Source organism: Gorilla gorilla, chromosome 10 (assembly GCF_029281585.2).
Source record: "Gorilla gorilla gorilla isolate KB3781 chromosome 10, NHGRI_mGorGor1-v2.1_pri, whole genome shotgun sequence".
Classification (NCBI taxonomy): Eukaryota; Metazoa; Chordata; class Mammalia; order Primates; family Hominidae; genus Gorilla; species Gorilla gorilla.
The window spans coordinates 24,536,272-24,767,288 of record NC_073234.2 but is presented as its reverse complement, the minus strand read 5'-3'; the positions used below and the strand labels follow the sequence as shown (position 1 = coordinate 24,767,288).

Here is a 231,017-nt window from a genome sequence, read left to right as displayed (position 1 = left end):
CCTAGGAGGACTGGACAGACATTCTCAAAAGTTTGTTGGAAAGATAGCAGAGAAGAGAAGAATGAGGTGCTTTAATAAAGGGATAGGAAGAAGGTGAGAACAAGGAACTGAGATTAGGAGCTGAGTGTGTCCATGACAGACCGCCTAGAAAGAATGTAGTATCTAGAGCTTTTACTCATAGACTGCTGGACAAGGTATATTTACCATATAGCTCTGTATTTTCCCTCTTGTGTTATAATGTTTTCTATAATTAATTACTCTAACCCTTTTAGCAAAGTCTAATACACTTCAGCATTGTCTAGTGATGATATACAGACTAAATGGACAGGTGAGTAAAAGAAAAAATTAAGGCGTCCTCACTGGTGGGAGCAGAATCCCAGGCAGAGAACTATGCACAGAAGTTTCAGGCAGTGATCAGCTGAAAGTCAGATTGCAGTCCATTGTATTCCACGGTGGAGACAAGAACAGGGAGGGAGCACCCATACTTAAAAGAAACTTCTAGGCTTGGAGCAGTCTGGTATTTTATACACATCACCTCTGTTAGTCAAGCTTTGGATGGGAGCTAGATAGCAGCCCACTGAAAGACCTGGAGTCCCTGTATTCTTAATTGCTATGTCGAATAGTTCCATATTTAGAAATCAGATGGGCAGCAGGTAAGTTAGGCATTCTTCTGAAAAAAATTAAGCCTCTACCAGGACTCTCGCTTGGTTTATAAAATGAACCACAGAAGAAACAGCAAACTCAAGTTTTCCTCTCAAAAAGTCCTGTGTCACTTGAAAAGTTGCTTCATACACATTGTGTCCTAAATATGAAATCTAAAGTTGTTACTGTTTTGAAATAAAGTTTCAAGAGAATATATTTTATATAACATTCAAATGAGTTATAGTAAAAATGCTAGGTCTTAAGAGATTCACCGGATGGGCCGGGCGTGGTGGCTCACGCCTGTAATCCCAGCACTTTGGGAGGCCGAGGTGGGTGGATCACAAGTTCAGGAGTTTGAGACCAGCCTGCCCAATATGGTGAAACCCCGTCTCTACTAAAAATACAAAAATTAGCTGGGCATGGTGGTGAGCACCTGTTGTCCCAGCTACTTGGGAGGCTGAGGCAGGAGAATCACTTGAACCCGGGAGGTGGAGGTTGCAGTGAGCCAAGATTGTGCCACTGCACTCCAGCCTGGGTGTTAGAGCAAGATTCCATCTCAAAAAACAAACAAACAAACAAACAAAAAATATACACACACACACTATTTTAAAACTCAGTTTTTATCTAAAACCTAGATTAAAAGTCTTTGGAAAGAGTCCATGGAGAGGAATACGTTAAAAATGCCATTGAAGCCATTCTGTAATGTATAATATTTCAGAATGACATGTTGCACACAATGTCTACATAATTTTTTGTCAATTGAAAATAATGTGATCAATTAGATTTAAAAATATATCATTAACTCATGAATTTAAATATATTTAATGAGCTTAAGTTCATTGTATTTTCTGTATTTCTTAAACTCAAGGTATTACCTAGTGCTTTGAGGTGTCGATTTTCTGGCCAGAAACTTCTGTGGCTGGCGACAAGTTCTTGTCCTGCATCCAGGAAGAATGACAGGAAGAATGAGGTACACGAGCAAGCGAAGGGTGCACAATAAGAATGAGGTACCCAGACAAGTGAAGGACAAGACGAAGATGAGCTTTACTAAGTTTTAGAACAGCTCAGAGGAGACCCACAGTGGGTAGCTCCTCTCCGTAGGCAGGTCTTCCCAACATCTACTGCTCTCAGCAGAGAGGAGGCCTTGCAGCGGGTGCTCCTTGCTCCTCTCTGCACTGTAGTCCCGACGTCTCTGCAGGTCTCTGAAGCTGTCAGCAGAGAGGGTAGTTCCTCTGTGCAGCTGGTTGTCCCATCGTCTCCTGCTATTAGCAGAGAGGGCAGCTTCTCTCTGCAACTAGTCTTCCTGTCCCTCCATCCTCTCTCTTGCTCTGCCTGAGCCCCAGGCTTTTATGGGGTGGAGGAAATGCCTGCTGATTGATCCATGGGCAGCCATAGGCAGGCCAAAGGAGGCACCGCAAGTCCTAGGGACTGACTGCCGGGCTCCCAACCTTCAGGTCCTCCCTGGCCTGAAGGTGGGGCCTTACAGGGGACCTGCCCCCTTCTGCCCAGGAGTCTGTCTGCCTCCCGCTGCCATTCATGGCCCCTGGGCTCAGCCCCAAGATTGGAGCAGGCTCTGGGAGAGGAGAAAGGCCAGGCAATGGGAGCAGACACCCCTGAGCCTGCAGGGTCGAGAGAAGGGGAGGGTCTTCCCGGCTCTCGAGGGTGCAGGCTGCAGAGATGCCTGGACCTGCACCTGTGAGGGTGTCGCAGCTGCACCAGGGGATCTCCCGCGCAGCCAACTGGGAATGGGCAGGGCTCCCGCTTGTCCCGGGCTCTCTCCGGCTCAGTGGAGCAGTAGGCCCAGGTCTGCAGCCACTGGTCGGGGTGCTGCAGCTGCACGGGGAGTGTAGATCTTGCCTGCTCCCAGCCCCTTCCAAGAGCACAGGGAGGCTCAGATCCACAGCCTCAGTTTGGGCGGGCCTCCTACCTGCTCCATAGAGCAGGAGGCCGGGGTCTGCAGCCTCGGTTTGGGCAGCTGCAGCGGCACCGGGGAGCTCTGGCCCCAACTCAGAAGGGACGGAGCTCCCACCGGCTCCACTGCAGCCAACATTATGGCAGCAGAGGCTACCATCAATGGTATCCCATCTTTGGCAAGTGGAAACATCTTAATGAATTTCCCGTTTGCCCCGAGAATCCTCTTGTCTCTAATCCTAAGGTAACATCACATACATGTCTGTTACACTAGGATTAGAGACAAGTTCTGTTTAGAAATAACTCCAAGAACAGCTTTTATATTTTATTTTCACATTGAAAATCAGTCAGATTTGCTTCAGCCTCAAAGAATGTATTTACTAAAATTAAATGAATGCTGGCAGGGAGCTGCACTTTTTTTTTCTAAATAGGAAATGGGTTAAGGGCGGCAGCTGAGTCCTTTCGACATAACCCTAGTAGTCTTTGGCAGCATCCTTTCTGTTTGGTAGGATAAGATATTCTAGGCTCATCTTGCATTTTCCGCGAAAAAAAAAAAAAAGCCATTGAATTAGGCATAGAGGAAATTACTATAAAGTTTAAGGGATAATGTAAAGGATCTAGGAAAATACTCTAATTGCTTCACAAACAAGGAAGAAACTGAAACTAGAAATGTAGTCAATTAGTATTGCTGATGTGCTTTATGCAAGAAAGATAGTATATTAGTTCTCTCTTATCTGAAGCTTCACTTTCCGTGGTTTCAGTTACCCTTGGTCATCCAGGGTCCAAAAATATTAAATGGAAAATTCCAGAAATAAACGATTCATAAATTTTCAATTGTGTGCCATTCTGAGTGGTGTGATAAAATCTTGACACCCGGGATATGAATCATTCCTTTCTCCAGCGTATCCATGCTGTATATGCTGCTGTTATTCCCCCTAACCCCCACCCCAGTCACTCAGTAGCTATCTCAATACTGCAGTGCTTATGTTCAAATAATCCTTATTTTACTTAATAATGGTCCTAAAGCTCAAGTGTAGTGATGTTGGCATATTGTTATAATTGTTCTTCTATTATCAGTTTTGTTAATCTCTTACTAAGCCTGATTTATAAATCAAACTTCATCCTAAGTATGTATGTATAGGAAAAAACATAGTATATATAGGGTTAGGTACTATCTGTGGTTTCAGGTGTCCACTGGGGATCTTGGAACATATGCCCCTCGGATGAGGGGAACTACTATATACAAGATTAAATAAGGTCACTTAAAATTCATTTATAAAATTATGTCCTAAAATATTTGTACCAATAACAAGATATATTCAAATTATTTTATGTAATAAAAATTAACATGTTTTATTTTCTAATAAAAGTTAAAATATGTTAGCAGTCTATACCACTTCTTTAATTACATGGAAAAAGTTACATTATGATGTCTAATTAATAAAGTTATTTATAATTACTGCCAAAAGTCAAAAACCAGTTTGATACTTACATCTTAAATACCATGCCTTTTTATACCCTTTTCTTTATAAATAACTTGTAATTTTACCTTCAAATTATACTGCATTACTTTAAATTAAATAATGAGAGTACATATGTATAACTTGCTTTGAAAATAAACGAATTATGAAAGCTACACTATTTAAAACTTGAGAACTTTCAATAATACCTTATACAATATATTCCATAATTACTTTTTAATAAATTTTTATAATATTACTGTAAATTGTGGGTTTAGGGACCGACAGTTCAACTAATAGCAAAATAATCTTTTAGCATAACAAAAATTGGAACATCTAAATCTCTTAGAACTTGTCTTAGCCCATTTATATAGTAAGTACTACATAATTGCTAGCTGTCATTACCTGTTACTGTTGTAGCTATTGTTGTTAGCCTCATTATCATCAGCATCATCTGAGTAATTAAGTAAAGTTGGCAAACAACTTTATCTTTCCTACTTTTAAAATTTAACCCCAGTGTTTGCTCCCAAACTAAGTAGAACTCTCTAAAATGAAAGTTCTGACACTGGAAAGTTCCACAGCGAACATGAGCACTACAGTGAACAAAGGGGCTCCTATGGTTAAGAGTCATGAATCAACCTTGTGCACATCCACACACAAACACACATACACTTATTTTCTGTTCATCAAAGGAAAAGTAATCCTGTAACATTTCCCCCACCTTGCTTCCTATTCCAAAATAAACTGCAGATGAAGATTAAAATCTAAACACAAATACTTAATGTAGGAAAAAATGCAGGATAATATTTTTACAATTTCAGGACTTCTTAATCAGAAAATAAAGATACAGTATAAACAAAAAGAAAGTTAAACAAAGATAAATTATAAGCAACAGGGTTCCTACAAGTGACAATGATGCTGAACATCACCAGTAATCATGAACTTGAAAAAGAAAAGACAAAATAGATCATGCTCCCCTCCCCATCAGATTGGCAAAATTTTAAATGAGTGCTGGGAAAATACATACACATAAGCATTGCTAGTGAGAAGGTAAGTTGGCATTTTAGAAAGTTGATGAGATAGTATCTATAAATTTGAAATGTATATACATAGCAAATTCACAATGGGTACAGATCCATTATACAAAAATACTTCGGCATGCCCCAAAGTATAAATATGTTAGGACAGCCATTGAATTCTATCGTTTGTAGTAAATTGTTTTAGTCCAAACACTAATTCCTCTGTAGCAAACATAGGATCTAATAAAATGGATTATGTGTGGAAATCAGTCCTCTTTAGAAACCTAAAGGACCAAGTGTATCCTGATTAAAAAGATAAACGCTTTCTTTCTTTCTTTTTGTTTTTGTTTTTTTGTTTGTTTGTTTCGAGACAGAGGCTCGCTCTGTTGCCAGGCTGGAGTGCAGTGGCGTGATCTCGGCTCACTGCAACCTCTGCCTCCCGGGTTTAAGCGATTCTCATGCATCAGTCTCCCGTGCAGCTGGGACTACAGGTGCACGCCACCATGCCCAGCTAATTTTTGTAGTTTAAGTAGAGACGGGATTTCACCACGTTGGCCAGGATGGTCTCAATCTCTTGACCTCATGATCCACCTGCCTCAGTCTCCCAAAGTGCTTTTTGATAATTTTGAGAAATGATGGAAGCATATTAGAATGAAAACAACCTGAGGATGTGCTTTTATCTTTGTATATTCAAATATTTTTTCTCATTAAAAAGCAGAAAGTCCGGGTATGATGGTTCATGCCTGTAACCCTAACACTTTGGGGGGCCGAGATAGGAAGATCCCTTGAGGCCAGGACTTTGAGGCTAGCCTAAGCAACACAGTAGGACCCTGTCTCTATAAAAAGCTTAAGAAAAAAATTAGCAGGGCATGGTGGAGTGCACCTGTAGTCTTAGCTATTTGGGAGGCTGAGATGGGAGGATCACTTGAGCCTAGGAGTTCAAGGCTGCACTGAGCTATGATCTAACCACTGTACTCCAGCCTGGGCAATAGAGCAAGACCCTGTCATCGAAAAAAAAAAAATATATACACACACACACACACACACACACATTAGTGGGATAGCACAAATGAGAAAAACTCTGCTCTTTGATCACTGAGTACATCTCTGTAGATACATATTTCCTTCACTGCAGATTTTGCCCAAGATACTTGGTCAAAGACAAGCCAGTACACCCTCTAATAGGGTGAATATGGTTATGCCACCTACTGAGCTTTCTGATTTTGATACTAGTTAATATGTAACCAGATGAAATCGTCATTATCGTCACTGTCAGGACTACGGGAAGCTTAAGTGTTCTCTTTTCGAGGACAATGTGCACTAACTGTACAATTGGTACAATCAAATAAGTTATATTCAGTTCCTGGGAAGCACTACAGCAATACAAGGAGAAAATTTGATTCTATTTATTTTTGTTAAGGCCCACCTACCTCCTAATCCTAATTTCTCTCATTTCCCAAATATTCCTTGTTTGTTCTTACTGTTATGTGTTTTCCTGTATTTTGCTCTTCTACTTTCTTTTCCATGGACTATCTTTTTCCCTTCCTTTTTTTCGCTTTACCCCTTTACCTCAGCTTTCTAGCAGTATTTGCTAAATACTTCAAAACTGTATAGAACTTGTTCAAATTGTGTGCTCCCTTTTCTGTCAAGAACTTGCTACTCAGGTAACCCAATTGGTGATTTTTCCTGGAAATGCTGATGGATGCTGTTCCTATAGCGAAACCCAGAACAGAGATGAAATAGATGTCATCCTCAGCCATTAGCATTCAAACTATAAAAATTAATTTACACTGGTATAGTAAGGATCAGAATGTTAAAGCTGTGTTACACCTAGCATCTTGTATGAAACTACCCCATGAAGGTGAGACCACAGATATTATTGCCCCACTATTGGTATGAAAGCTGAGGCTCAGAGCAGTTAACTGAGTTACCCAGGACCACGCAGCTAAGTTAGAAGTAGGGCTCAGGTGTCCTGGCAACTAACTGGTCCAGTTATTTTTTCTCTCAAGCTCGTTTTCCCTCTCCTGAAGAATAGGAGGCTCTGTCGTGGTGAAAGGGGATTTTAATAATACTTTCCTTTTTATCTGTGATTATAATGAATGTGGCATCTCTCCCATTAAGGATCATTCCTCCACCCACATTCTTAATACATCTGCTGCATGCATCCTTCAGAGACCTCCCTCTGGGATCATCCCTTCTCACTCCAAAAAGCTCAACTTCTCCCCTGTCATTTGTACCTCCCACTCAGCATTTTTAGAAGCAATATTTCATTCAAACTTATTCAAGTTTATTTCCACCTAATGAAATATTCCTTTCACCCTGGCATCTCCGTCAGGTACTGCCCTGTTGTTTTTCTCCCCTTCAGACAAACTGCCAAACTGGCTCTAGTTCCTCACATTCCCCATCCCCCTCAGCAAGCTTCTGCCCCACACCGGCACTGAAACAGCTGAATCCCAATGTCCTTGTCCTTAAACCCAGCAGAAAAAAAAATCAATCAATTATTTGATTTCACAGCGGCACTTGACATGGGTAGCCAGGAATTTATCAATGACAACCTTTACAGATCATCTTTGTAATTTATCATGAGGCATCAAATGAATGCTATTAACATTAATCCCTCCTATTTTAAGTCATTAATCCAAGTAAATGCTCACTTATTTCTAGCGTCTTAGAAACCATTTAAATTATGTTACATTATGAATCAATACATTATAAAATGATACCATCATTTGTAATAATTTTTTAAAATGTTGTGTGCTATTAACATTGATGCCTTGGTATAAAGTCATGATCATTCTGGTCTAGTAGCAATCTTCTATTGACTATTCTCTTACTAAAGCGGTCCCTTCCGTGGGACTCAGAGACCTCACACTCTCCTGCCTGTGTTTCTTCCTCTCTAATTGGCCCTTCTTGCTCCACTTGGGTGCTCCTGCCCATTGCCTAGACAAGGGCATTCCCTGTAACTCTGTCTTGGGTTCTATTTCTCTTTTCATCAACATCTTCTACCTGGGTATTATCATCCATTTCCATGGCATCAGCTTGCCCAATAAACTGATAAATCCATAGTCTCTATAAGTACAGCAGATCCCACCAAGCTAGTGGCATTCAGACTGCTTTAACTTTAACCAAAAATAAGAGATTTTGTACATGTTCAATAAGCAGTTCCCACTGTAACACTGTAATCACATTTTCACAATTGTGACCTAGGACACTTAGAGTAAAGGATACAGATGATTGAGATAGAAATAGTGACAAAGAAAAATAAGGTTAGGATATAGATTTTAATGCTGTAACAGACCTCAAAATACAATGGCTTAACTAAGAGAATGCATTTCTCTGTCACATAAAGGTCCCAACTGGCGTAGACTTTTGATGACTCAAGGGCTCAGGCTGTGCCTGGTTTGTGGTTCTGCCTTCCTTAACACATGGCTTCCATCTGATGAGCTATAGCAGTACCTATCACTACAGTCAGCATGTCCACATTTCAGCCTGGGCAAGGAAGAAAGGGGAAGCGCAGAACTGTACCCTTCCTTTTTTAAGTCATGAACTGAAAGTTGCATGTATCACTTCCACTTGCTCTCCAGTCACCAGAACTTTGTCATATGCCATACCCAGCTTCAAGGGAGTGGGTTAAAAAAATAGAAGTCAACTAGGCAGTCTGCACCCAGCAAAGGATCGGGAGTTCTATTATTAAAGCAGAATTGGAGAAGTGGTAACAGGAAACAACCACCAGCCTCTGCTGCATGTATATGAAACAGATGTTTCCCAAATCACTATTCTCACTTATTCTGTCTGATACACTGTATTTTTTATTATATTCTCTTTCATTTTTTAAAATCCTGGTCATGACTCACAGGGCATGATGTTACAACCCACTTAGATGCTAACACCATAATCTGAAAAATATTACCTATATTATGTCTAATATTGGCCACTTGAAGTACGGCTAGCCTAAATTGATCTATGTTGTAAGTGTAAAATTCACACCAGCTTGTGAAAACAAATTATGAAAAAAAGTCTTTAAGATATCATTCACAATTTTATATTGGCTAAATGTTGAAATGATCATATTTTGGATATATTGGATTAAATAAAATACACTATTAAAATTAATTTAATGTTTCTCTTTATGTGGTTACTAGAAAATTTAAAATTTAAAATTACACAGGGCGATCACATTCTATTTCTAGTAGACCACACTGCTGTAAGCTCAAGATTCAAATGTCAAACTCCTGTGAATATTAATACGTGAATATCCCACAAGCACTCACTCCATCTTCCCAACCCTCAGCCCTTCTGTCCTCTTTCTGCTCCCACCAATCTGTGTTTCTTCTGTTTCCCTCACCCAGCTAAAGGCAACACAATTCACTCAGTGACAAGCCAGGAAAACGGAAAGACACATTTTCCTTTATTCCTCACGTTCATTCATATATTCACTGAGCACTATAATTACCTCTTAAATATGATATAAATCTGCAAGCTCTTTTCAATACCACCACAAATTCCATAGTTCAAAATGCCATCAGCTTTCACCTATATTATTACACCAGCTCCCATCTGGTCTTCCTGCATCCTGGATCACCTCTTTCTAGCTGCCCTTTCAAATTTCAATAAGAGCAAGCTTTCCAGGAAACAAACCTGAAGTCAATCCACTGAGTACTCCTCTCAATACCTTAATATTGTTGACAAATTCCTTTCTGATTTGAAGCATCAGAAAGGAGTATTTCCTCCATACCAAATAGTTTTCATTTCATGCATGTGCCGTGATTCTTCTCCCTCCCAGACCTTTGCATCTGTCATTCGTTATGCTTAGAAAGCTCTTTTCATCTCTTTGTTCTTCGAGACAACCACTACTCATACTTCAGAGCTTAATTTATATTTTGCTTTCCCTCAAAATTTTTTTAAAAGGTTCCAGGTCTGGGTTATGTGCCCTCTTATGTGCTCCCAGAGCATCCTGAACTTCTGCAATAATATGTTTGGCTACTGTATTTTATACAGTAGCTTTATATTGTATTTTATACAGTAGTTGTTGTATTTTATACAGTAGTTGTTTTTCTGTCTGTTTTTCTGTCTGTTTCTGCCCCAACAAGAATGTAAAATCTTTAAGTGCCTGTTTTCATACTTATTTGACCACCCTGTCTCTAGAATCTTGCATGATGTCTAGCCGTAGTAGGATCAAAAAATACTTACAAAGCAACTGAATAGCTACATGAATAGATGGATGAAAAAATGCATGGGTGGATGGATGGATTAATGAAATCATTTACATGACTTAAAGTTTGCAGAGGAGTATCATATTTGGAAGGCAGTAAGGAAGTCTGTGTAGTCGATGGTAAAGGCAATTGGGAAGTTTGTTAGGCACAATAGGTCAAAATTTGTTTTTGAAGTCCTGTTACTTCACGTTTCTTTGTTTCACTTTCTTAAAACAGGAAACTCTTTTCTATGATCATTCTTCCAGGGCCTGGCTCTTCATCTGCAATCCAGTAATATCCCTAATGTCAAAAAGCTACTGGTTTAATTCATGCCATTTTCAAAGAGGACTACTGAATTCTGATGTGGCTTCAAACATTTAGGTTAGGCATATCTAATGGAGAACTTGCAGCCACACTGACTTGTAGTGAAATATCTATTTTGAGCCTGCCCAGTGTTGCTTAAATTGTAGTTTTCCTTGCCAGCTATTCATACAAGAGATGTGAGAAGCACCATAAAAGGCGTTGTGAGGAGTTGTGGGGGAGTGAGGGAGAGAAGAGGTTGAAAAGCTTATTAGCTGCTGTACGGTAAAAGTGAGCTCTTACGGGAATGGGAATGTAGTTTTAGCCCTCCAGGGATTCTATTTAGCCCGCCAGGAATTAACCTTGACTATAAATAGGCCATCAATGACCTTTCCAGAGAATGTTCAGAGACCTCAACTTTGTTTAGAGATCTTGTGTGGGTGGAACTTCCTGTTTGCACACAGAGCAGCATAAAGCCCAGTTGCTTTGGGAAGTGTTTGGGACCAGATGGATTGTAGGGAGTAGGGTACAATACAGTCTGGTCTCCTCCAGCTCTTTCTTTCTGCAACATGGGGAAGAACAAACTCCTTCATCCAAGTCTGGTTCTTCTCCTCATGGTCCTCCTGCCCACAGATGCCTCAGTCTCTGGAAAACCGTGAGTTCCACACAGAGAGCGTGAAGCATGAACCTAGAGTCCTTCATTTATTGCAGATTTTTCTTTATATCATTCCTTTTTCTTTCCTATGATACTGTCATCTTCTTATCTCTAAGGTTCCTTCCAGATTTTATAAATCTAGTTTACTCATTACTTGCTTACTTTTAATCATTCTTCCCCAACTCTCTGAAGCTCTAATATGCAAAGCCTTCCTAAGGGGTGTCAGAAATTTTTAGCTTTTTAAAAGAATAAATTTTAGATATTCACATTCATATTGATCTACTTGAGACCATGCTATTTATCTTTTCTTACTTCCTCTTTCTTAAGGGTCCATTTTCTATTTTATAAAAATAAAGACAATTCTCTCCCACCACCAAACATGGAACAATGCCCTGGAGTATAAAAATCTGTAGAGTGCCAAATAAAGGAACAATTTGAAATACTGGTGTTGATATTGAAAAAGCAAGGGATTCTAATGTCAGAAGAGAAATCCTTTTGCAGATGAGGTGGTGATGAATTCTTTGTTTCAACACAACTGAAGGAGGAACTGAAGGAAATACCAGCTGTTGAGTGATGAGAAGGGATTCTTGATAATAGAGTACTAGGTGATTTTTAGCATGTAATGCAGAAGTTGCAAGAAGTGGTAACAATGATGCAATTGTTTTACCTGCCATTTATTTACTTTTATGGGAACCATTCTTCTTAGCACTTATATCTACACAAAACAAAAATAGTAACAGAATTAATGTTGTTTAATTCTTGCAATCCATGGATACATAAATTCACTGGGGGAAAAACAGCTCATCATTCTCATTAAAGATGTGCTTCAAAAGTATTTTAATTTTATATCTAATATGTATGAATCATACTTTGTAATGTATTTATTTTGTTTTGATCAGTTATATACAAGTATTTTTGAACATAGCTCAATCAGAAGGAAATGTTTAATATTTATAAATTTATGGTTACATTCTATTTAAAAGGAGTTAAAGTTAAATTTACCTACCCACATATGTTACATATATATGTATTTATGTATATGTATTCATATATGTATATATGTGAACATAAGTATACATACATATATGTATAGATGCTTGACAATAAAGTAAGAATAATTCACAAAATTTTTTGAAATACAAAAATTTAGGATAAATTTCTGTATGGTAATTGGCATGGAAATTCAAATTCAAAAAGGAAAAAAGAAGAGAAAGATATTAAATATCAGACCACTAAAAGAATTGTTTAGTGTACTTTTAAATAGTGATAGTAGGTATCTTATACTATAGTGTTTATTATTCATGAGAAAATTGTAAAAGTAATCGAAGTATTAATTTAAAATATCATCAAAAATAATATCTTTTGCTATTACTTAAAATCTTGATAAAAATATGTTTACTTGAAAATATGTAAGGAGTGCACAGAGTCCAAAAATTATTTTAGGAGTTCTGTGAGCAAAAATGTATAAAAACTACAGGGTTGATCTTAAATTACATGTCAGGGTACTGAGAAAGTTTCTGTACTGCAGATGAGTTACCAAGGTCTAAAGTCAATCACCAGAGGACCATTTTTGGATGGAGCCATTGTCTAATCATGAGCTGAAAGGCAAATATTTAAAATGCAAACATCCATGGTTAGGTAACACTCTTAAGACCTTATTAGCTGCTTACCACAACCGAGACTGAGAAGTAATGATTCACTTTCTTTGAGGCTCAGATTCCATATCTGTGGAGTGGAAGCGAGTGCTTACCATACAATTTTCATAGGGCTGCTGAATGTGTGTATGTATGTATGTGTGTATATATATTTTAATGAAAATTCTATAATTTGATTAGTTTTTGTAATGTCCGCATGACTGAGAGCTTGCTTACTTTTTACAGCAACTTGAAGGTAAAAATAGATTTTACAACATGAACAAATGTAGCTACATATTTTTATTTGAATTCAGATGTTCACAAATTGTTCCTTAAAGTGAAGCATGCCTACAAGTTTTCATCTGTTTAAGACCTACCTCAAGTAAAATGTTCACTGCCATGGCATGTGAGGGAAAAGGGAAATAATTCTTATGCATGGCCTTCAACAGCCAAATTTCATGCTCATCAGTACGTCTTCTCTTGGTGTAGAACTGATGATGATAATTATAATGATGGAAAATAGTGCTGTTGATAGCAATGCCTCTCTTCCTTCACTTTCCTCTAACTGAACCGTCTCATTCCCAGGCAGTATATGGTTCTGGTCCCCTCCCTGCTCCACACTGAGACCACTGAGAAGGGCTGTGTCCTTCTGAGCTACCTGAATGAGACAGTGACTGTAAGTGCTTCCTTGGAGTCTGTCAGGGGAAACAGGAGCCTCTTCACTGACCTGGAGGCGGAGAATGACGTACTCCACTGTGTCACCTTCGCTGTGAGTGTGGCTGTTTGACTTAATATACTTGGTTCTTTTAGTCAGGGTCATAGGGATCTAGTATTCTGTCAAGATGAGGCTTTGGGAGGTTGGTAAGAACTTCAGGAAGGAATCCAAATGTACCAAACTAAGTATAGAAATTAAGGAGCAATGCATGACTCTCCAGCCATGGGAGACAAATATTTACAGGCACACTAAAAATCAGCTTAATAATCAAATAGAAACCCTATTAGCCAGAAAGGAAAAAAAAAAAAGAAAATGTGACTTCTTAAAATTAAGATGGAAAAAATATTAATAAAGCAAACTAGACCAAGGCTCAACATGAGCCACCCGTGGTGGACTGACAGGAACACATCACTCTACACTACTTCTAAGAGTAAAAATTGTAGAAATTACCCTGAGCAAAGGTGTAATATCTCTTCAGAGTTGTCCACATGTGAGATGCTTACAGCCTAGTGTCAGTAAAATACGGGGTTTTTTTCCATAGCCTTTAAAACATGCTTCGACCATGCCCTTTTAGCATGTAATATCAACCTGCTAAAGCTCAGTGTATAATTGAATCAAGACTGTTTTTGTGAGCTGTATGAAGGTGTGAATCTCACAACCTCTCTTACTGATGTATTTTCCTCCACCCTGTGTCCTGTCTCCCCATTTGTAAAATGGCAGAAGTGATTCCTGTCCATGCCAACTTTCCCTGCTGAGAACAAGGGAGTGAAGTTAAGTAAGAAGGGCAAGATCTCCAGGGAAGAGTGGAACAGCAAATAGGGGAGAAGACCTGCGGGTGCTGAATGGGGTTTCAGGATCTGTCCTGTATTTCAGGTCCCAAAGTCTTCATCCAATGAGGAGGTAATGTTCCTCACTGTCCAAGTGAAAGGACCAACCCAAGAATTTAAGAAGCGGACCACAGTGATGGTTAAGAACGAGGACAGTCTGGTCTTTGTCCAGACAGACAAATCAATCTACAAACCAGGGCAGACAGGTATGAAGAAGCCTACAGACAGGACAACTTCAAAAAGGAAAGATCTTCTTCCCCTGGATGTTCCCCAGGCAAAGCTCCTATAATCTTGGTTCCTTAAAAGCTTGTCTTACCAGCCTACAGGCCTACTTTGGGTTTGGGGGCTCATGAAAAATATTTCTGTTTCAGTGAAATTTCGTGTTGTCTCCATGGATGAAAACTTTCACCCCCTGAATGAGTTGGTGAGTTTTCTATTATCTACATAAAATGATTGTATAAACAGGCTGGGAACCTGTTTTTTGTGTTGAGGGAAGACCAGGGAGAAGAAGAATCTGGTATCATTAATAGTAACTTCTGGCATTACAACAGCACAAGATCCTAATCTAAAACATCATTCCAGGTAAAGAAAGTAGGTAATTCTTTCTGTCTTGGTGCTGGTACTCAGTCAGTTGTCACACAATTAAATTTACTTTTTGGATAGTTCTTAATTAGGACAATTAGAAAGATACATTCAATAGCAGACACAGAAAAATCCTCAAAGAACCTAAGCTCAAAAAACATTTTAAAGATTTAGATTTTTTCTATACACATCTACCAAAATCTTCACTATAAAGGAAAGTCAGGGTAATTAATTTTTCCTCAAGACTAACTCTCGGTATCTGTGATAAGAAACAGTTCTTTCTATTGTAATGCAGACATCAACCCAAAGTCTTCATTTTTCTCTCCCAAATCAACTTCTTCACATTTTCTTATCTCAAAAAGAGGCAACTCTTCTCTTCTAGCTCCAAAGACAAAAGATTATGGCCTAGTTCTTGTTTCTCTTTCTCTCATACCCACATCCACTTCACTGGAAAATCATGTTGGCTTAAAATATATTCAGACTATTTCTTATCATCTGAACTACTGCTGCAAGCTAGTCCTAGTCAATGTCATCTCTAATTAAGATCATTACAATAACCTTCAAAGTGGTCTCCCAGCTTCTACTTTCACTCCTCTGTCTAAAATGAGGCACCACACCCATCACTCTGTCAGCCTAACTTGGCTTTGTTTTTCTATTGGCACTTACCACCATTCTATACGTATTGATTTTTAAAAATCTGCCTATTTCTATTATAACATAAGCTCCATTAAAACATGGTTTATTGTTCTTTTGTGCGTGGTTATATTCTCAATACCTAGAATGATACACAGCACATGAGAAGGTACTTAATAAAGATTAGTTTTTAAAAATGAATAAACATTCATAGTAGCTCCTTTATCAATGTTTATTCATTTTTAAAAGTAATATTTATTAAACTAATATTTATTAATGAAATATGTCCATTCCTCCTCATTCTTAGAACTATGTAAGAATTCTATGACCCATCTTAATGATTACATCTGAACATATTTACTTATAGTTACATAAGTGTTTATTTCTCAACCTGTAAAATTGCATAGCAAAGGATCGATCTTCACTAGGATGCTATAAGCACTTAAGACATGTTAATAAATCCATTTTTAGTAAATGGCGCTTTACATGTATATTTGCTGCTGAAGGCCTAGTAAGTTCTTAACATTATTTATTAATTGCTTAAAATAGATTAATGAAAAGTTCTATAAAATTTAATCTGGAATATTTCTGTATTTCACTATAGAGGGAATTATTCTATATGAAACTAATTTAGATTTTTTAAACTTTTTATTGTTTTTAATTTTTGTGGAAACATAGCAGGTATATATATTTATGGGTTACATGAGATATTTTGATACAGGCATGCAGTGCACGATAATGATTATGGATGATAATCATTATCACTATCCATATCATTATCCAATCATGGATAATGATTATTATCATGCATTGCATGCCTGTATCAATAAATGGACTACCCATCCCCTCAAACATTTATTCTTTGTGTTATGAACAAATCCAATTATACTTTTAGTTATTTTTAAATGTACAATTAAATTATTTTTTACTATACTCACCCTGTTATGCTAGCAAATACTAGCTGCTTTGCTTATAAATGAGATTTAAGAATATTTGAAAATAATTATAAACTTCTTCTTTTTTCTTTTGTCTTTCAGATTCCACTAGTATACATTCAGGTAAGCAACATGAAACATTCCATATTAGAAGGAAAGCAATACATATAGGGAAAATGTTCTTATTTCAGAGGTGTTTACAATATCTCAGAAACTTGTCATTAAAGGAGAAGCCTTCAAACTCCCATAGAGCTAGATGGCTATAACTCATCTCCTCTCCTCACCCTTTACTACTACTCCATTTGTCCTTTTTGTAGATAACTTAGGGTTTCCATAGATATCTTTTATTAGCTCCAATGCTCCAGGTGCTTTTGTAAGTTATAATTAATTTACTCATATAGGATCCCAAAGGAAATCGCATCGCACAATGGCAGAGTTTCCAGTTAGACGGTGGCCTCAAGCAATTTTCTTTTCCCCTCTCATCAGAGCCCTTCCAGGGCTCCTACAAGGTGGTGGTACAGAAGAAATCAGGTGGAAGGACAGAGCACCCTTTCACTGTGGAGGAATTTGGTATGGATCATGAAAAGTCATCAAGCATTATTTTTCTTCATATTTAAACTCTTAGGGCCTGGAATTTAGGTTCATTTGGAGTCTTTCCATTTCCCATGGGTGACATTGGGCTTGGAGTAGAATTAATTACACCTAAGTCCAACGAGGACATCAGTGATTTGTGAATAGGACTTCACATAGCTTCGTTATTTTCTGTAGCAATATTTAATACCAACCCCCGAAATTAAAACATTCTTGTTTTAATGGAGTTTTCCGTAATTAATTAAGCACACAGTGATCTCTCATAGTCCCTCAACTGAAATCTTCATTTGAGAGGAGGATAGATAAGAATAGATTGGAGAGCAGAGCTACCTTTTCAGAGCCCTAAAATATTATTAGAGAACTGTTACAGGGAACCTGAAAATAGGAATTCCCCCAAAGTTGAAAACCAATCACCAACCTTCTTTATCACCAATCAACAGTTCTTCCCAAGTTTGAAGTACAAGTAACAGTGCCAAAGATAATCACCATCTTGGAAGAAGAGATGAATGTATCAGTGTGTGGCCTGTGAGTTCATTTTTTAAAAATCTTTTGTGGGGGATTATTTAAAAGAGACTCACCATTTGGGATATTTTAACTACTCTCTCCGGGAGCAGTGGCAACACAAAAATTTTAAGTGCTTTAACAGCATCCTCATCTGTAGAATGTTATTCTCCTGTTGCTTTTCTATTTTTCCTTTTTATTTTCTTTCACGTTCTTATCAGCATTATTCTATCATGAGGTAAGAAACTGTTTCTAGAGAGGTTATGCTAATAGGATTGATTCTGAAAGTGACAAAACTGCACACACACACACACACACACAAAATGGGAAGGGTGGATAGTGTTGAAGGGTATTGGCTCTGCCTTAACCAAAAATAACCAAACGTATATTAGGGAGATAATTAACACATGGCTATAGGGGAAATTCAATCATCAACAGATCATTTACCTGACCTTGCATGCTTACTGGAAAAATCACTTAGATTCAGAATTTGTAGAGATAGGCATACAACTGAAATCTCATCTAACTCACTAGTCTACCTAAGGCTGGTCTACATACCTGTCTGCACTGACATTTTTACTGAAGAGACTGAACGTGATTTCTCAAGACAGTCTGTTCCAACCTTGAAAACTCTTGTTTCCTGGATCTTATGTTCCCATCCATGGTGGCACACAGTAGCAGTAGCAGGAAGAGCAGGTATAGTCCTGCCCAAAGATCACACATGTAATACACCTACTATTCAGCTAGGCCCCTGCTCCAGTTCTGTCTCACAGTGATGGCCAAGTTCCTGGTTCCTCATAACTGGTGTGATCTTGCAAATAGACATACAGAGGACATTCTCAAATAGGAAAGGGACAAATGCACTTGGAAACCCAGCAATTGTCTATGACATATTTATGACACAATCCCACTTTTGTAAAAAAGTAAACAGGCCAGGTGCGGTGGCTCACGCCTGTAATCCCAGCACTTTGGGAGGCTGAGGCGGGCAGATCACGAGGTCAGGAGATCAAGACCATCCTGGCTAACATGGTGAAACCCCGTCTCTACTAAAAAATACAAAAAATTAGCCAGGCATGGTGGCCAGCGCCTGTAGTCCCAGCTACTTGGGAGGCTGAGGCAGGAGAATGGCATGAACCCAGGAGGTGGAGGTTGCAGTGAGCCAAGATCGCACCACTGCACTCCAGCCTGGGAGACAGAGCGAGACTCCATCTCAAAAATAAAATAAAATAAAATAAAATAAACAAGTGAAACTCGATATAGAGATGGCTGCACATGGGGAGAGGATGATGGAAGAAGAGACACTATCGTACTAATAGTTTGTATTCCTAGGTAGACTTGAGGGTGTTTGGGGTTTTTTTGTTCTGTTTTGTTTTGTTTGTTTCGTCTTGCTGGTATTGTTTCTCTTTTAAGAACGGGTTTAAGTTTTATAATAAGAAAGACTTTTTAAAGATAAAACTAAAAAAAAACGAGGAAAAAAAGAAATGATAAAAGAAGAATGTAAATTTCAGCATGTTGCAATGGAGATTTCTATAAGAGCCATTAGTGACTCTTGTCTTCAATATTGTGTGAGCCCAGCAGAGAGCAGAGGGAAGTACAGACAGGGAATATACTGTAGCTAAAGGGGAGATATAAATAGCTAGAAAATGGGGAGGTTCAGTGTCTGCTCTGATTCCTTTGGGAATGTTCTCATGACAGATACACATATGGGAAGCCTGTCCCTGGACATGTGACTGTGAGCATTTGCAGAAAGTATAGTGACGCTTCCGACTGCCACGGTGAAGATTCACAGGCTTTCTGTGAGAAATTCAGTGGACAGGTAGGTTGAACACTATTTTTTCTAGAGAATAACAATAAAGGCATTGTTGAAAAGCAGTGAGTTGCAGCATTTTTCTGATGCAGGAAGAGAACAATCTAGAAGAGAATTCCATGTTGGCTATTGTAATTTTTCAAAAAAAATCATGAACTTAGCACAATGGGAATTATTTATTTCTTGTAATTGCCCATTGTGAGTGTTTCAGAATGATAGACGCTGAGCCATCTAAAGCCTCCATGGGCATACACTTCTACAAAGGGAGGAAAAAACCATACACCTCTTAACTGCCTTAGCTGGCCAGGCCATCAGTTCTGCTCTCTCTGTGAACAAGAACCTATCACATGGCCCCACCAAGATGCCAGAGAGTTGACAAACACAGTCCCCATATAGAAGGCCGCTTCCCAGCCACAGCTGAATGTTATGGAGGAGGAACCAGACTTTGATGAGGAGTTCTAACGGTCAAGAGCACTTTGTGTATTTTGTGTATTTCAAAATAGCAAGTGGACAGGACTTGAACTATTTCCAACACATAGAAATGATACATACTTGAGTTGGTAGGCACCCTAAATCCCGCGATGTGATCATTACACATTCTCTGCATGTAACAAAATATCTCGTGTACCCCATAAATATGTATAAATATTATGCATCCTTTGTGCAAAAAAAATTACTCCTCAAATTTTAAGACATTTCTATCGCAATATATCTAGGGAATTTCAGATACCAAGGAATACATTTGTCAATTATACATGAGATATTGTTGTGAAATTTAATATTTAGTTGCTAGAGAATATTTATTGTGTCCTCGTCATAGGAAATGCCTACATGATGTTGTCCCCCCACAAAAATCACACCAGGTTATCTGACCACTGATCTATTTAGTATAATATGCATTGTATTTTTGTATTTTATTTTCTCCCTTCTTAGCTAAACAGCCATGGCTGCTTCTATCAGCAAGTAAAAACCAAGGTCTTCCAGCTGAAGAGGAAGGAGTATGAAATGAAACTTCACACTGAGGCCCAGATCCAAGAAGAAGGAACAGGTTTGTGTACTACATGGGTATAAGAGAAAACACAACAGGCATTGATTTTCTTAGCCAAATAATGAATTGTAAGTTGGGGGGAGGTGATAGAATTTTAGAGACATCATTCTTCCCAAAAAGAACAGATTTTTTTCTTTTTTTTCAGTGGTGGAATTGACTGGAAGGCAGTCTAGTGAAATCACAAGAACCATAACCAAACTCTCATTTGTGAAAGTGGACTCACACTTTCGACAGGGGATTCCCTTCTTTGGGCAGGTGGAGTATTTTCCAGTTCACTCATCAACCCATATACTGTTACCTAATTAGCACAATAGTTATGGTTTCTGCTAAAACCATGCCTGGTTAATGTTAGCATTTAATATAACCAAAAGTATAAAATATCACCAAGGCTTGATTAGTATAACCAAAGGTATAAAACTACATAAAAATAGATTTATTCTTCTGTAAATTTGTGTATGAAATGTATGTAATTATCCTAAGGCCTTATTAAAATTAGTAGAGTTTTTCCCCCTTCTTTTGAAACAGCATTGTACAAGTCACTCAATCTCCTTCTCATGGTTTACCAGGCAGTCTCAGGTTTTTATGACATTTTCTCACAAGAATCTCAAAATTCATGCTGACCAGTTTCATTACGATGCTAACACTAACTTTGTGTGAAAACAGGTGGGTACGTGGTTTTAATTTTTATTTTGAAGTATTAAAGATTCTACAATAATGTTTATTTCATGGATAGTATATTTACACTATTTTTCTATAACAAGTATATTTCTAAAACAGTGAACATGGGGTAAAACACTGCTATTTAAGGTTCTCAGATTTTTGAATTATGAATTTTCATATTATCTACCAAAAAAATCTTCCCTTACAATTTTTCTGTTGTCGGCAGATGTGCAAATGGATCTTTATGACTCTAGAAGTCTGAGATCACAGTTACATGTGCCTCAATGTGTATTTACTGTGTATCATTTTCTTAATGTAAATGTTACAGGATTTCAGCTATGAAGGGTGTAAAAGAGGCATAGACTCAACAAAGTGGAGTACATTCTAGAAGGCTTGGTTATGTCATGACACCAAAATGTATTCAACTTCCTAAAATGAAAGTGTAGCTCATTTGTAAATTTCTCAGAAAGTAGTGTACTTTTTAAGCACATTTTATTGCTGTTAAATATCCTATTTGTCATAAGACTCTAGCTAGAAGAAAATCAGAATTATGTGCCTATTCTTGTCTTTGTACATGCAGCCAACATTTCATTGGCAAACTTAGATTTTGTAAATCAATTATGAGTACTGATGGGGGTCAGCCTATTGTTCTTCCTGCTACCAAATGTAGCTTATACTGAAAAAGAATCGCCACCTTTACAATCTGAACTGGACTACTCAACTGCCAATACAATATTAGCAGTAAATTAGATTTGGCAACTTATTTAATACTGTGTGCCTCTTTTCAATTTTACATTTTTCACATGGGAAGTGTGTCATAAAATCTGCCTACCTTCCAAAAGGCTGAAGATCTAGGTTGAGATCTTCATGTCTAAGACAACTGGAGAAACACACAGGGCAATGTATTGGCAATTGTTTACTTGTGCACTTATGAGACTTCAGACACTAATCTATAGGAAGTTAATGGTCCACTCCAAAATAGGTGTTTGGGGCACAAATAAATTTAGTTAATAGATTAATAGATTAAAATATTTCATTATCATATTACTCTAGTGCTCTGTGACTCTCTAAGAGTTATATATAATAATACACAGCACTTCCAAAATATCTAGAAGACATTTTTCAGGTCACTCTTGTTATTATCCCTATCACTCTCTATCCCTTCACACTGCTCTGTTTTTCTTCTTAGGATTGATTACTACTAAATTAGTGTATGTTATGTATATATTTATTTAGCATCTATCTCTTTCACTAGACAGTAAGCTCTGTGATGGAAGAAACTTCGTTTTTTTTCACTGCTGTGTCCTCAGTGCCTGGAACCATGTTCAACATAGAGGAGGCACTAAAAAATGTGATAAATGAATATGTTTGGTGCCTATTAGTTATTACCAATATAACTAATCCACAGCTTTTAATCTTCAGGTGCGCCTAGTAGATGGGAAAGGCGTCCCTATACCAAATAAAGTCATATTCATCAGAGGAAATGAAGCAAACTATTACTCCAATGCTACCACGGATGAGCATGGCCTTGTACAGTTCTCTATCAACACCACCAACGTTATGGGTACCTCTCTTACTGTTAGGGTAAGTTTGGAAAGAAATTACCAATGACATGAAGTAGCCTTGAAAACAAGGTTGCAACCTAAGCGTGAGAAAATTTCCAAACTGTGTCTAGTTCTATGGAGAGAAAAAAACTAGCAATTAGAAACCAATTGAAGGTTAACTTTTTTAAAGTTTATGAAAAGAAGGCAGTATATTGTGATTAAAAGTGCGGGTTAGACTTTAGCAGTGTTGCTGGGAACGTAAAATGGCGCAGCCACTATGAAAAACAGTATAGTAGTTCCTGAAAAAATTAAAAAATAGAATTACCAAATGATCCAGTAATCCTACTTCTGGACATATATTCAAAAGAATCGAAAACGGGGTTTCAAAGAGCTATTTGCACACCCATGTTCATAGCCGCACTATTCACAATAGCTGAGAGATCGAGGCTACCCAAATGTCCATCAGGGGATGAACAGGTAAACAAAATGTGGTATATAAATACAACAGAATATTATGCAGCCTGAGAAGGGAAGAAAATCCTGTCACATGCTACAGCATGAATGATCCTTGAGGACATTATGGTAAGTGAAATAAGCTAGTCACAAAAAGACCAATACTATATGATTCACGTACATGGAGTTTCTAAAGTAGTCAAAGTCATAGAAACAGAAAACAGGATGGTGGTTGCCAAGGGCTAGGGAAAGAGAGAAATGGGGAATTGCTCTTATTGGTATTCAGGTTTAGTTTTACAAGATGAAAAGTTCTGGAGATCTGTTGCACAACAGATATACTTAACACTACCAAACTATACACTAAAGAATAATGAAGATGGTAATTTTATGTTGTGTGTGTGTGTGTTTATAATAATTTTTTTGAAAAGTGTGAATTCCAGAATCTGAATCAGATAAAGTGGTTAAAAATACTGGCTCAACCCTATTTTAAGGAATTCACTAAAACCTCTGTGCTTCATTTCCTTATCTGTAAAATGATTGCAATACTAACACCTAACTCTTGGGGTGGTTGTGAAGATTAAGTGAAATAATACATGTTGAAGCACTTAGTAAGCCCCCTTTGACTGTTAGATACTTTTACTATAAAAGCCAATTCTAACATAATTAGCATTTAGTTTTAAATATATATACTCCAAAAATTATTACCTTACTTGATTTTGTCTTGCTATTCTAATTTTCTCCAGATGACCTGTTCAGAATCAATATAACTTATTCGGTATAGCATGCAGTCCTCTATTCATCAAGAGAGATGTAGACATGTCTATAGATACATGGATATACAATACATATTTAATATATATTACATAATCATGGTAATGGAAAACCCCTGCCTCTTTAGAGCTCTTACCTTGTTATAGAGAAATAAATAATACATTTTATTTATTTAGCTTTAATAGATTTAGCTTTAATATTTTTTAATAGCTTTAAAAGCACCTACCTCTAATAAACTCAAATTTGAATGTTTACTCATTTCAAAAAGTGTCTTGAATGCTTTCCACGTGCCAGCACTGTGCTAGTCTTGACAATGAAATTATTATTTCTACATGCTCCCTGTTTGGGGTGATCATATATGTGTTGTCACCAAAATATACATTAAGATATGAACAAAATGTTTTGCTCAAGGATTCACTAGTGCTATTGGGAGCTGGGGATGAAGGTAGAGGAAGCCTGAAAGGAGCTAAGGAATAACTTCTACAGGAAGAAAAGTTGGAAATATAACCCAAATAGGGCCTCTGAGGCATTAGAATCCAGACTGCAGGGAGCATTAAAAATAGTCAGCCTAGGCCAGGCATGGTAGCTCACGCCTGTAATCCCAGCACTTTGGGAGGCTGAGGTGGGTGGATTGCGTGAGGCCAGGAGTTCGAGACCAGCCTAGGCAACGTGGTGAAACCCTGTCTCTACAAAATATACAAAAAATTAGCTGGGTGGGGTGGCATGCACCTGTAGTCCTAGCAACTCAGGAGGCTGACTGGGAGGATCACTTGAGCCCCAGAGGCAGAGACTGCACTGAGCCAAGATTGTGCCACTGTACTCCAGCATGGGCGCCAGAGCAAAACCCTGTCTCAAAAAAATAACAATAATAGCAATCAGCCTAAGATAGCCCAGAAGAGGTAGACTTCAGCTAATTCATCAGCTCAGCTCTTAAACCAATGCTTTCTACCAATGTCTTCTCAGACCCCTAAGGTTACCATATTTTATTTATTCACAATACCCATTCAAAATCCACCCTAAAAGAGGCAGCTGCTTTCTGAAAGCACAGTTCTTCCATTTCTAGAGATTATTTACTCTCCTCAATGAAGTTTCATAGCTCCAGTGTCTCTAACTGCACAGGTAAAGCAGTCAAAGAAATTTCAAGCAAGCTAATCAGAGCAAAGGATGCCTCCTTTTATGCTCTTAAGAAATATAAATCTCAATCCCAGGAGGCTCTGCAGTGTAGTCACAAAGCATGCCTACATTTGAAGCAGAGAAACAAAATCAGGGGTCCTTCTCCCACTTTTCATTGTAGAACAAAAGATTTCTAGCTACTAGTTAAGGTAGGACAGTAAACTTACGTAGTTTTGTGAGAACATTAATCTTTATGATGTATAATCTAAAAATAATATAATTTTTCTAATTCATTAGGTCAATTACAAGGATCGTAGTCCCTGTTACGGCTACCAGTGGGTGTCAGAAGAACACGAAGAGGCACATCACACTGCTTATCTTGTGTTCTCCCCAAGCAAGAGCTTTGTCCACCTTGAGCCCATGTCTCATGAACTACCCTGTGGCCAAACTCAGACAGTCCAGGCACATTATATTCTGAATGGAGGCGCCCTGCAGGGGCTGAAGAAGCTCTCCTTCTATTATCTGGTGAGAAGGGAGGTTACTGCGTTGACTTCACTGTAGACAAAAGCTCTCTGTGGAGCAAGTAATCATGAAGCTCTTTAGATGTCATTACTTCAACTTCTTATCCATGTTCCTTTTGAAAGTTTGACTTCTCTTGAGGTGAATTATTGCCAGCAGGGACTCAATAAAACAAGTATATTGAAGTGAGACTGAAGCGTGTTCTCTCTTTGGCACATTTAATTTCTTTTTATTTCCTTTTTTGCAGATAATGGCAAAGGGAGGCATTGTCCGAACTGGGACTCATGGACTGCTTGTGAAGCAGGAAGACAGTGAGTATTTCCATCATCTCTGCATTGCTGCCCCATTCTGACCCATTCAGCCTTACACCACGGAAGTATCAGAATACTTTCCCTTTTTTTCCATAGGTTTTTGGGGGAACGGGTGGTGTTTGGTCACATGAATAAATTCTTTAGTGGTGATTTCTGAGATTTTGGTGCACCCATCACCCGAGCAGTATACATTGTACCCAATTTGCAGTCTTTTATCCCTCATCCCCTTCCACCCTTCCCCCTGAATCCACAAAGTCCATTGTATCATTCTTATGCCTTTGCATCCTCACAGCTTAGCTCCCACTTCCTAATAGCTTAGCTGCCACTTCCTAATAGCTTAGCTCCTACTTATGAGTGAGAAGATATGATGTTTGGTTTTCCATTCCTGAGCTGGGAATATCAGGAATACTTTCAAGTAATGAGAGACCATTTCCATCTAATATTAATTAAAAGAAAGTTGAGGGAGGGAAAACAATAATGTTTTTTTTCTCACCCTTTATCAAATATGTGTTGTCTTTTTTTTCAGCCTATTTTCTTTGCGTTATTTAAAATATTGGTGTGGGCCAGCTATGATGGCTCACGCCTGTAATCCCAGTACTTTGGGAGAATGGGATGGGAGGATCTCTTGAGGTCAGGAGTTTGAGACCAGCCTGGTCAACATAGTGAGACCCCATCTCTATAAAAGTAAATAAATAAATAAATAAATAAATAAGAAAAAAGGGGGAAAAATAAAATACATAAAATATTGTTGTGTATAATCTATGCTTATTCCAAATTTTTAAACCATAAATATTCTTGAACCTCTTCTCAAAATGAGAATTGTGTTAGAGAATGGGGTGGAGAAAATGTACGATTTCAAGGTATGTTGTATATACCAGGTCTTGTGCTGAGTCATTTATGTCATTTATATTATTATAAATATCTTTTTTCCCTTTCAAGATAGTTGTGATTTATGAAGCATTAAATTGGGTACTTCTACCGACTGAAGCGGACTCTTGCCATGAGCAAATATGTCATAATATAAACCTTTGAAGGTTGCTCCTAGTCTAGTAGACTCTAAAAGATAACTTGCTAGAAAAGTATCAGTAATCTACTCTCTCATTAGCTCTTCTAGCAACACAGAAGCACCATAGTAGACTGAAGGAAACTTAATGCAACCTCTAAAGAATCTACATAGGCATCAAAAAATAACTTCTGAAGGAGCATGGTGTTCCTCTTATGGAGAAAGAATCAAATATTGGCTCATAGAAGGTTAAAGAGGATGTAGCATGAATACAATGTGATGAACTCTTACTCTTACATCTCATAACTTCAGGTTCTATTTCCCTCTTCTAGTATGAGGCCTAGATCAAATGGTAGTGAATTGGATGTCTTCATACCCTTAACTAGCATCAGAATATTAGGTGGGTAAGCTGAAGCTTAAAGCTGGTGAAAAATCAACATAGTATATGATTTATGAGAGGAGAGAGGGCTTTGATAGGGTTTTTTTCTAAAGCTAGAGTCCTTAGAGGTAATCATCCATTTGTTACATCTACTGTTTATTATGTCTGTTACATCTACTAATGGAAATAGTCATTAACCTATGATGGCTTCCTCTCATTCTCTTTGTGCCCCAGTGAAGGGCCATTTTTCCATCTCAATCCCTGTGAAGTCAGACATTGCTCCTGTCGCTCGGCTGCTCATCTATGCCGTTTTACCTACCGGGGACGTGATTGGGGATTCTGCAAAATATGATGTTGAAAATTGTCTGGCCAACAAGGTGGGTGTTTCAGATCATAAAATCTTCAACATGTAAAACTAGAAGTTACTATTGTTATCATTTGTTTTACACATGTGAACATTAGGGCCAAAAGGGTTAAACAAATTCCCCAGAGACATTCAGCAAGGTAGTGGCAGAGTCACACTAAGAAGCAGAATCACTTGATTCCTTGTACAAAACTCTCAAACTTCTCCTAGCAGTGCCTCTTACCAATTACACAGTTCAGAGTGTGTTATTCCCTTCTTCTATGATGAAACGTTGGGAAATAAGTAAGCAAGTTTTTAAGACTACTAAGGAGCCAAAAGAAAAATGCAAGAGCACCTAGACCCATGCATGTTCCACCACAATTAATAAGCACCTTGCCGTGTATCAAAGATAAAAATGGCATTTCATGACTATTAATTTATAAGAATAATTAGAAATAATTCTACTGGCTCAAATGATTCTTGAGAGTGAAAGAGAAGTGTAGGGAACAAAAAGCTTCAGGACTGACACAATGCCAACCCTCCACGAAGTCAAGCAGAGTGGTTATACATTGTACATGAGGAATACTCTGCAAATGCGAGTGAATGCATGGGTAAACCTGGAAATTTGCTTTTCTGACCTTTTGTTCCAATTTCACAGGTGGATTTGAGCTTCAGCCCATCACAAAGTCTCCCAGCCTCACACGCCCACCTGCGAGTCACAGCGGCTCCTCAGTCCGTCTGCGCCCTCCGTGCTGTGGACCAAAGCGTGCTGCTCATGAAGCCTGATGCTGAGCTCTCGGCATCCTCGGTGAGTTCCCGGCAGCCTCAGGAATCAAGAAGGGCCATGCCAGGGGCTGAGAGCAAGGAAAAATGACTGGATAAGTAGGATAAGATCAACTAAAATTATATTTATCTAGGAATTAATTGCTTTGAGCTCTCTTGTGGGCTTTCATTGGTAAGGAATTTTATATATATATATATATGTATATATATATATATGTATATATATATATATATATATAACTACTCACTTCTGCAGTTAAAAAAATAAACAAAATACAATATATTGAATCAAATAAAAGAATTTTTAAAAAGACAAAATGTGATGAAAATTAACAACCAAAAAAGGACTCGTTATTCAGACACATTAAGCTTCTTGCTCAAGAGCACATAGCAATACAAACTCAAATCTTCTGATTGTGTCAGGACATCCGTATATGCAAGGCTGGAGAGAATACACAGCAAATTGTGAAAAGTGCTATATGAGAAGTGCAGTTATGCAAAATAAAAGAAAGGATTAACTGAGCAACCGGGGAAGCTGTTCGGAAATTATATATTTAAAATGTAAAAAGATCATACAGTACCCCAAGTCCTTAAAATCCCAGAGCTCCATGCAACCAGTAATAGGAGTTGTCAAACTAGTTTCAACATTTCAAAAAGCCTAACAAAAGTGATACATATACCTGCACTGAGGCTATACAGGCTAAATGAAATATCAGATTTCTGTTTTTATAAGAATTATGGCTGGGCCTGGTGGCTCACGCCTGTAATCCCAACACTTTGGGAGGCCAAGGCAGGCAGATCACTTGAGGTCAGGAGTTTGAGACCAGTCTGGCCAATATAATGAAACCCCGTATCTACTAAAAATACAAAAATTAGTCAGGCGTGGTGGCGGGCGCCTGTCATCCCAGCTACTCAGGAGGCTGAGGCAGGAGAATCACTTGAACCCAGGAGGCAGAGGTTGAGTGAGCCGAGATCGTGCCACTGCACTCCAGCCTGGGCAATAGAGCAAGACTTGGTGTCAAAAAAAAAAAAAAAAAAAAAAGAAAGAATTACATCAGTTGAAGTAATTGCTGTCCCAAGCTACACATAATTTCTGAGGGAACATATGTATTATCTCTGAGGAACAAAACTTAGGGAAAATGAACTACTATATAATTGACATTGATAACTGAACTCTTTGAAAATATGGAGCTAATAGAAGAAATACCAAAAGGATATGCTGAATTGGAACAACAAAAACTAGTTAATAGCATGTACTAATAGTAGTTTGCTCACATCTTCAAATTTTTAATATGAGACCAATTGTAATAACCTCTTACTGAAGCTTTTTCTACTACCATAATTTAACAAAGAGAAATTTATATTTTTATTTTCCTGAAATAGAAACTTATAAAAAAATATTTCTTACTTGTTTGTCCTTCTAATGGGATTTTAACTGAAAATATTAGAATACTTCTAAAGGAAGCATCAAGTACATTTCAACAGTAGGATCTCAAGAGGATATGTGGGAAAATAATATACGTGTTTTATACTTTTATAACATAATTTTATAATTCTCAAAGAATTTTTCAAATTATAACAACCCTGATGGGTAGATAAGGCAGACAGTCCTATTTATTAATAATAAAGCAGAAGCTTTCAGGGATTTAGTAGTAGACCTGAGTTAAAACACCAGCTCTTCTCAACCTTTGATTAGTGTCTTACCAATGAAACACTTTGCTGCTACTAGTGTAGGTCATTCATTCAACACATTTATTTAATGCCCACTGTGTTCTAGGTATTATACTAAGTGCTAGTAGAGATCAAGCAGTGAGCTACTGGAAAGATAAAAATTTATGTCTCATGGAACTTACATTGTCTGTCCCATAGATGAGACAGACAATAATTATGCAATATGCCACAATAAAAGCAGGGAGAGGAAATGAGAAATGTTAAGATACTTTGAGAAAGTGTCTAATTTCGTCACACCACTCACTTTGCTCATCTGTTCTTGTCAATCAGTTTTAAACTCCTCCGAATAGAATGCAATGTAACTATCACAATTTTTATGTCTGTCTTTCTTCTCACCTTCAAATGGACTTGAAAGCATCATGCCTAGAATTTTACAGTTAAAGTTGTATGTATTATATGAAGATCTGGAGCATTTTGTTTCCACTAATAATACCTAAGAAAATGCCATCGTGTCCTGTGGAGAGAGGATATTCCTATTCGTGTGCCTGTTTAGAACATGCACCCATTAACTTTGTTATATACTGAGTCAGTTGCTCACCACAAGATAAGCACAAAACTATCATTTCCTTCTATCATCTCAAAGCTTTGTGCAATGTCACAAATACAACAGACCTTGATTTTTCAATTAATAAAGTTTTATTTCATTCCAGTGTTGAGTCTAGTGGTGGCCTCTGAACGGTGTAACGAAGTAGTACTTAGTACTTAGATGAGTACTTAGATGGAGTGTTTGGTTTTTCCTAAAATTGTTAAACATCTTCAAAATGAAAACAGTGTGTCAAGAAAATGATCCATACCCTCTATAAATCATCAAAGCAATGAGAGCGCTCAAAGAAAGACGGATGTTCATTGTTCCTGTTCTTTTCTCCTTGAACTTAAAAAATGTCACAAATAAGTTTGCCTTTTTGTCTTTCGTATTTGTACAGGTTTACAACCTGCTACCAGAAAAGGACCTCACTGGCTTCCCTGGGCCTTTGAATGACCAGGACGATGAAGACTGCATCAATCGTCATAATGTCTATATTAATGGAATCACATATACTCCAGTATCAAGTACAAATGAAAAGGATATGTACAGCTTCCTAGAGGTAAACTCCTTATGTTGCAGATGGTCTGATCTTAAGGTTCTTAAAATATTACACATGGAAAAGAGTCTGTATTTGAATGCCTTCATGTCCTAGTTGAGGGTAATGGGATATAAAGAGGTAAGTGGCTTCTCTACTAATAGCAGCAGATCTGCGAAAAGCTGCTGAACTAAGCTGGAACTTTTTGGAGTATTATTCAAGTTTTCTTTTTTCACAGGAATTAATTGCTCTGTGATGTTTATTAAAATCACATATACAAAATAATTACTGTTGAAAGAGTTTAATGAAAAGAATAAAATTACATCCTTAAGTATATAAATATCCCTTCTACAGATGTGAATGTTAAAAGTTTAATTTAAGTTAACCGGATTGCTTGTCAAATTCAATGAAAAGAAGTAGCTACCTATGTATATTTTATAATATATATTTACTGATTAGATGATAATTTTCTTTGCAGGACATGGGCTTAAAGGCATTCACCAACTCAAAGATTCGTAAACCCAAAATGTGTCCACAGCTTCAAAAGTATGAAATGCATGGACCTGAAGGTCTACGTGTAGGTTTTTATGGTAAACAAAAAATTAATAAATATATATTGCCTGATATATTCACCAAATTTTAAATTTTTTAAAAGATACAATGTGACAAAAATTAACAAAAAAAAGGACATGTGAGTCATACATATTAAGGTTATTGCTCAAGGTCATATAGTAATATAAACTCAAATTCTAGTAAATGGAGATACATGTGTTAGGCTGAAAGGAAAGAGAAAGTTTTCAAGCGTAGGATTAGTGTAAACAGAAATAGAAATGTTCACACAACAACACTACATTCTCCATCAGTCAGGTAAAAAAGCTGTTCAACTTCCCCAAAACATCAGCCAATATTTATGTTGGAACCACACACATTCATCAATGACATGAGCTACTTCTTTGATGAACTGAATAGTAATCAAGCATTTATTTATAGTCCCATATTGTCAAATCATGATTGAGGATAAGTTGAGTACAGAGAAAAGAGGGTCAAAAATCAAGGAAAGCATTTAGGGAGAATCAGTTGGCTCTATGGAATTCACTATGAAGTCTACGGCATATTTTATTATTTATAAATTATATTGTATAATCCTTTATCAGTAAGATTTATAGTAAATGTATGCATGTATAAGTATATATATATATATATATATATATATATATATATATGCACAATTTTTTTTCCAGAGAGCTGGTTGTGAAATATTGACCAGCACACCCTTAATAGAAGGTGAATAGAGTGAAGGAAACTAACTGTAATCTTCTGACACGATAGAGAATAAAAAGTCTTTATTATTATTGAACTTTTCCCTCCTGTAAACTGTTTCTCAAAGCCACTGTCATAACATGTGTGTCAGTTTTTCCTTGCTCCTGCAGAGGAGCACACCAATGGAAACTTGGATTCCTGCCCTCTTCACAGCCTTGTGTCATAACACTCTCCACTTAGCACAGCGGCAGCAGCCACATAGGACTCCACAGAGTCCTTGTGCCCCACAGACAATCCAAGCCTCTGTCTGCCAAAGTCTCTATAGCCTCTGCTTATGACCCTCCGCCCCCAGCTCACTCCTAGCTTATTCTTGTTTTTTTTTGTTGTTTGTTTGTTTGTTTGAGACGAAGTCTCACTCTGTTGCCCAGATCGCCCAGGCTGGAGTGAGAAGTCTTGGCTTACTACAAGCTCTGCCTCCCGGGTTCACGCCATTCTCCTGCGTCAGCCTCCCAAGTAGCTGGGACTGCAGGCGCCCGCCACCACGCCCGGCTAATTTTTTTTGTATTTTTAGTAGAGACGGGGTTTCATCGTGTTAGCCAGGATGGTCTTGATCTCCTGACCTCGTGATCCACCCGCCTCAGCCTCTCAAAGTGCTGGGATTACAGGCATGAGCCACCGCACCCGGCCTCTCCTAGCTTGTTCTAATACTTCATAACTCATCCAACATATTTCCTCCTCAAAGAAGCTTTCCTTGATGACCCAAGCGCCCTCTCCTCCTTCCTCTCTATTTCATCAGACGATTTGTTTTTTGCTTTTTTTTTTTTTGGTGGCAACTATTACATTCTCTCATAAGCTTTATCTGTATGTTTATTGTAATGTCTTCTTCCTCACTCACCATAGAGTCAGATGTAATGGGAAGAGGCCATGCACGCCTGGTGCATGTTGAAGAGCCTCACACGGAGACCGTACGAAAGTACTTCCCTGAGACATGGATCTGGGATTTGGTGGTGGTAAAGTAAGTAAGTTCCTGCATATGCAATATGCAACAATAGAGGTCCCTGACTATTTTCAACTCTTTGCTAGTTTTTCTGTTTTTATTGTTTTATATGTTTATGACGTACAACATGATGTTTTGATATATATATACACATACACACAGTGAAATGATTACTACAGTCAAGCAAATTAACACATCCATTAGCTGACATTGTTACCTATTTTTGTGTGCATGGCAAGCGCACCTAAAATCTATCCTCTTAGCCAAGTTTCAGTATCCAATACAGTATTATCAACTACAGTCCTCATGCTGTACTTTAGATTTCTAAATTTATTCATCCTACGTAACTTCAACTTTGTACCCTTTGACCTGCTTCTCCCCATCCCTGCAACCCCAACCACCGTTCTACTCTCTGTTCCTATGTATTCAACTTCTTTTAGCATCCACATACAAGTAAGATCACACAGTACTTGTCCTGTGTCTGGCTTATTTCACTTAGCATAATCTCCCCCAGGTTCATCCATGTTGTCACAAATGGCAGGATCTTCTTCCACTTAAGGCTGAATAATATTCCATTATGCATAGCCACAATTTATTTATCCATTCACCCAGACACTTAGGTTGTTTTTATATCTTGGCAACTGTGAATAATGCTGTAATGAACACCAAAACACATATATCTCTACAAGGTGCTTTTTTCATTTCCTTTGGGAGTATACCCAGAAGAGGGATTTCTGGGACATATGGTAGTTTCCATTTTAAAATTTTTGAGGTATCTCCATACTGTTTTCCATAATGGCTGTGGCAATGTACATTTGCACCAAGGGGAGTGAACAAACTCCTTCCAGAGAGACACTGGAAACAGAGTTTTATCCCTGAAACAAGCCAGTGGGGCAGGTGGAGAGAAAGAGCCGGAATGGCCATATACTCCCTTTCAGGCTCCTGGAGTCTTGTTTACTTCTCCCTTCCACTCCCAGATGCAGGCTGTTTAGAAGCCCAACCCTTAGGAGACAGCCAGAAACGGGAGATTTTGCCTGTTCTCTCTGTATTGAGCCAAGGGGTGGTGGGGGCGGGTAGCCACTGGCATTGCTCAAAGGCCTATTTAAAACCACCTCTGTGTTCACTGTGGTCTAGGGAGATTCCTGATTGCAGAGCTCCATCTACTCCTGGAGCTAGGTGATTTAGGAGCCAGACCCTTAGGTAGGAGCTGTAAACATTGGGGTGCTTGATGCATAGGCAGATTATTCCCAGGGGTATGTTCAGACCTGGTTTTATCCGTGGGGCGAGCCAGGGGAAGGAGGCATGGGAAGTGCCCTTACTGCTTTTCAGCCTTCCTGTAAGTCTGTCGTTTCCTTGCCCCTTCTGCTTCCCGGTGCAGGCTAGTTAGAAGCCCAACACTCAGTCAGCATCGGATAAAGTGGGTGGACGAAGCCCTTCCAGGGAGAAACTGGGAGCTGTTAGCTAATTTTTCAGTACTGAAGTACTTCTTTCAAACGCATTGCTAATTTCAGGAGATGTTTAACATAAATACATCAGCTAAGAAGTCTTACTAATCTAATTGCATCAGAGCTAAAAAATTTTGTGCAAATTTAATTCTAAGATTTCCAGAAAATGGGCATAAGGACCTAATACAACCAAGGACTGCACAGATTGCCTGTAAGAGATCCCTCACTGGTTAGCAATCCTGAGTTAAATACAGATTCAGTCAGGCCCACTATACACAATAGTAGTAGAATTTAAAATTATAAAGCAGCCCTCAGTGAAATAGCATTTTAGAGAAGAGAACTTAAGAACAATCTCAAACTGCATATTAAATTTATAACTATATTGTCTGTAAAAGATTATGCTACAATTCTGATATACTACAATTAAAAACAGTTGGAAGAAAAGGACTTATATTCCCATCTCAATCCTTGATTATACTCTCCATTATTGGTATTTCTATTGAGTGTTTTTAAGTCATGGCAGTAGAATCATTCCTAGGGATTGTCTCCCTAGAAAGGATGTATTTAACTGTTTACTTTCTGTTCTTCACTTACACTCCTCTCCAGCTCGGCAGGTGTGGCTGAGGTAGGAGTAACAGTCCCTGACACCATCACTGAGTGGAAGGCAGGGGCCTTCTGCCTGTCTGAAGATGCTGGACTTGGTATCTCTTCCACTGCCTCTCTCCGAGCCTTCCAGCCCTTCTTTGTGGAGCTCACAATGCCTTACTCTGTGATTCGTGGAGAGGCCTTCACACTCAAGGCCACAGTCCTAAACTACCTTCCCAAATGCATCTGGGTAAGGATCTCTTTCCTAAATTAAATACAAGGTAGCCATCAAGTAAATTAAAAGTTGCATTCCTAGGAATACTGCAAACTCTTGTATGCAAAATATGCTTACTAGATATTCATGATTGTAAAAGTTACAGGTTTTGAGATCTCCAAATACCAAACTGCACCATAAAGCAAGTTTCTAGCCCTTATAACCCTTCAAAGTTAGTATTTGTGTGGTATGAAGAATTCTGACAGGGATGACAAAAGTCAGTACTCTATTCTCATGACAGATTCTACAAGGTTTCAACCTCTACGATCTCATATATTTAACTTTTCGTAGCTCATTCATTATATTAAACCTAATTTTAAAAGTCGTTTGTGAGCATCTTACCTTTGCTGAAACCATAACTGTTTATAAGTCTTGTATCCTCTGCCGGGAGATCCGGGGGAATGGTCAAAGTTCCAGACCAAAGAGGTAGAGCAGCATGCCTTCATTACCTTTCCCTTCCTCTGGTCCCATCATGTGAAAGAGCAGGTTGCTTCCAAAATAACTCAGATTTACCTGTGTAAATCTGATACATTAAGATCCACTTAAATATATTTCAGGTACTTGATCTTCATTTATATCATCTTTAATGTGAGGCAACCTGAAATCTAACCAATTCCTCAAGATGCTTTACTTCAAACCCATTCTCCCTCTGTTCTCCTTCCCCCTCTAATCCCTTTCTTATGTGTGGTTTCAGGTCAGTGTGCAGCTGGAAGCCTCTCCCGCCTTCCTAGCTGTCCCAGTGGAGAAGGAACAAGCGCCTCACTGCATCTGTGCAAACGGGCGGCAAACTGTGTCCTGGGCAATAACCCCAAAGTCATTAGGTGAGCAAAAAACTCCTAGAGATAATTCTCTACTCAAAGATTGTATATGGCAGTGGGAACCTTATATTGAGTGCTACTTCCTTCAGGAAGAGACCACTAGATGCTGCGATTTTTTTCCTTTGTCTTTTATGCTAAGATGCCTACAAGGATATCCTCAGCATCTCCACCTTGAATTCTCAGTATCATTCACCTCTCATTTGCATGTTTCCATTCCTGCTTCTGTGTTTTAATAAAACAAAAGCTTACAGAGCATTGAACATTTCTAAATCTTGAGTTTGGAGGCATGGAGGAAGGGGAAGATGCTATTCATTTCTACTGGCCTTTTTTTTCAGGAAATGTGAATTTCACTGTGAGCGCAGAGGCACTAGAGTCTCAAGAGCTGTGTGGGACTGAGGTGGCTTCAGTTCCTGAACACGGAAAGAAAGACACAGTCATCAAGCCTCTGTTGGTTGAAGTAAGTAAACCTAATAATATATAGTCCACAATAATATATAATATATGTGGGTAATATAATAATATATGGATATTTTATAATATTATTCTCATGTATCTCTCTGTCCTATCTCTCTCTTGATTTACTTTCCGTTTTGTTGGGGGTTTTTGTTTTTGTTTTTGTTTTTGAGGCAGAGTCTTGCTCTGTCATCCAGGCTGGAGTGCAGTGGCAGGATCTCTGCTCACTGCAACCTCCGCCTCCTGGGTTCAAGCAATTCTCGTGCCTCAGCCTCCTGAGTAGCTGGGATTACAGGTGTGCACCACCATGCCCAGCTAGTTTTTGTATTTTTAGTAGAGACAGGATTTCACCACATTGGCCAGGCTGGTCTCGAACTCCTGGCCTCAAGTGATCTGCCCACCTCAGCTTCCCAAAGTGCTGGGATTATAGGTGTGAGCCACCATGCGCAGCCTCCCTTTGATTTACTTTCTTAATTTTTCCTTCATTTGTTCATGCATCGAACTACCTCCTACGTATATTGCTTATATGTACAGAATTTTCTTAGATAATACAGTTCAAATCCTTCTCTTCACTATCCAAATATCTGTGGTCCCTCCATTAACACACATGTTCTGAAGGTCAGTCCATTCTCACTAGCTTTTCTTTCTTTTACCTAAAGCCTGAAGGACTAGAAAAGGAAACAACATTCAACTCCCTACTTTGTCCATCAGGTAAGAGTCAACCATCATAATTTAAAAAACATTAAAGTCTAACATTTAAAGTTCAAAGAACATTTATATATTATTCCTACACTTTCTCTGTGATCTAAGACCTGAAGCACCATCAATGCATTTGACAAATGTGGAAAATAGTTCTTAGGAAGGCCAAGTAATTTGATCAGAATATCCCTAAGCCTGCATTCTGAGTCTTGATCTTTTGCAGCACCTGTGCAAACACCAAATGACTTTCTGACCAGTGTATGGTATGGGCATAGGTAGAAAGTGGGTAGAATCAAAATTAATATTACCAAAAGGGATGTTTCCTTAAATAATTAATAATGCAAACTATGGACGGCTGAATTTAGGGCATTCTAACACTGAGTTTTACATAGCCAACAGTATTTGATAACGGGATTGCTATTTCCCAAAGGAAAAGTTGTCATGGCCTTTACCATTATTGTCATATTAATATCTGTTTGATGCCTATCCCGTACCTAATGCCCTATCAATCATTTGAGAAGGAACTGAAGAAACTTACAGGAAAAATTTAATACACTAAGAAATTTATCAGCACAATGCATTCTCACCCCAAACCAACATTGAATCAACATCATACATAGGTTCATTGCCTTTCTCTGACTACCTACAAATTTAGTATGTTTTTCATACTAAATACTTTATCTATTCATCTGTTGCCAAGATGTAACACATAAAATGTACCCTAAAAACATAACTTCCTTGTCATTTAGCCTTATTTCTACATTTAAGTGAACTGATTACCTATCATTCAATCCTTTTATCATGCCTTCTCCATTTCTGAGTTACTCATTTTGATGTATCTCTTAGGTGTAAGGGCTAATCATCAAATAGTTTTACTAAATTTCATTTTAATTACCAACATAATCAAACGTGCCTACCTAATTTTACAAAAATATATTCTTCTTTAAAAAAACAAAACAGAACATCACATTAAAGGTTAATGTCACCCCCCTGAACATTTTTCAGTACTTTGTCATCCATTTATCTTTAGAAATAATGTGTATAGATGTATATGTTTGTGGATGTGTGATTTACATATAATAAACTGCATAAGTTTCATTCTATAAATCACTGTTTGTTTTTCACTCAGCATCCTGTCTTGGAGATTTATCTATGTTAAATTGTAGATCTAGGTCTTTCCTTGGAATTGCTTTTACTCCTATAATATAAATACATCACAATTCTGCTTAGTGCTTTAGTCTTCCTATATTGGTTTTTTCAACTATTCACTAGCTTTAAAAAATTAGTTAGTTAATTATAATAAAAGCCTCTTAATGAACATATGCAAGTACAGCTAGGGTAGATCCAAAATGTTAAATTCCTGAGTCAGAGAGCATATGCATAGATATGCATAGTTTTGTTTGGTTGGTTGTTGTTGTTCTTTAATTACATTGTAAACTGACCATTTATAATTGTATATATATACAGCATACAAAGTGATGTTATGATTTATGAATAAAATGTGAATTAATTAAATCAAGCTAACCTGAAATACTTATGTTTTGTGGTGGGAACATTTGAAATTCTCTAAGCAAGTTTGAAACATACAATACCCTACTATTAACTATATTCACCATGCTGTGCAATAGATCCCAAAAAAATGTATTCCTTCTGTCTGAGACTTTGTGTCCCTTGAACACCACCTTCCTTTTACTCCAGCTTCATCCTCCATAACCACCATTCTACTCTCTGCTTCTGTGAATTTGAATGTTTTAGCTTCCACATACAAATGAGAACATGCAGTATTTGTTTTCCTATACCTGGCTTATTTCACTTAACATAATCTCCTCCAGATTTAATCATGCTGCCCTAAATAGCAGAATGTTCTTGTTTTTTAAAATGGAATGAAATTCTATGTGTATATACCAAATTTTCTTTATCTGTTCATCTGTTGATGACACTTATGATTCCATAACTAGACATCAGTAATTTGATAGGGATTACATTGAATATGTAGATTGCTTTGGGTAGTGTGGACATTTTAACAGTATTAATTCTTCCAATCCATGAACGTTGTATTTTTTTCATTTATTTGTGTTCTGTTTGATTTCTTTCATCAGTGTTTTATAATTTTCAGTGTACATTTCACCTCCTTGATTAGATTTATTTCTACATATTGTTTATAGCTATTGTAAATGGGATTGTTTTTATTTCTTTTTCAATCATTCATTGTTAGTGTACAGAAAATACTACTGATTTTTATGTGTTAATTTTGTATCTTGCAACTTTATTGCATTCAGTTATAAGTTCTTGCAGCCCTTTGGTGAAGTCTTTTGAGCTTCCAATATATAAGATAATGTCATTATCAACAGTGAAAATTTTTCTTCTTCCTTGTCAGTTTGGATATTTTTCATTTCTTTTTCATGTTTGATTGCTCTTGCTGCTACTTCCAGTGCTACTTTGAAAATAAATGGTGACAGTGGGTATCCTTGTCTTGTTCCAGATCTTAAAGGAAAGTCTTTCAATTTTCCACTGTTAAATATGTAAGCTATAGGTTTATCATACATGCCCTTTATTGTGTTGAGGAACATTGCTTGTATATCTAATTTGGTGAGAGTTTTATCATAAAAGAGCATTGAATTTTGTCAAATACTTTTTCTCCATCTAATAAGATGATGGTATGGTTTTTACCCTTCATTCTGTAAATGTGATGTATCACATTTATTGACATGCATATGTTGAACAAATTTTGCACCTCAGGGATAAATCCCACTTGACTAGGTAGATGATCCTTTTAATGTATTGTTGGATTTAGTCTGCTAGTTTATTTCATGTGGTTTGTTGGTTGGTTTAGTTTTTTAAGTGATGAGCTTTTGCTGTGTTCCCCAGGCTGGACTTGAACTCCTGAGTTCAAGCAATCCTACCACCTCAGCCACCCACAGGTGTATGCCACCATGCTTAGCTGCTATGCTAGTATTTTATTGAGGATTTTTGCATCTATATTCATCAAGAATATTGGCCTGTAATTCTTTTTTGTAATGTCTTTTTATGACATTGGTATCAGGGTAATGCTTGCCTCATAAAATGAGCTTGAAAGTATTCCTTCCTCTTCCAGCTTTTGGCAGAGTTTGAGAAGGATTGGTATTCATTCTTTTTAAATGATAAGTAGAACCTAGCAGTGAAGCCAAGAGTTATTAGGCTTTTCTTTAATGGAAAACTTTTTATTACTGATTCAATCTCCTTACTCATTATTTGTCAGTTCAGATTTTCTATTTCTTCATGATTCAGTCTTGGTAGTATGTATATGTCTAGGAATGCATTCATTTCTTCTAGATCATCCAATTTATTGGTGTATACTTATGCATAATAGTCTCTTATGATCCTTTGTATTTCTGTGGTATCAGCCATAATTTCTCTTTCATTTCTGATTTTATATATTTAAGGCCTCCCTCTTTTTTCTTAGCTAACCTAGCTAAAAGTTTTTGTCTGTCTTTTTAAAAAAACAATTCAGTTTCACTGATCTTTTGTATTCTTTTTCTAGTCTCTATTTGATTTATTTCTGCTCTAATCTTTATTATTTTCCTTTCTTCTGCCAATTTTGAGCTTAGTTTGTTCTTCTTTTCCTATTTCTCTGAGGAATATCATTAGTATCTTTATTGGAAATTTTTCTTCTTTTTTGGTGTTTATTGTTATAAGCTTTCCTCTTAGAATTGCTTTTACTTTATGCTATGTTTTGTTATGCTCCATTTGCATGTTCATTTGTCTTAAGATATTTTTGAATTTCCTTTTAAATTTCTTTATTGACCCATTGGCTGTTCAGGAGCATGTCATTTAATTTTCATATATTCGTGAATTTTGTCTAATTCCTCCTGTTACTCATTTCTAGTTTTCATAGTATTGCAGTCAGAAAAGATACTTGATACGATGAAACGATTTCAGTCTTCTTAAATTTGCTAAGACTTGTTTTGTGGGCTAAAATATGATCTATCTTGGAGAATGTTTCTTGTGTGCTTGAGATGAAATGTTCTGTATGTATCCATTAGGTCTATTTGATCTAAAGTGTTGGTCAAGTTCAACGTTTTCTTATTAATTTTCTTTCTGGATAATCTATCCATTTTTTAAAGTGAGATGTTGAAATTCCCTGATATTACTGCATTGCAACATATCTCTCCCTTCAACCTTTAATATTTGTTTTATATATTTAGGTGCTCCAATGTTGGATATGTATAGATTTACAATTGTTATATCCTTTTGATGAATTGACCCTTTTATCATTATATAATGTTCTCCTTTGTCTCTTTGTACAGTTTTTGACTTTAAGTCTGTTTTGTTGAATATAAGTAAAGCTACCCCTGCTCTCTTCTAGTCCCCATTTACCTAGAACATCTTTTTGCTTCTCTTCACTTTCAGTCTATGTGTGTCCTTAAAAATTAGGTGAGTCTCTTGTAATTAGCATATGTTTCGGTCCTGTTTTTTTAAATCCATTCAGTCACTTTATGTCTTTTAAATGGGGAATTTAGTCCATTCGCATTCAAGGTAATCATTAATTTAAAAATGACTTGGTACTACCATTTTGTTGTTTTCTGGTTGTTTTGCTTCTTTGTTCCTCTTTTGCTGTCTTCCTTTGTGGTCTGATGTTCTGTAGTGGTATGATTTGAATCTTTTAAAATGTTTGTTCTGTGCTTCTATTAAAGATTTTTGCCTTGCTGTTACTATGAGGTTTACAGTCAATTTCAAGCTGATAACAACTTAACTTTGCATTCTTTCACTCCCCCACACACATTTTATGTCGTTGATGTCAGAATTCACATATTTTGTAATGTGTATTTACTGACAATTTATTTTTAGCTATGCTTGTTATTAATATTTTGTCTTTTAACCCTTGTACTAGAGATAAAATTGCTTTAAATACCATCATTACAGTCATAGAGTATTTTGAATATGGCTCTATATTACTTATACCATTAAATTTTGTGCTTTTGTGTTTTTGTATTATTAATTAGGGGCCTTTTGTTTCAGCTTAAAGAACTCCCTTCAGTAATTCCTGAAGGCAGGCCTAATGTTGACGACTCCCTTAGCTTTTAGTTTGTCTGGGAATGTTTTATTTCTCCCTCATTTCTGAAAGACAGCTTTGCTGGATGAAGAATTCTTGATTCCATGTTGTTTTTATTTTTGTTTTCCTTCAGTACTTTGAATATATTATTCCACTCTCCCTCAGCCTGCCGGGTTCCTGCTAAAAATCCATGGATAGTTGTATTGGAATTCCTTTGTATGTGATATGTTTCTTTATCACCTTCTGCTTTCAGAATTTTTTCTTTGTCTTTGATTTTTGATAGTTTAATTATTGTGTCTTAGTGAGCAGTTCTTTCATTTGAATTTCACTGGAGACCTCTGTGCCTCCTGTACTTGGATGCTAGCATCTATCCCCTAATTAGGGAAGTTTTCAGCCATTACTGCTTTTTTTTTTTTTTTCTGATTCTATACTCTTTTTTTTTCATTATTGCTTTAAATGTGCTTTATAGTCTCTTTCTTCTTCTTCTGGACTTTCTTTAATGCAAAGGTTTGATTTCATGATGATGTCCCATAATTTCCATAGGCTTTCTTCATTCTTTTGTCTTTCTGCTCTTCTGCCTGGATAATTCCAAATACTCTGTCTTTGAGCCCACTGATTCTTCTGCTTGATCAAGTCTGCTGTTGAGCTTACTTTGAATTTTTAATTTTAGTCATTGTATTCTTTATTTCCAGGATTTCTATTTGGTTTCTTTTTGATTGTTTCTATTTATTTTTTATTTTACAATATTAGCTAAGTTGCAGATAATTGTATTTCTTTTTTTTTTATACTTTAAGTTCTAGGGTACATGTGCACAACGTGCAGGTTTATTACATATGTATACATGTGCCATGTTGGTGTGCTGCACCCATTAACTCGTCATTTACATTAGGTATATCTCCTAATGCTATCCCTCCCCCCTCCCCTCACCCCACAACAGGCCCCGGTGTGTGATGTTCCCCTTCCTGTGTCCAAGTGTTCTCATTGTTCAATTCCCACCTATGAGTGAGAACACGCGGTGTTTGGTTTTTTGTCCTTGCAATAGTTTGCTGAGAATGATGGTTTCCAGCTTCATGCATGTCCCAGGAAACAACAGGTGCTGGAGAGGATGTGGAGAAATAGGAACACTTTTACACTGTTGGTGGGACTGTACACTAGTTCAACCACTGTGGAAGTCAATGTGGTGATTCCTCAGGGATCTAGAACTAGAAATACCATTTGACCCAGCCATCCCATTACTGGGTATATACCCAAAGGATTATAAATCATGCTGCTATAAAGACACATGCACACATATGTTTATTGTGGCACTATTCACAATCGTTTCTACTTCTACGTCAAACTTCTCACTTTGTTGGTGTATTGTTTTGCAAATTTCATTTAATTTTGTATTTATATATTCTTGTAATCCACTGAATTTCTTCAAGAGGATTATTCTGAATTCTTTGTCAGTGATTTCATAGATCTTTATTTCTATGAGGTCAATTTTTTGAGTTTGGTCAGTTTCTTTTGGAGGTGTCATCATTCCTTGATTCTTCATAATCCTGTGTCCTTGCATTGTTTGTGCATTTGAGGAGAAAGCCACTTCTTCTGGTTTTTATAGGTATTCTTTGGCAGGGATAAAGGTTTGCTATTTAGTCTAGCCTATAATTCTGGAAAGATCAGTTGGTGACAACCTTGAGCAGGCAGAGCTTTTCATGGGTTCCCTAGTTGGCTGGGCCACTGCCTTTGCTCTTATGTTTGGTAGGGCCACTGGTTGGTCCTTGCTCTCTGGCAAGATCACTGTTTTGTCTCTGCTATCTGGTGGAGCTGCTGGCTGGGTACTGCAATGGCCTCTGGTCAGGCCAGTCACAAGATGTGTTGCCTGGCTGGATGATTCTGCTATTTGGGACCTGAAGTTAGGCAGGGTCACAATCTGGGCTGTGAGGTTAGGTAGAGTTGTTGCTTGGGATGGGCAGAAATAAATACTATACTTCTTAGATGTGCATAATAGAGGATTGCTACCCCACCCTTGTGAATGGAGCCATGGAGTGAGGTTTTGTCTGAGTTGAGCTACCCTTTAGACTCCCAGGTCAAGCATATTTAACCCCTACACTTCTATGAAATACACGGAGGTGGTGTCTGCTACCTGGGTGGGGTCACTGGCATAACCTCTGAAGCTGGGCTTACAGACTGGCCATCTGGAAACTCAAGCTAGGTTGAACTTCCCAACATGCTTCTGAAAGTGACCAGCTCAGTTTTGCAGATGGGCCATGCAGTTGGCTGGTATCTCTGAATGGGTGCCATAGCTGGCAGAAACACAGAAGCACTACCAAAATCCACATGCTGGTCACTGTGAGCTCTGTCCTTCTTTGTTTCTACCTGACCTCATGACTTCCTGTGTTCCCGGTGAAATGAGACCAGAGTGGGCTTCCTGAGAAGTGTCTTTGAATACTTGAGAATCTTGATGTCTACCCCTGGTTCTCTTCCCGCCCTGTAGAAACTGTGACCCCAGGGAACTCCTCTCTATCTGGCATTGTGCTAACCTAAAGGAGTGGGAACAATGACATGGTCAAAGTGAGACCATTCTTCCTACCCTTCTAATTTGTCTTCACTGAGTTCTGTGAACAATGTAGGTGTCCTAGACTTGTTTCCAAGTATTGGGGTTTTCAAAATAGATTTTCTGATCTGTGGATAGTAGCTAGTTGGACTTTCTGTGGAGGGAGGAAGATCCTGAGACTTTCTAGTCCATCATCTTGCTTTATTCTGAATTTTAATAGAACTACAAAAAGAAAATCCTCCTCTTAATTACCTAAAGGCATTTATACTTCCACCAGGATATATTTCCATAGTGCTATATTTGCCATCATCTGTTACCATCAAAGTTTTTAATTTTAATTTTTGCCAAAAATTTAGAAAAAAAAAATTTGCTGTTGTTTTAATTTATATTTTCTTAATTACAAGGATGACCCTATTTTTGCATGTTTATTAATTGCCTTTATAATCTTTGGCCATTTGTCTTTTGAGTAGTTTTTTTCTGACTCAGTTGTATAACACTAATTCTTTATCTGTTGAATATGTTGCAGATATTTTCTTTCACTTGGTCATTTTTTTAACTTTGTTTATGGCATCTGTTTTTTTACAAAAGTTTTAACATTAATTTTATGAGAAAGGGAAGATAACTGCTACATTTTTCATTTGTATATAATTCACCAATACTAAAATTGTAGTAAATGTATGTTCATCAGTAGCAGTTATTTTATTTTCAGTGAGTCAAGCATTTTATTTTGCTTAGCCATTTGTCCTTTAACTATGCTTATGGCTTTTTTTTAAGAAACATTTTAATATTAATTTTATGAGGAAGGGATTCAGTATGAAAATAAACACTATACTTCTCTCATTTTCATTTCATATAATTTACCAAGATTAAAATGGAAGTAAATGTATGTTCATGAGTAGTAATTATTTTATTTTCAATGCATCAAATACTGTTCATCTTCACTTCCTTACCCTCAATTTTCTAGGTTTTCCATAAAAATACTATCTTTATTTCTGAAATTTGAAGAAAGAACATAGCATTAGTATAGAATTCAGGACCTTTTGTGGGTAGTTTTACTTATGTACACTTACAGGGCTTTGTTGTTGGTGTTTTCTCCATACAACTGTTGAGTTAGGAAGTTGGCGGTGGGAACTAAATAGATCATCTTGTGATAACCGTCTTGTGTCAGCCATCAGATGACAGCAACTGAATCACAACATCACCAGGCTCTTACAATTTGTTGTCTTATTTGGCATGCAATTCTACATAAATTACTGAAAAGATCATTGAAGAAGAAATTCTGAAAATCACAGGAAACCAGTAGCCCATTTTTAAGATATTTATATATTACTGTTGTATTAAAGGCGGACAACTTTTCAGGAGGAGTTTAGGTATAAGGCATAGTCCTAGCTTCTGGGTCATAGAGCTGTTTAGAAAGATATAATGCAGAAATAATTTTCATATGTCTGATTTGCTTATTTCTCTAGGTGGTGAGGTTTCTGAAGAATTATCCCTGAAACTGCCACCAAATGTGGTAGAAGAATCTTCCCGAGCTTCTGTCTCAGTTTTGGGTGAGTCTCCAGCCCCTAGTGGATCCGGGCATTAACAGCTTCTATTATACTATTTTTATTTCCCATAAATATTTACTAAAAATAATACTATAATTTTAACTTCTTTCTTCTCTTCTTCTTTGGGCTTGTTTATTGCTTTCAATCATACTTCTATCCCTGGAAGAATCATCCTTCCTAAAAATTCTCAATTTCTAAGCTCAACTAATTATTTCTGCTTAATGACTTTGATCGATGATAATCTCCAAGCTTTATGACTTCCCATCTCTCCCATTCTCTAGGAGACATATTAGGCTCTGCCATGCAAAATACACAAAATCTTCTCCAGATGCCCTATGGCTGTGGAGAGCAGAATATGGTCCTCTTTGCTCCTAACATCTATGTACTGGATTATCTAAATGAAACACAGCAGCTTACTCCAGAGATCAAGTCCAAGGCCATTGGCTATCTCAACACTGGTGAGTGATTACTTGAGTAAGGGAAAACTTGAATGTTATTTCAACTGGATTTCCCAGTAGGTTTCAGTTACTTATGAATATTATGATACATTAGCTTAGCTCACTATGATAGCTGCTATGATAGTTAATTTCAAGGAAACTATCCACTCTCCAACCTCCAATAAAATATTTAAGGCTCAGAAACTCCTAATCTATGACAACAAAATTTAAGAAATGTCACAAGAGAAGCCAAGGTACTTTAGTAATTTCTCCACCCTCAGCATGCACATTAATCCATTGTGCTGTTTCATTAATCTTCCTTCCCAGGTTACCAGAGACAGTTGAACTACAAACACTATGATGGCTCCTACAGCACCTTTGGGGAACGATATGGCAGGAACCAGGGCAACACCTGGTAAGGAAAGAACAATTTTTTGAGCTTCTTTTTGTGTGCCAGCTCTTTTACATGTATTACCTCAATTATATTCACAGCAACACTATCAGATATGTATTATCAGACTGACGGTTTGTTATACTAGATAAATCCACCAAGATTAGCAAGGTAACCAGAAGAAAACCTGATATCCAAATACATGTTATGTTAGGCTTGTTTCCAAAATTGATCCTATTAATAATGTACCAAGGTTTTCTTTCTGAAATGGCTATTCTTTCTAAAGTAGCTGCCATAACCATGAGTTTTAAAATGATATTGCCAGTGAACATATATAACTTCCAGATAAACCATGTTAACTTCAGCTTATATTGTCACATTCTAAGTCATTCAGCTTGACTTGGAATGAATTCATTAATAAGAGGAAACAATTGAGAAGGAAACAGTAATATAAAACATTTTTTTAAATCCCTAAAGTAAAGCAATATTAAAATTTACTGCATGTAAGAGCTGCATGTGAGAAGATTCTGTCATCTGCAGAAGGAAATCTCTAAAGATAAGAGAGATTTAAAACCTTACTCAAGTAACTAACAAAAATAAGTACATTCAAATTACTTGAATGTAAATTTGTTCAACCATTGTGGAAGACAGTATGGCGATTCTTCAAGGATCTAGAACCAGAAATACCATTTGACCTAGTAATCCCATTACTGGGTATATACCCAAAGGAATATAAATCATTCTACTATAATGACACATGCACACGTGTGTTTATCGCGGCACTATTTACAATAACAAAGTCATGGAACTAACCCAAATGCTCATCAATGACAGACTGGATAAAGAAAATGTGGTACATATACACCATGGAATACTATGCAGCAATAAAAAGAAATGAGAACATGTCCTTTGCAGGGACATGGATGAAGCTGGAAGCCATCAGCCTCAGCAAACTAACACAGGAACAGAAAACCAAACACCACATGTTCTCACTCACAAGTGGTAGTTAAGCAATGAGAACACACGGACACAGGGACAGGAACAACACACACCAGGGCCTGTTGGGAGGTGTGGGGTGACGGGAGGGAACTAAGCGGATGGGTCAATAGGTGCAAGAAACCACCATGGCACACGTATACTTATGTAACAAACCTGCACGTTCTGCACATGTATCTCGGAACTAAAATAAAATTAAATATACTTAGACTCCCTGTGGCAAAGAGAGAGTTAGCAAGGAAATACTACATCTAGCAGATTAATCAGGCAGACTAAAGATTAATCAAGGAGATAAGATCTCTAAGTACACAAGAATTTTGTTAGCTAACTCACATCATATGAAGCCTGTTGCTGTGAAGTGGTTATAAAACCATTTTGACAACATAAACATCATGATTGCTTCCTCCCTGGTCAGGCTCACAGCCTTTGTTCTGAAGACTTTTGCCCAAGCTCGAGCCTACATCTTCATCGATGAAGCACACATTACCCAAGCCCTCATATGGCTCTCCCAGAGGCAGAAGGACAATGGCTGTTTCAGGAGCTCTGGGTCACTGCTCAACAATGCCATAAAGGTGAATCATTCTGGAGCTAGTTTTGATTTGTCCATTATGATATCTGCAAGGATGAGGAGAGGAAGTGATAATGTGAAAAATTCTAAGGGAAAGCCTCAGAGGAAAATAAAACCTGGATGGCACCAAAAAAGAGGGGATAGAACAAAAGTTGATTGTGATACTTTGCCCTATAGGGATGGATATGGGTAAGGATGAATTCCATGACACAGTAGAATAGAAAGAACTAATCAATAGCATTCTCAGAAGTTGAATTATTCAAATCTCTCTCTCGTATTCACAGGGAGGAGTAGAAGATGAAGTGACCCTCTCTGCCTATATCACCATCGCCCTTCTGGAGATTCCTCTCACAGTCACTGTAGGTACCACCCCATTCCTCTGCTGAAGGAGAGTTCTGGATGCAACGAAACTGCTGACCTGCTGTCTGAAATACTATCCTATTAAAAGCAAAGCATCAGCTTTCTTTCTGTGCAATGCCAGTGCTTCCCAGATCTACAGAGAATTTGGTCAGCCCATTCAGAAAGGTTTAAATTTTCTCAGTAATTCCCCTAGGCTATTTACCACCACCACTCAAAAAAGAATCTTAAAGATATATCTTTTGAATGTGAGAATAACAGATAAAAATACTATTATATCTATCGATGAGAATGAGGAATCGTTGGAAAAATGCGTTTGAAAAACTTCTGTGCTGTGATCCGTGTATTTGCCTGGGAATGCTAATATGCCTGTTTACATAGCTTAGTTCCCTTCTTGTTCTGCCTTCACAGCACCCTGTTGTCCGCAATGCCCTGTTTTGCCTGGAGTCAGCCTGGAAGACAGCACAAGAAGGGGACCATGGCAGCCATGTATATACCAAAGCACTGCTGGCCTATGCTTTTGCCCTGGCAGGTAACCAGGACAAGAGGAAGGAAGTACTCAAGTCACTTAATGAGGAAGCTGTGAAGAAAGGTGAGAGCACACCTGAGATCCTTCTCCTGGCCCATCCTCTGTATCAAGAACTGCATGGCAAAAATCCCTCACTCCTACCTCCTGTGATCCCTGTCTCCTCTCTTCTTTTCTATATATCATATATATTTTGTCCATATTGCATCTTATAAAAGCTAGGATTTCTTAATCAAATCAGAAATCAAAAGACAAGAGGCCGTGCAGATGCTTCTCAAGTTACGATGGGGTTATATCCTGACAAACTCATTGTAAAGTCTAAAAAATCTTAAGTGGGACCACTGTAAGTCAGGGACCATCTCTATAGTATGCTGGTAAGAAGAGCATTCTCTGGAGACTAGCTCCAAAATGTGCTACCTATGTGAGCTTGGGAAAGTCATTAACTTCCTTGTGTTTCAGTTCCTTCATCCGTAAAATGGGGATAATAATAGTATTTACCTCACAGAGCTGTTGTAATAAATGAATTGGTACACGTAAAACACTTAGTAGAGTACATGTCACATAGCAAATCCTATAAAAGTACTAGTTATTACAACTAACATATCAGTTCTCAATATATGCCCAACCCTTACCTGGTACATTATATAACCTTAAACATAAGAAAATAATCATGGAAGTAACTCCTTGAATGAATTCTGGTATTTTAAGCCCATTTCATAAGACCAATAATGTTGACCAATCTACTCATATTCACACAATACTTCTACATATACCATGGTCTATATGAGCGGTTGAAGAAATAGAAAATAAAATGCAAATCACAAGATGTCCATTAAAATAGTCTACCTTTTTCCTTTGACAGCCATTAATTCTTCTTAAAATGTATTGAGAAAGATAATAGATATACAAAAGGGCATAAGCTATAACTAGAAAACACTGTACAACTCTCTCATAGATTAAGAAATAGAAAATTACCGATGTGGGAAAAATAAATCCTTTGTGTATCACTACCACCTCCAGAGGCAATCATTATCCTGAATTTGTCATTACAATTCCATGGATTTCTTTATATTTTTGCTGCATATGTATCCCTAACTAATATTTAGAATCTTCACGTGTTTCATCTTGAGAGAAACAAGATTTTTATTTCTCTCTTGTTCAAGAAACAAGAGAAACATTTTTGAATATTTCAGCAGCTTAGTTTTTTGTTTGTCTGCTTTTTATTTTCTAAGTTCAACACTATGTTGATGAAGACCCCTATACAAGTATGTGCAGAGTCAGCTCATTAATTTTCACTGCTGCATAATATATTACAGTCTATAAATTAGTCATAATTTACACATCGAGTTTCTCCTCATGGATTTTTTTATGTTTTGCTACTAAAAACAATGCTGCAATGAATACTCATGTGCCTGTTTTCTTGTGCATCTGTGTTTCTCCAAATTATGCTTTGAGAAGCATAATGACTGATTAGTGGGCTAAGCACATTTTCCCCATTGCTAAATATTGCCAAAGAGCAGTTGGCTTCCCACAACAGTGTATATCGGTTCCCATTGTTTCACATCCATGTCACAAATCCTTGGTATTTCAAGGATTACTGTATTTTTTTTTCAACCTAATGAGTACAAACTCTACTATTTCATGTGATCTGTGATCCTCACAAGAAACCGATAAAGACACACTTTATAGGAAATGTAACAAACTCCAGCTATAGTCTAATATAACATCATAAATCGGAAATAGCCAGACCCAATGAGACAACTGTTGTGCCATTTCTTTCTCCCACCAACCCGACTATAGCAACTATTTGAAAACATAGATAGGCATAGGCTTCTGACTCCAGCATCAATATCTGCCTTAGCTGGGCTGAAACACACCAAATTCAGATTTACATGAAGGGAAAAGCATCTACATACAGTACAGGGGATTATAATGGGCATGCAATTCTCATTTCAGCACTGGCTTGGGTACTTTCACCTTGAATTAAATATAAATATGTAGGCACTTATAAATATCTTTTTCTCACCTTTAAGACAACTCAGTCCATTGGGAGCGCCCTCAGAAACCCAAGGCACCAGTGGGGCATTTTTACGAACCCCAGGCTCCCTCTGCTGAGGTGGAGATGACATCCTATGTGCTCCTCGCTTATCTCACGGCCCAGCCAGCCCCAACCTCGGAGGACCTGACCTCTGCAACCAACATCGTGAAGTGGATCACGAAGCAGCAGAATGCCCAGGGCGGTTTCTCCTCCACCCAGGTTGGTGATTTGCCAAAACCTTTTATTTCACCTTCAGGTAGCAAAAGATTTGAATGAAAAAGAAACAAACACATCCAAGAAGAAAAAAATACAGATGACAATAACTTGAAATGAGGAAAAGTTTTCAGTATCCACAGATAATGGAAATAAAAGCAAATCAAAGTCAAAGAGGGCCAAAAGGAAATGCTCAGAATTCCGGCACCCCATCGCTGTGTTATTATCCATCTTCTATTTCCCATAACAACACTGCCTTCCTCAAGCAGCAGTGGAGCACCAGCAGAATGAAGGAGATGTCTCCTGCCATTCTCCTGAAAGCTCTAGGGTCTCTTTCAAACTGTTCAAAGGAACTCTACTCAAAATCCAACAACCTCTCCTCGCAAATCTCTCCATTCTTAGGTCCCCTTTAATAGGCTTTTCTCAAAACTACACATTTTGTGCTTCCCCTATTCACTTTTTTTTTTTTTTTTTTAAGACGGAGTCTTGCTCTGTCACCTAGGCTGGAATGCAGTGGTGCAATCTCGGCTCACTGCAACCTCCATCTCCCAGGTTCAAGCGATTCTAGTGCCTCAGCCTCCCGAGTAGCTAGGATTACAGTCATGTGCAATCATGCCTGGCTAATTTTTGTATTTTTTAGTAGAGACGAGGTTTTGCCATGTTGCCCAGGCTGATCTCGAAGTCCTGAGCTCAGGCAATCCACCCACCTTGGCCTCACAAAGTGCTAGGATTATAGGTGTGAGCCACTGCGTCCAGCCCCCTATTCACCTCTTAATACACAAACATTTATTCATCAGGAGCATAAAGAACTGTCTTTATTCATCCAACCTCCTAAATCTAGCTATATAACCATGTATCTGAACAATTCATCGATATGTACACAGCAGGAAGTTTTATCTTCAGAGAATTCGGATGTTTGCTTATATACCCTAAAACGGAAAAAATGTGACAAAATGGCATTCCATCCTATTTCCATTGTATTAATCTTTTATCATATGAATGAAAAAACTAAGTAATTTTGTTAAAGGTTATCATTCATTTATTAGAAACATATTTGAAGGAGGCCAAGCAGGTTTAATGTTGTTGAGGATACATACCAGCAGACATTCACTGGGAACAGGAAATCATCCAATAAAAAGGGAAAGCCAAATAAAAATGTCATTAAATCCAGAAGATAATTATAATACTCATCTTTTATTTCTTTTGGAGAAACTGCAGCATGACTCTGCCCATGGCTGCAAAGAACCTTGGGTTCTCTCCAGGACACTGACCTCAGCAACTGAGCAAAGTTTAATATGGGAGAGAGCCAGACTGAACTTTGCTTGAGTGGTGGCAGATATGAGCACAGTTGTCAAGAAAGACATGTTAGCAAATAGCTGATGCCAATAACTGATTACCATTCACATATGTTTTCCACATTCCATGTCCCACATATACTTACAGAGAGAAAAGGATCAATTTTCTGATAAATAAAATAAACCTGTAGGGCATACAGTCCAAGGTAGATATGTGAATGTTATGGTTCTTCAACTATCTAAAGATTATAATCAATCTTGAAATTAGAGCTCCAATATTTAAGTAGTGAGGGAAGTAGGAAATCAAAGTCCCTCACATGGGTCTTTGAAAAATATCTCAGCCCTCAAAGCCTTATAATGCCCAATGGGTTCTCTCACTCATCTATCTCTTCCAGGACACAGTGGTGGCTCTCCATGCTCTGTCCAAATATGGAGCAGCTACATTTACCAGGACTGGGAAGTCTGCACAGGTGACTATCCAGTCTTCAGGGACATTTTCCAGCAAATTCCAAGTGGACAACAACAACCGCCTGTTACTGCAGCAGGTCTCATTGCCAGAGCTGCCTGGGGAATACAGCATGAAAGTGACAGGAGAAGGATGTGTCTACCTCCAGGTGAGACTCTTGGGCAGGTGAGGACAGAGGACAGATGAGGACAGCAGCTGTTCTCACTGAGAAGTCCTAACTCAGAAAACAACGGGACAAATCAGAGAAAGGGTTAGGGAAGTGGAGAGGAATTCTGGGAAAGGGCAAAAAACTGATTTTGTCTTTGATGTTCTATAGACATCCTTGAAATACAATATTCTCCCAGAAAAAGAAGAGTTCCCATTTGCTTTAGGGGTGCAGACTCTGCCTCAAACTTGTGTTGAACCCAAAGCCCACACCAGCTTCCAAATCTCCCTAAGTGTCAGGTAAGACCTTCTGACTCTATCACCTAATCCTAAGAATAACCACCAGTCTTCTTACTGGAACTCCTCTTTAAGTAAAGCAGTGCAACAGTAGATATTTGCACTATTCACAAAAAATGCAATGTATTCTCTTAAGTTGATATAATATAATTTCTCAATGATGGGGTTTACATTGTCCATCCAGGATCTATTATTGTGCAACCTCATTGTTTAAAGGGTAATAATTTCCCTCAATAACAACTAAGTAAATATTACCCATTGCCTCTGACCTGAATTCCTTGTTATGTAATGAAATCCTATATTATTCTTGCTTTATGGAAGACAGAGATGAAGAATTATTGAAAAGTTTGAATAGAAGGAAGTAGTGACTCCTTAGAATTCCTACTGGCAATAATAAATCTCAGGTTATATATGATATAATTAATTTGGGGGGAAGATACACTTATATGCGTCAATATTTAAATAGCTGCAGATCTGATAAAAAACTCTCTCTCCACAAACATATTATTACTTGGTTGGAGATACTATTCAGGAAAAAAGTTAGGACAAAATACATGTAACAAATAACTGGCATACATCAAAAAGAATGAGATCATGACCTTTGCAGGAACATGGATGGAGATGGAGGTCATTATCCTTAGCAAACTAGCACAGGAATGGAAAACCAAACACTGCATGTTCTCATTTGTAAGTGGGAGCTAAATGATGAGAACATATGGACACAAAAAGGAGAACAACAGACACCAGAGTCTACTTGAGGGTTAAGGATGGGAGGAGGGAGAAGATCAGAAAAAAACAACAATTGAGTGCAAAATTTAGTACCCAAGTGATAAAGTAATCTGTACACCAAACCCCCATGACACGAGTTTACCTATATAACAAACCTGCATGTGTACGCCTGAACCTAAAAGTTAAGTATATATATATATATATATATATTTTTCACTTAATTTGGTGCATATATATGCCAAAAAATAAATTAAGCAGTCCAAATTTCAGATGCAAACTCTCGGGGACAAGACGCTAGGTGTTTCTAAGTGTTTTGTTGAAAGCCAGTGTTTAAGTAAACATTATAAATTATTGTTGTTTTTGTAAATAATGTAGACTGAAATTTATTATTCATAATATACATCATTTTGTCAGCTGAAAAAAATAAAAGTAAACAAATAAATAAAATAACTGGCATAGATTAGAGGTCACAAACAGCCTGTGCATCACTTGCAGAGCTTTCTTAAAATGCAGATCCTCAGCCAGGCGTGGTGGCTCACGCCTGTAATCTCAGCACTTTGGGAGGCCAAGGCGGGCAGATCACCTTAGGTTGGGAGTTCGAGACCAGCCTGACCAACATGGAGAAACCCCGTCTGTACTAAAAATACAAAATTAGTCGGACGTGGTGGTGCATGCCTGTAATCCCAGCTACTCGGGAGGCTGAGGCAGGAGAATCACTTGAACCCAGGAGGCGGAGGTTGTGGTGAGCCAAAATCATGCCATTGCACTCCAGCCTGGGCAAGAAGAGCGAAAAACTCCATCAAAAAAAAAAATGCAGATCCTCAGCCCCCATACACTAGACATTCTGATTCATCAGGTCTAGAGTAGGGCCTAGTCTCTGTGGCTTTAACAGGCTTCCTAAAAATTCTACACACACCACTTTTACAAACCACTGGGATAAGACATTTGGGAAGACTTACGTGTACCTTTTAGAGCTGTGGAATGCTTAACATGGACATAGAAGAAGAAAATATTTAAAAACACAGAAAACCCTAATCCTTTCGTCCCCTGGATCCTCAGTTACACAGGGAGCCGCTCTGCCTCCAACATGGCGATCGTTGATGTGAAGATGGTCTCTGGCTTCATTCCCCTGAAGCCAACAGTGAAAATGGTAGGTTTATCATAACCCCAGAATGCCCTATTTTATTTAATGTTGTATGTATCCCCAGCATAAGACAATACTAATATCAAAATACTATTAAAATCAATCTCTATCAAAGCCTTATCCTTTTTCCAGCTCAGAAATATAATCACATGTGTTTGTATGAATGCTGACCATGTGCAGAGCACTGCGCTAGGACCCATGACTACAAGAAAAAGATTGTCAGCAGGTTCCTGCTTTTCAATTTCTTCTTAGCTTAGAATTTTGCTAAGAAGATAAAAGATATGAACACAAACCAGTGAAAAATATGAAAATGACTGATTGGCATAAACTATAAGTATTACAGAAGTTAAAAGAAAAATAGAGCAAGCAAAACAGGAAAAAAACTCCTTATGAAGAAATAGAAACTGAATTGAACTTTGAAATATGAGTAACTACCAAGTTTAGGATACTTAGCTGTCTTTTCTTCAGATAAATAACTTTACACATTAGTCGTGTGTCATACTAATATTAAACCCTTTATGCCTTTCATTTTTAATTGTATTACATTATATATTTCCTTACAAAAAGCATTTGAAGAATTCTACCCTCAGGGTTATTTTGGCAATACAAAGATTTTTTCTCTGGATCCCCCAGGGGTTTCATCTATTTATTAACATTTGTGGTATTTCAATTTTCTTCAGCTTGAAAGATCTAACCATGTTAGCCGGACAGAAGTCAGCAGCAACCATGTCTTGATTTACCTGGATAAGGTAAGAGAACTTCCAGTCTATTTGCAAAAAAACATAGATAATAATCCTCTAAGGGAACATCTGGGAAGGTAAATGCATTTTAGAAACATCACTTCCACGCTAGAAATTTGAGAATTCTAATGTTAACTCTAAAAGAATGTTCTCCTCTCCTTTATTTATATTTCACCGGGGATTACAGGTAGAAATGGCTTATTATGATCTTGGGATATGAATATTCCTAAAATCCCATAAGCAAGAAATCTTCACAAAATGTGTTTATTACGTTGACAAGTTTTTTGGATACCCAGTAATATAAGGAAGTAGCCCTTGTGATTAGTCAATTATTAGTTAATTATCAACATATTCAACAACAATATGAAAGGGAAAAAAACTGTCAGTCTCCACAAGGACTTGAACCATAAAATAATAAGACCAGTTCACCAGTAAACCAATCTGATTTTATAGATATGTGTGGTAGGAGAGTTTGTTCATGCATATGTTGATGGGAATTATAGTCTACAAATTTTATGAAACTTAAGCCTGGAAAGATCAACCTTTTAGATGCCTCTTTGAGTCTACGCAAGTATTCCTGCAAGACAGAGAAGTCAAACTATACCAAATCTCTGGATATTAAAAAATGAACACAGTTAGTCATCCAATAAAAAGTATATATCATTTACCCCCATGAACAGAGCTATGTATTCGCATTGACAGAGGTATATGTGTTATGTTAGTTATTTAAGAAATAATCTGGAGAATTTATCATCCCCTCTGAGAGATTTCTGCACAATTTAATTAAGGACCCTATAGTGTGCTGTAGGATAATAAAGCTTTTCCTCCAAAAAACAGATGAATACTTAAACTAATTCAAAGAGAGAAGAAAGCTTCCTGAAAGGTCATTTAATTGACTTTTGCTTTCCAGGTGTCAAATCAGACACTGAGCTTGTTCTTCACGGTTCTGCAAGATGTCCCAGTAAGAGATCTGAAACCAGCCATAGTGAAAGTCTATGATTACTACGAGACGGGTGAGTGACAGTGATTTTCACATAGAAATATTTAATTCCTGATCACAGAAATTCAGGTTTAGGAGATGTGTTGGGGTTATTTATTACATTAAGTAATTACATCATCACTTCATTTTGTCTCCATCAAGTCTGATGCTCCTCTTTTTGTCTCTTATACATACATTATAGAAACAACCTACATTATAAATTTATCAACTACTAATACAAAACACCTGTGGGATATTTAGTTCCCTTCTCATCAGATAAATGGACTGTATGACAATATGAGATTTAAGTAAGTAGAACATCTGAAGAGTCCTTCAGGAGTTTGGGATAAAAGAAAACATAAAACACTATATTTGAAAGGAGAATATAAGGTAGCAAGCAACGCATCAGATGAATGATGCTTATGTTTCTGGTACAATACTGTTCTTCCCACAACAAACTCCTTCCTTGGCCTGTATCCCACAGATGTTTGCTTTCTTTCTCACTTCATGTAATGATTTCTGGTTTTTTGTTGGTTTTTTTTTTCAGATGAGTTTGCAATTGCTGAGTACAATGCTCCTTGCAGCAAAGGTAAGCCACTCACACTCCTCCAAAAGACAGTCAGAGCTCCTTCAGCTTGTCCCCCAAACCTTCTCCTTCATAAAACGCTGGGTAAATATTTGTCAAAAACATCAAATTACTCACACTGCACATTATTATAGAAAAACACATTTATTGGAGAGGGCCGCTGACTCTGTCAAACCTCAGAGAGTCCATAGGATTGCTTATGGGTAATGATTTGGAATAGATTTGGTTTCCCACTGTACTGATTAGGTTTCCTTGGGCACTATGCTACCCAGAACTAAGGGAAAGAATACTCTCTGCTCATGGAGACCCAAATCTGTCTTAATTTTTTTTTCTTTCCAATGTCACAGATCTTGGAAATGCTTGAAGACCACAAGGCTGAAAAGTGCTTTGCTGGAGTCCTGTTCTCAGAGCTCCACAGAAGACACGTGTTTTTGTATCTTTAAAGACTTGATGAATAAACATTTGTTCTGGTCAATGTCTTTCCCTGTTTCCTGTTCATTCAATAAATATCATTGTACATTTCCATATGATTCCCAATAGAATACCAAGATTAAACTTAAAGGAATCAAGTGCTGAAGGACTTCAGAATACAAAAAAATGATACAGTGATGTTGGTCTGAGTAGGCTTCATGTAAGGACTGTGGGGAAAGAAGAAAGTATTGGGTTATGTACTAGGAAAGTGTAAAGTGTGTTTGGTTATGGGAATACCCTATGAAAAACCCAAAGGGTGAATTTTTATGAGAAAATAAAAGACTGACTTCACCAGAAAAGACTTTTTACATTAAAATGAAGTAGAATGAAATACAACATTGAACAGGTCATATTGAGAGGCAAGATAATTGGGACTTGACCTGAATTGGGAGTTATGTGTCCTATGTTACACCAAAATCTGCCACTGATGAGAGTGATCAGTCAGTTAACCTGGGGTCTCAGATTCAATAATAGATGAGCTGAAAATAATGAAGGGAGGATTCATGCAGAAGCACGTTTTCTCAGAAGAAGGAATGTGTATGACTCAAAGTCCAAATAAGAGTATTATATTGGATCATCTTTCTTCTGGAAATTTGAGCCAGGATTAAAGGACAGCTGTAAAGTCAAGGAGATACTCTGATGCAGAAATCAGTTCTCACAACATCTGATTGATGTCTGATGATATCTGATGTCTCACAACATCTCTTTAGTCTATTTTTAAAATATATAATTTTCTTTGCAGTAAGTATTGCAACATATATTTCCATTCTATGGGAGGAGAAGCAAAACTTCAGGAGTTTTTGAAGTAGGAAAGGTTAAAGCAGGAGGATTGAGCCAAGAGAGTCTGAGGACAATCGTAGGAGTCCTACTCTTCATTTGGCACAAAAATGACAATGTTTAGTTAGGCAGAAGGTGAGTATGGATTGTATAAACTAAGAACTGGAAAAGACTTTGAAGTTCAAGCAATCCTTAGCTCTGTCTCCAGGCTAGACAAAATAAGAAATAAAAGCTATCACTTCTGTGTGGTGCTTATAGAATAGAATTAACCTATCAGCATTATGGGATCTTTGGGGTGTCGCTTTCCTGGGCGACTGTGGCACCTTTGCCTGAGTTTTGCTCTGGGCCCACTGGGCTGCTTCTGCCCACTCGCACTTGCTACCAACCTGGATCCTGGATCCAAGGGAGATTGAGACGGGTGGAGCAGAGAGGGGTGTGCTAGGGGTGTGTGAGCAAGCGTGGCCACTGTGCAGTCACACACACAAGCTGCTGCCCAGGTTGGGCAGCTCCAGGTGCCAGCACAGGCTCTCCATGAGGTGGCTGGACCAGGCACACAACAAACAGCTTCCCCCTGGACCAGGCGCATCACAAGCAGCTTCCAACAGTGGCACTGGCGAATGCAGTGACGCCAACCAGGGCCCCAAAGAGGGAGTCACAGCCTGGGCTCAAGGAGCTCCCAGGTCTGGGCTTCTCCGAGGGCCAGAGCTCTTCTCTCCCTGTGGGGAGCAAGGGGCATGTTGCAGCCCTGTTTGTGTTACAGCTCTTTTAACCTTGCTGTGCAGCTCCTCAGCTCCTGCATCAAGCAGACAAGTGGAGAATGAGACAGATGAAGAGGAGCATTACTGAGCAATGGAACAGAAGGATAAGGAAGATGAAGAGGAAGGAGACCTGCAGTTAGTAGCTCATTTCCACAGTAAGGATGTCCTTTCCACAGCAAGGGTGTCCCAATGAGTGTTCAGCTTCTAGCAGAAAGGAGACCCTGGAGTGGCTGGCTCCTCTCTGCAAACGGGTCTTCCCATTGAGTGTTCAGCTTTCAGCAGAGAGGAGGTTCTGGAATGGGTAGTTTCTCTCCACAGGTAGGTCATCCATTGTCTTCCCATCCTCTCTTCCAATCTAGCTGAGTCCGGGGGATTTTATGAGCCTCAGAGGGAGGAAATGCATGCTGATTGGTCCATGGGCAGCCATGAGTGGGCCCAGGGAACAGCACCACAAGTTACCTCTCTGGTCTGCAGGCTTCAAGCCCTCACCCGCTTGAGGGTGGGACTTCACTGGGGACCCATCCCCTTCCACCCAGGAACCTGCCTGCCTCCTGCTCCCAGGCTGTTCATGCCAAGGGGCGCCTGCAAGCCAGTGTTCAGCTGTCTTCAGACCCCTCTCAGCCTCTCTCCCACGCTTGTTGGTGCCCAAGTTCCAAAGGGGGCCGAGACGGCAGGGGGCTGGCGTGTCAGCACTGTCCTGAGCGTGTGCACACTCGGCCAGGCTGTGACAGTACCCAGGCTCGGCCCGACCTTGCTCTGAGATCAGAGTGGGTGCTAACAGTGGAGAGAAGCCAGGCAGCTGGAGTAGGCACCCTGGAGCCCGCAGTGGGCAGGGGGCTTTGCTGGGCCTCTGAGAGCACAGAAAATGTCCACAGCCGCGGCAAGGTGGCTGCAGCTGCACCCTGGGAGCTCCTGCTCCACCAATTCGGAAGGGGCGGGGCTCCTGCTTGTCCCTGGCTCACCTGCTCCTGAGTGTGCAGGTCCGGTGGCGCCTCCTTGCAGCCTGGGCTCATGGGCGGGGGCGGGGGGGGGGGAGGAAGGGAATGTTCCAGGTCCTCCCTGGACCCGGGACTGTGTCCGGGGCAGGGATGACGTCGCTGCAAGTTCTTCCCGTGGCCCCGGGGCTCAGGGGCAGCCCAGGACTCTCCCTCGCCCGGCTCACGGCCCTGCCTGGGGGGCGCCTCCGGGAGCAGATCACGAGCCCTGGGGCTCAGCCCTCAGGCGCGTCCAGCTCGGCGGTCACCCCAGTGCTGGGAGGACCCTGAAGACGCGCCCCGGGCGGCCCTACTCAGAGCCTCCTCCCAAGGCCCAGGAATGCGGCGCTGTCGGAGGTGTGCGCGGTGGCCACACCGCTGGCCGGGTCCCCAAAGCGGGCCCCGCTCCCACTTCCCGCCTTGGCCCCGAACCCTGGGTCCGGCCCCAGCGCTTTGTGTGCCAACACCGCTCCGCCCTGGACCCAGCTCCGCCTTGGGGCCCCTCTCTGCCTGCCCCTCCGTGCCCGACTACACTGCTTCCCCTCCGGCGGGCGACTCAGCCCAGTCCATCGCGGCGGCTTCCAGGGCGGCAGGCTCCGGGGGTACTCCCGGGGCCGGCTCCAAGGACTGTTCCCCTCCTCCCCACTCCCACTCCGCGGCGGCGGCGGGCGAGAGCGGCGACATAGGGCCAGGGTCCGGAGCGGTGGAGGCTCCGGGCCGGGGAACAGGTCCCCCCACCCGGCAACGCGAGGATGGTGGCGGCGCAGTCGGCTGCTTTGGGGTCTCAAGGCACAGGGGACGCGAGGCACAGATGTCCCACAGCAGCCACTGCGGCTCCCGCAGCTGCTCCGCCGCCGCTGCCCGCCCCTCCCCGCTGCAGCTGGCGTGATGGCAGCGGCAGCTCTGGACGCCCCACTGCTGCCACCATCAGCCTTGTGAAATAGGTACTACCTTAACAAATGAAATTGAAGCAGAGACATGTAATTTGCCCAAAGTTACTAAGTTAGTAAGTGACAAAGCTAGAATTCAAGACCAAGAAGTCTAGCTTCCATGCTCTTAACTTCCAACCATGGTGACACCTCAAACAACTTCAGACAAAAAGGCCAGGAGAAAGTATATTTCAGAGCTTAATAAACATTATAATTAGCTGTCAAATTAAGTATCAAGCCAGGGCACAGAACATAAAAGAAATCAGAGTATGGCTATGGGAACAAGACAACAGGATTATAATTTTACCTTTTGGTTCTAGTTTTTTTTCTTTGTTCATATGGAAATCGTTACTGAAAAGGTACTTTAAGGATATGCTTGTTGCAAATCATTAGCTGTATCACTGACCAAGAGTGTTTATTCCTGAAATACTAACTGATTGCCTACTATCTGCCAGGCACAATATCCCATGCTATAATACAAAATTAAACAAAATAGGATTCCTCCCTTAGAAAAACTCACCGCAGAGTAAAAGAAAAAGATACACATCTGGGTCATTATAATGATCAGGTGCTCAAGCTATTCGTTGCCCCAGTGGACTGGAGATACAATGGCCTTCTCAAGTTTTGGGGTATTACACTCAAATTCATATGTGATACTGGAGAAAAGGCCTAATTACAACTAAAACTGGATTTCCCACCAGCCTGGTGGCATGGGAATCTTGGAATTAAAATTACATAGAATTTTTAAAAGTGATGTATCTTCTACATCTGATTTTGTGAACTGAAGTTTATTCTTTCCAGGAAAGCATATAGATACACGACAGGAAATGAAATGGATACTTGTTGGGGTCAGTTTTATGTATAGTTTGTATTTTATTTTGAAATATGATACACTGCTATTCTCTTGCATTTTCTTATATGTGAGTCACCACTAACCCTATATTCCCCCATTTCAGGCCAGTTGGTCATAAGCATCCATTTGCCTCAGAGAATACTGGGTTGTTATGACAAGAATACAAAGTTGGAAAAAAATAGAATATTTGAGTCTACCCCGTAAGAATAAAAACAATAAAAGGGTTTTAAATTTATTTAGACCCTATTGTTTAATCAAGAATTCTGGCCAGGAGCAGTGGTTCATGCCTATAATCCCAATGCTTTAGGAGGCCAAGGCAGGAGGATCATTTGAGGCCAAGAGTTTGAGACCAGCCTGGGCAAATTATTGCTCAGGAAAAAAAGGTCGCATTTAGTATTTTAGTCTTTACAACGTTTTTTTCTATTATGCAGTATTCTCTCAAATACTTTATGTCCATCCACGTTGTCTGAGACATGCCACTTTAACATTCTAGTTATGCTGTAGCTGTCATTTTACCCTAAGCCGTTAGTAGTACTGATCCACATAAAATTGGGCTGTTTAGGTGTTTAACTGTTTAAATGTATAATATATCTGTATATTTATATATTGTATAAAAAATCACCTAACACAATAGATATTTAATATGTCTGCTATAAATATATATCATATAACATATAACATAATATAATAATTAATATTATAAATGATAATATACTATAATATAAAATATAATAAATATATTATAAATGTACAATATATCTGATATAAATATATAAATATATCAGATATATTATACATATAAATGTATATGTATAATATATACATATATGTATAATACAATGTATTTATTATGTATATGTATATAAATGTATATGTATAATATATAAATGTATAATATATCTGATATAAATATATCAGATATATTATCCATCTATTGTGTCAGGTGATTTTTTATACAATATATAAATATATCAGATATATTATCCATCCATTGTGTCAGGTGATTTTTTATACAATATATAAATATATCAGATATATTACACATCTATTGTGTCAGGTGATTTTTTATACGATATATAAATATATCAGATATGTTATCCATCTATTGTGTCAGGTGATTTCTTATACGATATATAAATATATCAGATATATTATCCATCTATTGTGTCAGGTGATTTTTTACACAATATATAAATATATCAGATATATTATCCATCTATTGTGTCAGGTGATTTTTTATACACTATATATCAGATATATTATCCATCTATTGTGTCAGGTGATTTTTTACACAATATATAAATATATCAGACATATTATCCATCTATTGTGTCAGGTGATTTTTTATACACTATATAAATATATCAGATATATCATACAGTTCAGCCCGTCAAAGCACCATATTTTGGGGGGTTGGTTTCCGTGTCCCAACACTAGCTACTAAAATATTAGCTATTAGCTACCGATAACTCTTCAGTAGTAAATTCAAGAAACGTAAAGTAATTCTCTTCATTAAGTTCTTGCCTTGTCTACTAAAAAAATGGTCATCACCGATGTGGACAATGAAGACCTGTGGGGTTAAAAGCTCTAACTAGCATGCCTCCAAGATTCTTTGATTGCCCGCCATCATGATCGAAGAATAAATAACTTCTTTTTCATCTTATTTATTTATTTTTTGTAGAGATAGGGTCTCGCTATGCTGCCCAGGCTGGTCTCAAACTCCTGGGCTCAAGAGATCCTTCTACTTAAGCCTCTCAAAGTGCTGGAATTACAGGGGTGAGTCACCACGACTGACCATTAATAATTTCTTTCAATGACACTTTAACATAGGCTCATTCATCTTTACCTCTAAAGAAAAGTCTTTCTGGTCTTTTTAAAATTATATCTTTTGGCGAGGCACAATGGCCGGGTGCGGTGGCTGACGCTTGTAATCCTAGCACTTTGGGAGGCCAAGGTAGGAAGATTGCTTGAGGCCAGGAGTTCAAGACCAACCTGGCAAACATCTGGAAAACATAGCAAGGCCCCATCTCTATTAAAAAAAAAATCAATTCTATTTTTCTAAGAGAAAAAAGATTCCCAATTCAACAACACTTTTCAAAAACTTTATCTGGCAGCTACTCAGGAGATTGAGATGGGAGGATCACATGAAGCCCAGGAATTCAAAACCAGTGTGGGCAACATAGTGAGATCTTATCTCATAAAAAAATAAAAAATAAAAAAAGCTTTACTTGGAATACAACCCATGACTCTGGTTATAAATACAAAATTCTTCAAATTCATTTAAAGGAATTTAATCCCAGCTTCTCGGATGAAAAGAGGAAAGAATATTCACAATTTGATCCATCATCAGTAGACAAGTTAAATGTGTTTCATAAAAGCAAGATATATTAATTAAGCAAAATCATATTCGAGTAACCACAGGAAATATAAATATACTGTCTCTTACCTAGAGAAATCTTATAGTCTAATTGTGAAGATAGTCTTCATATGACGAAAAAGATCATCATTAATCCAAAACATATAAGTTATAAAGAAGCGACATATATCAGCAATTCTAATATCTGGTTAGCATCCTTTGTAGAATTTATTTTAAAATGCAGATATCCAGGTCTCATCAATAAAGATTTAATTAATTATTTTTGAGGATGTGCTCAGACATCTGTGTTTTTTGTTTTTTGTTTTCGTTTTTTTGTTTTTTGAGATGGAGTCTCACTCTGTTGCCCAGGCTGGAGTGCAATGGCACAATCTCAGCTCACTGCAACCTCTGCTCCCAGGTTCAAGCAATTCTTCTGCCTCAGCCTCCCTAGGAGCTGGAACAATAGGCGCCTGCCACCACGTTCGGCTAACAAGCATCTATGTTTTTAATGAACTCTGTAGGTGGTTCTGTTATGCAGTTAGTTTTCAGAACCATTCACACTGACAGTAAAGGCTATTTATTCCCAGCAGTTGAAAGACCACTAAGGACACAGGAATAGTTAGCAAAGCTACTTAAAGATGCCAGGGCTGGGGCCGGGTGCGGTGGCTCACGCCTGTAATCCCAGCACTTTGGGAGGCCAAGGTGGGCAGATCATGAGGTCAGGAGATCGAGACCATCCTGGATAACACGATGAAGCCCCGTCTCTACGAACAAACAAACAAAAATACAAAAAATTAGCCGGATGTGGTGGCGGGCACCTGTAGTCCCAACTACTCGGGAGGCTGAGGCAGGAGAATGGCGTGAACCCAGGAGGCGGAGCTTGCAGTGAGCCGAGATCACGCCACTGCACTCCAGCCTGGGCGACAGAGCGAAACTCCATCTCAAAAGAAAAAAAAAAAAGATGCCAGGGCTGGCTGGGCACAGTGGCTCACACCTGTAACCCCAACACTTTGGTTTGGGAGGCCAAGGAGGATGGATCGCTTGAATTCAGGGTTCAAGACTAGCCCAGGCAACATGGCAAAACCCCATCTCTACCAAAAACACAAAAATTAGCCGGGCATAGTGGCATGCACCTGTGGTCCCAGCTACTCAGGAGGCTGAGGTGGGAGGATAGCTGGAGCCTGGGAAGCTGCAGTGATCAGTGATCATGCCACCACACTCCAGCCTCGGTGACAGAGCAAGAACCTGTCTCAACATACATACATGCATATATAAAATTAAAAATAAAAATAAAAATAAATAAAGATGTCAGGGCTTATGTTGAACCTTAACTGAGAACAAGATTCAAAAGATACTGAGGCTTATTTTTCTTTCTTATATCTATAGTTACACAGGGAGCTGTCTAGTCTTGGATGTATCCAAGTTGATATCTGGTTTTATCCATTGAAACCCACAGTGAAAATGGTAAATAGGTGCTAGGTGTTTGGATTTTTTTAATCCAATGTAAGAATAAAACAATGGTATCCTAATAATGTCAAAGCAACATTGGTCATAATCTAAGGAAATTGAATTCATATAGTACCAAATATATGTTTAGCATTGTGCTAGGTGCTGATACATTCTAGATAAAAATATTAAACATGGGTAACCAAAACTGTCAAATGACATTTCAGGGCAAGATATAATTAAGTACCAAAATCATTGGCATAGTCTTTAAGTACTGTGAAATGTAGAGAAAGCTGAGATGAATGGCAGTGTAGAGACAGATGGCTTCGCAAATCATCTCAGATGACTAGCTATCCAATGTGAGGACACTTCTCCCTCACTTTCAAACAAACGCTAAAGACGCCTATTACTTAATCATATGAATATTCAATCTCATATCTAATGTGGTGGTATTCATAATACTCTGTATATGTTTTCATCTTACTGGACAAGCGTCTTCAAACTCATTTAAATGAATTTAACCCCAGCTTTGTTTATGTATAGACTTCTTCAGTCTCACAGTCTATTTGTCTCTTTGTACCCCACAGGCTTTCTTTATTCAGTAACACTGGTGATTTCTCTTATTTTCCTTAGCTTGAAAGATCTAGCCACGTGAGCAGGACAGAAGTGCACAACAACCATATCTTGATGTCTGTGGACCAGGTGGGGCCCCTGCCAGCCTTGCTAGACAGACCCAGGTGAACAGTCCTTCTAGGGGATCTCATCACCAGGCAAGCACGTGGTACGAGAAGAGCAGTCATCAGGAAGGCCATTTGGAAAACCACAACCTCTCTGTTCACGTGAGATATTTTACATCCTCATTCCTCATCGCAAGCTTCCTGGGATTTGGAGTGTCACAGACAAGAGGGTTGGGGGAGGCCAGTAGGTATGGATTTGTTTATATTAAAATGAGCATATGAATATTTATATGTTATATTAAAACATATATGTTTGTTTATATTAAAATGAGCATATGAATATTTCTGTATACTTCAGATAAACATTCTTTTCCATAAATAAGCTTCATCATCCAGAAGCCATGTTGAAAGTTGGCAATCAAGGATAGGAAGTGTTTCCAAGGGTTGTCAGTGATTAAATCAACCTTACTTTAGCATACATGTATGAGAGAAGTTAGATAAATTATAGATAGAGAGATAGCTAGATAGATAATAGATAAATAAGGTAGATGACAGATTAGATACAGATGATAGACAGATATGCTATCAGTCTAGATCTATTACTCACAGTCAGTCGTATCATAGTGTAATTCCATCAACTTCATTTGCAGCACAAGAAGAGCCCCTGATGTACGCCTGTTTCCTGAATATTTGGAAATATTAATATTAATATAGATAGAGTCAGCTTGCCAGTATAAAGAATCTATCTCTCACTATAGGCAGAGCCATGTGTTGGACATTATGGAGGAATATGTATTATTTTAATCGTTTAAAAGACTAATAAACTTCTAATCTACTTTCGGGAGCCTCTGCTCAAGTTCCTGAGGTTCCTACTCTAAAATCCACATCACCCTCCAACTGCTCCCTATGTGAGCTGTTAGGGAGCACAATGAATTAGAGAATGAATCCTATTAGCCCACTAAAAAATTATCTTTCAAAGGATGAAGACTGATGCTAAGGAAAAAGAGATGAGGCCTCCCTGGTTCCGCATTATTACTCCTTCTTTTCTTGGGTTACGGATTGAACACTGACCTTTTCTTTCGCTCTTCTGCAAGACAACCCCATAAGAAAGCTGAAACCTGCTTTTGTGAAAGCCTATGATTACTATAAGACAGGTGAGCAAAACAGAATCCTAGATAAACTCAGTTCTTTCCAGTGTGGTGTCTTTGATGGAAAAATAAAATAAAAGCCAATGTGTTTGGGGTTTTTTTCTTTTTTACTTTATATAGATTTAGGGGGTACAAGTATGGTTTTGTTACATGGCTACATTGCATAGTGGTGAAGTCTGGGCTTTGAGTGTAGCCATCACCCAATTAGAGTACATTGTACCCATTAAGTGATTTCCCATCCCTCTTGCCCTGTCATCCTCCCACCCTTCTGAGTCTCCAATATCTGTTATCCCACTCTCTATGTCCATGTGTACAAATTATTTAGCTCCCACTTATAAGTGAGAATGTGAAGTATTTGACCTCCTGTTTCTGAGCTATTTCACTTGAGATAGTAGCAACATGGGTGGAAGTGGAGGCCAAACCTCAATTCTTAAAGGAATAAAAGTGTGCTAAACCCTTGTACATCTTGTTTTCAGTTTAATCTGTCTCCATACCTTATTTTTTCTTCCTTGGCCTACAAAACTACTGCAAAAACTACCTGTAATATACATGTATATTGATATGTAAGCCTATCAGTCATGCAAAATAATCCAAAGTACCAAGAGTTTTACGTAGAAGTGCTTATAAATAAAGGCATACATAAATCTTAAAAAGATAATATAGCAATGCAAAGCAATAAAGAAGAGCCTAAGAACTACACAAATAATTATAGCAGGAACTAAGAGAGGGGTGAGAACTATAGCGTGAGTGGTCTTTAAACAGCAAATGAAGAGGCTGGGCACAGTGGCTAATGCCTATAATCCCAGCAGTTTGGGAGGCCATGGCAGAATGATCTCTTAAAGCTAGAAGTTTGAGACCAGCCTGGGCAACTAAGTGAGAGCCCATCTCTACAAAAAATTGAAAAATAAAATCAGCCAGCATGCTGGTACACACCTGTAGTAGTCCCAGCTACTCAGGAGGCTGAGGCAGGACGATCATTGGAAACCAGGAGTTTGAGGCTGCAGTGAGTGAGAGAGTGAGACCCCATCCCTAAAATACACACACACACACACACACACACACACACACACACACACCCCAAGTAAAATTTCAGTTGGAATATAAATCGTGGGTATTATACTGATTTATGGAGAGAATTATGCTAAGTCTTTCAGATGAGGAAAACATATAAGAAATATCATGCAAGAAAAAAGAAGCAAATATGGAACAAGAACTGAAAGAATACATACCCGCGTGATCCCCCCTAGTACTTTGCTTGAACACTGTAGCATGAGCAGGCTTTGATTTTCCACCAGAGTAACGGATTATACCAATGGTATCAAGAGTGGAAATTCCTTGACCATGTCTATATATTTCCCCAGTGAGCTGACATTTTTGTGATCACGCAGGCCCTGATTCAGTATGGTTTGCAGTCCTTAAATAGGTCAAAGCCTCTCCACATAGCCCTGTCCCGTTGAAGCTCCCATTCTCAAGCTTTTCTCCCATTGTGTCTTTCAGATGAAGCAAATTTGCTGAATAAAGTGTACCCTGCAGCCGATAGGCAGTTTGCTCTACATATCCCAAGCCTTCATTTTGCTCTCAAAAGCAGTCCTAAATACAAAATCATCTACATCTTTTATTAGTTGATATCAGATTTATCATACTGCAAGGTAACACAGAAATATACAGCTTTGGAGAGGAACACTAACTTCCTGGAAGGTTTCCTAATTTTCTTATCAGAAGAGTGTAAATAAAATTACCCTGTAATTTTATTATAGGGTAGATATCTGATGGATTCCATTCTCAGCCATCGCCAGTTTGGTCTCCTTTAGCAAGCCCTGCTGCTGTCCATATCCAATTAGAATTAAATTCACTCCTTGGCAAGCCCTAAGTCATCCTGTTTGCTTTCCTCTTCTCTCCACAGGCACAGAGCAAGAAAATGTTTGAGGCTTGTGTCTATAAACAAGACTCGGCTGGAATCCCCAGATCCACGACTTTTTAAAAGGATATTTTGTCTCTGCAATACAGATACTGAATGAGGTTGGCAAATAAATATGTATTTCTAGAGACTCTATAATTGATTCCTTCTTCATTTAATGCAAATTTACTCCATGCTCACTTACTGCTTTTCATTGTACCCTGTATTTGCAATAAACAAATAATGGCATCCAAATTGAGGTAAGAGCACCTAGCATAAATTTAGGAACAATTCACAACAGCCTCACTACTGCAGAACCTCAGAATATGCAAAGCAATGTAATGGCAATCTGGGAAAGTTTCACTCCAAGAAAAAACTTCTAAACTGAAGATTAGTGACAAGAGTGTAGAGTATATCTGAGTGGAAACATTTTTTGCAAAAGCAGAAGAAATGGTTTATTTTAGCACCAGGTAAAATGACTGGCCTGTCTAGATAGAAGCTCCGTATTGCAGAAAGGTGAAAATTTATCAATCAATCAATTAATTAATAAGTTATGTTTAGGTGGGAGTCATAATATTATGACAATTTCATGGAATTAGAAATGCTTAACTTCTGGTCCAAAATCTGCCACTGACCATTTGTATGACTTTGGGTTGAAAAACATCTGGATATCAGTTTTATGTGTGTGACAGAATCACGTGTTATTGGAGAAGTATAAATAAGTACAGGTTGCGTATCCCTTATCCAAAATACTTGGGACCAGAAGTGTTTTGAATTTTGAATTTTTTAGATTTGAAATATTTGAAGTATGCTTACCAGTTGAGTATCCCTAATCCAAAAACTGGAAATCCAGAATGTTCCAGTGAGTATTTCCTCCTAGCATCGCTTCAGCACTTGAAAAGTTTCAGATTTTGGAACACTTTGGATTTCAGATTTTTGGATTAGAGATGCTCAACCTGTATAGTAGATCCTCTCTTAACACCATTGAAAGGTTCTTAGAAACTGCAACTTTAAATGACATGACATAGAACAAAACCAATTTTACCCTAGGTTAATCAATATAACCAAGGAATAAGATCTAGTGTTCAGTAGCAAAATAGAGCAACTATAGTAAACAATAATTTACTCTCCATTTAAAAATGACTAGAAGAGTAGAATTGGAAAGCTCCTAACACAAATAAATAATAAATGTTTAATGTGATGAATATCCCGATTATCAAGTGATCATTACACATTGTATGCTTGTATAAAAATACATGTACCCTATAAATACATGCAACTATTATGTATCCATAAAAATTAAAGATTAAAGAAGTCAATGAACTATTATTTTTCATAAAGAGTCATAGGAAAATTTGCCTTTTTAAAATTTTGCACATAACCTTGGTAATAAAAGTTATATTTAAATTTTAAAAATAAAATGAGCTGTTTCTACAGCATATATCTGATCACAGAAACATCACCAAACTTCTAAATGAAGACCCAAAACATTTCTAATATTGAACATTGAAATAAATGTGATAAATAAAAACAAGGCAACTCCCCAATTTATGGTGAATCACTGAGTGACAGCATTCATAGTGTTACATGACCAACAGATTCATATGACCAGTGCACAATAACAGACGAGTTACACTGAGACAGCAGGGTTTGCAGCAGAGAAAGGGTTTAACGCTCACAGAGCACCAAGTGAGGAGATGTGAGGGGACCCTCAAATTCACCTCCCTGAAGAGTTCTGGACTGGGGCTTTTAAGGGGATCATGGAGGGTGAGGAGCTGGAGAATTGGGACCATTGATTGGTTGGGGTAAGGAGAATGAATTCATCAGGACATGGAAACTGCATTCTTTGGTGAGTCAGCTCCTATGGGGTCCTTCAGACCAGCTGATGTCAGTAGTTTCACTAGTATGCAGCACCTGAAAGGACATCTCAGATGGAAAACTTCGCATTTTATAATGTTCAAGTTGTTATCTGTAGAGCAGTTAAGGGGAACTACGATCTAGGGTCTTTATGATTCTAAGGCAACAGGCAGCAAACAACTAGGAGGAAGCAGGTGCGAGCACAGGCTGACCTAGTGCTTAATGCTGAGTGTGCTGCAAGCTGGGTTTATTTTCATTTCTCCCCCTCCCTTCTTCCCTGATTAATTTTATAAAGTTTATAGGGATGGTTTCCATAGTGGTGATGGGTTAAATCAAGGAAGAAATGTTTACAAACCAAAGTTTTGGTTTGTAACCAAACCAAACAACAGTTCAACAACAAATGAGAACAAATGTGGTGGGGTCGTGAGCATTTTCATCCTGCATCATTTATTGCCATGTATCTGTATGATTATCGTCTACTTTACAGGGTAGACATCTGATGGATCCCATTCTCAGCCATTAATTTCACAAATTATTGTGAAGTTTTTACTTCACAATAATTTGTATTCATTCTTTGTTTCTTTTTCCAAGCTGCATATTCTAGTTCAGGGTCACAGGTGGTCACAGCCTTTCCTGGTAGCTCAGGGCCAAGGTGGGAACAACCCTGCACAGGACACCCCGTCACAGGCACACTCACACCCACACTCACACTCAGACTGGGACCATTTAGATGTGCCAACGAACCTAATGTGCGTATCTCTGGGATTTGCAAGGAACCCGAAGTGCGCAGAGGAAACCCACACAGACGTGGGGAGAATATGCAAACTCCACACAGACAGGTGGCCCTGGCCATTGTCTCATCAACAAAACGAGGTTGAACAGGAACAATCTTATTGGAGGACCTGCTGTACAGGAACAAGTTTTCTAAGGAGATTAAAAAAATGTAGAAACACAAAAGAGGTAGAAGGGTTAATTTTTTTAAAAGGCAATACTGAGTATCTACCATCTGCCTGGCACTGCTTTAAGCATTTTGTTGGCATTAGGTAATTTTATCCTCACAATCACATTATGATGTAGATACTATTATTAATCCCATTTTTAAATGAAAAACAGAAGTTTGGAGAAGTTCAGAAACTTTCCCAAGCTCCAAGCGAAAAATGAGGCAAGATTTTAACCTAAGCATTCCAGCTCCAGAGTCCACACCCTTAACTACTTCTCAGTGCTACTCAGCTGCGAGGAAGGAGGCAGCTGTCTCTTCTTTTGAGATATCAGATGATGGTGGGAGGCTGAATGCAGAAAGACAGATGTGTTCAAAGGAAGAGAAAGTATGTAAAAGCAAAGCAGAAAAAAGAAAAATGGGGCAAAGAAAACAGGAAAGGCATCTGTGAGACCCTCGGGTGAGTTCATGTCTGAGATCTGTTGGCATCAGCATGGCGCGATTGTCCGTTTCTTGTGTGAGGCATGTGGCACTGGTAGACCGTGACCAGTGCTGCTCACGATTTGAATTTGCCCTTCCCAAAGTCAGACTATGCTGAGGGAGGAGAAAAGGTAACACCTACAAAACTTCTTGCTTAGAGTCTCTTTATTTAAAGATTATGTGGCCCTACCTTCTTTCTTCCCAGAGTAGAGAAAGAAAAGAGCCTCTCAGTGTCCTCGAAAGAGCCAATAGACTTATAATTGGATAATATAATGGAGTCAAAGATTATGAATAATCCACTATCCTGTATTTAATAAAAGGGTCAGAGAATCTCCATCCTCAGAATTGGATCCAGCCATGCCTGCGGACACTCTTATATAAGGCACATGAGATTCCTGTTGTAAATCTCAATCACAAGAGAGCTGCATCAGCTGGGGCCCAGATTTGCAGGGCTCCCCAACAAATGGACACAATAGAGAATGCCACCTTCGTGCATAGTGCTGTATTTGATGGGAAACGAAGGAACAGAGAACATCCTGTTGATTGGTCTCTGACTCGTAATACTCTGATATTTTTGTCTAATTGCAATGAAAAGATCTAAGTAAGGCTTAGGACAGAAAACAGAGCAGCTCTCAATTGAGGCCTATGCTAGAAGAGTTAGACATGGTTTAATGTTGAAAAGTCAGGACAGTGTTGATGGCAGTGATAAAAAGTGAGGCTAGAGAAATCAGTTGAGACTCATTTATCAAGCGTGTTAACAGAAGTTTTCATGTTATTTTATAAGTAATGGTCTTAGGGGATTTTTTGGGGGTGTTGATTTTCCCGTATGCAGACAAGTGAAGGGTGAACAAGACAAAGATGAGCTATACTAAGCGTTAGAACAGCTCAGAGGAGACCTGCAGTGGCTAGCTCTCTGTAGACAGGTTGTCCCGACGTCTGCCATCAACAGACAGGAAGTGTGGAGAGGATTGCTCCTCTCTGCAGCTGGCCTCCTGGAAAGGGTTGCTCACCTCTGCAGGTCTCTGAATCTCTCAGCAGAGAGGGTAGTTCCTCTCTGCAGCTGGTCTTCCCATTGTGTCATCTCTGTAGACAGGTCATCCTGACATCTGCTGTCAGCAGAGAGGAAGCCCTGGAAGGGGCTGCTCCTCTCTGCAGCTGGCCTCTTGGAGAGAGTTACTCCTCTCTGCAGCTGGTAATCCCGTCTCTGGAAGTCTCTGAAGCTCTGAGCAGAGAGGGTGGTTCCTTTCTGCAGCTGGTCTTCCCATTGAGTCCTCTCTCCGTTCTCTCCATCCTCTCTTGTTCTGGCTGAGCCCACGGCTTTTATGGACCTCGGAGGGGAGGAAGTGTGTGCTGATTGGTCCATGGGCACCATGGGTGGGCAGGAAGAGGCACGACAAGTCCCCATTCCAGTTGGTGGGACTGGCAGCCTGGCCCCCAGCCTTCAGGCCCTTCCTGGTCTGAAGGCGGGGCCTTACTGGGGACCCGCCCCCTTCCTCCCAGGACTCTGCCTCCTGCCGCCATTCATGGCCCCCAAGTCCTCATTCCAAGATCCAAGCCAGTGCCAGGAGCAGAGAGAGGCCAGGCAGTGGAAGCAGACACCCCTGAGCTTGCGAAGACAGGAGTGTGGGAGGGACCTTCCTGGGCCCATGAGGGTGCACACTGCAGAGATGCCCAGGTCCTGCGCCAGGGGAGCTCCCACCTCGCCAACTTGAAAGGGGGGAGGTTCCCACGTGTCCCTGGCTCCTGCCTGCTCCGTGAAGCGTGAGGCCCAGGTCTGCAGCTGCGGACTGGGCAGCTGCAGCTGCACCCAAAAGAGCAGATCCTGCCTACTCTCGGCCCCCTCCGGGAGCACAGGGAGGCTCATATCCACAAGCGCGTTTGGGCGGCTGTAGCCCCACCCAGGAGGACGGGGCTCCTGCCTGCTTCATAGAGCAGGAGGCCTGGGTCTGCAGCTGAGGTTTGGAGGACTGAGGTTTGCAGGGCTGCAACAGCACCTGGGGGAGCCCCCACCCCAACTCAGAAGAGGCGAAGCTCCCACTGGCTCCATGGAGTGTGCAGCCCCAGCTGCAAGGGGCATGATAGCAAGCAGCCACTGCCATTAATAGGAAGCTAATGAAATCTTTTAGAGACAACACAGCGGCAAGATCAGATTTTGCTTAGGATGATAACAAGTGGCAGAGCTAGTGTGAGAGAGACAGGTGGCAAGGAGATTATTACAGTCATCCTTATTTCTCATGGAAAATTTTCCTGAAAAATGGGCTATAAGGATATTCCACTTCTTAAAACTGTATTTCTTACCACTTAGGGAGAGCCAAAATGCTTTGGACCAATGTGACACGTTTTAGACCAACTGAAAGTCTACAAAGAGCTCTATTTTAATAATTAAGTCTACTGTAGATTTCAGGTTCAGCTTCCTACGAAGATTTTTTTTCTGAAGTTTATTAAAATCAATAATTGACACTAGGTGGCAAGTCAGGATCAACAATTACTGTGTTCCCAGCGTAGTTATGCATCTTGATTTGAAGTGAGGAATGGGGGAGTACTATGATAAGGTTAGACACAGACTAATAGCATTCTGAAAGACATATACTGATACATAAGACACATACAGCATATATCAGATTCATGCCCCAGATACCGAGCAGTATTATTTTCAAATACGTTTTTTATATGCTTCCCCTACACTTACTTGTTCCTGTTTGGATGGCTTAGCAGAAGCTTCAAGATGCCCCTTTCATATACAGTAATAAAAGATAGCCACCGGGTGACAGCAAAGGTTAAAAAAGTTGAGTGCTGCTACTTCATTAAAAATCTCGTAAAAAATAAAAATAAAAATAAACTTAGGCAATAGGAACAGAGAAGACAGGAGTAAAATAACCATAGAAACCTGAAATGAGAAGATAAAATAAGGTACTAGCACAAATCATCCTTATCTATGGGCAGAATTGCATTGACAACCCTGGAAATAGCTGATTTTTGCTTTAAGTTTTATTTTCTTAGAAACAATATATTCTACAAGAAATACCACATCCCTTTATTTTTTGTAAATAAAATATGGCTCTAAACCCCAGCTCCATTGGACTGACAGGAAATTTATCTCAGACATTTTGGTTCCTTCCTAGCTGGTGACCAAATACAGGATCAAGATATGGCACCCACTCCGCCACCGGCATCTGTCTGTAGTCCACATGACCATTTTAGATCCACCACTCTGCGGCCACATTATCATTCTTGGGGATAGGAATCTTTGACCAAGAACAAGCAGCTGGGCCTGGAACCCAACCTTCCAAGTGCTCCATGCAGACCTTCCTTCTGAAGCCCTGATACTTACTCAGAGAGTACCAGAAACTAGAGTAGGTCCCTGCTCTTAAGGGACTCACTGACTTTCTCTGTCCAGACTAAAAGAATCATTTTAGCCTGGGGAAAGTCCCTCTCAGCATAAACTTCTTAATTGGCTTTCTTCCTTCTCAAATTCTGTTTTTCTCTTGTTTGTTCTTTTAAAATCAAAAGCCAGGTAACCCTGCCCCAAACGTTCAACTCCTTCAAGATTTTTTACCTAGCCAATCATGTAATCTGTGAACAAAAACAGTTTCATTTCTTCCTTACCAGTCTGTATACCTTTCATTTTATTTTATTCTCTTATTTCATTAGCTAGGAATTCCAGGACAATGATGACTAGGAGTAGTAAGAGTAGACATCCCCATCTTGTTCAGGATTTGAGGGGAAAGTATCTAGTCTCTCACCATTAATTATAACATTAGCTGTAGATTTTTTGTAGATGTTCTATATACAGTTGAGTTTGGAGAGTTTTTATCCAGAATGAGTGTTGAATTTTGTCAAATGCTTTTTCTGTATTTACTCATATGACCAAAAGTTTTTTTCTTTAGCCTGTTAATGTGATGGATTACATTAAATGATTTTTGAATGCTGAACTAGCCATGCATATCTAGAATAAATCCCACTCTTCATTGCACATAACTATTCTTACACATTGTTGGGTTTGGTTTTCTAATATTTTGTTGAGGATTTTTGGGTTTTTGTTCATTAGAGATATTAATCTGTACTTTTCTTATCTTGTATTTCTCTAGTTTTGGTATTAGGGTAATGTTGTTCTCATAGAATGGGTTAGGAAGCGTTTCTTAGTTACTTGTTTTCATTTTTATTTAGTTCAACATATTTTTTAAATTTCTCGTAAGACTTCTTGGGCGTATATGTCATTTAGAAGTATGTTATTTAATCTCCACATATTCTGGAATTTTCTAGCTATCTTTCTGTTATTGACTTCTAATTTATTTCCATTGTTTTCTGAGCACATACTTTGTTTGATTTCTATTCTTTTAAGTTTATTAAGTTGTGTTTTGGAACTAGGATATGACCCATCTTTAAGAATGTTCCATGTGAGCTTGAGAAAAATGTGTATTCTACTGTTGTTGGATGAAATATCCTGTGAATATCAATTAGCACCAACTGATTGATTGTGCTATTCAATTCAACTATATGCTTACTGGTTTTCCTTCTGCTGGATCTGTCAGTTACTGATAAATGGGTATTGAAGTCTCCAACTATAATAGTGGACTTGTATATTTTCCCTTGCAGTTCTATCGGTTTTTGCCTCCACATATTTTGACCGCTGTTGTTAAGTATACAAAAACTCAGGATTGTTATGACTTCTTGGAGAATTGGCCCCTTTTTCCTTGCTCTAAGATGTGCTTTGTCTGAAATTAATATAGCTACTTCAGCCTTATTATTATTATTAGTGTTAACTTGGCATATTTTTCTCCATCCTTTATTTTCAATCTATCCTTTATATTTACAGTGAGTTTTTTGTAGACTACATATAATTGAGTCTTGTTTTCTTATCCACTCTAATAGTCTGTCTTTTAAATTGATGTATTTAGACTATTCACATTCTAATTTATCATTCATATATTTATATTTAATCTCTACCTTATTTTAATTGTTTTTTATTCATTTCCCTTGTTCTTTGCCTTCTGAGATTTTAACTGAGAAATTTATATTATTTCATTTTGTCTCATCTCTTAGCATATCAATTATACTTATTTCAAAAAAACATTTTCAGTGCTTGCCTAGAGTTTGCAATATACATTTACAACTAATCTAAGTCTGTTTTCAAGTAACACTACACTGAGTCACAGGTGGTGCACATACCTTATAAGAGAGAACGGCCAATACCTCACTCCCGTCCCTTATGACATTCCTGTCACACGTTTCACATATCTATAAGTTTTATTGCTACTAATAATATTTTATTGCTACAAATCTTTTGAACAAACTGTTATCTGTTAGGTCAATTAAGAATAAAAAATAAAGCCAGGTGTGGTGTCTTATGCCTGTAATCCCAATGCTTTGGGAGGCCTAGGCAGGAAAAGCACTTGAGGCTAGGGATTTGAGACAGTCTGGGCAACATAGCAAGAGTTTATCTCTATAAAAAATTTTAAATTTAGGTGAGTATGGTGGCACGTGCGTGTAGTTTCAGCTACTCAGGAAGCTGAGGTGGGAAGATCACTTGAGTCCAGGAATTTGAGGCTGCAATGACCTGTGATTGTACCACTGCACTCCAACCTGGGTGACAAGGTAAGACTCCGTCTCATAAAAAAATAAAAAAATAATAATTAAAAAATGAAGAACAAGAATGAGAAAAATGAAAGACTTTAAATGCTCTCCCTTTCTTTACGTAGATCCAAGTTTCTGACCTATATCATTTTCCTTTTCTATGAAGAGCTTCTTTTAACATTTCTTGGAAGGCAACAATTTCTCTCAATTTTTGTTTTTCTGAGTTTTTAATTTCTTTCATTTTTAAAGAATAATTTACCTAAATATACAATTCTAGGTTGGTGACTTTTTTCTTTCAATGCTTTAAATATTTCACTCCACTCTCTTCTTGCTTGCATGGTTTTTGAAGAGACATCTGCTATAATTCTCATCCTTTGCTCTCTGTAAGCAAGGCTTTCCCTCACTCTAGCTTCTTTCTAGATTTTCTATTTGTCTTTGACTTTCTGCAGTTTGATCATAACATGCTTAGGTGCAGATGTCTTGGTATGTATCCTGTGTGGTGTTCTCTGAACTTCCTGGATCTGTAGTTTGGTGTCTGTTGGTAATTTTGGAAAATTCTCAGTCATTATTACTTTAAGTATTCCTTTTGTTCCCTTATCTTCTTCTCCTTCTGCTATTCCCATTATGTGTATATTATACTTTTCATAATTGTCCCATAGTTCTTGGATATTCTGTTCCTTTATTCTCAGCCTTTCTTCTCTTTGGCTTTCAGTTTGGGAAATTTTCAGTTTCAAGCTCACTGATTCTTTCCTCAGCCATGTCCAGACCATGTTACATAGGCAAACGTGTGCCATGGTGGTTTGCTGCACCTCTCAACCCATCACCTAGGTATTAAGCCCAGCATGCACTAGCTATTTTTCCTGATGCTCTCCCACCTGCCCCCCACAGGCCCCAGTGTCTGTCGTTCCCCTCCGTGTCCACGTGTTCTCACACTTCAGCTCCCACTTATAAGTGAGAATATGCGGTGTTTGATTTTCTGTTCCTGTGTTAGTTTGCTGAGGATAATGGCTTTCAGCTCCATCCATGTCCCTGCAAAGATCTCATCCCTTTTTATGTCTGCATAGTATTCCATGGTGTATATGTACCACATTTTATTTATCCGGTCTATCACTGATGGACATTTGGGTTGATTCCATGTCTTTGCTATTGTGAATAGTGCTGTAATGAACATATGTGTGCATGTATCTTTATAATAGAATACTGTACTTTTATTCCTAGCATTTCTTTCTTTCTCTTTCTTAGAGTTTCAGTCTCTCTGCTGATATTTCCCATCTCTTCTTGCATGTTGTCCACTTTTTCTATTAGATCCCTTAGCATAATAATCATTATTTTAAATTTCCAGCCTGTTAATTCCAAAATCACTGTCATATCTTCATCTTGTTGTACTTGCTTGGCCACTTCAAAATGTGTTTTTTGCCTTTTAAAGTGCTGTGTAATTTTTTGTAGAAATCTAGATTATTATATATTGGGTAAAAGAAACTGAAGTAAGTTATCATGAGGTTTTATGTTTATCTAGCTAGGAGTTCGGCTGTGTTTACTCTCTCTGTGTCTTTATTAGAGGCTAAAATTTCCTCTGTTGTCGTTTTTGTCTTTGGGCTTCTCTAGAGACTTCTTAAATAGGATCTAAGCCTCACAGGTCCGATGACAGCCGTGGTATCTTCTCTCGCAAAACTGTGGTTCTCTCTCTCAGTTTTCTGAGTGATGGTTTGCCCGTTACCTCAATTCTTTGATGGATCTAAGAAAAGTTGTTGATTTTCAGTATTTCAGTTTTTTTTCCTTGTTGTGAGGGTGGCAGTGGTGACTTCCAAGCTCTTTATAAGTCATACCAGAAACCAGAAGTCCTTCAATACTTTTCAGCCTCTTTCTGTGTTGCTATTTGCATGTTTTGTGTCATGCTTCTAACCTCTGTGTAGTATTCCACTAAAATAATTTGCAGCCACCAAAATTTTATTCACTCCTTTAGTGACAGATATTTATGATACTTCTACTGTATACAGCAATGCTCTGAATATCCTAATACATGTCAATTTATCAGCCTATGTGATAATCACTCTGGGTTATAAAGCCAGGATAAGAATTGTTGAATAAAATGATATATACTAACTTAAATTTACTATTCAACCAGAATGCTACACAAATCTATACCCCCTCTAGTAGTATACAAGGGGGTCTCATTTCCCCTGTGTTCTTGCCAATATTTACCACTATCTAGGTTTCTAATTGTTTGGGGGTTTTTTTGTTTTTTGTTTTTTGAAATGGAATCTCACTCTGTTGCCCAGGCTGGAGTGCAATAGGGTGATCTCGGCTCACTGCAACCTCTGCCTCGTGGGTTCAAGCAGTTCTCCTGCCTCAGCCTCCCAGGTAGCTGGGACTATAGGTGCACGCCACCACGCCTGGCTCATTTTTGTATTTTTAGTAGAGACAGGGTTTCACCATGTTGGTCAGGCTGGTGGCAAACTCCTGACCTCAAGTGATCCACCTGTCTCGGCCTCCCAAAGTGCTGGAATTACAGGTGTGAGCCACCACGCCAAGCCTGTTTGTACTTTTTTTGAGTAAAAATTCTTATTTTTTGATTGTTTAAACTTTTCCTTCTTTGATTACTAGAGGAGTAAAGTGTCTCTTCATACTAGCCATTGGGATTTCTTTTTCTACAAATTACCTATTCATATAATTTGCATGTGTTTCTTTTTTTGTATTTCATCAATTCTAAGTTGTACTTTGTTTACATTTTAAGATCCTTGAAATTGGGACACATATTACAATAAATTAATATCTGCTTCATTTATCTGTTACTGTATAAAAAACCACCCCAAAATCTAATTTGCTTAAAACAACAATTTCATATATTTCACAGTTTCATGGGTTGACATGGCTTACCTGGATGATTTTTCTCATGGTCTTGCCAAGAGTCTCTCATGAAATTGCAGCCAGATGGCAGCTGGGATTGGAGTCATGTGGAGACTCCACTGGGATTCTGAGAGACTGCTTGTTCTCTCTCTCCCTGCATGTAGTCTCAGGACTTCATTTTATGGTCTCTCCAACAGAGTAGCTTGGCTTGTTACATGGCATTTCAGAGCTCCCAAGAACAAGAGCTTCAAAAACTATAGGAAGAAGCTGCAAGATTTCTTTGAATTGGCCACAGAAGTCATGTATTACTTCCATTACATTTGATTAGTCAAGTACATCATAAGGTCAGCTAGGATTCAAGAAGAGTGAAACAGACTTCACCTCTTGAGGGAGGAGTAGCAAGATCACATTACAAAAGAGCATGTGGTTGGAGATATTATTGTGGCCACCTTTGGAAACACACATTGTTATGAGCTGCCATTTGGCCACAAATTTCATCTCTCTCCCACATACAAAATGCACTTAGCCTCTTCCTCAAAAGCCTCATCTTCTTAAGCATAAGTCTAAGATTTCATCACCTAAATCAGATGTGAATGGAGTCCTTTGGGTGAACTTCCTTAGGTACTACTCCTTGAGCACAGGAGACAAGATATCTCAACCCGAAGACATTTGAACTTAAGAAACAAGATATCAGCCGGACGTGGTGGCTCATGCCTGTAATCCCAACACTTTGGGAGCCCAAGGCAAGTGGATCACCTGAGGTCAGGAGTTCAAGACTAGCCTGGCCAACATGGTGAAACCCCATCTCTACTTAAAAAATACAAAAATTAACCGGCGTGGTGGTGGGTACCTGTAATCCCAGTTACTTGGGAGGCTGAGGCAGGGAGAATTGCTTGAATCTGGGAGGCAGAAGTTGCAGTGAGCCAAGAGTGCACCACTGCACTCCAGCCTGGGCAACAGAGCAAGACTCCATCTCAAAAAAGAAAAAAGATATCTGCCATGCACACAAACCCAAAAAAGATGGTGAGACAAAGAAAGGATAAGGGCATAAATATTCCTATTCAAAAAAATTGAGAGAACAGGAAGCACATAGCAATCACTCATCATAGCAATTCTGGCTGGGAACACATTGCCATTCCTCCAAGAGGGCCCAGCCCTGCAATCATCAAAGTGCTTCTCCATTCCTCTTCCCTCTGCTTTCTGGGTTCTAAGATCTTCCTTTTAAGTTATCTTTCCTTTTCTATAAGACATTGCCCATGTTTGCTGGTCAATATCAAACTGCTTCCTGACTATAAAAGTTTGAAAACTCAGAGGCCTCTTTTTATTTTTTTATTTTCAACTGTCTCTCCCTTTCAGTACAAGGCAGCAAAATTCTTTGAAAAGCTGTATGGACTTCTTTTCTATCAATCTATAACCATTCCAGTAAACAAAAGCCACACTGATAAATCATAAGACAGGTCCCTCTCTACCTTCGACTGAGAAGAAAAGTGCTGGGTAACAACGCTCTTAAGTTTCTTAGAAGCCTCTAACAGAAAAGGTCTAAGAAACACGTCCTTGGGATTTTTAGTAGACTTTTTGCCTAGCTGAGAGGGTTCAGGAGGCATTATTTTAAATCTTTCTGAGGTCTACACAAAGGTCTACAGCTGTAATCTTGAAATCTTGACCCTGAGGCCATACTTTTAGTGGCAGTGCCCTGAATTTGATCTTTTGCTCTGTTGTAATTTATTACTTTAATAATCTTTTACTGGAAGAGAATGGAGATGAGAAACAGTTTTGTTTTCAATCCTAAAAAATCTGGCGAAGAAATGTGTTGCCTCTAGATTCTAGTTGAAAACTGAGCAGTTACTTCTTTAGTTCATCTCCTTCTTTTTTTTTTTTTTTTTTGAGACGGAGTCTCGCTCTGTCACCCAGCCTGGAGTGCAGTGGCGCGATCTCTGCTCACTGCAAGCTCCGCCTCCCGGGTTCACGCCATTCTCCTGCCTCAGCCTCCCGAGTAGCTGGGACTACAGGCGCCCGCCACCGCGCCCGGCTAATTTTTTTGTATTTTTAGTAGAGACGGGGTTTCACCATGTTAGCCAGGATGGTCTCGATCTCCTGACCTCGTGATCCGCCCGCCTCGGCCTCCCAAAGTGCTGGGATTACAGGCGTGAGCCACCGCGCCCGGCCTCATCTCCTTCTTTACCTTATCACATGCAGCTAAAAGAAACGAGCTGGTATATTCAACATCCTAGGTGGATACTTCCTTAGCCACCTTATCACAAGCTGAAGCATTGCTAAACTTTTTGCCACTACATTACACAAGCGACCTTTTTTCTAGCTCCCAATAAAAAATGTGTTCCTTGTCCTTCCAGCCTTTACAAAGAATTTCTTAGAGTCCCTTCCAGATTCTTCTCATCACCTGGTCCCCAAACCAATGCCACATATTTTAGATTTTTGTTAAATCATCAGCCTTTCATAGTACCAGTCTCTGTTTTGGTGATAAATTGCTGCATGCAAACCACTCCAAAACTTAGCAGTTTAAAGTAATTATCATTTTCTTATTTCTCATGGTTCTATGGTTGACTGGGGTAAGGTGAGTAGTCTCGCATGGGGTACCTCAGTTAGATGATAGCTAGAGCTGGAATTACCTGAAGATTTGACTAGGATGCTGGGACAACTTGACCTCTCTCACTCTCCAGATAGACTTAGGTCCTCTCTACCTAGTCTCTCCAGCAAGTAGATACACTTGTTACAAGGCAGGTCAGGGGTCCCAAGTGCAAATGCGCCAAGAGACGGTAGAAGTTGCCAGGCTTCTATAACCTAGCTCTCCAAGACACACAACACCAGCTCCACAGCACTCTGCTGGTCAAGTGAGTCACAGGGCTGGACTGGATTCAAGGATAATAAAAATAGACTCGAATTCTTGGAGAAGCAGTATCAAGGACACATGGCAAAAAATCCTGTGGCTCATCAAAATACGCATGTCAAACAGGTGCAGTTTATAGTGCATAAATTACATCTCAACCAAGTTTTTTGTTTTGTTTTGTTTGTTTGTTTTTGAGATGGAGTTTCACGCTTTCGCCAGGCTGGACTGCAGTGGCGCGATCTCAACTTACTGCAATCTCTGCCTCCCAGGTTCGAGTGATTCTCCTGCCTCAGCCTCCCAAGTAGCTGGGATTACAGGCATGAGCCATCTCGCCTGGCTAGTTGTGTATTTTTAGTAGAGACGGGGTTTCACCATGTTGGCCAGGCTGGTCTTGAACTCCTGGCCTCAGGTGATCCACCCACCTCAGCCTCCCAAAGTGCTAAGATTACAGGCATGATCCACCACGCCTGGCAATAAAGTTGTTTTTAAAGGGCATGTCTGTTGGAAGATACGCGGTGATATGCATCTTTGGAAACAGTCTGTGACAGCATTTTGCACAGCTGCTGTCAGGTGGGCAGTGGTCGTGATTTACTTGCCTTTCCCTCTTCATGCATAAACTTAGTTGTCTTCCCATTGACATTCCCATTGAACAACTACAATCTCTCAATGTTTCAATCAATGAACCATTTAATAAGCAGTTGAAAAAGGAATCTGAATTCTAGTTGTTGTTTGAAATCTTTCAGTGATAAGTTCTTGTAAGATCAAAACATTTTGAGCATGAAGGTCTGCAGAATAGTTTTCAATAGTTTGGAAAACAACCCCAGAGACAATAGTGAGGCACCCCTTTAGAAAATGTCCTGTGATGTCACAGACCACACAACCACATATAAAAACAGAAAGTCTGAAAGTGATTCAGAAGAATTACATTCTAAATAAAAGTAAGTTTTAGTAAAATTTAATATCCGAGATGAAGATGGGAGGGAGGCACTGGACAGAAAAGCTAGCTGACATTCCAAATATATCATTGCTATTTCATGACGGGACAACAAATATTTGGGTTGAACAATATGAAAGTGTCCTTCTTATAGATCCAAACCATCAAATGGCGAAAAACCTCCTGATTTCAACCTAAGGGGTCCTACAGAATACTAAGGAAAGATTTCCTGACTTGGATAGCCCAACACAGAAGGCTCTTAAACAGAAAAATGGATAGCATGGTATTTATCTGTCAAGATGAGGCGAGAGAAGTTAAATTATATATTATTGTTCGAGGACAGACAAGGCCTAGGAACTTAGCACTGTGTGATTCTGTAATGAGTCTGTGCCATATACTGAAATTATATATTCATGATTATGGACCATTTCAAAATGGTAGCAAAATTATCACTATCCTACTTCTCTCCTACTTTTCAGAAAGTTTACTTTCCTATAATTGTGTGCCTTCTTTTTATTAAGAATCTGAAGTGTTTCTCAGTCTTATCTTCTCTTGACTTTTTCTTTACTAATTAGCCTTCTATTATTGATAGTTCCATTTTCCTTCTTACTGAAAGGTATCATTTCTTTTTTCTCTCTTACTCACTGTCATTCTAGTAGTGTCCATACCTGGCAATAACCTGAATGCATTGCGCAGACATTTCTGCTAATCAAATAATCTATCTTGGAAATGTACAGTAACAAAGGGAATAATTGAATGGCCACTAAAGAACTATTTGTGTCTGAGTATTATAAAAAGAATGCACACATTTTTCTAGAATCAAGGTAGTAAGAAAATGTTTTTTCCTCTAGTGATTGAATAGAAGAGACTTTACCCTTGATTGGCTACTAAACAAACAAAGAAAGAATCCTGGAAGAGAATCTGTAATCTCAGAACCCTCTGAAAAGTCACTGGACTGACTGCTTTAGCAACTGTCATTAATGGTGCAATTACTGGCATTGACTGAAAGAGGGCAGTTAAATCCTATAATGAGATAATGAGAATACTGTGTAGTAAGACATCAGTTGTTAAAGTGGTGTCATGAAGAAGAAGAAACAGAGGAAAAGGCCATGAACAGAAAAAAAAGGTTTTTAAAAAAGCATAAAATTATACATATGTCAAGAACAAATAAGATCGTTTTGTCAATCCTAAGTTTCTGTGTACACAAATTATTAGAGAAAAATACTTTTTAATCATTCTATTTGTAAAGTCATCAGGGAAGGAAAATACAATCTCACTTTCTAGTATTTCACATACGCAATCTAAGCTGGTTTTCTCATTCTTCTATTCTCAGTAAAAGCAGACAGTAGCCATCAAAAACAACAAATGAGAGAGGACAAAGAGAATAGACGCGGAGGCGAAGAGATAAGCTTTGAAGGTGATAACTAATGTTATATTTAGCAGTCGTCTACTTTATACCTATGACCAACTTATTGAATGAACAGAATTCATATATTGCAATCAGGAAAGAGCTTTATTCTCCAACCAGAGCCTCCATACCCTTGGACAACTTATCAGACAAATCATTTAGCTCTTCTAATAAATAAATGTAAGCTACTCTAACAGTCTCATTTGACTATCTGAGAAAGTTTAATCCAATCTAAATCAAAATGTTATTCTTATAACCAATTCATTTTTTGTTTCAATTTTTTTTTTTTTTTTTGAGACAGAGTCTCACTTTGTCGCCCAGGCTGGAGTGCAGTCCACGATCTCTGCTCACTGCAGCCTCCACCTCCTGGGTGGAGAATCAAGCGATTCTCCTGTCTCAGCCTCCCAAGTAGCTGGGATTACAGGTGCTTGCCACCACGCCCGGCTAATTTTTGTTTTCCTCTACATACAGCTCTCACAAACCAGCAGTGGGGGAGTGATGCAGCCCTCCAGCCTCAAAGATGGGGAATTCGAAGAAAAGGGAAAAGTCTTGCTCTGGTACTATTGTTCTCCGGCCATGATTTTGTGTGGAAGTTACCTGGGATGGTTTTTTGATGTGTCAACTTTGTTAGGCAATAGTCCCCTGTTACTCAATCCAACACTAATCTAGATATTTATTGAAGGTATTTTGTAGATTTCGTTAAAGTCCGTAACCAGTTGATTTTTAAGTAAGGGAAAGTATCCCAGATAATTTGGGTGAAATTGATTCAATATCAGTTGAAAGGTCTTAAGAGTGGAATTAAGGCTTCCTTGATGAACATGAATTTCTACCTATAGACAGCAGCTTCAGCAGCTTCGGCTTCTGCTAGAGAGTCCCAGCCTGTCCTTCCTGGCAGCCTGCCTTATGGATTTTGAAATTGCCTAGCCATGAGCCAATTCCTTGCAGGGTCTTGCTCAGTTGCCCAGGCTGGAGTACTGTGGCACAATCACAGCTTATTGCAATCTTGAACTCCTGAGCTCAAGCGAGTCTCCAGCCTCAGCCTCCTGAATAGGTAGGACTATAGGTAAGCACCACCACACCCAGCCAATTTTTTATTTTTGTAAGGATAGGGGGGGTCCCACTATGCTGCCCAGGCTGGTCTCAAACTCCTGGCCTCAAGCAATCCTCCTGTCTTGGCCTCCCAAAGCACTGGGATTACAAGCATGAGCCACTGCAGTACATCTTTTAACACAGGTGTCACTGAATTACAGGGATATGTTCTGATAAATGTAACCCTAAGCAACTTTGTTTTTGTGCAAAGGTCATAGATTGTATTTACACAAACCTAGATGGAAGAGCCTACCACACACCTGGCCTATATGGTGTAGCCAATTGCTCCTAGGCTACAAACCTGGACTGCATGTTACTGTAGGCAATTGTAACAAAATGGCACATATTTGTGTATCTAAATGTATCTAAACATAGAAAAGGTACCATGAAAAAACAGTATAAAACATTAAAAATGGTACACCTCGATAGGGCTCTTACCACGAATGGGGTTTGCAGGACTGGAAGTTGCTCTGGGTGAGTTAGTGAGTGGTGAGTGAATGTGAAAGCCTAGGACATTATTGTACATGACTGTAGACTTTATACACACTGTATACTCAAGCTATAGTAAATTCATTTTTAAAAATTTTTTTCATAAAGTTTATTTCATGATTGGTGGGTAGTGCATTTAACAGTTAAATATACTTAAATAATGTGTAGGTGACTGCATGGTTGCAGCATACTGGTAACTAGATACATAACCAATTCAACTAGAAGCCAGCTAACGAGTAGCTGTTTAAATATTTAAAATATAGCTCTTGTTTAGAGCCTTTGTTTTGATCACCTTCTTTGTGGGAAGAGCCTGGTGATCACAATGAAAATATATTAAAGCCAAATCTTCTGATATCCATTGCCATTTCTTTCAGCTGGATTAAGTCTCCAACTCCAGGACAAACCCAAGTCTTTGGCCTCCTCCATTAATGCGCTTTTTATCTAGCAGAGCAGAAAGTGCAAGCTTCACAGCAGGCTCAGAGTCTGAGTGTAAATGAAGTCTCTTTCTTCCCACTCCAATTAAACTACAGTTGTTGACTTTTGCAAAAATAGAAGCAGTGAAATGCAACTGATATTTAGCGGCAAGACAAAATGAGTGCAGTTGGCACTTGATGTCCGAGCAAGGTTTACTGAAGTGTCAAGATTGTCACATGCCTTCTGAAAAACTGAGCCTCCAAATTCTGCCCCATTATTGTTATTAGTGTGAAGCTCGAAGTCCCCCATCCGGTAGCCCACTGCAGTTATTCCTTGTCAGCTTTGACTTGGCACTGTCAGTGGTCATCTGGTACCCAGCAAGCCAGCTCTCATAACCAAGGACAGCTAAAGCATAGATTGCAGGTCCAGCAAAATCAAAATTAACATCACAAGCAAGGTTTATGCAGTCCCTCTTGCAAGAGGACTTGATTTTACCACTCTTGTTTCCTGTGATTGCTAAGAAGGTAGTATCAAATATTAGTTTCAGACCTTGACAAAGCTGGTCCAATTGTGATTTCTGTTCCCAGAGTATTATCAGTGTCTCATTTTTCTGGGAAAGTCACACCATACTCACACCGTTTATATTTGGTCTCCAAGACTTCAAAAGCTTTTCCAGTGTCTGCATTAAATGAACCAGATGTTGAGAATCCCACAGCACTGCGTGATTTTGTTCTCACATCCAGTTTTACCAACCCCAAACGAAATCCTTTGTTAAAAATATCTCTGGCAGCTTTGCCAAGGTTAACATATGATGAAGAAATCCACACTGGCCACATGCAGGTCTGCCCATAGGTCGCCATGGTGAGGCCACAGTAAGAGATGATCTGGTGGACTCCTAAGGAGGGCCACGGCCACCACTCCACTCTCAGCTGAGGCTGGTCAGCCGCCTCACAGTCAGGCCGCAGCTGCCGTGAAGTGAAATCTCTTTCTTCAATAATAAATTAACCTTAGCTTCTTCTAATTTTTTTACTTAATAAACTTTTTCCTTTTTGTGTTAACTTTTATTTTAGGTTCAGTGGGTACATGTGCAGGTTTGTTACATGGGTAAATTGCATGTCACTGGGTTGGGTGTACAAATGATTTCGTTACCCAGGTATGAGCACAGTACCCAATAGACAGTTTTTCCATCCTCACTGTCTCCCAACCTCCACTCTCAAGTAGCCCTCAGTGTCTTTTGTTCCACTCTGCCTCCCTGCATACTAAATGTTTACCTCCTACTTATAAGTGAGAACATGTGGTATTTGGTTGTCTGTTTCTACATTGGTTCACTTAGGATAATGGCCTCCAGCTCCATCCATGTTGCTGCAAAGAACATGATTTTATTTTTTATGGCTGTGTAGTATTTCATGGTGTAGATGTACCACACTTTCTTTATCCAGTCCACTGTTGATGGGCATCTAGGTTGATTCCATGTCTCTGCCATTGTGAATAGTGCTGCAAGGAACATGCACGTGCATGTGCCTTTTTGGTAGAACAATTTATATTCCTTTGGGTATATACTCAGTGATGAGATTGCTGAGTTGAATGGTAGTTCTGTCTTTTTTTTTTTTCTTTAAGTTCTGGAGTACACGTGCAGAACGTGCAGTTTTGTTACATAGGTATACACATGCCGTGGTTGTTTGCTGCACCCATCAACCCGTCACCTGCATTAGGTATTTCTCCTAATGCTATCCCTCCCTCTAGCCCCCTACCCCGACAGGCCCTGGTGTGTGATGTTCCCCTCCCTGTGTCCATGTGTTCTCATTGTTCAACTCCCACTTACGAGTGAGAACATGTGGTGTTTGGTTTTCTGTTATTGTGATGGTTTGCTGAGAATGATGGTTTCCAGCTTCATCCATGTCCCTGCAAAGGACATGAACTCATCCTTTTTTTTATGGCTGCATAGTCTTCCATGGTGTATATGTGCCACATTTTCTTTATCCAGTCTATCATTGATGGACATTTGGGTTGGTTCCAAGGTAGTTCTGTCTTAAGTTATTTGAGAAATCTCCAAACTACTTCATTTTTTTGTATTAATGCACAGCTTACCACACAAATGTATTGTACAGCTATACAAAAATATTTTCTTTCTTTATATCCTTATTATATAAGTTTTTTTCTATTTAATTTTTTTTTTTACTTTTTAAATAGCTTTGTTCAAAACTAAGACACAAACACATACATTAGCCGAGGCCTACACAGGGTCAGGATCTTCAATATCACTGTTCTACTTCCTCATCTTGTCCCACTGGGAGGTCTTCAGGGGCAATAACATGCATGAAGCTGTCCTCTCCTGTGATAACAATGCCTTGTTCTGGAAAACCTCCTGAAGGGCCTGCCCAAGACCGTTTTACAATTAACAAATTTTTTAATAGATAAGTATAAAGAATGTACTCTAAAATAACAGTAAAAAGTATAATGGCCAGGCACGGTGCCTCACGCCTGTAATCCCAACACTTTGGGAGGCCGAGGCGGGCGGATCACCTGTGGTCAGGAGTTTGAGACCAGCCTGGCCAACATGATGAAACCCGTCTCTACTAAAAATACAAAAAATTAGCCGGGCATGGTGGCGCATGCCTGTAAATCCCAGCTACTCGGGAGGCTGTGGCGGAAGAATCGCTGGCACCTGGGAGGCGGAGGTTGCAGTGAGCCGAGATCACACCATTGCACTCCAGCCTGGGTGACAAGAGTGAAACTCCATCTCAAAAGAAAAAAAAAGGATGGTATATTAAGTACATAAATCAATAACAGAGGCACATATTATCATCAGGTATTATGTATCATACATAACCGTATGTGTTATGGTTTTTACATGACTGGCAGTGAAGTAGGTTCATTTACACCAGCATCACCACGAACACGTGAGTAATGAGTAATGTGTTGTGCTGTGATGTTATGACAGCTATGATGTCCCTAGAGATAGGATGTCACTAGGAATTTTTCAGCTTCGCTATAATCTTATGGATATAATTACGGCATATGTGTGATCCATTGTTAACCGAAACATCACTATGCCGTGCATGACTGTATGTATCTCTTCTACTGGTTCTGCTTCTGTGGTTGAAACCTGACTGATACCAATTGTCCCTCATGGGGTTCTTCGATGGATTTTAGGAAATCCTACACAGAGATACATCCCTGAAGAATTTCTGCACTGCATCATTCCCTGATACAGGTGAGATGCTCTCTGGGAGGCCTCTTGTGACTTTACCTTAGCTCTCAACTTCTAGTGAAGCATCCAACATGGCTTCTTTCTTGTAGGATCTCCCACCGATAGGGAGTCCTCTTGGATAAAGCCCTTTGTAGAGGATGCAAACCCACATCTGCTACTTCTGGGATGAGGGGAGCTCATATACCCACTCACCAAATAGTGAAGCTGAGCCTTGAAGCCACCCCACCTTACCCTGTCATCAGGAGCAACTTCTGCTAACTTCTCACCACTGGGCCTCTCTAAACAATAGTCACACAAAAGTGTCTTTGTCCTCTTCAGTAAGGGACATAGGTCAGGTTCTTCCAAACACTTTTTTGTTCTCCATGCTGTCTCAAATTTACAAGCTCCCATAGCTGAGCAAGCATAGAGCCAAGGAGTAAGACTCTGTCCACCTTCAGCAAGCAGTGCCCAATTTCCCCAAAGTGCCCTCTTGTTTCACCTCTCACTTGGTATCAGGATGGGAGAGGAAATACCCCAGTAATCCTTTTTTTTTTTTTTTTAAAGAGTCTCATTCTGTCACCCTAGATGGAGTGCAGTGGTATGATTGTAGCTCATTGTAGCCTCTATCACCCAGGCTCAAGCAATCCTCTCACCTCAGCCTCCCTAGTAGCTGGGACTACAGATATAAACCACCTTGCCCAGCTAATTCTTTTATTTTTTTATTTTTATTAGAGATGACAACTTTCTACGTTCCCCAGGCCGGTCTTGAACTCCTAAGCTCAAGCGATCTTCCCGCCTTGGCCTCCCAAAGTGTTGTGGTTACAAATGTAAGCCACTACACCCAGACCCCAGCAATCTTTTGATTCACAAATTCTTTCAAGGAATTTGTCTCTGCAATCATGTAATCACCGGCAGGTTCTTCCTGCCCTCTGCACAGGCAAAATCAATTCACTGAGACTACGGCATAGCAGTAAAGAAAGAGTTTGATTGACAGGAGGCTAACTCACGTAGTAGAACCAGAAATATCACTCAAATCAGTCTCCCTGAAGGCTCAAAGTTTTGGGGGTTTTAAAGGATAGTTGGTGGTCAGAGGGCTAGAGAATGGGGAATATTGATTGATTGGGGTAAAATCATAGGAGTGTGGAAAATAGTCTTCATGCACTGAGTTGGCCTCTGGGTAGGGCCACAGGACTGATTGACTCATGAGTTGCAGGTCTGGCCCGAGTCAGCTGGTCATGAGAAATGTAACAGTCTGAAAAAAATCTCAAAAGGCCAATCTTGGGTTCTATAACAGTTGATGTCATCTACAGGAGTAATTGGGGAAGTTACAAATCTTGTGACCTCCAGAACAATGGCTGGTTATCGTTTCACTTTGCCTACATTTTAGCAGAATTCAGGCCCCTCTCATAATCCTAACCTGTGGCCTTTCATTAGTTTTACAGAGGTGGTTTAGTTTTAGGAAAGAGCTATTATCATCTTTGCTTTAAGGTTAAAGTATAAATTAAGTGCCTCCGGAAGTTAGTTTGGCCTACACTGAGGAATCACCGAAGACATCTTGTAGCTTAGAAGCAAAATGGAGTCAACTATGTCACTTTTCTCTTACTGTCATAATTTTGCAAAGGTGGTTTCAATCAGTCTCTATCTTTTCCTGATATGGGCTGTTGGTAATTGTCCTTAGACCAGTTTGGAAAGTCCTGTAGGGTATGCTAAGAACTCTCTTTGGAATATAGGATTTCTTAACACCTATTGTTCTCAGCTTTAGATTTTAACCAAAATTCTGAGTCAACCAAAAAAATCTCTTTCTAATATTTTATTATACTCATCACTGAGTAGCTTTCTGCACCCTCAAAAAAATCAATCATAGGTGAGCTTCTGTGATGATTAATTTTATGTGTCAGCTTAACAGGGCCATGAAATATCCATATATCTGGTTAAGTATTACTTCTACGTGTGTCTGTTCAGGTGTTTCCACTAGAGATTAGTATTTAAATTAGTGGAATGAGTAGATTCTCCCCCAGAAGGAACCAACCCTGCCAACCCCTTGACTTTGGGCCCCCAGAACTGTCAGACAATACATTTCCGCTGGCTTTAGCCACCAAGTTTATGGTACTTTGTCAGGGCAGCACTAGGAAATTAATACGGGTCAGACAAACTCAACCAATTGTCAGCCAGAAAATATTTAAATTTACCTTTAGCCTGGAAGCCCTTGCTTTGAGTTGTCCCACCTTTTTGAGCGAAACCAATGTATTTCTTAAGTGTGTTTGATTGATGTCTCATGACTCCCCGAAATATATAAAATTAAGCTGTGCCCCGACCACCTTGGGCACATGTTCCCAGGACCTCCTGAGGGCTGCGTCATGGGCCATGGTCACTCATATTTAGCTCAGAATAAATCTTCAAATATTTTATAGAGTTTGACTCTTCTTGTTGACAATATTTTGGTGCCCAAATACATGGAGCCTCAGAGAAGACTCAGGACCCTGAAAGAGTTGCTCGAAACCAGAGCTAAGGTACTAGCAGTTGAAGTCCCACTGAGTTCAAGCTTCTCCCCCGGTGGAACGGGTAAGTCCTCCTGAGCCCCAGACCTCCCCTTGGTTGACGGTCCTTGATTTATTCTGAGCTGGTTTTCTCCTAGGAAATTGTTGTTTAAGGATTCTAATTCTAATTCAGAGATGCATTCTAAAGGGAATTCTCTGTTGCTTTTTCTCCTAAAATTTATCTTGATTCTGAGGAACTGAACTGTTGTTTTCATAGCTAAATGAGAGACTGAGTTTTTCAGCTCTGAAGAGAAAGGGCTTTTGCCCCTCCCAGCCGAAAGGTGCCCCTGGGTGACCAGGGGCCTCACAGGAGTGCCTGAGGGGTTGAGCCCTCACCACATGCAGCAGCCCTGCAGGGAAATCCCCAACAAAAATTAATTCTAAAATGTTAAAATTAATTTCTGCCCACAGTCTCATGCCGTTGCAAGCTAGGCCTCCACAATTTGACCATTCTGTCACTACCCCCTGCCGGGAGATGCTATCTGGTGTGCTCACTGCAATCCCTGTTACATTGAAAACAGGTTACCCTATCTTATCAACCTTTACACAGAACATCCCCACTCCTCTTTGCCTTAACTACAAGCCAGCTGTTTCTTAAAAATTATGTCGTCTCAAAATGAGGCTACTAAGTTGCAAGGAGAGTGGAAGTAGTGGAAGAGAGGAAAGTCAGCATTTTTGTTATTGTTGTTTTCCTTGCTGACTCCATACCATTGTTTTTTATCATGTAAAAATAGTTCCTTTAGGCTGGGCACAGTGGCTCACACCTGTAATCCCAGCACTTTGGGAGGCCAAGGCGGGCAGATCACAAGGTTAGGAGTTCGAGACCAGTCTGGCCAGCATAGTGAAACCCCGTCTCTACTAAAAATACAAAAAATTAGCCAGGTGTGGTGGTGGGCTGCTGTAATCTCAGCTACTTGGGAGGCTGAGGCAGGAGAATCATGTGAATCCGGGAGGTGGAGATTGCAGTGAGCCAAGATCTCGCCATTGCACTCAAGCCCGGGCAACAGTGCAAGACTCCATGTCAAAAAGAAAAAAAAAAATGGTTCCTTTAATGGATAGTGATAATGGCTGCACAACATGGTGAATGTAATTAATGTCACTGAATTATACACTTGAAAATGGCTAAAGTGATAAACTTTATATTATGTACACTTTATCACAATAAAAACAATACCCAAAAAATAGCTTCTCTGAGGCACGTGCCACCTGCCCACCCCATCCACTACCTGTTCTCATCACTTTCATGATTGAAATCATGACTGACAGAGGCAGTGGCAAGAAAAGGGACTTTGCCTTTGTAACCTTTGACAACCATGACTCTGTGGATAAGACTGTCATTCAGAAATACCATACTGTGAATGACCACAACTGTGAAGTTAGGAAAGCACTGTCAAAGCAAGAGATAGCTAGCACTTCATCTAGCCAAAGAGGTCGAAGTGGTTCTGGAAACTTTGGTAGTGGTCATGGAGGTGGTTTTGGTGGGAGTGACAACTTTGGTAGTGGAGAAAACTTCATGGTCATGGTGGCTTTGGTGGCAGCTGTGGTTGTCATGGATATGGTGGCAATGGGGATGGCTATAATGGATTTGGTAATGATGGAAGCAATTTTGGAGGTGGTGGAAGCTACAATGAATCTTGGCAATTACAACAATCAGTTTTCAAATTTTGGACCCATGAAGGGAGGAATCTTTGGAGTCAGAAGCTCTGGCCCCTATGGTAGTGGAGGCCAATGCTTTGCCAAACCACGAAACCAAGGTGCCTATGGTGGTTCTAGTAGCAGCAGCAGCTATGGCAGTGGCAGAAGATTTTAATTAGGAAACAAAGCTTAGCAGGAGAAGAGAGCCAGAGAAGTGGCAGGGAAGCTACAGGCAACAGATTTGTGAACTCAGCCAAGCACAGTGGTGGCAAGGCCTAGCTGCGACAAAGAAGACATGTTTTAACGCAAATACTCATGTGCATGGGCAAAAAACTTGAGGACTGTGTTTGTGACTAATTGTATAACAGGTTATTTTAGCTTCTGTTCTGTGGAAAGTATAAAGCATTCCAACAAAGGGTTTTAATGTAGACTTTTTTTTTTTTGCACCCATGCTGTTGATTGCTAAATGGAATAGTCTGATCGTGAGGCTGAATAAACGTCTCTTTTAAAAAAGAAAAAGAAATAGATTTTAAGTGTTCTCACCTCACACACACAAATATGTGAAGTAATGCATATGTTAATTAGCTTATTTACCCATTCCACAATGTATATATATTTCAAAACAACATGTTGTACGTTGTAATATATACAATTTTTATTTGTCAATTAAAAAAAAAAGCCAGCCACAGTGATGCACACCTGTGGTCCCAGCTACTCAGGAGGTTGAGGCAGGAGCATCACTTGAGCACAAGAGGTCGAGGCTACAGTGAGCCATGATTATATCACTGTACTCCAGCCTGGGCAAAAAAGTGAGCACCTGTCTCTAAAATACACAGACACACACACGATTTTTTTGAAACTTAAAATGTATGAATAGAAGGAAAAAAACACTCCATAATGTTTTAAGAAAACAAATAATATAAAATATTTGCAACACATATGACTGACAAATAAGCAGGTGGCATGTGCCTCAAAGAGTGCCTACATATTGATAAGTAAAAGACAAAAAAAGAAAAAAAGAAAAAAACCCTGATAGAGTGAATAGCCAAAGGATATAAACATGTAACTCAGAGGAAATACAAATAACTAACTTACTTGAGAAGATGCTCAAAGCCACTAATAGTGTGGAAAGCACAAATGATGACAAAGCTATAACATCCCTCTTCCCCCACAAAAATAGTAATAATAATAATTAGCCAGAATTTAAAAGATTGAGAACACATGGAGCTGAGAAGGACCTAGGACTAGTACCCTCATCCGTTGCCAGTGGGAGTAAAACTGCTTCAGTCTTTTTGGAAAGTAATCCAGTGGTATCTATTAACATTTTTGTTTTGGCATACGTTTTTGGCTCATGCTTTCAAAACATGAGAAAACAGAATACATGTACAAAAATGTTCACTGTGGTGTTTTATTTCATCTCCTACACTATTATTCCCAAATCTTTTCCTATACATGTCCCTCACTTCAGGGACCCTATTATTTGGGTTTCTTGCCTACTTCTGGCTACTTCTCTTTTCTGACACCTTTTCTCTTCCCCTGAAACCATTCTGTAACATCCTCTCCCTCCATCCTTCTTGCTATTTGATTTCTCTGTTATTATGACAAATCCCATGTGGGCTGCTGCCAAAAATTGTGCAATAGTACAGATTGAAATCGCTGAAAATGTTCGGCCCCCTGCCTCACCCAAGCTCGCAGGGCTGCCCAGCAATGTCGTGTCTCTAGGCAGATGCCTCTCTTTCCCCTTTGTGATTATTCAAAAATTCTGCTGTCCATAGACCCCCAAACCTATTATTTCCTCTCTCCTTCTTAGTATATGACCTTGTCTTTGATTTCACTGAGAAAATGAAGTTCACCAGGCAAGAACAGTTTACTTCCCTATCACTTGTAATAAACCCATCAGAATCCTCACCCATCTTTCCTTCTTCCATGGGGAAGGGGCACTCTTTCTACCCAAGGTTACTTCTTCCAGTTGTCCAGTCAGCTTCATATTCATCCACTGACTCAAGAATCTTGGTCTATAAAGCATCCTCTCCCACATGCATATTTTTTGGGGTTTTTTTGAGATGAAGTCTCACTCTGTCATCCAGGCTGGAGTGCAATCGCACGATCTCGGCTCACTGCAAACTCCACCTCCTGGGTTCAAGTGATTCTCGTGCCTCACTCTCCTGAGTAGCTGGGACTACAGGTATGTGCTAACGTGCTCAGCTAATTTTTGTATTTTTAGTAGAGACGGGGTTTCACCATGTTGGCCAGACTGGCCTCAAGTGATCTGCCTGCCTCGGCCTCCCAAAGTGCTGAGATTACAGGCATGAACCACTGTACCCAGCCACACCCACATGCATTTTTAATCTCTCCCTTTCAACATAATTTTGTTACCTCAAGTTACAAAATGTGTTACTGTCTTCTATCTGTATTTTAAGATCTATTGACCCGACATATGACTCTACTTAGATGTTATCTCTTTCCTTCCTGTCTTAACCAAACTTCAAACCATCTAAACTCATTGTTTCCACTTCCTTACCTTGTATTATCAGCCTGCTGAAATTTCACCTGTCACCACCACACCAGTGAAGAATGATAAACATGACCTTCATATTGCCATTTCCATTGAATACTCTCCTCTCATTATGTTACTTTACAACTCTTTGGCATTTTGTTCTAATAAGTGCTCCCTCCCCCTTGAAAACCACTTCTTCTTTAGGTTTTACCACATCATTTTTATGCTCTTTCCTCTGTGCCACCAGTTTTCTTCCCTCTTCTTTATTTCCTTTCCCTTCTCGGTGCTAATATAGAAAAAAAGACTTTACTATCACCCAAACTTTGCCCTGTGAGAGCATTACTAGCAAGGGAAAGATGTTTATTGTAGATGTTCCAGTGTGAAGAATATGAAAGACCTCCTTCTAAGTAAAAACCCCTCATTATCCTTCAAAAATGGAACCAGGAGTGAAGTCATCATAATCATGAAGAGCCTGGGGTTCACCTTATCTCTGCCTTGTGAGGGTATAAAGAAATAGGCACCCAAATTTATACATCGCTGGAGAGTTTAAATTGGTGGGGCCATTTAAAGCTATCTTATAAAATTTAAAATGCATATTGCCATTAACTCAGTGATTTCCCCCATTATATTCACACATATGCAAAATGTATGAAAAGAACATTTATCTAAAATCTGTAGTAAAACCCTCAGGACCAAGAACAGATAAAACAATTTTTTAAAAGAAAAACAAAGTTGGAGAACTATACTACCCTATATTCTTACTTACAGACTTACTATAAAATTACAGTGGGGTAGCAGTGACAGGATAGATATATTTTAAAAAGGAACAGAAGAGAATGCAGAAATAAACCCATGTGTTGGCCAGGCACGGTGGCTCACACCTGTAATCCCAGCACCTTGGAAGGCTGAGGTGGGCGGATCACCTGAGGTCAGGAGTTTGGGACCAGCCCGGCCAACATAGTGACCCCCGTCTCTATTAAAAATACAAAAATTAGCCAGGCATGGTGGTGCACACCTGTGATCCCAGCTACTCGGGAGGCTAAGGCAGGAGAATCACTTGAACCTGGGAGGAGGAGGTTGCAGTAAGCTGAGATCACCCACTGCACTCCAGCCTGGGCAATGGAGAGAGACTCTGGCTCAAAAAAAAAAAAAAAATCCATGTGTTCACGATCAATTGATTTTCAACATAGGTGCCAAAAGAATTCAATGGAAAAAGGATACTTATTTCAATAAATGGTTCTAAAATAATTGGGCATTTATAAGAAAAAAAAAACCTCAACCCATATCTCACACCATGTATAAAAGTTATATAAAAACAGGCTGGATACTGTGGCTCATGCCTGTAATCCCAGCAGCCCAGGAGACCAAGACTAGAGGATCACTTAAGGCCAGGAGATCAAGACAAGTCTGAGCAACAGGGTGAAACCTCATCTCTACAAAATTTTTTTTAATTGGCCAGGCATGGTGGCATTCACCTGTGGTTCCAGCTAGCTGTGAGGCTGAGGCAAGAGGATTTTGAGCCCAGGAGTTTAAGACTACAGTGAACTATGATGGTGCCACTGCACTCCAGCCTGGGTGATAGAGCAAGACCATCTCTTAAAAAAACAAAAAAAGGAAAAAAGAGTTAAATAGAAATACATTACCGACCTAAATGTAAAACCTAAAATTATAAAATTTCTAGAAGAAATCATTAAGGCAACCTTTGTGGCCTTGGACTAGGCAAAGATTTCCTTAACAACATACAAAAAGAATAAGCTATAATGCAAAAGATTGAATAGGAAAAAAAACACCAAAATCTGTTTCTCCCATACTATACTCTCACAACAAAATGCTTTTGTGACCAAATGTGTAGGGATTTTTCCCCACATGCCAAGCAAGCAATCGATTCTGCAGTGAATTCTCCAGAGGTCAGCAGCTAAGTGTCCTCTAACTCAATTCAATTCCGATACTATCTATCTGGAGATAGCATCAGATCCCACAAGGTCAGGGCTCAGCCCGACAAGACTGTCTCCCACTTCCAATGCCAGTCACAAGCACAGGATGTGGCCTGAGTTTCTGACTGATTGGCTTTAAATCTAGGTATCCCTGACACCCTCCTCAGGTCCAATTTGCTGGATGGCTCACAGAACTCAGGAAAACACTTAACATTTACTCATTTGTTTTAAAGAATATTACAAAAGATACAGATGAACGGCCAAATGGAAGAGATGCATGGGGTAAGGCATGTGAGAAGCGGCACAGATTTTCCAGGCCCCACACAGGTGCACCACCTGCGAGAAACCACCACCCATTCAGCTGTCCAGAAGCTCTTGGAACAAGTTCTTTTGGGTTTTTATGGAAGCTTCATTACATAGGCGTAATTGATTACATCACTGGCCATCATTGATGGCCATTGATCAACTCAACCTTCAACATCCCTGGAGTTGAGGGATGGGGCTAAAAATCCCAGCCCTCTGATCATGCCTTGGTCTTATTGGTGACCACCCCCGATCCTAAAACTATCTAGGAGCCTCCAGCCACCAGTCATTCATGAGCATACATAAGACACTCTTACCACTCCGGAGATCCCAAGGATTTTTAGAAGCTATATGTCAGGAAATGGGAGGAAGACCAAATATATACAGTCATGCACACATAACAATGAACCACATATACATAACAATGTTTCTGTCAACAAAGAACCATGTATACACTGTGTTCCCATAAGACTGTAATGGAGTTGAAAAATTTCTATTGCCTCGTGATTCCATGAAGTCGTAGCTCAAGGCACTGCACAAACACTCAGGTATTTGTGGTGAGGCAGGTGCAAACAAACTCACTGTGCTGCCAGTCACGTAAAAGTATAGCACATACAATTATGTACAGTACATGATAGTTCATAATGATAATAAACAACTGTTATTGTTTATGTATTTAGTATACTTTTGGTTTTTTAGAGATGGGGTCTGGCTATGTTGCCCAGACTGGAATGTGGTGGCTATTCACAGGCACAATCATATCACTCAACAGCCTCAACCTCCTGGGCCCAAGGGATCCTTCCATCTCAGCCTCCCAAGTAGCCAGGATTACAGGCACATGCCATGGCACCCAGCTCTTTCTTATATTTTTAATCATTATTTTAGAGTCTATTCCTTCTACTTCTTAAGAAAAAAAATAGTTATCTGTAAAACAGCCTCAGGCAGGTCCTTTAGGAGGTGTTGCAGAAGAAGGCATTGTTATAATAGCAGGTGTCAGCTCCATGCCTTACTTCCGAAGAAGGCCTTCCAGTGGGACAAGATGTGGAGGTGGAAGACAGTGATACTGATGATCCTGACCCTGTGTAGCCCGAGGCTAATGTGCATGCTTATGTCTTGTTTTTTTAAAAAAAGTTTGAAAATTAAAAATAGTTTTAAAATAGAAAAAATCTTACAGAATAAGGATATAAAGAAAAATATTTTGTACAACTGCACAATGTGTTTGTATTTTAAGCTAAGTGTATCACAAAAAGAGTAAAAAAAAAAAAATTAGCTGGGCATGGTGGCGTGCGCCTGTAGGCCCAGCTACTCAGGAGGCTGAGGCGTGAGAATCGCTTGAACCCAGGAGGCAGAGGTCGCAGTGAGCTGAGATCATGCCACTGCACTCCAGTCTAGGTGACAAAGCAAGACTGTGTCTCAAAAAAAAAAAAAGAGTAAAAAAGTTTTTAAAAATGTAAATGTAAAAGTTTATAAAGTAAACAAGTTACAGTAAGCTAAGGTTATTTCATTATTTCATTTACTGTAGCTTAAACGTACAATATTTATAAAGTCTATAGTAATGTGGAGTAATGCCCTAGGCCTTTACATTAACTTACCGATTGGTCATTCAGGGCAACTTCCAGTCTGCAAGTTCCATTCATGGTAAGTGTCATATACCGGTGTACCATTTTTTATCTTTTATACTGTAATCTGCAAGCTCCACTCATGGTAAGTGTCATATGCAGGTGTACCATTTTTTATCTTTTATACTGTATTTTACTGTATTTTTTCTATGCTTGGATGTGTTTAAATACATAAATACTTGCCATTGTGTTACAATTGTCCACAGTATTTAGTACAGTAACTTGCTGTGCAGGTTTGTAGCCTAAGAGCAATAGGCTGTCCCATATAGCCCAGGTATGTAGTAGGCTCTTCCATCTAGGTTTGTGTAAGTACATTCTATGATGTTTCCACGATGATGAATTTGCCTAACGATGCATTTCTCAGAAGGCGTCCTTGTTGTCAACTAATACATAACTATACATCTACCATATGATCCAGCCATGCCACTTCCTAGGCATTTAGCCCAGAAAAAAGAAAGACTATGTCCATTCAAAGATTCATATCGAAATGTTCATAACAGCTTTATTTTTAATAGCCAAAAGCTGGAAACAAATGTCCATCAAAGAGTAAATGGATAAATTAATTGTGGTAAATCCACACAGTAGAATATTAGCAATAAAAAAGAGTAAAATATTGATGCAAACAACAACATGGATGAATCTCGGAATAATTATGCTGAGTGAAAGAAGCCAGAAAAAAAAGTACATACTATATGATTCTATAAAACTCTATGTACTGTAAAACTCTAGAAGATGCTGTCTGATATATAGTGACAGAAAGTAGATTGGGAATTCCGGGGGTAATGAGTGTTGAGGGGACAGGGAGGAAAGGGAGAGGAATTATGAAAAGTCATGCAGAAACTTTTGTGAGAAATTGATATATTCACTCTGCTGATTGTGGTGGTGATTTCATGGATATATACACCTATCAAAACTTATCAAATTTTACTCTTTAAATATATCCCACTTATTGTATGTCAATTGTACCTTAATCAAGTTATTTTTTAAAGGAAGAAGTGCCAGGCATTGTGGTTCGTGCCTATAATCCCAGAGACTCAGGAGGCCAAGGCAGGAGGATCACTTGAGCCCAGGGGTTCAAGACCTGGGCAACACAGCAAGACCCCATCCCTAAAATTTTATATATGTATGTATGTGTGTGTGTATATATATATATATGTATACAAAGAATGATTAAGAATCTGTCACAGTAACCTAGGTGAACAACAACAGTAGCTTGGAAAGAGTTGAAAAGTGGGAATGGAGGAAAAGAGTGAGATTTAGAATACACTTTGGTAACAGAGACAAGAAAGTTTTCCGATGCAGTGAGTAAAAAAGGAAGGGCCGGGCATGGTGGCTTTCACCTATAATCCCAGCACTTTGGGACGCGAAGGCAAGAGGATTGTGTAAGCCCAGGAGTTCCAGACCAGCCTGGGCAACACAGTGAGACCCCCATCTCTATTTGTATTTTCTTTTTAAAGGAAGAAATCAGAAATTTCTTCGGTTTGGTATTTAAACAACTGAGTAGATGGTAGAGCCATTTCCTGAGGTGGGGAAGATGGGAGTATGGATATATAAGAGAACATATTCATCCTATCATTGTTTATGACAGTGAGGAATAAAGGCAAGCTAGGGTCCTTCATTAAGACAATGAAAAATAAAAGCTGGAGACTGCAGCTGCTGAAAGGATGCAACACGTGCACACAGAGCAAGTGAACAGAGCTCAACTCATGACGTCAGCAGAAAAGGTGAAGCAGTGAGGTAGAGCCTAAAAATCATTTAATTAAATATGAAACAAATAAAGAAGAAAACTACATATTTTTATAAGGATAAAAACATGTACAACAAATATATCAAACACCAAAGTATGTTCCTGTGAAGGAAAGGTGAACAGAAGTGGGGAAAATTGAATGTGAGAGAGACATATATGAACTGAGGAAGACAGCGATGCACAGATTCTGGTTAACTCTAATCGCTGTACCTGAGATCCAAAAAAAATTTATTAAAGTACAATGAAATAACAAAATGAAATGAACAAGAGTCTAAGCTTTTGCTGCATTATACAAGGATTATACAGTCTTGTTATTTTCACTTTTCCCATAGAAACCTCAGATACCATATAGCTGTGGTCCCTGCAGAGTTTCTTCTCCTCTCTGGATTTCCTTCATTTAATTTTTTTTTTTTTTTTAAGACGGGGTCTCACTCTGCCACCCAGGCTGAAGTGCAGTGGTGCAATCTCGGCTCACTGCAACCTCCGCCTCCCAGGTTCAACCAATCCTACCACCTCAGCCCGCCAAGTAGCTGGGATTAAAGGTGTGCACACCCACACCTGGCTAATTTTTGTATTTTAGTAGAGACAGGGTTTCACCACATTGGCCAGGCTGGTCTCAAACTCCTGATATCAAATAATCTGCCTGCCTTGGCTTCCCTAAGTGCTGGGATTACAGGCGTGAGCCACCATGCCTGGCCAAAAAAAAAAAAAAGTTTTTAATTTGTATGGGTACATAGTAGATGTGTATGTGTATAGGGTACATGAGATATTTTGATACAAGCATACAACGCATAATGATCACATCAGGGTAAATTGCGTATCCATCATCTCAAGCATCTATCATTGCCTTGTGTTACAAACATTCCAATTATACATTTAGTTATTTTTAAATGTATAATAAATTATTGTTGACTGTAATCATCTTGTTGTGCTATCAAATACTGGATCTTATTCATTCTGTCTACCTTTACACCCATTAATCATCCCCACTTCCCACTCCTCCTACACACTACCCTTCCCAGCTTCGGGTAGCCATCATCTGACTCTCTATATCCATGAATTCAATTGTTTTAATTTTTAGCACCCACAACTTTGAGTGGAAACACACAAAGTATGTCTTTCTGTTCCTGACTTAATTCATTTAACATAATATCCCCCAGTTCCATCCATGTCGTTACATATGACAGGATCTCTCTTTTTTTTTTTTTTTTGAGATGGAGTCTCACTCTGTTGCCCAGGCTGGAGTGCAGTGGCGTGATCTTGGCCCACTGCAACCTCCATCTCCTGGGTTCAAGTGATTCTTCTGCCTCAGCCTCCCAAGTAGCTGGAACTACAGGCGTGCGCCACCAGGCCCAGCTAATTTTTTTGTATTATTAGTAGAGATGGGGTTTCACCATGTTGTCCATGATGGTCTTGATATCCCGACCTTGTGATCCTCCCTCCTTAGCCTCCCAAAGTGCCAGGATTACAGGCATGAGCCACCGTGCCCAGCCAGGATCTCATTCTTTTTATGGCTGAGTAGTACTCCCTCATGTATATGTACCACATTTTTCTTTATCCATTCTTCTATTCATTGACACTTAGATTGCTGACAAATCTTGGCTATTGTGAATAGTGCTGCAATAAACATGGGAGTGCAGATATCTCTTTAATATACTGATTTCGTTTCTTTTGTGTATATACTTAGCAGTGGTATTGCTGGATCATATGATAGTTCTATTTTCAGTTTTTTGAGGAAACTCCATATTGTTGTCCACAGTGGTTGTATTAATTTACACTCCAACCAACAGTGTATGAGGGTTCCCTTTTCTCCACATCCTTGCCATCATTTGTCATTGCCTATCTTTGGACAAAATCCATTTTAACTGGGATGAGACAATATTGTAGTTTTGACTTGCATTTCTCTGATGATCAGTGATGTTGAGTACCTTTCCATATACCTGTTTGCCATTTCAATGTCTTCTTTTGAAAAATGTCTATTCAGATCTTTTGCCCATTTTTAAATTGTATTATTAGATTTTTTTCCTGTTGAGTTGTTTGAGCTCCTTATATATTCTGGTTATTAATCCCTTGTCAGATGGATAGTTTGCAAATGTTTCCTCCCATTCCATAGGTTATCTCTTCACTTTGCTTCCTTTGCTGGGTAGAAGTTTTTAACTGGATGCTATCCTATTTATTCATTTTTGCTTTGGTTGCCTGTGCTTGTGGGGTATTACTCAAGAAATCTTTGCTCAGACCTATGTCCTAGAGAGTTTCCTCAATGTTTTCTTTTAGTAGTTTCATAATTTGAAGTCTTATATTTAAGTTGTTAATCCAATTTTATTTAATTTTTGTATATCAAGAGAGAGGAGGGTCTAGTTTCTTTCTTTCTCTCTCTCTCTGTCTCTCTCTCTCCCTCTCTCTCTCTTTCTTTTTCTTTCTTTTAAATAGAGATGAGGCCTCGCTATGTTGCCCAGGCTGATCTCAAACTCCTGAGCTCAAATGATCTCCCACCTCAGCCTCAGAAAGGTCTAGTTTCATTCTTCTGCATATGAATATCCAGTTTTCTCAGCACTATTTATTGAAGAAACTGTCCTTTCCCCAGTGTTTATTCTTCACACCTTTGTTGAAAATGAGTTCACTGTAAATGCATGGATTTACTTATGAGTTCTCTATTCTGTTCCATTGATCTATGTATCTGTTTTTAATGCCAGTGCCATGCTGTTCTAGTTACTATAGCTCTGTAATATAATTTGAAATCAGGTAATATGATTCCTCTAGTTTTGTTTTTGTTTTTATTTTTGTTTTTTTTGCTCAGGATGGCTTTGGCTATTCTGAGTTTGTGGTTCCATATAAATTTTAGGATTACTTTTTCTATTTCTGTGAAGAATGTCATTGGTATTTTGATAGGAATTGTATTAAATCTGATCTGATGCTTTAGGTACTATGGGCATTTTAACAGTGTTGATTTTTCCAATCCATAAACATGGAATATCTTTCTACTGTTTTTGTGTTCTCTTCAATTTCTTGCATCAATGTCTTACAGTTTTCACTGTATGGTTTTCACTTCTTTTGTTAATTCTTAGTAATTTTATTTTATTTGTAGCTATTGTAAATAGGATTACTTTTTTGATTTCTTTTTCAGATTGTTCACTGTTGGCATATAGAAATGCTACTGATTTTTTGTAGGTTGATTTTGTATCCTGCAACTTCATTGAATTTGTTAATCAGTTTTAATAGTTTTTTGGTGAACTCTTTAGGTTTTTGCAAATACAATATCACATCATCTACAAACAAGAATGATTTGACTTCTTCCTTTCCAATGTGAATGCCCTTCATTCCTTTCTCTTGTCTGATTGCTCTAGCTAGGACATCCAGTACTATATTGAATAATGGTGGTGAAAATGGGCATCCTTGTCATGTTCCAGATCTTAAAGGAGACAATTTCAGGTTTTCCCCATTACGTATAATACTACCTGTGGGTCTGTCTCATATATGGCTTTTATTGTGTTGAGGTATGTCTTTGTATACCCAATTTTTTACTGTTTTTATCATGAAAGGATGTTGAATTTTATCAAATGCATTTTCAGCATCAATTGAAATAATCACATGGTTTTTGTTCTTCATTCTGTTGATATGATGTATCACATTGATTGATATGTGCATGTTGAACCATCCTTGCATCCCTGGGATAAATCCCATTTTGTCATAATGAATGATCTTTTTAATGTGTTGTTGAACCCAGTTTGCCAATATTTTGTAGGAAATTTTTGCATCAATGTCTATCAGGGATATTGACATTTGGGTTTGTTTGTTTGGGATTTTTTTTCTTTTCTTTTCTTTTTTTTTTTTTTTTTTGAGATGGAGTTTCACTCTTGTTGCCCTGGCTGGAGTGCAATGGCATGATCTCGGCTCACTGCAACCTTCACCTCCCAGGTTCAAGTGATTCTCCTGTCTCAGCTTCCCGAGTAGCTGGGATTACAGATGCCCACCACCACGCCTGGCTAATTTTTGTATTTTTAGTAGAGACAAGGTTTCACCATGTTGGTAAGGCTGGTCTTGAACTCCCGACCTTGTGATCTGCCCGCCTTGGCCTCCCTGTTTGAAATTTTTTAAAATGTGTCTTTGGTTTTGTATCAGGGTAATACTGGCCTCATAGAATGAGTTTGGAAGCATTCCCTCCTCTTCTATTTTTTAAAATAGTTTGAGGGCTGGGCACAGTGCTTTGCGCCTGTAATACCAGCACTTTGGGAGGCTGAGGCAGGTGGATCACTTGCAGTCAAGAGTTCAAGATCAGTCTGGCGAACATAGTGAAACCCCATCTCTACTAAAAATGAAAAAATTAGCCAGGTGTGGTGACGCACACCTGTAATCTGAGCTACACAGGAGGCTGAGGCATGAGGAATCACTTGAACCCAGGAGGCAGAGGTTGTAGTTGGCCGAGATCGTGCCACTGTACTCCAGCCTGGGCAACAAAGCAAGATACTGTCTCAAAATAAAATAAAATAACATAATTTGAGTAGGATTGGTATTAGTTCTTCTCTAAATGTTTGGGAAATTTCAGCAGTGAAGCCACTGGGTCCTGGGCTTTATTTTCCTGGGAGGCATTTTGTTACAGCTTCAACCTCATTACTTGTTATTGGTCTGCTCAAGTTTTGAATTTCTTCACGGTTCAATCTTGGTAGGTTGCATCTGTCTAGGAATTTATCCATTTCTTCTAGGTTTTTCAATTTATTGGCATATAGTTGCTTGCAGTAGCCTCTAATCATCCTTTGAATTTCTGCTGTATTGGTTGTAATGTCTCCTTTTTTTATCTCTGATTTTACTCATTTGGATCGTCTCTCTTTTTTTCTTACGTAGTATGGCTAAAGGTTTGCTGATTTTATCTTTTCAAAAAAACCAACTTGTGGTTTCATTGACCTTTTGTATCTTTTTTCATGTCAATTTCATTTACTTCTCCTCTGATCTTTATTATTTCTTTTCTTCTACTAATTTTGATTTGCTCTTGCTTTTCCAGTTAAGACGCATTGTTAAGTTGTTTATTGGAGGCATTTTTACTTTTTTATGTAGGTGGTTTTAGGAATAAACTTTCCTGTTAGTACTGCTTTCACTGTATCCCATATATTTTGGTATTATGTTTCCATTATCATTTATTTTCAGAAGTTTTTTAACTTCCTTCTTAATTTCTTCATTGGCTCACCTGTCATTCAGTAACATACTGTTTAATTTCCATGTGTTTATATAGTTTTCAAAGTTCCTCTTGTTACTGACTTCTAGTTTTTTTCCATTATAGTCAGAGGAGATAATTGACATGATTTCAATTTTTTTGAACTTTTAAAGACTTGTTTTGTGACCAAACATATGATCTATCCTTAAGAATGATCCATATGCTGAGGAGAAGAATGCATATTCTGCAGCCATTAGATGAAACGTTCTGTAAATATCTATTAGGTCCACTTGGTCTATAGGACAGATTAAGTCCCATGTTTCTTTGTTGATGTTCTGTCTGGATGATATGTCTAATGCTGAGAGTGGGGTGTTGAAATCTTCAGCTATTATTGCATTGGGATCTATCTCTTTCTTTAGCTCTGATATTTGCTTTATATATCTGGATGCTCCAGTGTCAGGTGCATATTTATTTACAATTAATTGTTATATCCTCTTGCTGAATTGACATCTTTATCATAAGGTCAAAGAGACCTTGTCTCTTTTTATAATTTTTGTCTTGAAATCTATTTGTCTGATGTAAATAGAGCCAGTCCTGCTCTTTTTGGTCTCCATTGGCATGGAACATCTTTTTCCCTCCCTTTATTTTCAGTCTACTTGTGTTTTTATAAGTGAAATGTGTTTCTTGTAGGTGACAGATTGTTGGGTCTTGTGTTTTTATCCATTCAGCCACTCTATGTCTTTTGATTGGAGAGTTTAGTTCACTTACATTCAATATTGTTATTGATAAAACATACTCCTGCCATTTTGTTATATGTCTTCTTCTTGTTTTGCGGTCTTCTCTTCGTTCTTTCCTTCCTTCCTGTTTTCCTCTTAGTGAAGGTGATTTTCTCTGGTGGTATGTTTTAATTTCTTGCTTTTTATTTTTTGTGTATCTTTTGTATTTTTTTTATTTGAGGTTACCATAAGGCTTGCAAATAACATCTTATAACCCATTATTTTAAACTGATGACAACTTAACACTGATTGAATAAACAAAGAAGCAAAGAGAAAATGAATAAAAACTCTACACTTTAACTTCATGCCACCACTTTTTAACTTTTTGTTGTTTCTATTTATGTTATTGTACTGTCCATGTCTTAAAAAGTTGTGGTAGTTATTATTTTTTTGGTTAATCTTTTAGTCTTTCTACTCAAGATATGAGTAGTTTATGCATCACAATTACAGTGTTATAATATTCTGTTTGTCTGTGTACTTACTATTACCAGTGAGTTTTGTACCTTCAGATGATTTCTTATTGCATCTTATGTTCTTTTCTTTCAGATTGAAGAACCCCCTTTAGCATTTCTTATACAACAGGTCTAGTGTTGACTAAATCCTTCTGCTTTTGTTTGTTTGGGAAAGTCATTATTTCTCCCTCATGTTTGAAGGATATTTTCACTGGATACATTACTCTTGGGTAAAAGTTTTTTTTCCTTCAGCACTTTAAATATATCATGCCACTCTCTCCTGACCTGTAAGGTTTCCACTGAGAAGTCTGCTGTCAGACATATTGGAGCTCCTTTGTATGTTGTTTCTTTTTTCTTGCTGCTTTTAGGATCCTTTCTTTATCCTTGACCTTTGGAAGTTCAATTATTAAATGTAGTCTTATTTGAGTTAAGTCTACTTGGTGTTCTATAACCTTCTTCTGCTTGAATATTGATATCTTTCTCTAGGTTTGGAGAGTTCCCTGTTATTATCCCTTTGAATAAACTTTCTACCCCAGTCTCTGTCTCTACCTCCTCTTTAAGGTCAAAACAATTAGATTTGGCCTTTTGAGGCTATTTTCTCCATCTTGTAGGCATGCTTCATTCTTTTCTATTCTTTTTTCTGTTGTCTCCTCTGCCTGTATATTTTCAAACAACCTGTCTTTGAGCTCACTAATTCCTTCTTCTAACTGATCAGTTCTGCTGTTGAGAGACTCTGATGCATTCTTCAGTAAGTCAACTGAATTTTTCAGCTTTAGAATTTCTGCTTGATTTTTCAAACTTATTTTTGTTAAATTTTTGTTCTCTTTGTTAAATTTTTCTGATAGGATTCTGAATTCCTTCTCTATGTTATTGATGTGGTTTGGCTATGCCCCACCCACATCTCATCTTGAATTATAGCTCCCACAATTCCCACATGTTGTGGGAGGGACCAGGTGGGAGGTACCTGGTGGGAGGTAATTGAATCATGGGGGTGGGTCTTTCCCATGCTATTCTCATTATAGTGAATAAGTCTCATGAGATCTGATGGTCTTATGAAGGGGAGTTTCCCTGCAGAAGTTCTCTTCTCTTGTCTGCTGCCACGTGAGATGTGCCTTTCACCTTCTACCATAATTGTGAGGCCTCTCCGGCCACATGGAACTGTGAGTCCACTAAACCACTTTTTTTTTAGTAAATTGCCCAGTCTCAGGTATGTCTTTATCAGAAGGATGAAAACGGACTAACACAGTTATCTTGAATTTCATTGAGCTTCCTCTAAACAGCTATTTCACATTCTCTGTCTGAATGGTCACATATCTCTGCGTTCTGGCATTGGTCATTGGTGCCTTATTTAGTTCATTTGGTGAGGTCATGTTTTCCTCGATGGTCTTGATGCTTGTGGATGTTTATTTGTGTCTGGTCATTAAAGAGTTAGGTTTTTATTACAGTCTTTGCAGTCTGGGTTTGTTTGTACCCATCCTTCTTGGGAAAACTCTCCAAGCATTCAAAGGGAATTGAGTGTTGTGATCTAAGTCTTTGGCCACTGCAGCTATATCTGCATTAGGAAGCACCACAAACCCAGTAACACTGTGACTCTTGCAGACTTATAGAAGTACCACCTTGGTGGTCTTGGGTATGATACAGGAGAATTTACTAGATTACCAGGCAGAGCCTCTTGTTATCTTCTGCTAGTTTTCCCCAAAGAAATGGAGTCTCTCTCTCCATACTGAGCTATCTGGAGCTTGGGGAATAGTGACACAAGTATCCTAGTGGCCACCACAACTTGGAGTGCACTAGGTCAGACCTGAAGCCAGCATAGCACTGGGTCTCGCCCAAGGCTTGTGGTAACCATTACCTGGCTATCACTGATGTTCCCTCAAGGCCCAAGGGCTCTTCAGTAAGCTTATGGTGAATGCTGCCAGGCCTGGGTCTCTACCTTCAGGGCAATGGGCTCCCTTCCCTCTGACTCAGGGCAGGTCCAGAAATGCTGTCCAGGAGCCTGGAATCAAGGACCCCAGGTGCTTACTTGGTGCTCTACCCCACTGTAGCCAAGCTAATACCTAAGCTGCAAGACAGAGTCTCCATTAGTCTTGGGTTAAATCTCTCCTTATCTATGTCCAAACTCCCTCTAATTTCCTCAAGCAGAAGAAGTCTCTCCCCATTGGTACCATAGCTAACAATGTGCTGGGTCACACTGGAAGCCGCATGGCACTGGATCTCACCCAATACCTATGGCAAATACTGCCTGGGTACTGCTGCTGATTATTCAGGGCCAAAGGGCTCTTTAGTCAGCAGGTGATGAATCCTGCCTGGACTGGGTCCTTCCTTTCAAGGCAGCACATTCCTTTCTGGTCTAGAGTGGGTCTTAAAATATCATCCAGAAACTAGGTCCCAGAATAGGGACCTTACGACTCTGCGTGGTGCCCTATCCTTCTGTAGCTGAGCTGTATCCAAATTGCAGGACAAAGTCCTCTTTACTCTTCCATCTCCTCTCCTCAGGTGGAAGGCAGGAGTCTCTCCCAGAGCTGCAAGCTCCACTGCCTGGGGTCGGAGGAGGGGTTACACAAGCACTCCCTTGGCCACCCAGCTGGTGTCTCACTAGGTCATATTCCCTCCAAGTCCACTGGCTCTGAGCCTAGCATAGCACCAGGACTTGCCCAGGAACTGTGGTCCTTGTAGCCTAGATTGCCTTTCAAGTTTATTTAGGATCCCAGAGTGTTTTAGCCACAGTGGTGGGACTAGCAGAAACTCAGGTTCCGACCACTGGGATGGGCCATTCCCCTGTGGCTAGGGCTGGTCTAAATGCTCCCTCTGTGGGCACTGGCTGAATTCTGTCCCATGTCGCTATCTGCTTTGACAGAGCTGCACCGAGTTCCACTGCAAAGTCCCATAATCACTGCACTCTTCCTCCCCAAAGCACAGACTCTCTCTCCACACCACACTGTGCTGCTGGGAGATGGGGAAGGGGTGGCATTGGCAAATCAAGACTGTCTCTCCTGTCCTCGTCAGTGCCTCTTTTGTTGATATGATGTTAAAACCAGGTACTGTGACTGCTCATCTGATTTTTGGTTCTTATGAAGGTGCTTTCTTGTGCGGATAGTTGTTCCATTTGTATTCCTGCGGGGGAAAAATCAGTGGAGGCTTCTTGTTCTTGCTCCACCTCCTCCTGTGTGTTCCTGGATTTTCTTCATTTTAATTTTGTGACTGCTCTGTTATTATCTTTAATAAATGTCCTATTCCAAACACTGAATGTCCCAGATATGTTTAATGTATAATGTTCATCAAATGAGTCTGCTGTGCAGTGTAAGTGCTAATCAAAAAATGTTAGTTTCTAGTTTTACCAAACTTTATTTCACTAGGTAAGGTACAAGAATTGAGTTACTAACTGACCCCAGCCCTTCATAAATAAGTCTAAGGAATAAATAAGCAACCAGGAAGTAAACTGTTACTTCTCTTGTAACAACCTTAAGGGAGACAAAGCAGTGAAGAACTACACCCAATTCTGACAATAGGTGGATGAATCCTTATAAAAGGCCTGAACCCTAGTCACAGAGGAGGTCTGCACACATCCTGCCTGCTCAGATGAGAATTTAAGACCCGACTGTATTTCTCCTTTTCTTATCTTTCAATAAGTGAATGAAATTGTGCACCCTGTAGTAGCCAAGCCATGGCCCACATGGAATCGCTATCATTACATCCTTGAGTATCACTACCAAAATATCCATAACTAAGGGATACTTCCTGCACCAGAACCAAAGGGAAGAGATCACTAGGGGATGGGAGCTTGTTTCCACGACTTCCTTCTATGAGCATTGTATCCAGATTAACTGGCCCTTTGCCTTTGTAGAGTTAGCTACTGAAGACTCATATTGGTGAGTTAGGGAGGATTAGGATATACTGTTTTTCTCATCTTCAATTCCTCTAATTTATGGGCTAACAGAAATAACTAGAATGAACAGTTTTCATTCTTACTTTTTAATTCATCCATTTATTTATTTGTCACTGAATGTAAGCACTATCTTAGGTATTTGGGATATAGTGGTAGATAAGATACAGTCCATGTTTTTAAAAAAAACTATGAAAGATAAAGAGAAAAAGATTATAATCCAGGATCATCAACACTACAGAATTATGGTCTCCTTCATCACTGTACCTTCTCTCCTTATGTATGTCCAAACTCTACTGAGGAGAAATAATAAAGTTTTTCTTATTTTTGGGGCCTTAGTACCTAAGATAATTTGGTGATCCAACCACATAAACTGTTTCTGTAAACTTTCCTCTATGAAAATGCCTTATCGAATTGACTGCTATCTTGAAATTAATATGCAGGTCAAACAGTCAGAGAATGGAAAAGATACAATCACACATTGGTTCATTCAACCACATCTATGCATACTCAGAAAAAAAACAAAATCAATTAAGATCGGGTTTTTGCATTACGTGTGAAGAGCTCAGAAGGAGGAAGTACCACCTTGCCCTCACTCACTTCCCACAATTTATATTCTCACGTTAGCATTTTTTTTTTTTTTTTTTTTAGAGATGGAGTCTTGCTCTATCTCCCAGGCTGGAGTACAGTGGCACAATCATAGCTCACTGCAGCCTCAAACTCCTGGGCTCGAGCGACCCTCCCACCTCAGCTTCCCAAATAGCTAGGACTACAGGTACACACCAGCATGCCAGCTAGGTTTATTCTTCAGAATAAAGCTTGATCTGCAAAGGGACACTGTTAGGATAGAAATATGCCATCAGGGATCGGTAATGTACAGAGGAGTACAGCAATAATGTACTTCTCTAGTACATAAGCAATAGTATATATTGGCATAGATTTTATCAGATTAGCTCAGAATATCATATGAAAAAGGTATATTTTTGACAGAGATGGTTGGGACGGGGATGAGAGTGGCAGCATTAGTTGCCATACTGAGAAATACAAAAAACAAACATCTATTTCAAAATTTGCTTAGATCTGGTCTTTAAATTGCTCACATAATATCTAAATAGTCTCAAAGAGAATCCATCAGTTAGGCATCAATCCCTAGGAGGTTGTCTTGCATCTAATGCCATATCTGAGAAAGTTCAGTATTTGCTAACTATATACTCATGGATTTCCCAACAGCCAGTGGCCAGCTCCCTCCTTTTAGGGATACATGACATATCTGAGGGTCAGGACAGAGTGGTCATCTATCAAAGTCTGACCTTCTTACACACCCACTGTAAAGGAACTTCACAGCTTGAGGCTTGAAGACCATTTTTGTTGATGGCACCGCATGTCTGCACAAAGCTATTAGAAGAAATCCTGTAAGAAATCAGAAAAGTCAATCACTTAAGGCCGCATGCACAGAAAAGGAGTTGAAAGGCATGAAGGGATAAAAATGAAGCAAATTCTGTCTCCCTATTCAGGCCCCTAATTCCCCCAAACAGCAGAAGAATTAAAATTGTTCATCAGCCTCTCTTTAAAATGTTATCCTTTTTTTTTTTTTTTTTGCCCTTACCCATTGTTCATTCCCTTCCTTGTTCCCTATTTCCTCTCCTTTTCATTCTTTCCTCTCCTCTCCATCGGCTCTTCTTTATCTATTCCCCAAGTATCATAATTTGGCTTTCCTTTTTCCTCTCTCTCTTTTTTTGCATTCCTTTGAAGCCCCTTACCTTGAGAAGTTTAGAGGTGATCCGTCTTCCCACCTCCAGCCAGAATTGTTCCTCAGACCAATCCAGCAAAAGGCCTCACTGAGGAAAACTTGGAGCAGGCTCTAAGGGAGAGGTTGAAAACCAAAAAAGGGACCTAGTGTCACAGTCAAAGAATTATTCCTTTCCACATTGGATTCCTAATACTAAGTTAAGTAATTAATTAAAAGACAAACTAGCATTCCTTACAGCCTCCATCATCACCACTCTTAAGGACTGAATGCTTCCTAAAATCAATATGTTGAACCCCTAACCCCTAATGTGATGAAATCTGCTGGTGAAGCCTTTAGCAAGTAATTAGGTGTAGATGAGGCCATGAGGGTGGGGCCTCCATGATGCAATTAGTGTCCTTATAAGAGGAGGAAGAGATCAAAGCACTCTCTTTGCCAAGTGAGGATACAACAAAAAGGCAGCCATGTGCAAGCCAGAAGTAGGTCCTCACCAGGAGCCAGAGAACCTTGATGTTGGATTTTCCAGCCTTCAGAACTGAGAGAGAGAAACATCTGTTGTTCAAGCAATCCAGTCTATGGTATTTTGTTGGAGCAGCCCAAGCTAAGACAATTATTCACTCTAAATAACTAATTTCTCATTTAACATCTAATTCTAAAGATGTGTTAGCTGTAGAGAGGAGCAGCATCCTAGAATTGACCTTTCTGTCCATAACTGGATTCTTATAATGTAGCAAATAAGATAATATTACATCTCTACCTTCCACTGCAATTTTCTCCTTAATTAAAGGGAACACCTGATAGGTATTCAGATTATTTCAAAAGAAAGAAGCTAAACATTTGCTGCAGAAATGGTCATCTTTCCCATCATCCTTAAATATATAAATTATGATTAAGCCTATAGCAATATTCTTGTTTTTTTTCCCCACTGAGGTCTCATTTTCCGCATCCTCATCAATCTTGTATATGGCAAGAAAAAAACAGTTCTTAAGGGAACAAGTTTAAGGTAAAGGTAAATTGGCTACACCACTTATGTGTGCCATGTTACCCAACAGAACAGAGATAAAAGATGCTTTGATCTGCAAAGTCTGACATTAAAATGAAGAAGTTTATATCCAAAGAGAATTGCCTCTATAAATGAAATAAAATAAAATGTTAAAGATTAAAATAGATTAAAATAAAAGGTTAAAAAGATAATCCAAGGTAATTTTGTTGTAGGATTTACGGTTGGTGTAATTAACAATTACACTTTCAATATTTTCTAAAGACAGCTTAATTGGTTAAATACCTTTGGAATAAAATATTCTTTTTTATCTAGAAACTACTAAGAAAGCAATACAATTTCAACTGCCTATGGTGATTATACCACCAGATGTCCCATTTTGATGTTGTTTTTATTCCACTCCTGAAAGATGGTTGCTGAAGAGTAAACATTTATGGGCTCTGCTCTTAACTGTCTCTTTGCCTACTTGGACTCTGCATCAGCACAAATAAAGAGTTGCTCTTCTAAAGTTAAGGGAGGGCCAAGCACAGTGGCTCACACCTGTGATCCCAGCACTTAGGGAGGCCGAGGCTAGTGGATCACTTGAGGTCAGAAGTTTGAGACCAGCCTGGTGAATGTGGTACAAAAAGCCTGTCTCTACTAAAAACAAAAATAAAAATAAAAAATTAGGCATGGTGGCTGGCACCTGTAATCCCAGCTACTTGGGAGACTGAGGCATGAGAATCGCTTGAACCCAGGAGGCAGAGATTGCAGTGAGCCGAGATGGCATCACTGCACTCCAGCCTGGGTGACGGAGTGAGGCTCTGTCTCAAAAAAACAAAATAAAATAAAGAGAGGCAAAAAGCCTCTTTGCACTTCTAGTAGAGACACTACAGGAGAGAAAAGGAGTCTTTTGTGCTATTTCTCATGGTCAGAATAACCTCTATTTTCTCTTCACTGGGTTTCAGTCCTGTTTCCATTCAGGACATGACCGTGGTGGCTCCTAGACAAAGCATTTGAAAAATCAGTACAACTTGTTTATCAATGCTTTTCTTCCCAAATAATCTATTCCTTATGATAACTTTGTTCTCTCAGAGCCCAGTATCCTGAAAACAATTATCTCTTACATTTGTATTGTACTCTAAGGTTTGCAAAATCCCTTTGCGTTCATTCCCAATATCATTTGAAATACTGAATATACAGTATGGCATTTAGGAAAACAAAGCAGAAACAAAATTCTGGAGCCTCCTAGCTCTGTCCTCCTATCTGAAGATAAGCAGGTGGTTTAATCTGGCTGAGCGTCAACTTCTTTATGAGGATTTAGGTTAGATATTTTCTAGGATTCTTTCCAGTTATGAAATTCTTGACAATCTTGGAAGGTAGGCAACTATTATTATCCTCACCTTTAGAGATGAGAAGACAAGGTCATGTGGGTGAAAGAATTCATCCAAGTCTCCTTATCAAATAATCATCCAACTTTTCTCTCCCAGTGCTAAACTTTTAATCACTCTGTGCCCCTGATTAATGTCCTCCAGTAGTCTCACTTTTCACATAGAATAAAATCTAAAATCCTTACTATGTATGCACAGTCCTACACAATCTAGCCCCTGCTAACCATTTACTCACTTCCTAGGTTCCAGCCACATGAGCCTTCTTTCTTTTCCTTTAACATGCCAAGGTCATTCTTGCTTTAAGGTCTTTGCATAGCTTTTCCCTCTGCCTGGAATATCTTACCCAAGATTTCTACATGGCTGTCAATCAGGTCTAGATATCAACTCAAATGTTCCCTCCCCAAAGAGGCCTTCCTTAACTAACCAATCTAAAATAGTATTCACATTTACTATTATATCATACTGTTTCATTTTCTTTAAAGCACATATCACCATATTCATTTATTTAGTTTTGTCTGTCTCTTCCGAAGAAAATGAAAGCACACGTAACATGTATGCAATGTGTAATGATCAGAGCAGGATAATTAGCCTATCACTTCAAACATTTACTATTTCTTTGTGTTGGGAACATTCAAAATCCTCTCTTCTAGCTATTTGAAAATATACAATAAATGGTTGTTAACTATAGGTTACCCTGCAGTGCTATAGAACAAGGGTCCCCAACCCCGAGGCCATGCAAGGTGCTGGTCTGTGGCCTATTAGGAACTGGGCTGCACAGCAGGAGGTGAGCGGCTAGGCGGGCCAGCATTACCGCCTGAGCTCTGCCTCCTGTCAGATCAGCAGATCAGCGGTGGCATTGGATTCTCATAGGAGTACAAACACTACGTGAACTGTGCATGTGAGGGATCTAGGTTGCCTGCTCCTTATGAAAATCTAAGTAATGCCTGATGATCTGAGGTGGAACAGTTTCATCCTGAAACCATCCCCCAGCAACGGTCCATGGAAAAATTGTCTTCCACGAAACTGGTGCCCGGTGCTAAACATCTTGGAGACCATTGCTATAGAACATTAGAACTTATTCTGCCTATCTAGCTGTAATTTTGTATCCTTTAACATAACTCTCCCTAACCTCCCCATCCCCAGCCATTCTCAGCTTCTTGTATCGTCTGTTCTGAGGTCAACATTTTTTTTAGTTTTCACATAAGCGAGAACATGCAGTGTTTAACTTTCTGTTCCTGGTTTATTTCACTTAACACAGTGCCCTCTAGTTCCATCCATTTTGCTATGAATGACAGGATTTCTTTATTTTCCATGGCTGATTAGTATTCTATTGTGTATACATACACATTTTCTTTATTTCATTTTTTATTATTATACTTTAAGTTCTGGGGCACATGTGCAGAATGTGCAGTTTTGTTACATAGGTATACACGTGCCATGGTGGATTACTGTACCCATCAACTAGTCACCTACATTAGGTATTTCTCCTAGTGCTATCCCTCCCCTTGCCCCCCACCCCCCGACAGGCCCGGTGTGTGATGTTCCCCTCCCTGCGTCCATGTGTTCTCATTGTTTAACTCCTACTTATAAGTGAGAACATGCGGTGTTTGGTTTTCTGTTCTTGTGTTAGTTTTATTTATCCATTTATTTGTTGTTGAACATTTCGGTTGATTTCATATCTTGGCTATTGTCAATATTGCTATAATACATATGAGAGTGAAGATATCTCTTCAACATACTGATTTTATTTCCTTCGGATAAATACCCTATATATATAATTATTATGTGCCAATTTAAAAAAATGTTAATTGCAAAGTTAAATTTAAAATATCATTTTCCTTAAAAATAATAAATAAAATGTAAACATTATAATAGCAACTACTCTTGACTACCATATCCCTAGCACCTAGAAAAAGATATAAAACTATACTCAATAAATGCAGACCAGGCACAGTGGCTCCTGCCTGTAATACCAGCAATTTGGGAGGCCAAGGTGAGAGGATTACTTGAGGCCAGGAGTTCAGGACCAGCCTGGACAACATAGTAACACTCTATCTTTATGAAAAGTAAAAAATGTAGCCAACCAGGCATGGTGGCATGTGCTCGTACTTGGTGGCATGTACTTGGGAGGCAGAGGCAGGGAGGAGGATCACTTGAGCCCAGGAGTTTGAGGCTAAAGTGAGCTGTGATCATGCCATTGCTCTCCAGCCTGGGTAACAGAGCAAGATCCCATCTCTTTTTTAAAAAATTATGTTTAATAAGTATTTATAGAAATAAAGAACACACAATTAGGTATTATGCTGCAAGAAGTTAAAACCCTCTGAATACATGGCAATCATTAAAAAGTCAGGAAACAACAGGTGCTGGAGAGGATGTGGAGAAATAGGAACACTTTTACACTGTTGGTGGGACTGTAAACTAGTTCAACCATTGTGGAAGTCAGTGTGGCGATTCCTCAGGGATCTAGAACTAGAAATACCATTTGACCCAGCCATCCCATTACTGGCTATATTCCCAAAGGACTATAAATCATGCTGCTATAAAGACACATGCACACGTGTGTTTATTGCGGCACTACTCACAATAGCAAAGACTTGGAAGCAACCCAAATGTCCAACAATGATAGACTGGATTAAGAAAATGTGGCACATATACACCATGGAATACTATGCAGCCATAAAAAATGATGAGTTCATGTCCTTTGTAGGGACATGGATGAAATTGGAAATCATCATTCTCAGTAAACTATCACAAGGACAAAAAACCAAACACCACATGTTCTCACTCATAGATGGGAATTGAACAATGAGAACACATGGACACAGGAAGGGGAACATCACACTCTGGGGACTGTTGTGGGGTTGGGGGAGTGGGGAGGGATAGCATTAGGAGATATACCTAATGCTAAATGATGAGTTAATGGGTGCAGCACGCCAGCATGGCACATGTATACATATGTAACTAACCTGCACATTGTGAACATGTACCCTAAAACTTAAAGTATAATAATAATAAAAAAGAAAAAGAAAAAAAAAACCCTCTGAACACAAACTCTGTATTTTTACTTTCTCTCTGTGGAGCACTTAACTGTGCATGCTGGGGGTAAGGAGGTAGACCGGAGAGTGAATGAAGTATACGACAGATGAAATGACACTGTAATTTTCAAGATAGCTTAAAATTTTTGCATTTCTTAACCAACTTGTTTAAAGAATTATTTAAATTAGGAAAAAAAGAATGGATTTTTAAAAATATTTTCACAAAATTGGTGTGGTAATGATAGCCATGATCTAAAAGATTCAAAAATAAATGTTACTGCATTCAAAGTATATAAAATTTGAGTATATTCAAATCAAAAATTGTAAGCTAAATATTTGAAAAAATAAATAAAATTAACAAAAGGAAAAAAGGAGTGATTCCCCATTTCTCCACTGATATTATGAGAAAAACAGTCCATTTCTTTTTCTTTCATTTCAAGAGGAGGAACGGCAGCTAATGAAGCACAGAAATTGATAAAGATTTGCTCAGAAATTTCAATTAGAATCTGCAGAGCTAGGATTAGGTAATGCCCACGTACAAACCCCAATCCTGTGCTCATTTACTACCCTCAAGACCCATATAATTCTAAATCACTTGATCAGTCGGTCCTCTTACAACTTCTCATTGGTGAGGCTGGATATTGAAAATGTTTATTATGGCACTTTCACTCGAAAATCTTCCCACTTGGAAGAGGCCTTCAAAACCATAGTGCAATAACCTTATATTCTATGTACTCATGGATAATGTGTGTGTGTGTGTGTGTGTGTGTGTGTGTATTAGAAAGAGAGAGAATATAGAAGCAGCATGAAAGTACAAATCGGTCTGGTGCAGTGGCTCACATCTGTACTTCCAGCACTTTGAGAGGCCAAGGCAGGAAAATCTCTTGGGCCCAGGAGTTCGAGACCAGCCTGGGCAACATGGCAAAACCCCATTAATACAAAAAATATGAAAATTAGCTGGGCATGGTGGCACATGCCTGTAGTCCCAGCTACTTGGGAGGCTGAGACAGGAGGGTCATTTGAGCCTAGGAGGTGGAGGTTGCAGTGAGATGAGATTGTGCCATTGCACTCCAGCCTGGGTGAGAGTCTCAAACAACAACAACAACAAAAGTATAGGTAAAGGTGGTAACTGAGAACTTTTGTCACCCAGAGAGGGTGTGAGCTAGAACACTTAGGTGTTATGTCACTTAGAGTTTGTAATGTTTGCTTATATTTTAGAAAAAATGCAAACCCTAAAAGCAAAGTGAAGATAAAACCCAAACAAATAAAATCAAGGGCACTTTTTCTTTTCTTTTCCTTTTTTGCTTTTTTAGTTCAACATTTATACCTTCCACATACACTTCTGTATGTAGTATTTTTAACTGAAATTAAAATATCATTAAGGCACAAAGCATACCCCTTAAACTTCCAAATTAACATGGTTTACAGAATGTATGTAAGTCATTTCAACCCATATTAAGAAAAACTAATAATACATCAAAACTATAAAATCTTATCTTTTGATTAGCCAACTTAATTTTAGGGAATATAATGTAAATAAATAACCACAAGCAAAATGATTTCTATAAATATGCTCATAGCTCATGACAATTGAAAATAAGGAGAATTTTATCTAAGAATATGAAAAGATTTCAGCAATAGTGGAAAGATGCAGGATGTATAAAAATAATATTTAAAACTAAATAAAAAATAAAATAAAATCTGGTTGCAACTTTTTATTACCTGGAATAATTTAATGCTTAGCAAAAACCAACAATGAAATAATGCTATTTGATAAAAGCAGAATATAAAATAATGGGTTCCAAAACACCTAAAAACATAGGATAAATGTATTTTTAGGCAGTATATCTCTGTTTTGTCCCACCAAACCCATGGCTGAAATCATCCCAAAAGCAGCGACAGGGGAATTCCCACAAGGGAGGACCCCAAATCATCATGAGATGGGGTTGGTTGGGATACCATAGAATAAAGCACTAAATGTCAAGGTGATCTGTGCAAAGCATCTATTAGGGGAACTTACAGAGGGCTGCAGCAACACTCACGATGGACAGCCAGAGAAAAGGAGCGTTTGACCTACGTATGTCCACAGCCAGGGGGTCAGAGATGGAGATTTTATGAGGGTTTAAGGAATCTGACTTAGGGCTGGGGCTAGTTTATTTCAGTGTTTTGAGCGGCAACCTAGATACCTTTATCAGTGACTGGAAATGTTCAAGGCCGGGGTTTGGGTGGAGCCTGCAGGGGAAAAACCTGTAGCTGGGTGGGTCACAGAGCGGTCAAGGCCCTCTGCGATTTTCAGCCAGTACACAGAAAGAAAGCCAGGCACTGGGGAACGCTACAGTCTCATATTTTAAAATAATATCATTAATATGTTTTTCTTCAGACACTTTTTCAGGTGAAGTATTTAAAGCAAAGGATGTAATTACTAATTTGAAAAAATTTACAATACAGAGTACTCATAAGTTTTAAAAATAATTATATCTATTGCTTTAAATTTAAAGATGTTTCACTTGAAAACATGTCTCAAGATTGAGTAAAAATATAGAGCATATTACTTGAAAATGTAACCAACATACTGTTTAAAAATAAGTTTAGCCTGTTTCCAGACTTTTCAGATATCCTATAATATGAACACATTAATTACCATCATCTAAAAACACGCAAATAACGTTAAGAAATTTCAAAGGAAAATCTGACAGGTTACAAATTACTAGAGCTTAATATCAATAAGAATTTTCCCTATAATTTTGTGTAAGTACACAATGCTAAAAGTCAATAAGCCCTGCTCTGTAAACCATCATTTGCTCCTCTTTTTAAAAGCTTGTGGAAACAGTGTCTGTCAATAGATGGATATCCAAGTTCACAGCAGCCTTACTCTCAACAGTCAAAAGGTTGAAGCATCCCAGGTATCCATTGATGAATAAATGGACAAACAAAATGTAGTATATCCATATAATAGAATGTTATTCAGCCATAACTTTGATACATGCTACAACACGGAAGAACCTTGAAAACAGTATTCTAAGTGAATAAGTTAGACACTAAAGGACAGAATAGGCAAATTCATAGATATGGTAAGCAGAATAGTGATTACCAGGGGCTAGAGGGAGGGGAGTTATTGTTTAAGAGGTACAGAGCTTCAGTTGGGGATGATGAAAAAGTTCTGGAGATGATGGTAGTGATGGTTGTACAACAATGTGAATGTACTTAATGCCACTGAATTGTACACTTGAAAATGGTTAAAATAGTACATTTTATGCTATGCATATTTTCCCACAATTTTTTAAGTTAAAAAATAGTGGAAATATCCTAGCTTATCATGCCCATCCCTTGTTATGCAGTTTACACTAGCTGCTTAATCTGATTATAAAAAAGTGTGACAAAAGATACACATTACCAGACTGTGAAGACCTCCAGAGTAAAACAATTCCCCTACCATCTATGCTGTGTTTCCAGCCATTTCTTTGAATCTTCTGACATATCATTTCAGATTTCCTCATAAACAATATACTCAATTCAACAAGTCATAATTTACTCTGTGATGCATATTTTACTGAAATTGTATGTCTTGGGACACAGAAGAGCAAAGTAAAAGTTATTTTTGGCCCTGGGCTTTATATTGTTTTTTGAGTTTTTTGCGTTTTTGAGACAGAGTATCACTCTGTCTCCCAGGCTGGAGTGCAGTGGCCTGATCTCGGCTCACTGCGACCTCTGCCTCCAGGGCTCAAGTGATTCTCCTGCCTCAGCCTCCTGAGTAGCTGGGATTACAGAAACGCGCCACCACACCCAGCTAATTTTTGTATTTTTAGTATAGATGGGGTTTCACTATGTTGGCCAGATCTTGAACTTCTGACCTCAAATCATTCACCCACCTCGGCCTCCCAAAGTGCTGGGATTACAGGTGTGAGCCACCATGCCCGGACAGTCTAGAAAGTTTTATCTTCACTTTGTACATGAGGAAACTGAGAGTCAAAAAGGTTAAGAAAGTTGTTGAAGTTCGCATAGCTAGTAAGAAATATAGTAAAAGCACACTCATGACTGTCTGAAAGAAACCAAGCTGTTTTCATTACCTGATTAAAAATATACAGAAAAGTGACCATGTTACCATAGTGTTTGCATTGCTGCACCCAAAGAAGGAAACTTTGGATATTATTAGATGTAAATCCTAAATATGTGAGAAGCCAACGTCAAAAGCTCGGGGAATCCCAAGGTCAGGAAGATAGGTAAAGTTGAATGAGAGGTTGTTGCAAGAGTAAAGTTGGATCATATAATTCCAAATTATGATAATGAGGAAGAGAGATATTATAGGGCAAGGAGCATCAGAATAGATTTAAAGAAATCAAAGCAGTTTCACTGGGAACTCACTAACGAATGCATACTTTAAAATAACATACCAATAACTATAAGGAACCAGGCTAACAACATCCAGGATGAACTGAGCTTGGTGGCGGAAAAATGGCAAGAAAAATCAAGAATTTGAATATATCCAAACATCTAAAGATATACTCAAAGGGCAAGAAGAAGCAAGGGCTGATGCCATAATGTTAACACAAAAATGAGAAAATAACAGAGAAATTTAATTTCCATTTTATTTTCTCTATCAAGAATAATCTTGAAGTCCCAGATAGAAAAAAAAAAAGAGATAATAAGAAAGCATCTCACTATTTTAAGTATATTTAAGCCTATAATCCCAGCACTTTGGGAGACCAAGGCGGGAGGATCACTTGAGCCCAGGAGTTCAAGACCAGCCTGGGCAACATAGTGAGACCCCATCACAATAAATAAATTTAAATATCCACGGTCATACAATGTACATTCTGTATGTCAATTCAAAAAAATTTTAAAATATGTATAGAAAAGAAACCAGAAGACAATTAGTAGAAAAAGTTATCTTGTTGAACATGTGCAAAATGGATTCTGGAAGCTGTCAAATACGATATTTCTATAAGTGACTTTGAAGGTGAGTTAATGTGGATTTTTTTTTTTTTTTTTTGAGACAGAGTCTCGCTCTGTTGCCCAGGCTGGAGTGCAGTGGTGTGATCATGGCTAACTGCAGCCTCTACTTCCTGGGTTCAGGGGATTCTCTCACCTCAGCCTCCCGAGTAGCTGGGACCACAGGTGCGCGCCACCACACCAAGCTAATTTCTGTATTTTTTTGTAGAGGCAGGGTCTTGCCATGTTGCCCAGGCTGGTCTTGAATTCTGGGTTCAAGCAATCCACCTGCCATGGCCTCGCAAAGTGCTAGGATTACAGGCGTGAGCCACCATGCCCACTGGAGTAGAATTTAAAATTTGGCTCTGCTAGATTTGTAGCCTTAGACTTACACTCATTAATTCTCCGAATTTTTTTTTTTTGACACAGTGTCTCACTCTGCTGCCTAAGCTAGAGTGCAGTGGTGCAGTCTCAGCTCACTGCAGCCTCTACCTCCTGGGTTCAAATGATTCGGGTGCCTTAGCCTCCCAAGAAGCTGGGATTACAGGTGCACAACAGCACGCCCAGCTAATTTTTGTATTTTTAGCAGAGATGGGGTTTCACCATGTTAGCCAGGCTGGTCTCGAACTCCTGACCTCAAGTGATCCACCCACCTCAGCCTCTCAAAAGTGCTGGGATTACAGGCAGGAGCCACTACGCCCAGCCAGTTCCTCTGAATTTTATTCATTCACCAACAAAATGGGGATGTTGAACTCTACTTTTTAGAATTGCTGTGACGATTAAGAATACTATACAGAAAGGTCGGGCGTGGAGGCAGGCGCCTGTAACCCCAGTTACTCGGGAGGCTAAGGCAGGAGAATTGCTGGAACCCTGGAGGCAGAGGTTGCAGTGAGCCAAGATTGTGCCACTGCACTTCAGCCTGGTCAACAAGAGCAAAACTCCATCTCGAAAAGAAAAAAAAAAAGAATACTATACATAAAACATCTGGCAAAAAGCAAGTGCTCAATCCATGGTAGCCTCTGTTATTATTGTACACTTTACCGTAAGTGATCTAAGATAGGAGGTGAACTCTACGTAAGTATCTCACTGAAAGATGACCGTTTAACAGCATAAGAGGGATATTTTCCATAGGCCTGTAGATTCTACATATAGCAACAAAATTCTCTAGCAGCACTCTCCACCAATGGAATGTCAGTTTGAAAAACTTCAGTTTTAATAGATCCATAGAGCTCTCTTTTTTATTTTTACTTCTTGCTTTTTTGGTAGTGGCTCAGACCCCAGTATGATACTAGAAACATTGTACATACCTCAAAATAGTATGTAAATCTTGCCCTGAGAACAAAAGAATAATAACACTAGAACAACAGACGCAGCAGGGCACGTAAAAGTCAATTTGGTTCTACAGAATCTGACAAAAGCCGGAGCAAGAAAAAGAATTAAACCAGAGAATCAAGTAAGATTCCACAGGAATGTTAAAAGTAAAACTTATGACATCTAGCAGGGACATTCCGCCCTCTCCAGCACTGACTTGGCCCCAAGGAGCCTTAGGAGAAAATAAACTCAATTTGGAAATGCAGTGAGTGTAACTCTGCTGGTTTTACTTAACAATAGTCTCAGAAATGGGGGCATGTCAGGAAGCAAAGGAAGGACAAAATCCCTCTAATGATCCTGCCCTTCCTCTGGGTTCCTCAGAGAAACAGAAATATTGCCATTTTCCCAGATATTCTGTGCCCTTCATCCTTTCCCTCCTCACCTCTCATGATCACACTGTGAAATTTATAGCAGCTGCTACACCACAATTTTCTGTGGCAGTGTCTTGTGCTATGAGTCACGACTCCTGTTTATCAGTTTTGCCCTCAATGTTTCAAGTTCATGGCTCACTTCTGCTACTGACTTTAGTCAGCTCAAATCCTGAGAGTCACTATATCAGAATGAGAATAGGAGTTGCTACAACAAGGTCCAGAAAGCAAGGCTATATTGCTGGAGGCCATAAAACTAAGAACTCATGTTTAATGAATACAACTCAATGCATTCTGCCACCTCACTTAGAGAAGGCTTTAAAAAAAAAAAATGTTAGTCACAAATGTGGAATGATTTAGAGTTTAGATTCTATGTGGAATTCCAAAGGAGTAAGTGTTCCTTTGACAGAAAACAAGAATCTGTATGCTTTATATAGGTAGTTATATAGGTAGCTATAAAATTTAGGAACTGTATGTTCTCCCCCACTGCTTTAGAGTAACCTCTGGATTTTTCCCAAGGTAAGTTAATATAGTTTAATTCTCAATAAATTGTTCTCTGTGACTGGATTCTACCCAACAAAAGAAAACAGAAAACAATAGCAAAACACAAAAATCAGTATCAAATTAGCACTAACACAAAACTAAGATTTCTTGTTTTCCTTATAGATGTTATTTATGTTGACAAATTAGAATTTGATTGATTTTTATACTAGGCAACCTCAGGATGTCAGTTCCTTGTATTGCCTTGAGATGGTCTAGGACCAATAGCAAGCTCTTTTCCAGGAGATTGCTGGGTGGATAGGAAGGATCTGAGGGGCCTGAAGGAAGTGGAGGCCAACACACACACACACACATGCACGTGCACGCGTGTTTTCTTCCTTATATCCCAACTTTCTCGACATTGCAGTCTGGAACTTACTGGATTCCAGTGAATTAAGGGAAAACTTTTTAAAAGAAGGCATTTAAGCCCTTGCCACAATCACTCTGTCCCGGTGATCTCTATCTTTCCCTCCCTCCCAAGTTCCACTATATACGGACTGGCACGGTGGCTCATGCCTGTAATCCCAGCACTTTGGGAGGCCGAGACGGGCAGATCACAAGGTCAGGAGATCAAGACCATCCTGGCTAACATGGTGAAATCCCATCTCTACTAAAAATACAAAAAATTAGCCGGGCATGGTGGCACACGCCTGTAGTTCCAGCTACTTGGGAGGCTGAGGCAGGAGAATCACTTGAACCTGGGAAGCGGAGGTTGCAGTGAGCCAAGATCGCACCACTGTGCTCCAGCCTGGATGACAGAGGGAGACTCCATCAAAAAAAAAAAAAAAAAAAAACCGAATCTGCTGCCTTGCTGTTGGACCTGTAGGTTTCCGGACCTAAGACTTCTTTTAACTAGACCTGTATTTCAGGTCTCATTCCTCTCCAAAACACTCACCATCCTTCTGCCTCCTTGCCCCACATACACACTTACATGCTATACAAGCATCTGGGTTGCTGTAACTGAGGTTTGTTGGGTCAGACAGCATAAGGGTAAAGAGTGGGGAGGGAGAGGGAAGAAGGCAGAAGTAGAAGAAGAGGGAAGAGAAGAAGAGGGAAGGGGAAGAATATAGTATCCCCCCCAAATCACAGATTCCTTGTGTTCCTCAAAAGAGGATACATGATACATTTAAATAGCAGTTTAAAAACAAAAACAAAAACAAAAACAAAACAAAAACCCTACATTTTCTAAATGTTTGCATTTACCATTTCCTGATTGTCTGTTATCACAAGGAGGTGTGAGTCTCTCGCTAGGCAGAATTCCAGACTAGAATCCCAGTCCTTTTTCTCCACTGAGAAATAATAACAATGGTTACCATATTTCATCCAGCGGTCTGGGCAGCTAGGACAGCTGGCACAAGTGGAGTAGTTGGAGCCTAGGAGAGAAGAGGACCTGGTTCACATCTTTATGGACCACTCAGTCTTGGAAATGAAATGGGAGATAAAATGGAATATGGCAGCCCTGGGTCTTCCCTGCTCCACCACTTTTCAGATTAAGGGTTAGAGAAATGTGTAACAATGCGTGGTGTCAATTTGAATACCCCATAATGTCCTCATAATGTCCAAATCCATCATCTACTAAGTATATATTCCACTACACAAGAATATGACTATAAGTGAGGGAACAAAGAAGAAAGCATACAACAATCTGCCTGAAAACTCTGGAGCAAGTACTTGACTTGTGCTAGAGATCTCTGTGCACATGTAATATACACACACCAGATAACCGTGAATTCATATGATATGCATCTGTGTACTGTCTTTGCTCCGTGTATATATTGCATAATTGCATAATGTATATTGCTTAAATCAGGCAGAATCATTCAGAATGCCCAACCAAAAATGCCAAAAAGAAATTAGGAAAAGCAAACTTAACTAGAATAAAACGTTTTGCTTTTTTATTATCACAGATGTAACTGTCTCTCACCATTGAAAACTGGAAAAAAACCCTTATACCTCAGCAAAAAGAACTTACTTTGATATTTTTTCAAAAGGGTTTTCTGGCAGAGAAGCATAACAGGTGCTAAAATGAAAAGTGATAGAATGCCCTAACCAAGCTCTTTTAAATACAGAAGATCCACATTCCTTTAAAATGGTTGGTTCATAGTTCTGTCGAGATGAAAGGGAACTGACTAGGCATGGTGGGTCACTCTTGTAATCCCAGCACTTTGGGAGGCCGAGGCAGGTGGCTCACATGAGGCCAGGAGTTCAAGATCAGTCTGGCCAACATGGTGAAACCTCATCTCTACTAAAAATACAAAAAAATCAGCTGGGCATGGTGGCACCTGCCTGTAATCCCAGCTACTTAGGAGCTGAGGCATGAGAATCACTTGAACCCAGGAGGCAGAGGTTGCAGTGAGCCAAGATCACACCACTGCACTCCTGCCTGGGCGACAGAGCAAGACACTGTCTCAAAAACAAACAATCAAAGATGAAAGGGAACTGAATATGCTTTCAAGGTAATTCCAACCAAGATTCCAAAATTCTATTGATTTTTCTACTTCAGTTTCAATACTTAAACATATGTGCATAAACTTGCCATAAGCACAATTCTACAGTGAGCAAGTATGAGCCATTATACTCCATGAGCACATGTGTAGATATATAATTGCAGAATAGAGTATATATCTACTCTAGATTTGGGAGTTACAAAGTGGGGAAAGTAGTACTTTTCATATAAATATTAGATAATTGTTCTCTAGGAAGTCCTGGCATACAACCAATGTAAGTTCTGGAGATCAAGCTGTTAAATTGGCACCTTATAGATTTTGCTTTTTCCATACAACTGTGACATTACTCAGCCTGGATTAGAAATTCCCAATTTCCCTAGGAGTTCCTTTTTGTCAAAGGTCGGACTTGGCTCTGAGGTAGAAGCCCTGGAGCTGAACTCTTAGAATCCTAATAAATCGGCAGAGCGCAATGGCTCACACCTGTAATCCCAGCACTTGGGGAGGCCAAGGCGGGCAGATCACAAGGTCAGGAGTTCGAGACCAGCCTGGCCAACATAGTGAAACCCCGTCTCTAATAAAAATACAAAAAATTAGCTGGGCGTGGTGGCGGGTGCCTGTAATCCCAGCTACTCGGGAGGCTGAGGCACGAGAATCGCTTGAACCTGGGAGGGAGAGGTTGCAGTGAGCCGAGATCACGCCATTGCACTCCAGCCCAGGCAACATTGCGAGATTCTGTCTCAAAATTTTTTTAAAAATTTAAAAAAAGAACCCTAATAAATCACTTCTGTGTAATCGGTCACTATCATCCCCTAAAAACATAAACCTAAGCTAGGACTCTAGACTGTAAAACAACAAACTGAGAGTCCTCTAGATCACTAGATTTAAGGTCCTAGAAGAACTAAACTTAGAAAAATTAGTTTTAGAAAATGTGAAAGCACCTGAATGGCAAAAAAAAAAAAAAAATCAGAATGTTTAATTACATTATGATATATCTATTATGTGAAAAGTTAAACACCATTAATATTATAATTCAATTATCACAATAAATATGGCAGTAAGGAAATGTTTCTGGCAACATAAAATTAAAAAGCAATATACAAAATTATGAGCATACTACGATAAGAACTATTCTCAGCCTTGCATTAAAAGAAAGGAAGGTGGGAGAAATTTTAAGAGGACTTGACTGCAGTTCTATTAAGAAAATATGGTCAGGTGCAGTGGCTCACACCTATAATCCCAGCACTTTGGGAGGCCAAGAAGGGCAAATGGCTTGAGCCCAGGAGTTTGAGATCAGCCTGGGCAACATGGTGAAACGTCTTTACAAAAAAATAATAATAATAATAATAATAATAATAATAATACAAAAATTAGCCAGGCATGGTGGTATGTGCCTGTGGTCCCAGCTACTTGAGAGGCTGAGGTGGATCACTTGAGCCTAAGGAGGTCAAGGCTGCAGTGAGCTGTGATTGTACAATGGCACAGGATCCACTGGTATAGCAGCACACAAATCTATCACCCACAGCCTGGCTGATTGAGGGAGACCCTGTCTCAAAAAACAAAAAGAAAAAAGAAAATACAAGCTTACACAAGTGCACGTGGTCAAAGGCTATACCCAGGAAATAGCTGTATACAGATGGAGAGTTATTTTGTTTGAATTATTTTTTGATTTTTCAAAGCTTCTGCTATGTTATAGTGCTTTTATAATATAAAATTAAAGATTAATTTTGGTTTAAATTTGCACTTACCCTGGCACAGGATCCACTGGTATAGCAGCACACTCAGAAGAACTGCAGTCAGAAGCCCCAAAGCTATTGCCACAAGGCAAGAACAAGAAGGCCTGGAAGAGGAAGCTGCAACAACAGAGTCAAAGCACAATCCTGAGTCAGAAGACAGGTTGAAAGAAAAGAGAAAGTCAGGGAAGGATATCGCATCTTAAAGCAATTTGGCCTAGTGGGAACTGAGATCCAGGCCATAAAGATTCCTTTTCTAGATGTGTCAGGAACTTGCTCTAAAGTCTAAGGTAACCACCAACACCTGTATCAAAGAACTTACTATATTTATCAAGATAAAGAATGCTTTTTTCCTTTGAAATTGTGACTTACACTGTCTCATACGTAGGTGGTGAGAATACAAATTGGTACCTCTCTGGAGGACAATTGGGCAATATCTACCAAAACGGCAAAGGCATGTACCCTTTGACCTAGAAATTTCTCCTTAAGAAATTTTTCCTACAGATACTCGTGGGTGCAAAATGTCATATTTATTCGTGGCAGCAATATTTGTAGGAGGAGAAGACTGAATACAATCTACATTCTATCAGTAAAAGACCAGTCAAATACATTTTTGATATATCCATAAAGTGAATATATAGCTTCTAATAAAGACTGGGTTTTTTTTAACTGATATGGAATATTTTGTAAGATATATAGTCAAGACAAAGAAACATTCTGCAGAACAGGATATACAAATATCTCTGCAAGCACACCCAAGAATCTGATAACATTGTTTGCCTCTGGAATGGAAAAAACAGTCACTGGAGACAAAATAGGAAAAAGACTTTTTACCTTGTTTTCTTTTGTACCTTTTGAATTTTGAACCATGTAAACATATTATCTACTCAAAATTGAAATACATAAAATTTAAATAAAAATAATCTACACTTCAGAAGTGCTTTGTAAACTGTCATTATTAAAAGAGCAGTAAGTTTAAGTTGATGCCAAGTTTAAGAATAGGACACTACTTCATGTTAGCTGTGTTGCATACAACCGAAATCTAAATTTTAAATTTGAAAAATGGAAGTATTTTCAGCAAATCTTTATTTTAAAATCAAAGGTATCTCATAGTGCAATAGTGTAGAAATTACGTGTAATGAGCAAAACTCTGTGAAGTAAGATGATATTTAAGTTCTAATTTTGATTCCTTTGCTTAATAACATTTAATTAGGAAATTAAACTTGCCTATTTGGGCTTCAATTTTCTGATTAAATTTTAGATAAATTATTCTATATATGTGTGTATCTATGGAGTATTCTGAACTTCTTAAAGAAAAAAATTCATAATGAGAGATGCCTTCATAAATAGAGAATTCTGCATAATAAATATTTGGACTGATGAATCCAAAAGCATTAGATTTCTAGTAAAACTTTTAAAAATACATTTGCATCACAGGAGAACATTTAATGAAATACACAAATGTTCATTTTTACGTTATACTAAATTTTAAAAAGGTATCAAACCATAATTGAATTTGTGTAACCACAAGCCAATTCAAGAAGTAAAGTAAATTTTTAAAATTTACTTTAAGTATATATTGAAAGCCTCTAAATAGTTCCAACTAGGTTCCAATTTATCACCAGTTGTGTGTGTGACCTTGAACATATACTTTGAGATATGCATTACTTCTAACATAATATTTCTATTCCTTAGAAATTAACATAGATACAATTCAAAAATAGGAAAAGGTTACACAAATAAAGATATCCAATGCTGTATAATTTATAGTAATAGAAATAGGTCTAAATATCCCAAGTATACTAGAATGATTTAGCAAATTAAGGCAACACTCTCAAAAGACATTAAAAATTATAATAGTAAAACTACGTAGTAAAAAGAGAGAAAGCTTAGGGAACTACCCTAAAGAATACACCTTGTGGGAGTTCACTGCCTACGATACAAAATCAAGGATTAATTTTGGCATTTACACTATTACCTGTCTGTCTCAGATAATATTCTCTCAGGGCTCTATGTAAAAATGGCTCTTTTGCCTTCAAATCCTCAGTCACAGAGACTATTATCTGTAGTGTTCTTGATACTTTTTCTTCCCTGTCACCATTCTAGTGCAACACTGTGAAGTTAAAAAAAAAAAAAAAAACTAGATATGTAAATCAGTTTCTTTCCTGACAAAAATCTTACTTGTATCCACCAGCAAAACTATTGGTGTCCTCCTCATTCCATAGTCAGAAAAACAGCCATACCTAGAATTTAAACAGCTGGTCCAAGGTTACTCCGAATATAACTAAAGAGATAAAATTCTCCCAACAAAGTTCCCGCTTTAGCTAAGAGCAAGAAGGAATAACGACAATGCCCTAAGTTGGGTTTCTAAGATGCGATCAAAGAAGTGAACAGTTAGAAAAGAGTTTACCTGAGACCTAAGATCAGATCCTGTACCATACACCAACTTTTCATATTCCAACTCTGGACTTTAAACTGAACCAAAAGTATTTCCTCAAATTATCCTCAATTCTTCTGTACCCTCTGCTTTAAACTTATTCTACTCCCCATTCATCCATAGCCTACTGTCACTATGCATCGTCTTCCATGCTACCTTGGTTAACTCACATTTTTGCTGTGGTCCGTAGTCATTCTGGGCTTGGGTTGCCGTAGGCAACTCTAACATGGAATAAATAACACTGTCAGTCATCTTCAGCTAAGATCTTTCACATGCAGTTGAGAGAGTTAAATTATAGAAGTGTGAAGGGATATGTATCAGTGAGGAAACAGCCCAATCTCTAAACTGCTAGCAGGAAACTTGACAAAAGCAGAAGTAATTTTTCAGGAAATGATTCAAATTTGGGGGCTGCCTATAGAAATTAATATTGTAAGTTGCTATTTTTTTGCCCCATGACACTGTAGATGCTCATTAAATATATATTAAATTGATTCCCCATCTCACCTAATTCTGTTGAGCAAGGAAAAATTGCTCTCAAGTCCAGCAATTTCAGTTATGGAAACTAAAATAAAAGTGAGAGTGGTTACTAGCTATGAATTTCTCTCGGAATTTTTTCTCTGCTTTGTTTCCTTCTGAAAAAGTAGATGTATGCCAAATGAGACTGACTTCATCACTTCTTGGAACTTTTGGGCAGTGATAAGCAATAACGAAATGGACTGTTGGGTGCGTATGCCTGGAATCACGGGAGAAATAGACTATTACCCAGACATATTTTGTGAATATGACATGACCACATCTTCCCCAAAACATTGTCCAAATTGTGCGATGGTCTTTACCCTTCACAGTATCAGAAATTCCATTATATTTTTTCTCTTTGTTGTCTTATTTTTTTATTATACTTCATGCAAATATAACTAGAAAGAAGAGCAAAGTAAACAAATACATTCTAACATCTTAGTAATTTGTTTTTAGTAGGTGAAAAGTTAATAAAAAGTTAAAGTAGGCCAGGTGTGGTGGCTCACGCCTGTAATCCCAGCACTTTGGGAGGCCAAGGAGGGTGGATCACCTGAGGTCAGGAATTCAAGACCAGCCTGGCCAACATGGTGAAACCCCGTCTCTACTAAAAATACAAAAAAATTAGCTGGGTGTGGTGGTGGGGGCTGTAATCTCAGCTGCTCAGGAGGCTGAGGCAGGAGAATGGCTTGAAACCGGGAGGTGGAGGTTGCAGCGAGCCGAGACTGCACCATTGTACTCTAGCCTGGGCAACAAGAGTGAAACTCCGTCTAAAAAAAACAAAAGTTAAAGTAAGGAAACAGAAAGAGTATTGAAACTCTTAAGAGTGGATAAGATCATCAAGATAGACTGCATAAGGATAAAAGAAGAGAAACAGGGAGTGCTTTATATTAATTTGTTTTATATTAATAAAAACAAATATATTTCTGCTTCCAGCCATGACAGAATGGCATTAGACTTACTCTCCAATCAAAATACAATACATGGCAAGACACACAAGGCAACTATTTTCAGGAACACACAGGCAGCATTGTGATCCTTGAGAGAATACAAAGGTGAGTGCAATGATCACCCTAGCTTTCTATCTAGGACCACTTTCTAGTACAGAACACAAAAATGAATCCTAAACAGAACAGCAGTCTTACTAAAATGAGGAGGCAGATATTGGAGTTTTGAGATGCTTAAATGGCTGGAATTTGCAGGGCAGGATAATTCACAAGAGAGAGGCACCCTTAAGACTGTGTAGGAATTCACTGTATGTCTGTGGCCAAGTTCTAGGCTGCGCAGACACAGGACAAAACTCTGCAAGTCCAAGCTGAGATAGTTCCTGCAGGGCCAAGAGCTGAACAGAAAGGATAGAGGTGATGCATTGCTTAGTAGCACCAACCAAAAACAGAGCAAAACTTAACATCGCCAAAAAGAGTCATCAATAGTTTAGCTGCCTCTGAGAACAAATTTTCACGCCCTTAATATGAAGGCAAAACAAACAAAATGTGGTCTACACATACAATGGAATATTAGTCTTAGAAAGGAAATCCTGTCATACTTTATAAGACTGATGAACCTTGAAAACATTATACTAAGTGAAATGAACTGATCACAAAATGACAAATACTGTGTGATTCCACTTATATGAGGAATCTAAAGTAGTCAAACCCATAGACAAAGAAAGAAGAATGGTTACTGAAAGAAGTTTGGAGGGAAAAAGAAAAGGAAGTTGCTTAATGGGTACAGGGTTTCAGTTTTGCAGCGTGATTAAGTTCTGGAGATACGGTACACAACAATGTGAATATTCTTGTATTCACTTGCTTGGACTATCACAACAAAATACCATAGACTAGGTGACTTAAACAACAGAAATTTATTTATATTTTCATCATTCCACAGACTGAAAGTCTAAGGTCAAGATGCCAGTAGAGTTGGTGTTTGGAGAGTGCTTCCCCTGTGGGTTGCAGACTTCTCACTATATCCTCAAGTGGCTTTTCCTCAGTGTGTGCACAAGGGAAGAAAGAGAGAGGGCTCTGGTCTCTCTTCTTACAAGAACATTAATCCTATCAGATCAGGGCCCCACCCTTGTAACCTGATTTAACCTTAATTACTTCCTTAAACGCTCCATCTCCAAATACAGTCACACTGAGGATTAGGACTTCAATATGTGAATTTGGGGGAGACAAACATTCAGTCCATAATAATACTTAACACTACTGAATTGTATGCTTTAAAATAATTAAGATCATTTTTTAAAAAAAGGAAGGTGTATTAGTCCATTCTTGCACTGCTATAAAGAAACACCTGAGGCCAAATAATTGATAAAAAAAAGAGGTTTAATTGGCTCACAGTTCTGCAAGATGTACAGGAAGTATAGTGGCATCTGCTTCTGGGCAGGCCTCAGGAAACTTAGTCATCGTGGAAGGCAAAGGGAAATGTCTTACATGGCCAGAGCAGGAGCAAGAGAGATGCGGGGAGGTGCTACACACTTTTAAACAACCAGGTCTCGTGAGGAACTCTATCAGGAGAACAGCTCTAGGGGTATGGTACTAAACCATTCATGAAAAACCATCCGCGTGATCCAATCACCTCCCACCAGGCCCCATCTCCAACACTGGAGATTACAATTCAACGTCAGATTTGGGTGGGGACGCAGATCCAAACCACATCAGAAGGCAACATAGGAATCAGGGGCTCTTTGAAGAAATGGCTAATTCTAGGGCCAGGACAGGGAAAGTACAAAATAAGCTTGGAGGATCTTCCAGTCTTTTAATGTTAAAAAATAAGCAAGTTAAAAAAAAAAAGATGGGAGCATATCAGGACACAGAAACCAACCTGGAAAAGCTCCCAATGGAACAATATGAACAACAAAATAAATGACAGTGTTGAATTATAACACAAGGGGAAAAACTATATAAATCCATACTGATTTAAATAAATAAATAGGTGAGAAGTGACAAATCTTGCTTACAGAAAATACCAAATAATATATGTAGATACTCCCCATTCAGGATGTGGAATTTAACTCTCCTCCCTTTGAGGGTAGTCAGGGATAAGAGACTCACTTCCAAAGAGTACACTATGGATAAAAGGAAATAGTAACTATTCATTAAAGAATCTTGGCAAATACCACCTCAACCACATGAACAGGGTTCACTGCGTGAACCACCAGTGATGAGTCTTGTTGATATCATGTACCCCCTAACATGATGCAATGATAAAAGCACCTAACCAGTAAGGTTTGTTCCTCAAAATCCATAACCCCAGGGTGGTATTATACATATGTATATATTGGTTTTCATCCACAGTTTCTGGCTCCTAACTCCTATGGTCCCTGTTATAGTCCTTTCTTATAATGTTGAGTGTGTCAGGCCCCAAGGGGAAGGCCTCTGGCCTTCTTCTGCCCTCCTTTCATCTGCCTCAAGGCAGGACTCTAATTTTCCCCTGCCTTTCTGATTGTGGGTCTTAAAACCTTCCCCAGAGAGGGTCCTGCCCTTTACTGGGGTGACAAGGGGAGGGGGTCAGGAGCAAGAATGATGATGTCCTGAAGCTTCCATAAAAACCCAAGAGAACTGTGTCAGAATGCTTCCAGATGACTGAACCTGTGGAGATTCCTGGAGAGCAGCCTTCCCAGAGAGGGCATGGAAGCTCCACACCCCTTTCCCCATACCCTGCCCTACAGTTCTCTTCATCTGTATCTTTTGTAATATACTTTATAATAAACTGATAGACATAAGGGTTTCCCTGAGTTCTGTGAGCTGCTCCAGCAAATTAATTGAACTCAAAGGGGAAGTTGTGGAAATCCCAACTTGAAGCTTATTGGTCAGATGTTCCAGAGGCCCGGACTTGTGACTGGTGTCTGCGGATGTAGGGGGCGATCTTGCATATTGAACCCCTGAAATGTAAGATCTAACACTATCTCCAGGTAGATAATGTCGGAATTGAATTAGAGGATACCCAGTTGGTGTCTGCTAATTGGTATGTGGGGAACACCCCTACCACATTTGGTCACACAAGTCTTCTTCTGTGTTGATAACTGTGGTAGTGCTGGTGTGAAAGCAGAAGAAAAACACAGCTGAAGAAAGTTTTCCCCTACACATCCAATGTAAACATGCAAAAAAAAATCAGATAATTCTAAATTGAGTGGTACTCTACTAAATATCTGACCAATACTCTTAAAATATATCAAGTTCACGAAAAAAAAAACACTGAGAAACTGTCATAGACCAGAGGAAAACAATAAATATAACAACTAGATGCAATGTGGTATCCTGGATTGGATCCTGGAACAGCAAAAAGGGCATTAGTGGAAAACTGGTAAAATTCAAACAATGTAGCAATATTCATTTCTTACATGTGAGAAATGTGCCATGATTTTTAAAGATGCTAACATTAGGGGAAATGGGGTGAAAGGTATAAAGAAATGTTCTGTGCTATCTTAAAAACATTTCTGTAAATCTGAAATTATTCCCCAATAAAACTTTTCTTCAAAAAAGAGGATACATAACACAGATTAGCCATAATGCATCACATTTAATATCTAGCATACAATCAAATATTATTAGAATCCAAAGAAATAAGAATATATGGGCCGTGGATCAAAGAAAAGTCAGTAAGTAGAAAAGAAACTTATGTAACATAGATGCTGGAACTAGCAAACAAGGACTTTAATATCTGCATAAATATGTTCAAAGACTTAGAAGAAAATATAGTCATAATGAATAAAAATTTGAAGAATCTCAGAGAAGTAGAAACTACAAAAAAGAATCAAGTGACTATTCCAGAACAGAACAGCATTCATAATTTTTAAAAATAACTGAATGAGGGCCAGGCACAGTGGCTCACACCTGTAATCCAGCATTTTGGGAGGCGGGGGCAGGTGGATAATTTGAGGTCAGGAGTTCAAGACCAGCCTGGCCAACATGGTGAAACCCTGTCTCTACTAAAAATATAAAATATTAGCCTGGCCAACATGGTGAAACCCTGTCTCTACTAAAAATATAAAACATTAGCCTGGCCTGGTGGCACATGCCTATAGTCCCAGCTGCTCAGGAGGCTGAGGCAGGAGAATCACTTGAACCCAGGAGGCAGAGGTTGCAGTGAACTGAGATTGCACTACGGCACTCCAGCCTAGGTGACAGAGCGAGACTCCATCTCAATAATAATAATAATAATAATAATAATAATAGCTGAATGAGATTAATAGCAAATAGAAGAGGGCAGATAAAAAGGTCAGTAAACATGAAGACAGATTGCTAAAAATAATCCAATAAGAAGAATAGAGGGAAAAAAATGGGAGAAAAAAATGAACAGAACCTCAGTGACCTATGAACAATGCCAAATAGTATAACAAAAGTGAAACTGAAGTCCCCCAAAATAAAGGGGACATATAATGAAATCGGAAAGGAATTTGAAAAAGTAATGATCAAATATTCCCCAAATTTGGGATACAACCTACAGGTATAAGAAACTCACTGAATCCGCATCAAGATAAACATAAGGAAAATCACTCCTAAGAACATAATCTAAAAACCAAAGATAAAAAGAAAATACTGAAAACAGCCAGAGGAAAATAAATAACACATTAATAATGGGAAACAACAACATGAATGATAGCTAAATTATCATCAGAAACAAAAAAGGAGAAAAGCAATGAGATGTCATCTTTAAAATGGTAAAATGGGCCAGGCACGGCGGTTCACGGCTGTAATCCCACCACTTTAGGAGACCAAGGCAGATGGATCACCTGAGCTCACCAGTTCGAGACCAGCCTGGCCAACATGGTGAAACCCCGTCTCTACTAAAAATACAAAAATTAGCTGGGTGTGGTGGCAGGCGCCTGTAATCTCAGGTACTCTGGAGGCTGAAGCAGGAGAATCGCTTGAACCCAGGAGGCCGAGGTTGCAGTGAGCTGAGATTGCACCATTACACTCCAGCCTGGGCAACAAGAGCGAAACTCTGTCTCAAAAAAAAAAAAAAAAAGGTAAAATGGTAAGACTGCCAATACAGAATTCTATATCCAGAAAAAGTATCCAATAGAAATGAAGAGGAAGTAAAAATATTTTCGGAGCACAGAAAATAGCAAATTTGTCATGAGCAGTCCAGCACTACAAGAAATGCTAAAAGAAGTTCTTAGAAAATAAGTATCACTAGATAAAAACATAGATATACAGAAAACATTGAAGAGCAATAGAAATGGTAAATATATAAGTACATATAAAGAATTATATTTATTTTCTTTTCCCATCTTAATTTCTTTAAAAAAAACAGAAAGTAAAACAGATAAGGCAAATCATTTTAAAAAACAGCAAAATGATAAAGCCAGTCTTATCAATAATTGAATTCATCATAAATGGACTGCTGCACCAAATAAATGGCACAAATTGTAAGACTAGAAGAAAAAGCAAGAACCAATAAGATATTGTCTGTTCTGGCTAGGCATGGTGGCTCACACCTGTAATCCCAGAACTTTGGGAGGCTGAGGCGGGCAAATCACCTGAGGTCATGAGTTCAAGACCAGCCTGGCCAACATGGTGAAATGCTATCTCTACTAAAAATACAAAAAATAGCCAGGCGTGGTGGCAGGTGCCTGTAATCCCAGCTGTTTGGGAGGCTGAGGCAGGAGAATTGCTTGAACCCAAAAGGTGGAGGTTGCAGTGAGCCAAGATCGCACCATTGCACTCCAGCCTGGACAACAAGAATGAAACTCCATCTCAAAAAAAAAAAAAAAAAAAAAAAGATATTGTCTGTTCTGGCTGTAAGATATGCACTTTAAATATAATGACAGATTAAAAGAAAGGTATACAAATATATACAATGTGCAAACCAATATACACATTACAGTAAGCACCTGGAGTGGTGTGTTAGTTTCTTATCACTGCTGTAACACATAACTTAACACAAACTTAGTGACTTAACATAACATATATTTATTTTCTTAAAGTTTTGTAGGTCAGAAGTCCAAAATCAAGGTTTTGGCAGAACTGATTTCCTTCTGGGAAAGTCAAGGAAATGTTCTCCTCTAAAGCCTCCAGAAGGAAATCAGTTTTGCCAAATTTCAAATTTCTTGGCTTGTGGATTCTTCTGCCACCTTTGAAGTATATAATTCCAACCTCTGCTTTTATTGTTACATCTCTGTTTTCTGACTTTGACTCTACTGCTTCCCTCTTATAAGGACTCTCATAATTACCTTGAACCCACATGAACAAACCAGCATGATCTCTCCATCTCAAGATTATTAGCTTAATCCTATCTACAAAGTATCTGTCACATAAGGTAACATAATTATAGGCTCAAGGGATTAGGGTGTTAACATATTTGAGGTGGGGAGAGACATTATTCAGCCTTCCACAAGTGGTCATACTAATATAAGACAAAAATAGGTGAGTATAAAGAGGTACACTTCATAATTACATGAGTTACTGATTGCATCAAGCATATATAACAACTATAAATAAGTATGCACCTAATTTTGAGCTTCAAAACATATGAACAGAAGCAAAAGCTGAGTTAAAGAAAAATAAACATCAATAATCATAGTTGGATATTTTAAAAACCTTTTCTCAGTAACTGATAAAACTATTAAACAAAATTCAGTAATAATATAAAAAATCTCAACACCACCATCAACCACCTTGACCAAATTAAATTAACCCAACAAAATGACATTCACCAATTAAAGAATACACGTTTTTAGGTGTAAATAAAATGTTCACAAAGATATATTACATACTCAGCCATAATATAATACATTTCAAAATATTAAAATCTTACAGATATATTTTATAACCACAGTGAAATCAATAACAAGAAAAAAATCGACATAATTCCTAAATATTCGGAAATTAAAATACCCACTTTGAAAAATAACCCATGGGTAAAAGAAAAAAATAATTTTAAACATTAAAATATTTTAAATTAAATGATTATGAAAATAGAATACGAAAATATATAGAACACAGCTAAAACAGTCTTACAGCGAATACTGTAGTTTTAAATGAATGGAAAAGAAAAAAATTAATAAATAATCCAAGTTTATAATTTATGAGGGTTAAAAAAAGAAAAGTAAATTAAACCAATGTAAGTAGAAGACAAGACAGAATTTTAAAATGGAAAATTAATAAAATCATGAAACAAAGACTAGAAAAATTAACAAAGCCAAAATTTGGTTCTTTGACAAGATTAAGACTGATAAACTTCTAATAAGATTGAGCAAGAGGACTAACACAGCAAGAGAGCAGACTAGGATGTACCAGTCCTTATATATCCACAAAAACAACAATTTAGCAATTATCCACAGATGAAAATAGCTCTGGGAGAGTTCTGGAGTGCAATTAAAAAGCTGCTGCAACTCAGTGAAACAGAAAAACTGAGGATGGTCATGCAGAAAAGTGTAGAAAGCATTTTACCTGTGTAACCCCATTCCCCAGGCTGGCAAAGCTCAAAGCCAAGAGGAATACCATCAGCTGTGGCTTCCTCACAAGGTGAAAAGGAGAGCAGGAAAACCCATGCAACCTGTGCCAGTCAGGACTCTAGCAGCCATCCCCACTGCCACAAATACCCACAGCCTTAACTGCCAAGGACCCCCACAGTCTTCAAGAATGCTGACGCCAGCCGATGGAGCTGCCCAGAACTCACACTGCTGCACCCCCTCCAAAGCCAGAGCCTCAGCCACACCCTCTGGAACCAGGATGAATGCTGCTTATTTACCCCAAGCCCAGCATTGCATGTGTGCACTCACCTATCAGACCCAATGCCATGACACACCCTTTAGAATTGGTGCCCATATGTGCCCCACAAGTCTCCAGTCCCATGCTGACCCAGTGCACCATGCACCTCACCCAGCCACTACCCTTGCAGGCAGTAAGAGGTGACTGCTCTTTCAAACGCATTGACACCACTGCAAGCCTATAAGGAACATAAAAAATTAAGAAAATATGACATCACCAAAAAACGCAATAGATTTCCAGTAACCAAACCCAAAGAAATGGAGATCTATGAATTGCCCAACAAAGAATTCAAAGTTAAAGTGTTTTAAAGAGGCTCAGTAAGCTAAAGATAACATAGATTGACAACTCAGTGATATCAGAAACAATATATTAACAAAACTAGAAGTTCAACAGAGAGATAGAAATCATTAAAAAACAAAAAAACAAAAAAAACAGGGCCAGGCATGGTGACTCACACCTGTAATCCCAGTAATCCCAGTAATCCCAGCACTTTGAGAGGCTGAGGTGGGCAGATCACCTGAGGTAAGGAATTTGAGACCAGCCTGGCTAACATGGTGAAACCCTGTCTCTACTAAAAATACAAAAATTAGCCAGTCATGGTGGCAGGCCCCTGTAATCCCAGCCACTTGGGAGGCTGAGGCAGGACAATCACTTAAACCTGGGAGTCAGAGGTTGCAGTGAGCCATGATCGCACTACTGCACTCCAGCCTGGGCAACAGAGCAAAACTCCAACTCAAACAGAAAACAAAAACAAAAAAAGCAGAAATTATAGAGCTGAAGAATACATGAGTAAAATAAAAAATACAATAGAGAGCTTCAACAGCAGACTTGATCAAAAGAAGAAAGATTCAGCAACCTCAAACACAGGTTATTTGAAATTATCCAGTCAGAGGAGAAAAAAAAAGAATGAAAAAGAAAACCTCCAGGATTTGGGGGACATGAATGTGCAAGCCAATATACACATTATAGAAGTCCCACAAGGAGAATAGAGAAAGAAGCAGAAAACATATGTAACAAAATAATAATTGAAAACTATCCAAATTGAGGGAAGAACATAGACATCCAGATTCAGGAATCCTAAAAGATTCCAAGTAGGTTAAACATAAAGAAGTCTACACCTAGACACATTATAATTAAATTGTTAAAGGTAAGACAAAGAGAATTTTTAAAGTAGCACAATAAAAATGACTCATCACATATAAGACTATCAGTAGATTTCTCAGCAGAAACCTTATATGCCAGGAGGATGGGATGATATATTCAAAGCACTGAAAGAGAAAACAGCCAAACCAAGAATACTATACTTGGAAAAATTATCTTTTAAAAATGAAGGACAGGCCAGGTGCAGTGTCTCACACCTGTAATCCCAGCATTTTGGGAGACCGAGGCAGATGGATCACCTGAGGTCAGGAGTTCAAGGCCAGCCTGGCCAACATGGTGAAACACTGTCTCTACTAAAAATACAAAGAAAATTACCCAGGCATGGTGATGGGCATCTGTAATCCCAGCTACTCAGGAGGCTGAGGCAGGAGAATTGCTTGAATCCAGGAGGCACAGGATGCAGTGAGCTGACATCGCACCATCGCACTCCAGCCTGGGTGACAGAGCAAGATATGTCTAAAAAAAAAAAAGGGACAGGCCAGGTGAAGTGGCTCACACCTGTAATTCCAGCACTTTGGGAGGCTGAAACAGGTGGATCACTTGAGGTCAGGAGTTCAAGACCAGCCTGGTCAACATGGTGAAACCCTGTCTCTCCTAAAACTACAAAAATTAGCCTGGTGCAGTGGCACATACCTGTAGCCCCAGGTACTCAGGAGGCTGAGGTGGGAGGATCATTTGAGCCCAGGAGGCAGAGGTTGCAGTGAGCCAGGAATGTGCCACTGCACTCCAGCCTGGGTGACAGAGTGAGACTCCAAAAAAAAAGAAAGAAAGAAAGAAGAGAGAGAGAGAGAGAAAAGAAAGAAAAAGAAAGAAAGAAAGAAAGAAAGAAAGAAAGAAAGAAAGAAAGAAAGAAAGAAAGAAAAGAGAAAGAAAAAGAAAGACTGTCACATATAAGACTATCAGTAGGTTTCTCAGCCTAAACCTCACAGACCAAGAGAAAGGGATAAAATATTCAAAGTACTGAAAGAGAAAACAGCCAACCAAGATATACCTAGAAAAATTATTGTTTAAAAATGAAGGACAGGGTAGGTGCAGTGGTTCATGTCTGTAATTCCAGGACTTTGGGAGACTGAGGCAGTAGGATTATTTGAATCCCACATCTGGGCAACATAGTGAGAATTCATCTCTACTAAAAATGTAAAAATAATTATAACATTTTCAAAAATTTTTAATGAAGGACAAATTACTTTTTTCTGGATAAACAAAACTTGAGGGAGTTTATCACCACTAGACCTGCCTTACAAGAGATGCTCAAGGAAGTCCTTCAAGTTGAAACATGCTAAACAGCAACGTGAAGTATGCTAACTAGCAATGTGAAAGCCTAAATCTCCTGGTGAAGGTATATAGACAAACACAGAATCATATGACACTGTAATAGTGGTACATATAGTTTTAATCCTAACATAAAAGTTAAAAAAAAATAAAGATTTGTTAACCAGTGCACACTATGAAAAGAATGAAACTCTTAATGCAAAAATTAGCCAGGCATGGTGGTGCACACCTGTAATCCCAGCTACTCAGGTGGCTGAGGCAGGAGAATCGCTTGAACCCAGGAGGCAGAGGCTGCAGTGAGCTGAGATGGGGCTACTGCACTCCAGCCTGGGCAACAAAGTGAGACCCTGTCTCAAAAGAATGAGATTGAAACAATACAGAAACACAAAATTCAGGCAGAGGAAGCAACACTATACAGATTTGTATGCAATTAAATTATCAACTCAAAATAGATTATTTTAACAACAAGTTATTTTATTCAAGACTCAAAGTAACCACTAAGTGTTACAGAAAAGAATCAAAGCAATTCACTATAAAAATCATCGAATAAAAAAAAGGAAGACAGCAAGAGAGGAAGAGAAGAACAAAAGAACTATAAAACAAAAAACAACAAAATGGCAATAGTAAGTCCTCACTTACCAAGAGTTACTTTAAATGTAAATAAAATCCCCAATCAAAAGGCATACAGGCTGATTAGATTTTAAAACTCAAGATCTAGGCCAGGTGTGGTGGCTCATGCCTGTAATCCCAGCACTTTGGGAGGCCAAGGCGGGCAGATCACAAGGTCAGGAGATCGAGACCATCCTGGCTAACATGGTGAAACCCTGTTTCTACTACAAATACAAAAAAAAAAAAAAAAAAAATTAGCCAGGCATGGTGGTGGGCACCTGTAGTCCCAGCTAATCAGGAGGCTGAGGCAGGAATATGGCCAGAACCCAGGAGGCGGAGCTTGCAGTGAGCCGAGATCACGCCACTGCACTCCAGCCTGGGCGGCAGAGCCAGACTCCATCTCAAAAAAAAAAAAAGATCAGTAGCTAGTGATACAATGTCTACAAGAAACTCACTTTAGACTTAAGAACAGACATAGACTGAAGTGAAGGGATAGAAAAAGATATTCCATGCAAAAAGTAACCAAAAGAGAGCAGAAATGGCTATACTTACATGAGAAAAAAAGTAAACTTTGAGGATGGGTGCAGTGGCTCTTGCCTGTAATCCCAGCACTTTGGGAGGCCCAGGCGGGTAGATCATCTGAGGTCAGGCGTTCAAGACCAGCCTGACCAACATGGTGAAACCCCGTTTCTACTAAAAAAAATACAAAAAATTAGCCAGGCGTGGTGGTACATGTCTACAATCCCAGCTACTTGGGAGGCAGAGGCAGGAAAATCACTTGAACCCATAAGGCGGAGGTTGCAGTGAGCCAAAATGCGTGCCATTGCACTCCAGCCTGGGCAACAAGAGCAAAACTCCGTCTCAAAAAAAAAAGTAAACTTTGAGTCAAAAACATCCTCTAAAGAAAAAAGGTAATTTTATATTGATAAAAAGGTCAATTCAATAGGAATACATAACAATTACAAATACATATGCACTCAGTGTCAGAGAATCTAATATATAAAACAAATATTGACAGATTTGAAGGGAGAAATTGACAGCAATACAATAAATTAGTAGACCTCACTACCCCCACTTTCAGTAATGAATAGAACATATAGACAAAAAATCAATTAAAAAAGCAGCTGATTTGAACAACATGATAGACCAAATAGACCCAACAGATATATACAGAAATTTTTACCCAACAACAGAAAAATATTCTTTTCAAGAGCACAGAGAACATTCTCCAGGATAGATCACATGTCAGGTCACAAAACAAGTTGTAACAAACATAAGAAGATACAAATCATTCCAAATATCTATCTCTTTCAATTACAATGGAATGAAATAAAAATCAATAACTAATAAAATGAGAAGATCCACATTTACATAGAAACTGAAAAATACATTCTTGAATAACCACTGGGTAAAAGAAGAAATCACATGGAAATTTTAAAACTATCTGCAAACAAAAATGATAACACAAAATACCAAAACTTATGGGATGCAGTAAAAGCAATACTAAGAGGAACCTTTAGAGCAATAAACATCTACATTCAAAAAGAAAATCTCGAATAAACAATCTAACTTCACACCTCAAAAAACTAGAAAAAGAAAAACAAATTAAGCCAAATGGTAGCAAAAGGAAGGAATAATAAACATTAGAGCAAAAATAAATCAAATAAGGAAAACAATAGAAGAAAATTGACAAAACCAAGAGTTTATTTTTTGAAAAGATAAAAATCAACAAACACTTAGCTAGTCTAAGAAAAAAAAAAGCTGGGCCCGGTGGCTCACACATGTAATCCCAGCACTTCAGGAGGCCAAGGTGGGCGGATCACCTGAGGTCAGGAGTTCAAGACCAGTGTGGCCAACATGGCAAAACCTCGTCTCTACTGAAATACAAAAATTAGCCAGTGTGATGGTATATGCCTGTAGTCTCAGCTACTCAGGAGGCTGACATGGGAGAATTACTTGAGCCTGGGAAGTCAAGGCTGCAGTGAGCCATGGCCGCACCACTGCACTCCAGCCTAGGCAACAGAACAAGACCCTGTCTCAAAAGAAAAAGAAAAGAAAAGAAAGAAGAAAAAAAGAGTGAAAACACAAATAAAATAAAAAATAAATGAAGAGGCATTATAATGAATGCTTCAGAAATAGAAAGGGTCATGAGGAGCACTTAAGAATAATTATATGCCAACAAATTGGATAACCTACAAGAAATGGATACATTTCTAAAAACATAAAGCCAACTGAAACTGAATTGAGAATAACTAGAAAACCTGAAAATATCAACAATAAATGAGGAGAATAAATCAGTATTCAAAAACCTCCCAACAAATTAAAACCCAGGACTAGATGGCTCCATGGATGAATTTTACAAAACATTTAAAGAAAAATTAATAGTAATCTTCTTAAACTCTTCCAAAAAATAGAAAATGTGGCTGGGTGTGGTGGCTCATACCTGTAATCCCAGCACTTCGGGAGGCCGAGGCAGGCAGATCACTTGAGGTCAGGAGTTTGAGGCCAGCCTGGCCAACATGGTGAAACTCCATCTCTACTAAAAATACAAAAAAAATTAGCCAGGCGTGGTGACAGGTGCCTGTAATCACAGCTACTCTGGAGGCTGAGGCAGAAGAATTGCTTGAATCTGGGAGGCAGAGGTTGCAGTGAGCCTAGATCACACCACTGCACCCCAGCCTGGCTGACAGAGCAAGACTCTGTCTCAAAAAAAAAAAAGAAGAAGAAGAAGAAGAGGTAATGCCTCCTCATAATTATTATGAGGCAAGCAATATCAAAGATACCACAAGAAAAGGAAACTACAGACAAATGTCCCTGATAAACACAGATGCAAAATCCTCAATAAAATACCCGTAAACCAAATAACAACAGCACATTAAAAGGCTCATGCACCATGACCAAGTGGAATTTATCCCTGGATTGTAAGAATGATTCAACACTAGCAAATCAATGAATGTAATACACCACATTAACATAATGAAAAAACTCTTTTGATCATCTCAATAGATGCAGAAAAAGCATGTAGCAAAATTCGACATTCATTCATAATGAACATTCTCAAAAAATGGGTATAGAGAGAATGTACCTCAATATAATAAAAACCATATAAAAGAAGCCCACAGCTAACATCCCAATCAATACAGAAAAAACTGAGACAGCCGGGCGCAGTGGCTCACGCCTGTAATCCCAGCACTTTGGGAGGCCGAGGTGGGTGGATCACAAGGTCAGGAGATCGAGACCATCCTGGCTAACGCAGTGAAACCCCGTCTCTACTAAAAATACAAAAAATTAGCCAGGTGTGGTGGTGGACGCTTGTAGTCCCAGCTACTCGGGAGGCTGAGGCAGAAGAATGGCATGAACCCGGGAAGCGGAGCTTGCAGTGAGCCGAGATCGCGCCACTGCACTCCAGCCTGGGCAACAGAGTGAGACTCCGTCTCAAAAAAAAAACAAAACAAACAAACAAAAAAAAAACAAAAAACTGAGAGTTTTGCCTGTAAGATCTGGTTAAAGGAAAAGATGTCATTCTCACTATTTCCATTCAACATAGTGCTGGATATCCTAGCCAGAGCAATTAGAGAAGAAAATGAAATAAAGGCATCCAAATTAAAAAGAAAGAAGTAAAACTATAGCTATTTGCAGTAGACATGATTATATATATAGAAAACTAAAAGACTCAACAAAAAAAGTATTAGAACTAGTAAAGTTGCAGAATACAAAATCAACATACAAAAATCATTCATGTTTCTATACACAATGAACTATCTGAAAAGGAAAATTTTAAATTAATACCACTTATAATAGCAAGAAAAAGAATAAAATACTTAGAATTTATTTCTATTTAGCCAAAGAGTTGAATTGAAAGACTTACACACTGAGAATTATAAAACATTAATGAAGGAAATTAAATAAGACACAGATAAATGGAAAGATATCCCATGTTCATGGATAGGAAGAATTATTACTGTTAAAATATCCATACTATGTCTTAGTCCATTTGTGCTTCTATAACAAAATACCTAAGACTGGGTAATTTTATTTGTCATATTCTCTGGAAGTCCAAGATCAACACACAGGTTCAATGTCTGATGAAGGCCCAGTCTCTGTTCCAAGATGGCACCTTGTTGCTATGCCCACCAGAGCGAATGAACACTTGTTCTCATATGGGCAGAAGGCAGAAGGGCAAAAGGCGACTACCTGGTTTCCTCCAGCCTTTTTATAAGGTCATGAATTCCATTCATGAGGGCAAAGCCCTCATGACCCAATCACCTCCTAAAGTTCCCACATTCACCTCCTAAAGGTCCCACATCTTAATACTATCATATTGGCAATTAAGTTTCAACATATTAATTTGAGGTGACACATACAAACCACAGCCCACCCAAAGTGATCTACAGATTAAATGCAATCTTTATCAAAGTCCCTATGGCATTTTTTTTTTTTTTTTTTTTTTGAGATGGAGTCTCGCTCTGTCACCTAGGCTGGAGTGCAATGGCACGATCTCAGCTCACTGAAACCTCTGCCTCCTGGGTTCTAGCAATTCTCCTGCCTCTGCCTCCCAAATCCCAGCCTCCCTCAGCCCAGCTGGGATTACAGGTGTGCGCCACCATGCCCAGCTAACTTTTTTATTTTTAGTAGAGATAGGATTTCACCATGTTGGCCAGGCTGGTCTCGAACTCCTGACCTCAGGTGATCCACCCACCTGGGTCTCCCAAAGTGCTAGGATTACAGGTGTGAGCCACTGTGCCCAGCCCCAAGTGGCATTCTTTATAGAATAGTAATAATAATCCTTAAATTTATATGGAATCACAAAAGACCCCAAATAGCCAAAGTAATCTTGAGCAAGAAGAGAAAAGCTGGAAGTATCACACTTCCTGATTTCAAGATATATCAGAAAGCTACAGCAATCAAAATAGTATAATACTGCCATGAAAACAGACATATAAACCAATGGATGAGAATAGGGAGCCCAACAACAAATCCATGTATTTACAGTTAAATGATCTTTGACAAGGTTGCTAAAAGCATACAAAAGGCAAAGAATAGTTTCTTCAATAAATGGTGTTGGGAAAACCAGATATCTACATGCAGAAGAATGAAACTGGACTTAACTCACACCATATAAAAATTCAACTTAAAATGGATTAAAGACTGGCTGGGTGCGGTGGCTCACGCCTGTAATCCCAGCACTTTGGGATGCCGAAGCAGGGGCAGATCACGAGGTTAGGAGATTGAGACCATCCTGGCTAACACGGTGCAACCCCGTCTCTACTAAAAATACAAAAAATTAGCCAGGCGTGGTGGCGGGTGCCTGTGGTCCCAGCTACTCGGGAGGCTGAGGCAGGAGAATGGCGTGAACCCAGGAGGCGGAGCTTGCAGTGAGCTGAGATCGCGCCACTGCACTCTAGCCTGGGCGACAGAGCGAGACTCCGTCTCAAAAAAAAAAATGGATTAAAGACTTAAACATAAGGCCTGAAACTGTAAAACTACTCTAGGAAAACAGAGGGGAAATCTTCTTGACATTGGCCTGGGCAATGAGTTTTTGGATGTAACACCAAAAGCACAGACAACAAAAGTAAAAATAGACAAATGGTATTTCATTAAACTAAAAAGCTTCTGCACTGCAAAGGAAACAATCGACAGAATGAAAAGACATTCTATAGAATGGCAGAAAATATTTGTAAACCATATATCTGATAAGGGGTTAATATCCAAAATATATAAATAGCTGATACAAAACTTTTTTTCTTTTTAAACAGAGGTCTCACTATGTTAACCAGGCTGGTCTCAAACTACTGGCCTCAAGCAATCCTCCAACTTCAGCCTCCCAGGTGGCTCAGGCCTGTAATCCCAGCACTTTGGGAGGCCGAGGCAGGCGGATCACTTGAGGTCAGGAGTTCAAGACCAGCCTGGCCAACATGGTGAAACCCCGTCTCTACTGAAAATACAAAAATTAGCCAGGTGTGGTAGCACACGCCTGTAATCCCAGCTACTTGGGAGGCTGAGGCAGGAGAATCGCTTGAACCTGGGGGTTGTGGGCGGGGTGGTGGGGGGGTTGCAGTGAGCTGCTGCACTCCAGCCTGGGCAACAGAGCAAGAATCTGTCTCAAAAAAAATAAATAAATAAAAATTAAAATAACAAAGAGAAAAAACACAAATTACCAATATCAAGAATGGAGAGGCTATATTGCTAAAGATTTTAAAGACATTAAAAGTATAATAAGGTAATATTATATCTTTATGTCAATAAATTTAACAAGTTAGATTAAGTAGATGAATTATTTATGGAAAAAAACAGAATTTAACAAACTGACACAAAAAGAAATAAATTTTTGAATAGCTCTTTACCACTAAAAAAAAAAGAATTGGTTAATACAAACTTACCCACAAAGAAAACTTCGTGCTCAGGTGACTTCAATAGCATACTATATTAAACTTTAAGAAATAAATAACAATGCTCCTTCAAAAAGTAGAAAATGTAAGTACACTCTCCCAATTTGGTTTAGGAGGCTATTATGACTCTGATACCAAACCTGACAAAAAATTACAAGAAAAGAAAATTACAGATGCTCCGCCTTCAAGATTATAGACATGAAAATCTTTAACAAAATATCTATAAAAATATAAAATAAATCATCATGACAAAGTACAGTTTATCCCAGAAATGTACAATGTTGGTTTAACATTCTAAAAGCAATCAATGTACTTTGCCATATTAACATAATGAAAAAGAAAAAAGATATAGATCACGTGAACTGAAGCAGAAAGAAGCATGAAAAAAAAATTCAACACCCATTCAGAATAAATAAGGTCTGCAAAAGAACAGAAGGAAACTTTCTCAATTTGATAGTGGCTTCTACATAAAACCTACAACTAACCTAACACACTTAAGGTGAAATATTGAATGTTATCTCAGTAAGATTAAGAACAAGGCAAGGATGTCTTATTTCAGCAACTCTATGAAACACTGTACTGAAATCCTAGAGAAAAGTAAATAAATAAAAGATGAAAAGGAAGAAGTGGAATTTACCAGTGAAGCCGAAAAGTAAATAAATAAAAGATGAAAAGGAAGAAGTGGAATTTACCAGTGAAGCCATCTGGGCCCAAAGCTTTCACTGTGGGAAAACTTTAACCATAAATTCAATTTTTTCAGTGGATAGGGGAATATACAGGCTATCTGTTTCCTTGAGTGACTTTGGTAGTTAGTGTCTGTCAATTTATTTGTTCTTTTCATCTAAGTCAGGGGTCAGCAAACGTTTTCTGTAAGAAGCCACACAGTAAATATTTCAGGCTTTTCTGGCAATGTGGTCTCCCACAACTACTCACTTCTGCCACTATAGTACAAAAGCAGCCATAGATACAATGTAAATAGTTGTGTGTGTGTTCCAATAAAACTTTACTCACAAAAGAAATGGCAAGCCAGATTAGGCACACAGGCCAGATTTTACCGACCACTTATTACCGTGGTTGTTTTGCTTTGTTTTGTTTTGTTTTTGGAGACAAGGTCTCCTTCTGTAGCCCAGACTGGTGGAGAATGGCACAATCACAGCTCACTGCAGCCTCAACCTCCCAGGCTTAGGCAATCCTCCCACCTCAGCCTCCAGAGTAGCTGAGACCACAGGCATGCACCACCATACCTGGCTAACTTTGGTATTTTTTGTAGAGATGGGGTTTCACCATGTTGCCCAGTCTGTTCTCAAACTCCCGGGCTCAAGCAATCCACCTGCCTTGGCCTCCCAAAGTGTTGAGATTACAGGCATGAGCCCCACCATGCCCAGCCCTTAGTATGCTTTTCATGGCTTAGAATCTATAGTGATTTTACCTCCCTGATTCCTGATATTGGAAATGTGTGCCTTTCCTCTAGTCATTTTGTCAACATTTTATCAATTTTATTGATCACTTTAAAAAACTAGATTTTGGCTTCATTTTCTCTGTTGTTTTTCTATTTTCTATTCCATTGATGTCTTGTGCTTCTTTGATTCTTCCTTTTGCTTACTTGAAGCGTAATTTCCTCCTCTTCCTCTCATTCCTCAATGTGAAAGCTTAGATCATTGATTTGAGACTTTTTTTTTCAACTAAAATAAAAGAGCTCAACCAGAAGTTCCACACTTTCACCTGCTACGGTAGCCAGCCCACTGCCAAGGAGAAGCCTGCAACCTCAGAGCTGGAATGCCCTCAAATCCATGACACTGGGCTCTTCCCCCAGAACTCCCAAGAACGGCTGACTGCACTGAGCAACAGCCTGGGAGCCCACAGAGCCACCCAATGGCAACTTCCAGAAAGAGGTGTGAGTACCACGCTGTACTGGCCACTGCATGTAAACAACTCATCATTTTCACACTCCACTTTGGAACTAGCCAGGAGCCAGTGCACCCTCCTCTTTCCCAAGGCCTGGGCAGGGAGGCACAGTGGACTCAGCCTGGCTGGAGGAGCCAGACACGGTTTTGCCTGGAAGCCCAGGGCCCTTACTTGTTTCTCAGAGGCCCCTCAGCCACTGGAGCCACATCTTAGCCCCTACCTGTCCTACCCTGTCCAAGGCTGGAGATGGGAGAGGAGAGCTTTGTTGAGGATAAACTTCACTGTGTGGAAATAAAAAATAATAATGCTATAAATTTTAGCATAATGCTAAAATTTTAATGCTATGAATTTCCCTGTAAGCACTGCTTTAGCTGCATCCCTTGATGTTGATAATGTTTTCATTTTTGTTCAATTCAAAATATTGGTAATTTAATTCATTATTTCTTCTTTGACCCATAGGTTATAGAAAAACTGTTAATTTTCAAATATTTGGGGATTTTCCAGGTATTGTTTTATTAATGATGTCTAGTTTAATTCTGTTTTGGTCAAATATACTTTGCATGATTTCAATCCTTTTAAATGTATTAAAACTTGTTTTATGGCCAGAATATGTGCTATCTTGGTAAAAGTCTGTGTGCACTGGAAAAGAATGTACATTATTCATTTGTTGGACTAAATGTTATATTAATGTCAATTAAACAGTTTAACTGATATGCTGTTCAAGGCTCCTATACCACCACAGACTTTCTGTTAATTACATGGGGTGGGGGTGTTAAAACCTCCAACTATAATTATGGACCTGTCTTTTCCTCTCAAGTTCTCTTAGATATTGCTTTATGTATTTTGAAGCTATGTTATTAGGTGCAAACACATGTTCTCCTGATTATCTGACCCTTTTATCCTTATAAAATTATCACCCCTTATCCCTTATAAAATTGTCACTCTATTTTAGAGCAAGGCTTAGTAATATTTCTTGTTCTGAAATCTACTTTGTCTGATTAAGATAGGCACTCCAACTCTCTTTGTATGGTATAGATTTTTCTATTATTTCAGTGTGTTTTTTTTTTGTTTTAGATAGCATACACTTGGACCTTTTTTAAAAATCTAATCTGACGACCCGTTTTAATTGGAGAATTTTGGCCACTTAGATAATATGATTATCATTTTACTTGAATTTATATCTACTACCTTGCATTTATCTTCTGTATGTTCTATTTATTTTCTGTTCATTTTCTTTTTTAAACCGAATGTCTTTCATGATTCTACTTTATCTTTATTATTGCTTATTATTTATCTTTCCCTTTCTGGATTTATTCCCTCCCTCCTCCTTCCTTCCCTTTCCTTAATTTTTCTTTCTTTCTTTTCTCCCTTCCTTCCTTCTTTTCCTTCTGTTATGATTGCTTTAGGTTCTCCATTGCACATCTTTAATCACATTCTGCTCTCAAATAATACTATACTACTTCATGTATATGAAGTGAACTTTACAATAGTATACCCATCTCCCTTTCCCTGGCCGTTTTCATACATTTTACTTCTATTGTTATAAATTCCAAAATAAATTATTATTTTTCCTCATTTCTTTTTTTGAGACAAGGTCCAGCTCTGTTGGCCAGGCTGCAGTGCAGAAAATACGTGGAACCATTGTTTCATATATTGAGCCTTGAACTCCTAGGCTCAAGAAATCTCCCATTTCAGCCTTCAAGTAGCTAAGACTGCAAGCATGCACCACCACGCCTGGCTAATTTTTTAATTTTTTGTAGAGACGGAGTCTCGCTATGTTGCCACAGCTGGTCACAAACTCCTGGGCTCAAAGGATCCTCCTGCCTCAGCTTCCCAAAGTGCTGGGATTACAGGTGTCAGCCACCTGGCCCAGCCTGGTTATTAATTTTTTAGAGATATCTTTAAAAATTAGAACAGGTGTCTTTTACACTTATACACATATTTAACATTTATTTTATTTTATTTTATTATACTTTAAGTTTTAGGGTACATATGCACAACTTACAGGTTTGTTACATATGTATACATGTGCCATGTCAGTGTGCTGCACCCATTAAATCGTCATTTAGCATTAGGTATATCTCCTAATGCTATCCCTCCCCCCTCCCCCCACCCCACAACAGTCCCCGGTGTGTGATTTTCCCCTTCCTGTGTCCATGTGTTCTCATTGTTCAAGTCCCACCTATGAGTGAGAACATGCGGTGTTTGGTTTTTTGTCCTTGCAATAGTTTGCTGAGAATGATGGTTTCCAGTTTCATCCATGTCCCTACAAAGGACATGAACTCATCATTTTTTATGGCTGCATAGTATTCCATGGTGTATATATGCCACATTTTCTTAATCCAGTCTACCATTGTTGGACATTTGGGTTGGTTCCAAGTCTTTGCTATTGTGAATAATGCCGCAATAAACATACGTGTGCATGTGTTTTTATAGCAGCATGATTTATAGTCCTTTGGGTATATAGCCAGTAATGGGATGGCTGGGTCAAATGGTATTTCTAGTTCTAGATCCCTGAGGAATTGCCACACTGACTTCCACAATGGTTGAACTAGTTTACAGTCCCACCAACAGTGTAAAAGTGTTCCTATTTCTCCACATCCTCTCCACCACCTGTTGTTTCCTGACTTTTTAATGATTGCCATTCTAACTGGTGTGAGATGGTATCTCATTGTGGTTTTGATTTGCATTTCTCTGATGGCCAGTGATGATGAGCATTTTTTCATGTGTTTTTTGGCTGCATAAATGTCTTCTTTTGAGAAGTGTCTGTTCATATCCTTCGCCCACTTTTTGATGGGGTTGTTTTTTTCTTGTAAATTTGTTTGAGTTCATTGTAGATTCTGGATATTAGCCCTTTGTCAGATGAGTAGGTTGCAAAAATTTTCTCCCATTCTGTAGGTTGCCTGTTCACTCTGATGATAGTTTCTTTTGCTGTGCAGAAGCTCTTTAGTTTAATTAGATCCCATTTGTCAATTTTGGCTTTTGTTGCCATTGCTTTTGGTGTTTTAGACGTGAAGTCCTTGCCCATGCCTATGTCCTGAATGGTATTGCCTAGGTTGTCTCCTAGGGTTTTTATGGTTTTAGGTCTAACATTGAAGTCTTTAATCCATCTTGAATTAATTTTTGTATAAGGTGTAAGGAAGTCATCCAGTTTCAGCTTTCTACATATGGCTAGCCAGTTTTCCCAGCACCATTTATTAAATAGGGAATCCTTTCCCCATTGCTTGTTTTTCTCAGGTTTGTCAAAGATCAGATAGTTGTAGATATGCGGCATTATTTCTGAGGGCTCTGTTCTGTTCCATTGGTCTATATCTCTGTTTTGGTACCAGTACCATGCTGTTTTGGTTACTGTAGCCGTGTAGTACAGTTTGAAGTCAGGTAGCGTGATGCCTCCAGCTTTGTTCTTTTGGCTTAGGATTGACTTGGCGATGCAGGCTCTTTTTTTGGTTCCACATGAACTTTAAAGTAGTTTTTTCCAATTCTGTGAAGAAAGTCATTGGTAGCTTGATGGGATGGCATTGAATCTATAAATTACCTTGGGCAGTATGGCCATTTTCACGATATTGATTCTTCCTACCCATGAGCATGGAATGTTCTTCCATTTGTTTGTATCCTCTTTTATTTCATTGAGCAGTGGTCTGTAGTTCTTGAAGAGGACCTTCACATCCCTTGTAAGTTGGATTCCTAGGTATTTTATTCTCTTTGAAGCAATTGTGAATGGGAGTTCACTCATGATTTGGCTCTCTGTTTGTCTGTTATTGGTGTATAAGAATGCTTGTGATTTTTGTACATTGATTTTGTATCCTGAGACTTTGCTGAAGTTGCTTATCAGCTTGAGGAGATTTTGGGCTGAGACAATGGGGTTTTCTAGATATACAATCATGTCATCTGCAAACAGGGACAATTTGACTTCCTCTTTTCCTAATTGAATACCCTTTATTTCCTTCTCTTGCCTTTTTGCCCTGGCCAGAACTTCCAACACTATGTTGAATAGGAGTGGTGAGAGAGGGCATCCCTGTCTTGTGCCCGTTTTCAAAGGGAATGCTTCCAGTTTTTGCCCATTCAGTATGATATCAGCTGTGGGTTTGTCATAGATAGCTCTTATTATTTTGAGATACGTCCCATCAATACCTAATTTATTGAGAGTTTTTAGCATGAAGTGTTGTTGAATTTTGTCAAAGGTCTTTTCTGCATCTATTGAGATAATCATGTGGTTTTTGTCTTTGGTTCTGTTTATATATTGGATTACATTTATTGATTTGCGTATGTTGAACCAGCCTTGCATCCCAGGGACACAGACTGGCAAAGTGGATAAAGAGTTAAGACCCATCAGTGTGCTGTATTCCAGAAACCCATCTCACGTGCAGAGACACACATAGGCTCAAAATAAAGGGATGGAGGAAGATCTACCAAGCAAATGGAAAACAAAAAAAGGCAGGGGTTGCAATCCTAGTCTCTGATAAAACAGACTTTAAACCAACAAAGATCAAAAGAGACAAAGAAGGCCATTACATAATGGTAAAGGGATCAATTCAACAAGAAGAGCTAACTATCCTAAATATATATGCACCCAATACAGGAGCACCCAGATTCATAAAGCAAGTCCTTAGTGACCTACAAAGAGACTTAGACTCCCACACAATAATAATGGGAGACTTTAACACCCCACTGTCAACATTAGACAGATCAACGAGACAGAAAGTTAACAAGGATACCCAGGAATTGAACTCAGCTCTGCACCAAGCAGACCTAATAGACATCTACAGAACTCTCCACCCCAAATCAACAGAATAAACATTCTATTCAGCACCACACCACACCTACTCCAAAACTGACCACATAGTTGGAAGTAAAGCACTCCTCAGCAAATGTAAAAGAACAGAAATTATAACAAACTGTCTCTCAGACCACAGTGCAATCAAACTAGAACTCAGGATTAAGAAACTCACTCAAAACCACTCAACTACATGGAAACTGAGCAACCTGCTCCTGAATGGCTACTGGGTAAATAATGAAATGAAGGCAGAAATAAAGATGTTCTTTGAAACCAACAAGAACAAAGACACGACATACCAGAATCTCTGGGACACATTCAAAGCAGTGTGTAGAGAGAAATGTATAGCACTAAATGCCCACAAGAGAAAGCAGGAAAGATCTAAAATTGACACCCTAACATCACAATTAAAAGAACTAGAAGAGCAAGAGCAAACACATTCAAAAGCTAGCAGAAGGCAAGAAATAACTAAGATCAGAGCAGAACTGAAGGAAATAAAGACACAAAAAACCCTTCAAAAAATTAATGAATCCAGGAGCTGGTTGTTTGAAAAGATAAACAAAATTGATAGACCACTAGCAAGACTAATAAAGAAGAAACGAGAGAAGAATCAAATAGACACAATAAAAAATGATAAAAGGGATATCACCACCGATCCCACAGAAATACAAACTACCATCAGAGAATACTATAAACACCTCTACGCAAATAAACTAGAAAATCTAGAAGAAATGGATAAATTCCTTAACACATACATCCTCCCAAGACTAAACCAGGAAGAAGTTGAATCTCTGAATAGACCAATAACAAGCTCTGAAATTGAGGCAATAATCAATAGCTTACCAACCAAAAAAAGTCCAGGACCAGATGGATTCACAGCCGAATTCTACCAGAGGTACAAGGACGAACTGGTACCATTCCTTCTGAAACTATTCCAATCAATAGAAAAAGAGGGAATCCTCCCTAACTCATTTTATGAGGCCAGCATCATCCTGATACCAAAGCCTGGCAGAGACACAACCAAAAAAGAGAATTTTAGACCAATATCCTTGATGAACATTGATGCGAAAATCCTCAATAAAATGCTGGCAAACCGAATCCAGCAGCACATCAAAAAGCTTATCCACCATGATCAAGTGGGCTTCATCTCTGGGATGCAAGGCTGGTTCAACATTTCTAAATGTTCTACATTACCTTGTATAAAACTAACTTTTCCCTTGGTGTTATTTTCCTTCATGCAGAAGAAATTCCTTTAATATATCTTTTAGTGGTCTGTTTGCAATGAATTCTCTCAGCATGTGTTCATGTTAAAAAAATTGAGTTTGCCTTCATTTCTGAAAGGTATTTTTGAATGCATAGAACTCTAGGTTGACAGGGTTTTCCATACTCACCCCAGTGTTTTAAATATATTTAACTTTTCCCAGCTTGCATAGTTTCTGATGCAAAGAAACTATGCCATTATATATTTTTCCTCTGGCTGCTTTTAACATGTTCTCTTTATCATTGACTTTCAGCAGCTTAATAATGTAGCTTGGTATATATAATTTTTCATGTTTCTTCTGCCTAAAATCTACTGAGCATCTTTGATCTATGAGTTTTTAGTTTTTATCTCATTTGGAAAAATTTGGACCAAATTTGTCCTCTTTCTGAAACCCTAATTATACATGTTAGATTGACTGATGTAGTACCACAGGTCACTGAAGCTCTGATCTTTTCAGGGTTGGGGGAGGTATCTTCTGTTTTCCCTCTGTGTTTATTTTGTTTGTTTCCTTTACTTTTTTTTTTTTCTTTTTTTTTTGGGGGGGGGAAACAGGGTCTGGCTCTGTCACCCAGGCTGGAGTGCAGTTGTGTGATCTCAGCTCACTGCAACCTCCGCCTCCTGGGCTCAAGCTATCCTCCCACCTCAGCCCCCTGAGTAGCTGGGACTATAGGTGTTCACCACCAAGCCCAGCTAATTTTTGTATTTTTTTGGTAGAGATGGGGTTTTGCCATGTTGCCCAGGCTGATCTTGAACTCCTGGGCTCAAATGATCCATTCACCTCAGCCTCCCAAAGTTCTGGGATTACAGGTGTGAGCCACCACTCCTAGCCTCCATGTATTTATTTTGGATATTTTCTGATAATACATTTTCAAGTCAGCTAATCTTTCCTTCAGCAGTTTCTAATCATTGTTGATCCCATCCATCATATATTCATCTTATCATTTCAGATATTACACTTCTCATTTCTAGAAGATATTATTTGAATATCTTCCATTTTTCTCTTCACCATGTTCAATTTTCCTCTATTCTCTGAACATATGGAGTGTATTTATAAAACCTGATTTATCATCCTTGCTGAAAATTCTATCAGCTTTGTGATTTCTGGGTCTCTTTCTATTAATTTTTTTTCTCCTTGTTATAGATCACATTTACCTCCTTCTTAGCAAGCCTGGCAAGAGACGGGGTCTCACTCTGTTGCATAGGCTGGAGTGCAGTGGCAGGATCATAGCTCACTATAACCTCCACCTCCTGGCCTTAAATAATTCTCCCACCTCAGCCTCCTGTGTAGCTGGGACTACAGGTGCGTACCATCATGCCTGGCTAATTTTTAAATTTTTTGTAGAGATGAGGTCTTCCTATGTTATCCAGTTGGTCTCAAACTCTTGGCCTCATGTGATCCTCCCACTTTGGACACTCAATGCGCTGGGATTACAGACGACAGCCACCACACCTGGCTTGTGTGGCAATTTTTACCTGGATGCCAGACATTGTGAATTGTATGCTACAGAGTGCCAGACATTGTTGTGTTCTTTTAAAAATTGCTGCCGCGGGCGGTAGCTCACACCTGTAATCCCAGTTTGGGAGGCCGAGGCAGACAGATCACCTGAGGTCAGGAGTTCAAGACCAGGCTGGCCAACATGGTGAAACTCTGTCTCTACTAAAAAAAAAAAAAATACAAAAATTAGCTGAGCATGGTGGTGGGTGCCTGTAACCCCAGCTACTCAGGAGGCTGAGGCAGGAGAATCACTTGAACCTGGGAGATGGAGGTTGCAGTGAGCTGAGATCGCACCATTGCACTCCAGTCTGGGCAACAAGAGTAAAACTGTGTCTCTAAAAATAAATAAATAAATAAATAAAAATTGCCATCTCTTTTTATGGAACACAGTTACCTGTTATCAGTTTGATCCTTTTGAGGCCTGTTTTTTATCTAGAACTGTGAAGAATCAGAGATTTTATGCTACTTCTGAGCAAACACATTAACCTGCCAAGTTTCACAAATATTAGCTAAAGACATAAAACTCCTGGCTCAAAGGCAAAGGACATTACTATTTACAGTGTAGCAAGCAACATGAGATTCCTGTTTGCATTGGTTTTTCTTGCCTCCCAAGTCTCAAAGCAGCAATATGGAAAAGGCCAGATGGATGCTGTGCAACCAGTGGGTCTACATCACAGCTTGAGCAGTTTAATGTCTGTGAACCTCAGCTTCCTTATGTAAAATGGAAATAATAATGAAACCTAACTTGCTGAGTTGGTACAGGGATTAAAGGAGATGACACTCTTGGTATCTTTGATAATCAGGGTAGAAATTTTCTTTTTCTCCTCTTCTTTGCCATCTCCTACACCTCGTCCCCTCAAATAACCTAACTACCAGAAAACACTGAGTGGGTCAAATGAGAGGAGACCTTAGGGAATCTCCCTTGAGCTTAGGGAATCTGAATTTTTATAATGTGCTACAAGCAGTACTATATTTTGTCCCAAAAGGATACATGACCTTTATTATACTGGACAATAAACAAATCTGCCCTTGGCCCCAGAAGGAGACACTATTTCTGTATTCTAAGGCTGTTCACTATTCAGATATTCTTGAAAAGATAGTCTGGAACAAAAGGTCAGTTAGGGCCTCTGCTTGAAAGACATGCAAAAATGTGAACAATCCATGGATCCATGCTTCCCACCATATTAAAGCTTTATCAGGGCTTTATGTAAGTCTAGAACTAATTTGAATGCGCTAGTGAGTCAAAAGTCTTCTCAGAACTTTACTGAAAATCCCATATATTAAGAACATCTTTCCACTCTGGCAGGTGAAAACACTATTCCTAGCACTGTGTGAGATCTAGGAGTTGTTCTGCCTACTCCTTTGAAGTGGTTCAGCTCAGAACTCAACCAAAGGCTTGAGAGGATTCCTCTGTAGTTATCTAGAGCTCACTCTTTGCGCATCTCTCTTTTCTCTGGTACTCTGACCCACAAATTTTAGCTGCCTTAGTCTTCTCAAACTCCACACTCTCTCCCTCTGAAGCTCAGTGAAACTGCCAGGCTCTGTCTGGGTTCCCCCTTCCTGCACTGCACCTTGGATAGTCTCTCCATGTATTAAGCAGGGGGATTTGTGGGGCTCGCCTAACTTATTCCCCTCCTCTCAGGAATCACTGTCTTGTGTTACCTGTTGTCCAATATCAGGAAGCCATTGTTCCATATATTTTCCCAGTTTGCCAGTTGTTTAAGATAGAAGAATAAATCCAGTCCCAGTTACACCATCATGAACAGAATCCAGAAGTCTGAAAATAGATATTAAACTAGCAGACAAATTCATTGTCTAAATATAAAATCCTAACAAATCTAAAAAGCAACTGCCAAAATAAGTGGCAAACTAACAGAATACAGTTACAAATACAAAAACCAATTGTGTTTCTACATACTACCAGTAAACATTCACAAAATAAATTTTTCACAATAACTTCAGTTATAAAAGCATCAAAAAATAAAGCACTTCAGGACAAATGTAACAAAAGACACGTAAGTCCTCTACACTGAAAACTGTAAAACATTGCTGAAAAAAATTAAGGCCTACATAAATAGAGTTGTATCCTATTTGTCATAGCCCGAGGGGTTCTTCTTGCCTGCTGCCCTGAAAAAAACAATGAGAACAGCAGGTGTTGCAGCAAAGAGTTTAATAATTGCAGGGCCAGCCAAGTGAGGAGAACGACAGACACTTTTCAAACTCATCCCCCCAAGAGTTCAGAGGCTAGGGTTTTTTAACAACTACTTTGGCAGGCAGGGGGCTGGAGAACTGAAACAACGGATTGGCGGGGGATGAAATTGCAGGGGTGTCTAAAACCATATTCACACAGCCAAGTCATTTCCTGGGAAGCGGTCTCAGGACCAAGGGGCATCTCTTGGTCACCTGAAATGCTAAATCTGAAAAATGTCTCAAAGACCAGTTCTTCAGGTTTTACAATAGTAATATTACCTAAAGGAGAAGTTGGAGAAGCTCTAAATCTTGCGACCCCAGATACAAGACTCTGGGGCGGTAAGCAACTTATATAACAAAAACAAGCTAAGCAATGGCGGGCCATTGTTCAACTATGTCTATTCTTCAGCAAAGTTCAAGCCCCTACCATAATTTTAACTTTGTCTTATGAATGTGGTTTTAACTGTAAACTAAATTCCTCTTACAGTTATCTTGGCCCCCACATTAGAATGAACAAAAAAACAATTTAACCTGAGAGGTTGGAAGCAAGATGGAGTCAACCATATTAGACTTCTCTCATTACTTATAGTTCTGCAAAGGTGGTTTCATATTCATGAATTATAAGACGCAACATTAAGATGTCAATTTTCCCCAAATTTATCTACAGATTCATATCAACCCCAATTGTAACCCCAGCAGGATTTTTTTTTTTTTTGATACAGGGTATCACTCTGTTGCCCAGGCTGCAGTGCAGTGGTGCAACCACGGCTCTCTGGAGCCTTGACCTCCTGGGCTCAAGCGATCCTCCCACTTTAGCCTCCCAAGTAGCTGGGACCATAGGCACACGCCACCACGCTCAGCTAATTTTTAGGTTTTTTTGTAGAGACAGAGTCTCACCATGTTGCCCAAGCTGGTTTGAAATCCTGAGCCCAAGTGATCCTCCCATCTCAGCCTCCCAAAGTGCTGAGATTACACACGTGAGCCACTATGACTTGCCCCAGCAGGATTTTTTAACAGAAATTGACAGGTTGCTTTTAAAGTGTATATGGAAATGCAAAGGACCTAGAATAGCCAAAACAATCTTGAAAAGAGAAGAAAGACTTATAATACCTTTCTTCAAGACTTAATATAAAACTAGAAGAATCAGGAGTGTGTTATTAGCTTAATAATAAAGATATCAACTAAACAGAATTAAGTCCAGAAACAGAACTACATTTATACAATCAACTGATTCTCAACAAAGCTCTGACGCAATTAAGAGAGGAAAAAATAGTCAAATAATGTTATAGGAAGTCATTATATATCCATATGGGGAAAAAAAGGAACCTCAGTCCTACCTCAACTATACACAAAAACTAACTCAAAATAGATCACAGGCCGGGCACACTGGTTCATGCTTGTAATCCCAACACTTTGGGAGGCCATGTTGGGAGAATAGCTTGAGGCCAGGAGTTTGAGACCAGCCTGGGTACTATAGCAAGAGCCTGTCTCTAAAAAAATTTAAAAATAAATGACAGACATAAACATAAAACTATAAGGCTTCTTAGAAGAAAATACAGATAGAACCCAAACACCCATCAAAAGGGAATGAATAACATGAGAAATACGATAGTTCCCCACCCTTATCTGCAGATGTGCTTTCTACAATTTCAGTTACCAGTAGTCAACCAAGGTCTGAAAATATCAGATGAAAAATTCCAGAAATAAACTACTCATAAGTTTTAAATTGCATGCTGTTCTGAGTACTGTGATAAAATCTTGCACTGTCCTGCTCCATCCCACCTGGGACATAAATCACCCCTTCATCCAGTGGAAACACGCTGGGGACACTCCCTGCCCGTTAGTGTCCCTCTCAGTTATCAGATTGACTGCCACAGTACTGCAGTGCAAGTAACTCTTACTTAATAATGGCCACAAAGCGCAAGAGTAGTAATGCTGGCTATGCAGACATGCCAAAGAGAAGTGTAAAGTGCTTCCTTTAAATAAAAAGGTGAAGGTTCTTGACTTACTAAAAACAAAAAACAAAAAACATGTATTCTGAGGTTGCTAACATCTATGGTAAGAATAAATCCTCTATCTGTTAAATTGTGAAGAAGGGAAAAGAATGTGTGCTAGTTTTGCTGTTGCAACTCAAACTGCAGAAGTTACTGCCATGGGCCACGGGAAGTGCTTCGTTAAGACAGAAAAGGCATTAAATTTGTGGGGGGAAGATATGAACAGAAACATATTCTCATTGAAGGCAACTGGGTTAGATGCTGTCCACAGCAGGGGCCTTGGAACATGTCCCCTGAGGAGAAGGGAGGGCTACTGTATTCATAAAATGTAATACTACCCCACCACAACACAAAACAAAACCTACTACTGATACATACAAGTTCACAGATATTACAGTGAAAGAAATCAAACAAATGCAAAAGGAACATGCTATTGACACAGGATTTTTTGGTGTTGTTCCACAGCCAGAGACCTCCATGGCCGGGGGGGCCCTGCTCAAGATCAAGATTCACTCGTGACCACTGGGCTGGCTCCACCCGCTGGGCTTGGCAGGCTGTGCTTGGCTCTTGGCTAGCGGTACTGGCCCAGATCTCACACCCACCAAGGGCAAGCCAGGTATGCCAGCTGCTACAGCAGGGCATCACCTCCAGGCACCAGCTTCATGTGAAGCTGTGGCTGGATCAGGTATACTGCAAGCAGCTTCTGCCTTGGGCACTGGCATATGAACGAAGGGAACGCAGTGGCGCCCAAAAAACTCAAAGACACCAGCAACTGCGGAACTTCAAAGGTCAGGTGCAGTGGCTCATGCCTGTAATCCCCACACTTTGGGAGCCTGATGTGGGAGAATCACGTGAGGTCAGGAGTTCGAGACCAGCCGGGCCAACGTGGCGAAACCCCATCTCTACTAAAAATACAAAAAATTAGCCGGAAGTCGTGGCAGGCACCTGTAATCTCAGTTACTCAGGAGGCTGAGGCAGGAGAATCACTTGAACCTGGGAGGCAGAAGTTGCAGTGAGCCAAGATCACACCACTGCACTCCAGTCTGGGTGATAGAGTGAGACTCTGTCTCAAAACAAAAAGAAAAAAAAATGCGGTGGGGGGTGTTACAGCATGTTACAGCTCTGGCTTGGGGAATCCCGAGGTCTGCACCCCCAAGAGCCTCAGCTCGTTTGTGTTACAGTTCATTCATTCCTGCTGTCCACAAGCTTTGCCGAACGGGGGCATGTCCCAACTTGTTCAGTCCCACCAGCCCACGGCTCCTGGGCTGGCCTGGTGCCACCACCACTTCCTATAACGTGGGGTGGCCGCCTGGTGCCAGGAGAGGGCAGGAGGGCTACAGCCTTTCACCCGCTGTTCTTTTGCACCCGCTGTTCGGCAGGTCCCGAGTTCTTGTCCTGCGTCCAAGAAGAATGAGGTTACACTGACAATTGCAGAGTAACCAAGGCAGAGAGGGCATTTATTGAGCAACAGAACAGCTCCCAGCAGAGAGGGGACCCAAAGGTGGTAGTCCCACTGTGTAGCTGAGTCCGGGAGTTTTTATGGGCTCAGAATGGGGGAGTGTGTGCTGATTGGTCCATAGGCAGCCTGGAAAAAGCACCATTTGATTGGCTAAAAGGCATTGCGGGAGTTCTCACTTGGGTCTTAGATTCTACCCAGAACTGTCAGGTGAGTTTTCAGGCTTCAGGCAGTCTTTGACTCGAAGGTCGGTTTTCACCAGGGACCTGCCCGTATCTACCTAGGAATTTGTCTGCTTCCCACCACTATCAGTATCTGTCCATTTATACTAAGTTCTAAAATAGGCAAAATTAATCTATAATTTAAAAAAAAGAAAAATTCAAAAGACCAGGCTTGATGGCTCATGCCTGTAATCTCAGCACTTTGGGAGGCTGAGGTGGAAAGATTACTCGAACCCAGGAATTCAAGACCAGCTTGGGCAAAATAAGGAAACCTCATCTCTACAAAAAATAAAAAAATTATCCTAGCATGGTAGCACACTCCTGTGGTCCCAGCTACTCCACAGGCTAGCTGGGAGGATCATTTGAGCCTGGGAGATCGAAGCTGCAGTGAGCCATGTTTGCACCATCGCACTCCAGCCTGAGTGATAGAGACTCTATCTCAAAAAAAAAAAAAAAAAAAAAAAAAAATCAGAGCAATAGTTGCCTCTAGGACTAGGAGAAAATGACTGGATAGGAGCATGAGGAAATTTTCTTGGATGATGAAAATCTTCTAAATTTTTTGATTACAGAGGGGTAACAGTTATGATGCATTTGTCAGAATAAATTGAATTGTATCCTTAAGAGTTGTACATTTCGGCCAGGTGCAGTGGCTCACGCCTGTAATCCCAGCACTTTGGGAGGCCGAGGTGGGCGGCACAAGGTCAGGAGTTCGAGACCAGCCTGGCCAACATGGTGAAACCCCATCTCTACTAAAAATACAAAAATTAGCCAGACATGATGGCAGGCGCCTGTAGTCCCAGCTACTCGGGAGGCTGAGGCAGAAGAATAGCTTGAACCCGGAAGGCAGAGGTTGCAGTGAGCCGAGATCACGCCATTGCACTCCAGCCTGGGCAAGAGATCGAGACTCCGCCTCAAAAAAAAAAAAAAAAGAAAAAAAAGAGTTGTACATTTCATGATTTATATATTTTGCCTTAACAAGAGAAACCAGAACTTTAAACAAATATGGAACTCTTACTAGTAGGCTTGCTTCACACATCGTATGGCTTATCAGTTAAAAAATCACTTCCTGTGTTTTCTTATATGTGAATAAATGTATACATACAATGAATATAATGGGAACTTGGTTCACTCTTGGAAATAAACAATTTCCTAGCTCTGTCTGCTGACACTGAAGCAGTGACACACAAGTAGCAACAAACACAACTCGTAATCACACCTTGGTTTTTCAATACCATTTTCCACTAAAAGAACCAAGAGCCCTTGGTGAAATGACTGATTCTAGGATAAGGGTAAGAGAACCACAAAACTTTTTAAAAATATACATTTGAGGCATACAAGATATTTTGATTGATACACATATACATAGTGAAGTGATTACTTCAGTCAAGCAAATTAACATATTCATGATCTCATGTAGTTATTTATTTTTTTTGGTGGTAAGAGTACCTAAAATCTACTCTCCTGGCAAAGTACCAGTATACAATACAATATTAACTATAGTCCTTATGTTACACACTAGAACATTAGAATCTAACCGCAACTTTGTACCTTTTGACCTACATCTTCCCATTTCCCCTACCCCGCCTCTGGTAACCATCTTCCTACACTGTTTCTATGGTGATTTTTTTTAAGACTCCACATACAACCGATATCATATCATATTTTTCTTTCTGTGTGTGTCTTATTTCACTCAGCATGATGTCCTCTAGGTCCATTCATGCTGAATGCTACAAGATAAAATCGGAACATCTTATGTGCCTGAAAGTAAAGAATTCCTCAAAAAATCATATGGACATGTCAAAAGGATAAAGGAGGCACCATTAAAAGGCTCCCACTGGCTGCTCAACAGAGGCCCACACCCTCCAGCAACTTCTCGGCCTCATCAGTGGGTGGACTGCATGTTCCTGTGGTAGGAAACACACCCTCCCCTCAGAGATCTGAATCTCTAATCTTGCAGGTGGGGAAGGGAGCATTTCCTTTAACTTAAGTAACTCCTTTATTAACTCTTCTTCAGCCCTAGAAGTAACAGCTCCTTTTTGTAGCTGCTACTTCTGTATCATAGAGTCCTCTTTTAGTAACTGATCATCTTTTACTAGAAAATAATTCTTTAAATTTTTCCTGTTAAAATCACCAATATGATATCTGTTTCTGAATGGACCCTGATTGATATAAAAACATATGACTTCCCTTGCATTTCTATCCAAAAAAAATGCAAACTTAAATATAATCATGAGGAAATGATCGCCGCAGGAGGCAGACAAATGCCTAGGCAGATCCCCAGTGAAACCCCATCTCCAAGCTGAAGACAGTTTAAAGCCTGAAAGCCAAGCTACAAGTCAAATCCATGGACCGGATTAAAAACCTGTCTTCCCATTTGGCACATTTTTCTTTGATTGATCCCCACCTTTCACCCATTTTATATACACCTACCCTTTCCTAATTGGTTTTCTACACTGTCGTGCCCACCTTTGAGTGGTGTCTTCACTTTAACTTTTTTTGCATACTCACAAACCAATCAGCACGCACTTCCCATTCTGAATCCATAAATGCCCAGACCCAGCCACATTGGGTGAGAAACCACCTGACTGAAGGGGTGGGGGACCACCTCCACCTACCGCATCCCCTCTCCGCTGAGAGCTGTTCCATCGCTCAATAAAATTCTTCTCCATCCTCATCCTTCAAATTGTCAGCATATCCTCATTCTTCTTGGATGTGGGACAAGAGTTCAGGAACCACCGAATGCAGATACAAACTATAACACAGGCAGCAGGTCAAGTGAGGCCTGGGGGTTTGGGGAGGGGGGTGTCACTAGCTATGGACGGGTCCCTGGTTGGCAAAGTGACCGAGAAAAATCCTACATCAGATATATCAAACAAAACCAAAATGAAAGACATTCTACAAAACAAGTGGCCAGTACCTATCAAAATTTCAAAGTCAAGTAAGATCAATGACAACTAATTACAATGTGTGACTCTGGCTTGGCTCCTGTGATTGTTGGGAAATCAGAAGTAACTATACAGAGCATCCATTGAAACATGTGATAAAATTTTGAATACAGACTATGGATTTGGTAATATTGTATTAATACTGTAATTCCTGATTTTGATAAGAGGATGTCCTTGTTTCTAGGAAATACACACTGATATATTTAATGGTAATGGAAGTTTACTCTCAACCTGTTCAAAATAAACTAATGTATATGGAGGGGAAAAAGATGAATTTAGGTAAAATGTGTACCAGAGTTCTTTGTATTATCCTTGCATCTTCTCTATAAATGATAAATATATTAAAATTGAAAGTTACCAAAAACTATATCTAGTCCTTGAAATATGGAAAACATGATCATTTTGAAAAGCATCTGAGCCGGGCTCAGTGGCTCACACCTGTAATCCCAGCATTTTGGGAGGCTGAGACAGGCAGATTATTTGAGTTTAGGAGTTCAAGACAAGCCTGGGCAAAAATGTGAGACCCTGTCTCTACAAAAAATACAAAGATTAGCTGGGCATGGTGGCTTGCGCCTGTGGTCCCAGCTACTTGGGAAGTTGAGGTTCTAGGACTGTTAGTTACCTTCCTCTCTTATGATTATACAGAACAGGAGGCATCCTTCCCATTTGATTTCAGACCAACAATCCTAGAACTGCTTTCTAAACAAGGTGAACAATTTACCTCGTGTGAGAGAAGGCAGTGTGGGTGTACGTTTATTGTGGGGAGTGTGCTTGTTAATAACGAGGCTAGAAAGGAGGCAGGCCAGAAATGCAAACAAACAAACAAAAAAAAATTCTGCTCATTTCAATTTTTGCCCCAGCAAGAACCTTGAGCTCAGTTCTCAGAGGTGAGAGTTCTAACACAGAAAGCACCCAGAAAGGGCACTGAGGTCTGAGAAGCAAGGAAGTGACCCAGGTTGTTTGCCTCTGGTCGGAAAGGGAAACTACCCCTGCTTCCACTCTGACAGCAGACAAGTTAGCCAACCTACTCAATTGCATTTCTGGCCCATTCCCCATTTCCAACATGAACACTTCCTCCCCTCCAGCCCAATGCTACTCTAGGCAGTCATCAAGAGGCAAGATTTCTGAAATCAAAACTTGAATTAACCAACAAAGGAACATCAATTCTAGAATGGATTGTAACAGGGATTTTTGTCTTTCTTCTCTGCTGTATCCCCAAGATCTATATTATATATTATGTGGTTTTGGCACATAGTAATTGCTCAGTAAAGCTGTGTTGAGTTACTTGATAAAAAGTAAGTCAGTAGAAATAACTTAAATGCTCAACATTAATGTCATTGGTTAAGTAGCAATGCATAGAACTAAATATTATGCTATTAAAAAGTTTATTTGTAAAGTCAAGGATATGGAAAAATGTTTGATATATACATATCTTTTTGAGATAGGTTCTCACTCTATCACCAAGGCTGGAGGGTAGTGGCAAGACCATAGCTCACTGCAGCCTCCAACTCCCAGGCTCAAGCAATCTTCCAGCCTCAGGCTCCCAAGCAGCTGGGACTACAGGTGTGCACCACCAAGCCCAGCTGATTTTTTTTTTTCGAAAGAAGGGGTCTCACTATGTTGCCCAGGCTAGTCTTGAATTCCTGACCTCAAGTGATCCTCCTGCCCCGGAATCCCAAAGTGCTGGGATTACGGGCATGAGCCACAGTGTGGGACTGATACATTTTTGAAAAAAGGAAACAACATATATTCATGAAGGAAATACACACCCTCCTGGTGAGTTTATGTATGATTTTTGTTTTGTTGTTTTCTGTGTTATCTGATCACAAATTACTTTCATTTTCAGGAAGAAAAAAATTTAAATTTTTTTTTATTGGGGCAACATCCAACCCAGATATGATTACTACCTAGCCTGAACTGAATGTATTACTAATAAACAAAGAAATGCAGAATGGCATACAGTAGGTACAGCGTAGTGCTTGAGAGCATGGATTATGGAGACTATTTAAATACTGGCTCCATAACTTAATAGCTGTGGGACCCACGGTGTTACTTAGCTTCTATCTGCTTTAATTTACTCATCTGTAAACTTGGGATAAGATACTTCCTCATAAGGTTGGTGTGAAGACCAAGTGAATTAACTATCGTTTAAAGCACTTACAAAAGTGCCGGGCACCACCGAGATATGCATCCGTTAGCTTTTATTATTATTAGACTCAAAACACTGTAGTAGTTCTAATGAGAGGGGTAAGAATCAAAAATCCAGGCACCTGCATAGAGCCAGAGAGGCACACATAGAAGCAACGTAAGAGTGGAAGCGGAATGAAAACATGCTAAAGCCAGGTACAAGCCACAAGCGAGGGTCCACAGGAAGAAATTGTTAATTCTGAAGAGAGTGAATGCAGGAAGTTACAGGAAAAATAACATTTGAACAGAGTTTAAGAATGAGCAGGACTTCAACAAGTGGCTAGTAAGACATAAGGAACCTACAAAAGATCTTAGCAAAGGCGCAAAGATTACCATCGTGTTGCTCGTTTCTTCCTACTTTGCACAAGTAACCTCTGGCGAACAGAGGCGGTTGCAGAGCATGCTTATCAAGCAAAATACCACGAAGCAGTAAGGAACGACAGAGATAACAGTAACAATAATAATTTACCCCAAGGTACTCAACTGGAAAAAGGAAATACAGAGGAGAGGTGTCGTTAAGAAAGCCAGGACGCACATCACGGCCCCGTCGCTGCACTACTCTCGTCTAGGGGTCAACAGTGGAGTCGAGACTCGAAGCTTGCACGCGGCGGAACAGCGTCCCTCTCAGGCGGCGAACGGGCTAGGGAAGCGCCCGGAGGAGACCTAGCGTGAGAACTACAACTCCCGCGGAGCCCGAGGGCGAGCTGCCTGCGTAACTTCCGCTTCCGCCACCTGCCCCTCGCACCCTCTTCACTCGAACCCTACCCGGGAGCGGTCAGGCTCGTGACCCAGCGTGACCGGAGTGCGCGAGCCGAGAGGCCCTGGAAGCGGGACTCTGGGACCCCATTGAAAGAAAGGCAACCAGAAAACGCGAAACGACAACCTCGACAGTGATTGGAGCTGATGGAACGAGGGCGGAGCTAAAGTCCCAGAATACTGGCCAATCAGAGTTTAAGATTATCAGGGAGCCCGGGAAGGGGAAAGGGGCGAAATGGTTCTATGGTCACATGCCGCGGGGTCTGGTGGGAGGAGCGGTTGCCCAGCGGCCTCTTGGCGCTTCCTGTTTCCGGTTCCCAGAGTGGGGCACAGCGAGGCGCTGGGGGGAACGCTGGCCTCTGAAACTAGCTCTGGGACCGGGGTCTGCGGCCGGCCCCTAGCTGGCCCCGTCTCCCATCCCCAGAAGGGTATTCACTGGGGATTCTGAGCTTTGGCTACTCCAGTTTCCCACGACACGTGAGTGTGAGGGGCGTGGAGGAGGAGGCGGGCTGGGGTGCGCTCACGCTTAAGCGTCTGTGACGGGAGCCGGAATCGCAGTCTCCCTTGACCATGGTTCTAGCCAAAGATCTGGCTGAGGAGCCCTAAGGGTAGAATGGAGGCGGAGGCGTGAGAGCGGAGAGTCACGGAGTTCCGAAAGGTGTGAGGGAGAAAGGACTTCCAAGACCAGAGAGGGGATTTACGATATTTAGAAAGCAGGGAAAGGAAGATACCCCAAGTATGGAGTCCGTTGGAGGTGTTCGTGGATTTATTTGTAGGAGGAATTTTGGCCTGCATCACGGTGGGAGGTCAAGTGGCATCATTTGGAGAGGGTATGGCTACAAGCGCTTGGAAAGTCGGGACACTAGACAGAGCGAGAATTTCTGGCACCCTGGGAGAGGTGTGAGGGGGATGCGACTGTGGTGTGGATAAGAATGGCTGATGGACGGATTATCTTGTGTTCCTCGTTGTGGGGAGCTTCCGCTCTTGGGACATAGCCGCTACTTCTCTGAGGCTCCTTCTCTCTTGACTTCTTTCAGCATTAGGCCTTTTAGCCAATTGAGGCTGCTTTTCTAAACATGTAGGCTGCTGGAGAAAAAGGGATGAGGACTGCTACATCAGAAAGGAGCCAGCGGGAAGACAGTAGAAATTCCACTGTAAATGGCCATGGCTGTCTTAACAGATGGGGAAGTGAGCGCTACAGAGGCCCAGTGGTGTAAGCTGCTTCCCAGTTGCTGGCTTAGTCATTGGCCACCCTAATAAAGGATAATTTTTAGCATTGCCAAATAAAATAGATCTGTCGTTAGAGAATAAGAAAATTGAAAGATTTTTCAAGATCATAAAATCCTGCTCCTTATTTCCAAAGTATATAGACAAACTCTTGTACCTTGAGAATCTAATTGTAGCATATTAAAAGGGGGCTACCCGGCCCTTCATTTCATTCTCTTCCTGATTGTTGCACCCCTATGTTTATGTTTTCCAGCAGTTATCTTTATGCCACGAATCGTCTAAATTGCCCCAGTAACTTCACACACATTTAATATCTGTGTAATGTACAGCAAGTAATTTAACAAGTAATTCTGTAAAGCATCAGTTTTCTCATCTTTGAAGTATGAAAAATTATACCTATTTTCTAGGTTGTGAAGATTAATGAACATAATCTAGGGAAAACATTTAGCGCATATGCCACTGAATTAAAGAGAAGCAGCTTAAATTTAAAGACAAGCCTTAAGCAGGAAAGAAGAATACAGTATAAATTTATTATCCTTTTTGAATAATAAGCAAATGAAAGATAGTTCAACTCAGCTAATGGCTGAGGTGTTTAACCTTTCATCCCTTCCTAATTTTGTGAGATTCGTTGTTCTAATTTAGGAAAAGAAATCAACTGTCAGTTTTTAATTAGGTCCTGAGAGACTGGAAAGGAAAATGGCAGGCTAAGTCAGTCTAGAAGAAGGAGTCTCCTATTTCTTTTTAGTGAGTCAGCTGGTCAAGTTGTGTGTTGAGCAGTGGGTTAACTTAGGGAAGGTGGGAATTGGAGGTCTGAGTTCTTTATTTCACCTCCTATTCAGTCAACCATGTGAGGAATCACTTCCCCTTCACTTCTTAGTAGAAAAAAAAAAACCCCACAGTTTTGGCTGCCTACTCTCATCTCCAAAAAATTATTATGCACATAGTGGAAATATACATGTAGTGGTTAAACACAGACCATGAGCTCTGGAGCTAGACTCTCTGGCTCACTCCACTAGCTGTGTCTCAGTTTTCTTACTGGTAAAATAGCAACAATAATTGTATTTACTCATAAGGTCGTGAGGATTAATTAGTTAATTAATATATGTTAAGTGCTTTGAACAGCACCTGGCCCAAGGCAGTAGTCTATTGTTTCCTGCTGTTGTGTGGTTTCAGTGCATTAAATGTGTTATGAGGGCCTTGGACCTCTTGGTTAGCTATGATTATTCTATGGAAACTACCATAATATTACAGTAGTGAATTGATGTTTGGGGTACAGGAAGTCAGGTAGACAATTTCCCGGAATTTTTTGCTTTAGTGGGGTGTGGGAAATAGAAGGTCAGATGTTAGGTTGTTTACGGGAATGGGGAAAGTGCATTCACGGTCAAGGTTGGAGCTTCCATTTTCCCATCTTCAAACTCATTAGTACCCATGAAAATTCTGCCTGTTTCAAGTTTTATATTTTAAAAATGCGGTGGAGTAAGTGGACCCGCATGAAAAAGAACTAGAGAACTTTAAAGAATATTCAAACCAAAGTCCAGACTTGCAGCGTTTTTTGTGAGAAAAGTTTAGAAGAGTTAAATCAGGAAATTGTCCATGATACTCTTGGAATAAACAAGTAGCAATGGCCTGAGGGATCATTAACAAGATACCAGAGTAAAGTGTTTTGCAAGGGTAAATCAGTCTGTCCTGGGTATGAAGATGGATAAGAGAAAAGAAAATGTTAGGTTTTGGTGGGGTTTTTTTGCCAAAACCACAATGACCTTTGCACCAGTCTAGTAAGTTTGGGAAAGAGAGCTGTCTGTGTGTTTTCATTTCTAGAGCAGTACAAGCAGCAGGTGAATTGAATTTACTCAATTGTAAAGTGGCTTGGTGATCCCCAATTTGTTGTCATTGATTTGTAGTGTAAAAGACAACTGTACTTATTGGAAGTCTAGAAACCCTTGAGATTTGTGACCTGTAGAGGCCGAAGAGGTTTCAGAAGACTACATCAAGCCATCAAACAGTAAAGAGGCAAGGATGGCTCCACCCAAGCTGTCATCATTCTTTTTTAAGTTCTTTCATTTCCCTCTTCCCAACTTTGTAGTTTGTTCTGAAAGACTCACCTATACATTAGACTAAAAGTTATATATAAATGAATTTTCTGCTGCAGATGCTCTTGTTACAGAGATATTAAAATGTACTATGTGTTGCATATGGCAGAGAATCTTGTACTTTCTGGATAATTAAAATACCATCGATTTATTACACATTCATACGCTTTATCTCTTTCCTCTCTCTCCTGATCCTACCTGCCCTCCCCAACACACACTCTCTCCCAAAGGATGTTCCCTTTCTACAGCTGCTGGAGGACTGGACTGCTACTACTACTCCTGGCTGTGGCAGTGAGAGAATCCTGGCAGACAGAAGAAAAAACTTGCGACTTGGTGGGAGAAAAGGGTAAAGAGTCAGAGAAAGAGTTGGCTCTAGTGAAGAGGCTGAAACCACTGTTTAATAAAAGGTAAATGAGAAGAACCTTAAAGAGCTTGAGAAAATATTTAGGTTTAAGTCTTTTCTTCTTACTGATTTTATTTCATAATGTGCTCTCTTTTATGACATAGAGCAAATTCTCAGCCCAGTTTTTAGTTGCTGTGTGCAGTTTTCTCATCTTTCACAGAAGTGTAGCTATTTCCAAGACAGGATCCAAGAGACCAGCTTGTAGAAATTTAAGGATTATTTGACACCTACATATAATAGGACTTTAGAAATATCAGATAAACATATTTAGGCCGACACATGTCATTATAAGTGTCAGGAACCTTCAGATATATAAATCTGAAGTTGGTCCCTAAGAAACGAGACTATCTGATGAACATGGGCCCTTATTCATTGGAACATGGTTACTAACAGGCATTCTAAAAATAACTAGAATATTGAGCTATCTTGGGTGGTGTGTTTTAATAATTCACATCAGCAATAAGGATGGTCTGTCAAGGTTATGAATATCTTAAAATTAAACAAATATTCACTCAGCCATGACCTCAAATAAGTAAATCGAGCATGTTGTTTGTTTTGTTTTAATGAAGGAAAGGGATGCTGTTATTCCTGAGGCTGATAGCTAGTAACTCTCCTCTTCTTTCTTCCCACTTCTCTTTACAGCTTTGAGAGCACTGTGGGCCAGGGTTCAGACACATACATCTACATCTTCAGGGTGTGCCGGGAAGCTGGCAACCACACTTCTGGGGCAGGCCTGGTGCAAATCAACAAAAGTAATGGGAAGGAGACAGTGGTAGGGAGACTCAATGAGACTCACATCTTCAACGGAAGTAAGAAAACTCCCCTTCCTACCATCGATTGACTAACTGATCCCAAGTCAATCCCTCTGACAGTCCTCTATGTCTTGGCCTTTTCTAGTGTCTTCAGCATATCATACGTGTGGTTCGGCACACCTGAGACTGTAATATACCACAGGATGCCTAATTCCACAGCTCCTCTGTAAGCCACAGCTCAGGACAGTTGTGCATTGAAATCAGTGAAAAACTTATGCAAAATGAAGACTCTAGCCAGAATTGTTTTGTTTTGTTTTGAGACGGAGTCTCTCTGTGTCACCCAGCCTGGAGTGCAGTGGCACAATCTCGGCTCACTGCAACCTCAGCCTTCTGGGTTCAAGCGATTCTCCAGCCTCAGCCTCCTGAGTAGCTGGGACTACAGGTGTGTGCCATCACGCCCAGCTAATTTTTGTATTTTTAGCAGAGACAGGGTTTCACAATGTGGGCCATGATGGTCTCGATCTTTGACCTCATGATCTGCCCACCTCGGCCTCCCAAGGTGCTGAGATTACAGGCATGAACCACTGCGCCCAGCCAACTGTAGCCAGAATTCTGTAGCCTAGAGTCCTTTTATTCACCCAAATACTTTTAATGAGTTTCACACTAGACTTAAAAATACCAACCACCACCACCACCACTTTTCATCAAATTAATCAAAGTTTACCAGTTAAATTTTAAGAGCTCAAACTTTTTTTCGCAAACTACTCAGTCTACAAAACTTTACCCACTGATTTTTGTGCTATGGTGGTGATATTTCTTAAAAGTCATATTGCTGGACAGGACCATGTAAGCACCTATGGTCCAATTCCCTCCCATACAGATAAATAAGTTATACAAGGTAGCTATTTACTCCTGGTAAATAATACAATAAAAAAGTAACAAAAGGGTTTGGGGCTGGGGGTCATGTGACCAGGTTCTCCTCCTATTTCCTAATCCTGTGACTGGAAAGTCGTATCGCCCTTTGACCTTGTTTTCTCATATTGCAAAACTAGGAGCAGAATCTTTACCTTATTCACCTCACAATTACTGAATCAAATGATATTTTGCAAAAGAACTGAACACAGTAAATACTAAAGAAGAGATATGCATTCCAATCTTAAATATCCACTCTGAATTTATCTGGGGCTAAGTTGAAATCTTAGATGGGCTTACCCCTGCTGCTCAGCAATTGTATGGAACCTCTTTTTTTGCTTTTAGAAGGTATTCAGAAAATGAATCAGTGTTAAGGTATGATCATAATTGGTTTTGCATTGTCAGTTGCCTACCTTTAATGTTAAAAATTAAGATTATTCTTAAATGAATATCTGATTCTTAAGGGAACACAAGTCTTTGTAAGCAAACAAGTTTAGCTTGGCATTTCTGGTATACCAAGTTCGTACTGATGAGGGTTGTTTAGTTATAACCAATTGCAATGAATTACGCAATTCCACTCTGCCATACCACCCAGATCTGCCTCTGCTTTTCCCCCACCCCATAGCTCCATTTTCCTTGTCCCTCCTCAGGTAATTGGATCATGCTGATCTATAAAGGGGGTGATGAATATGACAACCACTGTGGCAAGGAGCAGCGTCGTGCAGTGGTGATGATCTCCTGCAATCGACACACCCTAGCGGTGAGGCACCCTGTGTTGTATAAGCTGAGGGAGGAGATTGAAAGGACTGACCTGAGGTTGGGGAGAATATCCAGAGGGGACACGATACGTTGGGATGGACATTAGAAAACTAGGAGCTCAGTTTCTCTCTGTGTCAGACACACATCTTCCATGGAAAATAGGCTGCTGAACCAGGAAGGAGCAGATGTTTTTTGGGTTTTTTATTTTGTTGGACAGGAGTCAAAACACTTAACCACCTGAATGTGTTATGCCATCTCATCATCAGGACAATTTTAACCCTGTGTCTGAGGAGCGTGGCAAAGTCCAAGATTGTTTCTACCTCTTTGAGATGGATAGCAGCCTGGCCTGTTCACCAGAGATCTCCCACCTCAGTGTGGGTTCTATCTTACTTGTCACGTGAGTATGCCTTCCTTTATCAGAACAGACCTTCCTTCCTTTTGTTTTTAAGGTCAGTAACTATATGGTGGTACATAAGCACAAATTGTATGTGTGTATGTTATGCTGTAATTGATGGGGATAACTTTTTAAATCCTCTGGCTATAAAATAATTCTGCCAGGACACAGGGCTCACGCCTGTAATCCCAGCACTTTGGGAAGCCGAGGCAGATGGATCACCTAAGGTCAGGAGTTTGAGACCAGCCTGACCAACATGATGAAACTCCGTCTCTACTAAAAATACAAAATTAGCCAGCACAGTGGCACATGCCTGTAATCCCAGCTACTTGGGAGGCTGAGGCAGTAGAATCACTTGAACCTGGGAGGTGGAGGTTGCAGTGAGCTGAGGTCGCACCATTGCACTCCAGCCTGGGCAACAAGGGCAAAACTCCGTCTAAAAAAAAAAAAAAAAATTCTGACTATGCAAGTTTTTGAAAAATGAGATTTAATGTTTAGTTGCCGGTATAGATTTGCATTTGGAGGTGCTTTTTTCCCCTACTGGAGGACTAGGCAATTTTTATATTATTTCATTAGATTATGAGAACTTTTAGAGAAATGGAATCATATACTTAATGGTGCTTATTCTTGGCCATAGAATCACACGCTGTCACATTTTGTCTGGGCCTTTGCTTCTCTTGGACTGACGGCACTCTAACTGGTTTTCTAAGAGTTACCAGCCCCCTTTTTCATTTAGTATCACTACTCATTTTTCCTTTTCAGGGAATGTATCTTAGGAAACAGCTGACAATAAATGCAGAGGTTATCCTATCTGAGTTTTTACTATTTCCCAGTTCTTAAGTATAGATGTCTTTCTCTCTCTACAGGTTTGCATCACTGGTTGCTGTTTATGTTGTTGGGGGGTTCCTATACCAGCGACTGGTAGTGGGAGCCAAAGGAATGGAGCAGTTTCCCCACTTAGCCTTCTGGCAGGATCTTGGCAATCTGGTAGCAGTAAGTAACAGGGCAGCTGGTTGAATCTGTAGCCTGCAAACAAGGTTGGGTGACCAACCATCCTCGTTTGCTCACACTGAGGGGCTTCCTGGGACACAGGACATTGAGTGCTAAAGCCACAAAAGTCCCAGCAAACAAGACAGTTGCCCTAGTACAAAGTAGTAAGTGGCACAGCATCCGTTTCTGGCCTTGGTACGACATTGCTGAAAGAGCAACACTGTTGACCAGATGGGCTCTTCTAAATCTGATTTAGCTTTTAAGAGGGCCTGGGTGGGAAGAAGGTGAGGCCTAATAAGAAGAAACTTTTTCTCCTGTTGCCCCAAATTGAATTTAGGCTGATTGTCAGATCTTTTAGGTTTTCTCATCATCCCTGTAGAAAACCAATTCTTGCCACATTCCTAGACCATAAGTACACGTCTCATATCCTAAAGTTGGATGCTGCGAATTATTTCCTTCTTTTTTTCCCCCTACAGGATGGCTGTGACTTTGTCTGCCGTTCTAAACCTCGAAATGTGCCTGCAGCATATCGTGGTGTGGGGGATGACCAGCTGGGGGAGGAGTCAGAAGAAAGGGATGACCATTTATTACCAATGTAGATTGCACTTTATATGTCCAGCCTCTTCCTCAGTCCCCCAAACCAAAGCTACACAGCCAGATTTCTCAAGCAGTCTCAACTCCAGTCCCTCATCTCACCCTTACTATTGCTCTTGCTTTCCAGTTTGCTTTTGATTTGCATCTTCTCACTAGTAAAACTGCCTTCCCTTTGTTCCTTATTTTCTGTTTTTTCTCTAGAGAGGTACAGTTGTAAGTCAGAGTTAATATAATAGGGCCTGTGAAAACAGAGGCTTTTGCATTGTCTCTTGACATCACAAGTTAACAATAGGCATATGGGCAAAATGGTGTGGCAGGCTCACTGGCCGTTTGTTTTTTAAACACATTTTCACAAGTTTTTGAGACACTGGATTTCTTTAATTAAAAAAAAAATGCCAAGAAACATTATACAGGGTTGATTGCTTTCATGTTGTTATTCTGTACCCTATAGTAGCCTCCATGAGAATCTGGTATTTCTTGCTGCTTGGAACTACTTTGCAGTGATTACTTGGTTGCAGTCCAAGTACTCTCGTTTAGTCTGAGCCTGGAGATGTTCTAGACTTGCTTCTCCCACCTCTGGGATTAGGACAGGAAAAATGTGAAATTTCCCAATTACAGGATTATACGGTACCATCACATCATTTGTGGAAATTGGGGTGACTGTATGGCTGGGATTGGGCTAAGGATTGTGGTCTTATCTGTCCACATCCAGCCAAAATGCCTATCCAGAAATCCAGTTCGTTGGAAAGGAAAACTGGTACTCCTGTGCCACAGGGGTTCCAGAAAAGGGAAGTCACTTTACCTTGCGGTGGTGGGATCCTGATGTCTTTCATCCATTTGTAGTAAAAGCTGGTAAAGCTTTTCTTACTCCTGGTTCCCTACCAGTATTTCTAAACATATGTCGCACTTTCTCCACAGGCATGTGGTTTTGACCTTTTTTTCAATCTTCTAGAAAGGGAACGGAAGCAGAAGTGGGACATCGAGGGCTCTGCTGTCCTCTGCGCTGGGTGTGGAATGCTGCTGCACCTGTCCCTTCTGCTGGCTCAGGGAAGTGTCTTCTTGCCCACATTTCTGTGGGGAAAGGTTTTTAATCCTCTGATGCTTCCATCTTCCTGTTTAGGCCATGTGCCCAGAAACCTGGACTGATCTTTCTTTAATAGTGAACCCCTGGGCCACTGAAGAGTAACATGGCTCCACTGGACACAAAAGAGGGATGGAATCAACAGGCAGGGGGCCTTTTATAAGCCTTAGGAAAAGAAAATGAAACTATTTCATCTTTGGACTTTTCAATACTATTGGAGTGATTTTTTTCTTTCTAAACAGGGAAAATAATGTTACAAAAGCATCTTTGTTATTTGTTTGCATCCCTCCCCCACACCCTGGTGTTTTAAAATGAAGAAAAAAAACCATCACTTTTTGTACAAAAACTCTTAATGATTAAAAAACAAACAAAACATATTGGCCTTGTCATTTGTGTGAAAGTGGGCAAAGACTGGAATAGAGTAAGACAACTGAAACCAATTTTCATCCTTTTACTGAGGAAAAAAATATTTAATATTTTTGTTATATAAGGAATAGTGCCTAAGGCAGGTACTTATACTCCTGACCTCAGCCCCACACACTCTGGTTTTATAAAGCTATAGGACAGAGCAGAGTTGGAACTGAAAAACAGGGTAGAAAATAACATAAATTGGAGGGGAACAGTGGGATGCAGAAAGAATGACAACAGCCACATGTGCCCCCGTCAAATACTTTTAGTCCCTGCTGCATAAGATGCCAACCAAGTCTCTATACTGGCTGGGGATCCTCCCATGGATGCAGGAGAAAAAATTCAATCACAAGGGAGTAAGTGACAACAAAGAGAAAAAACTCTCAGCCACAGCTACACTGGGAGGGGGGAGTACCAGATTTTGCTACTTCTGTCACACAAGCTAGAAAAACCCTACCTCTCCCATTGGGCAGGCAACCTGACATTCCACCCAGTTCCTTGCTTTACCATACTATGTATTCCTCCTCTTGGAGAATTAAGACCTGGGGTAAATGCTCCACTCCAGGATAAGGCTGAGCAGTCCTAGTTCTCTAGACTGCCTCTTTTATAAAGATTGGATTAAGGTAGGTGAAATGGTGAGAATTGTAAAGATTTTGAAAAATAAAGTAGAACCCAGAGAAAATGTCAAAGCTGCCGCCATGTAGCACCAGCAACCAATTCTTGCACTTCTCTTCCCTGTCTCAGTAATCCCCTACAGAAGGTTACACGATTGGAACAACTCTTTCTTCCCTGCAAAGTCTGCTGGTACCAGGTTATAACCTGGACAGTGGGGAGTGTCTGCCTTAGGCTGGTTTGTGCAAGAGGGCCACCTTAGGTCTCCTTGAGGACATTTATCTTGGCGCAGATCTTGAGGGCAGGGCCCAGCTTGATGTTCATGGCACTCATAAGATGTTCTTCTTTAAGTAATAAAAGGGCCTGTCCATCAATCTCCTGTGAGCGAAATTCCTCTGCAATCTCTTGGCAGCCTAGAAGAAATGGTGAGAACATGTAGGTAATGCCAGATGATAGGAGGAGGGAAGCTAAATGAAACTGAGGTCTAGCAATGATTAATTCCAAAGTACTCGTCCTAAATTCAGTAATATGAAGTCAGATGGCAAGCTTTAAAAGCAAAATGAAATTAGAAAGCAACTGGTATTTAAAAAATGGCCAGGTGCAGAGGCTCACGCCTATAATCCCAGCATTTTAGGAGACCAGGGCAGGCAGATCACTTGAGCCCAGGAGTTCAAGACCATCCTGGGCAACATGGCAAAACCTTGACTCTACAAAACATACAAAAATTAGCTGGGCATGGTGACGCATGCCTATAGTCCCAGCTACTCGGGAAGCTGAGGCAGGAGGATCATTTGAGCCCAGGATGCGGAGGTTGCAGTGTGCCAAAATTCATGCCACAGCACTCCAGCCTGGGCAACAGAGTAAGACTCTGTCTCAAAACAACAACAACAAGAAAACCAAGGTCCAAGACCAAGAAAGGAAAAGCAACTAAATTGTTCAACCACAGAAATAACTTCATTCAAATAGCTTACAGACAGGGGAAAGGGAGAGAACAAAAATAAAAGCATGTTTTCTTTTATGCCGGCAAAAAGATTCTTTGTGATATTTTTGTTTAAGGGCCCAGAATTCAGACAAATAGCAAGAAGGGTAGGGTGATTTTCATTTCTGAAAAAAACTCTTTGTCAAAATTGCATATAGGCTGAGTGCAGTGGCTCACACCTATAATCCCAGCACTTTGGGAAGCCAAGGCAGAAGGATCTCTTGAGCCCAGGACTCCAAGACCAGCCTGGGCAACATAGGGAATCCCCGTCTCTGTTAAAAAAAAAAAAAAAAAAAAAAAAAAAAGAAGACTAGCAAACAAGCCCTCTTTGAAGAGTGGGGCAACAATGGCCACTTAGTTTCTAATACCCTGCTCCACTGAAAAAAAAAATTTTTTCTCCATGGGACGTATCATAGTTAATTACACAAAAATATTTTATCCAAAAATTTAGTGAGAAATGCAGCTACATCATAAGATGAGAGTCAAACACTATAAAATTGCTGACATTACAGAAGATAATGTCAACCCAGAAAAAAATTAGGAAGTCAACTTGAATAAATATTAGGAGTAGAGCCTCTATATTAGCATTCAAGCTCCTACTGCCTAAAAGTCAATTACTTTCCCTCTTATCAAGGCCCCTGTGGGATGACGTTAAGGAAGACAACCTGGGTTCTGTTGAAGAGAGGGTCAGTACCTTGGAGAGAAGCAATAAACTCGTACACCTCCTCTACACTCCAACGGCTGGGATTACTGGACAGGAACACAGGGTTGATGCCATGTAATTCCGGTGTAGGTGGAGCTGTATTGGGATTCCCCAGGTCACGTTCTCCATGCCCAGCTCTTACTGATAAAGGCCCAGGAGATGTTGGAGAGAGTGCTTCATCATAACTGGAATTATCTGAACCCCGGCTAGAGTCTTCTTGACCCTATAGGGGAAAAGAGCAAACCAATGAGGTCAGTGTCAAAGGTTTATTCCTCTCTCTTTCTTCCCAAACCACCCTGGGTTGGGCATAGAAGAAAAACTCATCTTATCACATGTGAAATAAGCAGCACTTTATTAGCAAATTCCCAAAATCTACTCTCAAAGTCTTTCAAATAGAAACTGTATCACTTCCTTGATTCTCCCCATGACCTAACAATTGATCTAGATTTTCTCTCAAGTACAATTGAGAAAAATTGAGTACAACTGAGTACAATTAACAATTGTACTAAAATACAGTGTAAGGATTAATGGAAACATCAACCAGTAGTTAGGTAAGAGGTCCGGAGACAAAGGGGGTCAGGATCTCTTGGAATTTGTAGTAATGTAATCAATGTGAAACCAGAGTTCTCATCTCACACCCTCTTACCTGGGCAAATGAATTGCCCTGCAGGGAAAGAAAAAAAGACCCAGTTTAAAGGCATCTGGCTCTGCAACAAGCAGCTCACCCGGTGGCACTTGCCCTGAATCTTGGCACGGGCAATGTCAGAGGAGCTGCGGCGGGGTCCACGCCTGCGAACGCGAGCATAGTTGGCTTCTTGAAACTCTTTCATTTTTTTCCTCTTCAGCCGGAACTGATGGCTACAGCTCACATTGTACCTACAAGGACAGGGCATATATAGGATATGTCAATAGTGCCACAGAAGACCACCCTGCTCTAAATGTGAATTTCTGCTTATGAGCTGATTTGGGGAAGGGAATAAAAGCAAGGAGGGAGACATAAAATATCAGCTATGAGACGATCCTGGGGAAGGGGTGTAACATTAGATGGAAATATCAGTGCTGAGGGCAAGGAGGAGGGTGCCCAGAGTACCTCTTAGCGCAAGTCATGGAGCAGAACCTCTTAGAGCCACGAAACTGCTCTGCGGGGGCGTACTTCCCACAGTACTCGCACTTCAGGAGATTCGCCTTCTTATCTAACTCTAAAAAACAAGGCATTGCTGGACAGTCACCATGGGTTTCTGCTGCCCCTCAGGCAATCATTAGGCTCAGAGCTGGATTCTAAAATTATTCTCAGGGTTTACTCCCAAAAACCTACACAACCTAGTTGAGAATCCCTAAAACGCAAAGTTCAAAACCTAAAATCATGAAGACTTGTCCCTTGAGAACTTTATGATGTCTTCCTCACCTTAAGCCAAACTCTCTCCATTTTAGATGTCTTACTAATTTTATCCTAATTCATACTCTTAGATTTCAGATATGATTCAATTTCTGAGGAGAGAGGAACTACTAATGCCTAGAAAGATATAAGATCCTTCTACCAAAGATTTCCAAAAGCAGTGGGAAAATAAGTAAGAGTCCTTAAGATAGATTATAAAATCTAGAATAAGGAGAACTGGAAATTAAAGATATAAATGTCCTATTTTAGATCATCTTTTGGAAAAAAAAATTTTTTTGAGACATCTCACTCTGTCACCTGGGCTGGAGTGCCGTGGTGCTATCTTGGATCGCTGCAACCTCCACCTCCCAGGCTCAAGCGATCCTCCCACTTTGGCCTCCCAAGTAGCTGGGACTACAGGCATGTGCCACAATGCCCAGTTAAATTTTTATATTTTTTTGTAGAGACAAGGTTTCACTATGTTGCTCAGGCTGGTCTCAAACTCCTGAGCTCAAGAAATCCACCAGCCTTGGCCTCCCAAAGTACTGGAATTATAGGCGAGAGTCATCACACTTGGCCAAAAAATACATCTATAGAGTAAAGAATAATTCAAGGGCCAGGCGTGGTGGCTCACGCCTATAATCCCAGCACTTTGGGAGGCCAAGGCGGGCGGATCACCTGAGGTCGGGAGTTGGCGACTACTAGCCTGACCAACATGCAGAAACCCCGTCTCTACTAAAAATACAAAAATTAGCCAGGCGTGGTGGCGCATGCCTGTAATCCCAGTTACTCGGGAGGCTGAGGCAGGAGAATCGCTTGAACCCAGGAGGCACTGGTTGCGGTGAGCCAAGATCGCACCATTGCACTCCAGCCTGGGCAACAAGAGCGAAACTCCGTCTCAAAAAAAATAATAATAATAATTCAAAAGATTACTTTAGCTGGATAAATTCCCCTCACCTTATATAACTCCTTTTCCGTGATTCTACATACTCTGATATATAATACGGTTTCTATATGTAGATGGACTTCATTTTATTCCTACTTTTTTTGAGACAGAGTCTTGCTCTGTTGCCCAGGCTGGAGTGCGGTGGCGTGATCTCAGCTCACTTCACTGCAAACTCCGCCTCCCAGGTTCAAGTGGTTCTCCCGCCTCAGCCTCCCGAGTAGCTGGGACTATAGACGCACGCTGCCACACCAGGCTAATTTTTGTATTTGTAGTAGAGACAGGGTTTCACTATGTTGGCCAGACTGGTCTCAAACTCCTGACCTCAGGTGATATGGCTGCCTTGGCCTCCCAAAGTGCTGGGATTGCAGGCATGAACCACTGTGCCAGGCCTCATTTCTACTTTAAATAAATAGGTAACTACTATTTTACACCGAGTCCTCAAACACATCTCCACGAGTCTCCTTCCCCCAAATGGGTCTCTAAATAAATGCTCACCAGCAGATGGGCTGTCCACTCCCAAAGGGCCACCTGACTGATTCTCAGTCAGCCCTGTCGGAAGGCCAGTCTGTAGTGGCTTCTCAGACTCCTTCAGTAACTGAGAACAACCCACCTGTCCCAGAAAACATTGAGAGTTAAGTCAGCCTGATCCCCTTCTGCTTCTCTATAGCTTTCCCCAACATTTCCCAATCAACTATATCTCTGCTTGGATCTCTGAGTTAATGACCAAGTCTGGTTCAGAGAGAATCACTTTCAATATGGTAATCAAGAGTAGTAACTGGTCTCTATACAATGTTTGGAAATGAGAAAAAAAAAAATAGTAACTGGCTTTTTTTCCAGATAAGCCATTGGAGAACAGGTTCCTACGCTGGCTCCCTATTTTGTCCTCTTCCTTCCTATGGTGCTGAGAATGCACTAGGAGTCAAGACACCTCAGTTCTAGTCCTGGTTCTGCAAACCCTAGGAAAGCTCCTTAACTTCATTACTATAATTTTATTCATTATAAAACAAACTAGTTTATCTAACTAAACATTACAGTTTTAAAGGTTACTTTCTTCCTTTTTTTCTCCTCTTCCTAACATTTTCATTTTATGGTCCACACACTCCTTTCCCTTTCCTTCTTTATAATTAAATAAATAGCATAATTGAACCATTCTTTCATTAAATAGTTCTGTGCCTTTTACTTTTTTACTGGAGTTTGAAAAGACAACAATCAGACCAAGTCCCCACTTCAAAGTCCCACCTTATGGCCCTGCCCTCACCGGGAAAGGTTCTGCTCCTTCCTGGATAACAAAGCCTTCAATGATGTGGGTGAGAATCTGGGGCTTCACGATGGCCTGTGGGGGTTTTGAGTCACCCATTTGTCTAGACACCATGGCTAGTGTAGGAGGCGGTACTGAAGGGGCGGGGATCAAGGCTACTAGTTCACTGCTTGGAGTATTAGCATTCACATTAGCCACTGATTCAGCTTTTTCTGGAAAACAAACACAGATTAAGCAACAGACATGAGATGACATATTGATCCATCTATTAGTTGAGCCAGCATGATCTTCCATAATAATCTATGTCCACCCTTGACAATTCACCTGGATTCCCTGTTTTTGGATCTATTCATTTGTCCACCAACTTCTGGCCCATTTTCTACTCAACCAGATTTATCTTTTAGCTCACTCAGAACATTCCTCTACTCTGTGTGCACTCCAACAGCATTAGAAGTCAGTTACTCACCTCCAAGACTGCTCTTCTCGTCCATGACTTTTGGGCTTTCTGCTACTGGAGATGCCTTGGCAGGAAGCATTGAACCCAATGTGGAGACATCATCTCTCTCCTCCTCAGAGTCAGCCTTGCGTTTGACAGCCAGTGTCTGGGGTTTACCCTATACCGTAAAGAATAGGAAAGAAACAAAGATGTACAAATGAAGGATAATAAGGAACCACAATTACTACCATATGTTCAAAGAAAATTTTCTTAGTTCCAGATTTCCCAATTTATCTACTTCCCATGGTACACTAAAATTCCTGGTCATTCCTAATAACTTTCCATCAGGACAAAAGAAAATGTAACATGATTTAGTCCTGACCTAGGTCTTGAGATCCTGTATTCATGTAGACCAACCAAGAGCTGTTGTTTTTTCAAAGACTGATTTGGTTAAGGCTATCTTGATCTAACTTATTACATACCCAAAAACCCAGAATAGTATCAGCAACAAATTTAGGAGTATAAAGTTCAGATATTATATAATGTGTCACTCTCTTACAGAAGAAGCAGATAAATACCAATATTAACCCTCTTAACTCTTTATTCCCCTATTCAATTAAGCTCTATTTCCACTTAGCCCAGGTCCACTCTCATGCATAATAGTGCCCTCAAAACCATCAGACATCACTCACCGGCAAGTGCACAGACTGCATATAGAAGGCAGCAGGGACCTGGGCTACAACGGGTGAGGAGGTGGTAGCCCCACCCTTTACCACATGTGCTGTCCCCTGCACAGGAGCAAGGGTCATCCCAGGGGCCAATGTGGGAGGGCACTCCTGCAGTGCACCAGGAGCCTGGGATGAAGGTGGCGAGGAGGCCAAATGGGCCTGACCAGACTGCACTGTACCTGGCATCCCCCGGGAAGTAGGTACAGCAGCTGCCAGCTGTGCCAACCCCAAAGCCTGTGCCTGGGCTGTACCTGGCTGTCGAGTGCCTACAACTTGCACAGGGATATGGGGTGGTGGTTGCTGGGTAGCTGCCATCTTAGCAGCCCCTAACTGAGGTGGCTTGATAGGTGCTACAGGTGGTTTGGATTGGATGGGAATTGGTGGCTTAGGGGCTGCATCAGGTGGAAGAGACAAGGGTGAAGACTGAAGCATGGGCTGAACGACCAGGGTTTGGGCTTGCTGCTGGGACTGGGAAGGTGGGACCTGCTGAGTAGGTGGGACCTGTGGTGGCTGAGGGGCAGTGAGGGTGGTGGCTTGTGGCTGCTGCTGTTGCTGCTGTTGTTGTTGTTGCTGCTGCTGCTGCTGCGCCAACTGGAGGTGTGTAGCTGTGTGAAGGAGCTGGGACTGCCGGTGCTGGAACTGCTGCTGGTGGTGAATGGCAATCTGCTGCTGGATCACCACCTGTTTCTGCTGGAGGTGGATCTGTTGCTGTTGCTGAATCAGTGAATGGGGCTGGATCTGTGTGTAGGTGGCTATAGGAACAATCCCAGAATACAACAAAGAGAAAAAAGAGCAGAGAATAATAATCATTCTAAATTAAAAGCAAATTCATTTTTCCAAGGTATAACCTAGTTTTGGAATCATGCGGTGAAAAGAAATCTAGTCAGTATGAAAGTTGGACATCACTTCATCCATACTCTTCCCACTGAATCAGACATTACCAACTACCACTAGTCTTAAAGATCTCAGAGAAAGAACTCCCTTGCTCAGTCATTTCAGATCCTCAGTAATTTCTTGTATCTCTTATCTTTGCCATACTTAAATATTGTATTCTTTTACTCTGTACTCAGCAAAGAAGAATGGTTAGCCCCTCCTCCATTAGACTTGGAGTTTCTCAAAGGCTGAATCCATGTTTTATTCATTTTCACATCCCTAAAACACAGCCCAGGGCCTGACACTGCAGAAGCACTTAATACTCACTGAAAGAAGAGATACCCACAGAGTTAAAGATGCCAACGTCTTCCCACAAATGACTTGGATTTTACAAATCATCAGCTTAGATCACCATCTGAGTCTTGAGAGTCAGCACCTGTCAGCTCTGATCTAACTCAGTTTCCTCCACTGTAAACTGGGATTGACAAACTCTACTTCTCCATATTGTACCAGATTGTCCAGAGATCAAAGCATGTGATGATAAAGCAATTTAGAAATAGAACTGCTAGAGTATATAAATACCAAGTATAGTAATAACTAACTCTTAATTTTTTTGTGAGTAAATTATCTAAATACATCAACAACTAAGGTACTAGAAACAAGAAAAGGCAAAAATCAACATGACCAAATAAGATACCCACATCTAACTACATCTTAACCGCAGTCTGAAAGCAAGTATAAACTATCAGAGTCTTGCCCTGTCACCCAGGCTGGAGTGCAGTGGTGTGATCCCAGCTCACTGCAACCTCTGCCAACCAGGTTCAAGCTACTCTCCTGCTTCAGCCTCCCGAGCAGCTGGGACTACAGGTGTACACCACTACGCCCAGCTAATTTTTGTATTTTTAGTAGAGACGGCGTTTCACCATGATGGCCAGGCTAGTCTCAAACTCTGACCTCAAGTGATCCACCTGCCTTGGCCTTCCAAAGTGCTAGGATTACAGGACTGAGCCACCACACCCCGCCTCTCCATTAGTCTTAAGTGCTCTAAGGCATTTGTACTGTATCTGCTATACACTGGATCAAGTAACCACATTAAACAGTGAGGTGAGAATTCATCCCTTATAGTAAATGCTAAGTTACATGAAGACAGGGAATCTGCTTTTCAAAAACGTATCCCCAGTAATTCCTAGAAAACAGTAAGCAATTCAGTAAGATGTGATTAATGAATACACAGAGTGATAAAACTGAAGAACTCACAGCCTAAGAAAGCGGACAGGGGAACTTGTAAGCTGACTACTGCCTGGTAGAAACAGATAAAATCTGTATCTGTCACTTGTCCTCCTGACCCTGAACTAATATGTTCAAGGCTGATATTATTCCCATTCCTTCCACTATTCAAGGACCAACAGAAGCGGGAAAAAAACAAAAAGGCAAAGAAAAAAAGGCAAAAAAAGAAAAAAAGGAAAATTTCACATGAATTCTGAGAGAATAATGACATGAGGAGTGACAATTTACCTGAGCTAATAAGTGTCTGGCTGGGCGCAGGTGTGGCTGTCCGTGTCAGGTTCATGCCCACATTCTGCTGACCACTCCCATCTGCTTCTGCCTTCTTGGCTGCTGCACTTTCTGCCTCTGTCTGGCTGCCCTGGCTCACAGTCACTGTTTGGGCTGCAGGCAAGGGCTGCACCACTCCTGTACCCTTCCTGGGACAGCTCCCACCACCCATTCCTGAGGAAGGCAACTGACCCAAACCACCATGTGCCTGGCCACCTCCACCTGGACCCATGGACCCTGGGATGCTATTCCCACTGCCTCCACCAGCTTGACTAAGGTTGAGGGACTGGTTTGTGGCCCCAGAGGAAGCCTGTGCCACCGCTAGGGCCTGGCTAGAGGCCTGGGAGAGGCTAGAGACAGGGGAGGCTCCTGGAGGAATGGCCTTCTGAGTGGAGCCTTGCATCTGAGGTCCTTGAGCTGAGGCCTGTTGATTCCTTACTGCCAAGTTCTGCACCTGAAAGATATGAAAAAACAGACTGAGAAAAGGAGGACTGAAGGCATTAAGGTTAAAGATTCAAAAGCAGCCAGGATAGCTATTGTGTCGTATTCCACAGAATACCTCAGCTCGTATCTCTGCCTTTACCATATACTTTCAGGCCTTCCTACCTCCTAAGGAGGAACTCTGGCACCGTATCTGATTTTTCAGCCATCTTCACTCACTAGCAAGTTTATCATCAAGTGTGGTCTTTTATTCCTTCAAAATATCTCTTCAATTATCCCTTTCCTCGCCATTCAATCATTCAGCACCTCCCGAAAACCTACTATGCTTCAGGTGCTACACTGGATACTGGAAATGCAGAGGAAAGACACAGTCTCTGCTCTTAATGCTTACTTTCTACTAGAGAAGACAAGAAAATTATCACTTATGATATAATAAGATGTATAGATATGCACCCAGTACCATAGGAGTACAGAGAAGGAATATCAACGAAGACTAGGGAGATCAAGGAAGGGCTTCCTAAAACAAGTGATACTGATGTGACACTCAGTAGGTAATGGTGAAGGCGGGGGTTTAAAGATATTGATAACAGCATTTGCAAGGCCAGAACCAAAAAAGGATTATTATTTAGGCTGGGCACTATGACTCATGCCTGTAATCCCAACACTTTGGGAGGCCAAGACAGACAGACTGCTTGAGTTCAGGAGTTCGAGAACAGCCTGGGCAACACTGCCTCTACAAAAAAATACAGAAAATTAGCCAGGTATGGTGGCAAACACCTGTAGTCCCAGCTACTCAGGAGGCCAAGGTGAAAGGATCACTTGAGCCTGGGAGGCAGAGACTGCAGTGAGCTGAGATCACGCCACTGCACTCCAGCCTGGGTAACAGAGTGAGACACTGTCCAGAAAAAAAAAAAAAAAAAAAGACATTATTTTTAAATATTATTAAAAAAATGTATAATTTCTAAAAAGACTGTATTTTTAGAAATTATAAATATTTCATTATGTTTGGGGAGAGTTACAAGGAATGGAAAGAAATAAAGCTAGGAAGGCAGGCTGTGGATAAGGAGGTAGGAAGGTGCTGGGCCAGTAAGGGCCTGGTGTATTGAAATAAGGAATCTGAACTTTAGTTTGGGAACAGCAAGTTTATCTGTCTTATTCATTGTTACATTCCTAGCACCTTCATAGTTCTGGCACATAGTCAGTACTCCAAAATATGGATAAAGGGAAAGAATGATGTCTGCTTAACTGATTATAGGAAGCCAATAAAGCTTATTAATCAAAATAAACATTCATTTATACATTTATACATTTCTGATTGAAGTATAAATCAATACACTTCCTATTTTAGAAAATATTTGTTATCATATCCTAAAGTTGAACATTCACACACCCTCTAACCCAGGAATTCCACAAGAAAAACTCTTGCCATGTACCACAGGAGGCATGTATAGGAATGTTCGTGGTGGCATTATTCATTAGCAACCACGACCTGGAATCAACTCAAAGGGCCATCTACAGAAGAGAAGATGAATAAACTATAGTATATTCATACAATGGAATAGTATATAGAAACTACAATTAATAAACTACAATGACTGCAACAAAACAAATGGATCGTGACAATGTTATTAAGAAAGCACTCTCCAAAAGTGTACATACAGCACGAGTACCTTACACATTTCAATACAATTAAAAAATATATATGGTGTCTGGGGTTTGCTTCGAAATATTCCACAGGCAGAGAAGGGCCTGAATGCATTGGCCATGTGTTGATAATTGTTGAAGCTGGATGGTAAGTACATAGGAATTCATACTTTTTCTGTTTTTGTGTATGTTTAAAATTTTCTATAATAAAAAGGGCATTTTAGAAATATAGAGAGATGCAATAAAACTATATAAAAAAGGACCCGAGGGAAGAATGGACTTAGAAATCAGAAGGCTCATTACTGTGGGTAATGGAAGGCAGTAGACGGAACTGCACACTGCTTATTACATTATTAAAAATTACTGAGTAAATAAATTTTAACAGGTTATGACGAGACCAACAGTGAGAGAGTGTCATGATCCAAGGATTATAATTTTATCAAATTCTGTGTACCAGAAGTACAATTAAAAAATTAGTAGTAACAACATATATTTTCTTATTTAAAAAAACATAGTAAAAGTTTCCTGATAGTAATGTGGAAAAGAACTACAAGTAGGTTAAGACTGAAGTGAAGAAGACCATTTAGAAATCTAGTACAATAGGCCGGTGCAGTGGCTCACGCCTATAATCCTAGCACTTTGGGAGACCAAGGTGGGCAGACTGCCTGAGCTCAGGAGTTCCAGACCAGCAGGAGCAACATGGAGAAACCCCGTCTTCTACTAAAAATACAAAACATTAGCTGGGCATAGTGGCACGCGCCTGTAATCCAGCTACTCAGGAGGCTGAGGTACAAGAATCGCTTGAACCCAGAAGGCAGAAGTTGCAGTGAGCCGAGATCACACCACAGCACTCCAGCCTGAGCAACAGAGACTCTGTCTCAAAAAAAAAAAAAAGAAAGAAAGAAAGAAAGAAAGAAAGAAAGAAAGAAAGAAAGAAAGAAAACTAGTACAGTACAGGTTAAAATAATAAAAACCTGAATTCAGGCAGGAGCAGTAAAGAGTTGATGGCTTTTGAGAGATATTGACAAGAATCATCAGGACTGGGTGCTAGAGCACATAATATTATCTGGCAATTATTAATATACAGTTTTTCCAATCAGCTTCATTTCCATAATGGCTATTTCAAACTTTCCCACTCTCTCCCTATACCTCAGACTACCTTTTCTTTCTCCTCCTACTCTTCACCTCTTCAGAGAAAACAAAAACCATTATATGAGCATTACTTCATCAGTTCCACCACCGAATCTATACATTTATCTGCATACACACCCATCATTTCCCCCTTCTCTCCTCTTCCTATCAAAAGGCCATCAGTCCTTCTCTGCACTCTATATTCCACCTCCTCCTGCCATCTCAAGCAGCATATAATATCCACTGCCTCCTCTCCCACTTCTCCACTGGCTCCCTCATCACCATGTAGGAACTGCACATTCCCCTCCCCAGTTCCACCTTCCTTTCCTGGTGCTGCTAAACTCTTAATAGCTGTTTACAGTCACTGTATTCATTCCCACCAGCCATTCACACCCCTCAAACTCATACTACTTTGGATTCACCACCCCCCAAACTCAACTGAAACAACTCTCCCTCCCAGTTAATAAAACCATCTTTCTTTCTCTCTCTACATTAGAAAGAGATGCCCCCTGTCCACGCATGCGCGCATGCACACATGCACATCTTGTAACATTTGGTTCCCTTGCCTTCGTGATACTACAGTCCAGATTTTCCTATCTGCTGCTCTTTCCCATTCCCCTCTGTCAGCCCATTACCCTCTATCGACCTTGAACTGCTTTTCCAAAGTGGGGGTTCATCCTACCTCAGGGCCCCATATTAAACGTTCCTCTCCTCAACCTGTACTATCTCCCCAAACATTTTTTTTTTAAGATGGAGTTTCACCCTTGTTGCCCAGGCTGGAGTACAACAGCGCGATCTCGGCTCACTGCAACCTCCGCCTCCCGGGTTCAAGTGACTCTCCTGCCTCAGCCTCCCAAGTAACTGGGATTACAGGGATGTGCCACCGCGCCCAGCTAATGTTTGTTATTTTTAGTAGAGACGGGGTTTCACCATGTTGATCAGGCTGGATGGTCTCGAACTCCTGACCTCGGGTGATCCACCTGCCTCAGCCTCCCAAAGTGCTGGGATTACAGGCATGAGCCACAGCGCCGGCCTTTTTTTTTAAGATGGAGTCTCCTCTGTTGACCAGGCTGGAGTGCAGTGGCACGATCTTGGCTCACTGCAACCTCCACCTCCCAGATTCAAGTGATTCTCCTTCCTCAGCCTCCCAAGTAACTGGGGCTATGGGCATGCACCACCACACCCGGCTAATTTTTTTTGTATGTTTAGTAGAGACGGAGTTTGACTACGTTGCCCAGGTTGGTCTCAAACTCCTGATCTCAGGTGATCCACCCGCCTCGGCCTCCCAAAGTGCTGGGATTATAGGCATGAGCCACTGCGCCCGGCCTCCCCAGGCAATTTTAAAGACTGAGGAGAGTAAACTAATTTAGTAGATGGGGCACTTCAATTATCATCTATATGCCTACTACTCTCAAATGTTTATCTCCAACCCAGACCTCTCCTCTGAGCTCAAGAACCACATAATAAAACTGCAGTCTCAGTATCTCCTCATGGATGGCTCACAAACACTTCTAATTAGGTCTGCATGTCCAAAACTGAACGTCACTCTAAATACACTTCTACATTCTTCGTCTCATAAACAGCACCACCAGCCACCCCACAGATTTCCTATCTGGCATCTCCTTTAATTCCCCCATCTACTAAATTAGTTCACCTTCTTCAATGATTCTTCTAAGTTATCCTCAAATCTATGCATTTCTGTCTATCTCCACTGCTACCCCCAATATGAACATCGTCTTTCCCTTAAACTGTTAGAACAGTTTATTCTCCCTACAGTCACACTCACACCATATCCGTTTAGTCTCCAAAGAGGAAATCAACATGGTATTTAAAAAGCAAAACAAAACAAAAATACATCCAAATCTCTCTATGACACTTCCATATTTAAAATCCTTCTATAGCTTCTAATTGCTTTTTATAAAAAGCCCAAAATCCTAAACACAGCCCCCAAAGCCCTGAAAGATAAGGTTCCTCCTACCCGTCTAGCCCCACTACGCCAAACTTCAAGAATACAAGACTTTTAATTCCTCTAACAAATCAAGTTCCTGCCCTCCTCAGGACCTTTGGACACACTGTTCTCCTGCCTCCAACACTCTCCTTCCACATTCTTATCTGGCTAACTTCTACACACCCCAAGTTAAATGTCACCTCCTTGACTTTTACACCCCATGCCAAAGCTAAGTTAGGTCCCTTTCTAAATTCTCAGAACACTCGGTACTTTCTCAATTATTTCCCCATTCAGGTGACTATCAGTTTAATGTCTGGTGTTTCAATGGTCTGTGAGCTCCATAAATGCAGTGATCATGACTTTCTTGGGCATCCAAGGCTAAGGAATGTTTGACATATTAATAGCAGTAGTTTCTCCTAAACACACTACGTCCAGGCATTCTTCAAGCAGTCAAACGCAGCAACTCACTTAGTCCTCACAACACATCCTGAGGTAGGTATATTACAATACCTATTTTACAGATAAAAAAAATGATAACAGAAAGATGTCAGATCATTTGCACAGGGTCACACAGTAAGTAGTGGAGCTGGAATATGACCCATCAGATGCGTATTTTTAACTACTGCCCTCTGTTCCTCCACATATTGACACTCAAATATCTGATGAATGAATGAGTGGATAAATCAAAGAACTGGATATGGAAATGGAACCAACCTCACTCGTGGCTCCCACTGCTATCACCAGAGTCTAAAACAAAGACTTGCCTTACAGCTAGATGACCACAAGAGTTTCTTAGCAAGTTCCCTAACTTCTCTTCTCCAGGAACTGTTAGAACAGTTATTCTCCCTATAGTTCTTCCTAAGTACTTTCCTCATCCTGTTAATCTGCTGTTCAATAGCTAGCAATGATCCCTGTGACCTATGAAGTTAACTACAACCTCCTTTATATGCTCTACCCCAGCAATGACCTCTTCTATCATCATGCCTGTTGATTCTATTTTATTTATCCCCTCATCTCCAACGCCTACCACACATACTCATATTTAAATATATGACTATACTCTTACGCTTGCTGTTCTCTCTCTAGTTTTCTTCTCACTCCAAATCAAATCCACTCATCCAAGACTCTGCTCAAGTATCCCAATAAGGCATTGCAAAGTAATGTAACCAATTCTTTTCCAAACTCATGTGTCACTCAAAGTTAGCACCATTTAGTTTAGCACTTTCTTTTTGTTTTGGAGACGGAGTCTCACTCTGTCGCCCAGGCTGGAGTGCAGTGGCACGATCTCAGCTCACTGCAACCTCCATCTCCCAGATTCAAGCAATTCTCCTGTCTCAACCTCCCTGTAGGTGGAACTACAGGCACACACCACCATGCCTGGCTAATTTTTGTATTTTTAGTAGAGACAGGGTTTCACCATATTGGTCAGGCTGGTCTTGAACTCCTGACCTCAGGTGATCCACCCTCCTCAGCCTCCCAAAGTGCTGAGATTACAAGAGTGAGCCACCATGCCCAGCCTAATTTAGCACTTTCATTGTCTAAGCTCTTTGAAGACCTGACTCACATTTCTTTTTTAATCCTGTAAAATTTCTAATACAATTGTTCCTTGGTATCCATAGGGGATTAGTTCCAGGCTCATGGACATCAAAGTCTGCAGACACTGAAGTCCCTTTTATAAAACAGAGCAGTGTTTGCACATCATCTGTGCACATAGCACATCTTCCCATACACTTTAAATCACCTCTATTACTTATAATATCTAATACAATGTAAGTACTATGTAAATGGTTACACTATGCTGTATTTTTGTATTATTTTTTGTTCTTGTATTGTTATTTTTAATTGTTTTTTTGCCCAAATATTTTCTTTTTTTTTTTTTTTTTTGAGACGGAGTCTCGCTCTGTCGCCCAGGCTGGGGCGCAGTGGCATGATCTCGGCTTACTGCAAGCTCCGCCTCCCGGGTTCATGCCATTCTCGGGCCTCAGCCTCCCGAGTAGTTGGGACTACAAGCGCCCACCACCACGCCTGGCTAATTTTTTGTATTTTTTTAGTAGAGACGGGGTTTCACCATGTTAGCCAGGATGGTCTCGATCTCCTGACCTCATGATCCACCCGCCTCGGCCTCCCACAGTGCTGGGATTACAGGCGTGAGCCACCGCGCCCGGCCTTTCCCAAATATTTTCAATCTGCAGTTGGTTTTATCTGCGGATGTGGAAGCCAGAGATGCAGAACCTACAGGTATGAAACCCATAAACAGGGAGGGCCAAAAGTACACAAAGGAAGAACTCAACATTTACCAGCTTACTGATAAATAAACTAAAAGGATGAAATAATTATTGTAAGATCCTAGGTTGTGTCCCATCTATAAGAAGCTAAAATTCCAGGCTCAAAAATACATGTATTTTGGGAATAAGTCACGGGAAGTAATGGTGAGGAAGACCTTTACTGGGAAAAACAGTGAACAGGAAGAGAAGACTGAAAGTTGAGAACTAGAGTAACTCACAAACAGAAGCAACCAAACATTCCTCCAGTAACTCAGCCAGGTCAGCTTTACACCTAACTAACAGAAGAATTCTCTCAACAATCTCTTCTCTTCTGACAGTACTATGAGAGAATTAAGACTCTCCGAATAAAACAAACCCACAGAGGACTAGAAGGATGGTGAGGAAATTTACCCTATCTTGAAAATAAGACTTCCCAGATCCACAAGACTATTTTCAGGCAAATCTTGTCTTTCTAACTCAGATTAACTCAAAGGTTATATGGGATTCAAGTTCTATGGTGATTAAGGGAAGGAAAAACAAAACACAAAAAGTAAGAATTCTGAAAAGTGTAATAGGGCAGAAGGGTGGACCCAGGTCCGTGGTCATTCCCTTCATCCTGCCCAGTGCCCACCCACAGGTAAAGTCATCGCCACTGACCTGATCTGCATCTGCATGAACTCCAGGAGACTGAGCAGATGGCACCTCCTGCTGGACTGCAGCCACTGCCCCATTAGGCATCAGGATGAGTTGGGAGGCTAGAGGCACATTCCGACCCAGGGTTCGGTTTACCTGCAATAGGTTTCCCAGCTGTGGCTGGCAAGGAGAGGAAGAGGAAAAGCAAAGAGGACAAGAGGGAAAGAAGAGACAGAAGAGATGGAAAGGAAGGACCACAAGACAAAATAAACAGAAGATATTAAACAGCTGAGCCCTGCCTCTTCCACACCAACCCAGGAGCCTCATATTCTCCACATGTAATGAACCATCCAGAAGAAAACCTAGAATGCATAGAAAACTACAGATTGATGTCAAAGAGTCACACGTCAAAGAAATAGAGAAAATTAGGATTTTAGAACAAGTACTTATATATAGAAAGTAGGTAGGCTGAGCGATAACACAGAATTTGTATACTTGAGCCACAGGTTTAAAGGTCGACTATATCTAACACTAATTTAGTCAAATGTTAAGCCAGTATTTTCTAGCATAATATCTCAATTTAATCTATAGGCTACCTGTGAACACAGAACATCACTTCCAGGTTAAGTAAAGTACGGGAAGTAGGTCCCAGCTTCTCTCAAAACATCAGGGTTACCATGGTTTTAAAAAATGGCTTTTGGCTGGGCGTAGTGGTTCAAGCCTGTAATCCTAGCACTTTGGGAGGCCAAGGCGGGTGGATCACCTGAGGTCAGGAGTTCCAGACCAGCCTGGCCAACATGGTGAAACCCCGTCTCTACTAAAAATACAAAAATTAGCCAGGTACAGTGGTGCATGCCTGTAATCCCAGCTCCCTGGGAGGCTGAGGCAGGAGAATCGCTGGAACCTGGGAGGCAGAGGCTGCAGTGAGCCATTATTGTGCCACTGCACTCCAGCCTGGGTGACATAGCGAGATTCTGTCTCAAAAAAAAAGCTTTCACTCAAGTCTTTGCCAGGGCCACACAATTATGCCTCTGGGGCAATGGTGACTGCATCTGTGGCTTACCCGTAGATACATCTGGGCCTGAGACTGGTTGAGGGGTGGGGAGGTGGTGTTCCCCAGTAGCACAGATTGGGTCAAGGTGGTAGCACTGGGAGAGCTCACACTCTGGGATCGGCTGATGAGCTGGGCGGCCGATGTGGTGGCCAGATTGATCTGTGTGGTACAGAAAGGAACCAGGACTAAGGATTTGGGAGAAGTAAAAGGAAATGTACATGACTGACAAATTCAGAGTCACACAGTCAAGAACAGAATATTTCACTTTTATGGAGCCGGGGGAAATAAATAATGCCTTCATATCCAAAACTGTCATCCTGGCTACTTTAGGGTATTACCGAAGTGAAAAAAAACCAACAGTCTCTAACCACTAGTGTTAACAGTTGAGAAGACAAAAGATTGAAACAGAACAGATTTTACTTCTCATTGAAGAATCCAGGGATTAGTCCCCTTCTTAGTTATCTCCTCTTCTTCCCCAGGATTTTCTTTCCTCTCTTCCTTAGACTTCCTCTTTAGAGACTCCAATATAGATTAATGTTGGTTACTTTCCCCTTGTACTACTATTCTCTACTTAAAAGCAGTAACTATCCACTGACGGCTCAATAAACACTCTCAGATCAGCGGCACAAAGTAATTTAACCCAGAGACAAAGACCCAGGTAGAGAAGCCTCTCAGTGGGAGACAGCGTACTCACCGAGGCCTGGGTGGTGGTAGTCTGCTGCTGTGTAGTGCTGGTGTTTGGGGAGCTGGCCTGCCGACTGGCAGCAATTGTGGCCTATTAAAGGGGAAGGGAAACAAGAAATAGCAAAGACAGTGAGGGAAAAAGCTCTCAGTCTTCTAGTAATAAATCACAAGCACAAAACATAGAGATTTCACATTATAAACAGGAAGATTCCACTTTAGGGTAAAGAAAAGTATATTCACTAGTCCAGTAATCCTCACATTACCACATATGCTAACCAATTAGCCCCACATAACCCTCCTGGGGCAGAGAAGCAACTTGTCCTCCAGCTCCCACTCTCTTTTAGGTGGAAAAAGATGGTATTTTTTTTGAGAAGGAGTCTCGCTCTTTCACCCAGGCTCGAGTGCAGTGGCATGATCTCCGCTCACTGCAACCTCTGCCTCCCAGGTTTGAGCGATTCTCCTGCCTCAGCCTCCAGAGCAGCTAGGATCACAGGTGCACACCACCACGCCCAGCTAATTTTTGTATTTTTAGTAGAGAATGAGTTTCACCATATAGGCCAGACTGGTCTTGAACTCCTGACCTAAGTGATCCATCTGCCTCAGCCTCCCAAAGTGCTGGCATTACAGGCGTAAGCCACCACGCCCAGCTAGAAAAAGATCTTTTGGTCAGGTCATATCATGAGTCAGTAAAAGTCTAGTCCAGAGGTATCCAATATAAATGTAATATGAACCACATATATAATTTTCTACTATGCAAAGTTTTAAAAAGTAAAACAGGAAAAGTTAACTTTCATAATTTATTTTATTTAGCCCAATATAAAATATCACTTCACATGTAATTAATATTTTTAAATTACTGATATTTTACCTTTTTTTGTACTAAGTAGTCTAACTCTAAAATCTTATAGGACATCTCCATTTAGACTAGCCACATTTCAAGCACTCAATAGCGATATGTGGCTAGTGACTACGTTATTAGACAATGCAGGTCTAGAACACAGCCACTCTATACCTAAAAAGTGATTTTACGGTTCTTACTGCAACCCCAGAAGCTAAGATGCATCCATCCTCCCACAGGAGGACAGGAGGCGGAGGAGGCTGTCTGCAGCCTGGCTTAGTATAGGATGCTATATGCCCAAAAAATCTCCCCTACCCACCTGTAGTGCCTGTCCCCTCCCTCTCGGGCCAGCTGGCTGCTGACCTCTCACCTGCTGGACGGCAGCCAGGCTATGCAGCTGGGCATTACTGAGCTGCTGCTGGAGCATGAACTGGTGGAAATACTGAGCTGCATTGGGCTGCCGCTGCAGTGCCTGCAGAGCCTAGGAAAAGAGAGGATAAAACATTTAGAACGGACCACTCCTAGCTCCTATTCTATGTAAATCACTGTATTTGTGTGAAAGGGGGCCATGGGAAGGACAGAAACCAGAGGAGATGGGAGTTTGGGCTAAATCGTCAACGGCTGATTTTCCTTCATTTTTTTAGAGCAAAGTCAACTTGCTCTATCACTAGGCTGGAGCACAGTGGCGTGATCATAGTTTACTGTAACCTCAAACTCCTAGGCTCAAATAATCCTCCTGACTGCCTCAGCCTCCCAAGTAGCTAGGACTACAGGTATGCACCACCATGTCCAGCTAATTTTTTTTATTTTTAGAGATGGGGTCTTGCTATGTTACCCAGGCTGGTCTTGAACTCCTGGCCTCAAGAGATCTTTCTGAGCCAGGCGCGGTGGCTCCTGCCTGTAATCCCAGCACTTTGGGAGGCCTAGGAGGGCAGATCACCTGAGGTCGGGAGTTCAAGACCAGCCTGGCCAACATGGTGAAACTCCGCCTCTACTAAAAATACAAAAAATTAGCTGGGCGTGGTGGTGGGCGCCTGTAATCCCAACTACTAGGGAGGCTGAGGTAGGAGAATTGCTTGAACCTGGGAGGCAGAGGTTGCAGCAAGATGAGACTGCGCCATTGCACTGCAGCCTGGGCAACAGGAATTGCCCATCTCAAAAAAAAAAGAGAGATCCTTCTGCCTCTGTAAGTCTATATAGTCCTTTAAAAACCGGAAGAAACAATTACAGCCATGCACCACATAACCACTGTTTGGTCAATGGCAGACTACATACACAGGAGCTGTCAGAGTAACAGCCTATACTGTATAACCTAGGTATGGAGTAGGCTACATAATCTGGGTGTGTGTAAGTGCGCTCTATGACAGTCACACAATTACAAAATCGTCCAACAATACATTTCTCAAAACGCGTTCCTGTCATTAAGTGATGCGTGAATGTAATTCTATGGTTTATTCTCCATAGGATGTTAAGAAAAGTAAAGCAGTGCAATTTACACAAACTTATTTCTCCAATTGGGAGCTGGAAATACATGCCATAGCAAAGACTAGATCGGGTGAAAATAAACAAAATGCCGATTAATGTAAAGAAAATAAGAAAAAAACCTGGGCATGGTGGAGTGTGCCTATAGTCCCAGCTAGTCAGGAGGATAAGATAGGAGAACTGGGAGTCTGAGGCTGCAGCGAGCGCTGATCGCACCACTGCACTCCAGCCTGGGCAACAGAGCTAGACCTTGTCTCAAAAAAAAAAAGGAGAAAATGTAAAAGTATATTTTAGGTATACAGTAAAGGTAATACAGCCCTAATGGGTTGGAAATAATGAAAAAATAAATAGTGGCTTCTAAAGATTCCTTCAGGTAAAATTTTCAACGAATTCAACTAATTGGCATTTTTACGTATCAGTATGCTAATACACATCTATAAAATGAAAATAGTAGTTTGGTTTTAGTGCTAACTGGACTTTACTGTATTCTTATTCTTTAATAATTAGAATTATTTTTATGATATGTATAGTTATTCTAGTAACCAAAATATTTGCTAAAAGACCTCATTTCCTAACAGAATTAATAAAAACATGGAATTTGCTGTTTGTTTAAAAATAAATCTCTAAAGAGTTCCATGATACTTCTATTACTCAAGGGGATTTACAAGAATGGCCAAAGATTAAAAACCTGGCAATCCAGGATGAGAAAGGGTTAGTTAGAATCTAGCTAGATGGACTGAATGTGTTTTTTAAATCCTTATTTGAAAGACCAGATTTCACTGTTTGCTTGCCCAAACATTTGTAAACTCCTAAGATTCTCAGAGCTGGAAGACAGCTTAGTCATCATCTAACCCAACTCTCCCCAGTTTGTTGAAAAAGAACTGAGTACCATTATTTTCCAGCATCACTGCCTACCACAAGCCAAGACTCACAGACCATGGCCCCTCAGAGCTGAGTCTCACCTGCACTGCTTGTCGTTCATATAGTGACATTTGAGCTATCTGGGGCCGAGAGCTGCCCCCTGAGCTGGAACTCCCATTGGTGGAGTTGGAGTTCTGCTCGCTCTCAGTCTCCATGATAGTGGTCCAGGGTCCCCAAGGCTGGTGCTCTGACTCAAGACCTAGAGGGAAGCAGTAAAAGGTTAAAATTTATATCTTGATCCCAAGCTGTTATCTCATGTTATTATTCAAGAACACAAGAAATCCATAAGTATTTAAGAATCTTCCTCCTCTTCCATAAGCCATGATTTCTCATCTTAAAACTCCCAAATCTTCAATACACTCTTGCAACCATGTCTTCCCAATACTACCATCTTTTGAAGCTATGCAGTCTCAAAAGAAACAACCTTTACGTATTCCCTCATGGCTGTCATTAAATAAAACGGCCAGAATGTGAGATGGCACCTTACAATACCAAAGCTACCTTACATTCCCATAGCATTTTTTAACAGTTTAAAATCTTTCCACTTAAAAGTTTTGGTTATCTCATTGTTGTCTCCATCTGCATCATTATCATCCAAATGAGTCACCATATACTGGAGAGCCACTAGTTGCCTCCTTTCACTGGGCTAGGCACTTCACCTATGCTCTATCTCTCTCATAGTAGTGCTGTAAAGTCAACACTATTATCCTCATTCTACAATTTGAGACATAAGGTTTTCTGAGGTTAAAGAAGTTGCCCTAGTAAGTATCAAGTCTTTGGACTAACACATGCTTCTTCAAACCAAACTGTAATTAAGGCAGTGTCATTCACTATGACAGTGAGTAGTTATCCTCATTTTATGGAGGAGGACCTTAAGATACAGACACATTCAGTGGGTCATGGAAGGTCATAAAACTAGGAAGCAGAAGAGCTCACCTACAGCCCACATAGCCCAAATAGCTGCCTGACTCCAGCTCAGGCTACTAATAACACCTCAGGCATGTCGCTTTCCTTCCTTATACCTGTTTCCTCACTGCAAAGAAGGCTTCATACTGAATGTAATGTATCATTTTAAGAAATGACTCCGGGGTATGAAACATAGAAATACACACAATGAAAATCTTCAAGAAAGTAAGATGCAACTTTATAGTCTACTAACATGTCAGAATTTACCCACTGGGGACTACACTTACATTTGCAAAAAGACACATATGAAAACATTGCTAAGAACCAAGCAAAGAGGCAGGAGATGAGAAGAAGAAATATTCTTCCAAAGCAGCACTAAATGACAATAAGGTTTTTACTCATTCTTTTTTTTTTTTTTTTCTCTTTTGTTAAGCTACACACTATTTTCTCTACTTCTGAGGCACCGGGCCACTAGAAATATCAGGTCACCAAAATATTATTTGGCTTAGGAATATAAACATCAAACCAGAATTTCTGCTAAGTGTTGTCAACAGTTTCATTAGGGTGAATGGATTGGTCATAGGGATTGCATCCAAAACAAACAAACAAGCAAAGTATCAAACTGCTTGGCCTTGGCAATAAAGCTGAGGATATTTCTTATTATCTCATTCCCAGTATCATCCGATCACACCATTATCCCCCCCCCCCCCAATCTTTAGTTTCATTTAGGACTAGCAAATGTCACTGCAAACATGTATATTACCCAAAAAGTACATAGGAAAAATCATATCAGCTTCAACTAGTCTACCTTCTCCCCACATCTTTTGCCAAAATATCAAAGCACTAAACAGATACAGACCCATGAATCCTCATTATCAGCATGTGAAGAAAAAAAGTGGGTAAGGATTAGAGGCAGCACGGCACAGTTTTATAGATTACTGGATTTAGTTCACTGGACTCAGAGACACGAGACCCCTTTGCTAGGTGTAGAGACCATAATTCCTACATTCACATGTGAAAATACTCACAAACCGTATGACCCCTCGTCTTCCCAAAACTGAATTCTGATTAATAATTTTTTTTGGATTGTGAACTAGAAATAAAAATGTAAAGGGACCAACTTAAAAGTCTCAATAAAATCAAGGGAAATTGCCACCAAAACCAGGATTCCTGGATCCCGGGCACATAAATGTATTCATTCGTGATCAACATTATGACTACAAGATTAAATATAAAAAATGGAGACAACAAACAGTTTGGGCAGCACCAGGTATCAAAATTTTCCAAATTAAACTGGAAGACAGTGAGAAGCTGATCCACAGATGTCCCCAGAGTAGCTAAGCCATGGTCATCTTAAAAGGTAGCATGTGGGCATACATGGGGTTGGGCAGGCGCACAGACCTACCGAAGGGAGTTAGAATGGGACATCGAGGTGGACTTAGCATTGGGCCGAGAGTTGGAGAAGGTCAATATCCCTAAGCACGGAACTCTTATCATGCAGAAAGGATGGGACATAGGAAGGGGGACGGGAGAAGGGGGTGGTTCAGGGAAGACTGCCAAAGACACGGTAATAATCAAGAGAACAGGGAGAGTAGACGCCCAAGGGTCCTCGTTCTATATAGAACCTTGATGAAAATGATGTTTCAAAGAGAAATCAAATACACTGGGGGAAGGGGGTGGATCCAGTGGTGCGCCGGGAATGAACTGACCCAACTGAGCTGGGACATGTGCACACAGAGAGCAGGGAGACAGGCAGAAGTCAAGGAACTGGAGGCTGAGGAACCCAGCGGACCACGAAAGCAGGGAGATAACTAGACAGCATGCTCGGCTGGAAGGACCAAAGTCAGAGAAGGAAAAATGAATAAGAAAATGAGCAGTCAGAGGCAGCTAGGGTGACGGACAGACAGCATGAAGCGCAGCAGAATGAATAGCCAGAAGACTCGGACAGGCAGAGCCGAAGGACCGCAGAGCTCAGCGCCGGAGGTAGGCAGGGAAAGCAACGGGGGGAGGTACCTGGGGCGTTACACAGATGGAGGTGGCTGAGGATACATCCCCGCGCAGCCAAGCCCCCAGAGGTCCTGCCCCTCCCCGGCCCTCGGTCGCCCGGTTACCTTCTCGCCTGGCTGTGCACCCAAGTCTTCCCCGGGGGCGTCCACCTCATGTGCCGGGGTCCCCAGTCGCCAGGCTGGGCTGGGGGCTCGCTCGGCCTCCGCGGCGGGCTCCCCTCGCCTCCTCCCCTTCCTGGAGGGGCGGGGGCGCCGAGGGCGGGGTGGGAGGCGCCCGGCGCGGCCGCGGCTCCCCGCCCCTCCCGGTGCGGGCCCGGCCGCGGCTCAGCCAGGCCTCCGGGGCTCGCTCCGGGCCTGTCACTTCCTGCCCGGCCGAGAAGGTGGGGGCCGCAGGCCAGGGGCTGCGGGCCGGGCTGGAGGAGGGGGCTGCGGGGAGGTGCTTCCGGGGCAGCCGGACCCCCCCCCTCGTCCCTCCGCCTCCCCTCGGCGCCCTCCGCCCCCTCCCTCCCGCGCGTCCCTCGTTTCCTGCCGGCGCCCGTTGCCATGGCGACGCAGCTCCCGGGCCTCTGCGCTCCAGGCCCAGAGGTTTTTTCCTCTCTTGCTCTCTTTCTCCTCTTTTTTACCCCCTTCTTTCTCTCCGAGTTCTGCTCGCCGGTTGGAAGGACGAAACTAAGAAAGTGCTGGCCTCTAGTGGGGAACGCACCTTTCGGAGAGGAGAGGGAGATGGGAGAAGGGAGGGAAGTGACGTGAGACGGGGAGAAAGAAGGTATTTTCTGGAGCTGCTGGGAATAAGGGGTAGAAAGAAAGGATCAAAGGGACCAACAGACAGAGAGGGAGAAAGAGCAAAGTAACGACCCCTAGAGAAACGATAGACTGGGAAAAGAAATGAAGCAAAGGAAAGGAAAGAAAAGGCGAGAAAAACTTTGAGAATGAGAGAAAGGAGAGAGAAGGTTGATTGTTTAATCCCTCACCTCAACTCCAAGAAGGCGGGAAAGAATGCTGCAGAAACAGCTAACCCATTAGGAGTTGACTTCATTTTCAAAGCAGCAACCTAATGTAACTTCCTTTGGATAGCATTTAAGTTTGTCATTTCAGGGATTTGTGTGTGCTTCGATTTCAATATGTATATGAGTTCGAATGACAAAAACGGGAAAAGGCCAGAGTATAACGAGATGTAGAACAATGGGGCTGTTTCTGGGAACACTAAACATTTGATAGGGGAGCCGTTGTCGTTGTATTTATGATATCAACTTACCGGTTTTTAATTACTCTCTCATCGTTCAACATTCAATAAATATTTATAGAGCGCCTACTATGTGCTAAACCGTGGAAGCTTGGATTGCGTCAGAGCACGAAACATAACTGCCTTACTGCCTTCATTAACCTTTACAGAAGGGTCTGGGGGATGCCTCGTGGATTAACAACTGGGATTGATGCCTTTTCTCTTGCTCTCACAGTCTTTTCCTAACCTCTATCCTAAACAGTTATTTTCTCTGTCAATCCACTCTTCCTTTTCTCCTTTAAAAGCCCATGCATGGTTTGTTTATAGAGAAAAAAACAGAAGTGTTATCTTTGCTTGTAAATTATATCCATTTAGATTTTGCTTTGAGAGAGGAGTATTTGGACTCCAGGCTCTTTAATTTGTGGCAGCCAGATTAAAATCGGAGAACAATCTCTGCCAGGCTTCTAGGAACTAGTCAGACAGGTATGTGAGGGAAGAAACCGGAGGGCAGCCAAAGGACTGGAAAAGCGAAGACACGGGGTATGAGGAGGTGAAAGGGTGTGTTGCCAGGCCGTGGATGACAGGCATTGGCTGAGGATGATTTGAAAAGGTTCTGACTGGTAGAACTAGTGGTGAAAACGAGGTAAAGCATTCGTTGTTTAATTCACACCTGGATTTTTGGCATGTCAAAGCAGTTAAAGCTTTCTTGCAGAAGTTTAGAAATGGATATTGATTGAGCCTAGGCGGAATTTTCTAGCACCAATGGAAAAAAAAAGCATCTATAGATAATTTTCAGATTATACAACATTAAAGTTAAGAAACATGACTCATGTGCTTCCTTAGTTTCCCTGGGAGAATTATCACTGTTAAGTGTCTAAAGAAGATTTGTAAGCTATAACAAGAATAAGGAATGCAGATATCAGAGGGTATGGACTTGTTTTTCTATAGCCTATGGAACTTGTGTACCAGGAGGGTACATGACCATATCGCATTTCACCCTCCTTACAAATGGAGCAGAATTACCGCTACTGCATATAGTTGCATTCCACCCCTAAAGATTTTTTTTTTATTTACTGGGTCACCGGCTCCTATAGCTACTAGATAATGTTAGGGGATAAGCGATTAATACTTTTGTTGAGTGCCTGTTATAAATTTAGCCTGAGAATAATCTATCATGAGGCGAGCTATACTGATTATGGGCCAGTAGTTTAATTTTTATATGTAAAGGTGTGTGCTCCATATATCACAGGATTCTTTTCAAGTTCATTTTTCTCCAAGTCAGGCCAGTATTCTAAGGTCATAGATCTAAACAGTTCCCACCAAAAAAGATTTAGTATAAAAAAGAAATATATCAACAGCAAAGTAAAGTTATAGGAAAGCCTCCATCCATAAGAAAATCATTTTCATAGACTAAATCAGCTTGAGAGCAGGCATTGAAGAACTTATCTCGGTCTAAACAGCAAAACAATTGTGTTCCCTAGAGAATACTCAACTTTTTTTTCTTAATTTTTCTAAAGTTTCTCATTTTCATTTAATGACTCTGCTGGAATTAGACTTTTCTTTTTCAAACAAAATGGTTCTTCTGAATGGAGGCTACAGAATGTCTTTACTCTGCATAACACTGAAGGCCATTAGCCTAAACAGGTGAGAAGGAAAAGCATTTAATCCGGTGTATGGAAATGGAAGCCCTCCTGCAAACTTCTCTAAATAAGGAAGGATCCTGGTTTGAAAGGCTGTCGATGTTTTTGGCAGCAACTGAAGCAAATAGACTAGAAGGTAAGCTAATAAAACTTTTCATATCAACTGAACATTGCTTAAGCATTCCTCAAGCTTCTCCTGTAAACCTAGCATTCTGCAATAAATTGTGAAGGACGAGATGTCCTTTACCCTAAAGGTGTTAGTATCTTTGGAATGTGTCTTTCTACAAGTAATCAAGTAAGAATGTGTGACCATGTTTTTATGCAAATATGGATAGGAAGAAGTAGAGAAAAAAGGAAATCATAACCTTTACTCTCCCCACCACCAACTGTGGCTGTGAACCACCATACACAGCCCACCTGTGTCTCACTATAATTCTGCATGCCACTTTAAGGTCTAGTTGGGAGAAAATGAAGATTGAGTGGATTTATGGGCTCTTAGATATTTAAAGGAAAAAAAAAAGAACTTTAAAACTAAGCCCCTCAGTTTTCAGTGAAGAAAATTGAAGTCTAAATGATAAATGTAGAAGAGGGATATTTCGTAATCCCTGGAAAATAGAAAATGTCCAATAAATATTAGTTAACTGAATTAATTTCCTAGATTCTTGCCCTTCTCTCATAGGAAAAGAATATGAAATTAAAAGATATAAGGATACCTCTCATCTCTCGCTACCAATACCTACCATAGATCCTTTCTTCAAGCAGAAGTTTAAAATTAACATACTAATTGGTTCAGCCCAATATTCCATCCATCATTGCCCGCAAAAGATATAGAAGTACCCCTACATCCTTAAGGAGCATAAGACTGACGATAACATACTCTTCATCAGTATTGACAGTTATAATGATGGCAAGTTATGCACCTTTCCTTAACTTTGGTTTGCTTTCAGTAAAACAGGGGTAACACCTGGTAGTTGGTGGAAATAAGTGAGATGTTTGTAAAGCACTTCACATTGGGACCTGACACATAGCACAAGCTATTATTAATTTTCCTTAGTAACTAATATATTTTTGTGATCACCAAATAGAACTAAACCATTCTTTATGTTTTATTCAGTTTACATCACAACCTTATTAACTCACAATTTAGTTGAGTTTATGCATTAATTAGTTTAGTGAACTTACTATTATTTTATATGACAAAGAGTATTCCCTTCCTTGTATACTAAATTTACCTCTTTCGGGCTTCAGGTGTGTCGTCTTGTCTACTATTTCAGTATTTAGGGAGCAAAACCATGTTGGGACCAAGCACTAGATTTATACCCTCTGGGGTTATGTGTCCTAGACCCAGAGAGCCAGGTACCTGGGAAAACATCTAAAGGGAAAAACAATTCAAAATATACTTAGAGCCTCTGCTCATGGCCTCACATGCATTATTGCATTCAACTCAATAACCTTTTCTGCTAGCTGTTTTTAATCCTTAATTTATAGATGAGGAAATTAAAGCTCTGGAAGATTAGGTAAATTGCTCAAGGTTCATAGGGGTAATAAGTAATGGAGTCTGAATTTAAATTCAGGTCTGTCCATCTTCAAAGCTCATAACTACATTATATCCTTCACAGTGTGAAAATAGAGTGATGCAAAAGATCTATTTAAAATGCTTAGCACACACATAAACATTTGCACAAAGAAGCTTGGCATTTGCCATGGTAAATACCTGCAATGGAAGGCCACTCTGCCTTTGTTAACTAGAGAAATAGCTCTAGTTATCAGTCTGTAAAGACACTGTGGGGATGTCTCAGCAGAAAATAGAGATGTATATATTATTTCCCTAAATTCGCTGTTTTCTCTCTTGTCTACTGATAAACTGTGGTAAGCAGAACAATGCCCCCCCACCAAGGATGTCCCCATCTGTGAAATCTGTGAATATGTTATGCTGCATGGCAAAAAGAAATTAAAGTTGCAATTGGAATTAAGGTTGTTAATCAGTTGACATTAAAATAGGGAGATTATCATGGATTACCTTGGCAACCCAGTGTAATCACAAGCGTCCTTAAAAGTGGACGAGGGAGGCAGGAAAGACAGGTTCAGTGATGTGACATGAGAAGTATTTAACCTGTCATTTCTGTCTTTGACACTGGAAGGGGGCCACAAGCCACGTAAGGTGGGAAGCCTTCAGAAGCCAGAAAAAGCAAGGAAATGGATCCTCCCCAGAGCTTCCAGAAAAGAACACAGACAGCCCTGCTGACACCTTGATTTTCACCCAGTGAGATGCATGTCAGACTTCTTTCTTTTTTTCTTATGTTATTTATTTATTTATTTTAATTTTTATTATGTTCTTTTTGAGACTCTTTTTGAGTCTCACTCTGTCACCCAGGCTGGAGTGCAGTGGCGTGACCTTAGCTCACTGCAGCCTCGACCTCCCAGGTTCAAGCAATTCTCATGCCTCAGTTTCCCAAGTAGCTGGGATTACAGGCGCCTGCCACCACGCCCCGCCCAGCCTATTTTTGTATTTTTAGCAGAGACCGGGTTTTTGTTTTTTTTTGTTTGTTTTTTTTTTGAGATGGAGTCTCACTCTGTTGCCCAGGCTGGAGTGCAGTGGCACGATCTCGGCTCACTGCAACCTCCACCTCCCAGGTTCAAGAGATTCTCCTGCCTCAGCCTCCAGAGCTCAGACAATCCGCCCGCCTCGGCCTCCCAAAGTGTTACAACTGCAGGCCTGAGCCACCACGCCTGGCCTTTTTTCTTTTTCTTTTTCTTTCTTTTCTTTTCTTTTTTTTTTGAGACAGAGTTTCCCTCTTGTTGCCCAGGCTGGAGTGCAATGGCACGATCTCGGCTCACCGCAACCTCCGCCTCCCGGGTTCAAGCGATTCTCCTGCCTCAGTCGCCCGAGTAGCTGGGATTACAGGCATGCACCACCAGGCCCAGCTAATTTTGTATTTTTAGTAGAAACGGGGTTTCTCCATGTTGGTCAGACTGGTCTCAAAATCCTGACCTCAGGTGATCCGCCCTCCTCTGCCTCCCAAAGTGTTGGGATTTGGGAGGCGTTAGCCACCGCCACATGTCAGACTTCTGACCTACAGAACTGTGAAATAATACATTTGTGTTGTTTTAAGCCACTAAATTTGTGGCTTCTTGTGTCCCAAATCATTACCAGTGGCAACAGAAAACTAACATACAGCCTAGTGTAGGAGAGGAAAACTTCCTTCTACTCTCTTAGGTTCTGCAGCTGGTTTAAGAATTAAACTGACAAATTAGCTAATCCCAGCTACTAGGGAGGCTGAGAACCCAAGAGGTGCGGTGGTTGCAGTGAACCAGAATCATGATAAAATAGATTAAGGCCGGGCACAGCCGGTCATGTCTGTAATCCCAGCACACTGGGAAGCCGAGGCGGGTGGATCACCTGAGGTCAGGAGTTCAAGACCAGCCTGGGCAACATGGTGAAACCCTGTCTCCACTAAAAATACAAAAATTAGCTGGGCGCGGTGGCGCATGCCTGTAGTTCCAGCTACTTGGGAGGCTGAAGCAGGAGAATCTCTTGAACCAGGGAGGCAGAGGTTGCAGCGAGCCTAGATTGTGTCACTGCACTCCAGCCTGGGCAGTGAGACTCCGTCACACACACAGAAAAGAAGAAAACAGGCCAGGCACGGTGGCTCACGCCTGTAGTCAGAACACTTTGGGAGGCTGAGGTGGGTGGATCACGAGGTCAGGAGTTCGAGACCAGCCTGGCCAACATGGTGAAACCCCATCTCTACTAAAAATACAAAAATTAGCCAGGCATGGTTGCAGGCACCTCTCATCCCAGCTGCTTGGGAGGCTGAGGCAGGAGAATCACTTTAGCCTCGGAGGTGGAGGTTGCAGTGAGCTGAGATCGTGCCATTGTACTCCAGCCTGGGCACAGAGTAAGACCCCGTCTCAAAATAATACTACTACTAAACAAAATAACAGATTAAGAAGAAAAAAGGATATAAATGCATTTAATATATTTACATGTACGTGGGAGACTTCAGAAGGAAAATGTAACACCCAAAGAGGCCAGAGCAGTGGCTCACACCTATAATCCTGGCATTTTGGGAGGCCAAGGTGGGCGGATCACCTGAGGTCAGGAGTTCGAGACCAACCTGGCCAACACGGTGAAACCCCATCTCTACTAAAAATACAAAAATTAGCTGGGCGTGGTTGTTCACACCTGTGATCCCAGTTACTCGGGAGGCTGAGGCAGGAGAATCACCTGAACCTGGGAGATGGCGGTTGCAGTGAGCTGAGATTGCGCTGAGGCAGGAAAATAGGGTCTGGAGGCAGGGAGCATAAGGCCAATTCACACTTAAGCTATAACAGGAAATATCCTCTCCATCTGGCGTTTGCCATAAATGACTTTGTAACTTTATCCTCTTCATTTACATAGGACATACCCCGAGTAGAGGGTATTTAAACTCAGAAAAACTCTGTAACAGTGCCTGAGTCCCTCTGCTCAGGCCCTTTCCCATACTGTGGAGTGTACTTTCATTTTCAATAAAACCTTTCATTCCTTCCTTGCTTTGTTTGTGCATTTTGTCCAATTCTTTGTTCAAGATGCCAAGAACTTAGATATCCTCCACCGTTAACATATTTTGGCAAGCCAGCCAGGAGGGAGAGGTAAGCCCAAAGTTTGGGATTCATTCTCCCTTTCCTTCCTGCTCCATCCATGGAGCAGACCTTGGGACTTTCCAACTTGGGACCCTTGGTGGATCGTGCCTAAACATGGAAGCAACTGCAGGTTTCTGGCCGTGGCCAGTGAAACTAAGGGGTTTCCATGTGGAGAAGCCTAACCACCACTGCCCAGATCACTTAAGGAATCTGGGTCTTTATTTATGTTTTTTTCTTCTCTTTCAGTCTTACAGTGGCTGTTTCTTAGTAGCTCCTTGAAATTGAGGGCAATTGTCTGGGGTCACTCCCTGGTACTGCCTGAAGGCCGAGGAGGGAATGGGAATAATTACCCTTGCCCCAAAGTGGGAAGGACTTTTTTAAAAAAATATTTTCCACGCATGGTCCATGATCTCTACCTGCTGTGCGGCTCAGAGCAAACTTGCACATATTTCAGGCAACTTAAACCTCCTTTTCATATGCTAAATTCTTCCCAGGTCGTACTCTACTGGCTAAGAAACAAAAGTCTCACCCGGCATCCAGTTCTCATTACAGTTCTTGGCTATTCTTATAAATCTCATAGTGTGCTTTGGAAGGAAAACCTGCATTTGATGCACCCACCTAAGGCCAGTGACGTCTGGAACTCTAAGATTGGATTCCACAGGAGGATGCTCTGTGGGTTCTGCGGACCTCAAACTCTCCAAAGAGGAAGCTGTTGGCAGAGGTTCTGAGGTCTAGTATTAAACCCTCCTTAGAATTTTCTCTTGCAGACCGGGCACGGTGGCTCATGCCTGTAATCCCAGCACTTTGAGAGGCCAAGGCAGGCGGATCATTTGAGGTCAGGAGTTTGAGACCAGACTGACCAACATAGTGAAACCCTGTCTCTACTAAAAATACAAAAAATTCAGCCAGGCGCAGTGGCGCATGCCTGTAGTCCCAGCTACTCGGGAGACTGAGGCAAGAGAATCGCTCAAACCTGGGAGGCGGAGGTTGCAGTGAGCCGAGATCACACCACTGCACTCCAGCCTGGGTGACAGAGCCAAATTCGGTCTCAGAAAAGAAAAAAAAAATTTTTTTCACAGTTGTGATGCTGCTTGGCCCCAAAATTGTTTAGAATCTGAAATTTACTGTCTAATCAGAAAGTGGGATGGCGTTGCATGTATCCAGGCTTTTGTGCTGCTGTTCTAAGCAGGAGGCCTGGTTAACATGTGATGCCCTCCTTTGGTACTGTTTGGCCCCGGTGCTCCTTGAAGTCTAGGGAGGCTGGGAGGCTTAGCCTTTCAATATCAAACTGCCATGGAGGCTGCTTTACCTGAAATTTTGGTTCAGAGCCGTCCTTGTATTTTCTATTAGGTTGAAGTAAAACCGCAAGCTTGTATTGCTATCTCGTGGCTAAGGTTCCAAGGTATTGGATCTTCATTGATGTGTGTGTATACATGTCTAGATGTATTTGTTTGTACACTTACTGTTATATGTTGTGTCTACCAAATTGGCTTATAAGTAAAAGTGCGCTCATAAATCAAGTAAATAAGTCTAAGCAATTTTCAAGTTCACGTGACTTAAAGTGTAACTTAACAAGCTAGCTTTAAAATTATTGGCAGAATAAAAATAGAAATGCCTTCAGAATTGTCCGCATACCTTCCACCGTTAACAGCGCCACTACATTCCAGCCTGGATGACGGAGAGAGACTCTGTCTCAGGAAAAAAAAAGAAAAGACCCAAAGAGGCAATTGCTTGAACCTGGGAGGCAGAGGTTGTGGTGAGGCAGAGGTTGCGGTGAGCGAGATCGTGCCATTGCACTGCAGCCTGGGCAACAAGAGTGAAACTCCGTCTCAAAAAAAAAGAAAGAAAGAAAGAAAAAAATACAAATTTATAAAAAACCAATTCACTATAATGACAACTTACACAGCATTTACATTATATTAGGTATAAGTGATCTAGAGATGATTTGAAGTATACAGGAGGGCCAGGTGCAGTGACTCATGCCTATAATCCCAGCACTTTGGGAGGCCAAGGCAGGTGGATTGCTTAAAGCCAGGAGTTCAAGACCAGCCTAGCCAACTGGTGAAACCCCGCCTCTACTAAAAATACAAAAATTAGCCAGGTGTGATAATGCACGCCTGCAATCCCAGCTACAGGCTGAGGCACAAGAATCGCTGGAACCCAGGAAACAGAAGTTGCAGTGAGCCAAGATCACTCCACTGCAACCCAGCCTGGGTGACAGCAAGACCCTCTCTCAAAAAAAATAAGATAAAAAAAAAGTATACAGGAAGATGTGCATAACTTGTATGCAAATACTATGTCATTTTATATAAGAACATCCTCAGATTTTTGTATATGCAGGGGGTGGCAACTAGAACCAATACCCTGTGGATACCAAGGAACTACTGCATACCTTTTTACACAAAGAATTATAAATTATGGGGATGTGACAAGACAAAGGGGCTTGGTGTAATGGCAGTAAATTGTGGGACAGTGACCAGGAAATATAAAGGGGGAACCAGTGGAAGTTAAAGGTTATTTTAGTAAGACTATTTACATAGATCTATTTCAGTGTCAGTTCCCTTTCTGTGGTGATAAGAATGTTCTCTTCCTTGTACACAGAGGGCATGTTTCTCATGGAAAATTGTATGACCTGCTTTCAGGTAGAAAGGGAGAATCAGAGAGCTTTTCCTGCATCAGCTGTTTCTCCAGTGCCTTCAGCTCAAATGAATATGCCAGAACAACATATTTTGGGGTGGCATATTCTGAAGCCCTTTATTTATTTTTCAAAAAACAGCAAGCAGCTGAATGTTCTCTGCTGCCTGAAGTTTAGCCGGTTGCCAACTGTATTAGTGCGCTGGCAACAGGGAAATTCATGTTGTCACAGGGTTGGACTAATCAATGGGTAAGTGCTCAGGTATCATTTTGAGTGGCAGCATTTTAGTTCTGTAAAAGTGATATTAAAATATAATTTTCAAAAAGCTAGAATCATAACTCATGCAAATATAAAATGAACACGTCAAAGATTTTATACAACTTATTAATTAATGAAAGAATCTATAAGATATCAAAATCAGTTCAAAGTGCGTTTGAGAAGCATGGGTGTTTCTAGGCAATTTAACAAAGGAATGTTAGTGAGATTGCTGTATTGGATACAAAAATGGTTAATGTCCTATAGGACCATGAAACATAACCTTCAGGATTATCCTTTCCATCACCAGACAGCAGCCAGTTGCAGCTATGAGTTAATCTCTGCCTCTTCTGACTTGTGAAGTGGCTGAATTGATGGGAATCAATCAAAGACACAAGCCCAGTATTGAACTGAAAGAACACCTCGTAACCTCTTCCTTTTCCAACTTTCAGAGGATATCTGTGGCAACTATAAATCTGACTAAGGAAACTGTTAGAGTTGCCAGAGTCCGAGAAAATGGATCACCCCATCAGTGCACTCTGCCTCAGTTCTTTTTCTTGACGACACTGGAGATAGCCAGTCATCACACCTTCAGCAAACCTGCTCCTCCCTTAGACTTCGCTGATTTGGAAAGTGGCAATCCCAATTGCCCAAGCAAAAAATGTTGAAGTCATTCTTGACTCTTCTCTTTAGATCACCCCCTACATCTGAGTCATCCATTTATTCAATATTCAACAAAAATACGTTGAGGGCCTCCCCTAAGACAGTCACTTTTTTTTCTGTCATGGGTGGCCCTCAGTAGACAAAACAGACAAAATGTTTACCCTCATGGAGTTCACATTGTGGTGGGGGAGAAAACAAACAAATCAGTAAAATCTAAAATCCATAGAATTCAGATGATGAGAACTGCTATGGGAACATTTTTTTAATGGAAAAATGTCAGGAGAATTGGAAGATGGGGCTTAGAATTTTAACAGAGTGGTCAGGGAAGACTTCACAGAGAAAGTGGCATTTATGAAGAGATGTAAAGGGAACAAGAGAGGGGGCACGTGTGTATCTGCTCCAGGTGGAGGATTGTGTGCCCAGTGTGTTAGAACAGCAAGCAGAGTGTGCCTGGACCAGAGTGAGTGAGATGGTTTAGCTGTGTCCCCACCCAAATCTCAACTTGCATTGTATCTTCCAGAATTCCCACGTGTGGGCTGGGCATGGTGGCTCAAACCTGTAATCCCAACATTTTGGGAGGCCAAAGTGGGTGGATCAACTGAGGTCAGGAGTTTGAGACCAGCCCAGCCAACATGGGGAAACCCCATCTCTACTAAAAATACCAAAAAAAAAAAAAAAAAAAAAAAATTAGCAGGGTGTGGTGACAGGTGCCTGTAATTCCAGCTACTCAGGAGGCTGAGGAAGGGGAATTGCTTGAACCCAGGAGGTGGAGGTTGCAGTGAACCAAGATTGCTCCAGCCTGGGCAACAAGAGCAAAACTCCGTTTCAAAAAAAAAAACAGAATTCCCACTTGTTGTGGGAGGGACACAAGGGGAAGTAATTGAATCATGGGGGCCCGTCTTTCCCCATGATATTCTCGTGACAGTGAATAAGTCTCACAAGATCTGATGGGTTTATAAAGGGTTTCCGCTTTTGCTTCTTCCTCATTTTCTCTTCCACTGCCATATAAGGAGTGCCTTTTGCCTCTGGTCATGATTCTGAGGCCTCCCCAGCCATGTGAAGCTGTAAGTCCAATTAAACTCCTTTTTCTTCCCAGTCTCAGGTATGTGTTTATCAGCAGCATGAAAACAGACTAATACAGTAAGTTGATACCAATAGAATGGGGCATTGCTGGAAAAGATACCTGAAAATTTGGAAGTGACTTAGGAACTGGGTAACAAGCAGAGATTGGAACAGTTTGAAGGGCTCAGGAGAAGACAGGAAAATGTGGGAAAGTTTGGAACTTCCTAGAGACTTGAATGGCTTTGCCCAAAATGCTGATAGCGATATAGGCAATAAAATCTAGGCTGAGGCCGGATGCAGTGGCTCACGCCTGTAATCCCAGCACTTCGGGAGGCCCAGGTGGATAGATCACTGAGGTCGGGAGTTCAAGACCAGCCTGACCAACATGAAGAAACCCCGTCTCTACTAAAAATACAAAATTAGCTGGGCGTGATGGGACATGCCTGTAATCCCAGCTACTTGGGAGGCTGAGGCAGGAGAATCACTTGAATCCAGGAGGCGGAGGTTGCGGTGAGCCAAGATCGTGCCATTTCACTCCAGCCTGGGCAACAAGAGTGAAACTCCATCTCAAAAAACAAAAAACAAAAAACAAAATCCATGCTGAAGTTGTCTCAGATGGAGATGAGGAACTTGTTGGGAACTGGAGCAAAGGTGATTCTTGTTATGTTTTAGCAAAGAGATGGGCAGCATTTTGCCCCTGCCCTAGAGATCTGTGGAATTTTGAACTTGAGAGATGATTTAGGGTATCTGACAGAAGAAATTTCTAAACAGCAAAGCATCCAAGAGGTGACTTGGGTGCACTTAAAGGCATTCAATTTTACAAGGGAAGCAGAGCATAAAAGTTTGGAAAATTTGCAGCCTGACTATGTGATAGAAAAGAAAAACCCAAGCCAGCTGCAGAAACTTGCATAAGTAGCAAGAAGCCTAATGTTAATCCCCAAGACCATAGGGAAAATGTCTCCAGGCCATGTCAGAGACCTTCACGGAAGTCCCTCCCATCACAGGTCCAGAGGCCCAGGAGGAAAAAGTGGTTTCGTGGGCCACGTGCAGGGTCCCCATGCTGTGTGCAGTCTAGGGACTTGGTACACTGTGTCCCAGCCACTCCAGCTGTGGCTGAAAGGGGCCAACGTACAGCTCAGGCTGTGGCTTCAGAGGGTGGAACCCCCAAGCCTTGGCAGCTTCCATGTGGTGTTGAGCCTGCAGGTGCACAGAAGTCAAGAATTGAGGTTTGGGGGCTGGGCACAGTGGCTCACGCCTGTAATCCCAGTGCTTTGGGAGGCCAAGGCAGGCGGATCATGAGGTCAGGAGTTCGAGACCAGCCTGGCCAATATGGTGAAACCCTGTCTCTGCTAAAAATACAAAAATTAGCTGGGCGTGGTGGCACATGCCTGTAGTCCCAGCTACTCAGGAGGCTGAGACAGAAGAATTGCTTGAACCTGGGAGGCGGAGGTTGCAGTGAGCTGAGATCACGCCACTGCACTCCAGCCTGGGTGATACAGCGACTCTCCATCTCGAAAAAAAAAAAAAAAAAGAATTGAGGTTTAGGAACCTCCGCCTAGATTTCAGAAGATGTATGGAAATGCCTGGATGCCCAGGCAAAAGTTTGCTGCAGGGGTGGGGCCCTCATGGAGAACCTCTGCTAGGGCAGTGCAGAAGGGAAATGTGGGGTTGGAGCCTCCACACAGAGTCCTTACTGGGACACCACCTAGTAGAGCTATGAGAAGTGGGCCACCGTCCTCCAGACCCCAGAATGGTAGTTCCACTGACAGCTTGTACCAGGCACATGGAAAAGTTGCAGACACTCAATGCCAGCTCGTGAAAGCAGCCAGGAGGGAGGCTGTATCCTGCAAAGCCACAGGAGTGGAGCTGCCCAAGACCGTAAGAACCCACCTCTTGCATCAGCATGACCTGGATATGAGACCTGGCGTCAAAGGAGATCATTTTGGAGCTTAAAATTTGACTGCTCTACTGGATTTCGGACTTGCATGGGCCCCGTAACTCCTTTGTTTTGGCCAATTTCTCCCATTTGGAATGGCTGTATTTACCCAATACCTGTATCCCAGTTGTATCTAGAATGTAACTAGTTTGCTTTTGATTTTACAGGCTCATAGGCAGAAGGGACTTGCCTTGTCTCGGATGACACTTTGGACTGTGGACTTTGGGGTTAATGCTGAAATGAGGGCCGGGCGCAGTGGCTCACGCCTGTAATCCCAGCACTTTGGGAGGCTGAGGCGGGCGGATCACCTGAGGTTGGGAGTTCGAGACCAGCCTGACCAAGATGGAGAAACCCCAGCTCTACTAAAAATACAAAATTAGCCAGGCATGGTGGCACATGCCTGTAATCCCAGCTGCTAGGGAGGCTGAGGCAGGAGAATTGCTTGAACCTGGGAGGCGGAGGTTGCAGTGAGCCGAGATCGCACTATTGCACTCCAGCTTGGGCAATAAGAGTGAAACTCCATCTCGAAAAAAAAAAGAAATGCTGAAATGAGTTAAGGCTTTGAGGGACTGATGGGAAGGCATGATTGGTTTTGAAATGTGAGGACATGAGATTTGGAGGGGCCAGGGGCAGGATGATATGGGGTTTTGCTGTGTCCCCACCCAAATATCAACTTGAATTGTATCTCCCAGAATTCCCATGTGTTGTGGGAGGGACCCAGGGGGAGGTCATTGAATCATGGGGGCCCATCTTTCCCATGATATTCTGATGATGGTGAATAAGTCTCGTGAGATCTGATAGGTTTATCAAGGGGTTCTGCTTTTGCTTCTTCCTCATTTTTCTCTTCCACTGCCATGTAGGAAGTGCCTTTTGCCTCTCATCATGATTCTGAGGCCTCCCCGGCCATGTGGAACTGTAAGTCCATTTAAACCTCTTTTTTCTTCCCAGTCTCAGGTATGTCTTTGTCGGCAGCATGAAAATGGGCGAATACAGTGAGCCAGGAATAGAGGAGCTGGAAGTAAGGTCAGAGTTGTAACAAAGTGTGGGAGTGCCAGGGGAGAGGAGAATGGGGAGGAAGAGAGCAAATAACAATTATAAAAACTGACTTTAGCTTTGTTGGAGCTCAGAAAATGATACCCCAAAGTATGGCGCTTTGGCATGCTGAGTACTTTAGAGACTAAAAAGCCTCAGAAGCAAAGTCTCTGACCTTCTCCTGCCCTCCTGTCTCTCACCTCTCTTTCTCCCCTGAGGAGTCACAGAAACCATAATTCCTCTTCCCCAAGGTTGGTCAGAGAAACTAGAACTTCTCTCCCCACAAACAAGCCATAAAACCTAGAAAGGTCACTCTCTCTGTTGTCCGTTGAAGACCCTCATTCCAGAAGGGTCCTGCCCCAAACCCAGGAGGAAAGAATGCTGCACAGAGAGGCCAAGAAGGATCTGAACAGAGAGACCTTGCTGGGTTTCCCCGCTTAGTCCATTATCATTAGATCATACCCTTGTGTCCAATCACATTCCTACACCGCTGCCCATTCTTCATCAGACGTAAGCACAGAGACATAGTGTTCTCTGGGTCTTTTGGTCTTCATTTCTGAAGACACTGGTGTCACCTAAAACTTTGATGAAGTACATTTGTTATGCTTTTCTCTTATTAACCTGTCTTTTATTATAGGAGTGCCAGCCACAACCCTTATGATGGGTGAGGAAATACGTCACACTTTTTTACCCGTGCAGCTTTTATTGTGACTGGGAACTGTTGGAAGGATTTGAATAGAGCAGTAATGTGGTTTGACTTACATTTTAACATCATCACTGTGGCTGCTGTGTTAAGAATAGGCCTGAGAGACAAGGATGGAAGCAAGTAAATGTTAGGAGGCTGTTGCAGTAGACCAGAGGAGTAACAATAGAAGTGGTGAGAAGTAGTTGGATTCTGAATATATTTGGAAGCGAGTCAACAGGATTTGGAGACACAGTGGATGTGGGATGTGAGAAAAAGAGAAAAAACAGGGTACCTCCAAAGTTTTTGGCCTAAGAATAAACTTTAGAGATTATCCTATAAGAGGATATCTAGAGCTATCATTTTTTTTTTTTTTTTTGAGATGGAATTTCACTCTTTTCGCCCAGGCTGGAGTGCAATGGCGCAATCTCGGCTCACCACAACTCCCGCCTCCCAGGTTCAAGCGATTCTCCTGCCTCAGACTCCTGAGTAGCTGGGATTACGGGCATGCACCACCACGCCCGGCTAATTTTGTATTTTTAGGAGAGACAGGGTTTCACCATGTTGGCCAGGATGGTCTCAATCTCTTGACCTCGTGATCTGCCCACCTTGGTTTCCCAAAGTGCTGGGATTACAGGCGTGAGCCACCGCGCCCGGCGAGGCGGAGTCTTACTCTGTCACCCAGGCTGGAATGCCGTGGCACGATCTCGGCTCACTGCAACCTCTGCCTCCTGGGTTCAAGCAATTCCACTGCCTCCATCTCCCGAGTAGCTGGGATTACAGGCACGCGCTAGCCACCGTGCCCGACTAATTTTGTATTTTTAGTAGAGACGGGGTTTCACCATGTTGGCCAGGCTGGTCTCAAACTCCTGACCTCAGTAGTAGAATAGGAGGCATATGGCCTCCCAAAGTGCTGGGATTACAGGCATGAGCCACTGCGCCCGGCCAGTGTTAGATGACTTACTGTGTAACCCTTAAAATTTTTATAGTTGTCTTTTTCTTTTAAAATTCTTATTTTTAAAAAATTCGTTTGGTTTTTTTTTTTTGAGACAGGGTCTCGCCCTATTGTCCAGGGTACGATCTCGGCTCACTGCAGCCTCTACCTCCCAAGTTCAAGCAATCCTCCCACCTCAGCATCCCTAGTAGTTGGGGTACAGGCATGCACCACCACACCTGGCTAATCTTTTTTTATTTTTTGTAGGGATAGGGTTTCACTATGTTGCCCAGGCTGGTCTTGAACTCCTGGGCTCAAGGGATCTTCCCAGGCTGGCCTCCCAAAGTGCTGGGATTACAGATGTGAGCCACCGCCTGGTCTCCATCTTGGTTCTAACCTCCAAGCTGCCCTTCTTAATCTCTGGGTGTAGGTGGAGCTAACTTTGGGAGGAACTTAGTTTATAGCTTAACTGTGTATGACTACTTGAGACTGAAAAATGAATTCTAAGCACTTAGTCTACTACAGGCAATGAGCAAGTTGTCAAATCTGCTCAGTAGTTCAGTTTCCTGCAGGAAAGTATATGCCGCTCTGGCATAAGAATTATTTTGAGCTGAAAGCAATTCAGAAAAACCAAACACAGGACAAGCTCCCTACCCTCCCTATATGAAAAGAGGGCCTATATTCTCCTTTTGCAGGCGACCGCCCCCTTTCCCATATTAGGAAGGGAAGAACAGCCCTTATCACCAGAGATGGAAATGGCAAGAAAGAGATGACGTAAGTGTCTACATGAATAAACCTTAGTAACTAGCCCTAATCTCCCATTAGTATTTCCCATATATTTACCTCCCCACAATTTACTACCTCCTAGAACTAGAAAGTTAGAAACCCCCTTCCTTTGCCTTGTTACTTCTCTATAAATTTGTTGTCCTTCCTGTAAATGCCATAAAAACCCCCAAGCCTCGCTGCCTTTTCGGGGAGTTTCTCTTCTCTATGGATCACCCCCACGTTTTGCCACATTAAACTTATAAAATAAAACCTGGGGCCGGGCATGGTGGCTCACGTCTGTAATCCTAGCTCTTTGGGAGGCCGAGGCGGGTGGATCACCTGAGGTCAGGAGTTAGGCCAACACAGCAAAACCCTAGTAGAGGAGAGGAAAAACCTTTTTCCTCCTCAGCAACCCTCTTTAGATATGACCAAGGAAGATCTTCCAGAGGGTGGAGTGATAGGCACAGAGAACACCAACTGGTGAACCCTTCCTGGGGGACAAATTGGGACCTGATTAGGAAATTCCTCATCCCTAGGGTAAGAAACCCTTTGCTCATTTGTCTAGAATTTCTACAGAATGCTTTGTATTTCCCTTTCCTAATGGGAGGGTTTTCCTGGCCCCATTCCACCATTGTACATTGGTGGGAGACGAGGCACAGATATCTTGTCTTTTTAGTTCGTACGTCTCCAGATCAAAACAGCCACGTCTGAACGTGGTGCAAGCACTGCCTCACATCATTCCCAAATATAGGGGCTATCACATATCACCTAGAGATTCTGAACTTTGAGCTTAATGCTGTAACTGGACAGGACTTGGGGGTTGTCTCTCTTTGTGGGGTATTTTGCATATGGAAAGGAGAGAGAAACTAATATGTATGGTGATAAATAGATAAAAGTGGGCTGGGCATGGTGGCTTACGCTTATAATCCCAGCACTTTGGGAGGCCAAGGTGGGTGGATCAATTGAGTTCAGGAGTTCAAGATCAGCCTGGTCAACATGGTGAAACCTCGTCTCTACTAAAAATTCAAAAAAAAATTAGCTGGGCGTGGTGGCCTGCACCTGTAGTCCCAGCTACTCGGGAGGCTGAGGCACAAGATTCACTTGAACTCAGGAGGCAGAGGTTGCTGTGAGCCAAGATTGTGCCACTAGACTCCAGCCTGGATGACAGAACAAGAGTCTGCCTAAATATATAAATAAAACCTCTGAAAGATAATACAGAAAACTATCTTCATGACCTTGCAGTAAGGAAGGAGTTCTTAAGCAAGTCATTAAATATACTAACAATAAGGGAAAAGATTGTTGTTTTGAGCATTAAAGTTGAAAATATTTATTTATTAAGGCACCATTAAAAGGCAAGCTACAAATGTCAATCAAAACCACAATGAGATTCCTCCTTACACCAACGAGGATGTCTAGAATCAAAAAGAAAAACAATAACAAGTGTTGGTGAGGATGTGGATTAATCAGGACCGTCATATACTGCTGGTAGGAATTTAAAATGGAAGAATGGCTGTGGAAAACATTTTGAGTTTTGCTTTGTGGCAAGCCACAAAGTAGGAAAAAAAAATATTTGTGTAAGTCGTGTAACCCAAAGAAGCTCATATCTAGAATATATAAGAACTCCTAGGCCAGGTGCAATGGCTCACGCCTGTAAACCCAGCATTTTGGGATGCCAAGGTGGGCAGATCACCTGAGGTTGGGAGTTTGAGACCAGCCTGGCCAACACAGTGAAACCCCATCTCTACTAAAAATACAAAAATTAGCCGGGTGTGGTGGCTCATGCCTGTAATCCCAGCTACAGGCTGAGGCATGAGAATTGCTTGAACCCGGGAGGCAGAGGTTGCAGTGAGCTGAGATTGTACCACTGCACTCCAGCCTGGGTGACAGAGTCAGACTCTGTCTCAAAAAAAAAAAAAAAAAAAGAAAAGAAAGAAAGAAAAGAAAAAAAATCAGAGAACTCAAAAGAAAAATGGGCAAAGGACTCAAGCAAAATATGATATCCAAATAGTCAAAAATGTAGAAAAATCCCTCAACCTCATTATTAATCAAATTAGGTAGAAGTGCAAATAAAAACATAATGAAATATAATACCATTACACATGTTCCAAATTAGCTGAAATTTTAAAATGTGATAGTGCCAAGAGTTAAAAGCGTTTGACACTATCTAGT

At 40.3% G+C, this 231,017-nt stretch overlaps 5 protein-coding genes and 1 pseudogene across 16 annotated transcripts; 3 read left to right on the top strand and 3 right to left on the bottom strand.

Annotated features, from left to right (window-relative positions):
• Positions 1 to 10,718: 10,718 nt before the first annotated feature.
• Positions 10,719 to 59,154, top strand: A2M (alpha-2-macroglobulin). The gene is made up of 36 exons (XM_004052668.5): positions 10,719 to 11,179; positions 13,399 to 13,582; positions 14,402 to 14,561; positions 14,727 to 14,779; positions 16,608 to 16,628; positions 16,907 to 17,075; positions 17,537 to 17,621; positions 19,293 to 19,413; positions 20,338 to 20,452; positions 20,598 to 20,707; positions 22,535 to 22,696; positions 25,291 to 25,518; positions 25,760 to 25,823; positions 27,440 to 27,582; positions 28,207 to 28,356; positions 30,986 to 31,147; positions 31,602 to 31,713; positions 33,284 to 33,398; positions 35,432 to 35,660; positions 36,379 to 36,505; positions 36,838 to 36,959; positions 37,615 to 37,666; positions 46,689 to 46,772; positions 47,051 to 47,227; positions 47,534 to 47,621; positions 49,009 to 49,165; positions 49,446 to 49,520; positions 49,930 to 50,110; positions 52,078 to 52,301; positions 53,986 to 54,204; positions 54,373 to 54,500; positions 56,286 to 56,376; positions 57,051 to 57,119; positions 58,021 to 58,123; positions 58,637 to 58,678; positions 59,023 to 59,154. Exons 1-36 carry the CDS (start codon positions 11,094 to 11,096, stop codon positions 59,037 to 59,039), a joined length of 4,425 nt encoding a protein of 1,474 aa, XP_004052716.2. The 5' UTR covers positions 10,719 to 11,093; the 3' UTR covers positions 59,040 to 59,154.
• On the bottom strand, positions 28,291 to 137,323 carry KLRG1 (killer cell lectin like receptor G1). The gene is made up of 7 exons (XM_055358643.1): positions 136,699 to 137,323; positions 134,107 to 134,211; positions 131,118 to 131,287; positions 117,315 to 117,415; positions 116,865 to 116,964; positions 68,524 to 68,598; positions 28,291 to 28,402 (listed from the first exon to the last, which is right to left on the bottom strand). Exons 1-6 carry the CDS (start codon positions 136,778 to 136,780, stop codon positions 68,557 to 68,559), a joined length of 600 nt encoding a protein of 199 aa, XP_055214618.1. The 5' UTR covers positions 136,781 to 137,323; the 3' UTR covers positions 28,291 to 28,402; positions 68,524 to 68,556.
• On the top strand, positions 59,891 to 62,640 carry LOC101140972 (putative uncharacterized protein encoded by LINC00612). The gene has a single exon (XM_019038188.4). It carries the CDS (start codon positions 61,996 to 61,998, stop codon positions 62,542 to 62,544), a length of 549 nt encoding a protein of 182 aa, XP_018893733.3. The 5' UTR covers positions 59,891 to 61,995; the 3' UTR covers positions 62,545 to 62,640.
• On the bottom strand, positions 89,801 to 90,695 carry LOC101141341 (voltage-dependent anion-selective channel protein 2-like; annotated as a pseudogene).
• Positions 137,324 to 175,855: 38,532 nt separating the features above from the next.
• M6PR (mannose-6-phosphate receptor, cation dependent) lies at positions 175,856 to 185,950 on the top strand. 3 transcript variants are annotated; one of them, XM_019038183.4, is made up of 8 exons: positions 176,316 to 176,850; positions 179,502 to 179,610; positions 179,921 to 180,097; positions 180,736 to 180,902; positions 182,408 to 182,517; positions 182,783 to 182,913; positions 183,777 to 183,903; positions 184,377 to 185,950. In XM_019038183.4, the coding sequence occupies exons 3-8, from the start codon at positions 179,922 to 179,924 to the stop codon at positions 184,497 to 184,499; spliced, it is 834 nt and encodes a 277-aa protein (XP_018893728.2). In that variant the 5' UTR covers positions 176,316 to 176,850; positions 179,502 to 179,610; position 179,921; the 3' UTR covers positions 184,500 to 185,950. The 3 variants fall into 3 exon arrangements, with proteins under 3 accessions (XP_004052712.3, XP_018893728.2, XP_063549874.1); XM_063693804.1 differs by lacking the exon at positions 176,316 to 176,850 and adding an exon at positions 176,893 to 177,031; XM_004052664.5 differs by lacking the exon at positions 179,502 to 179,610 and having other exon boundaries at positions 175,856 to 176,850.
• A 61-nt stretch (positions 185,951 to 186,011) lies between these two features.
• On the bottom strand, positions 186,012 to 212,447 carry PHC1 (polyhomeotic homolog 1). Of its 10 annotated transcripts, none has more exons than XM_019038179.4 (15): positions 212,371 to 212,447; positions 208,529 to 208,686; positions 206,404 to 206,565; positions 205,257 to 205,337; positions 204,572 to 204,721; positions 203,533 to 203,688; positions 195,409 to 195,901; positions 192,985 to 193,772; positions 192,323 to 192,470; positions 191,857 to 192,068; positions 191,094 to 191,208; positions 189,368 to 189,476; positions 189,003 to 189,153; positions 188,269 to 188,500; positions 186,012 to 187,008 (listed from the first exon to the last, which is right to left on the bottom strand). In XM_019038179.4, the coding sequence occupies exons 2-15, from the start codon at positions 208,640 to 208,642 to the stop codon at positions 186,854 to 186,856; spliced, it is 3,066 nt and encodes a 1,021-aa protein (XP_018893724.2). In that variant the 5' UTR covers positions 208,643 to 208,686; positions 212,371 to 212,447; the 3' UTR covers positions 186,012 to 186,853. The 10 variants fall into 10 exon arrangements, with proteins under 10 accessions (XP_018893724.2, XP_018893719.2, XP_018893720.2 ...); XM_019038174.4 differs by lacking the exon at positions 212,371 to 212,447 and adding an exon at positions 210,799 to 211,484; XM_019038175.3 differs by lacking the exon at positions 212,371 to 212,447 and adding an exon at positions 210,799 to 211,484 and having other exon boundaries at positions 203,533 to 203,664.
• Positions 212,448 to 231,017: the final 18,570 nt, after the last annotated feature.

Excerpts from the sequence above, each read along its gene's own strand:
- M6PR (XM_004052664.5), top strand. The coding sequence starts at position 179,922 with ATGTTCCCTTTCTACAGCTGCTGGAGGACTGGACTGCTACTACTACTC. Across the intron at positions 180,903-182,407 it reads GACTCACATCTTCAACGGAA|GTAATTGGATCATGCTGATC; the intron begins GTAAGAAAACTC and ends GTCCCTCCTCAG. Across the intron at positions 183,904-184,376 it reads ATCTTGGCAATCTGGTAGCA|GATGGCTGTGACTTTGTCTG; the intron begins GTAAGTAACAGG and ends TTCCCCCTACAG.
- KLRG1 (XM_055358643.1), bottom strand. The coding sequence starts at position 136,780 with ATGACTGACAGTGTTATTTATTCCATGTTAGAGTTGCCTACGGCAACC. Across the intron at positions 117,416-131,117 it reads TAACAGACAATCAGGAAATG|AGCCTGCTCCAAGTTTTCCT; the intron begins GTAAATGCAAAC and ends CCTCTCCCTTAG. Across the intron at positions 68,599-116,864 it reads TACAGTGGGTGTGTAAGAAG|GAAACAGGCGTACATCAGGG; the intron begins GTCAGACTTTGA and ends CCAAATATTCAG.
- PHC1 (XM_019038174.4), bottom strand. The coding sequence starts at position 210,838 with ATGCTAAGTCCACCTCGATGTCCCATTCTAACTCCCTTCG. Across the intron at positions 193,773-195,408 it reads CCAGACACTTATTAGCTCAG|CCACCTACACACAGATCCAG; the intron begins GTAAATTGTCAC and ends TTGTTCCTATAG. Across the intron at positions 191,209-191,856 it reads AAGGAGCAGAACCTTTCCCG|GTGGGTTGTTCTCAGTTACT; the intron begins GTGAGGGCAGGG and ends TTTCTGGGACAG.
- LOC101140972 (XM_019038188.4), top strand. The coding sequence starts at position 61,996 with ATGCGGCGCTGTCGGAGGTGTGCGCGGTGGCCACACCGCTGGCCGGGT.
- A2M (XM_004052668.5), top strand. The coding sequence starts at position 11,094 with ATGGGGAAGAACAAACTCCTTCATCCAAGTCTGGTTCTTCTCCTCATG. Across the intron at positions 14,562-14,726 it reads CTACAAACCAGGGCAGACAG|TGAAATTTCGTGTTGTCTCC; the intron begins GTATGAAGAAGC and ends TTTCTGTTTCAG. Across the intron at positions 54,501-56,285 it reads CAAATCTCCCTAAGTGTCAG|TTACACAGGGAGCCGCTCTG; the intron begins GTAAGACCTTCT and ends CTGGATCCTCAG.